Genomic DNA, 288,358 nt, shown 5'->3' with positions numbered 1-288,358 from the left:
AATGAAACGCATATCGTAATGTAAAGTTGGCGATTACAGTATAAAGGCCAATGGATGTGATAACATGGTATAGGAAATGTAAATGTATTTACGTGTTAAAATGTATTAGATTTAGAAGACCCGTATACATGATGGGCAAATATAGGAATGTGTAGAAGTGTTTACGAAATGTAGAACATGCACAGTAGAATTCATGTACATGTGTAACTTTAAATTGGAGAAGCGGCGAGAAAATAACGTGGAAAGACGTAAACGTGGAGAAACGTGGATAAATGTATAAGAGAACTCCTATAAAGATGTAACCAAGGAAAATGCATAAGTTATATTCTATACAGTCGTATTCTATGTATTACTTATATTTGATGTAGAATGTTTAAGTATAACTAAGGCTTTTGCTAAAATACGAATATATAAATGTATGCCAAAGGTTATGCTGAGTAGAGGGTTTCTGTAGAAATGCTGGAAGAGTTTAGGTCATTTGTGTTTGTAACCTGACTGGTCAAGAGTTCGAAGGAGCATAGTCACATGAATGTAATTTAGAGGGCTTGTGAAGGTCGTAAATAGCTTGATGTGGACGTGAGAGCCGGGAAGTCTAGCACTTGTTAGATTTAAGGTGACAATGCCGGACGGAGCTTATTGCTCGAACGTGAGGAGAGACACTTTGAATATAGACTATGTTTTGACAAGACCATTCACAGGACCTAGCAGGGTCAAGTTAAGAGACATAGAGTTAAGGCCTTGTCTAAATTCATATGTTACATGATCTGAAAGAATCAATAAAAGTCGACGATGAGATGATGGAGATGACATCTGAAGAAAAAGGTCAACTTAACGAACGACGCGAGGAGTGGACCAATGGAAGGAGCAGGAAGTTGACATCATCGGGGAAAGTCCGTGGTGGGCGTCAAGGGGCGTTCCACCCACACTGTGATTGTGTATTTTAGGGACAGCACCCCGGGGAGAAGGTAGCAATGAGCAGAGCAATTGGGAGATTAGGACAGCGAGACGAATTGCTCAGAGCAAGGGCGAAGGGTAGATGCCTTGAGCAGATGCGCTGAGACATCAGAAGCGCAAGGGAGCAGTAGGCCGAGGACCCTTAGAGAGCGGATGGGTAGGCAGATAGGGTACTGCTTCTGAACTTAAGATTTCCTTTAGAGGCTAAAGAGAGTTTGAACTTCTTTGGAAGTCAAACTGCTGACACCTTTTTAGGGAAGAAACTTGCGAAGTAGGGTTGTCACGTAGCATAGAGTAGGGACAGATTAACTTGATGATATTTTTATCTTACTGCAGATGACGCAGAAGGAACCACTTCACACCGAAGCTTAAGCGGCTGAAATAGAAATTGATTGTGTATTTTGTATACTTTGAGATTCTATCCTGAGTGGATTGTAACGCATTCAAAATAATCTTATATAAACTTTTAAAACGTTATCAGTTGTAAGTGGTTCTTCAGAGTGGCGTCAGTTAATGGGGTTTGTCTAACCAATGCGGGGGTGGTCCTTTCCTCAATGACAGATATTAGCGGTCCAAAACAGATGAATGGGATTCTTTATTAAATTTATCATAATCATAAATTGATATCAAAATCTCATTCCCCGCAGATGTTTTGAAGTTTAGAAGCCCGCGTGAGACCACAATGCATTGACTATGGATATATATCGAGGTATGAACGTGCAGATCCGCATTATAATAATAATAACTTTTTATATAATGCATTTGTGTTTTGTAAGCTTTATTTCTTTTATTACTCCTAGTGCTGTTGCATTGAAAACAAAATCTAGTGCTCTTGACAATATTGAAAATCCTCCAGAGAGGGATGTGTGGGTAAAAACGATGGGACTTTGTGATTATTTATGAAAGACATACCTAGGCTCTCATCTTTCTCATTATACATGTACTTCAAAATGATGGTTAAAACATATAAAATATTCCCAGTCAATCCTAGCACTGCTCTTATGCTGCTTAGTATTATATGTAGCACACAAGCAGTGCTTGGATTGGATGGGGAACTAGGGCTCATTTTTCCCCCAGCCAGGAGGAGACAGTAGTAGTGTCCTGAAGTGTGCAAGTCCATTTCGGGCCGAGACTGAGGCTTATCGGCGTCGCATTCCCAGTAACTACAGATGAAGGCTGTTTGTAAATTTAGGTCACTGGCAGGCACTGCCCAACACTTGCTTTTCGAATGGAGGACCCACGTACTGCATCTCACGCTCGCTCGGGGGGAGGTGAGTGTGCTGTCCATAGAAACGTATTCTTTCTGTGGACCACAGCCGAGGTACAGGAGAGAAAACGTCATTACTGTTTTTTGTAAACAAACATATAGGTCTCTTTCTTTAATCCGGCAAATGACCTCTCCACGCACCCGAAATTCCTTCAAAAATTAGTTGAGTAGGTGAACTGGATAATATGATTGTTTTAAACAATTGCATTATTGAAGCCAAAACCCACTTGTCCACGTTTTTAAAGTAGTTATACTTGTTAAAGTACTTTAGTGAGTGATGAATTGATTTTAAATTGTCCTCTGCATGCTGCTGTTAGTCTGGGATGTGCATGTTTTAAATAGACGCTTCAAGGGTCAGGTGGGGTTCTGCCCTGGAGTTTGATAGAATGTTTTTGTCTGTGACCTTAATGGGTCAGCTGTGCTCTTTCTTGGATTGAAGTGCACACCCCGACGTGTTCAACGCTGCTGGTGTTTGGTCACTGATGCTTTAACTCGATATGCAGCCATACCCAGTGTGCTTTATGCTGTATTCAGCGTGCACCCATCTCTGCGTTTAAAAGGCTAAGATCCCCCATTGGACCAGGTGACGCACAACCTTGCAGCAGGCGCACTAACTCACCATCTTATCAGTAGTGAAAATTCATCACTTATCGTCTCGAAAATCTAGATGTATAACCGTTAATACATTCAACAAGATACTCTTCTTCAATTCAGTTTAAGGCGATGAAAGTGCACCCTGACCTGCTGCAGACTCCTTTATCCCGAAGATATTTTTGTTCTTTGCGAATTGTCGCAGCCACAAGGGTGCTTTAACACCTTGGCTGCGGCTGGAGTTCTGCGCCGGTGCTGAACATTCCTATCGCGGGCGTGGTTATGACGGCTCCCAGCCGTCATCAGCACACGCCCACCGTGACTCATGACGGCTGGGAGTCGTCATGAGCACCGAAGGGGTTAACCCTTTCACTGCTAGGCTTCCCCCCCCCATACTAAGCCTTTTTTTGTCTATTTGGGGTAGTTCGTACTTAGGCCTCTGTAAGATTTTGACCACATAAGGTATCTATTCCAAATGTGCGTCCTTTTCTTCCAACATCACAGGGATTTTAAAGGTACCCATGGTTAGTAGAGTCCCCTGGAGGAGACCAAGAAATTAGCCAAAATACAGTTACAGTTTGTTTTCCCAGCTTTCAGGGACTGACAGACTTTTGTCAGAAAACCAAAATTATTTACACAGTTTTGGAATTTTACTGGGATATAGCCTATTTTTGGTATTTGTCGTGCTTTCAACCTCATTCTAGGAGGTAGAATAGGATATGAAAGCAATAATGGATAAGGGTAGCTATACATTTCAGAATTCATCAGGGGGCCATCATGGGCACATGCACACCATGACTCATGACGGCCGGGGCCCGTCATGAGCACTGAAGGAGTTAATTGCCTTGGAACACTGCACCTAAACGCCCTCTTGAAACATTAGAAGTAATTATATTGTTCCACACCAGAACCCTCACTTTCAATATTTTAAAAGTGGCCATAGCAGCAGTCATACTTCCCCATAGGCAGTTAGGGAGAGAACTTGAGAACTCAGTGCCCCAAAGAAAGTCATGGTATTGCATGTATTTCCTTAGTATTTTTGACAGACTATACAGAGAGTGTATGTGAATAAGCGAAAGTGAGTGTGAGGGAGTAAGTCAAGCATTATGAGTGTTTTAGAAGGATTGATTGATTAGAGGTTGTAGGAGAGAGTGGAGATGAGTCAGAAGTGAAGCTATCATGTGAGTGTGCATAAGTGTGTTAGTAAGCGAGAATGAGAACCAGGGAGTGTGTGTGTTTGTGTGTAACAGTGAGTCAGTGAGAGTATGAGTGAGAATGAGTAAGTGAGAATGTGAGATAGAGGAAGTTAGGGAAGAGAGTACATGTTTGGGGGTGTGAGTATGAGGGAGGCAAACTTTGGAGAAAAAGAATGTAGTGAACTCCTGGGTGGTTTACGCCTCAACACTTTCAAAGATCATCAACTGCCATGTGAGTGTGCGTAAATGTGTTAGTAAGTGAGAATGAAAACCAGGGAGTGTGTGTATGTTTGTGTAAAACAGTGAGTCAGTGAGAGTATAAGTGAGAATGAGTAAGTGAGAATCTGCGTTAGAGTAAGTGAGAGGGAGAGAGTAAATGTTAGAAGGAGTGAGTATGAGGGAGGTAAATTATGGAGGGAAAAATGGAGTGAACTACTGGCTGGTATTATGCAGCAACACTTTCAAAGATCACCAGCTGCCACTGTACAATAGATGTTGTAGCTATGCTTCTATTTTCATCAAATCATACATTATGGACAGAAACATATATTGTGTTCTCTCCAAATTAATTTAGTTTGTGAAGGACACTAAATATTTAGAGGCCTATTCTCAAAAGGTAAATTCAATTCTAAATGTAAGTTTTTGACTGAATTTACCTTACTTAATCCTGAAAGAAATTACAACTTGATACCTATCTGGTGTAGGCTCATTAATGTGTGTGGAGGTCTCCACCATCAATGTAAATTTCGGTGCACACATAGATTAAACACAAGAGGTGAGAAAGTCGGTGATCCAAGGCATATTTAGCCTTGGAAGTTGGTGAATGTTTGGAACATGCCTGTTTGTCAGCATTCACAAACACCTCACAATCTTCCTCCCACCCTGAACAGGGCTGGATTTAAACTCCAGCCACGGAGTAGCATAAATCATTTTACATGGTAGAAGGGGAATGGATCACCACCAGTCTTGGGAAGGATTATTGTCTTTTCAATATTTAATCTACCTATTAGGATAATGGCTATCCCCATCTAAGTTTTCAAGACAGCTTTCCCGTGGTCCGATTTTTTTTTTGATACATGTTTGGGCCCTTTTTCTAATTTCTAATCCATTATTCCATCTAAGTATCTGATCCTTTTTTAAACAAAGTGTTAAAATATGTTTTTCCAAACCACTGTCTCTAACATTTTTCTTAATTTTGTTATATGAAATATCAGATAAGTCCTCAATTACTTGTAGCTTCCATTGACTTCTTGCAACTCAAGCATATTAGATTCTCTGTTTGATATAAAAAGGGCTTCATTACCCACCGGTTGTGCATACCTTTTCTCTGAATGCTATTGTCTTAAAGGATGTATTTCTTGTCTTTTTTTTATCTTACATGATAGTTGTTTAGTTTATAAATGCAAAAGTAAGTGCCTTTTCTAGTCCCTCATTCTATATGGATATCTTTAGTTATCTCTTGGTTAACCTGAGCCCTATTATTGGTGTTTGAATGGGTGTGCCCTCCGAAAATCGAATCAACAATATAGATGGTAAGAGAATATCAAGGTCAGAATATCGAAAATAAAATTCATAGAGGTAAGTAATTCTAGATTTTCAATACCTAACTCAAAATATATGTACTTACAATGTACATATACATTCAATATATGCAGACGTGGAGTTAGGGGAATAGTAAATCTATACTTCCCTATATGCACTTACCTTTTAATATTTTGTCGTTAATATTCTATCCTCAATACTAGTATGCTGAGATATTGTTGTTATCGATATTCAATTGTACAGTCATTCATAAAACAGGGTTAAATCTCCCCTATGAAATTATTTCTGAATCATAGCCCAGCAGTATTATCTTAAGGTACAGCTAATTTACATGAAAAAAATCTCTGGCTCCATCAAGTATGTCTAAGCGTTAATTATTTTTAGAAGCCACAAGTATTTGAACCAGTTATATCATGGTTCAAAATATTCAAGTGTCTGTTCAAGGTAAAACCCTTATTTTTTACAGTATCAAAGTAAGAGTTATCTTCTGCAGTCTTTTGTATGGATACTATGGAAATAATATGGAATGGAATGGAAAGAATGGAAAGAGAATTTATATAGTGCAATGGCTACCCAGAGGCGTCCCAGCGCTGCAGAAGAAATAGGTTAAGCCGGATACGCTGGATTTAGTGGATCTGAGGGAAGATTTAGGTAGATGTTTTATTAAAAAGCCAAGTTTTAAGAAGCTTTCGGAAGGTGAGTAGATTGGATTCTGATGTGATTGAGAGGGGGAGAGAGTTCCAGATCTTGGCTAGATTGTAGGAGAGCGACCGGCCTCCACATCTGGCTCTTCTGATACGTGGCACTGAGGTGAGGTGAGAGGTCGCAGATCTGAGAGGGCGATTGGGAAGATAGGCTTTTACCAAGGGGCGGTTGATGGTAGGGCCTGTTCCCCAATAGGAGCGGTGAGCGATACACATGCTCTTGATTAACAAGGGAGATTGGTTGTCAATGAGCACAGCAGAGGAGTCTTTACTTGCTTTTTCTATCTGCAGCTGCTGAACATGAATGGATGAATGTTTCCTCCAAATGTCAAACAATAAGTGTGCAAGCAGGAGACCTCAACAGTCCTGCAACTTGTTATATACATATGTGGATGGTAGCCCATCTGTCCCGCATGCTTTACCATGTCTGTTATTATGGACAGACTACAGGTCCTTGTGGAACATTAAGGATCAGGTAACTGCTCTAGCACCCTCTCCAGAATTATGAATAAGGCAAAGGAGTGAGTTCCACAGAGGGAATTGGGAAATAAAGCACCAGATCCAATTGCATCTTTCCTGCTCTTTCTCTTTATTTCTAAGTCCCCTCTCTTTGGGCATGAGGAACACACATGATTCACTATTTATAAACAGTCAACATCATATCCCAATAGACCCGCCATCACTCATCGACTCAAAGAATAATCTATACTCATAGAGCCAACATTGTAGGCCAATACACCTACGATCATATTCCCATACAAACGATGACCCAATCATTATAAATCTTCAACCCTTACTATATGCCAACACATCAACTATCATACATCCACAGAATGATACTCAAACACCCACACAATTGGCATCAAATGCAACATAAAATTCAATCACTAAGCCACCCAGCATCAACACAAAAACATGTACACATTAACGACGTAACGACTTGACGGACTGGTCCCCATGGCCCGGAGGCCTACTTGGGCCTTTTATTAAACTTTTATTGTCATTGCAGCATGGAACCCACTTGGGGGATATGAGCGCCCATTATCATAACTACAAGCACCAGCATGCACAGCACTCTCTCCACCTGGATGCAATTATTTCAGCGCATACAAATAGGCGCTTGGAGCAGCATTTCCTGTGGTGCCGTGATTTTTCCTTTGAAGAAGGAGACGCCCTGTTTCTGGAACGCTACCGGAAGGATTTAATTAAACAACTCTGTACCAAGCAGACTGGTTCGAAATAATTTGTGCTGTTACAGCTACCCTGCTAGAGGCTTGTTCCCACATCAGGGCATTGTGTGGTAGACATATATATATATATACTATTAAATTTACTCCCCACCCACCACCCTCTCCATATCCCCCCTAAAAAACATTGGTTTTTTTTGCGAAAATCTTGATGCAAATTTTGCACATATCTTGCTTATTTACACAAATAATTAATTTATTTATTGTATAAATGTTATCAGAACATGATTTGTTTACAATTATTGTATGATAAAAAGTGTTGGTTTTATTGATATTTATTTATTTATTTGCGAGATTTGCACACTACAGGATAATTTGCACTGAAAATTGGAATGCTGTATGTTATAACCGCATTTTAATGTTAGGGTGTCAGAGGGTGAGAAAGAATGGAGATAATGTTGTACATTTGCATTATTTGAAAACTGTTTACATTATGTAAGAAAGCATCATGAAGCCGATGTGATACAGGATTAGGCTGAAGTCTGTTGTTTATCTCTACAGGCCCAGTGGTCAGATGACACCTGTATGCACGTTAAATACACAAGGATTGGCTGACCATGTCATGTGATCAAGGGCTTCAGGGCCCGAAACGCGTCATGGCGGACGAAGTGATGCACTTGACTGAATAAAGCAAGCAAATTTACCTAACTGGGTCCGGTTCGTTATTTTGCAGCAAGCTGTCCGAAAAAACGGAGTTCCTGTAATATATATATATTACACATATTTTTAATATACAATTTTTTACTATTGAAAGGCATATTTTTGCACATTTATTATTTGCACAGGTTTTCTTGCACTTTTGATTATGCATAGTTTTGCACATTACCATAGACCTCATATGTATTCTTTAATATTAAGGTTTTACAAATGCGCCATCTTCCATCGTGGTTTTAATTATAACAGTGCTGCTAGATAATCAAATGTTTTAGATGCGAATCAATGAAAAATTCTTTTTATTTGCCTTCTAAAAAAAATTTTTAATTGTATTTTACAATAATTTTTTTGTCATTTGAGAATTTATTAACCAAGTCGTGACATGCTATTTTAGCTGTATTGATTTTATGGTCTTAAATCACTGATCTTATGAATGATTTTATACATATTGTTTATAAATTGATTATCAAGTGTTTTTAGGTTATACAGTATTTTACTGAAAACTTTCTCTTATAACCTCGAACCAACACTGTTTTAACATAGTATTTCGTCTATGTTTATGATGACGCTGTCAATGGTAATAGGCACTTGCACTTTAAAGTTGTTTACAGCACACCGAAGCGCGTCATGTGATCAAGGGCCAGGGAGGCCTGAAACGCGTCATGGCTAGGTGCGGGGGGTTTGAGCACAAATAAACTAAAATGCACCTCAACTTTGGGTCCGCAGTCGTCTTTTGAATACGTTTGACAAGTTCGACTTTCTTTCCATATATATATATATATAATATATATATATATATATATATATATTATATATATATATATATATATTTTTTTAAATCTAGTCCCGAGGACTGAGGGACTTGGCGTTGGAAATATATATATATAGAGTGGGCTGTGGAAATAAATCCAGTTTAAAATACATTTGTGGCTTGGACGTCGTTCTTTGGAAGCGTGGACGAAAGGTTGGAATATATATATATATATATATATATATATATATATATATATATATATATATATATATATATATATATATATATATATTCACTGAAAAAACCATAGGTTATAGACCATATATAGTTAGGGATTAGCATTTACAAAACCTTGAAAATTCACTGAAAAAACCGTAGGTTATAGACCATATATAGTTAGGGATTAGCATTTACAAAACCTTATTTTACTCACACAAAACCATTGAAATTTGCATATATAGTTAGTTGCACTAACTATATATCGCGCACCCACAATCCACTGCTGATGATAAGGTTTTATAAATGCTAATCCCTAACTATATATGGTCTATAACCTATGGTTTTTTCAGTGAACTTTCAAGGTTTTGTAAATGCTAATCCCTAACTATATATGGTCTATAACCTATGGTTTTTTCAGTGAATTTCAATGTTTTTTAATAGCAAATATCAAAAGCTGTAAAATGTATTCTTCTTTTAAAGGAAAAATATATTTTATATGTTTTTAATATATTTTTTGTATGCATCTGCCAAACCCTGACCTCTTAATAGTGCACTCTGGTGGAAATTATTTTGGGACTATGACTGGGGTTGGTCTGGAAATGCTTTTAAAGGACACCTTTCATCAATTGATGACACTTTTTCCCCAAACTGCCTTGGTATATTCCAATATATGCCAAAGACAGAAATGGAACTGGTCCAACCAATTTTGTCCACAATTTGAGAAAGCACGGAAACATGTGAATAAATATGTTTCTGCTTACATGAGAGACTTTAGAATGGGTTCAATATACAAAAATAACTTGCGTTACAACATGCAAGACATCTACAGAGGAGATGGTGTGCACTTCTCAGATGAGGGGAATAGAATATTCCTCCTGAATTTAAAACTGTGCATTGGAACCTACTTGTAGGTACCTAATTCAGCCACAGAACCCAATAGCTCTTTTCAGAGCTACCCTACCTCTGATCATTCTAAACGTTTATCTTTTTCTAACTTTTTTCACTATTTTTCACCAAAGTACGCTCCCTGGTTCGCTTACCGGTGCGCGTACCGGGCGCTTCCCCGCGAAATTTTTCAATTTTTATTTTTTTATTTTTGCATATATCAGCGTCCTAGGCCCCCCTCAGAAAACCTAGAGGGTCACAAAGTGTCTACCGTGCCCCCTTCTACCCATTCCGAACATTGTTTCCCCTCCATCTTGTGTCTCAATTCTACCGATACACAAAATGGAGGACTCCCGTAATGCTGCCGGTACGCGTACCGGGGCGCGCACCGGTGAGCGCTCGCTAAAAAAAGGTGGGAAAGTAATCTACAGAAAAACCACTGGAGAAACTTTCATCAAATATAGAATAGGCCCTACTACATAGCAGTCCCTACCATTTACCCAAATTTGATGGAATTCCATTGAGAAAATTATGCTGTAGGACTGACTAAATATCCTGAGGTAAATTACATGACAGAAACACATATGAAGTGTTAGAATTGACAACCAGTTACTTTCATTTTCTACTATTATTTGAAGACATTTGATTGGTTATGTACCTGAATATATATAAAGAAAGAGAGAGAAACACAGCCATTTTGACTACTACTTCCTGAAGTACATTTCAAGAGCATTTCGACTGTCAACTTTAACTTCTTTTTCAAAGGTAAGATATAATTTTAAAAATTTGAAAGGAGAACTATGTTATGCACTTTAAATTAAATAAGGAAAACGTTTTCAGATAGTTACATACTGTCCCTCTATAAGAGTTAGTCATTGAGAAAGACTTCATTATTTAAATTATTGATTGAGTTAGGCTTCTGTGGTATAATTATGACTTAGGCTTCATCACAGGCACTTTTTAATAGTTTCACTTCCTGCCTGAAACCATGCACTGCCCAAAGATTACTTCACTGTTAAAAACTCACAAGCACCTGTCTGAACTTAAACCCAACAGTGCCCTATCTCCACTGATATATTTTTTTATGGAATTTACAGCAAGAAAATGGAAGCACAGCCAAAAGAAAATACAATTTCATTTGAAATTAAGATTGAAAGCAATCCAAACCAAGAAAAAGAAGAACTAGAGTTTATGGATGAATCAGTAGACCAAGAATTAATAAAATGTGCTGAAGAATGCGAATGTGATTCTTGGAATGAAAAGGAGGACATTCCTGATGATTTAATGTTAGAAATTCTCTTAGATTTTGAAAAATCAGAACAATAAATTTAAATTTTAAAAGTTAAAATTGTTTGAGACATTATTCTTTTTAATATGAAAATTATGAAATAGTACCCAAAAAGATAAAATATAAACTGAGACTTAAAATATACTGTGCAACTTTTTTTGTGTTACATAGTAAGTTTGCTCATAGTTACTTCCTTTCTCCCACTATATTATCTCCAATGTGTATTTAACATCTCTTTATCATCTCCTGCCTCCATGTTCTTTCTGCTTTCCTCACAGACTATGCTATGATTTCCATATACCACAATAACTTCTGAAACAACATGCAAGATATCTACAAAGAAAACGGTGTATATTTATTTTTAGACTCTGCATTGGTACCTACATGTTGGTACTTAAATAAAAAAAAATTACAACAAAAAGAACAATCAATAAACATACAATATTTGAACATTCTTTCATTCTTTTTTCCGTATATTACGCTCCCCGCACCGCTACCCGGTGCGCGTACCGGGCGCTCCCCCCGCAAGAAAAACGATAATAAAAAATCTTTTTTTTGCCCCGCGGGGCTCTTTTAAAGCCACCTCATCAAACCTAGGGGGTCAGGGAGGATGTACTCTGCCTCCTTATGCTCATTTCCCCCTTTGTTTTTGCCACCTCTTGTGTCATGATCCTACCGAGACACAAGATGGCGGCCGCTCTGGACTGTTTAGAATGTTCACAGTCACCGGGGAGCCAATCCGCTTCTCCTCGCGAAGTTCCATTATGCGTCAGGTACGCAAACCGGGGCGCTAACCGGGACGCTGTCACAGATATATTTGTTTTTTAAAATGTTATTTTCTCAAAATCCACTGGAGCACATATATTGAGACATAGCAAAGGCACGTCGGGCAAACCATATCTACAATTTTGCCAAGTTTCGTATAACTCCATTCAGCCGTTCGAGCTAAAAGTGATTCCAACCGCCCTATGGGAAAATGAATGGGAAAGATGTGTTTTGGGACCCCCCTTTTTTCTCGGCCCCCCCTTAACGAAGCCCCCCCAAATTTTCAGGGGCTGCTCAAAAACAAAATTTGCCATTTTCCTGAAAATTTCAGCCAATTCCGTCCACAAACGCCAAAGTTATTCGACATAGAATTTTCAGAAATCCCATAGGAAAAAAATCCTAACTATATATACCTACTGGCGACCGCCAGTAGGTAATATATATATTTATATATTACCTACTGGCGGTCGCCAGTAGGTATATATAGTTAGGATTTTTTCCCTATGGGATTTTTAAAAATTCTATGTCTAATAACTTTGGCGTTTGTGGATGGAATTGGCTGAAATTTTCAGGAAAATGGAACATTTTGTTTCTGAGCAGCCCCATAAAATGTGGGGGGGAGGTTCGTCAAGGGGGGGCCGAGAAAAGAGGGGGGTCCCAAAACGCGTTTTTCCAATGTTAATTTCCATAGGGCGGTTGGCCTCACTTTTAGCCCGAACGGCTGAATGGATTTGCACGAAACTTGGCAAAATTGTAGGGACTGTTAGCCCGATGTGACTTTGCTAGGTCTCAATATATGTGCTTCAGTGGATTTTGAGAAATTAACGTTCAAAAAAAGATATATATCTGTAACAGCGCTCCGGGTAGCGTTCCGGTTCGCGTAACGGAACTTTGCGATGCGAAGCTGATTGGCTCTCCGGTGTCTGTCAATATTCTAAACAGTCCGGAGCGGCCGCCATCTTGTCTCTCGGTAGGATCGAGAGACAAGAGGAGGCCAAAACAAAGGGGGAAATTACCATAAGGGGGCATAGTAGATCCTCGTTGACCCCTAGGTTTTATGTGGAGGTTTTAAAAGGGCCCAGCAGGACAAAAAAAAAATAATTTTTTTTTGCGTGGGGAGCGTCCAGTCCGCGAACCGGAAAGCGTTCTGGGCAGCGTACTATAAGGAAAAAAGAATGATAGACTTTTCCAATACTGTATGTTAATTGTTTGTTGTTTTTGTTGATTATTTTTTAATTTCTTTTTTTAAGCTTTTTTTTTATTGTGATTGTGTTTCATAATTTATTAAACTTTCTAACATTTCACTGTCAGAAATTTCATAATTCTCATTGAATATACTTTGTAGTCTCTGAGGGTGTAAAATGTCCTCATTTTTAAGGAGGTCATCTACTGCTTGCACACATTGCAGTAGTTCTTGGTCCCTAGATTCATCCATAAATTCATTTTCATTTTCATTTTCATAAATGTTTTCTTGGCTGCTCTCTTGCAGGACAATTTTAAATTCAACTTTCTGTTCGCCTTCCATTTTGCCTGAAATTTGGATAAATAAAATATATATTAGTAGAGATAGGGCACTGTTGGGATTAATTTTAGATAGGCAGTTTTTAACAATGAATTTATCTTTTGGCAGTGTATAGTATCAGAGTGGAAGTAGGAATATAAAAAAGTGTCTGTGATTTAACTAAGAGAAGCCTAACTCCATCCATAACTATAACAGAGAAGTCTATCTAAATCTATAACTACTACAGAGGGATAGTATATAACTATCTGAAAAAGTTTACCATATTAACTTATAGTGCACAATATACTTCAGTTTTAAAAATATCAACTTACCTTTACAAACAAGTTGAAGAGTTTAGTGATAATTCAATTGTAATGTACAACAAGAAGTAGCAGTCAAAATGGCTGTGTTTCCTTCTCTTCCTTTATATATATTCAGGTATATAACCAATCAAATGTCAGGTAATAAAAGTAGAAAATGAAAGTAACATTTTCATTGGTTGTCAATTCCAACACTTCAGATGTGTTTTGTGAAGTAATTTACCTCACGGTATTTAGAGAGGTCTACAGGCTTAATGGCTAAATGGAATTTCAATCAAATTTGTGAAAATGAAAGGGATTGTTATGTAGTATGAGCTAATGTATATTTGGTGAGAGTGTCTCCAGTCATTTTTTTGTGAATTACTTTCCCACCTTTTTTATTGGACCGCTTCCCGGTATGCGTCCCGGTCCGCGAACCAGCAGCGTTACGGGAGTCCACCATTTTGTGTCGAATCAAGATACAAGATGGAGGGCAAATAATGTTCAGAATGGGTAGAAGGGGGCACGGTTGATGTATCTTGACCCCCTAGGTTTTCTGAGGGTGGCTGAGGAGGACCATATGTGCGGGAAAAAAACATTTTTTTTTTTAATTTTGCGCGGTTAGCTTCCAGTTCGCGTACCGGGTAGCGCTCTGGGAGCGTAGTTTGTTGAAAATTAGAGAAAAAAGTTAGAGAAAAATAATACATGTGAGAGATCAGATGTAGGGTAGCTCTGAGAAGAGCTTTTAGGTTTATGGTACATTTAGGTACTTATAAGTAGGTACCAATTCACAGTCTTAAATTCAAAATGAAAATTCTGTTGCCCTCATCTGAGAAGTGAACTCCATCTCCTCTGTAGATATCTTGCATGTAGTAACGCAAGTTATTGTTGTACATGGAGCCCATTCCATGGTCTCTCATGTAAGCTGAAACAGATTTGTTTACATGCTTCCTCGACTTCTCAATTTGTGGACAAAATTGGTTGGACCACCTCCATTTCTGTCTTTGGCATATATTGGAATATACCAAGGCAGTTTGAGGAAAAAGTGCCATTAATTGCTCAAAGGTGTCCTTTAAAAGCATTTCCAGACCTACCCCAGTCAAAGTGCCCAAATCATTACCTCCACAGTGCACAATTAACAGGTCAGGTTTTGGCAAATGCATAAAGGTTTTCACCAATGGTATCAATTGGTGACATTTTAATCCTCTTTGGCCCAACCACTTAATTTCCACATCTTGTAAATTGAGGTTAGGTAAATTTCTGTTCTCAGCATACCTTTGAGCCCAGTAGATGTAACTATGTCCAACAATCAAGACATTAAACATGGTGAGAGAAGGTTGGGCTGCAGTCAGATGAAGTGTGGTAATGAAAGGGCAGTTGAAACAGTAGGAGTTTGTAAAGAAAAAAAACTGTGGATTTCCAGTGCTAATGATTCATTAGCAGTGATTGGTGCATTTCCATTTCTGAAAACAGAAAGTTAGGGTGCATGGATGTGTTCTTTGAAAGATGTAATTTGACTGGTCAAGGAAAAAACATTTAATGAAAGATTGCACTGGATACGCAGGTGCACTGAGAGTTCAGAGTTCAATTGAAACATTGTTGTGTGAACTTGCAAACATGAGAGGTCTTTCAGGAGGTGGTTGCTAAGCAAAAAAGGCAGAGAGGGCAGAGGGGGGAAGGGTTTTGATTTGAAAAAAGTGAGGGAAGAGTTATGATTGGCTAATATGAGAGATATGTGTAATGAATATCAGCATTTCTGGGCTTTCTATAGCTGCAGCCTCTGGAGTGCATCCTCTTCGTTCTGCTGAAGACAATTTGGTGTATTTCTGAGACTGTTTTGAAACTCAAAAAGTATTTGCTAAGGTGAGAAAAGATGTATTTAATTTAGATAGAGAATAGTATAATTTAAGGAGAAAATGATGAAGAAAGCTGTGTTTTTAAAATGTGGCTTTGTCTCAAGTGATATACAAATAGATTTTGTTTCTTTGAGAAATTGTAAATGCATATTCTGTGTAGAAATCTGGCATGCAGTAACGCAAATTATTGTTGTACATGGAGCCCATTCCATGGTCTCTCATGAAAGCTGAAACAGATATGTTGTGTTTAAAAACGATTTTTGAAAACAATTACATTTCTGGATATGTACTGCTAGAGCTTCATAGGTTGTTTGGGCCATATTTATAAGGCATTTGAGTGTCTATGATGTTATTTTTCCCTTTTTAAATGGAAAGCGTTCTTCATGGGGCAAGTTTCTTGTAAATACGCTCCCACCTGTGCTTGGTAAATTTAGATTTTGATTATGGGAGTTACATAGCCATGTTAAAAATGTCCCAAAAATGGTGCAAGGGCATTCAAAAAAACGCTTTCATGTGTCATAAGGACATTTTCAGTCATTTCCAACTGAATGTAGGTATACAATTGATTTATATGTTGTGTTTAAAAACGATTTTTTGAAATCAAATAAATTTCTGGATATGTTCTGCTAGAGCTTCATAGGTTGTTTGGGCCATATTTATAAGGCACTTGAGTGTCTATGATGTTATTTTTCCCTTTTTAAATGGAAAGCGTTCTTCATGGGGCAAGTTTCTTGTAAATACGCTCCCACCTGTGCTTGGCAAATTTAGATTTTGATTATGAGAGTTACATAGCCATGTTAAAAATGTCCCAGAAATGGTGCAAGGGCATTCAAAAAAACGCTTTCATGTGTCTTAAGGACATTTTCAGTCATTTCCAACTGAATGTAGGTATACAATTGATTTATATGTTGTGTTCAAAAACGTTTTTTGAAATCAATTTCATTTCTGGATATGTACTGCTAGAGCTTCATAGGTTGTTTGGAGCATATTTAAAAGGCATTTGAGTGTCTATGATGTTATTTTTCCAATTTTAATTGAAGAGCTTTCTCCATGGGGCAACTTTCTTGTAAATACGCTCCCACCTGTGCTTGGCAAATTTTGTTTTTGATTATGGGAGTTACATAGCTATGTTAAAAATGACCCAAAGATGGTGCAAGGGCAATAAAAAAACGCTTTTATGTGTCTTAAGGACATTTTCAGTCATTTCCTCTTGAATGTAGGTATACAATTGATTTATATGTTGTGTTCAAAAACGTTTTTTGAAATCAATTACATTTCTGGATATGTACTGCTAGAGCTTCATAGGTTGTTTGGGCCATATTTATAAGGCATTTGAGTGTCTATGATGTTATCTTTCCCATTTTAAATGAAGAGCTTTCTCCATGGGGCAACTTTCTTGTAAATACGCTCCCACCTGTGCTTGGCAAATTTTGATTTTGATTAGGGGAGTTACATAGCCATGTTAAAAATAACCCAAAGATGGTGCAAGGGCAATTCAAAAAAACGCTTTTATGTGTCTTAAGGACATTTTAAGTCAATGAGGAAACATATGTGATGTAATTCTGAAAAAAGGAAAAAACTCCACTTTTTTCAATTACATTAGTAGTGTTTCCTAAGTTTATGAATGACATTGTGCAGATGAAGTTTAGGTCTGACCACAGATTCAAAACAGGTGTGGCCTTTGTTCAAGAGTGAAGTGGACATGATTTACTTCATTGGTAGACCTTCACATGTATTATCTCCTTTGTATTGTTCAACAAGCAAAAAACTCTTCTGCAACCGTGAGTAGGCCTCACCTTAAACAAACCTCTGGAAAGGCCACACCTTATCGTCATCCTGAATCAATCATTTAAAATGTTACGGAGAGATTTATGATAGGTGTATGCCTGTTTTGTACCACTGTGCGTCACTTTTGTGATGCAGTGGTGGTGCAAAAGATTTGCTATGTTAAATAATAAGTAGGGTGTTAAGTTTTTGATGACTGTTATTCATTTACTGTTTGGTAATAGTGGTTAATAACATTTTTTATTATATTTTTCCACAGATTCAACTGCAGATCATTTCAAAATTTGAAAATGCCAAGTAAGAATCGAATTAGAAAGGCTAGAAAACATCAAAGACAGCAGGATCATCTATTATTGCAGCAGTCCTCTCCCAAAAAAACTTGTGAAATCACCAAGAAAGCTCCGGGTAAGACCACAAAATCATTCATAAGAAATATTTGTAGTAAAAAAAAGTATTTCTACAGGAAATGTTTCAGTCCAGAAAAAGAGAAGCAATTTAAATGGAAAGGAAAGACCAATCAAAAATGTTACTGCTAGAGCAAGAGATAACTCTGTGCATGATAGTAGAAGGAAACAACAGTTTAGGGACATTCGAAAACGAATGTTCCGCAACAGGATAATAGTTAATTTATTAAAAAATATTAAGAAAGGCCTACAGAAAGTGGCATTTTATAAGAAAAAGAAAAATGTAGAGAAAATTATTGATCATGCTTTCGAAATTAAGCGAAAGTTGTTTATTTTGGTAATCAATAGAATTAGGACACTAAACAAGGTAATTTCTGATTTCAAATCAAATAGTAGAAGGAAGAGAGTAGTTAATCGTAGTAACTTTTGTGAAGTTTTTTCCGGAGAATGGATGCATAGTTCAAGTTGTGAGGTATTTTTTAATGAGGAGAGTTATTTTCAGGATAATGATTTGGTGTTTGCAGTTGACACCGGTGGTCGAGCTTATGAAGTGAAGGATGGTTGTCCAGTTGAAAAAGAAAAACTTGTGACAACAGAGATAGAAGAGGTGTTAGGTAATGAGGTTTTAGAAAGACGTCCTAAAGGTCCTGTGTACATTTGGAAGTGTAGTTCTATTTGCAGTGTGCGACAGGATTCCATCAATTTGCTTTGTGATTTTGTACGGACATTTAATAAGAAAAGTTTGAAGCAGAAAATGAAGTTGTTGCAAGAATTAGATCCTTGCAGAGTGAGACAAATGAGAGGTTTGCGTGGTCATTTACTGGCTTGTCTTTCCAGGAGAGTATGCCAGAGTGTTTTTCATCATTTCAGGATGCTAGCAGTGCATCATAATAAAGTGAGGAAATTAGTGAGAATGTTGTATCATGCTAAGAGTCCAGCAATTATGCTTAAACAATTATGTGCTGCTCTTTTGCATGGTTCTGAAATAGATGTCAAGAATATTTGTGAAGAAATTGAGTTTTGTTACTTTGGAAGTAAAGGTGAGAATGTTCAAATTGACCCAGAAGTAGAGGGTAATGTTGAAGATAATGTACAGGTTTCCAGTACAGATAATTTTCAGAAGGAAATTGCCACGTTTCAGGTGAAATCAAGTGAGAGGCCTAATTTCACTTGTGTGTGTTGTCGACGCACTTATTACAAGAATCAGATTAAGTTAGTGGATTTATATGCAAAAAGTGAAAGGGAAAATAATAGTGAATGGAAGGATTTTGCCACATACTTGATGGTAGAAAATTGTTTTGATTTGGGATCGGATCAACGTGTGTGTACTTATTGTTGTAACAAATTAAACCAAAACCAGATGCCTGCTAGGGCGGTTCATAATAATCTGGAATTGGTTGAGATTCCTTCTGAATTGAAGGATTTAAATACTTATGAATCTATTTTGATTCAAAGTATCCATCCCTTTCAGGCTATTGTAAGAATGGAGCCAAAGACAGGGAAGTTGCCTCCATCAGATTTACAGAGAGGATTAAAGGGAAGAGTTGTTTATTTGCCTCTAGATTTTAACAAAAACATTAACACAATTGGAGTAGAAAAAGTGGAAGAGGAACCTCTGGTTATCTTAGTTAATGGGGTTCCGACAAAAAATAAGAAAATATGGCAAGATTTAGTGGATCTTAGGAAAGTCAAAAAGGCAACATTGTATTTGAAGAAAAAAATTAAGTACTATAAGAATGTATATGTTGCAGAAGAGGAAGTAAGTGATGAAGAGGATAGCGATTTGTGTGCTGGCCAAATTGAGAAAGTAGAGGCCTCTAAAAGTGAAGAAATATATGAACATTATAGTGTTCATCCTTTGCATTCCAAGGAAGTCATGGGGAATGCTATTGAGTTGTTTCAAATGAAACAAGCCAAAGGGAGTCCCATTAGTGTTTGGGAGGAAAGTTTGGAAGCTCGGTGTTTCCCACAGCTATTTCCAACAGGTCAAGGAGGAAGATATGATGAGCGACCTAATCAAATTCCTGCGTCTGAATACCGGACTTTACGATTGTATGCAGAAGATCCTAGGTTTCGTCAATGCATTCCCTATTTGTTTCATCTCCTGTTTGAAAGCGATCTGTCTGGACTGTCATATGCAGTGAACCACATCTTAAAAAGTGGTATACAGATGCGAAACATCTCGGCAAGTGACTTTATGCATAAAGTCAATGTCCAAGACAGTATTTTGGATTCTCACCTAATTAATCTCATGGCGTGTCAGCGTGGTACTAATGAATACTGGTACCATCGTCATGGTGATTTAAAATGTATGCTGAGGAATTTAGGAACTCCAACATGGTTCCTCACTCTGAGCTGTGCCGAGTATGGCTGGGAAGACTTACTTGAATTTCTACGAGAGGCAAATGGAAATATTGAAAACATTGAATTCAGACACCTGGAGAACTGTGTTCTTTGGATCCAGTGAATGTATGCAGGTACTTCAATCATAGATTTGAAGCTATGATGTCTTTCATCACAAATAAGAAGAATCCACCTCTTGGAGAGGTGTTGGATTTCTTCTGGAGAAAGGAGTACCAAGCAAGAGGTGCTCCTCATATACATATGTTGCTGTGGATCAAGGATGCACCTAAATTTGGAACAGATCCGGATGACTTAGTGATGAGTTTCATAGAACAGTATTCTACGTGTGCTGTTCCAACCGCAACGGAGAAGAAAAGCCTAAGAGAACAAGTTCTATGTTTCCAAAGCCATCGTTGTGGAAAGTATTGTCATCGTAAATTCAGAAACAAGGACAAGTTCTACACCAAATGTCGTTTCAACTTTCCACGACTGGTGATTTCTAAAGGAAGAGTGAACAGTTTGATGTCTTCTCTGCGACATAATGTGACGAGGAAATCACCCAAAAATACATACAATTTGAAAAGGAATGAAGAGTCCAAGTACATCAATGACTACAACCCAGTGATTTTGTCCATGTGGAATGCTAACATGGATATACAGTTCGTGGCTGACAACTGTATGGCTGTGGCTCGGTATGTGACATCTTACATCACCAAAAAAGAAAAGACAGAATTGAAGGATATGTGGGAGGACATTTCCCATGAAAAGAGCCTCAGTAAGAAGTTGTACAGTTTCAGTCTGAAGATGTTGTCGCATCGAGAAATTGGAGCTTACGAATGTTATGACCGGTTGTCTTCAGCAAGTCTTTATGCCAAATCCAGGAGTATCGTTTGGGCGAGTCTTGGTCTTGCTGCAAAGCGTAATCGAGTTCTGAAACCTGTGCGGGAAATTGAGTATTTGGCGGAAAAGGAGCCAAACAGTACCGACATTTTGAAGACCAACATGTTGGATACATATTATCCAAATCGAAGCAGTCACCTTGAGAATGTTTGTCTGTATGAGATTCTACAAAATTACATATTCAAGAGGAACATCAAAGAAGATATTGAGAAAGGAGTGTATTCTGTAATTGGAAATGAGGGATGTTTGGTCAAGCAAAGAAAATGCCAATTAGTAAACCATCGAAATTTGAGTGGCGAATCTCCAGAAAAAAAGGAGTTTTTCTATTTAGAACTTTTGCAACTTTTCAAGCCTTGGCGTGCAGAAGCGGAACTGCTTGGAGATTTCCTCTGTTACAAAGACTCTTTCACTGCCACCAAGGAGACCATAGAATGTCCTGCTTTTCCCAAATATCAAGAAATGTTGACTTTGGAAATTGAGCAGGAAGCAACGATTGCAGCCGAGATTGCCAGAGACAGTTCTCAGGACAGTCAGAGTTCTGTTTCATTGAGTCAGGATCCACTAGGAGGACCTATTATCGAAAATGAAGCTGCCACTGCTATGAATGAAGTGGAAAGAGCCATGGCACATGCTCAGGAGGATGCGGTTAACTTAGAAGACTTGGAAAAAAAACTCAACGTTGAGCAGAGGAAAATATATGACGAAGTTACCAAGCAAATTGATCATGGATTAAGTCATGAGAAGAAAGAGTGCTCATGTACGTCGTTGAAGCCTGTCCGACTGTACGTGAGTGGAGAAGCGGGAACTGGGAAAAGTTTCCTCATTAAAGCAATTTCTTGTTATTTGCAGGAAAGGACTGAGTCATCGCTGTCTTGTGTTGTTACCGCTCCTACTGGACTGGCAGCACATAACATTAAAGGTATTACTTTGCATCGTCTACTGATGCTGCCAGTGGAGCATGACAACAAATTACAATACCACAAGTTATCTGGGGATGCTTGTTGTGAAGTTGCAAGAGTCTTGAGGAAAATGAAACTTCTTATCATTGACGAAGTAAGCATGGTTTCCAATGTCATGCTTGCCTTTGTGCATTTGAGAATGCAAGAAGTTCTTAAAACTGAGTATGATGTGTTATTTGGTGGCAAACACATCATTGTTTTCGGAGATCTTCTACAACTGACACCAGTAAAAGGACAACCTGTGTTCAAAATACTCTCGCATGAAAATACCAGGAAGTGCCTAGGGAGCATTGGCAACGTCAATATATGGTTAAACTTCAATTATGCTGAACTGCATGAAAATATGCGTCAGGCAAAGGATGAAGATTACAAGAATATTCTACAAGATATTAGAATTGGAAAAGTGACCGAGCATGGAAAAAAAGCATTACATGCACGATTACTGTCAAATTTATATCCAGAACAAGACGTTGTGCCTGAGAATATTTTTCAGAAAATTACTGAGAAGAAATCCGGAATATGTTTGATGCCAACTCTTGCAGAATGTGCCATCTTCAACAACAAAATGTTGAATTTAGAAAAGCAAGAGATTGTGAAACTTGAAGCTATTGACAGAATAGAGCATATGGGATCAACAATTATTTTGTCTGAGAATTTGAAATCTAAATTGGATTCATTAGAGAAGACTATATCTAAAACAGCGGGTTTTGAAAAGACTTTGAATGTATGTTTAAATTGCCGAATCATTTTGAGAAGGAATTTACATGTTGAAAGAAGTCTGGTAAATGGATCAATGGGTAATGTTGTTGATTTTGAGAAATACAGAAGTAGAGATAGAATTGAATTTCTAAAAATTAAATTTGATGGCATTGAGGAAGTACAGCTAATTGGTCGTTGTTCTGCTAGGTTTTTGCTTGTTAAAGACTTATATGTTCGCCGTAAACAGTTTCCTGTTTGCTTGGCATATGCGGTGACAATCCATAAATCGCAAGGTTTAAGTGTAGACAGTGCATTGGTGAATATTGGCAGTTCTGTGTTCAAGGAGGGTATGGCATATGTGGCATTGTCATGAGTTAGAACTTTATCGGGATTGTACTTGATTGACTGTGATGTCACAAACATTTGTGCAGATCTAGATTGTATTAAGGAATACAATAGGTTAAGAAAGGAGTATGCGCCACATTTGCCTCAATATCCTTTGTTTGAGAAACGTGTGGTAGGCCGGAAACGAAGAAATATCAGTAATAGTAGGGAGGTTGTAGCAAAAAGCCCAAAAGTCGATGAATCGAAAATTGTAAGCAGAAAGAAAATGGATTCTGTTGAAGATGTTGTCTGTTTTCAATTTGAATACAGTTCTGGTGTCAACTGCTATGCTAATGTAGTTGTTAATGTTGTCTTTTCACTAGAGACTTTAAAGGAACAGATTGTGATCAATTCTGAACAAAGTTTATGCTGTTTGTTGAATTCTATGTTAGTGAAATATAGCACTGATAGAACAAAAGTAGAAAGTTTTTCTGAAGTTCGTTATCTATTAGACGAATGTTCAGGTCAAACAGACTTCTCAGAAAATATTCATCAGGATTGTCAGGAGTTTTTAATGTATATGCTTGATGTATTGCAAGATGAGGGTGTAGATGTAGATCACCTGTTTGGGCTTTCTTTTCAATGGCAGCATGACTGCGAGAACTGTACATTATCAAGTACTACTAGTGTAGACTCAGAAAGATTTATATATTTAACTTTGCCAGACAGTAAATCAGTCTCCTTTAATAAGCTAGTAAAAGCAGCTGATCACAACATGGAGTGTAGCCAATGTAAATCTGAAATGATGTCAACATTATTTATACGGAGATATGGCCAGTATGTCATTTTAATGATCCAACGATGTAGGCCTGATGGATCAAAATTGTCAACTCTAATAAAAAAATGTTGTTGCTTCGCATTTGTCAATATCAGGAAGGACTTTTGTAACTGCAGCAATTATCTATCACGATGGTCCTTCAACAACATCAGGACATTACACAGCTTATTTAAAGTCTAGAAACGGCTGGTCATTCTGCAACGATTCTGTTGTAACTTTAAAAAAAAAATTGCCGTATGACCTTAAAAATTCTTACCTGGTGTTTTTAAAACCAAAATTTTAAGGAAAGAATCTCGGGATTTGCTCTGAGGAATTGCAAAATGTTCATGAAGTAGAGGGAATGTAAGTCTGCAATGCTGTCTAGATTATTGGTCCAAAACATTTAATTATAATGTCATTTTAAAAATCCAACTATATAAACCTGATGCAAGTAAGTCTGCTTCATAGTAAGCAGTATCAGTGTCATAGGAAAAGTAGAACATGAGTGAGCAAGAAAGGTAAGATATTAGTAGTCCAAGATTGTGAAAGTAATCTTAAATGTTTTCTTTCTGAAAGTTGCGAAAATAGAAAATGACGGGATTTGATTACAAGAATTACAAGAGTTGTAAATCGCTCCAACATGATTTGGCCATGTGGAAACATGGGGTAGAATGTGAGAAGTCTTTTATTGTATGTAACATATTTTTCAAAACGATGGAGGTTTTCTTTCAGAAAGTGGCGGGCTGAAAATATTAATAGCACAACAGAGTGTACGCTGTTCATAGGACATCCTTTGACGTTATGGAAAGTAAGTTAATTTTAAGGAGTTTTGAATTCAGATTTCTTATGTTGTATGGGTTTTTTAAACACAATCATTTTGATTGTGTTTTTCCCCCGCTGTTACATGATGAATACCTTCAAGTCACTGATTTAAGTGAAATTTGATACATTCTGAGAACAGCAAAAATAAACCATTTAACATGTATAATTAATGTTCTACTTTTTGTACTTATGATATACATTTAGAAATGTGAGGTAGACATGGAGAAACTGAGGCTTCTGTAAATATCAAAGTTAATGCATACACTGCTGCACTTCTGGGTACTGTTTGTTTATGCTGGACTACATCTGCACTATGAGATACCTAAGCAAAGGCAACACAGGTGATGTGATTGTGAAATGAGCAAAAGAAACTCCACGTTTTTCAATTAATTACTTGTGTTTTCTAAGTTTACGAATGACATTGTGCAGATGAAGTTTAGGGCTGTCTATGGACACAGAAGAGGTCTGGCCGTTGTTTAAGAGTGAAGTGGACATGTTTTACTTCAATGGTAGGCCTTCACATGTATTATCTCCTCTGTATTCTTCAACAAGCATAAATTTGATATGCAACCCTGAGTAGGCCTCACCTTAAACAAACTTTTGGAGAGGCTTACCTTATCATCATCCTGAATCAATCATTTAATCTATCACATTTAACTTCTATTAGTTCTACTGCTTCATTTGTTTAATCCTTACTTTCCTGCGTTTGCTACTTCCCTCATTCCTTTCTCTATTACTTAATTATTCTACTCCTTCCACTATTTTTCTCAGTCCCTCTCTTCTCATACTTCTTCACTCTTGTTCACTCACTCTGTCTCTATTAATGTTACTGTTTCTGATTGATCACAAAAAATGTTTTAAAACAAGAACAGTAAGTATAAGGGAAGGAAACAGACAGTTATGTTACAAGAAAGACAGCTATAGGGAGTAAACAAAAGATACTGTTACTCGCAATCCACTGCTGATGATGTCATTGACCATGTCAGGAATGATGTAATATGTGACATGATCAGCAGTGGATTGCGGTTAACAGTATCTTTTGTTTACTCCCTATAGCTGTCTTTCTTTTAACATAACTGTCTGTTTCCTTCCCTTATACTTGCTGTTCTTTTTTTAAAAAAAAAATTTTGATTCGCTCCCGGTTCGCGTACCGGAGTGCGAACCGGGAAGCGAACTAAAAGAAATAGAGGTTGGCAGAGTTCCAAATATTCTACCAATTTTTTTATAATGGGGAGGTAGTTCTGAAAAGAACTTTTTTTTGTTTTTGTTGTTTTAAATTTGTTTTATTATTTTTCAGAACATTTTTTTTAATTTTTTTGTATTTTCTGAACATTTTGATATTTTTTTGATTTTTTTGGGGGAGGGGGAAACAAAAACGATTCATTGAAAAGGGCTCAACAGGAGCAACAAAAAAAAGAAGAATTTATTGTTTGGGGCGTTTCGGGCAAACATTATTATCAATAGCTTTGATAATTAGAGTAATGCTACTTTCTCTGCAGCAAATGAGTTGATTACAGCGCACGCACACTTGCTTCACTTCCCCAAACTTCATTTGTATGTTTGGGACCATCTCCCTCGCCTCTGGTCCCGTCACTTCTTGTACAACCGATCTTCTGGCCATCGCAGGGGGATTTTGTTGCTCATCACGTAGCTGGGCAGCACTATAGTTGTTAGGATGCCACCTACTCATATGCCGATGCATAGTGTAGTTGCCGTAACTGTATTTTTTATCAGTCCCCCTGGACAGTCTATCATTACATATACGGCAAAACACGTAGCGTGCATTTACTTTTTTTTGGCCCTCAGGAAATTTAAAAAATTGCCAAATGTAGTTCTCCTTCCGATTTTACCTCCTGGGCTCCTCTGGCAAAAACAGTGTCTCTTCCTGCTCTTCCTCCTCTTCCTGTTCTTCCTCTTCTTGTTGTATAATTACTTCAGCAGGTGGTCCTCTCTTCCTTGGATCTGGTGGAGGTGGTGGGTTAGAACCAGCTGAAGCTACTAATGAAGCCATATCTCAATGTTAATAAAGGGTCTTTCTCTCACCAAGATTAAAGTCAGAGTGAGGAAAGAAGGAGGGGTTTTCATCATTTGGGAAAAGCAAAAGTTCTAAACCAATGAAAAGTGTTAATTTTAGATCACATGACCTAGTATTACATCATTAGGAAACCAAAAGTGAAATGAACCAATGAAAAGTGTTATTACCGAGTCACATGACCTGCTGTGTTTACGTTTCGCGCTTTGCGCCGCTTTCCGGTCCGCTTCCGGGTCCGCTAACTTGGCGCGTCAAATGACGTATTACACGACAACGCAAAACGTCATGCCAACGTAACAGTTACGCAAACGGAACGTTTACCGGTTCGCGGACCGAGTCGCGGCTCTAAATTGAGCTAACGGGAAGCTAACCGGTTCGCGGACTGGGAGCGAAACAACATTTTTTTTTTAAATTGTATATAAAACATGTAAAATATATTTTAAGATTTAAAGAAGAATACATTTTACAGCTACAGATATTAGCTTTTAAAAAACCAATGAAATTCACTGAAAAAACCATAGGTTATAGACGATATATAGTTAGGAATTAGCATTTACAAAACCTTGAAAATTCAATGAAAAAACCATGGGTTATAGAACATATATAGTTAGGGATTAGCATTTACAAAACATTATTTTACTCACACAAAAGCATTGAAATTTCATATATAGTTAGTTGCACTAACTATATATCGCGCACCCGCAATCCACTGCTGATGATGTCACATATTACATCATTCATGACATGGTCAGTGACATCACTGATGACATCACTGATGGCATCTCAAATGACATCACTGATGACATCACTGATGACAACATCCAGTGACTGTATGTTTCTGTAAAGTTAAAATATGTCTTACATATTGAAGAATGAGTGGATGTATAAGTGTCTGGATGAAGGATTTAGTAGGTGCATGACTGACTGTATGAGTAGCGTGATTAAATGTGTCTCACTGAGTGCATGGGTTAGTGACTAAACTGTCTTAATTTATGCATCATTATGTCTGTTGTTCTGTAAACTGTTGCATGTGTTGATAAGTAGCTATATGAGTAACTATATGGGTTATTGATTGGTTGCCCAAGTATTTGTATGGGAGACTGAGTGTGTGTGTGGGTGGCTGGGAGGTGTATGACTCTGTGCATAGATGTGTGAGCAGTTGATTCACTAGATGTATGGTTTCAAAAGTGCATGTGGAAACAGCTGTATGGGCGGTTGACTGTGTGCATGAGTGTATTGGTGAGTGAATGGATATCTCAGTGCTACATGTCAAAGTAAGTACATATGTAACACACAGTACATGTGAGAGTTGACATATATAAATAACTGTGCATAAGAGCCAGTGAATGTGTGAGTGGCTGTATGGATCATTGTGAATTTGTATCAGGGATTGTATAAGAGAGTAAATATGTGTTAGTATATGTTTGAATAAGTAAGGTGTGTATAACTGTGTAGTTGAGGAAATGGAGGTGTGATTGATTCTTTGCATGACTGACTAGGTGTGTGAGTAACTCCATGGATGAGTGACAGTCTGTGAGTGTCTGTTTACACTGAGTGTATCTAAGGTTATATTAGAGTCTGAAGAGGTTCATTGTATTATCACATGAATGATATCATCAGTGATGTGATCAGTAATGTCAAATGAGATGTCATTAGTGATGTAATTTGAGATGTCATCAGTGATGTAATTTGAGATGTAATCAGTGATGTAATTTGAGATGTCATCAGTGATGTCATCAGTGATGTCACTGACCATGTCATGAATGATGTAATATGTGACATCATCAGCAGTGGATTGCGGGTGCACGATATATAGTTAGTGCAACTAACTATATATGAAATTTCAATGGTTTTGTGTGAGTAAAATAAGGTTTTGTAAATGCTAATCCCTAACTATATATGTTCTATAACCCATGGTTTTTTCATTGAATATATATATATATATATATATATATATATATATATATATATATATATATATATATATATATATATATATATATATATATATATATATATATATATATATCTCACCAGAAACCTCCCTCCAAAGAAGAGGCAGAAGCCAGAAGGGGAACAGTTCAGCGAGGCTTTAATCAATTGGTACAGCTCCTTTGGCGGCGAATGCATTTCGGCGTGTGCCTTCCTCAGCGCCCAACACTCGAATGGTATTCATGGTAAGTTGTTCCCTGCTGCCTGTAAAATATCTGGCGTTGGTCCGCTCCTCCCCCCTGCAGTCGTGCTCACCTGCTGCAGCTCGTTTAGATGCTCTGAACTGCAGCTCCCAGGATGCCTTATGTCGCTGCATCTCGAGTTGGCGAAAATGGGGGGGGGGAGAAAGTCATGATTTTGAAATTCCTTGCTCCTGGACCCAGGTGTGATGAAGCAGGAATACCAGCACCTGTGCCAACAATCCCAAAGTCTCTCCTCGTGTCCCCTTTGTACTTCCACAGCCCTTTGAAGTAGATAGTCTTGTGTGCAGGGGCTAAACGCAAATGCTGAAAGCCACAAAAAGAGGTACAATACCTCAACTGCTAGAGTCTTCCAATTCCAGGGGCGGGTCGGACATTTTCCATAACTGAAATGAAGGGGTATTGCCATTAGGCGTGCCAGAGAAAGTCCGGACCCAAAGCGTAGCAGGGACTTCTGTAATGCGCTACTGGCCAGCGCAGACAATATCACCAGAAACCTCCCTCCAAAGAAGAGGCAGAAGCCCGAAGGGGAACAGTTCAGTGAGGCTTTAATCAATTGGTACAGCTCCTTTGGCGGCGAATGCATTTCGGCGTGTGCCTTCCTCAGCGCCCAACACTCGAATGGTATTCATGGTAAGTTGTTCCCTGGTGCCTGTAAAATATCTGGCATTGGTCCGCTCTCCTACCCCCTGCAGTCGTGCTCACCTGCTGCAGCTCGTTCAGATGCTCTGAATTGCACCTCCCAGGATGCCTTATGTCGCTGCATCTCGAGTTGGCGAAAATGGGGGGGGGGAAAGTCATGATTTTGAAATTCCTTGCTCACGGACCCAGGTGTGATGAAGCAGGAATACCAGCGCCTGTGCCAACAATCCCAAAGTCTCTCCTCGTGTCCCCTTTGCACTGCCACAGCCCTTTGAAGTAGATAGTCTTGTGTGCAGGGGCTAAACGCAAATGCAGAAAGCCACGAAAAGAGGTACAATACCTCAACTGCTAGAGTCTTCCAATTCCAGGGGCGGGCCGGACATTTTCCATAACCGAAATGAAGGGGTATTGCAATGAGGCGCGCCAGAGAAAGTCCAGACCCAAAGCGTAGCAGGGACTTCTGTAATGCGCTACTGGCCAGTGCAGACAATATCACCAGAAACCTCCCTCCAAAGAAGAGGCAGAAGCCCGAAGGGGAACAGTTCAGCGAGGCTTTAATCAATTGGTACAACTCCAGTGGCGGCGAATGCATTTCGGCGTGTGCCTTCCTCAGCGCCCAACACTCGAATGGTATTCATGGTAAGTTGTTCCCTGCTGCCTGTAAAATATCTGGCGATGGTCCGCTCCACCCCCATGCAGTCTTGCGCGCCTGCTGCAGCTCGTTCAGATGCTCTGAACTGCAGCTCCCAGGATGCCTTATGTCGCTGCATCTCGAGTTGGCGAAAATGGGGGGAGAGAAAGTCATGATTTTGAAATTCCTTGCTCCTGGACCCAGGTGTGATGAAGCAGGAATACCAGCGCCTGTGCCAACAATCCCAAAGTCTCTCCTTGTGTCCCCTTTGTACTGCCACTGTCCTTTGAAGTAGATAGTCTTGTGTGCAGGGCCTAAACGCAAATGCAGAAAGCCACGAAAAGAGGTACAATACCACAACTGCTAGAGTCTTCCAATTCCAGGGGCGGGTCGGACATTTTCCATAACTGAAATGAAGGGGTATTGCCATGAGGCATGCCAGAGAAAGTCCGGCCCCAAAGCGTAGCAGGGACTTCTGTAATTCGCTACTGGCCAGCACAGACAATATCATCAGAAACCTCCCTCCAAAGAAGAGGCAGTAGCCCAAAGGGGAACAGTTCAGAGAGGCTTTAATCAATTGGTACAGCTCCAGTGGCGGCGAATGCATTTTGGCGTGTGCCTTCCTCAGCGCCCAACACTCGAATGGTATTCATGGTAAATTGTTCCCTGCTGCCTGTAAAATATCTCGCGTTGGTCCGCTCCACCCCCCTGCAGTCGTGCTCACCTGCTGCAGCTCGTTCAGATGCTCTGAACTGCAGCTCCCAGGATGCCTTATGTCGCTGCATCTCGAGTTGGCGAAAATGGGGAGAGAGAAAGTCATATATATATATTCACTGAAAAAAACATAGGTTTTAAAGGTGTTATAGTTAGTTGGACATTTCACTCGTACAAAACCATTGAAATTCCCCTGTTATAGTTAGTTGTACTAACTATAACTCGCGCACCCGCAATCCACTGCTCATTATGTCACGTATTACATCATTCATGACATGGTCAGTGACATCACTGATGACATCTCAAATGACATCACTGATGACATCACTGATGACATCATCCAGTGATTGTGGTGTGGTTCGATATTTAAATAAATATTATATGTATATATATATATATATATATATATATATATATATATATATATATATATATATATATATATATATATTCACTGAAAAAACCATAGGTTATAGACCATATATAGTTAGGAATTCACATTTACAAAACCTTATTTTACTCACACAAAACCATTGAAATTCCATATATAGTTAGTTGCACTAACTATATATCGCGCACCCGCAATCCACTGCTGATGATGTCACATATTACATCATTCATGACATGGTCAGTGACATCACTGATGACATCACTGATGACATCTCAAATGACATCACTGATGACATCTCAAATGACATCACTGATGACATCACTGATGACATCTCATTTGACATTACTGATCACATCACTGATGATATCATTCATGTGATAATACGATGAACCTCTTCAGACTCTAATATAACCTTAGATACAATCAGTGTAAACAGACACTCACAGACTGTCGCTCATCCATGGAGTTACTCACACACCTTGTCAGTCATGCAAAGAATCAATCACACCTCCATTTCCTCAACTATACAGTTATACAAACTTTACTTATTCAAACATATACTAACACATATTTACTCTCTTATACAATCCCTGATACAAGTTCACAATGATCCATACAGCCACTCACACATTCACTGGCTCTTATGCACAGTTATTTATATATGTCAACTCTCACATGTACTGTGTTTTACATATGTACTTACTTTGACATGTAGCACTGAGATATCCATTCAATCACCAATACACTCATGCACACAGTCAACCGCCCATACAGCTGTTTCCACATGCACTTTTGAAACCATACATCTAGTGAATCAACTGCTCACACATCTATGCACAGAGTCATACACCTCCCAGCCACCCACACACTCACTCAGTCTCCCATACAAATACTTGGGCAACCAATCAATAACCCATATAGTTACTCATATAGCTATTTATCAACACATGCAATAGTTTACAGAACAACAGACATAATGATGCACAAATTAAGACAGTTTAGTCACTAACCCATGCACTCAGTGAGACACATTTAATCACTCACTCATACAGTCAGTCATGCACCTACTAAATCCTTCATCCAGACACTTATACATCCTCTCATTCTTCAATATGTAAGACATATTTTAACTTTAAAGAAACATACAGTCACTGGATGTTGTCATCAGTGATGTCATCAGTGATGTCATTTGAGATGTCATCAGTGATGTCACTGACCATGTCATGAATGATGTAATATGTGACATCATCAGCAGTGGATTGCGGGTGCGCGATATATAGTTAGTGCAACTAACTATATATGGAATTTCAATGGTTTTGTGTGAGTAAAATAAGGTTTTGTAAATGTGAATTCCTAACTATATATGGTCTATAACCTATGGTTTTTTCAGTGAATTTTCAAGGTTTTGTAAATGCTAATTCCTAACTATATATGGTCTATAACCTATGTTTTTTTCAGTGAATTTTCAAGGTTTTGTAAATGCTAATTCCTAACTATATATGGTCTATAGCCTATGGTTTTTTCAGTGAATATATATATATATATACATACATATATAAACATATATCATCTGTATATCTATATAAATACAAACATAAATGCATGCATACATATATGCTTATATGCATACAGATGCATGTTATTTACATGAAAGTTGAAAAAACACTAATAAAAGCAAAGCTAAAAAGCCACCTCATTACAAACAGAATGGCTTTAACTTAAACGAGGGCGAGATCTATTGCATTTTCAATGCTTGTTTACTTTGGTTCCATCAAGAAGGCATTCAGATGTGTCACACATTTGCCATAAATTTGGAATGTTAGCACTCTAGTTGCACATTAGATCACTGTAGTAAAGCTACTGCTCACCAGGGACGTCTGCTGCTGGTATTCAAAGTGCATGTTTCAGTCTGCATGTCAGAATTTTTTTAATGAAATAGAAGAGGATTTGAGAAGTCACTCAAAATGATCCCTAATTTTTCTTTCTGAAGCACTAATCATACTTTCTATGGCAAAATTAACACCCTCATGTTGTTCCTTTTTAAAATGAGTGTTTTCAGACATACCACTTCATTCCAATCAAGATGGCTTCTGGTGTGCCATACTTTTGTCATAAGTAAGACTGTTAGCGCTCTAGTTGTTCTTTAGAACACTCTGGGACATTCTGTCATTGGGCTATACTTGGGGTACATCTGGGTGATATTTGGGCTACATTTAGGCTCTTTTGTCTCTGGTGGCCATCTTGGGAGACTGTATGTCAGAATTTTTTAATGAAATTGAAGAGGGTTTGAGAAGTCACTCAAAATGTGCCCTAATTTTTCTTTCTGCAGCACTAATCATAATTCATATGGCAAAATATACCCCCTCATTTTGTTCCTTTTTAAATTAAATGTTTTAAGAGTTACCACTTTATTCCAATCAAGATGGCTTCAGGTGTGCCATACCTTTGTAATAAGTAGGACTGTTAGCGCTCTAGTTGTTCTTTAGAACACTCTGGGACATTCTGTCATTGGGCTATACTTGGGCTACATCTGGGTGATATTTGGGCTACATTTGGGCTCTTTTGTCTCTGGTGGCCATTTTGGGAGACTGCATGTCAGAATTTTTTAATGAAATAGAAGAGGATTTGAAAAGTCACTCAAAATGTGCCCTAATTTTTCTTTCTGCAGCACTAATAATACCTTCTATTGCATAATATACCCCCTCATTTTGTTCCTTTTTAAATTAAATGTTTTAAGAGTTACCACTTTATTCCCATCACGATGGCTCCAGGTGTGCTATACCTTTGTAATAAGTAGGAGTGTTAGCGCTCTAGTTGTTCCTTAGAACACTCTGGGACATTCTGTCATTGGGCTATACTTGGGCTACATCTGGGTGATATTTGGGCTACATTTGGGCTCTTTTGTCTCTGGCGGCCATTTTGGGAGACTGCATGTCAGAATGTTTTAATGAAATAGAAAAGGATTTGAGAAGTCACTCAAAATGTGCCCTAATTTTTCATTCTGCAGCACTAATCATACTTTCTATGGCAAAATATACCCCCTCATGTTGTTTCTTTTTAAATTAAATGTTTTAAGAGTTACCACTTTATTCCAATCAAGATGGCTTCAGGTGTGCCATACCTTTGTAATAAGTAGGACTGTTAGCGCTCTAGTTGTTCTTTAGAACACTCTAGGAGGCTGCAGTAGAACACAAAGGAATCAACTGACAGTCTCTGTCCTTGTTGGATGTACATGTTTTACTGAGAATGTCAGACTTCATTTTCACATGACTGAGACAGATAATGTGAATTTACAGAAAATATGCTTTCAGTTTAGCTTATAGATCCCCTTCCAAACCACTGTGGGAAAATCATGAGATATTAGTTTTCTTTCAAACAATATTCATGATATCACAGCAGAAGGTTTTTTCACATGGTAAAATCACCTTAGAACCCACCACAATTCCTAAAACGAGTATGGTACCATCAACAAATGATTTATAATGTAACTAAAGTCCTAAAACCCTCTATTAACTACAATGCTTTTTAATGAGGTGCTATCATGTATATTGGTCCCAAGATGGCTGCCAACACTTCTTGGATGAAGTGCTGACAGCCAATCAGATCAGATGCATGGTTAGGCTCCGCCCAGATATATATCTTTTTTTGAACCTAAATTACTCAAAATCCACTGGAGCACATATATTGAGACCTAGCAAAGGCACATCGGGCTAACAGTCCCTACAATTTTGCCAAGTTTCGTGCAAATCCATTCAGCCGTTCGAGCTAAAAGTGAGGCCAACCGCCCTATGGAAATTAACATGGGAAAAATGCGTTTTGGGACCCCCCTTTTTTCTCGGCCCCCCCTTGATGAAACCCCCCCAAATTGTCAGGGGCTGCTCAGAAACAAAATGTTCCATTTTCCTGAAAATTTCAGCCAATTCCGTCCACAAACGCCAAAGTTATTAGACATAGAATTTTCAAAAATCCCATAGAGAAAAAATCCTAAGTATATATACCTACTGGCGACCGCCAGTAGGTAATATATATATATATATATATATATATATATATATATATATATATATATATATATATATCAATCTGCTTGAAGACTGATTGGATGTATAAGTGTCTGAATGGAGGATTTAGTACCAATGTGTTTGACTGTCTATGTGCCGAATTTAAGGTGTCTCACTAAATATATGGGATAGTGATTACACTGTGTTAATACCTGTATCACTTTATCTCTTGTTGTGTAAACTACTACATACGTTGGTTACTAGCTATGTGAAAGTCTATATTAGTTATTAATTAGTTAAGTGAGTATTTGTATGGGATAGTGAATGAATTTTATTTAATTTTATTTAATTTATTTAAAGAGTTTTATATAGCGCTGGCTAGACCCGAAGGTATCAGAGCACTTTACATGAGAATCAACAATGTAACAAAAAAAGATCAACAATTACACAATACATCAAAATATAGGCAATACATTGGGAGAGGAGAGAAAGGAGAGAGAAAAGTAGTGGAGGGGGCAGGGTAGATTTGAAAGGGAGGATAAGGGAAGAGACAACAAGGAGAGACAAAAGGAAGTCTGTCTAAAAACTGACTGGCTAGGTGACAACCAAGGAGGGAATCCAGAGCCCATCTCCCCTATAGCTAAACCAGGTAGCACCATCGGGCATCAGACAAAATAGTTCAGTCTCAGTACATTTAGAGAGAAGAGAAAGGAGAGGCATTAATAAAGGGAGGATGCGGGAAGAGATGACAGGAGAGATGAAAGGAAGTTTGTCTAAAGACCGACTGGGTAGGTGACGTCCAAGGAGGGAAATACCGGGCCTATCTCCCCTATAGCCAAACCTGGTTTCTCCATTGTGCATCGGACAAATTAGCTAGATCTCAATTGACTGGGAAAAATTCTCAGATAACCAGGGTGGGGACTAAGGGCCAGGACAGGAGAGGGCAAAGGTCGGTAGGAGGAAAGTGGAGAAGAGTAGAGCAGAGGGGGGTAGGGGGAGGAGAGAGATAGGTCAGTAGAGATGCAGGAGGGTTTGTTGTACCTTCATTTTAGACATTGACTTGCTTCATTAAGCGCTTCTAACTGCAATTGTTTCTGTAGAGTTCTTTGCGCAACATTCACAAGGGGCCCCGGTCCTCCACACAGCCAGGCAATGATATTCAGAGCTGCCGCGCAGCTATCCAGTTGTAAGTGCTTCACTGCTCGCTATTTAAATGTGAGAGCTAGTCATTAAGGGGCGACTCCCAGATATGCAATTTACTTTGCTGTGAAAGTGGGCATTAACTCTGCTAGTGCTGGTTTCAGTGAGACGTAGGCTGGTTGTGCACACCCTGATTCCGGCTAGTGCCTCATGTATGGTTATGTCCTTATGGCCCCCCATTCGTCATACCTGTGGGGTAGTACAACATGCTCCGAGGTCGTTTCACTGCCATGTACATTAACACATCCCCTTGTCGCTCTGTTAGGGGGCTGCTCAAGGGAGCCTGGTCTTAGAGCCTGCACTAAGAAGTTATCTTCATTTATAGAGACTCCGCTGATGCTTATCGATGCCTCAGGTAGATGGGGAGTCTGTGTCACAGGTAGATTCAGCAACCAGCTGCTGGCAATGTCACATGTTGGTGCTCCGCAGGTCCCTCAAAACTGTTCCAGCTCCGGATGCGCTAGCAGCGAAGGGGAGGCCTCTGGTCCTGCACGTGATCTTACCTTCTCGCAGGGCGGCCCACTGTGTTACGGTGATTCAGCAGAAAAGCCCTCCACAAGGGCGGGTCCTCAGAAGCTGGGTCATAGGATTGAGAAAACTTTCCAGACGCCGTGTAGGGTCGCTTCTGGTGGGCAATTAAGCTCGGCGGTGCAGCTCCTTCTACACCACTACCGGCTACAGGTTCATTGCGCTCTGGGCACCATCTTGGCATTCGGACGGCAGGGACTGCCACGGCTCATTTCTCGCCTCAGCTGCAGTTTTGAAAGGCGGTACTCCATTCTTTAGCTGCTCCAGGTATTCCGGTTGCAGGATCGCCGCATTTGGTGGGGAATCGTGCGCGGCTGGATGATGCTTCAGATCAATGTGTCCGGGACTTTCTCAGAGCTTCAGCTCCAAGGGGCCATTTCGGTGACCCAGCCACCTCTGATCACGGAGCGTGAGGACTCAAGTTAGTTTACTTGCTGATGAGGCATTCAATGTGGTCACCTCTTACGTTTTCTTGTTGCACTGGTTTTCCGATGATTAATTCTGTACGTTGGGCATATCAACAGATGCCTTCTGCGCTCATTTTTGCCGGATATTTATTTCGGCTAGCTGAACTGCACTATTGTGCGGCCACAGGAGAACAAATGAATGTGTGTGTGGTTGGGTGGGAGGTGTGTGACTGTTCAAAGATGTGTAAATAGTTGATTTAGTAGGTATATGAGGTTAAGACTGTATGTGGAAACAGTTATTTGGGTGAGTGAATTTCTTTATGGGTGGGGTGATGAGTAAATATGTTTCTCAATGATACATGTCCAACAAAAGAAATATAAAAGGCAGTATATGTGACAGTTGTTGTATATAAATAAGTATACATAAGACTTATTAGGGGGCTGCTCAAGGGAGCCTGGTCTTAGAGCCTGCACTAAGAAGTTATCTTCATTTATAGAGACTCCGCTGATGCTTATCGATGCCTCAGGTAGATGGGGAGTCTGTGTCACAGGTAGATTCAGCAACCAGCTGCTGGCAATGTCACATGTTGGTGCTCCGCAGGTCCCTCAAAACTGTTCCAGCTCCCGATGCGCTAGCAGCGAAGGGGAGGCCTCTGGTCCTGCACGTGATCTTACCTTCTCGCAGGGCGGCCCACTGTGTTACGGTGATTCAGCAGAAAAGCCCTCCACAAGGGCGGGTCCTCAGAAGCTGGGTCATAGGATTGAGAAAACTTTCCAGACGCCGTGTAGGGTCGCTTCTGGTGGGCAATTAAGCTCGGCGGTGCAGCTCCTTCTACACCACTACCGGCTACAGGTTCATTGCGCTCTGGGCACCATCTTGGCATTCGGACGGCAGGGACTGCCACGGCTCATTTCTCGCCTCAGCTGCAGTTTTGAAAGGCGGTACTCCATTCTTTAGCTGCTCCAGGTATTCCGGTTGCAGGATCGCCGCATTTGGTGGGGAATCGTGCGCGGCTGGATGATGCTTCAGATCAATGTGTCCGGGACTTTCTCAGAGCTTCAGCTCCAAGGGGCCATTTCGGTGACCCAGCCACCTCTGATCACGGAGCGTGAGGACTCAAGTTAGTTTACTTGCTGATGAGGCATTCAATGTGGTCACCTCTTACGTTTTCTTGTTGCACTGGTTTTCCGATGATTAATTCTGTACGTTGGGCATATCAACAGATGCCTTCTGCGCTCATTTTTGCCGGATATTTATTTCGGCTAGCTGAACTGCACTATTGTGCGGCCACAGGAGAACAAATGAATGTGTGTGTGGTTGGGTGGGAGGTGTGTGACTGTTCAAAGATGTGTAAATAGTTGATTTAGTAGGTATATGAGGTTAAGACTGTATGTGGAAACAGTTATTTGGGTGAGTGAATTTCTTTATGGGTGGGGTGATGAGTAAATATGTTTCTCAATGATACATGTCCAACAAAAGAAATATAAAAGGCAGTATATGTGACAGTTGTTGTATATAAATAAGTATACATAAGACTCAATGATTGTATAAGTGACATGGATAACTGTATACTTGTAATAGTGATTTTATAACACACTAAGTATGAGTTACTATCTATATGAATAAATAAAGTGGTGTTTGTGTAAGTGTGTAGCATAGTAAATATAAGTATTATCAATTGTTTGCATAAGTGAGTAGGATGACTGCATAATGTATAGGATGTGTGCTGGTGTGTAATGTTGATGTAGGTGTATAAGTAGATTTAATAGTGTTCTATTGATCTTTGTTAGCATGTATGAGTGAATCTATAGGTAAGTGTTTAGATTTATGTGTAGAGGAAGGAATCACTGAGAGGGTTTTTAGAAACTTGTATCGGTGTGTCAATGGTTTAAAATATGGTACTCCATATTTTATGAGTGTTGAAAGGTTTATACGAGTGTATGATAACATGTATCAGATTCTCAGGTGGATGATGTCATCAGTGATGTCATCAGTGAAGTCATTTGAGATGTCATCAGTGATGTCATCAATGATGTCACTGACCAAGTCATTAATGATGTAATATGTGACATCATATGCAGAGGATTGCGGGCGCGCGAGTTATAGTTAGTCCAAATAACTATAACAGGGGAATTTCAATAGTTTTGTACAAGTGAAATGTCCAACTAACTATAATACCCCGAAAACATATGGTTTTTTCAGTGAATTTCTAAGTTTTTTTTACATGCTAATTCCTAACTATAACATGTCTGAAACCTATGTTTTTTCAGTGAATTTCTAAGGTTTTTTAAATGCTAATTCCTAACTATAACATGTCTGAAACCTATGGTTTTTTAGTGAATTTCAAAGGTTTTTTAATTGCTAGTTCCTAACTGTAACATGTCAAAAACCTATGTTTTTTTCAGTGAATTTCAAAGGTTTTGTAAATGACAATTTTTAAATGTATTCATTCTTATATTTATTTGTTTGATACTGATTTACTAAGTTTATTTAATCTATTTATTTTTAGATATTTTATTTTTTAAATTACATTATAATGAAAAATTTCCTAGCTAACGTGCAGGAAAGTTTCAATTCTGTTAAGGAGGCGGGGGCGAGGATTAGGCTGTCACTTTCTCCTTTATTGCTCTCCAGCAGCCATTAAAAGGTATCAACAATCTCAACAAAACTACATTTCCCATGAGCATCAGGGAAAATGGAAACAGAAAATGTCTCTGCAACTGTCCAATCCCAGTCCAGGGCTTCCCAATGTCCTTCCCTGCTGGCACTCTATCCTCCTCTTTCTTCCTGCGACACTGCCACAGATTTTTCATCTGTTACTCCTGCTTGCCCGTGTCTGAACCTTTGGTACAAACAGAGTACGTAAGGCACCAAGAAATGAACGCCCAATCTCATCAGTCAGCAAGATAATCGACGTATGAGCATTACAACATCCTTGAACGAAACGGTGAAAAGAAGAACATCATAACCTGTGACATCACAATAGGAAACTGCATCATAAAGATTTTACTTACTGTCCCAACATAGTAATTCTGGGCGGGTTCGAATGAAGACAGGGTGGGCTAATCCTCGCCTCCGCCTCCTTAATAGAATTGAAACTTTCCTGTACAGTAGCTAGGACATTTTTCATTCTATGTCAGGAGCGGAGGCTTCTGATTAGGCTAGTTCAAAGCTTCTCCACCACCAGTGAAGCCAGAGACGCTACTGGCTTAAAGTAAAATCTCTTGAAGGTGGAGTCTGAAGACCAATCTGCAGCTTTCAGAATATCTTCCAGGCGAGCTCCCAGGAAATATGCCTTGGACGCCATTGTTCCCCTCACAGAATGGGCTCCAAACCGAGAAATATCTATGCCGGCTTCCTGCATAACCCATCGCACCCATCGGGCAATAGTTGGGGATGAAACCGCCCCGTGCGGCTTAGTAAGCGAAATAAATAGTTGTTTGACACCCTGTGGGCGTATATCAATCCTCGCCAATTCATAGGCCTTTAGCGCCCTGACCACACATAGTTTCGGGACATCCGGGAATGCAGGATACGAGATAGACCGGGAATCCTCCTTGGTACGCCTAGAGATATGGGAGGTAACCCCATACGGGGTCAAGATACGACCTGTAAGGTCCAAGGCTCTCACATCTGAGACTCTGCGACAGGAGATCAGACAAAGCAGCATTGCTAGCTTCGCTGAAATCTGCTTCCTCAACAAGTATTTATTGGATGGCCATTCTCGAAATAAGTTAAGGACCTTATTTACATCCCATAACACTGAATTTCGGGGTTCCGGGGGAACTGATAACCTAATCCCCCGCAGTAGTTTACAGACCAGAGGGTGTTCCCCTATCGGATGGTTCTCCAACGGGATATGCCCTGCCGATATGGCAGACCGAAAAGGATTGATAGATCTGTACGCTAAGCCATCCTTTGCTAGGGAGGCTAAGAAATTAAGGACGTGGACAATGTCTGCCCCCACTGGATCAATCTGCGATCGCATACACCAACTACTCCACCGAAACCATGCTGATTGGTACCTCTTGTTGGTACTGTCTGCCCAGGATTTGGCCAACAGCGTGGCAGCGTCCTCCGAAAGTCCCAGGACTTGCCAGCGTTGCCTGTAACCCGCCAGGCCATCAGACACAGGTTGCTTGTTGTCAGAAGGTGGTGAAGATCCCCTTGAGGATTCTTGAGTAGATCTGGAACGCGGGGTAGAGGGATTGGAAAATCCCAGGAAAGTTCCATCAGAACCGGAAACCAGGCTTGCGACCTCCAGATCGGGCTGATCACCACCAGATCTCCTTTGTGTCTCCGTATCTGGGTGGACACTCTCATGATCATCGCAAAGGGAGGGAACGTGTAGCCCCTCTCCATGCTCCAATCCTGCAGAAACGCATCTATCGCCGCTGCTTCCAGGTCTGGTCGCCAACTGAAATAACGCTCCAGCTGGGCTTCCAGACGGGAAGCAAAGAGGTCCACTGTGAACGGACCCCATTTGTCCTGAATCGCCTTGAACACATCCTGATGGAGTTGCCATAGACTGGCGTCCCTCCAATGTCGAGACCACCAGTACACCACCTGAATTGGCTGAGCCTGGAAGATGCTCCGCCGTCAGGGATATTTCGTTGGACAGGCAATGCTCCCAAAGAGTCCAAGAAAGATCGGATAAGGCCCTGGACCTGGTTCCTCCCAGGTGGTTGATGTAGCGCACCGCCGCCACGTTGTCCATCTTCAGAAGGACACAGCACTGAACTCTGTCTTTCGTCCAACACTTCACTGCAAACGACCCCACAATCAACTCCAGACAGTTGATGTGGAGATCTCGTTCTGTGGATGACCATACTCTGCCTGTGGAAACAGCGCCGCACCGCGCTTCCCAGCCTAGGCCGCTGGCGTCCGATTCTATCACCAAGGCTGGTTTGGAACCGAAGATCGCCCGACCGTTCCAGGCATCCATATGTTCGATCCACCATCGAAGCTCCATCCTGGCCTCTTCCGTAAGGGGAATGACCTGGGAGTAGGTGAGACCTTTGCGGAGATGAAGTGCTTTGAGGCGTTGAAGGGCCCGGTAATGATGGGGTCCCGGGAAGATCGCCTGAATGGATGACGATAAGAGACCCACGACCCTGGCTAGGTGTCGCAACAGGATCCTTGGGCGTGCCAGGGTGCGTCTCAACTCGTGCCTGATCCTGGAAAGTTTCCGAGAAGGCAGGAACAATGTGGCCTCCACTGAATCTATCAGAAAACCTAGGAACTGCATTCTCCTGGATGGGATTAGGTCCAACTTGGGTTCGTTGACTATGAACCCCAAAGATTCTAGGAGGTTGACCGTCCTCTGAAGGTGGGACAGCAAAGTCCGTGGGCATTGATGCAGGAGGAGCATGTCGTCCAGATAAATTATCAGACGGATGCCCTCTGTACGCAAGCGCTCCACCACTGGTTTCAGCACCTTGGTGAAACACCACGGCGCGGACGATAGTCCGAAAGGAAGGGAGACAAACTCGTAGGTCTGCTGACCTCACTGAAACTAAAGGAAACGTCTGTGGGGAGCGAAGATTTGAATCGTAAGGTAGGCATCCTTCAAGTCCAACCGGACCATCCAGTCCCCCTCCTGAAGCAGATACCGCAGGAGGAGAATGCCCTCCATCTTGAAATGGCGGTAAATGAGCCAGCCATTAAACTCTTTGAGGTTTATCATGGGGCGATAGCCCCAGGCCTGCTTCTCTACAATGGAAATATTGCTGAGGAAACCCCGCGGGTGCAGTCTCGTCTGCACAATGGCCCCTTTTCGCAGGAGATCCGCTACTTCCCTGTGTATCAGAGCGCTTTGGTCCTGCGTGAAGCTGATAGGTCTGGGACGAACGGGCTGCCTGGGGAGTCCCGAGTATTCTATTTGGAATCCACCGACGGTCTGTAAGACCCAAGCGTCGGAGGTGAGTGAAGACCATGCCTGAAGAATAAACTGTAGTCTGCCCCCCACTTTCAGGCCTGAAACATTCTGGAGTCTCACCTTTGTGATTATTGTAGCCGCCGTCTCCTCTGCCTCGTCCACCACGGCGGCGGGGATAGCCTCTGGTGTGGTAGAAATTCCCGAATTTGTCGGGGTCTTGGTATTGACCTCTGTGAGAGTCACCTTGTTTGTAGGAGCCTCTATTGTAGGGTCTGCCAGACGAGCGGCCCCTTCCACGACTGGCTGCACCAAAAACATGTGGCTTGACGATTCTTTTAACGGACGTCTGGGCCTCGTCCAAAGAGTTGAAGGTATTCACGAATTTGCCCAGCTCCTTTACGAACGGGTCTCCGAAGAGGTTGCCCTCCGCCATCGGGCCTGCCTCGGACGTGGCTTGCTCTCCCAACTTTGGGTTAATTTTGATTAAAATAGACCTTCGTCTCTCCGTTGAAATGGCCAAGTTTGTATTTCCTAGGAAGATTATCGCTCTCTGTGCCCAACCGGAAAGGATCTCCGGGGAGATCAAGGATCGCGAGCCCTTGGCGTCCTCGGCCATATCCAAAATCTTAGCCAACGGCCCGGCCGTGTCCAAAAGCTTGTCTTGATAGGCCCGCCAAGAACGGTCGATGCCCTTCTTGGGGTCCTTCACAAATTTAGTGAGGAAGGTAGACATTTTGGGATCTATGTCAGGGGTTACCGTTACCTTACCCCCAAAGGTAGGGCACTGGCACTCAGCCCGAAGGCAACTATGCACCTTCTGGTCCAGCGGTTTCCGAAGCCTAGCTGCCATATAGGCCGCCACCTTAGGAGCGGGAACCCAGTGCAACCAGCACGGATGAAGCAACTCGTCAGGATTAAGCATGTCATAACTGGGGTCAGAGCTGGACTCCTGAGTGGGCGGTACGGGGAGCCACAAATTATCTGGGTCCCCATCGCCATCCGAGTTTTGGGGTGACTCATCCGGGTCGACAGTCGCCGCGTTGTCCATGCCGTCCCCCAAAGCACCAGACGGTGCCTCCTTTGAGGTGGAAGGGATATCCGCTGTCTTTGCATCCAGAAAGGCTTTCTTTAGCCTCGAAAAGGCGTCAGAGTCGACCCCTGCGCCCGCCGGGCACTTCCTCTTGGGGTCCGTGGATTCCGCCAATGTTTGGCTCTGAGGCACAGGGTCCGCCTGCCCCGAAAGTTCAGTCCCTTGTCCGGGGTGCTGGCATTGTGCTTCCAGCTGGTCAATCTTTTTTTCTAGGGGTGCGACCACCCGCGTCACTGCTTTGAGGATGGAAGAGTCCATAACCTGACAGAAGTGGTCATCCACTGGTAGGTACATGACCTGCTGCTCCTCCTCCTCTTCATAGTATTCTTCATACTCCATTGCGCTCTTGCGGCACGCCAAGAAGCCAACGTAAACAGGGGTTAAAGGTAGGGCAGAACCCTAAAGCAGTCTTTATTTCTTCCCACCGAAGGGGGTAATGAGGTATAAGGTGGGACCAACAACCTCCGCTATGAGGCACCATGTATAGACCTGCCCAGGCCGGTCCCGAAGACTCAAGCAATATCCTACCCGCTTCGCGGGTGTTCAGGCTCCAGGCAGGGGCTCTGTTCAAGAAGCCTTAGCGCTGCTCAAATTCACACGATTTCAACCACACCAGTCTTCCCCCGCGGTGCACTAGTCCGTTGAGTCGCCACTCCCAACGCGAGTAGAAAGCGGAACTCGACGACTCGCACCCGACGGGGGGTAAGCACCTCAGAGCGGCAGCGAGGCAAGCGCGGTCCCCTAGCGGCGGGAGGCCGCCCGCGCATAGAGCCTGAGGAAAACAACACACCGCGAAAGGAGCAGAAAAACGCTCCTGCGGCTCCAGCACACCAGCGCGTCATCGACCTCTCCCCCGGGGAAGAAACCGCAGTGCGAGAACCGGTGCGATATTAGGCGCTGCAGCATATAAGTCACCAAACAGTAAACAGTAAGTCAGAAAAAGGAAAAACACTCATCTGTATGCTGCTGGAGCAGCAAAGAAAGAGGAGGATAGAGTGCCAGCAGGGAAGGATATTGGAAAGCCCTGGACTGGGATTGGACAGTTGCAGAGACATTTTCTGTTTCCATTTTTCCTGATGCTCATGGGAAATGTAGTTTTGTTGAGATTGTTGATACCTTTTAATGGCTGCTGGAGAGAAATAAAGGAGAAAGTGACAGCCTAATCAGAAGCCTCCGCTCCTGACATAGAATTACATTATACATTACATTACAAACTATACTTTCTCAGAATGAATTACTTTAGCTTAAGTACTTTGCAAATAGGCAATAGAGTTCTAAGTACAGTAGTTACAGTTGTTGCAATGGGCAACACAATTTCAAACACAATGCAACATTGAGCTAAATGGGAATTTCTAGTTAAATGCAATTAATTACTTTATGGACTACTTTTCTAACCACAGGACTGGATCCTAGATTCAGACTTGAGACATCTCCTGTAAACAGTTGAGTAAAAGCGTTTAGGTTACAGTAGTAATTTTTAAGGAATATTACCGTATTTTAAAAGTTGACACTTAGAAACGTTTTCATATAGAAACTCTTATCCTATGGGAGGAAATTCACTTACCAAGTCAGTAGTGTTATCGTTACTTTTACTCATTGGTGGAATCTGGATCCAGCACTGGTGCATCTCCTGTAAACAGTTGAAAGAATGCATCTAAGTCAATCAGGCGATTTTGTAAGTAATATTTGTAGTTTGTGAAAATAGACACTTAGAAACTTTTCTGGTAAAAACCAGACAATGGATTCCTATGAAAGGAAATACAAGTTACTTGTAAGTATGGTTACAATTACTTTTCAGGGTCCGTGCTGGGCTAAAAGATACAGCACTGAGTTCTCTCCTGATAACCGGTGAGTAAATCGGACTTTGTTGTTCGGATGATTTTAGGTGAATATTTAAAAGTTTCAAAACTCCACACTTAAAAGAATTTCCAAGTGAAAATCAGTCAATGTTAGCTTATGGAAGGAAATTCAAGTTACTGGTAAATATGGTTAGAATAACTTTTTCAGGATATGTACTGGGCTCAAAGATGCAGCACTGAGGTCTCTCCTGATAACAAGTGAGTAAATCGGAATTCGTTGTTCGGCTGATTTTAGGTGAATATTTTAAAGTTCCTAAGCTGCACACTTAGAAGAATTTCCAAGTGAAACCAGTCAATGTTACCCTATGGAAGGAAATTCACTTAGCAGGTAAGTAGTGTTATCGTTACTTTTTCTTACACAGCGGTGGATCCTGGATCCAGCACTTGTGCATCTCCTGTAAACATTTGAAAGAATGTGTTGAAGTCATGTAGGCGATTTTTGAGGAATATTTGTAGTTTGTGAAAATAGACACTTAGAAACTTTTCTGGTGAAACCAGTCAATGTTAGCCTATGGAAGGAAATTCAAGTTACTGGTAAATATGGTTAGAATTACTTTTAAGGATCAGTACTGGGCTCAAAGATGCTGCACGTAGGTCTCTCCTGATAACAGGTGAGTAAATCTGAATTCATAGTACATCCAGAAAGCACCACAGAGCTGCATAGCTGAAAGATGTAAAAAAGGGGCTCGGCCTCCTCCACCTCTCTCAAATGCAGCGCAGTGGCGCTTCCTGGATGCACCTGGTGGGTTACTTGGCCCCATGGTCCCTCAGATTTGAAGTGTAATTTTTTCCCCAAATTAATTCGCGCCACAGGGCGTGTTTGGAAAGGGGCGACCACTCGGTCCCCCCGAACGTATGGTGGAGTACCACGATCCCCCCGGGAAGCCATCTTGGGCGGGAGGCGAGTCTCGGCTGGTATGCCCGAAGCGGCGTAGCCGGGGCGCGCCTTTTCCCGCCCTGGAGTGGGTTGTCCTAGACACTGACGCGGCTGGCCACGCCCTCGGAGGCAGGCGGGGGCGGGTTTACGCCCGCCCGAAGACGGATAAAAGGAGCAACAAGCCAAGAAAGCATCCTCTTGTTCCTGTGCTCTGAAGCTGCACCTCCCCGCTGCACGTGAGCTCGAGACGGAACGAAGAGCCAATTTTGAGCTTTGTAATTTTGTTCTTGTTCTTTCAGATATCTTCGTTGGAGAATGCCGGGCAAGAAGGTCGGAAAGCGGGTCGGGACCGATCAGATGCTCCGCATGCTCATAAAGGAGGTAGCCGATCTGAAGAAGCAGATGGCGGTAAAGAACGGGGAGGGAGGACCGAAGCGAATCGTCGGACCAGCATTGCCGGGAGTAGTCCCTAGCGGGAGAGGCAAGAGGTCCAAGAGGGGGGCACCCGGGGGGGAGGCCCCGGTTCCCGATACACCGATAGAGGAGCCAACCCCGGTTCCGAAGGAGGTTTCCCCCGTGAATGGGGAAGATATGCCTCCCGAGTTGGCGGCACAACTGGCAGCGTGGTTGGGAAAAGAGAGTGAGGGCACCACGGCTGACGACGCCAGGGCAGTAATGAGACAACTGCGGGAATCTAGAGAGGCCGCGAAGGCACCATCTTCTGTTCCCCCACAGGTTCCGGTGGGTGAGACTGCAGCGGGCACGAGTTCGGCAACAATTACAGCACCGAGTTCAGGTAAGCGGCTACTGCCGATTGCGGGGGAGGGGTCTGTACCCTCACGAAGGGAGAAAGTGGCCCAGCATGTTCCACTTGAAATTAAGGAAAAGATTTGGGCCGATAAGTATGTGAATATATTTTCTTTGCTTACTGACCATTACGAGATGGAGCATGTGAAGGGCCAAAAAGAGCTTATGCATCCGAGTGTTTGGCGTGCAAAAATGGCCGCCTTTAAGGTTGACGAAAACATAGGTACTTGGGGCAGAGCGTGGGGCATTTTTACCTCCATCATGGGTGAGCGAAGGCCTGAGTTGTTGACGGAGTTGCCTATTTACCAGACACGTATCATGGAATATTCTCTAGCGTACGAGGGCAATCAGTGGTTTTGTTATGACAATATTTTTCGGAAGGCTAAGGAGCACGACCCAGCTCTAACATGGGATTGTTATGACTCCATTTCTTGGCAAAAAATGGAGAATTCAGGCATGTTAAAAGTACCATTGTCGGGGAGTAACGGGGGTGAGTCTTCCCGCCAATCCTCTGGGACGCCCTTTCGGACGGGGGCAGGTAACGGGCACCACTCGAAGTCGAGTGGCAACACAGGTAAAAGGGGGATTTGTTGGAATTTTAACAGAGGAAAATGTACGAGGCCCCAGGGGTCATGCAAGTTTAGACATGAATGTGGGGGGTGTGGACAGCCTTCCCATCCTGAGACCATGTGCAGAGCCAAAACGGGTGATAACGGTGGTGGGGGAAGCGCCAAACAGGTCTAAAATAGTCCGAGGGGCGCCTTTACCTACCCCGATTGATACCATGGCAATGATTCCTTGGCTCAACGAATACCCGGATCATGTCTCCGCTGGGGTGTTGCGAGACGGGTTTTCATATGGTTTCCGCATTCCAGTGGGGGACTTTCGGGGTGAAGCAAGTTGTAAGAACCAACTGTCGGTCCTGCAGCATACGACGGTGGTACAGGTAAAGATTGGGAAAGAGGTGACTCGAGGGCGTGTTGCCGGTCCATTCGATTTCCCACCAGTTGCTAACTTTGTTTGTTCCCCATTAGGGGTGGTCCCCAAGAAGGACCCGGGTGAGTTTAGGTTAATACATAACTTGTCAGCCCCGCGAGGTCTCTCCGTGAATGATGCGATAGACCCGGAGGTGTGTTCGGTGCGGTACGCATCTTTCGATGAGGCCGTCGCCATGTTGAATCGCCTGGGGCCCGGGGCGCTGATGGAAAAATCAGACATCGAGTCAGCGTTCCGGTTGCTCCCGGTACACCCAGACGATCAGCGTCTTCTTGGTTTCATGTTTCAGGGTCACTATTACATGGATAGGTGTATGCCAATGGGTTGCTCTATATCTTGTGCTTATTTTGAGAAGTTCAGCTGTTTTCTACAATGGGTATTCACGAGAAGGACGGGTTTTCACCATGTTATGCATTATCTCGATGACTTTCTGTTCCTGGGGGCAGCCGGAGATCCAGAATGTGGACAGGCTTTACAAGAATTTTGTGTTCTAATGAATCATTTTGGTGTGCCATTGGCACCAGGTAAGACTGTGGGTCCCTCGACTTCACTCGAGTTTCTGGGGATCGAGCTCGACTCGGTAGAAGGTTGTTTTCGGTTGCCCAAAGAAAAAGTGGTAAAATTCAGGGCATCACTTCAAACTTGTATTCGAGAGTCTAAGGTAAACCTCCATCACTTACAACAAACGGTGGGCCAGTTGAATTTTGCCCTCAGAGTAATACCAATTGCCCGCCCCTTTTCCCGCTCGATCGCACAAGCCATGGTCGGCCTTAAGGAGGGACATCACTGCACAAGGCTTTCGGCAGAGATTCGCCAGGACATGCGCATTTGGTTGGCATTCCTGGCGGATTTCAATTGTCGAATTGTCTGGAACAAACCGGCGGTGTCCTCCGAGGAGCTGGGGCTGTGGACAGATTCGGCGGGGAGTATAGGTTTTGGCGCCATATTCGGTACGCAATGGTCGGCTCAGAAATGGCCGTCATGGTGGCACGAGTGCGGGCTGACGAGTAACATTGCCTTCCTCGAGCTCTTCCCTATTTTGGTGGCCCTGAAAACATGGCCTGAGGGGTTCCGAGATCACTCTGTGGTATTCTGGTCCGATAACATGACCGTGGTTGAGTGTATCAATAGTCAGGCAGCACGTTGTAAATGGATTCTGAGATTGCTTAAAGAAATTGTATTGTTGTGTATGCAGTTGAATGTGCTCTTTCGGGCGCGACATGTCCCGGGGGTGCTGAACCAAGCGCCTGATGCGCTTTCTCGTTTCCGTATGCAGGCCTTCTGGGGTTTTCTGCCCACAGCGGACTCGGTGGCGGCACCCTTTCCCGAAGCTCTCTGGTCTCTCGGTGCCCCGAACTACAAAACCTCGTGGGAGAGAGTTTAGCTCCCAGGACAAGGAAGGCATATGAAGGGGCGTTTCGTTCCTATTGGTCCTTTTTGGGTTCAGCTAGATGGGAGCTTTGGGGCCAGGAGGAACTTGTCGTAAAATTTTTGCTGTCTTTACATCAGGCAGGCAAATCAGTAGCTACGGCCCAGAGGCATCGGGCCGCCATTTCCTTTATGGCAAGGGCTCATGGGATCCAGGACCCGACAGCGTCTTTCGTAGTACAGAAAGCGCTACGTGGGTGGCAACGCCTGGAGGGTCGCAGAGTAGATGTGAGACACCCGATAGGTCTGGATAGATTGGCCCTGTTATTTTCTGTACTCCCTGTGACATGTTCATCCCAGTATGAAACAGTGTTATTCCGAGCCGCTTTTGCGCTAGCATTCCATGGGGCTATGCGGGTAAGCGAACTGGTGGCGAAGAACAAACAGGATACGGTGGGGGGACTGTGCCGTGAGCACATCCAGGTTAAGGGGGAGACGATAACTGTCTCGTTTGTCAGATCCAAGACCGATCAGGGTGCGATTGGGGACTGCATAGTCATACATAGGATTCCCGGGTCTCCCATGGGCCCTGTTGTTTGCGTAGAGGAATATTTGGCGCAGAGGGTGGCATCATGGGGGGGGACCTTGTTGAGACACGCTGACGCCACCCCACTGACGAGGTTTCAGTTCCAGCGGGTACTTGCGATGTCAATTTCTGCCGCGGGCTTGAATCCCGGCGAGTTCGGGACCCATTCCTTTCGGATAGGGGCTGCTACTGAGGCTACAGCCAGGGGTCTGAGTGTGGAAAAAGTAAAACGTTTGGGGCGTTGGTCCTCGAATTGTTACAAAAGGTATGTGCGGTTGCACATGTTGTGAAGCTGTAATGATGTACTCACGCTTCTTGTTTTTGTTTGGTTTACAGTTTCGCAAGCTTACGAGGCGGGGCAAACTGTGCAGTCGACCCGACACCTGGGAACCAGCGGTCGGACATCACCGGCTGCGGAAAGAGAGGTGTGGGTCGTGGGCCACTCATACGTGAGGCGTGCCGCGGACGTATTCAAAGCAGGTGACATGATTCACATGGCTGGGGAATACGGGTACAGGGTGACCTTCTACGGAAGGGGCGGGCTCTGTATTGACCAGTTTCAATCCTTTTTCGAGGGTGTGTTAGGGCGGACAAGGTCACCGCCGTCTATAATCATAGTCCATCTTGGGGGCAACGATTTGGTGGCCACTGGTAGACGACTTCTTCTCGAGGCAATACTTTCCACAGTAAGTTGGTTGGCGAGAAGAGTTCCAGGGTGTACAATTGCATGGTCCCATATGATTCCACGAAAAGTGTGGCGGGGGGCGAATTCGGTTTCTGCTCTGAATCACTCAGTGAAGAAAGTAAATAAATTGGGTAGATTGTTTCGTTCAAGTACACTGCATTCTATTCCGCATGGTTGTATCAAGGGGGACAGTATGTACCTGGGAGATGGGGTCCACTTGTCCCGGGTGGGGAATGAGTTACTCATAGGAGACCTCATAGCTTGGCTAAAGAGTTTAATACATGACCTTTAGGCAGGAGTTGTGGGGGGTCCGGATAGCCGGTCAGCTATCCGGCCTGTGGCGGTAAGGTCATGATCGGTGAGCAGTAATTGGAAGATCCCTATGGGGGGGCGTCACCCATTACGGATGGGAGCGCTCGGGGGAGGTGGCCATTGGCCCCTCAACGGGGAGGCGGTCCCTTCTAAGGATAGGCCGCCGGAAGGAAAGGAAAGGTGGTCAAGGCCCCTTCCTGGATAGGAGGGGCTACGGGCCCTCCTGGGGAATTTCCCGGGGCCAGGACATCTGCGACGGCAGATGTGGTAAGTTGTGTGGGGTTCGGGAGGGGGTTTACGCTACCTTTTAGACACCTCACACGAGTCCTCGGACGACCGTTAAATGGCGTCGAGTTCATTGGGGCCCCCGTCAAGTACAAGGGAAATTGGTAGATGCACTTGAGGTACGCCTCTGTGCGGTTGCTCCCCTCACAAGTGAGGGGGGGTATTTCTGGTTTAGGGATCTGACACCGGTTACGACCTTGCCGTTGGCCCTTAACGTTAGGATGTACAATTTCAAGTCAAATGTTTTGTAGGATGTTAGTTCGGCTAGGAGAACCTTTGTATTAGAGATCTGTTAAGGTTAGCCAAACATCGTAATGTGGAAATGAATTGTACATAATATGAAACTGTTATTTTAATGTTTTGATTTTGTTTCATATTTTAATAAATACGGCCGGGAGGGTCACTCCCTCCCGCCTTCCAAAAGTTCAGAACCGTATCCGGTTTCCCATCCTTGGGGATTGTGTTGAGAGGGGGTGGCGGGTATCTCAGCCATATGGAAAGTGGCGACCACTTGGTCCCCCCGAACGTATGGTGGAGTACCACGATCCCCCCGGGAAGCCATCTTGGGCGGGAGGCGAGTCTCGGCTGGTATGCCCTAAGCGGCGTAGCCGGGGCGCGTCTTTTCCCGCCCTGGAGTGGGTTGTCCTAGACACTGACACGGCTGGCCACGCCCTCGGAGGCAGGCGGGGGCGGGTTTACGCCCGCCCGAAGACGGATAAAAGGAGCAACAAGCCAAGAAAGCATCCTCTTGTTCCTGTGCTCTGAAGCTGCACCTCCCCGCTGCACGTGAGCTCGAGACGGAACGAAGAGCCAATTTTGACCCACCCACCAGCCCCTGAAGACAGCAAGTTGTTTTGAGTAAAGTTTTGATGTGGTAACTCTAGTTCTTTCAGGTTGTGATTGTCGGGATATTTTGAGTATGCAATAAAGAATGATCATTTTCAGTATGTTTTTTGCAAATAAAGTAATTCGGCACTAAGTGTTGAGCAGTAATCATGCTTGTAATAGTTATGATTGTTTTGTAATTTAGTAATTTAGGTAAATTGTCGTATTTATTTTGGTCGGGCGGTAAGGTCATGATCGGTGAGCAGTAATTGGAAGATCCCTATGGGGGGGCGTCACCCATTACGGATGGGAGCGCTCGGGGGAGGTGGCCATTGGCCCCTCAACGGGGAGGCGGTCCCTTCTAAGGATAGGCCGCCGGAAGGAAAGGAAAGGTGGTCAAGGCCCCTTCCTGGATAGGAGGGGCTACGGGCCCTCCTGGGGAATTTCCCGGGGCCAGGACATCTGTGACGGCAGATGTGGTAAGTTGTGCGGGGTTCGGGAGGGGGTTTACGCTACCTTTTAGACACCTCACACGAGTCCTCGGACGACCGTTAAATGGCGTCGAGTTCATTGGGGCCCCCGTCAAGTACAAGGGAAATTGGTAGATGCACTTGAGGTACGCCTCTGTGCGGTTGCTCCCCTCACAAGTGAGGGGGGGTATTTCTGGTTTAGGGATCTGACACCGGTTACGACCTTGCCGTTGGCCCTTAACGTTAGGATGTACAATTTCAAGTCAAATGTTTTGTAGGATGTTAGTTCGGCTAGGAGAACCTTTGTATTAGAGATCTGTTAAGGTTAGCCAAACATCGTAATGTGGAAATGAATTGTACATAATATGAAACTGTTATTTTAATGTTTTGATTTTGTTTCATATTTTAATAAATACGGCCGGGAGGGTCACTCCCTCCCGCCTTCCAAAAGTTCAGAACCGTATCCGGTTTCCCATCCTTGGGGATTGTGTTGAGAGGGGGTGGCGGGTATCTCAGCCATATGCACACATCACGTCAGGACTCTCCCCTCCCCTCCTCACACCACAATGGTACCATATCCACAAAGAACCAAAATAATCTCACCTGATATCAGTAGTACAAATGAACCAGTTCTCCATTGCCGACTCTTCAGACCAAACGGTCAGATCCAGGGGGTTCCCCCTTCAGGATCCAGTCTAGATGACCACTGGGCGAGGCACTGTCCGGAAGAACAGAAGGGGCAGCTGCAAGCAAATAATACTCTTCATGCAGGGATCCCTGAGATGTCAGTCGACCCGACAATGTCCTGGGCCTCCCTCCGTTTGCAGAAAGTGTATGGATCAATCACCTGAATGAGTCCCTGTTCATGCACCAAATGAAGGAAGTGGGCCAATTAGGGTCACTAATGACCGCTTCTCAGCCGTCTGTACCAAATGAAGACTCAGTCAGACAGTAGGGAATACAAACCAATAACTGTTCATTAATATGCACTCAGAGTGGAGCAAAGTCGGCCCAGTCGCTAGGAGTGCTGCAGAGAGGACTGAAATCGACAAGCATGAGGATATATCATGCACATTTCATAACTGGGCTAGAGCACGCCCACAGTTGGCATTTTCCAGGCAGGTGCAGCTAAACAGTGAAATACAAAAAACTGCTTCAGTGTTTTTATCATTTACAAAGTAACTCATTTCCAAGGTCGTTCTATCTGGGCCCGCCTATTGACAAGTGGGAGAGGGCCTCTATCTAGTGATAAAGGTATGCGCTAATAGGAACAGTGTACTCATTATGGGAACAAGTCTAACACAGCAGAAACAAAACTTATAGTAGAGCATTTCTCGGAATTGAACTAGATCAGTTTCGAACATCGTAAGATGGCACCTGAAAAGAAACTGGTGCAGCGAATGCTAACTTACATAGAACAATACGTAAACATAAACATTTCTAATCTAACAAATATCCAGAGGAGAACCTGATTTGGCAGCTGCCATTGAGCAATGAATTTCCTCTAATGTAAAGGGTTCAAAAGGATCTAAGGTATAAGTCCTATTGGTTATCCAATCAGCTTCGGTACTGGTATACCCTTCTACGGGAGGGAGTGGAGTGTAACCTTTTGAATAGATATGGGAGATTTCCTCCAGGAAAAAAGTGGCCAGTGAGTCACAGCATTCTTGGGATCCTGTGGAAGGTTGGGCACATGCCCGTGGAGTATTGAAGTCTTGCACTATATTAAAAAGTACTTTAGGAGAATTGCCTGCCTGTTCAATTGGATTGATGATAGAATTTTGCCTTGAAATTTTGATATTATGGTGATATTGAGATAAAGCTAGTATGTAAATGATTATATATCATGAGACTTTTTTGTTCTGCGCCAACGTCTCTCTACGGTCTTACACACTGATTTTTCCAGTGTTAACTCAGTGGTAAACCAAGGGGCAGAGGGACATTTATTGATTGAGATATAGTTTTTTTGTCAGGGAATATTGAGTCCCAAGATTCTGTTAAAGCAGTGTTAAATGTATCCAGTATTTCAGTGACCTCATATTGCTTCCCAGCAAGCTAAAGTGAAATGGTTCACTAAAAGCTTCGGTAGTTAGTAGGTGCCAAGGCCTGCTAGAGTTTATTACTGCTCTACTATTTCCGTTCATGTCGAGTGGGTGGGGGCGTCTGAGTATAGAAGGAAATTAAAAAGTGATCAGAACATGTAAGGGAATGAATAGTAGGTCGAGCAAGTGACCCACTATATGAGTAGGGCCCCTGATAATTTGGGACAAACTGAGCATTTTCCAGGACTGGTAATAACTTTTCTACTACAGTGTTTGTATAATCTTCCCTATGGTAGTTAAAGTCACCCAGGAGGAGAAAAGATTTGGTGGCTAAAACATGGGTGGCTATTTCTTCCACCAGCCATTGGCTGAAGCTTGCCTTATTTCCAGGGGGACGGTATATCAAGGCTCCGTTCCAGCTGTCTGTGGTGGAGAGGTTTATTTTTAAAATACCTAATTCCCTTAACTCAGTATTAGTGGTTGTGATCCATGTCACACTGACAGTATATTTAAAGGCTATTGCATTGCCTTCTCCTGTTTCAAACCCCTGTGTAGCTTGATTTGCTTATATTTATCCAGAATGGGTAGTGTGAAGCCTGGAAGTTTGGAAGAATTTAGACATGTTTCGGTCAGAAAACAGATATTAGGTGAATGAGATCTGATAATTGGCGGCTCAAGGATGGTAGTGCTCGCATGCAGGGCTCTGCTTGCGCAGTCAAACGCCCATTTTTACAACTATTTAAAAAAAAAAAAGAAATGTTGTTCGTTTTTTACCTTTAGGTGTTTACTAGTGTTACCTCCCCTACTGTGTCACTCTGGCTGGGTCCGTCCGTGCGAGCGGACCTGCCATTTTGAGAGGGGTAGTTTGATCCTGTCTAGTGTTTTCTGACACCAGCTACTTCCTGGTTCTCCTGAGATCTCGGGGGCATAAATTCACCGATGGTGCGAGCGCGCTTCACTTAATTGGCGGCTCAAGGGTGGTAGTGTGCGCATGCAGGGCTCTGCTTGCGCAGTCACATGCAACTATTTAAAAAAAGTACATTTTAACCCTCGTTTTTATTAATCTTTAGGTGTTTAATAGTGTTACCTGCTACTGGGGAATCGTTGTGCTGACTCTCTCCCCTACTGTGTCACTAAGGCTGGGTCCGTCTGTGCGAGCGGACCCGCCATCTTGAGAGGGGTAGTTTGATCCGCTCTAGTGTTTTCCGACACCAGCTACTTCCTGGTTCTCCTGAGTTCCCGGGGGCATAAATTCACCGATGGTGCGAGCGCGCTTCACTTAATTGGCGGCTCAAGGGTGGTAGTGTGCGCATGGAGGGCTCTGATTGCGCAGTCACACGTCCGTTTTTACAACTATTTTAAAAAAAAGTTAATTTTAACTTCGTTTTTTATCTTTAGGTGTTTACTAGTGATACCAGCTACTGGGGAATCGTTGTGCTGACTCCCTCCCCGACTGTGTCACTCTGTCTGAGTCCCTCCGTGTGAACGGACCAGCCATCTGGAGAGGGGTAGTTTGATCCGCTCTAGTGTTTTCCTACACCAGCTACTTCCTGGTTCTCCTGAGTTCCCGGGGGCATAAATTCACCGATGGTGCGAGCGCGCTTCACTTAATTGGCGGCTCAAGGGTGGTAGTGTGCGCATGCAGGGCTCTGCTTGCGCAGTCACACGCCCGTTTTTACAACTATTTTAAAAAAAGTTAATTTTAACTTCGTTTTTTATCTTTAGGTGTTTACTAGTGTTACCTGCTACTCGGGAATCGTTGTGCTGACTCCCTCCCCTACTGTGTCACTCTGGCTGGGACCCTTCGTGCGAACGGACTAGCCATCTTGAGAGGGGTAGTTTGATCCGCTCTAGTGTTTTCCTACACCAGCTACTTATTGGTTCTCCTAAGTTCCCGGGGGCATAAATTCACGGATGGTGCGAGCGCGCTTCACTTAATTGGCAGCTCAAGGGTGGTAGTGTACGCATGCAGGGCTCTGCTTGCGCAGTCACATGCAACTATTTAAAAAAAGTTAATTTTAACCCTCGTTTTTATTAATCTGTAGGTGTTTAATAGTGTTACCTGCTATTGGGGAATCGTTGTGCTGACTCCCTCCCCTACTGTGCCACTCTGGCTGGGTCCGTCCGTGGGAGCGGACCCGCCATCTTGAGAGGGGTAGTTTGATCCGCTCTAGTGTTTTTCAACACCAGCTACTTCCTGGTTCTCCTTAGTTCCCGGGGGCATAAATTCACCGATGGTGCGAGCGCGCTTCACTTAATTGCCGGCTCAACGGTGGTAGTGTGCGCATTCAGGGCTCTGCTTGCACAGTCAAAAGCCCGTTTTTACAACTATTTTTAAAAAAGTTAATTTTAACTTCGTTTTTTATCTTTAGGTGTTTACTAGTGTTACCTGCTACTGGTGAATCGTTGTGCTGACTCCCTCCCCTAAAGTGTCACTCTGGCTGAGTTCCTCCGTGCGAACGGACTAGCCATCTTGAGAGGGCTAGTTTGATCCGCTCTAGTGTTTTCCTACACCAGCTACATCCTGGTTCTCCTGAGTTCCCGGGGGCATAAATTCACTGATGGTGCGAGCGCGCTTTACTTAATTGGCGGCTCAAGGGTGGTAGTGTGCGCATGCAGGGCTCTGCTTGCGCAGTCACACGCCCATCTTTACAACTATTTTAAATAAAGATAATTTTAACTTCGTTTTTTATCTTTAGGTGTTTACTAGTGTTACCTGCTACTGGGGAATCGTTGTGCTGACTCCCTCCCCTACTATGTCACTCTGGCTGGGTCCGTCCGTGCGAGCGGACTCTTGCCATCTTGAGAGGGGCAGTTTGATCCGCTCTAGTGTTTTCCGACACCAGCTACTTCCTGGTTCTCCTGAGTTCCCGGGGGCATAAATTCACCAATGGTGCGATCGCGGGCAGCGGGCGCGCCGGCGGCGCACCAAAGGCAAGCCCGTCGGCGCCTGTCAGCGCAAAGGAAGCGCTCAGCGCCAGCCACGCTGGTTGTTTAAATTCCAATGGAAGGCCTTCAGGGGGCATAGGCAGATTGTCAAGCCAGATGCTTCTTGATTTAGGTGAGTCTGCTACTAATAGAGGGGTCTTACACTTCTCCGATTCAGCATCACCCCTTGGGGACTTTCTTGCTAAAGGCCTCTTGATATATGGTTAGGTCTCTCTCTAAACATACAGTTGAGATTCAGCTTTTGCTGGAATCACATGAGCTCGATGTCCTATTTATGACTGAAACTTGAACGTGGACCAGGATATAAAATCCACCATCAACCTAGAGAAAAGGGGAAAGGCGGGGAGTTGGAATAATCTACAAAGATACGTGGGTGATTGGTACCATTGACATTGACAGGGTCAATGGCGTGGAACTGTGTGGCATCTCCTTGAAAAATGAGGCTGGTCTTATATGTACTGGGATCATTTGTTATAGGCCTCCGGGTGCGTTTTGTATTTCACAGCAGCAATCAGTATTGGACACCCTCTCTAATATTGCAGTACTCACCACAAACTTATAGTTCTGGGGGACTTCAACTTATGGTTGAATGGATCACTGGATTCAGGCCTTCATAATCTTACTCACTCTTGTGAAGGGCTCGGCCTTTTCGAGCATGTTTCCTCAGCCACGCACAAAGCCGGACATGTACTTGACCTAATTGTTTCGAGACCTCTCCTTCCACAGATTGGTAATATTCTTCCTATGGATTGGGTGGACCATTCTCTGGTTACATTTTTTGTGAGAATGCCTACCATCCGGAACCAGGCACCTCAATCCAAATTTGACTATGTTAGTAGGAATTGGAAGGCTCTTGCTCGTGCAAGAAGTCCTGGCTTGGTGTTCAAGGTGGGAGATTGTTTCTCTGTAAACAGACAAGTCGAGGATAACTATAACTCTATTTGCTCTGTAATTACCTCGACGTTGGATTCCCTGGCCCTACTAGAAAAACAACATAGTTGTAAAGGTAAGCCCTCTGCTCCTTGGTTTACGGATTTTTTAAAGAATCTGAAATTAGCAAGTAAACAGGCAGAGAGGAAATGGAGGTGAGGTTATAAGGTTATAAGGAGCCAGATACATTTTTGTGGAAACAAAAAATGGCTGAATATAAATCTTAGATCAGAAGTTCTAAGGCACAATACTTCTCTCAGTTAATTTGTAAAAGCGCCAACAGCACTAGAAGCATTTTTACCATTCTGAATACTATCACTAAACCGGAGTGTTCTAGGAAGGTGGTAACTCCCTCTTAAGACCTTTGTGAGAACCTGGCGGACTTCTTTCATGAGAAAATCCCGCGGATTATTGACGACCTTAAAGTCGGTCAAACTGAGGCTGGGAATTTCTCAATGGAGGATACCAGCATAGCTGGCTTGCCTGCTGAGTGAGGAAAAGACTAGTGGAAAGGGATCGTTGAATCAGGATGTGAACTGTTTTTCGCAGGTTCTGCCTTTATCTTCAGAGGAGTTTAGTAAATTGGCACAGGGTATCTCCTCTGGATCATTGTTAGATCCCCTCCCACATAGGATTTGGAAAGAATATGGGGAGGAATTGTTTCCCACTCTCCGCCTCATTTGCAATCAGTCTTTAACAACCGGTGTGGTTCCCACCAAATGGAAACAAGCCTTGGTGTCTCCTCTGTTAAAAAAAACATCTTTAGACCCGGAATGTGGAAAAAATTATAGGCCCATCTCGGTACTTCTTTTCCCTTCAAAAATTGTAGAACGCACGGTTAGTTCTGTTCTCTCTGCTTATTTCGAACAAGCCAATGTATTCGAGGAGGCACAATTTGGTTTTCGACCAGTGCACGGAACTGAGTCAGCACTGGTAACGGTCATGGACGAGATTCGGAGGCGGACAGACAGGGGTCAGGCAGTGGCATTGGTCCTGCTGGACCTGTCAGCCGCCTTTGATATGGTAGATCATAAGCTCCTGCTGGACTGACTGAGGGTTGGAGTGAGTGGCTGCGCTTGGCAGTGGTTCCGCTCCTTTCTGCACGACAGACTTGATGTTATTAAGGCACACAACATCAGTATGGTAAACTATGCTGAAGACACTCCGCTGATTTTATCTTTCGATGGCGAAAACGCGACCTCTGGGGAGGTATTTCATGAGTGTCTTCGGGATACAGCCTCCTGGCTACGAAAAACTCCTCACAATTCAATGCTGGGAAGACAGAGGTGATCTACTGTGCAGCATCGAAGGTTCCTCCCCCCTTTCCCAATAAATTCTGGCCTCCTGAAACGACAATGGCAATACAGCCAGTGCAAGCAGCTCGGAACCTGGGCTTTATATTTGACAATAGACTTTCGCTGGAAGCTCAGGTAACTAAAACAACGACTTCCTGTTTTGCAATTATCAGGTCTCTTCCAAAAAAAATTCCTTTACTCCCTCTTCATGCTCGGGCTCAAGTGGCACGTTGTACAATACTTAGCAGGCTCGATTACTGCAATGCCCTTTTGCTAAATTTCCCGGAATTTGTACTAGATAGACTACAGAGAATCCTAAACTATCACTTGGTCTTCCTAAAAGAGCCTCAGCATCTGCAGCCCTAGCTACACTTCATTGGCTTCCCTTGAGACAGAGAGTACAATTTAAGTCTCTATGCCTGGTATTTAAAGCTCTCCATGAGATCGGTCCCCTTTCCTTGCGTTTCTCTCTGGCAAGACTGGTGAGGATACCTAAATATAGAAGAGTCAGAATGGGAGGCAGACTGTTTGAAGTGGCTGCGGCCAAGCTTTGGAATAGTCTGCCCCACGAAATTAGACAAATTCAGGAACTATTCCCTTTTAGTAAAGTCAGTAAGACCTGGCTATTTCATCTATTTTAGTTGCCGCCACAGTGTACACACGCCTACTCCTGAGTTGTTTCAGCCCCAGGATGCCTGCCAGGCGATAGCGCGCTTTATAAGCTCTATAAATAAATAATAATAATGAGTGGTAATTAAATCCCATATTTCAGTTGCATGTTTGGCTAGCAATCTCAAATTACAAAGAAGGCTTTATATGTTTTTCTTAACAGGTTTGGGGCCAAAATCAGTCCCAGTAGAGCTCACTAATTCGAGGAAGTTTGGAAAATGGCATTTGTGACATGCCATCTGGTCCTCCAGGATACAAGGGATGCTGTTGTTCAGGGGCACTTAGCTTATCTGGCGTCTTCAGTTGGTGAAGAATAGCTGAAGAATAGAGATAAGGGGGTGTCTATGTCATTTTTCGCCAAGCAGGCCAGGGGTGCTGGCTCCAGGTGAGATCCAGGCACGGACGGGCACATCTGCTGCGCGTCTGGTCCGGCTTCGGCTAGTTATAGAAATGGATGAAAGGCTACTTCCACTACGTGGAGAATGATAAACAGACTTCTTCCCAGGTATAAAATCAAGGGCTATCTGTGTCAGACAGATATCCCATCTTTCTTTCTCACTCCTTACGTAAGTGAGTACTGACCCCATATACGTAAGGAGTGGGAAAACGAAGATGTACGAGTTGGTAATGTTTAACTTTAACTCGAAGCTATTTTCAAGCGCAGCATAGTCTTGATTAGATTTACTTCACTACAGTTGTTTGCTGGCGCCCCAGTGGTAAGACAGTATACGAGACAACATTTAGACTTATGTAACATATTACACACATACAGCTGTAAGAGATGAATTGTGTTATTATACCTGTTCTTCCTTATCGTAAAATCGTTCTTTAATGCTCTGTGTTATACTATTTGGAGCGAGGTTTCGTTGTATCTTTTGTATTTTTATTGCCCCCTTAAATTCTACTGATCGTGTAGGCTAGGCGTGTTTTTCTAGTTCAAACATATCATTGATTTTCTAGATTACATTTCACTGCAACTTTAATGTGTGATTCTGCAGTATTTAAGCCCAACTTTGAATGAAATGGTGTTTCTCAATAGTAATTCCGTTCTATTACATAGTATGTCTTACAAAAAAGAGAGGAATTTAAGAAAATCTATCGCATTTCTCACAGCGAGTAGTGGATTCTTTCATTCTCCTTTTCCAAGATTTGTCTGTGCTCTTAGTGGCATTCCAGCCTCAGAGTGCACTATGAATCCCGACAGAGATCTATACAAAACCTGAAGGCAAAGACTCGGTATCAAAAGGAGTCAAAACGATAACAGCTTCAGTAAAATATGAGTTAAAATCACAAGTGTAGGTGAACGTGAAGTATCTATCACTGGTACGTGGAATCCACCGAGTTGTGCTGTGAAATTGCTTTTTTGTATGAATGATGAGATTTTTCAAATGTGATGTCTGGCTGTAGATGAGAGGGCCTGCCTATATGATATAAACAATTGCGCCATGAGAAACTCCACCCCTTTATCAAAGTAATTCCAAATCCAGGGAAAAGCTTGGTTTTGCAAAAACGACAAGCCCATCAATTGATGCATTTCAATCGTGAATGTAATTAAAAATAAAAGTGTCTGACACCTGGTCCTTGCAGGGGATTTATCAACCTCTAGAAAAGAAAACACACATAGGTACTTGCCTACAAAGGTAGCAGATATAGAGTAGGCCGAGTAAAATTATAAATACTGCTGGCTGAATTTCAAGAATTTTTCGTTAAACTTGTTATGCAAAATGATATCACATAGCCTAATTACACCGCTGTATACAGAGGGAGCACAGGAACAGGGTGAACAATCAGAACACGAGAGTGGCTGTTGTTCATGGCTCTTGTGCGTTCGGTGCTTTTTATTAGTATAATTAGCATTATTTGTGTCAATAATTGATGTGAGAATGCACTTCACATTAAACTGTAGCTCTAAATGATGAATTAGCATTATGTATAATCCCAACAATTCACGTAATTATGTGAATTCTGCACACTCCTACTTTGGAGGTTTCAGAAAACTAGCTCCAGTCCTTAACTGATAAAACAAAACAATCAAATTGTTTCTGAGCAAATTTTACTGAAAATCATTCTTGATGCCAGTATAGCAATGTTGGTAGCAAACAGAGAAAAGAATTTCATTAAAATACAAAAGCTCAGAGGTCACCATAGACAGAGCAGTGGGAAAGGGAAGGGAAGGGTGTACATCTTATGGCTCCTCCTTTGTCCTGCCAAATGAAACAAAGCAATTGGTCATAAGTGAGGGACAGGCAAAGGCCCCTTTGTTTGATAACTACGTCATCCATGCAGGTCAGCTACTGCTGAGGTCCTTTGTAACTGAAATGGGTGTTCATGTTACAGTTTGCAAAGTAGAGTCTGAGGGGTTCATTATGACGGCGGAAGGAGCGCCACAGCTGGGCCGGCGGTGGGAGTCCTTCCGCCATCACTGAGCATTTTACCCAATGCCAAATTAGGATGGTGGTGGGTACCATGGCAGATGCAAAGCCTGTCCGCCGCTTCACCGCCAAAGGCAACCATCCCGATTGCCTGGCGGAGGGTGCAGTGCGCCTAAAATGGTGGGGATGCCTAGCAGGCACCATCCACTAAAATAGGATGTGGGTTTTGGAAGGCCTTTCTATGGCGGCGAGAGAATTTTCAAGATACTTGAACTTCAGTTTGTAATCATAACTCTGTTTAAAATTAGCTTTTTTAATATTGTCCATATTTCATAAGCATATGTTAATGTATTAGGAGTAGAAGAAATCATACCTGTCAATAAGTAGGGATCATTTTGGATTTTCTGGGAATTGTTATCCTTTGACCAGGCCTTGTGCCCAACCCTCACGCAGGCCTAATCCTTGCTGTGCATGGCATACACGCTTGTATCTTAGTTGTTGTCCTCAAGGCCTGACGTAAGGGCTGTATCATGTCCAGCATTCAACACGAAGCATGCCCAACCCCAACTGTGCACAGGGTTAGGCATATGCACTGCAGGTGCATCAATAATGTTTTATTTTCGTATGTAGTTGGGAGCTATCAGTTTTGCAGAATCTATACCCGATTCAAGGAATTATGGGGCCCTTATTTGGATTCTCAAGTCCATCACGGATCAAGAATCTGCAATATAAATGTTTTTATTTTTTCATTCTGTGGTCTCTGTGAGGCCTGCCCACTTGGGTCTAGGAATCAGACCTTTTGTCACCAGTCCCACTCATGCCATTTTTTTCCAGCTATACCACATTTTCTCTGTCACTACAAGCCAATTGGAGTACTTAGATTAACTGAGCCTGAATTAGACCCCAGAGTCAAAAATGGGTGACAGGAAAAAAGTTTGCTCATCCGATGGAATTTTTGGTATTTTTAATTTTTTTTAAATAGACTAGATAGAGCATCCTTAATAATTCCTTAAATCCTTACACTGTCCTTGAAGTAATGGTATAGATGCTTAACTATGAATTTATATTTATTGCTCAACCCATATTTGGATTCTTTGTATATATTGTCCTTTCTGTTCTGGTCCATAATTGTTGATTTTCAAAGACTTAACATACTCAAAGGAGTGATTCATCCTCACGCATCACTTATTTCCATTATTCACATAGACAATGTCAGATAGAGAGGCACCATTATACACAGACGAATACATAGCCAGAGTTCTTAGTGGACCCTCACTATTTTCCTCAAGCACTTGCACACCATTATCTAGCCCAAAGCTGGTAATTCTAGAGGAACTAGAACAATCCAAAAAGAAACATGTGGGAACTGAGGGCCCAATGTATGAAACCATTTTGCATTCACAAATGAAGCAAATCACGAAATTCGATCATTTGCAAATAGCCTCTTAAGGTGTATGAAAGGCTTCCTACTCTCAAATTTAGGTAATCTCAAAAAATTACAGTTACACAAATTTGTGACTCCAAACAGGGAATCATAATTTGCAGTTCCCTAAGCACATGTAAAGATAATTTCCTAAAGTCAAACTGGGCACTTAGGAAATGCTATTATCATCAACTCCAAGTTGATGGTAACCATGTGCATTTTTTATAAATTCATGTGCTCGGTTTTTTTTTTGGGGGGGGGCTTCAGGGGGGCTTTTGTTTGCATTACTTAATTAGCAATTACCAATTAGGCAATTTCAAATTAGGGAATGCAAAACCATTTGCACCTATGGAGTCGTACTACCTAATAGCCTTTACCTAATTGCGATTGCGAATCTTTAGGAATCGCAATTAGGACATCGCTATTTTCTAACCACCCTCAGGAAATGGAAAATAGGGATGGGCCTTTATATGGTGGCTGAAAGGATACCCCAAGAAGTTCCATAACGTATGGTGTCCCTGACTCAGGTATTAGGATATAAACACGGGGATCCTCAATGTAATATCACTGACTTAACACTGATACAGGAAGATGAGCCTCTGACCCAGACCTACTTAACAATGGAGGATATGCCATTTCTGTACTGCATGATTGTACTGCTATACAATTGTGAGTTGAATCCCATGAAGCATTGTTGATAAACATGATGTTTTGTATCAAGTGTTGTTCCAAGGAAAGATCCAATAAAAATATGTTTAAAAAAAAAGAATTGTACATACAATTTTTCATATTCCAGTCCAGTGGGATGGCTAGTGTGGCAATTGGATACTAATGGTTGTCATGCATGTTTTATGAGTAATCATGGAGGTTAGAATAAACAGACCTGGCTCGCATAACATGCAGACACAAACGTGTCTCTCCTTTCTGTTAACATGGATTTACAAGATTAGTTTTTAGGTCTTAGAAAGCCACGTCAAAATTATTTTTGCATGCAATATACAATGAATTCTGGGGAGTTTCACGTGAAATTGACAGAGAAAAGGCTCTATGAGTCGTTGGTAATGGTATGACCACATTATACACTAGAATGTATTCTCTGAGTAACACTGTGTCATCAGAAATTGACATAATACAGAGTGACATGTCCCTCTTACAACACAGACAGAGTCAGCTGAGATCCATCAGGCTATCAAAGGTTGACTTTACAGATTCTGGACAAGGCTCATGCACTGAAATGCAACAAACCTCTTCTCGCCGTATAATTTATCAAGAAAATAGAAAATTATGACAAGGAAGGACATGACATACCTTATATTAAATATAGAATATTAAGAGAAATTACCATTTACTGTGGCAGAGCGGAGTAGAGTAAAATTAAAAATGATATTTCTATAAGCACACACACACTATCTGTGTTGTAATGCTACCTATAAAGTAATACATATAATATTAAAATACAATTTTATTAAAAAAATCAATAACCTAGCCCTGGCACTTGGACTCCCAACTGGTCCAGCAGGCCTTGTTCCCGTTCAATGGTCTTGACCCATGTGTGCATTACTTGCTGCTTTGTGCTGGACAGCACAGTGTGGCATTGCATGTAGTGCCCAACACTCCCCAACTTCAGCCAGCACTATTCTAGGCTGTATCCTCTTCCTGGCTTACTACCAGCTTCCAGTATAAGGGGTTATTGGTTCAGCACATAAAAAACTAGCCTTGGTACCTCTGCCCCACAGAAAATATGTCAGTTTTACAACCTCATGCTGCCATTGAGTACACAGGGTGGGTTACTCAGCAGCACTGCCATAGCCAGACCAGCTCTGGGTGGGACAGGTACAAAACAACACGAAAACACATTAACCTGGTAGCAAAAATGGAAAATAAACACAAAGCTGTGTCAGAAACCAAGAAACACGTGAAATATACTTTAAAATGGTTGGCTAATGGAGCAGAATGGGGTGTATTGGGTTGGATGGGCCTAGGGGGCAGGAAATATGAGGGGATGGCTAGGCAGGAGAAGACTTAAGAAAACAAAATGTATGTCTGCTTATCCAGTGGTGCATGCTGTTTATGCTGTTATTTTGTTTTGTTTTTACAGTGAACAGCATCACTGGTGTCATTTTTCTGACGTGAAATGTCCAAGAAGCAATATCGCACAATTTCAAGGAAATCCCAGACAATCTGTGTAATTACAGTACTCTGAATTACACAAGTGATGCCTAGCCCGAGTTAGAGGTAGAGCAAGAGTTCTACAATTCCAGTGAGCTTTCTGAAGACCATTCTAAAAAATCTAAGCAGTAACCAACTGACTATCATCTAACTTGCACTGGCCTATTATTAGGGAAACTCATCTCAGGCATTGATCAACCTTCATCAAAGAAACACGTCCGTTGAGTAATCCAGAGCCTCTAGTTCTACTGTAAGGGCTGCAGACTGGGCATCTTCTGAACTTTTGCTAAACCTGTGCAGGACGCTGCAGCTAAGGGCGAGCTGCCGCTGCTGAGAGCCTGCTCGAGTCTGCACTGAGACCTTTTAAACTTTTACTGAACCTGTGCGGGCTGCTGCAGCTAAGAGAGGACTGCCACAGCTGAGCGCCTGTCTGAATCTGAACCTTTGAACCATTCTGTGCTAAACCTGTGTTGCCCGCTGCAGCTAAGACAAGAGCTGTGACCGCTGAGAGCCCGCCTAAATCTGTACCCTCCAACATTCCACAGGATCTGTGTGGGCCGCTGCAGCTGAGGGAGAGCTGCCACCGCTAAGAGCCGCCCAAACATGCACCATCATGATTTGCCCCATGGGCCATCACAGCCAAGAGAGAGCTGTAGCTCCTGAGTGCCCACCAACCTTGCCTACTGTGCATCACCGTGATTTGTCATGTGGGCCACCACAGCCAAGAGAGAGCTGTAGCCACTGAGTGCCTACACCCTTTGCTACTGTGCACCATCGTGATTTGTCCCATGGGCTGCCGCAGCCAAGAGAGAGCTGTAGCCACTGAGTGCCCACAACCCTTGCTACTCTGCACCATCTTGATTCGTCCCATGGGCCACCCCAGCAGAGAGAGTGCTGTAGCCACAGAGTGCCCACACCCGTTGCTACTGTGCACCATCGTGTTTGTCCCGTGGGTTGCCACAGCCAAGAGAGAGCGGTAGCAGCTAAGTACCCACACCGTTTGCTACTGTGCACCACTGTGATATGTCCTGTGGGCCGCCGCAGCCAAGAGAGAGTAGTAGCCGCTGAGTGCCGACACCCTTCGCTACTGTGCATCATCGGGATTTGTTGTGTGGTCTGCCGGAGCTAAGAGAGATCTGTAGCAGCTGAGTGCCCACACCCTTTGCTACTTTGCAGCATCATAGTTTGCCCCGTGGGCCGCCGCCGCTTCTAAGAGAGAGCTGTGGCCGCTGAGCGCCTACACCCTTGACAACTTTGCGTCCCTTTGGAATAGTCCTGTGGACTGCCTCAGCTAAGAGAGAGCTGCTGCCATTGTGAGCCCTTCTCGGAGCTGCACGACGAGAGTCCTCACCATCACCGCTGTACGCTGCTGCCACTGAGTGCCCGCCGGTCCCAGAGTGCCAGAATTACTGTGAGTGCACTCTGCGGACCTCCGCTTCCAAGATTTGGGGTCAGTGGGAGTCCACCAGCACACCATCTCTCCTTCTTTGAGAAGCTGCGTGCTGTCTCCCCTTTCAACAACAAGAATCTGGTGCATAACGGTGTCGCGTAGGCCTCAGCCCTGAACTCAGGCAGTGTTACACTTTGGTGAATATGATGTTATCTCTTTGAAACCCTACGGGTTGAGGTGAATTGTAGTTGTTGAAATGAGAGTTTTAAGTTAATCATTTAGATAAAGACATTATTTTTCTATATCTTCCTTAGTTGTGTCCTTTTGTTGTGTCATTACTGCCTTATTGTACGTGGTCATAAAAGTTTCACACACTGCTTCTGATAAAGGCCTAACTGCTCGCGCTTTGTTACCACAGGGTTCAGCAGGGGTTGTCAAAGGGGTTGACCCACTTGCCCTCACTTAGGCAGAAGGGTCCCTATTTGGACAGTGGTGCTAGCCAGTGCCAACTAGAAACCCCCATTTCTAAAATTATGTGACTTACCAATGCCCGTCCTTTCCATCGCATCTCTCCCTCCAACTGACACTCCTCCTGCAGTGGCAATGGAGCTAGCATTACTGGTAGTCTGTGTGGCTATAATAAGCATAATACATGTTTTAGATGCCAGATATGCCATCTGTTAATTTTTTTCAATCAAAAAATAGAACCGCAAAACATCAATACAGTTCAGTTAGCAGTATCATCTGAGCATTTGATTGGTTCAAAAATGTTATACAAATCAGGCATGAAATAATGGTCAATGAAAGAAATATTCTGTTTGTTGGCAAATGCAATGGGAATGGGTGACACAGCACACAATATTGACAGGGTCGATCCATGAAACCATGCCACTCTCTCATGAACTCAGCTGTTAGAGCATGAGCATGAAAAAGAAAGCCTTCTCACCAAACATACATGGTGAATATCATTTATAATGCAAGCTTACTTGGGCCTGCTATCTTCACGGTAGAACCAAGGCACAAGAAAAAAGAAAAACAAAGGTGAAAAAAAAAGAAAAGTGGGCAGGGTATAAACACCCTGATCCCCTAGGCCTACTCAGGAGGTCCCACAAGGACCAACAGGGCCCAAAAAATAATATATTTTTTCAAATTGTGGTGAAATTTGTGCAGGGGTCGCGAATCTTGCCGTCATTTTGTAATTATTTGATGCCCCCTGGGTGGGCCACGTCCTGGAGGCATTTGCAGCAAATATATGGGGAGGCCTGCAGGGCCCCCACACAGCCCCGGGGACCACCACCGCCATGGCTGTTATGAAATATTTGCAGGGGCACACGGTCCCTGCTGCCTCGGGAACCGCCACCACCGGAGCTTTTAATAAATAATAAAGAAACCTGTGTGGGGGGCTCGAGCTGCCCCACACGCCCCGGGGTCCCCAATGACCCTCAGGACTCAAGGGGAATTCATCTCCTAATTTACAACATGCCAGGGGGTGCGTTTGCACAGTGGTGCAGGGAGGGGGCAGGCCAGAAATATTAGGTATGCAAATGCACCCCCTGACACATTGTAAATTGGGGGATTAAGTCCCCTTCAACCCTGAGGGTCCCTTGGGGCTAACTAGCCCACCAGGTACCTCCAGTAAGCACCAAGAGCTATGTTGCAGAGAGGTGTAAAAAGGGGCATGGCCTCTGAACACCTCTCTGCAACACAGCTCACTGGTGCATACTGGAGATACATGGTGGTCTAGTTGGCCCCCAGGGACCCTCAGGATTCAAGGGAACTTAATCCTCTAACTTAAAATGTGCCACAGGGTGCATTTGAAAACTTGTCACATCAGGCCCCACCTCCTCCCTGCACCACTGTGCAAACACGCCCCGTAGCACATTTTAAATTAGGGGATCAATTCCCCTTCAATCCTGAGGGGCCAACCCGCACTCTTCACCACCGTGCAAACGGGCCCTCTGGCATGTTGTAAGTTGAGGGATTAAGTCCCCTTGAATCCTGAGGGCCCCTTGGGTCCAACTAGCCCACCAGGTACCTCCAGTATGCACCACAGAGCTGCGTTGCAGAGAGGTGTAAAAAGGGGCACATCCTTGGACCTCCTCGATGCAAAACAGCTCTATGGTTCTTACTGGAGGTACCTGGTGGGCTAGTTGGCCCCCAGGGACCCTCAGGATTCAAGGGGAACTAATCACCAACCTAAAACCTGCCAGGGGGAACATTTGTACAGTGGCCAAGGGAGAGGGCGGGACTAATGTGACATGTGTGTACTTATACAATCACACTGCCAAAACCCAAGCACTTATAAATTCAGCATGCACTCTCCTTGCAGTACTCAAATCATCCAGTCAATACCCATGCACCAATGCAATGACCCAGGCACTGACTCATGCACTGCTACAATACACTGAGCACTACTGTTCTGACCGGGTTTTTTTGTTCTATTTTTGAGTGATGGTGACTTTAGCCTACTATCATTCTAATGGAGGGATTAGAGCCTTAGATTGGGCCTATTTACAAGATGAATCCATTGATCTTGACATAATTCCCTATTCTTTTCTCTATTTTAGGGCCTATAAGCTTGTGTTAGGGGATAGATTCCTTAGTATTGGTATTATATCGTCCTTTTGGAGGGTTATTAGTATATTCTGATAGAGTTATTCATCTTTCTGGTTACTTCGGGCCTTGTAGGCCCCGAACGAGAGAGACTCCATCTTTCTTTCTGCCTCGTCTGCTTGAGATGCTTGTAGGTCAAATGTGATGTTTTAGTTATAAGGTGTTGTTTGCTTGGAGAGAACCGGCTCGAGCTGGCCCTTATCGAAAGACTGTATTTTTCTTCGTGTCGAAGACGCAACATCAGGCCGGCCGGCTGAGAACATGCCCTTGGCACGGGGTGGTAGAAGAATTTGGTGGGCGGCAGGTTACTGGCTGGAAATTTCCATGCATGAAGAGGGTTCTATATTAGCGAAAGTACAGAGAGGAGGATCAGTCATTCAGTCAGTTAGTAGACGGCAGCTAGTCGTTAGCATTTTTGCAGTTAATCAACTTGGAGCAGACAGTCGCCATTTTGAAGTCTGAAAAGACCGAAGACTGATGATCTCTCGGAAGGATTGAAGTTACTTTAATTGGAGCAGTTGGTGAGCTTTGATACTGAGATCAGAGGATGCAGAGTGAAGAAGTTAGTGGAGCGGACGAATACTAGAGCGGCAGAAACTGAAATATAAGATCGAAGTTGGAAGGTGAAGATAGTCCGTTACAGAGAGGAGAGAGGATTAGTGCAGAATGACGAGAGTGAAACAGACAAAACAGAGAACAAGAGAGAGGTTCCCGTGACTTGGAGGGAAGTTGAGGAGACAGAGCATAGCGGTGCAGACGTGTGTCCGTGATTGCAGGGGTGATCCTAAGATGAGCCAAGGCACAGACGAGAAGGGAACCCAGATGACAACTGAGTCCAGACTTCGTACTCATAAGGTGACGTCGACCCTTTCTTATTAGCGCGCACATACATATCTTAATTCTTTCCTTTGCTTTTCAGGCTATATGTTATATTGCAGTGTTATATCGTTATTATAATTTGCTATTGTGTAATAAAGGGACTTCAGTTCTTAGTGAACCACTGTGCAGGTGTTGATTTTCATGATAAGACTAACCTTTCTTCTAGACAGATGTTGTTATGTGGACGGATGTGTTTCCCATCCAGGTAAGTGGTAACTGATCAAGGGAGCAAGGAGCGCCTAAATCAAAGAATAACCTTTGCATGTTGTAATTTGCCCATTCTTGTGTGAGAGGATTGAACTGCCTATCTGCCACATAAAGGATAATATTGTGTATGAGACATCCCCAGTAGATATTAGATATATAGAGAAACTTCCCAACAGAGAGAGAGAAAGTTGAAGATATCAATAGGACAGTGATCACCGTTGTGTAGTGGCGTTAGTGAGAGCACCGGAAGGATACGGTATTTATCGTCACACGATTGTGGCAGCAGCGCGAGCACCGGGAGGATTTGGTGTTTAACGCCACCTGATTGTGGCAGTAGTGAGAGCATCGGGAGGAAATGATGTGTATTCCCGCAGGATTGCGGCTTGCATGAGCACTGATTGAGGTCGGTGTGTAATGGTAAGTGATCAGAACTGCCCCCTTCACTATGAGGAGGAAGGTAGCATAGTCTGGGCCTGAGTTGCCGCGAGACTATAAGGTATGAGTGTGGTGTAGAATTTGGAATTCCGTAGCCATTAGTGATTTTTTCTAGTAATCCCTATGGATTTAGGGGTGTTGTTAATAGTATAAGCCTATATATTGCTAATTCCCCATCCCCAGAGAAGGTATCTAGGTACCGAGGTAAGCAGGTCCTGAGGAGGGAGGTGGTTACGTTTCGGCCGGGTTAGTGATGTCTTGGTGAGCTGATCCTATCTGGTCCGAAAATCTGGTTGTTACAACTACCCATGCAGTCAGTACCCATGCACTCCTTCAATCACCCAGCCAGGACTATGTGCTTATCCAATCACTCCACCAAAACCCAAGTACTTATAAATTCACCATGCACTATCCTTGCAGTACTCTAATTATCAACTCAGTACCAATGTACTCATGGAATGGACCAGTCACTAACACATGTACTGCTGCAATCCATTGAGGACTACCTATGCAGTCCAGTAATCTCCCTGGTTCTACCTATGCAGTCCTCCAATCACCCAGCCAGCCCTATGTCCTTATCCAATAACTTCACCAAAACCCAAGTACTTATACAATCAACATGCACTCTCCTTGCAGAACTCTGATAATCCAGTCACCACCCATGTAGTAATGCATTGATCTAGACACTCACACCTGCACTGCTACAATCCCTCTGTACTAACCACCTACACACTTCTCATGCACTTACATTCCCCTGGTACTACCCATGCAGTCCAGCAATCAATCTGTCATTCCCTATGCAGTCCTCCAGCCACCCAGCCACTACCATGTACTAATCCAAACTCTCCGCCAATACCCAAGCACTTATGAATTCACTCAGGAACTCTCCTTGCAGTATTGTACCCATGCAATGATCCAGGCACTAACTGATTACTGTTACAATCCCATATGCCCTACCCATACAGTCCTGTACCTACTTACACACTTCTCATTTGCTCCTTCAATTCTCCAGGTAGTACCCATGCAGTCCCTAAATCACACTGTCACTCCCTGTGCAGTCCTCCAGTCACCCAGCCATTACCATGTACTAATCCAATCACTCCTCTAATACCCAAGCACTTATAAATTCACCACACACTCTCCTTGCAGTACTCTAATTATCCACTCAGTACCCATGTACTAATGCAATGCCCCAGTCACTAACAGATGCACTCCAGCAATACCTTGAGGACTATCTATGCAGTCCAGCAATCTCCCTGGTACTATCTATGTAGTCCTCCAATCACCCAGACAATCCTATCGGCTTATTCAATCACTGCACCAAAACCCAAGCACTTATACATTCAACATCACTCTCCTTGTAGCACTCTATTCATCCATTCACTTCTCATGTACTCATGCAATGACCCTGGCATTAAGTTATGGCACATACATAGGAGGCCATGCTAATCACAGGGGTACCCCAACGCATAGTCTTCCCTTGTGTACGTAGGTTTTTTCACTGTATTCTAAGTGTCTTTTACCACAGCACTGGCTCTAGGCCTGGTAAGTCACATTCAGTTACCGCAAGTACCCATCAGCAAAACGTTGGGGGCACAGGAGGACTTTCTGCTCCTCTGTTGGTTCTTTCTGCACATCTCTTCTTCTTCCTACACTTTTCTTTGTCTTTCTGGACTTCTGTTGCCTCTTTCTGCATTTCTCTTGTTTCTTTCTGCGCTTTTCTTCCTCTTTCTTCACGCCCTACCTTTGCATAGTTAGAAAGTAGAATTAAAAAAACCTTAAAAATTCACACAAAAAATAGATTTTGAGGAAGTTATAGTTAGAAATTAACATTTAAAAAAATGTTGACATTCACTGGAAAAAAAAATACGTTTCAGGGACATAATAGTTAGAAATTTTCATTTAAAAATCCTTTGGAATTCACTAAAAAAACCATAGGTTTCAGGCACGTTATATTTATTAATTAGCATTTAAAAAACCTTAGAAATTCACTAAAAAAACATACGTTTCAGGGGCGTTATAGTTAGCTAGACATTTCACTCATACAAAACCATAGTAATTGCCCCGTAATAGTTAGTTCAACTAACTATAACTTGCGTGTCCGCAATGCACTGCTGATGACGTCACATATTACATCACTCATGACATGATCACTCATGGCATCACTGATGACATCTCAAATGACATCACTGATGACATCATCCAGTGAATGTGTGTTTTTCTTAAAATTAAATATGTTTAATATATGTATGTATATCTCAAGGTGATGGAAGAATAAATGTGTATATAAGTATCTAAATGGATGATTTTTTTTTGTAAAATTGATTGTATACCTGACTGATTAAGTATATCTTAGTGAATACATGGGTTAGTAAGACATGTTTAAATATGTAAATATCCTTGGTTTTTTCAGTGAAAATATATAAATATATTGCTAAAGGCTTGCCTACCACTTTTATTTCACACGAAAAAAAGGCAAGAGTATACCAAATACTTCACAATGATGATGATTTAATCAGCAATCACCATGTCACCATGATGCATTATGACGGGTGAAAGCGGCCTTGATCACATGTCAGCGCCTAGGGTGGGATTCCTTCTTTTTAAAGTGCAAGTGCTGAGTGATAGTAGAAATAGACATAGTAAACTTACTACATTGGTAATTTGATTCAAAGCATAAATGCATAAATAATATACAGTATGTATGAAATTCTTCCAGAATACCAACAAATCACAGTAAAATACATTTAGCTAAAATCAATATTCATAAAATAAGGAATAAATGCTTGTATTAATACATAAAATGTCCCCATATATTAGCGAATATGCATGTCCTTGCTATAGATCTATTTCAATCTTGGTGCTATTTTGTGTTGAGAAAGTGACTAAGCGCATAATAGGAATCGCCCAACTACCCTAATATGCAAGTCACTTTTTAAGTTCCTTGTTTGTGCAAAATAGTTACTTAAATGTGCAAAAGTTGTAAATGTGCAAATAGCTACTAGTAGCCACAAAATAAAGGCTAATGCCATCTCTCTATGTATGGGCTGGATAATTTATTGCATATGGAGTACAGAGACGATATGCTAGCTAAACGTCATAGGAAAAAGAGTTAATAGGCAAATAGTTAGAAGGGCCATAAGGTTGATTCCCACAAATGAATTACATAATATAAATATTGTATAAAATAATTTCAACCTAAAACCCCAATAAATAAGCTCAAAACTCCTAATGCTGACAATTTTAAAATCTATATTTTACTCTATTCTGAAATGATCCCTATCAAAGGGTTAAAAGTACAAAGTATTCCTAATTCCTATTCAGTTGCATGAGTAATCAACATGCAAACTATTACTAGAGAAAAGTTACAGTTTCCTAGGGTCCCTATTACTAGATGAGTAGCTAACAGATGCGGAGGGGAACCTATACCAGCAAGTAATGAATCAGGAATAAATCTCATGATAAATGGATGACTGTTCAAAAGGGATTATCACAGGTATGTATACATGTCCTCACTGGTGTTCAAACACCCTGGCTGCTTGGTGTCTAGTTCTATGATATATCTGGTTTCCAGGCACCTGAGTTTGGCTTCCCTGTTTCCACCTCTTTTATCGGCAGGCAATGAGTCCAACACATAATACTGGAGGTATTTAAGGCTACTTTCATGGTTGTCCTGAAAGTGCCTCACCACAGGTTAGCTAGGGTCATTTTTATCGATGGCACGTGCATGTTGCAAAATTATTTTATGCACTTGCTGTTTGGTACTGCCTATATACAGTAAGTTACAACTGCATACTAATACATACACGGCGAATTTCATTTTACAGGACAGGTATTTTTTGATGGAATGGATTTAGTGGCTGAATGATGTTTGATACGTCTTGGTGTTTATGCCACATTTGCAAGCCTTGCAAATTTGGTCCTCCGTCCTAGGCGCAAGCCAAGTACTGGATTCAACGTTCTCTGGATTGTTTTTCACCAGAGCGTTGCCCATAGTTGCAGTTTTTCTAAAAGTGATTTCAGGTTTCTTCGGCATGAATCTACATATGATGGGATCCCCTAACACTATTGGCCAACTGTGATGTATATTAACCCTTATCTGTCCTTCCTGTCTGGAGTACCCTAGTGTAAGCCTAGTAGGTTCAATGGAGGTTATGCAAATTCCAACTTTAGGCTTAGGTTTGTATTGAAGTAAATCCTGCCTGGCCCTACACTTGAATTTGGATATTGCAGCTTCAATGGTATGGGCATTGTACCCCCTCTGGAGGAACTTGTTTTTGCCTTCACGTTGTTTTACATGAGTGTCTATGTCCTCACTACATATTCTCCTTGTTCTCAGCATCTCCGTAAAGGGGATCCTGTATAAGGTGGGGTGGATGGGCACTTGTTTTCTGTGAAGTGAGGTTGCCAAAGCAAAGTTCGAAATGTATATTTGTGTATCCAGAATGTGGTAGTTTCAAAACTGATGGTATATGTAAACTTAAGGTTTAAGTTGTTGGTATTGATATCTGCAATAAACTCTTGCGCACTTTGTACTGACCCGTTCCAGACAATAAAAAGGTCATCACTGAATCTTAATCAAACAATTATCTTGTCAGAGAAAATCCAGGCATAATATTTCTTGAGAACCAGCTCCTCCCACCATCCCATAAAGAGACAGGCATAACTTGGGTAGAAGTTGGCCCCCATTGCCACACTTGAATTTGTTGATACATTTGATTTTTGCACAGAAACAAGTTATTCCCTAAACAAAAAGTCAATAAATCTATTAACATTTGCTTATGTTTGGCGTATCTCATTGGCCTATTGGCCAGAAAATGGTCCACTGCATTGACTCCATCACAGTTTCTTATGCAGGTGTTTAATGATGCTACATCCAGAGCTATACGACAGTAGCCCTCCTGCAATTTGATTTTATCAATTGCCCAAATGAAGTCACTAGTATCTTGCACATATGACCCAAGAATCTTTACATGTTCGTGCAAAAAAGAATCAATGAAAATTGATATATTCTCTTGTGGTCCATCACAGGCTGAGATACTAGGTCTGCCTGGCGGTTTGTCAATGAATTTGTGAACCCTGGGGACAAAGTATAGAAGGGGATAGTTGGATTTTCTTTTTTGAGATATCTGTACTCCTGTAAATTCAAAAGGCCCGAACTTTTCCACGCCAATGACTTTGCGAAAAAGCTATCCTGAGCTTGTTAAAATTCTGCATTGAGCTTTTTTCGGTAGCAGTCCACGTCATTCTTTTGTTTCGCTCCTTCCTCGCGTAGTCTTTTAGGGGCCATAATACCACATTTCCCCCTTTGTCCGCATTTCTCACGACCACCTGCTTGTTGTTGTTAATTTTGTCCATCAGTTGTTGACATTTCCAATTCTGATTCTTGATTTTGCATTTAGTTTTATTGGTCTCCAAATGTAGCTGTTTGATTTCCGCCACCACATGTTCATTGAATAAATCTAGGGAGTCACTAGGCATGATGTGTATGAACTTGGATTTTTCCTTAAAGTTTGTTGTAGGTTTGTTGCATGTTTCATATTTTGGGGATAAAAGATCTTGTGTTCCCAACTCCGATCACTCGTTGTACCTTCATTACCCAAATTATACAAATCTTTTAACGCGCTAAGGTTTGAAACTGTTAGACTGCTTTCCTCAGTCTCGGTCATCGACTGGCTCTGCAAATATTTGCCTGTAATGAGCCCTGTGATCTTGTCTTCAACTTCTGGAACTTTTGAAGTTTTAAATTTCTGACAAATTTGTAGACGTCTGCACGAGTATTAGTATAGTCAAAACTTGTTTCGGGGCAATACGATAGACCTAATGTTCTGATACATCAAGATTGATATCCTTAGATTGACGAAAGTGATATTTGTATTGGCTGTTCTATTTGTTTCACTGGCAATGTGTGTAGCAGGGCATGGTTCTATTTCTTTCTCCAGTGCCCCCGTCCTCTCACTGGTTTTGGATTGCCACTGCTGCCACCTTTCTCTGGCTGCCCTCCTTTGTTGCCGCCTGATCTTTGTCCTTTGTTTTTTGCTAGTTTGGCAGCCCGTGGCCTGAGGGTTTCCCTGCAACTTCTTCTCAGATAATAAAGTTTTTCTCCCAGAGATGGTTTAACTGCTCCTAAAACTGGCCATCCCCTTGCATTTTCTGCCTCTATTTCGCTCTCGATGGCCAAGCTGAGGTCAGATGCTGAGGTAAAAGTTGCTCCGCCCTGCTCCTTATTACGCTCATGTGAAAATCTATTGCCCCTAGTTGGTTTATTCCTGAAAGCATCATATTTGCGTGCAAATGTAAATATTTGCCCTTTGGCGTAGACATCTTTGTCCCTTTGGAACTTGTACATTTTCCTTTGCTTTATCTTGTCTTCTTCCTTATTCAGCCTTAATAACATCTCCTCGTGGTATTTTCCCCTTTGTGGTGAATCCCCCTGTGTTTCTATTTCAGCTGTAAGCATCCCAATTTTGCTTTGGAACTATACACAATCCACTTCGGCATATTTCACAAGAAATTGAACTAATCTGCGGGAGGAGTCAAGGTTGCATTCAGCCCATTCTGCCATCATACATGGGTTGGGTGTGTCATAACTAGGGGCTAGCATAATTCGAAGCCCCCTCGGTATTCTGTCGGCATCCAAATATTTCTGGAGGGATTTAGCTTCCCACCATTGCTGTTGCATGACTTTTTCTAAAATGCGGTAATTCTTGTTTAGTCCCTTGACTTCTGCCATTGTTTACATTGTATATATATATATATATATTCACAGAAAAAGCCATAGGTTTCACACCAGTTATAGTTAGCTGCAAATTTTACTGACATAAGACCATTGAAATTCCACGTTATAGTTAGTTGGACTCACTATAACTTGCGCGTGTAATGCACTGCTGATGACGTCACTTATTACATCACTCATGACATGGTCAGTGACATCACTCATGACATCACATGACAGTAATTTTTTTCTTTTTTTGTTTTTTGCTCCAGTTGAGCCAGTTTCAATTCCCTTTTTTTTGTTTCTCCCCCTAAAAAAATACAAAAAAATATAAAACTGTTTTGAAAAGCCAAAAAAAGTACAAAATGTTCCAAAAACATTAGAAAATATATAAAACAACAAAAAGAAGAAAAAAAATAGTTCTTTTCAGATTTACCTCCAATTTATTAAAAAAATGCTTAATTTTTAAAAAACTCTGTCATTCTTTTTTCCTCATGGTACGCTCCCCGGTCCGCTCCCAGGTGCGGATACCGGGTGCTCCCCCCACGCAAAACGAAGAAAAAAACATTTTTTTTTCCTGCGGGGCCCTTTTATAGCCCCCACATCAAACCTAGAGGGTCAGGGGGGGGGTCTACCCTGCCCCCTTATGGTCATTTCCCCCTTTGTTTTGGCCACCTCTTGTGTCTCGATCCTACCGAGACACAAGATGGCGGCCGCTCCGGACTGTTTTGAATGTTTACAGACACCCGAAAGCCAATCAGCTTTCCGTGCCCAAGTCTAAATTACTCAAAATCCACTGGAGCACATATCTTGAGACATAGCAAAGGCACATCGGGTTACCAGTCCCTACAATTTTGCCAAGTTTGGTGCAAATCCATTCAGCCGTTCGGGCTAAAAGTGAGTTTGACCACCCTATTGAAATTAACCTGGGGAAAACACGTTTTGGAACCCCCCTTATATCTTGGTTCCCGCTTGACGAATCCCCCCGAAACTTTCAAGGAAGGACCGGAGCTCCGCGAGGCAAATTTGAGGACGTTTTCAGGCAAGACTACCCCTACTCATAAACTAACCTGCAAGGACTGGCGCAGCAGTTAAGGGGACCCGAGGCAGTCTTCACCCACCCAACTCACCTGGAAAACTTGCACCGACCCTATGGTATTCCTAAACTCCCCTATTCCACCAACTCGGCAACGACAACACAGTGCCTGCTGGGACATGTGGTTCGCAACATTCAACACAAACTTTTCATTGGTGAGCCAACAGCGCAAGGGGGAGGGGACCCAGGTGCATACGGGTATTTTACTCAGGAGGAGAACATTTGGGAGGAGTCCTGTATAGCGTTGGGCGCTGAGGAAGGCTAATCCAGCCGAAATACATCTGCAGCCGCTGAAATTTTTAATAAAGGAGAGTTCTGCTTCAGGTTCCCCTTGTGGCCTCCGATCTTTTCTTGCAAAGGATTTCAAAGCATATATATAAATAAATATATATATATATATATATATATATATATATATATATATATACATATATATATATATATATATATATATATTACCTACTGGCTATCGCCAGTAGGTATATATAGTTAGGATAAATTCCCTATGGGACTTTTGAAAATTCTATGTCTAATAACTTTGGCGTTTGTGGACGGAATCGGCTGAAATTTTCAGGAAAATGGCACATTTTGTTTCTGAGCAGCCCCTGAAAATTTGGTGGGGTTTCGTCAAGGGGGGGCTGAGAAAAAAGGGGGGTCCCAAAACGCGTTTTTCCCATTCATTTTTCCATAGGGCGGTTGGACTCACTTTTAGCTCGAACGGCTGAATGGATTTGCACGAAACTTGGCAAAATTGTAGGGACTGTTAGCCCGATGTGCCTTTGCTAGGTCTCAATATATGTGCTCCAGTAGTTTTTGAGAAATTAACGTTCAAACCAAGATATATATCTGTAACAGCGCTCTGGGCAGCGATCCGGTCCGCTTACTTTTCGCTTATCGGAACTTTGCGCGCAGAAAGCTGATTGGCTCTCCGGTGTCTGTCAACATTCTAAACAGTCCGGAGCGGACGCCATCTTGTCTCTCGGTAGGATCGAGAGAGAAGAAGAGGTGGAAAACGAAGGGGGAATTTAATGAAAGGGGGCAAGGTATCCCCCTCTTGACCCCCTAGGAATGTTGTTGGGGTTATTAAAGGGTCCCGTGGGGAAAATAAAAAAAAAATGATTTTTCACGGTAGAAGCGCGGCCGCGAACTGGTAGCGAAACGGGAATTCGCCATTTTGTGCTTCGTAAATTAAATTACTAGTTATAAGTGGGTGCGGGAGACGTATCCTAATCCCCTATGTTTCCTGAGGGTGGGTGAGGAGGCTGATATATGTTGATACATCTCTTCCAGCGGCTGTGCGTGAGCTTTTTTTTTTTGCTGCGTGACAGTCCGGAGCGGCCGCCATCTTGTCTCTCGGTAGGATCGAGAGAGAAGAAAAGGTGAAAAACTAAGGGGGAATTTAATGAAAGGGGGCAAGGTATCCCCCTCTTGACCCCCTAGGAATGTTGTTGGGGTTATTAAAGGGTCCCGTGGGGAAAATAAAAAAAAAATGATTTTTCACGGTAGAAGCGCTTCACGGGCCGCGAACTGGGCCGCAAACTGGTAGCGAAACGGGAATTCGCCATTTTGTGCTTCGTTAATTAAAGTACTAGGTATAAGGGGGTGCGGGAGACATATCCTAATCCCCTATGTTTCCTGAGGGTGGCTGAGGAGGCTGATATATGTTGATATATCTCTTCCAGCGGCTGCGCCATCTTGCCTTTTTTCGAATGCCACAATTTTGTCGTGCACGGCAGCCATTTTAGATGCCAGGCTGGTCCCAGGCTATCACCTACCCCTGCGGATGTAGTTTATGGCCCCAGCTGTAGAGAATTCAGACATGCCAATCCTCCTGATTCAGGCGTGTGAGTACTGATTTCAGTGCTAGTCTCCCGCCTCCCGATTTCTGCAAGCAAAAACCCGGGGGCATATTACGAACAACTAGCGATAATTTTTGTCTATAACTTGTTTAGAGACAAAAATTATCGCCGCACATCGGCGATTTTTATCGCAGATAAACCTTGCTATTATCGCAGAAAAGTCAGCGATATTCATGTATTATCGAGCAAATGCTCTTAGCCATGTTATCCACCTCCCATTGTATAACATGGCTAAGAACTGCTCAGGGCAGGTGTTAGATTTTGGAGATATTCGCGCTTAGCGCGAATATCTCCAAAAGTTGGTAATAGAAGGTAGCGATGTTAGGGACTGTTTCCAGTCGCTAACATCTTGGCACGCCACTTTGCATGTCATTAGTGATAAGTATCACTGACATGCAAAGCCGGGCCCAAGATGGTCGCTATCTCCTTTTAGGTGTCACTAACTGGTGTTAGCGACAGCTTGATAATAGGGAAATAATTTTATCTCCGCTTTCATGGTTTTTAAAGCCAAAAAAGCGGAGATAAACCCCCTTGATAATATGCCCCACGATTCCTTGGGGGTTTCAGCTGACAGGGCTTGGTATTGTGTTACATGGTAATTTTTCCATGAAACGTCAGAGGGTCGATGTAGGGGTTCTAGAAGAGGTGATAAACCATTTAAGCCTCATGAACAAGCGCATGGTCTTTTAAAGATTTGTGAAGTACTCGGGGCGGCGGTGTGTGTGTGCCCTCTTTCAGGAGCGGGCGGGGGGGCACTGCCAGCAACTTGCCAGGTCAGGTAGTGTTCAACACGTGCATCACCCTTTCTCTGCCTGCTATTGCGCTCCATGCTTCGGAAAGGTAAGAAAAAGAACGTGCATTTGAGTTTGAAATGTCCGATCCTGCAGCAGCACACTTCCAAAGCCCACACATGACAATAACCCGATTCAAGGCCCCATTCACCCGTTTTTCAAAAAATAGATAACACTCCAACAAATTAAGGTTATAAAACTTTATTAACTTTTAACGATAATGAACAGAACAAAAACTAAAAACATTTAAACATTTATTAACACAAAAAGCAACAATGGTTAGAAGCTGTCTTTTGTGCGAATAGTCCCAAGGCAGCACAACGTGCAGAGTTCTGGACGGCACCCAGGTGATGTCGCCTGGGTGCCGCACTGGTTTAGGGATCCTACAATGCTGCTCCGAAAATTGGCGTGGGGCGTCCCGGGTGGGGCGGGGGGAGGCCTCGTCAGTAGCGGTCTGCTGTGCGAATAGTCCCAAGGCAGCACAACGTGCAGAGTTCTGGACGGCACCCAGGTGATGTCGCCTGGGTGCCGCACTGGTTTAGGGATCCTACAATGCAGCACAGAAAAACAGCGTGGGGCGTCCCGGGTGGTGCGGGGGGAGGCCTCGTCAGTAGCGGTCTGTGTCCAGTGTCACATGGCTGACACAACATGTACGACAGGCACCCAGGTGATGTCCAGTAAACTGCCGCACTGGTTTTGGTATCCTACAATGCTGCTCCGAAAATTGGCGTGCGGCGGCCCGGGGGGGGGGGGGGGGGGGGGAGGCGGCGTGAACGGGTCTCCCCAGGTGGCGGCCATCTAGCTGAGTTGCGCTCGCTCTTGCGGCCACAGCGTCTCGCTCACCATGTTGTGGAGTTGCTCCCACTCTTGCAGTGCAGCGATAGGCGGCTGCCACATGGCTGTCAAAATGGCGGACGGCTCTTCGGTTTTGGGCCTGGTCCACTGAAATGGCCCTGGGACACCTTGGAAGTCGGACGCTTGCCTGCTAGGGCTTGGGCTCCATTCTCGAAAAGCGTCCCCTCAGCCGTGAAGATTGTATAAAAGTCTTGGGGGCCCCCGACTCCCGCCGGCTTCCGGTGGGGAGCGGCTGCCATGATTGCTCGCGGAATGACCACGACGGAGCCACGAGATGGTGGTGCTCTCATGCTGACGCCAGCTTCAGTCTGAATGATCCAGAAACAAGGTGGGGCTTTCATCGTTTGGGAAAAAAAAATGTTCTAAACCAATGAAAAGTGTTATTTTTAGGTCATATGACCAAGCCTTCCATCTTTAGGAAACCAAAAGTAAAATGAACCAATGAAAAGTTTTATAAACAAGTCACATGACCTGTTATGCGACATAGGGCTACAAAAAGCGTAGAAAATCCGTTGGCACGTGAGGCGGCGTCAGTAGCGGACCGATGTGCGAATAGGCCGAAGGCAGCACAACGCGCCGAGATCCGGATGGCACCGAGGTGGTGTCCAGCAAATTGCCGCACTGGTGTGGCCATCCTACAATGCTGCGCCGAAAGACGGCGTGTCCAGCTGAATTGCGGTCACTGTTGCGGTACAGTGACTCGAACGCGCCGAGATCCGGATGGCGCCGAGGTGGTGTCCAGCAAATTGCCGTACTGGTGTGGCCATCCTACAATGCTGCGCCGAAAGACGGCGTGTTCAGCTGAGTTCCGGTTACTCTTCCGGCACAGTGACTCGAACGCGCTGAGATCCGGATGGCACCGAGGTGGTGTCCAGCAAGTGGCTGCACTGGTGTGGCCGTCCTACAATGCTGCGCCGGAAGTCGGCGTGGGGTGCCCCGTTGGTTTATGAGGTGATGTCAGTAGCGGACCGATGTGTGAATAGGTCGGAACCAGCACAAGGCGCCCTGCACTGTTGAGCCTTTTTCAATGTCTGTTTTTTGTTCTTTCCCCTCCATCAAAAACAAAACAAAAATACAAGGCGCCAAGATCCGAATGGCAAGTCCTGGATGTTGAGTGCCTCAGTTGAAATTTCTGAGAAGTGCTTGTAGAACTGTCTGAAGCTTATTTGCACCTGCTGCAGCTTCACTAGGTCCGGCGGAACTTGTTGCCTTTTCCTTTGTGCTTCTTTTCCTACAATGCGTTTCTTCTGAAGACACGACCAGGTCCCTGAATGTGTGCAGGGGGACGCTATTGAATGAATGAACGCGCCGAGATCTGGATGGCACCGAGGTGGTGTCCAGCAAATTGCCGCACTGGTGTGGCCATCCTACAATGCTGCGCCGAAAGTCGGCGTGGGGTGCCCCGTTGGTTTATGAGGTGATGTCAGTAGCGGACCGATGTGTGAATAGGTCGGAACCAGCACAAGACGCCCTGCACTGTTGAGCCTTTTTCAATGTCTGTTTTTTGTTCTTTCCCCTCCATCAAAAACAAAACAAAAATACAAGGCGCCAAGATCCGAATGGCAAGTCCTGGATGTTGAGTGCCTCAGTTGAGAGTTCTGAGCAGTGCTTGTAAGACTGTCTGAAGCTTATTTGCACCTGCTGCAGCTTCACTAGGTCCGGCGGAACTTTTTTCCTTTTCCTTTCTGCTTCTTTTCCTACAATGCGTTTCATCTGAAGACACGACCAGGTCCCTGAATGTGTGCAGGGGGACGCTATTGATTGAATGAAAATGGCGGCTTGACACAAAGCTGACTCAAGCGTTACTGTTGGTGCTATACAGACAAAAATTGGTTTTCAGTTTGTACATTCTTCAGGTTTTTTTTTCCATCCAAGTCTGATTGAGAGTTTGTAGAAAAATGGCTTCAGATTTTCCACATACTACTCTTCAACATTCTTCCTAAATGTAACAATGTGAAACTCACTAGAAGAACGGCTGTTTCTGTTTCCTTTCAAAATGCTGCCACCAATATTTTCTGAATGGAAGACACCATCTTGTAACATAAAGGGCCGAAAGGGGTTCTGGTCTGGCCGATGGTTGGTGGAGACATTTTGACTATATCTTGGACCTGCCCGGCCTCGCCCAAAATGGCGCCGGTATAAATGGGACTCGTAACTCTTTGCCCGCAAATGTATATCTAGAAAATGTTATTGTAAGTGGCCCTGTCGTATTTTAATTACAAAATGTACGTCCACCGATTCCGCAACTGTTAGACACCTTTGTTCTTGTCACCTAATGGCCCGCTCGTTACGTTCTTCTACAGTGTAAATGTCTCCTCATCATATACGATTTGAGTTTGCTCCGTGGCCGGCCCACGTGGTTATAGGCCCGTATTTGTATACTGACATTTTCACAATAAAGGTTTTTAAAACAAAACACGGTAGTAGTATTTTCATTTGTAAAGTTTTTACTTTTAGTGACTGTTTTCGAATCAGTAAAAGGCAAGTGAAATAAAGCAGTCCAATTACATGACGGATAAAAGGTATAATATGTAGGAACGCAGTAAAGATAAATGGTCAAGGGCAGTTGTGTTTTTCATGTCTGCAACATAAAGTGATCGATAAGAATCTGATAATCAGGCGTATCGGCGACTAAGACAGCAGGCCGAATCTCTTTTACTCAACGGCTCCGTCATGGAAGGAAGAAACGCCCTTTTTCTCGAAAAAGGAATATATTTTACTTGCAAGACAGTTGTAAATTTTCCGGGAAAGTACATTAGCTTGGAATATTATAACATATGTTTGAAAAAAAAATATTGTTCGAAAATAATAAAAAGCGTAATTTTTAGGTCATATGACCAAGCTTTTCATCATTAAATTAACAAAAGTAAAATGAACCAATGAAAAGTTTTATTAACAAGTCACATGACCTGTTATGCTTACGTTACGCGCTGCGCGCCGCGCCTCGGATCACTTCCGGGTGCGCTAACGCGGCGTGTCATAAAACGCATTACGCGACAACGTAGGTCAAGAATATAGTCTAAATGTCTCCACCAACCAGCGTTCAGAACACAACCCCTTTCAGCAGTCCAAAAAGTTCTGTTAAATGACAACAGAGGGGACAGGCAACAAGAACCATCAGTCAAAGAGGGGAGGGCAAGTTCTTCTCTTCCGGGTCATGTTGGGGCGCTACCGGAACTGATGGAATTGGTAGTCTACAGTGTTTCTGGATGTTTCAGACTAAAGCTGGCGTCAGCATGAGACCACTACCATCTCGTAGCTCCGTCGTGGCCATTCCACGAGCAATCATGGCAGCCGCTCCCCACCAGAAGCCTGCGGGAGTCGGAGGCCCCCAAGACTTTTGTAGAATCTTCACGGCTGAGGGGACGCTTTTCGAGAATGGGACCCAAGCCCTAGCAGACAAGCGTCCGAGTTCCAAGGTGTCCCAGGGCCATTTTAGTGGACCAGGCCCAAAACCGAAGAGCCGGCCGCCATTTTGAGAGTCCTGTGGCAGCCGCCTATCGCTGCACCGCAAGAGCGGGCGCATCTCAACTACATGGTGAGCGAGACGCTGTAGTCGCAAGAGCGGGCGGAAAACAGCTGAATGGCGGAAGAGGCACAGTGTAGCAAAAGCGGGCGGAATGGCAACTAAAACGATAAAGGGGCGCCCCACTACAGCTTGTCTTCAGGTCAAACGGATTGTGGGACAAGGTCCAGAATTGAAGAGTCATCAAAAGGCAAAAAGTACCGCCGGACCCCGGGAGCCGGCCGCCTATGTCGGGAGCGATCTCAGGCTACACCAGTGCTATAAGACTTGGGGAGGGTGTCGGAGCCAAGCGTCTTCTCCGAGTCCATGGCCATCACAGCGCCCCTCAGGGGCCTCCGTCAAGCTGTTTAGGAAGGTAACATATCACATTGTTTTCTAATGCAGTCAGGTCCACAAACGACACTCACTTACTTTGAGAATAGTGAAGCTGCAGTAGGTGGAAATAAGCTTCAGACAGTGTTACAAGCGCTGCTCAGAACTCTTAACTATGGCACCCAACATCTAGAACTTATGCTATTTGAGAATGGTAGTGACATCGAAGCATCTCAGGGACCAAAACCATTAACGTACTTTCACGTATGAAAATCTTACTTGGGGAGGGGGCAGGAGCGAAGCGCCCCCTCCCAGTGAGCGCCACCACACCGTATGTTGAAAATCTGAAGCCATCGTTCTACAAAGTCAACCAAACTTGGATTGAAAAATCTAGAAAAATGTACAAACTGAAAACCAGTTTTGGTCTGCATAGCATCAGTAGCAACGCTTGAGTCAGCTTTGTGTCAAGCCGCCATTTTGATTCAACAAAGCACAGGCATTGAAAAAGGCTGAAATTCAGAACTCTAAACTATGGCACCCAACATCCAGGAGCTTGCTATCCGGATCTTGGAGCCTTGTGCTGTTTTCGATCTATTCACACATCGGTCCACTACTGACATCATCTTATAAACCAACGTTATGTAAATAGTTTTTTAATAAAATGTTTTACCCTGCAAAGAGAGAGTACTACTAAGGCAAAAGAGGGGAGGGGGGGGGCAGCGTTCAAAGCACATCAGCGTGCATAAATACGAAAATGTTTTTATCTATCACGTACTTGACATTTTAAAGCTTTTCATATTTGCTATTAAAAAACCAATGAAATTCACAGAAAAAACCATAGGTTATAGTGGATATATAGTTAGGAATTTGCATTTACAAAACCTTGAAAATTCAATGAAAAAACCATAGGTTATAGGCCATATATAGTTAGGAATTAGCATTTACAAAACCTTATTTTACTCGCATAAAACCATTGAAATTCCATATATAGTTAGCTAACTATAAGCGCTAACTATATATCGCGCACCCGCAATCCACTGCTGATGATGTCACATATTACATCATTCATGACATGGTCAGTGACATCACTGATGACATCACTGATGACATCTCAAATGACATCACTGATGACAACTCAAATGATATCAATGATGACATCTCAAATGACATCACTGATGACAACTCAAATGACATCACTGATGACATCTCATTTGTCATCACTGATCACATCACTCATGTGATAATACAATGAACCTCTTCAGACTCTAATATAACCTTACATACACTCAGTATAAACAGACACTCACAGACTGTCACTCATCCATGGAGTTACTCACACACCTAGTCAGTCATGCAAAGAATCAATCACACCTCCATTTCCTCAACTATACAGTTATACACATCTTACTTATTCAAACATATAATAACACATATTTACTCTCTTATATAATCCCTGATACAAGCTCACAGTGATCGATACAGCCACTCACACATTCACTGGCTCTTATGTTCAGTTATTTATATATCTCAACTCTCACATGTATTGTGTTTTACATACGTACTTACTTGCACATGTAGCAATGAGAAATCCATTCACTCACCAACACACCCATGCACAGTCAACCGCCCATATAGCTGTTTCCACATGCACTCTTGAACTCATACTCCTAGTGAATCAACTGCTTACACATCTATGCACAGAGTCACGCACCTCCCAGCCACCCACACACACACTCAGCCTCCCATTCAAATATTTGGGCAACCAATCAATAACCCATATGGCCACTCTTATAGCTACTGATCAACACATGCAGCAGCTTACACAACATCAAACATACTGATGCACGAATTAAGACAGTTTAGTCACTAACCCATGTACTCAGTGAGACACATTTAATCACTCACTCATACAGTCAGTCATGCACCTACTAAATTCTTCATCCAGACACTTATACATCCACTCATTCTTCAATATGTGAAACATATTTAAACTTTACAGACACATACAATCACTGGATGTTGTGATCAGTGATGTCATCAGTGATGTCATTTGAGATGTCATCAGTGATGTCATCAGTGATGTCACTGACCATGTCATGAATGATGTAATATGTGACATCATCAGCAGTGGATTGCGGGTGCGCGATATATAGTTAGCGCTTATAGTTAGCTAACTATATATGGAATTTCAATGGTTTTATGCGAGTAAAATAAGGTTTTGTAAATGCTAATTCCTAACTATATATGGCCTATAACCTATGGTTTTTTCATTGAATATACATATATGTGTAATTTTAATATAGTTCTAAATATAATGTAATTTTAAAGAAATAATGTTTCATTTTATTTAAAAAAATATATATGTGTATATATATATATATATTACCTACTGGCTATCGCCAGTAGGTATATATAGTTAGGATAAATTCCCTATGGGACTTTTGAAAATTCTATGTCTAATAACTTTGGCGTTTGTGGACGGAATCGGCTGAAATTTTCAGGAAAATGGCACATTTTGTTTCTGAGCAGCCCCTGAAAATTTGGTGGGGTTTCGTCAAGGGGGGGCTGAGAAAAAAGGGGGGTCCCAAAACGCGTTTTTCCCATTCATTTTTCCATAGGGCGGTTGGACTCACTTTTAGCTCGAACGGCTGAATGGATTTGCACGAAACTTGGCAAAATTGTAGGGACTGTTAGCCCGATGTGCCTTTGCTAGGTCTCAATATATGTGCTCCAGTAGTTTTTGAGAAATTAACGTTCAAACCAAGATATATATCTGTAACAGCGCTCTGGGCAGCGATCCGGTCCGCTTACTTTTCGCTTATCGGAACTTTGCGCGCAGAAAGCTGATTGGCTCTCCGGTGTCTGTCAACATTCTAAACAGTCCGGAGCGGACGCCATCTTGTCTCTCGGTAGGATCGAGAGAGAAGAAGAGGTGGAAAACGAAGGGGGAATTTAATGAAAGGGGGCAAGGTATCCCCCTCTTGACCCCCTAGGAATGTTGTTGGGGTTATTAAAGGGTCCCGTGGGGAAAATAAAAAAAAAATGATTTTTCACGGTAGAAGCGCGGCCGCGAACTGGTAGCGAAACGGGAATTCGCCATTTTGTGCTTCGTAAATTAAATTACTAGTTATAAGTGGGTGCGGGAGACGTATCCTAATCCCCTATGTTTCCTGAGGGTGGGTGAGGAGGCTGATATATGTTGATACATCTCTTCCAGCGGCTGTGCGTGAGCTTTTTTTTTTTTTTTTGCTGCGTGACAGTCCGGAGCGGCCGCCATCTTGTCTCTCGGTAGGATCGAGAGAGAAGAAAAGGTGAAAAACTAAGGGGGAATTTAATGAAAGGGGGCAAGGTATCCCCCTCTTGACCCCCTAGGAATGTTGTTGGGGTTATTAAAGGGTCCCGTGGGGAAAATAAAAAAAAAATGATTTTTCACGGTAGAAGCGCTTCACGGGCCGCGAACTGGGCCGCAAACTGGTAGCGAAACGGGAATTCGCCATTTTGTGCTTCGTTAATTAAAGTACTAGGTATAAGGGGGTGCGGGAGACATATCCTAATCCCCTATGTTTCCTGAGGGTGGCTGAGGAGGCTGATATATGTTGATATATCTCTTCCAGCGGCTGCGCCATCTTGCCTTTTTTCGAATGCCACAATTTTGTCGTGCACGGCAGCCATTTTAGATGCCAGGCTGGTCCCAGGCTATCACCTACCCCTGCGGATGTAGTTTATGGCCCCAGCTGTAGAGAATTCAGACATGCCAATCCTCCTGATTCAGGCGTGTGAGTACTGATTTCAGTGCTAGTCTCCCGCCTCCCGATTTCTGCAAGCAAAAACCCGGGGGCATATTACGAACAACTAGCGATAATTTTTGTCTATAACTTGTTTAGAGACAAAAATTATCGCCGCACATCGGCGATTTTTATCGCAGATAAACCTTGCTATTATCGCAGAAAAGTCAGCGATATTCATGTATTATCGAGCAAATGCTCTTAGCCATGTTATCCACCTCCCATTGGATAACATGGCTAAGAAATGCTCAGGGCAGGTGTTAGATTTTGGAGATATTCGCGCTTAGCGCGAATATCTCCAAAAGTTGGTAATAGAAGGTAGCGATGTTAGGGACTGTTTCCAGTCGCTAACATCTTGGCACGCCACTTTGCATGTCATTAGTGATAAGTATCACTGACATGCAAAGCCGGGCCCAAGATGGTCGCTATCTCCTTTTAGGTGTCACTAACTGGTGTTAGCGACAGCTTGATAATAGGGAAATAATTTTATCTCCGCTTTCATGGTTTTTAAAGCCAAAAAAGCGGAGATAAACCCCCTTGATAATATGCCCCACGATTCCTTGGGGGTTTCAGCTGACAGGGCTTGGTATTGTGTTACATGGTAATTTTTCCATGAAACGTCAGAGGGTCGATGTAGGGGTTCTAGAAGAGGTGATAAACCATTTAAGCCTCATGAACAAGCGCATGGTCTTTTAAAGATTTGTGAAGTACTCGGGGCGGCGGTGTGTGTGTGCCCTCTTTCAGGAGCGGGCGGGGGGGCACTGCCAGCAACTTGCCAGGTCAGGTAGTGTTCAACACGTGCATCACCCTTTCTCTGCCTGCTATTGCGCTCCATGCTTCGGAAAGGTAAGAAAAAGAACGTGCATTTGAGTTTGAAATGTCCGATCCTGCAGCAGCACACTTCCAAAGCCCACACATGACAATAACCCGATTCAAGGCCCCATTCACCCGTTTTTCAAAAAATAGATAACACTCCAACAAATTAAGGTTATAAAACTTTATTAACTTTTAACGATAATGAACAGAACAAAAACTAAAAACATTTAAACATTTATTAACACAAAAAGCAACAATGGTTAGAAGCTGTCTTTTGTGCGAATAGTCCCAAGGCAGCACAACGTGCAGAGTTCTGGACGGCACCCAGGTGATGTCGCCTGGGTGCCGCACTGGTTTAGGGATCCTACAATGCTGCTCCGAAAATTGGCGTGGGGCGTCCCGGGTGGGGCGGGGGGAGGCCTCGTCAGTAGCGGTCTGCTGTGCGAATAGTCCCAAGGCAGCACAACGTGCAGAGTTCTGGACGGCACCCAGGTGATGTCGCCTGGGTGCCGCACTGGTTTAGGGATCCTACAATGCAGCACAGAAAAACAGCGTGGGGCGTCCCGGGTGGTGCGGGGGGAGGCCTCGTCAGTAGCGGTCTGTGTCCAGTGTCACATGGCTGACACAACATGTACGACAGGCACCCAGGTGATGTCCAGTAAACTGCCGCACTGGTTTTGGCATCCTACAATGCTGCTCCGAAAATTGGCGTGCGGCGGCCCGGGGGGGGGGGGGGGGGGGGAGGCGGCGTGAACGGGTCTCCCCAGGTGGCGGCCATCTAGCTGAGTTGCGCTCGCTCTTGCGGCCACAGCGTCTCGCTCACCATGTTGTGGAGTTGCTCCCACTCTTGCAGTGCAGCGATAGGCGGCTGCCACATGGCTGTCAAAATGGCGGACGGCTCTTCGGTTTTGGGCCTGGTCCACTGAAATGACCCTGGGACACCTTGGAAGTCGGACGCTTGCCTGCTAGGGCTTGGGCTCCATTCTCGAAAAGCGTCCCCTCAGCCGTGAAGATTGTATAAAAGTCTTGGGGGCCCCCGACTCCCGCAGGCTTCCGGTGGGGAGCGGCTGCCATGATTGCTCGCGGAATGACCACGACGGAGCCACGAGATGGTGGTGCTCTCATGCTGACGCCAGCTTCAGTCTGAATGATCCAGAAACAAGGTGGGGCTTTCATCGTTTGGGAAAAAAAAATGTTCTAAACCAATGAAAAGTGTTATTTTTAGGTCATATGACCAAGCCTTCCATCTTTAGGAAACCAAAAGTAAAATGAACCAATGAAAAGTTTTATAAACAAGTCACATGACCTGTTATGCGACATAGGGCTACAAAAAGCGTAGAAAATCCGTTGGCACGTGAGGCGGCGTCAGTAGCGGACCGATGTGCGAATAGGCCGAAGGCAGCACAACGCGCCGAGATCCGGATGGCACCGAGGTGGTGTCCAGCAAATTGCCGCACTGGTGTGGCCATCCTACAATGCTGCGCCGAAAGACGGCGTGTCCAGCTGAATTGCGGTCACTGTTGCGGTACAGTGACTCGAACGCGCCGAGATCCGGATGGCGCCGAGGTGGTGTCCAGCAAATTGCCGTACTGGTGTGGCCATCCTACAATGCTGCGCCGAAAGACGGCGTGTTCAGCTGAGTTCCGGTTACTCTTCCGGCACAGTGACTCGAACGCGCTGAGATCCGGATGGCACCGAGGTGGTGTCCAGCAAGTGGCTGCACTGGTGTGGCCGTCCTACAATGCTGCGCCGGAAGTCGGCGTGGGGTGCCCCGTTGGTTTATGAGGTGATGTCAGTAGCGGACCGATGTGTGAATAGGTCGGAACCAGCACAAGGCGCCCTGCACTGTTGAGCCTTTTTCAATGTCTGTTTTTTGTTCTTTCCCCTCCATCAAAAACAAAACAAAAATACAAGGCGCCAAGATCCGAATGGCAAGTCCTGGATGTTGAGTGCCTCAGTTGAAATTTCTGAGAAGTGCTTGTAGAACTGTCTGAAGCTTATTTGCACCTGCTGCAGCTTCACTAGGTCCGGCGGAACTTGTTGCCTTTTCCTTTGTGCTTCTTTTCCTACAATGCGTTTCTTCTGAAGACACGACCAGGTCCCTGAATGTGTGCAGGGGGACGCTATTGAATGAATGAACGCGCCGAGATCTGGATGGCACCGAGGTGGTGTCCAGCAAATTGCCGCACTGGTGTGGCCATCCTACAATGCTGCGCCGAAAGTCGGCGTGGGGTGCCCCGTTGGTTTATGAGGTGATGTCAGTAGCGGACCGATGTGTGAATAGGTCGGAACCAGCACAAGACGCCCTGCACTGTTGAGCCTTTTTCAATGTCTGTTTTTTGTTCTTTCCCCTCCATCAAAAACAAAACAAAAATACAAGGCGCCAAGATCCGAATGGCAAGTCCTGGATGTTGAGTGCCTCAGTTGAGAGTTCTGAGCAGTGCTTGTAAGACTGTCTGAAGCTTATTTGCACCTGCTGCAGCTTCACTAGGTCCGGCGGAACTTTTTTCCTTTTCCTTTCTGCTTCTTTTCCTACAATGCGTTTCATCTGAAGACACGACCAGGTCCCTGAATGTGTGCAGGGGGACGCTATTGATTGAATGAAAATGGCGGCTTGACACAAAGCTGACTCAAGCGTTACTGTTGGTGCTATACAGACAAAAATTGGTTTTCAGTTTGTACATTCTTCAGGTTTTTTTTTCCATCCAAGTCTGATTGAGAGTTTGTAGAAAAATGGCTTCAGATTTTCCACATACTACTCTTCAACATTCTTCCTAAATGTAACAATGTGAAACTCACTAGAAGAACGGCTGTTTCTGTTTCCTTTCAAAATGCTGCCACCAATATTTTCTGAATGGAAGACACCATCTTGTAACATAAAGGGCCGAAAGGGGTTCTGGTCTGGCCGATGGTTGGTGGAGACATTTTGACTATATCTTGGACCTGCCCGGCCTCGCCCAAAATGGCGCCGGTATAAATGGGACTCGTAACTCTTTGCCCGCAAATGTATATCTAGAAAATGTTATTGTAAGTGGCCCTGTCGTATTTTAATTACAAAATGTACGTCCACCGATTCCGCAACTGTTAGACACCTTTGTTCTTGTCACCTAATGGCCCGCTCGTTACGTTCTTCTACAGTGTAAATGTCTCCTCATCATATACGATTTGAGTTTGCTCCGTGGCCGGCCCACGTGGTTATAGGCCCGTATTTGTATACTGACATTTTCACAATAAAGGTTTTTAAAACAAAACACGGTAGTAGTATTTTCATTTGTAAAGTTTTTACTTTTAGTGACTGTTTTCGAATCAGTAAAAGGCAAGTGAAATAAAGCAGTCCAATTACATGACGGATAAAAGGTATAATATGTAGGAACGCAGTAAAGATAAATGGTCAAGGGCAGTTGTGTTTTTCATGTCTGCAACATAAAGTGATCGATAAGAATCTGATAATCAGGCGTATCGGCGACTAAGACAGCAGGCCGAATCTCTTTTACTCAACGGCTCCGTCATGGAAGGAAGAAACGCCCTTTTTCTCGAAAAAGGAATATATTTTACTTGCAAGACAGTTGTAAATTTTCCGGGAAAGTACATTAGCTTGGAATATTATAACATATGTTTGAAAAAAAAATATTGTTCGAAAATAATAAAAAGCGTAATTTTTAGGTCATATGACCAAGCTTTTCATCATTAAATTAACAAAAGTAAAATGAACCAATGAAAAGTTTTATTAACAAGTCACATGACCTGTTATGCTTACGTTACGCGCTGCGCGCCGCGCCTCGGATCACTTCCGGGTGCGCTAACGCGGCGTGTCATAAAACGCATTACGCGACAACGTAGGTCAAGAATATAGTCTAAATGTCTCCACCAACCAGCGTTCAGAACACAACCCCTTTCAGCAGTCCAAAAAGTTCTGTTAAATGACAACAGAGGGGACAGGCAACAAGAACCATCAGTCAAAGAGGGGAGGGCAAGTTCTTCTCTTCCGGGTCATGTTGGGGCGCTACCGGAACTGATCGAATTGGTAGTCTACAGTGTTTCTGGATGTTTCAGACTAAAGCTGGCGTCAGCATGAGACCACTACCATCTCGTAGCTCCGTCGTGGCCATTCCACGAGCAATCATGGCAGCCGCTCCCCACCAGAAGCCTGCGGGAGTCGGAGGCCCCCAAGACTTTTGTAGAATCTTCACGGCTGAGGGGACGCTTTTCGAGAATGGGACCCAAGCCCTAGCAGACAAGCGTCCGAGTTCCAAGGTGTCCCAGGGCCATTTTAGTGGACCAGGCCCAAAACCGAAGAGCCGGCCGCCATTTTGAGAGTCCTGTGGCAGCCGCCTATCGCTGCACCGCAAGAGCGGGCGCATCTCAACTACATGGTGAGCGAGACGCTGTAGTCGCAAGAGCGGGCGGAAAACAGCTGAATGGCGGAAGAGGCACAGTGTAGCAAAAGCGGGCGGAATGGCAACTAAAACGATAAAGGGGCGCCCCACTACAGCTTGTCTTCAGGTCAAACGGATTGTGGGACAAGGTCCAGAATTGAAGAGTCATCAAAAGGCAAAAAGTACCGCCGGACCCCGGGAGCCGGCCGCCTATGTCGGGAGCGATCTCAGGCTACACCAGTGCTATAAGACTTGGGGAGGGTGTCGGAGCCAAGCGTCTTCTCCGAGTCCATGGCCATCACAGCGCCCCTCAGGGGCCTCCGTCAAGCTGTTTAGGAAGGTAACATATCACATTGTTTTCTAATGCAGTCAGGTCCACAAACGACACTCACTTACTTTGAGAATAGTGAAGCTGCAGTAGGTGGAAATAAGCTTCAGACAGTGTTACAAGCGCTGCTCAGAACTCTTAACTATGGCACCCAACATCTAGAACTTATGCTATTTGAGAATGGTAGTGACATCGAAGCATCTCAGGGACCAAAACCATTAACGTACTTTCACGTATGAAAATCTTACTTGGGGAGGGGGCAGGAGCGAAGCGCCCCCTCCCAGTGAGCGCCACCACACCGTATGTTGAAAATCTGAAGCCATCGTTCTACAAAGTCAACCAAACTTGGATTGAAAAATCTAGAAAAATGTACAAACTGAAAACCAGTTTTGGTCTGCATAGCATCAGTAGCAACGCTTGAGTCAGCTTTGTGTCAAGCCGCCATTTTGATTCAACAAAGCACAGGCATTGAAAAAGGCTGAAATTCAGAACTCTAAACTATGGCACCCAACATCCAGGAGCTTGCTATCCGGATCTTGGAGCCTTGTGCTGTTTTCGATCTATTCACACATCGGTCCACTACTGACATCATCTTATAAACCAACGTTATGTAAATAGTTTTTTAATAAAATGTTTTACCCTGTTTCTTTGCTGGTGTGTTGTCTATATTTTTAATATTTGCATAGGGTTTGTCATTATTTTGTGCGGGATGGGTGATGGAGCCGAGCTGTCTTGCAGCCCTCATGGTGTGGAGCTCAGTTCATCTCACTATTTTCGTATTTCTCAAGAAGGGTTGTTCCTAATATTTCTATTTTAGCGAGGTCAAAAAGAGATCCAATTAGTGGCCTACTGATTTTGCTCGATTACTTTTATTTTTTTACACGATTTTTCACTATCTGCAAAGACTAAACAGAGTATTGCGACTTTGTGCTTGTTTGTAAATAGAGAATGATCCAAAGAGAACCAATTCTAAAACAGTAAATGCTTGGACAACAATCAATCAAATGGAGAGACAAGGAGGTACGACGGATTACAACGGGGGTAAAGGCCTGCGTTAACTACCCTTCTGTATCTGCAAAGAGAGAGTACTACTAAGGCAAAAGAGGGGAGGGGGGGGGGCAGCGTTCAAAGCACATCAGCGTGCATAAATACGAAAATGTTTTTATCTATCACGTACTTGACATTTTAAAGCTTTTCATATTTGCTATTAAAAAACCAATGAAATTCACAGAAAAAACCATAGGTTATAGTGGATATATAGTTAGGAATTTGCATTTACAAAACCTTGAAAATTCAATGAAAAAACCATAGGTTATAGGCCATATATAGTTAGGAATTAGCATTTACAAAACCTTATTTTACTCGCATAAAACCATTGAAATTCCATATATAGTTAGCTAACTATAAGCGCTAACTATATATCGCGCACCCGCAATCCACTGCTGATGATGTCACATATTACATCATTCATGACATGGTCAGTGACATCACTGATGACATCACTGATGACATCTCAAATGACATCACTGATGACAACTCAAATGATATCAATGATGACATCTCAAATGACATCACTGATGACAACTCAAATGACATCACTGATGACATCTCATTTGTCATCACTGATCACATCACTCATGTGATAATACAATGAACCTCTTCAGACTCTAATATAACCTTACATACACTCAGTATAAACAGACACTCACAGACTGTCACTCATCCATGGAGTTACTCACACACCTAGTCAGTCATGCAAAGAATCAATCACACCTCCATTTCCTCAACTATACAGTTATACACATCTTACTTATTCAAACATATAATAACACATATTTACTCTCTTATATAATCCCTGTTACAAGCTCACAGTGATCGATACAGCCACTCACACATTCACTGGCTCTTATGTTCAGTTATTTATATATCTCAACTCTCACATGTATTGTGTTTTACATACGTACTTACTTGCACATGTAGCAATGAGAAATCCATTCACTCACCAACACACCCATGCACAGTCAACCGCCCATATAGCTGTTTCCACATGCACTCTTGAACTCATACTCCTAGTGAATCAACTGCTTACACATCTATGCACAGAGTCACGCACCTCCCAGCCACCCACACACACACTCAGCCTCCCATTCAAATATTTGGGCAACCAATCAATAACCCATATGGCCACTCTTATAGCTACTGATCAACACATGCAGCAGCTTACACAACATCAAACATACTGATGCACGAATTAAGACAGTTTAGTCACTAACCCATGTACTCAGTGAGACACATTTAATCACTCACTCATACAGTCAGTCATGCACCTACTAAATTCTTCATCCAGACACTTATACATCCACTCATTCTTCAATATGTGAAACATATTTAAACTTTACAGACACATACAATCACTGGATGTTGTGATCAGTGATGTCATCAGTGATGTCATTTGAGATGTCATCAGTGATGTCATCAGTGATGTCACTGACCATGTCATGAATGATGTAATATGTGACATCATCAGCAGTGGATTGCGGGTGCGCGATATATAGTTAGCGCTTATAGTTAGCTAACTATATATGGAATTTCAATGGTTTTATGCGAGTAAAATAAGGTTTTGTAAATGCTAATTCCTAACTATATATGGCCTATAACCTATGGTTTTTTCATTGAATATATATATATATATATATATATATATATATATATATATATATATATAAACAAACTCCTGGCAGTTCTAGAGCTAATAAATCAGCATGACACCAGAGCCGGGGCCCAAATGTTCGTTCAAAGTGCAAATATTTATTGGCACACGGAAAAACCCAACGCGTTTCGAAGCCTTCGCCTCTTGCTCACGGGTAAAGTGTTATGGTGGCCATTCATTATTTAAAGTGATACAAACATGATTAACCTGCACGTGATCAAGAGTAAACATGAAAAAGATACTTTGTTACCTTACTGATTTGATATATATATATATTTTAAAATATATGTATATATCAAATCAGTAAGGTAGCCCCAAAGGAAAAAGGCCTCCAGCAGTAAAATGTTCCGTTGTTTTATTAATGAAAGCACACACTCTGGCAGTAGCGTTAACTGAACATCCTCATATCGCATAGCCAGACGCGTTTCAGGAAGATGATTCCTTTCATCAGTGGCGTGCAAATGTTCTGTCACAGGCAGCGTGTTCCATGCGCTCTATATTCATCTCAAACCTGCCCCAGTGGGCATAGCCAATCTCTAAGCCTTATGGTTCTCGTAGTGCATGGTACGATGTATAACTCCAGTGAGTCTGTCTGTACAGGCATTGAATCAAAATGTACGTTTTACCCCAGTGGGTTGGTGCAGGTTAGCGCTCATATGCCTGGCTTGTTTTGTAGCTTTCATCCGGAAACTGCCGCCCATTGTGTGAAAACACCAACCTGATGTTTGCATGGGTCCGCTTCTCAGTGATGGGCCTCCTTCCACGGCTGGGCTCATCCGCTAACATCAAATCAGTAAGGTAGCCCCAAAGGAAAAAGGCCTCCAGCAGTAAAATGTTCCATTGTTTTATTAATGAAAGCACACACTCAGGCAGTAGCGTTAACTGAACATCCTTATATCGCATAGCCAGACGCGTTTCAGTAAGATGATTCCTTTCATCAGTGGCATGCAAATGTTCTGTCACAGGCATCGTGTTCCAAGCGCTCTATATTCATCTCGAACCTGCCCCAGTGGGCGTAGCCAATCTCTAAGCCTTATGGTTCTCGTAGTGCATGGTACGATGTATAACTCCAGTTAGTCTGTCTGTACAGCCATTGAATCAAAATGTACGTTTTACCCCAGTGGGTTGGTGCAGGTTAGCGCTCATATGCCTGGCACGTTTTGTAGCTTTCATCCGGAAACTGCCACCCGTTGTGTGAAAACACCAACCTGATGTTTGCATGGGTCCGCTTCTCAGTGATGGGCCTCCTTCCGCGGCTGGGCTCAGCCGCTAACATCAAATCAGTAAGGTAGCCCCAAAGGAAAAAGGCCTCCAGCAGTAAAATGTTCCGTTGTTTTATTAATGAAAGCACACACTCAGGCAGTAGCGTTAACTGAACATCCTTATATCGCCTAGCCAGACGCGTTTCAGGAAGATGATTCCTTTCATCAGTGGCGTGCAAATGTTCTGTCACAGGCAGCGTGTTCCATGCGCTCTATATTCATCTCGAACCTGCCCCAGTGGGCGTAGCTCATCTCTAAGCCTTATGGTTCTCGTAGTGCATGGTACGATGTATAACTCCAGTGAGTCTGTCTGTACAGGCATTGAATCAAAATGTACGTTTTACCCCAGTGGGTTGGTGCAGGTTAGCGCTCATATGCCTGGCACGTTTTGTAGCTTTCATCCGGAAACTGCCGCCCATTGTGTGAAAACACCAACCTGATGTTTGCACGGGTCCGCTTCTCAGTGATGGGCCTCCTTCCGCGGCTGGGCTTAGCCGCTAACATCAAATCAGTAAGGTAGCCCCAAAGGAAAAAGGCCTCCAGCAGTAAAATGTTCCATTGTTTTATTAATGAAAGCACACACTCAGGCAGTAGCGTTAACTGAACATCCTTATATCGCATAGCCAGACGCGTTTCAGGAAGATGATTCCTTTCATCAGTGGCGTGCAAATGCTCTGTCACAGGCAGCGTGTTCCATGCGCTCTATATTCATCCCTAACCTGCCCCAGTGGGCGTAGCCAATCTCTAAGCCTTATGGTTCTCGTAGTGCATGGTACGATGTATAACTCCAGTGAGTCTGTCTGTACAGGCATTGAATCAAAATGTACGTTTTACCCCAGTGGGTTGGTGCAGGTTAGCGCTCATATGCCTGGCACGTTTTGTAGCTTTCATCCGGAAACTGCCGCCCGTTGTGTGAAAACACCAACCTGATGTTTGCACAGGTCTGCTTCTCAGTGATGGGCCTCCTTCCGCGGCTGGGCTCAGCCGCTAACATCAAATCAGTAAGGTAGCCCCAAAGGAAAAAGGCCTCCAGCAGTAAAATGTTCCGTTGTTTTATTAATGAAAGCACACACTCAGGCAGTAGCGTTAACTGAACATCCTTATATCGCATAGCCAGACGCGTTTCAGGAAGATGATTCCTTTCATCAGTGGCGTGCAAATGTTCTGTCACAGGCAGCGTGTTCCATGCGCTCTAAATTCATCTCGAACCTGCCCCAGTGGGCGTAGCCAATCTCTAAGCCTTATGGTTCTCGTAGTGCATGGTACGATGTATAACTCCAGTGAGTCTGTCTGTACAGGCATTGAATCAAAATGTACGTTTTACCCCAGTGGGTTGGTGCAGGTTAGCGCTCATATGCCTGGCACGTTTTGTAGCTTTCATCCGGAAACTGTCGCCCGTTGTGTGAAAACACCAACCTGATGTTTGCACGGGTCCGCTTCTCAGTGATGGGCCTCCTTCCGCGGCTGGGCTCAGCCGCTAACATCAAATCAGTAAGGTAGCCCCAAAGGAAAAAGGCCTCCTGCAGTAAAATGTTCCGTTGTTTTATTAATGAAAGCACACACTCAGGCAGTAGCGTTAACTGAACATCCTTATATCACATAGCCAGACGCGTTTCAGGAAGATGATTCCTTTCATCAGTGGCGTGCAAATGTTCTGTCACAGGCAGCGTGTTCCATGCGCTCTATATTCATCTCGAACCTGCCCCAGTGGGCGTAGCCAATCTCTAAGCCTTATGGTTCTCGTAGTGCATGGTATGATTTATAACTCCAGTGAGTCTGTCTGTACAGGCATTGAATCAAAATGTACGTTTTACCCCAGTGGGTTGGTGCAGGTTAGCGCTCATATGCCTGGCACGTTTTGTAGCTTTCATCCGGAAACTGCCGCCCGTTGTGTGAAAACACCAACCTGATGTTTGCACGGGTCCGCTTCTCAGTGATGGGCCTCCTTCCGCGGCTGGGCTCAGCCGCTAACATCAAATCAGTAAGGTAGCCCCAAAACGAAAAGGCCTCCAGCAGTAAAATGTTCCGTTGTTTTATTAATGAAAGAACACACTCAGGCAGTAGCGTTAACTGAACATCCTTATATCGCATAGCCAGACGCGTTTCAGGAAGATGATTCCTTTCATCAGTGGCGTGCAAATGTTCTGTCACAGGCAGCGTGTTCCATGCGCTCTATATTCATCCCGAACCTGCCCCAGTGGGCGTAGCCAATCTCTAAGCCTTATGGTTCTCGTAGTGCATGGTACGATGTATAACTCCAGTGAGTCTGTCTGTACAGGCATTGAATCAAAATGTATGTTTTACCCCAGTGGGTTGGTGCAGTTTAGCGCTCATATGCCTGGCACGTTTTGGAGCTTTCATATGGAAACTGCCGCCCGTTGTGTGAAAACACTAACCTGATGTTTGCACGGGTCCGCTTCTCAGTGATGGGCCTCCTTCCGTGGCTGGGCTCAGCCGCTAACATCAAATCAGTAAGGTAGCCCCAAAGGAAAAAGGCCTCCTGCAGTAAAATGTTCCGTTGTTTTATTAATGAAAGCACACACTCAGGCAGTAGCGTTAACTGAACATCCTTATATCGCATAGCCAGACGCGTTTCAGGAAGATGATTCCTTTCATCAGTGGCGTGCAAATGTTCTGTCACAGGCAGCGTGTTCCATGCGCTCTATATTCATCTCGAACCTGTCCCAGTGGGCGTAGCCAATCTCTAAGGCTTATGGTTCTCGTAGTGCATGGTACGATGTATAACTCCAGTGAGTCTGTCTGTACAGGCATTGAATCAAAATGTACGTTTTACCCCAGTGGGTTGGTGCAGGTTAGCGCTCATATGCCTGGCACGTTTTGTAGCTTTCATCCGGAAACTGCCGCCCGTTGTGTGAAAACACCAACCTGATGTTTGCACGGGTCCGCTTCTCAGTGATGGGCCTCCTTCCGCGGCTGGGCTCAGCCGCTAACATCAAATCAGTAAGGTAGCCCCAAAGGAAAAAGGCCTCCAGCAGTAAAATGTTCCGTTGTTTTATTAATGAAAGCCCACACTCAGGCAGTAGCATGGAACACGCTGCCTGTGACAGAACATTTGCACGCCACTGATGAAAGGAATCATCTTCCTGAAACGCGTCTGGCTATGCGATATAAGGATGTTCAGTTAACGCTACTGCCTGAGTGTGTGCTTTCATTAATAAAACAACAGAACATTTTACTGCTGGAGGCCTTTTTCCTTTGGGGCTACCTTACTGATTTGATGTTAGCGGCTGAGCCCACAGAGGCTTTCCAGGGACCCCCCCATTGTTGTTATTATACTAGATTTATTGAGCCAATATTTTCGGACACCTTAGTTACGTGGTCTTCCGCTGTTACACCGACCCTTAATACCACTTCTGAAGGGGGCTTTCTTATCAATGCTAGATATCTAGTAAAGAACAACATCGCATTTAATGACTTTGTCATTGCCAGGAAGCCCACTTGGGTCTTCATTACAGAAACATGGGCCTCTGCCTCTTTGGGTCCCAAACTGGTTAACGCTATCCCAGAGGGCTATGCGCTGGCTAGAATGGATAGAGTTGGCCGCAGGGGAGGAGGATTGGGTATCCTCTACAAGATCTCTGCCACCTGCTGTATCAAAACCATTTCCTCCCCCTCAGATCCTTTTCAAGCTATTTTCTTTTCCCTAATCTCCCCCCCCCTTGGTTTCTTTTTCTGGTCTCCTGATTTATAGGCCTCCGGGCCGCAGATCGGGTTTTAGTCACAACCTACTCAATATCTTAGAGCCCTATTTTGGTAGGTCTAATTTGACGGTCATGGGTGATCTGAATTTCCATTTGGAGGATGCAGGCTCTAGTGACACCTGTTCCCTGGTGGACGCCCTAGCTGCAAATGGTCTCCTGCAACTGGTGGATAGCCCTACCCATCAAGCTGGCCACACACTGGATGTTTTTTTTTTCCTACGATCCCAGATTACCAACGGGCTCCCCCATTCCTCTAGTGTGGTCAGACCACCTGGCTCTCCGCTTGGAACTAAAATCCCCCCCTTCCTCAATGCAGCCAGGCTACCCTAGGAGAAGGGAACCTAAACGGAATTATAGGAGAATCTCCAATGATACCCTGGCCCCTCTTATGGCCAACATCAGGATTGCCCCTTTGGGGCAGGCCCATGATGCTGCGCTGGATCTCTCTAACACCATCGCAAGAGCGGTGGACCTTCTGGCCCCCGCTTCTTACAGCTACTCGGCCAGAAAGAGACCATCGGCCCCATGGTTCTTAGAGACACTCAGGCTTTTCAGACAGGATTGTAGAAAGCAGGCACGGCATTAACATAGAACGGATACAACGCTTGCAGACTGTTCAAAACGCGGCAGCTCGGTTCATCCTTGATGTCCCCAGCCGCTCGTCTGCCACTGTAGCCTGGAAGAGTCTGCACTAGCTCCCGATTCAGGCCAGGATCTCTTTTAAGATACTGTGCCTTGTCTACGGGGCACTATTTGGAGAAATCTCTGAAGGTATATGATCTCTGCTGGTTCCTTACACTCCCTGCAGAAACCTACGTTCCTCCAGTAAGAATCTCCTGACTGTTCCTCGGGTTCGTAAAGTTAGGTGGGGAGTAAGGGCCTTCTCTGTTCTGGCCCCTAAGTTGTGGAACACCCTCCCCCTGGAATTTAAAACACAACCCTCTATCAGACCTTTCAGGAAAGCATTAAAAACCTGGCTTTTTTCAGAGGCGTATCTGTAAGCTGGTTTCAGCTCACATATCATGTTTTCATTTTGGTTAGGCGCCTTGATGCACATGGGCTAAGTCTGCGCATTATAAGACTGCCTTATAAGACTGCCTTATATAGCAATAACTTTGTCGCCACATCCAGCATACAGGACAGACGATCCAATCATGTAATTTGCCAACATTTATAACATAAGTGTGCAGCGCACCGTCATGACGCATTTCGGGCCCAGAAAACCCTTGATCACATGACGCTAGTAAGAAAAGCCTATGAATTGAAGGTGCAACAGTGCATATCACGTGACTATTGGGCAAATAGACATAAAAAAACAATGTACCCTAGCAGCATAAAATACTACTAAAATCAGTTCCAAAATACAGTTCCAAGTTTGGTTAAGGCATTTAGAAACTGAGAGTTGCAGTTCAAAGGTACGCAATAGCGCAAAATACTCTACATGTGCAAAAGGCTACAAGAACTGTGCAAAATGCGATGTTTCCCATAGTTGGGCTTCGTGACATACATCATCGTTGTAAGCCATTGTCCATGTACAAACCATTTTAGGAACTGTAAAAAATGTTACATAGTGCACTGTGGTAAACATATGGCATGTATAGCATAGTCAAGTAAATGTGGTTATTTTCTATTCATCCAATGTGTGTGGCTAGCAGTTAAGAATACATGCTATATAGCTGATTAAACATACCCGCAAATATATATTGCTTCCCAGACACTAGAATGCTGAAAACGCCCTGTCAAGTGGTTCAGAGATCATGAGCCGGCATCACCATTGCTATCTCTATCAACAAAAAAGAACCCCACATATAGGCAGAACGATCAGCCACTCCAGGGAGAATGCTTCAGCCACTGTTTGTTTGGTCAGATAAGCAAATGGCGCATTTCGACCTCACATGGGTCTTGGTCACCTGACCTGTCATGGCATTCAATGCATTTATCTACGTCCTAACATTAATAAACATTGAAAATAGACTTCATCACAAATGCAATTTAATAGCATTTTATAAACAAGTGTTATTATTGTTATTCTGATTTTCGTCGTTTAAATAACTCTTACTCATTTTTTGCAGGCGCTGAGTAGCCAAATTATCCATTGGCATCAAGGTATTTGTGTATTGCAGGTTGTCTCTTCAACTCAAGTGGAGGAATCCACCCAATTGTATCAAAACAGTGTGTAACATCACCACAAGATTATGGCACCCGTTGTATTTACTCATGTCTGAGCATACCCTGCCACACTTATGGCGGCCAAAAGCGGTACAAAAGGGGGTGGTGATGGACGGAGCATCTGAATTTGTACCGCTTTGGCTGCCATAAGTGTGGCAGGGTATACTCAGACGTGAGTCCCTTGCTCACTTTGCCACTGGATTCAAGCAAGCCGGGCTGAAGACGGCTGGAATGCCATAAACCGGTCCTTGGAAGCTTGTTTCCGGTCCAGGGAAGGCATGGCTTGGCAGTTCGGGCTGGACTGTTCACATGAGGCACAGGGTCAGACTGATTTGCATATAGCCATGTCTGAACCGGGGTGGAAGAGTTGCCTAAAGAACTGTGTTGGATCAAACCCAGATCTTTTGACTGGGTGTGAGTGTTTGATTGGTTTAGATGCTCCGCCCATCACCACCCCCTTTTGTACCTTTACAAGCACTACAGTAACATCATGATTGTTCTTTGTCATGGTTCGGCGCTCAGACAGTGAGTGGGAGTGGGGCATGTTCTCCACCCAGGCTGTGCAACAGAACAGGTATAGATAATGCTAAGTGTGAATGATTCAACAACCACTCCTGCTCCCTCTGGTGAACAAAGGAGTCTGGCCCTGCCCTAACCTGGCAGCAAACTCACTACTGAAAATAAATCTATAATAAAATTATGTTATTATTATTTTATTTTCCCTTTATACTGCTCTTGGAATAGAGGGGCTACTGTCCTCCACCTTAGCGGAGGAACTGCTGCCGGTCGCAGAGCCCTCGATTTCAAATGTACAAATTTGAATTTTGGTTAATATCTTTAAAACTACATAATGGATTTACACCAAATCACAAAAAGGCACTTCCCTTGACCAACAGCGGTCCTTCCTGCCGAATTTTGTGTCATTCTGTTCAGCAGTTTAAGCTGTGGCCAAGTCTAAAAATCCTACAGGAAATAAAATGGTTAAAATATGTTTTGGGACAATCCCTTTTTCTCAGCCACCGCTTGTCCAGTCACCACAAAACTATCAAGGGAATACTCGCAGCTTATGAAGAGTTGGGATCACCTCCCTTTGTCAATTTTTGGGAGGGTGAATCTGTTTAAAATAATAATATTACCAAAGATTACCGTCCTTTTTAATACAATTCCTTAACATTTTGGCAAGCCCTCCATCGACAAACTTCATTGGGCTATAAACCCCTTCATTTGACCCGATAAAGGAACCAGGATTTCTTGGAAGAAACTGGATGCAGAAGGGAGAAGGGGGGATAATCCCTCCAGGATTTGCAGTATTATGCATGGGCCTTCCAACTTGTCAATTCTAGAACGTTGCTAAAATCTCCTGTCTTTTCTGGTGTGGGGTCCATGTTCTCAGCCATGTTGAAGGGAGCCAATGTAAGCAAGGATTTACTTCATGTTCAAGTTCGGAGACCCCAAAAACTCCAAGAAGATAGGGCTCAAGGTATACAGACTATGGCCAGAATATGGGCCAGCATCAGACGGCTGACAGGTCTAAGTTACTTCTCTAGTCTAGCCCCCCCAATGACTCTCCTGGAAATGGGACTGTCTAAAGGATAATTTAGCTCAATCAATAAGACAGCAGGGCTCAGCTTATGGGTTGACCTTGCCCAGGATGGCACAATACTACCTTGGTGAATTTAATGTAGCACTCTGGAGGGGGAAATCTCTCAATTTAAGTATATCCAAATGAGAAGTTGGTTTTTAAAATATGAAGTCTCCACTTGGCATGGGTAACCTTTTAAGAGAACACTTGGTAGCGAAACCCCCGGGGATTAAATTGGTATCTACCTGGTACTGGGAAATCCAAGAAGCCCGAGATGGGGAATTCAAACTTTCTGAAGACGTGTGGGGCGTCAGCCTGCCGGGAGTGCAGTGGGAAAACACACTAGATGATGGACGGAATGTTGCACATTGGCAAAACATTCACCCCCAGCCACAGATCTGGGTTTAATCCATCATTATTTTGTTCACCACGCCACCCCAGTTCAGACATGGCCATGTGCAAGTCAGTCTTGACCCAGTGCCTCATGGGAACAGTCCAGCCCGAACTGCCAAGCCATGTCTTCCCTGGATGGGAATCAAGCACCCTAGGAACAGTTTCTGGCTATCAGCCATCATCAGCCAGGATGGCTTGACTCCAGTGGCGTAGTGATCATGGTATCCACATCTGGGTATACCCTTCCCATATAGGGCAAACAGCAAAACACACAAGATGATGGACGGAATGTTGCACATTGGCAAAACATTCACCCCCTGTACCAGATATGGTTTTAATCCATCGTTATTTTGCTCACCGCGCCACCCCAGTTCAGACATGGCCATATGCAAATCAGTCTTGACCCTGTGCCTCTTGGGTACCGTCCAGCCCGAACTGCCAAGCCATGTCTTCCCTGGACTTGATATATATATATCTTCAAAGAATGCCCATGCATTAGGAGGCACACTTCTCCAGCCGGTGAGTATCAATACTTTATTTTCACAAAGCAGAATTCCAACTCTAGCCATTTGCATCCATCTACTTTACACGTTTCAGAGCAGACATGCTCTTTCATCAGAGGCAGTTTTTAAAGAGCACCGCAGTTCCTGGATTTCTCCACAGTTCCTTGCATCTCATAAATTTATAGGCTTCAGGTGTGCCTTTTACGGTTGATCCGGTAACTTCATTTGCATGTATGCTGGGACTCGTGGTTTTAATATCCTGCTCTTTACCTTCAGTGGTTGTGTGCGGTGCTCTTTAAAAACTGCCTCTGATGAAAGAGCATGTCTGCTCTGAAACGTATATATATATATATATATATATATATATATATATATATATATATATATATATATATATATATATATATATATCAACAAAGTTCCCAAAAGGAATTGGAACGCACACCACGGCAGCTTGTTGCAGTGAACTTTATTTAGGAGGATGCTCAGCTTGTAGGACACAGTCTTTATTACGCCGACCGGTTTCGGAGCCTCCTGCTCCTTCTTCACAGGCGTTTTACCTTGAAAGTCAGCAGCTGACAAACCACACCACTGCACGTATTCATCACCTTCCGATCATTCCGGCATTAATAGGTCATGTGTTCTCCCTTTGGTGGGTTGCATGCCGGTATTCGTAGTGTGTCTGTAATTAGAACCCTCCGGTAGGTGCTGCATTATTCCAATTAGTAAGGCAATTATTTCAATCCCTCTGGTGGGCTCCGTGCCCAGCGCGCTGAGCTAATTTTCATGGCTGTCTTGCTGCTGTCGGGTCGAAAGTTGCCGCCCACGCAGTCTCATCTCTGGTTTGATGGCGGTGCAGTTCCTCGCGGTTTTGGGGCCGCGAAAAATATCAACAAAATTCCCAAAAGGAATTGGAACGCACACCACGGCTGCTTGTTGCACTGAACTTTATTTAGGAGGATGCTCAGCTTGTTGGACACAGTCTTTATTGCGCTGACCGGTTTCGGAGCCTCCTGCTCCTTCTTCACGGGCGTTTTACCTTGAAAGTCAGCAGCTGACAAACGACACCACTGCACGTATTCATCACCTTCCGATCATTACGGCATTAACAGGTCATGTGTTCTCCCTTTGGTGGGTTGCATGCCGGTATTCGTAGTGTGTCTGTAATTAGAACCCTCCGGTGGGTGCTGCATTATTCCAATTAGTACGGCACATATTTCAATCCCTCAATTTGTGGACTATGTTGATTGGACCAATTCCATTTCTGTATTTGGCATATATTTGAATATACCAAGGCAGTTCGAGGAAAAAGTGTCATCAATTGCCGAAAGGTGTCTTTTAGAAGCATTTCCAGACCTACCCCAGTCAATGTGCCTAGATCGTTCCCACCACAGTACACAATTATAAGGTCAGGTTCTGGGAGATGCATAAAAGTTTTCACCAATGGTTTCAATTGGTGACATCTCAATCCTCTCTGGCCAATCCACGTTATCTGCACATTTGGTAAATCAAGGTTGGAAATTTGTCTGTTTGCTGCATATTTTCCACTCCAGTGAATATAGCTGTGTCCTAAAAGCCAAACCTTCATTTTCAAGGCAGATGCAGTAGTACTCCGATGGGTTCTGGAAGTGGAATGGCAGTTAGAAGCTGAAAGTCAGGATACAAAAATGGACGAAACTTGGTGTGGTTGAAAAACTAAAAATGATTGGTTGATTCTAATACCTCAAGATTGAAGACTACGTTGCATGTTAATGTTTATGTAAAATGAAAAGTACTATTGGGTGTCAAAAAATGACATGTAATAGAGCAGTGGATATGCAGGTGTTTTTGGAGGGAAATCAGCATTCTTGGTTTGATGTAGAATGTTGAGATATGAACTTTTGACCTGTGCCTTCAGCCAGGTGCAGAATGAGGTGTTACCATGGAAACAGCCAGAGAAGGCAGTGGGTGATGGGTGACTTTTATGTGACATTGAAAATATTGCAAGGGACAACCAACTGAAATGTTAATTTGATTTTAAAATTGTGCGGGAACAAATATGATTGGTTGAAGAGACATATATGTGTCTGTATTGACGGGATATCTGTGCCATTGAATTTTGGTTGCAGTGATAGAAGCATTATTGAGAGTTCCGTCAAACGAATATCTGTTTTGTGACTGTCACTGTTCTACATCGTACAAAGCATTGGTAAAGGTAAGTCTGTAACTGTTTGTTTTGTCACTATAATTGGTTAATTTGCCTCACAGTCTCTGAGTAACCTAATTTTTGACTGTGACAATGTCTTGTATTTTTAAAACAATTTTTCCATTTCGTTTTATCACTCTTGAACAACATTATTTGTTTGCAATTATTAGTTTAAAATTTTGAATAATACATTTCAATAAGCTAAATGGTATTCAGTTATGTTCTTATGTAATCTTTTACTGTTACTTTTTTTAATTCAGTGTCAGTCAGAAACTGGAACGAAATTTTGGGGGGGGGAAATTAAAAAAATGTGTTAGGCGTACATGAATGTTTAATTAGTAGGCAGAGTAAAGCTGCAGGGGCTTTTAGAAGGGGTAAAACAACTGCAAGTCCTAATTAACATTCAAATAGATGTTTACAGAGATGTGAAACGTTCAGGTGCGGCTCTGTGTGTATCTGGAATATATATGTTACCTTGGGCTGCCACACCAGACGGGAGGGGGGTGGGGGCCTGAAGTCCTGTGAATTTAATGCGGGTTGCGCGCCTTTTCTTCACATTCTTTCAAGTGTAAATTATAGTTTTGTATATCATTTTGGTGTACAGGAAAAAATGAAATATAAAATATGTTTAATATAGACAGTAATTATTTGTGTGATTTTGAAGCGTTTACATATAATCAGAGAAGTTGCTTTTGAGATGAAAAAATGGTATTCTCAGAGACACAGATAATGCAGATAGAGAGAGAAATGGTACATTACATGTGATACCGTCGTCAAAAAGTGCTAATGCTTAAGGTATTCATAAACTTTCTGTCAGACAACAAAATTACAGTGTGGTTTGTGGCCGCGGGCTGCACTGGTGGGGGTGGAGTGAGAGGGAGAGGTGGCCGAGTAAAATAAAAAAAGAAATTGTGATTATGAGGTTGTATACAGGTTTGTGCAGGACATGGCTTCATACATTGAGGTAGCAGACAGAGTATACAAATATCTCTCTCCCTCCTGCCGTTTGACACCATCTTTATCTCCCTCCTGTTTTCCGTCTCCGTTGCCCTGTGTTATCTTAGTGTGTGTGTGTCTGTCTGTGTCTGCCTTCAGTCCGGGATGAGGAAGTTTGTTCTGCAGGCACACACAGATAGTCGCATCAAAGTACTTGGTTGTTTTTCAAAAAACTATTTATATAACTTAGATGCTTTTTTGAAGCGCTAGTGAATGTCTACTTTCACAATTACCGCTCGGTTGGCTTCACAGAGCAGAGGGTATGTCGTATTTGACTTCTTAGTGCCTCTGCATCTGCACTCTGTTCTCTGGTGGCTGGCGGAGAAGTGTTTGTTATAGTGGAGATGAAAGGGTAATAAGGAGTGAAATACGACATAGCGTCTGGTCTGTAGAAGCGGGGGAGCAGTGATTAACACTGTGAGTGAAGCGGAACTGTGGCGGTGCTTGGTAACAGTAATAAATTATTTTCTTACCAGAGGTACGACTGTTTGCATGGTCCGCGGCCCGCTAAGAAAGGCTTGATGGACCGGCATAGGCCCGCGGGTTGCAGTATGAGTAACTCAGGTCGACAAAAGAAAACATGAACTTAGTACAGCTGAGGTTACGTGGAACACATGAATACTCTTTCAGTATACAATCATTTCAGTTGAGAATATGGATTAAAAGAGAGAACGTGTATATTAAAAATGTTTATTCAGTAATGCACTGATTTCAAGGCAAGTTTCTTATCTAATACGAGTACAGATATTGTAAGAAACAAAGTAATCGGCATAGGCACTAGTCCATAGAATACAAACGGTATAGTTGATGTAAAATGAATACGGTTTAGCAAAATTTATTCTACACCGTTCTGAGGAAGTACATTACATTTTATTAAATCTAAGAAGGTGTCTTACCTTTAAGTTTAGCAACGATACATGAAAATGCTAGTGGTTAGACATCAGCTCATTAACAATTTAAATAGAAAGAAAGAACACCCTGCCTCAGGATATAAAGGCCCCAGCTAGAGGGTCCAACAGATATATGTGAAGGGGTGATTAACCTAGGGGCTGACACTACACAAAACAATCAAATGGTCAAATCAAGTAGACTATACAGTTCATGTTAGAAATATATATATTTTTTATTTTTTTTAAAGATGGCAAGGATATAAATATTGAATATAATTTTTGTATCACAAGTACATTTAGATCATAAATAGGACAAACATAGATATGGGGGCAACAACAACAGGGAAGATAGTCCTACCCAGTACCGGCCACACTTCACACACACTGTCTCATTCACTTCAATCTCTTCCCACTCTTTCTCATTTTGTACCATTCACCATTCATTCTACCATTCAATCTTCTGATCCTGGCGAGTACAACACATAGGTGGTTAATGTGTTGTATGGATCGGAGTGTTGGTCCAGGTAGATGGTTTTAACTACGGGTCCTGATGTAGTAAGGACAATGACCGTATTCCTGGAGACACAAGCCACAAGCCTAAAACCAAGAGGAAAGAATTAGAAGAATTATTAAAACAACAAAGGACGGATAAAAAGAAGAGTGCTCCTGGTAAGAAAAGCAAAGATTTTTTAAAAAGATTATGTCAAAGGAAAAATGCAAAGGATAATCTTCAAAAGGAAAAACAGTTATAAGTATCTAGAAGGACAAATGCTACAAAAAACTAAATGTTTCTCAAATCAGCAGAGAGGAAAATATATACAGTAAAAGACGTACGAATCAGTTTACGGAAATCAGGAAGCGTATGTTTTATAACAGAGTAGTTTCGAATTTGTTAAAAAAGGAGAAAGTTTGTAAAAGAAGATCAACTTTTTATAAGAAGAAAAAACATATAGAGGATGTTGTTGAGCGTGCGTTTGAGACAAAAAGAAAATTATTTATTTTAGTAATTAATAGAATAAATACACTAAATAAGGCAATCAGAGTTTTTTAAAGCTAAGAGTAAGTGGAAAGAGACACATAAATAGAAGTAATTTTTGTAAAGTGTTTTCTGGGAAGTGGATGCATACTTCAACTTCTGAGCCATTTTTTAATGAAGAGAGTTACTTTCAAAGTGAAGATTTGTTGCATGCAGTTGACATCAGTGGTCGAGCATATGAGGTGAAGGATGGTTCTGCAATTGAGAAAGAGAAAATTGTGGTTAGAAATGCAGAAGAGGTGATAGCTGGAGAAGTTTTAGAGGGAAGTCCTAATGTTCCTGTTTACAGTTGGAATTGTAGTAGCATATGGCTGAGATACCCGCCACCCCCTCTCAACACAATCCCCAAATGAGGGAAACTGGAAACAGTTCTTGAAGTTTTTGGAAGTGGGAGGGAGTGACCCTCCCGGCCGTATTTATTAAAACAAAAAATTAAACATTTAAACATTAATGTACAATTTCATACCACACTGCGATGTTTGGCTAACCTTAACATATTCTCTAATACAGAGGTTCTCCTAGCCGATCTAACATCCTACAGAACATTTACTTGAAATATTGAAATTGTACATCCTAACGTTTAAGGGCCAACGGCAAGGTCGTAACCGGTGTCAAGATCCCTAACCAGACATACCCCCCCCACTTGGGAGGGGCGACAGCACTGAGGCGTACTCACGTGCAACTACTACAATTTCCCTTGTCTTGACGGGGGCACTTATCAACTCGACGCCAGTTAAAGGTCGTTCGAAGACTCGTGTGAGGTATCTAGAAGGTATCGTAGACCTCCCCCCAACCCCACACAACTTACCGCATCTGCCGTCGCAGATGTCACTGGCCCCGGGAAATTCCCCAGGAGGGGGCTGTAACCCCTCCTACACAGGAAGGGGCCTTGACCGCCTTTCCTCTTCTTCCGGCGACCCATCCTTAGAAGGGACCGCCTCCCCGTTGAGGGGCCAAAGGCCACCTCCCCCGAGCGCTCCCATCCGTGTTGGGTGACGCCCACTCATAGGGATCTTCCAATTAGTGCTCACCGATCATGACCTTACCGCCTACCGCCTGACCGAAATAAATACGACAAGTGCTACTAAACGAAACTACATTGGCCACTATGACCGAAAAACCTGTGTCTAAATGGACCTTAAATCCGACATTCTTTAATCATCAACTTATAACATTATACCAATCTTTATTACACATTAAATATCAACATAACACCAAAACAACCTGAAAACGAAATAGAATAACTGATCAACTTTATTAAAACAACTAGCTGTCCTCAGGGGCTGGTGGGTGGGTCAAAATTGGCTCTTCGTTCCGTCTCAAGCTCACGTGCAGCGGGGAGGTGCAGCTTCAGAGCACAGGAACAAGAGGATGTCTTCTGGTCTTGCGTCTCTTTTTATCCATCTTCAGGGCGGGCGTAAACCCGCCCCTGCCTGCCCCGAGGGCGTGGCCGGCGGCGTCCGTGTCTAGGCCAGCCCACTCAAGGGCGGGAAAAAGCGCGCCCCGGCTACGCCGCTTCGGGCATACCAGCCGAGACGCGCCTCCCGCCCAAAATGGCTTCCCGGGGGGATCGAGGCACTCTGCCATACGTTCGGGGGGACCGAGTGGTCACCCCTTTCCATATGGCTGAGATACCCGCCACCCCCTCTCAACACAATCCCCAAATGAGGGAAACTGGAAACAGTTCTTGAAGTTTTTGGAAGTGGGAGGGAGTGACCCTCCCGGCCGTATTTATTAAAACAAAAAATTAAACATTTAAACATTAATGTACAATTTCATACCACACTGCGATGTTTGGCTAACCTTAACATATTCTCTAATACAGAGGTTCTCCTAGCCGATCTAACATCCTACAGAACATTTACTTGAAATATTGAAATTGTACATCCTAACGTTTAAGGGCCAACGGCAAGGTCGTAACCGGTGTCAAGATCCCTAACCAGACATACCCCCCCCACTTGGGAGGGGCGACAGCACTGAGGCGTACTCACGTGCAACTACTACAATTTCCCTTGTCTTGACGGGGGCACTTATCAACTCGACGCCAGTTAAAGGTCGTTCGAAGACTCGTGTGAGGTATCTAGAAGGTATCGTAGACCTCCCCCCAACCCCACACAACTTACCGCATCTGCCGTCGCAGATGTCACTGGCCCCGGGAAATTCCCCAGGAGGGGGCTGTAACCCCTCCTACACAGGAAGGGGCCTTGACCGCCTTTCCTCTTCTTCCGGCGACCCATCCTTAGAAGGGACCGCCTCCCCGTTGAGGGGCCAAAGGCCACCTCCCCCGAGCGCTCCCATCCGTGTTGGGTGACGCCCACTCATAGGGATCTTCCAATTAGTGCTCACCGATCATGACCTTACCGCCACAGGCCGGATAGTTGACCGGCTATCCGGACCCCCCACAAAACTCCTACCTAAAGGTCATGCTTCAAAGATTTCAACCATGCTAAGAGGTCCCCTAAGAACAACTCATTCCCCACCCAAGACAAATGCACACCATCCCCCGAATACATCCTGTCATCATTAATACAGCTATAAGAAATAGAAAAGCAATGTCCTGGAACGGAACAACCTACTCACTTTATTGTTAAGCTTTCTAACAGAGTGATTCAAAGCAGGTATAGAGATAGCCCCCCGCCACACTTTTCGTGGAATCAAATGGGACCATGCAATCGTGCACCCCGGAACTCTCCTCGCCAACCAACTTACAGTGGAAAGCATTGCCTCCAGGAGTAGTCGTCTACCGATGGTGACCAAATCATTGCCCCCAACATGCACTATAACTATAGACGGCGGTGACCTTGTCCGCCCTAACAAACCCTCAAAAAAATGTTTGAAACTGGTCAATGCAGAGACCGCCCCTTCCGTAGAAGGACATCCTGTACCCGTATTCCCCAGCTACGTGAATCATGTCACCTGCTTTGAATACGTCTGCGGCACGCCTCACGTATGAGTGGCCCACGACCCACACCTCCTTTTTCACAGCCGGTGATGTCTGACCGCTGGCCCGGTGTAGGGTCGACTGCATAGTCCGCCCCGCCTCGTAGGCTTGCGTAACTGAAACCAAACAAAAACAAGAAGCGTGAGTACAAGTACATAATTACAGCTTCACAACATGTGCAACCGCACATATCTTTTATAACAATTGGAGGACCAACGCCCCATTCGTTTCACTTGCTCAACATTAAGACCCCTGGCTGTGGCTTCCGTAGCAGCCCCTATCCGAAAGGAATGGGTCCCAAATTCGCCCGGGTTCAAGCCCGCAGCGGCAACTGACATCGCAAGCACCCGCTGAAACTGAAATTTCGTCAGTGGGGTGGCGTCCGCGTGTCTTAACAAAGTCCCCCCCCATGATGCCACCCTTCGTGCTAGGTAATCCTCTAAACACTTTACCGGACATATGGAGGACCCAGGAATCCTGCGTACGACGACGCAGTCACCCATCCCATCTTGGTCAGTCTTAGACTTTACAAAGGAGACAGTCATTGTTTCTCCCCTGATCTGAACGTGTTCCCGGCACAAACCCCCCGCCACATCCAGTTTGTTCCTTGCAACTAGTTCGCTTACCCGCATTGCTCCGTGAAATGCTAGCGTAAACGCGGCTCGGAACAGCACTGCCTCAAACTGAGATGAACATGTGGCAGGAAGTGTAGCCAACAACTGGGACAATCTATCCAAACCTATCGGGCGCCTTTCATCTACTCTGCGACCCTCAAGGCGTTGCCACCCACGCAGCGCTTTCTGTACAACGAACGACGCTGTTGGGTCCTGGATAGCGTGTGCTCTGGCAACAAAGGAAATGGCAGCACGATGCCTCTGGGCCGTAGCCACCGTCTCGAGCTCACGTGCAGCGGGGAGGTGCAGCTTCAGAGCACAGGAACAAGAGGATGTCTTCTGGTCTTGCGTCTCTTTTTATCCATCTTCAGGGCGGGCGTAAACCCGCCCCTGCCTGCCCCGAGGGCGTGGCCGGCGGCGTCCGTGTCTAGGCCAGCCCACTCAAGGGCGGGAAAAAGCGCGCCCCGGCTACGCCGCTTCGGGCATACCAGCCGAGACGCGCCTCCCGCCCAAAATGGCTTCCCGGGGGGATCGAGGCACTCTGCCATACGTTCGGGGGGACCGAGTGGTCACCCCTTTCCATTTGCAGTGTTCGACAGGATTCAATTGATTTCTTTCGCAATTTCTTACATAAGTACACCAAGGAAAGTCTTAAAAAAAAATTGTAATTTTGCAAGAATTAGACTATTGCAGAGTGCGAGAAAAAATAGGTCTGCAAAGCCATTCTCTGGTTTGTCTTTCTAAAAAAATGTGCCAGAGTGTGTTTCATCACTTCAGGATGTTAGCAGTGCATCATACGAAAATGAGAAAATTAGTGAGAAAGTTGTATTAAGCAAAAAGTCCAGCACTTAAACTTAAACTGTTAAATAGTGCTCTTTTGCATGGATGTGAATTACATATTAAGAAGATTTGTGCAGAAATTGAGGAAAGTTATTTTGGTCCAGATGAAGACAATGCAGAAAGTGATATAGTTATAGAAGGAAATGTGTTAGAAAATTTTGGAAATTTTAATACTGAAAATTTTGAACAGGAAATAACAAAGTTTAAGGTCATTGCAGGTGAGAAACCAAATGTTCCTTGTGTGTGTCGACGCATTCATTACAAAAGTCAAACTAGGTTAGTTGATTTATGTTTAAAAAGTGAAGATGAAAATAATAGTCAATGAAAAGACTTTGCAACTTATTTGTTGGTAGAAAACTATTTTGATTTGGGTTTTGAGCAACGTATTTGTAAGTGTTGTTATAATAAATTAAATGAAAATAGAATGCCTGCTAGAGCTGTACATAATAATCTTGAGTTGAAAAATATTCCATCGGAACTGATGGATTTAAACACTTATGAGACTTTTCTGATTCAATTTGTACATCCTTTCCAGGCTATTGTTCGTATGGAGCCTAAGACTGGGAAATTAAATCCTTCAGATTTACAAAGAGGATTAAAGGGTAGAGTTGTATATTTTCCACTTGATTTAAAAAAAAACATATGGAAACAATTGGTGTTGAAAATGTAGAAGAGGAAGCTCTCGTTATTCTAGTTAATGGTGTACCTACAAAGAGTAAGAAAATGTAGCAAGATTTAGTTGATGTTTGAAAAGTCAAAAAGGCAATGTTGTATTTAGTCAAAAACAATAAATACTATAAAAATGTATACGTAGAAGAAGAAGAATTGAGTGAAGAAGAGGACAATGATTTGTCTATTGGACAAATTGAGAAAGTTGACTTATCCCGAAGTGAAGAAATTTATGAGCATTACAGTGTTCATCCACTGCATTCCAAAGAAGCAATAGGGAATGCTATTGAATTATTTCAGATGAAAAAAGCAAAAGGAAATCCTATTAGTGTATGGGAAGAAAGTTTGGAAGGTCGTTGTTTCCCACAGTTATTCCCTACAGGTGAAGGTACACGATATGATGATCGACCTATGCAGATTCCTGCATCTGAGTACCGGACAACAAGATTATATGCAGAAGATCCGAGGTTTCGCCAATGCATTCCATATTTGTTTCATCTTCTGTTTGAGAGTGACTTATCTGGTCTTTCTTATGCAGTAAACCATATCTTAAAAAGTGGAGTGCATCTGCAAAATGTTTCAGCAAAGGAAATTATGGATAAAGTGCAACAGAAAGATTGTGTTTTGAATTCACACCTAATTAATTTAATGGCTTGTCAGCTTGGTACTAATGAGTATTGGTACCGTCGTCATGGAGATTTGAAATGCATGCTTAGAAACTTAGGAGCACCTACATGGTTTTTAACTCAAAGCTGTGCAGAGTATGCTTGGGAAGATTTACTTGAATTTTTTCGGAAGGCGAATGCAAACATGGAAAATATAAACTACAAAACACCTGGAGAACTGTGTTCGTTGAATCTGGTTAATGTTTGCAGATATTTTAATCATAGATTTGAAGCTATGATGTCTTTCATTACAAACAAGAAAAGTCCACCTCTTGGTGAAGTACTGGATTTCTTTTGGAGAAAAGAATATCACGCAAGAGGTGCTCCTCATATTCATATGCTGTTATCGATCAAGGATGCTCCTAAATTTGGAACAGACTCGGATGAGACTGTACTGTCTTTTATTGAACAATATGCCACTTGTGAAATACCTAATAGTACAACTGATAAGGACTTAAGAGGAAAAGTGTTACGCTTTCAAAGTCATCGTTGTGGAAAATATTGTCAGCGAAAATTTATATCAAAGAGTAATTTCTACACCAAATGTTGTTTTGGATTTGCACGACCAGTACTTTCAAAAGGAAGAGTCAGCAATTTTATGTCATCTTTGCGACATAATATCACAAGAAGGTCACCTAAAAATTCGTACAATTTAAGAAGAGGTGAAGAGTCCAAATATATAAATGACTATAACCCAGTCATTTTGTCCATGTGGAATGCTAACATGGACATACAATATGTTGCAGACAACTCTATTGCTGTGGCTCGATATGTGACGTCTTACATCACGAAATCTGAAAAGACGGAACTGAAGGAGATGTGGGAAGACATTTCTCATGAAAAGAGCCTAAGCAAGAAATTGTATATGTACAGTTTGAAGATGTTGTCTCATCGTGAAATTGGAGCATATGAATGTTGTGATCGCTTATCATCAGCAAGTCTTTATGCAAAATCAAGAACTATCCTGTGGGTGAGTTTGGGTCTTGCAGAAACACGAAACCGTGTTCTGAAACCTGTGCAAGAAATTGAATATTTAGCACAGAAAGAACCAAACAGTACAGACATTCTGAAAACAAATATGTTGGATACATACTATCCAAATAGAAGTACTCTGTTTGAAAACATTTGTCTGTATGAAATACCTCAAAACTACAGTATTAAAAGGAATATTACAGAGAATATTGATAAAGGTGTACAAGCTGTAATTGGACATGAAGGATGTCTGGTGAAACAAAGAAAAGGACACTTGAATAATCACCGAAAACTGAGTTGCGAAACACCTGACAAAAGAGAATTTTACTATTTAGCTCTTTTGCAACTCTTTAAACCATGGCATATAGAAGAGGAACTACTTGGTGACTTTGATAGTTATGAAGATTCATTTAACGCATTTAAAAGTAGTATCGAATGTCCTGTTTTTAGTAATTATCTCCAAATGTTGAATGATGAAATAGAGCAAGAAGCAACAATTGCAGCGGAGATTGCTAGAGACAGTTCACAAGGTAGTCAAAGTTCGGCTTCATTAAGTCAAGATCCACTGGGACAACCAATTATCCAAAATGAAGCAGCCACTGCCATGGATGAGGTGGAAAGAGCAATGCAGCAAGGTCAAGAGGAAGTAATAAACTTAGAAGAATTGGAGAAGCAATTTAATCTTGAGCAAAGACAGATATATGATGAAGTGACAGACCACATTGAGCATGGCTTTCGTCATGAGAAAAAAGAATGCTCATGTATGTCATTTGAACCTATTCAACTATATGTAAGTGGAGAAGCTGGAACTGGTAAAAGTTTCCTAATTAAAGGAATTATTACATATCTACAGCAAAGAACTCAGTCAACACTGTCTTGTGTTGTTACTGCTCCAACTGGATTGGCAGCACATAATATTAAAGGTATTACTTTACATCGTTTACTGATGCTGCCAGTTGAACATGAAAATAAATTACAATATCACAAGCTACCTGGAGAAGCTTGTTTTGAAGTTTCTAGAGTCCTTAAAAAAATGAAACTTCTCATTATTGATGAGGTAAGCATGGTATCCAATTTAATGCTTGCTTTTGTGCATTTAAGAATGCAACAGATACTTTAGACAGAGTATGATGTGTTATTTGGAGGTAAACATGTCATAGTTTTTGGAGACCTACTGCAGCCACCTCCTGTGAAAGGACAACCTGTATTTGAAACTGTTACGCATGAAGAGACTAGAAAGTGCCTGGGCAGTATTGGAAATGCTAATATATGATCACATTTCAAATATACTGAATTGATTCTAAATATGCGACAGGCAAAGGATGCTAAATATGGAAATATTCTTCAAGATATAAGGATTGGAAAACTAACTGAAGATGCGAAAGAAACTCTACGAACACGATTACTTTCCGCACTGTTTCCTAATGAAGATAATGTACCTGAGAAAATATATATTATAGAGGTAGCAGATAAGTCAGTCATATGCCTGATGCCAACTTTCAAAGAATGTTCGGTTTTAAATGAAAAAATGTTGAAGTTAGAAAGTCAAGAAATTAAGAAACTGGAAGCTAAAGATAGAATAGAGCATGATGGTAGTACTATTGTTTTGTCTGAAAAGTTGAAGGTAAAATTGGATTCTCTTCAGAAATCTATATCTAAAACTGCTGGCTTAGAAACAAATCTGTATGTATGTTTAAATTATCGGATTATTTTACGGAGAAATTTACATGTAGTAAGAGGTTTGGTAAATGGAGCAATGGGTAATGTTGTTGGTTTTGTCGATTACTCAAATAGAGATGAGATTGAATTTTTAAGAATCAAATTTGATGGAATTGAGGAAGTTCAACAAATCAGTTGCTGTTCAACTCGTTTTTTGCTTGTGAAAGACTTATATGTCCGTCGGAAGCAATTTCCAATTTGTTTGGCATATGCAGTGACTTCACAAATCTCAAGGTTTAAGTGGAGATTGTGCTTTGGTAAATATTGGAAGCACTGTATTCAAAGAGGGTATGGCGTATGTTGCTTTATCTCGAGTTAGAACTTTATGTGGACTTTATCTAATTGATTTTGATGAGACAAAGATTAGTGCAGATTTAAATTGTGTGAAGGAGTATAATAGGTTAAGAAGAGAATATGCTCCAAGTTTACCTCAATATCCTTTAATTGAAAAGTGTATGGTTGGTCAGAAAAGGAGAAATGAGGAAAAATTTACCGAAGTAGTAGAGAAAAAGATGTAGCTGTCATTGGTAGTAGTAAGAATAAGGTTAGTATTGAACAGATTGTTGGATTTAAGTTTGAAAACAGGTCTGGTGTCAACTGCTATGCAAATGTAGTAGTTAATATTGTTTTTTTTCTAAAATATACATACAAATGTACAATATCGGGAGCAAACATTTTGTTGTTCATTAAATTCTGTATTTGAAAACTGTAGCAGTGGTAATAGTGAAGTAGGAAGTGTTTCAGAACTAAGGAATATTTTAGACATATGTGCAGGACTAAATCAATTTTCTCGGAATATTCAGCAAAATTGTCAGGAATTTATTATGTATATGCTTACAGTTTTGGAAGATGAAGGTGTAGATATTGATAGTCTTTTTGGCCTTTCTTATAAATGGCAACATAATTGTGATAATTGTTCATTTTCAAGTACTACTGATATACACACTGAAAGATTTATATATTTAAAATTACCAGACTGTAAAGAAGTGTCCTTTAATAAACTAGTTAAAGATGCGCATCAGAACATGGTCTGCTCTCAATGTAACTCTGAAATGTTATCAACATTATTTATCCACAGAAATGGACAATATGTAATTTTAATGTTTCAACGATGCAGAGATGATGGGGGTAAATTGTCAACTTTAATAAAAAAATTGTGGCTTCTCAAGTATCTATTTCTAGAAGAACATTTGTAACTGTAGCCATTATTTTTCATGAAGGGCCTTAAACATCATCAGGACATTACACAGCTTATTTGAAGTCTCCAACAGGCTGGACACTCTGCAATGATAGTCAATTGACTTTTAAGAAATGTTTGCCTTTTGACTTAACTAATTCTTATCTGCTACTTTTGCAACCCAAATTTCAGTAAAATTACTTGGTGTAGAAAGATTAATAATGTAAAGATATGAAACTCTGTTGTTTAGAAATATCATGTGACTGAGGGTGTGCAAATCTAGAAATGAAATTTATATTTGGCATAGTGATAGCATCAGGTACAAGTTTACTTAATGTTTGATGGTACAGAACACGTTAGAATTTTTATTTGAAAGGTTGAGAAAAAAATGGATAACACTAAGATTAAGTAATTTGAGAAAATAACTACTTAACTCATACTATTTGGCCACGCGGAAACATATGAGACAACAAAATGTGTACTTGAGATAAATGGTTTTAGAACATATTTGAACGGAAGTTTGTTGAGAGGTATTCAAAAAATAACGAGTTAACTTATACTATTTGGCCACGCGGGAAGGTATGAGAGAAGAAAATGTGTACTTAAGGTAAATGTTTTAAGAACATACTTGCACGGGGCTTTGTTGAGACGTATTTAAAAATAAGTGGTACGGTTTAATTAGTTTGTAACTGTGGAAGATGTACTGTGCTTACTCAAGAAATTGCGAATTAGAGAAAAACATTTAAGACATGTTTTTTTCAGGTATTTATATTATGTATAGAGATCTTGTACGGGTTTTTTAAACACAATCATTTTGATTGCGTTTTTTTTTCCCCGCTGTTACATGATGATTACTATTGAAATCACTGTTTATAGGGAAAAATCTATATATTCTGAGGACAGCAAAAATAAACCATGTAATATGTTGTTTAAGTTATTTTCTTACATTGGATTTAGAAATATGTATTATAACAGATTTTAGTTAGCTGAAGTAACTATAACGGGGGAATTTCATTGGTTTTATATGAGTGAAATGTCCAGCTAACTATAACATGTGTCAAAGCTATGGTTTTTTCAGTGAATTTCATAGGTTTTGTAAATGCTACTTCCTAACTATACCGTGTGTAAAACCTATGGTTTTTTCAGTGAATTTCATAGGTTTTTTAAATGCAACTTCCTAACTATAACGTGTTTAAAACCTATGGTTTTTTCAGTGAATATATATATATATATATATAAAAACACAGCAAGAGGGTTAATCTCTGGGATCCGGTTCCCGTAGTCAGGTGGCGTGTTCCCTCTGCAAACCCCGCCGCCGAGTATTTTCAATGATTCTCAAAGTTTTGCCGCAATAAGCATCACACGCACTCGGAAAAAGTGCAGCTAGTGAGCATTTATTTCGAAAGTAACGCTACGCGTTTCAGCACAAAAGTGCCTTGGTAACACGTTTAACCTGCATCTAGTGAGGAACGATCTTAAGTACAAGCTTACTGATTTCAAAGTTAAGTAAACATAGAAGAAGTACATTGTAAACAAAGAAACTGGTGCAGCCATTTGTAAAAAGTATGAGTCACATAGGTCCTCTATAGAAGCGTGGGCTCTCTAATGATTGTGTATTAAAAAATCATGTTATGCAGTTTAAGCAATTCATATGTATTGCTAACGATTCAAAAAGTTGAAAGAGGGTCTCTGGTTAGAGCTGTTTAGAGCTCGCTCAAACCTCAATGTGACATCAAATGAAATTAACCCGTATATCCGCCATTTTGGAACGGGTAATCGTCATTGAACAAACTATAACGAAAAAGCACAGTGAACTCAAACTATTTTTGAGTAATAGTTCAAGGGTACATCATTTGCATCAATTAATTATATTATTACATATTTTCCCATTTGCACTATGCGATACATAATTTCTGTATAATTCACTCGGTCTAGTGCCCGAAAAAAACATTCAAAAAACCAATTGTCACTCGAATTCAGAGTTTAAACAATTAGAAGAGTGAACCCCATGTATGACAAAAGTGAGTCAGTCTGTAAAAAGAAAACCAGTCCCTATAGTTGGTGATCGAATTAAGCTTGTCAATCAATGTCCCGTCAATCTAGATCAGAGTGCAATAAGATCCATGGGATCAAAAAAATCATTAAAAGTGAAGGTGAATATCTTAACTTAACGTAGTGAGGAGATAGTATTCAATTCTTGGAAGCCGTGTGGGGGTAAGTGCAGTGCTCAAAATTAATAAGAAGTAGTGTCCCATAATCATGCTCCTGGAAGACAAATTACAAACAATTAAAATTGGTTTAAAAACACAATAGTTATACTAATTTGTCAAATAATAATGCAGAAATGTTCAAATTACACACAATACATGTATGGACACTATTGTCCCAGGATGGACTAAACAGTTCAAATTTACAATTAAACACTGGCAAAGTTAATCCATATGGAGGTGGGTTGCAAGTTCCTCATCCAAATTGTGCCCCCCAGGGAATTTAGTTTCCAGTTCTAATATCTATTTGGATTCTTTTTTCCTCAGGGCAAGTTCACGATTTCCGCCCCGTTTGCCAATGTTAACCTGTTCAATTGCGTAATACCTTAGAAGTTCATTATTCAATAGGATACTTAGGGTCTTTGTTGGTAATTGCCTTTAGGTGTTCTTGAACACTTTTCTTTGCCATGCAGGAAGTACTGCCCACATATCTTCTCTGGCATGGACATTCCAAGATGTATATGACATAGGTGGAACTACAGGTTAGAAATTGCTTGATTTGTCGTCTGATTTGTGTCCCTGGTACTTCAAAATCCTTAACCATAATACTAGCTCGGCAGGCCCTGCAGTGTCCACAGGGATAAAATTTCCCTTAACCCTTGAATGTGTTGGCCCTTTTTGTCTGTTATGTCGCCTTCGACCAACATATCCCTAAAATTACGACCTCTCCTATATGTTATTAGTGGTCTCTTTGTGAGTTTGGGGCCTATGATAGTATCTGCTATCAGGATTTTCCAATTGTCAGCCATTATTTTTTGGACCTTGTTAGACTTCTGATTGGATGTTGTGATAATTCTAGGGGGTTCTGTTATTTCAGTTGGTTTAGGTTTAGGGGTCAGAGTATCAGATCTCAGAACTGTAGAGGCTTTTTCAACTGCCTTAGTAAGTACCCACTCTGGGTAACCCCTTTCTCTGAACCCTTTAAGTATGTTGTTGGTTTCTTGTATATAATCCTCCTCTCTGGTACAGTTTCTTTTAGCCCTTAAGAGTTCCCCATATGGAATACTCCATTTAAGTGGTCAGGATGGGCACTGAGGGCATGCAGTAAGCTATTGCCTGCAGTTTCCTTCCTATATAGCTTGGAAATCAGTTTGCCCTCTTGGACTTCAATACTGGTGTCCAAGAATTCAATCCGACTTCTATTGATGTTGTATGTTAATTGGATATTGTCGCTGTTCTGGTTTAACTTGGTAATGAAGTTTACTGCTTCTTTTTCTGTACCTTGCCAGATGACAAAAAGGCCATCTATGTATCTAATCCATGTGTGTACTTTCTTAAAGTCCTTACTCAATCCTTCATCTGTCATAATTTCTTCTTTCTACTTGCCCAAAAATAGATTAGCAAAGTTGGGAGAAAAGGCTGAGCCCATAGCCGCGCCACAAATTTGTTTGAATAATACACCATCAAACATAAATATATTATTCCGCAGGCACAGTTTCATCATCTCAATGAGCATTACAGTGTGATTCCTAAATCCTAGTTCTCTGTTTTTTAGAAAATGGTAACAAGCATCCATGCCTTGATGGTGTATAAGGCACTTACGTCCATGGTTATTAATATGGAGCCTTCTGTCCATACAATAGTGTCTATTTTAGTTATAAAATCAGTAGTGTCTTTTATGTAGGAAGGAAGTTTGGTAACGTATTCCTGAAGGAAGTGGTCAATGTACACAGAAAGGTTTTCATTGATACTTCCTACAGAGGATATGATAGGTCTACCTGGGGGTTCTGACAGATTTTTGGGGACCTTCTGGAGTAAGTAAAAGATGGGTAATTTAGGATAGTCCTGTTTAAGAAAACAAAATTCATGCCATGAGAGGAGCCCCCCTATTTGCCATTCATGTAATTTGATCCAAGTCTCCTCAATGCTGTTATTATACTCATTAAAGTTAGACCTAGTATAAAAGATATTGCCCTCTAGTTGTCTTAGAGCTTCCTTTATAAACAAATTCCTTCCCCATAGAACAATGTTACCTCCTTTATCTGAGGGTCTCAGCACAATAGAAGTATCATCAGCCAGAGAGAAAATTAAATCTTGTTCTTGTTTAGATAGATTCCTGTTCCATTGATCACTATTGCGCTGTTTGTGTTTCAATTTAACTAGTTCTTTACTGACCACTTCCTGGAAGGTGTCTATGGGGTCATGTGGCATGATGGGGTAAAAGACTGATTTAGGTTTGAAACTCGTACATGCTGCCCTATCCATGTTGGTTTCTCTCACCCCTACAATTTGGTCATCCTGTTGGCTATCGGATGTAGCTTCCCCCAGAGAATATACGTCCCGTAACAAGTCTTGATCATCTATAGTGAGTTCAGGTAAACCCATTTCCACAGCAGGCTCATCAATGCATTTTTTAGGTCGTAATAAGTGCCACCATTTTTGTAGTTTGAGTTTTCTTACAAACTTAAAACTGTCTATCCGAGTGTCAGAGTAGCTAAACAACTCACTAGGACAAAAAGTCAAACCTAAACAGAGGATACGTTTCTCTTTAAGAGTTAGCATTCTAGAAGACAAGTTAATTATGGTTTTATTTACCATTTCATCATCCATAGTTATCGTCTTCTTCTGTAGCCGCCCCTTTTGGATCCCACCGGCTTTGTATTCTTTCCGTCGTCTCTGCTGGAACTTGAATCGTCTCTTTTGTGATCGGCTCTACCTCTTGCTTGTCCTCTCGGTCTCCCAAGAGTTGGTGTTTTCTGGAATGACTGTTTCTGTTGTAATTCCGCCTCCTTAATCCGTCTTGTTCGGAGGACCCTTAACTCCTCTAAAAAAGTTGCCGGTTTCTTGATGATCTCTGTGTCTGAAGCTGTACTAGTAGATTGTCGTGACGCATCTGAGTCAGGTTCGCTTGCAATGATTGTAGGTGAGCTTTCTCCTCTAGTTTCCGGAGGTTCTGATGTCTCCGTCACTATGTTGGTTTGTTTGTATAGGTAGTCGTATTTAGGACTATAAGTTAATATTCGACCACTGTCATAGTCCCCACAGTCTCTCTGTAGCTTTCGTTGTTTGCGATATTTTATGTCTTCCTCGTTCTTCTAGAGGCGCCCTTTTAAATCATCCTTGAATTTGTTTATCATGTCTTGATTGGGGTGTTTGCTAAATTCTTCCTCAAGTTCTTTAAATTGTGTTAATATTAACTCACTCACTAATTTTTTTTACTGTGAATGATGATAAATTGAATAACGTGGTCTAGTAACATAATTTGTGAAAATTAGCATCATCAGAAGACTGCAAAATTAGTGAAATTGCCCTATATTGTGCAAGGATATTCGCACTCTCACAATGCCTAGAATGGGCAAAATTAAACTGAAGCAAGTCACGTTATGTTTTGTTATGTTATTTTATTTTATAAAGCGCTCTGTTACCCTGAGGTGTCCTGGCGCTGAGCACTACTAGACTGCAAGCCAAAGTGTCCAAAGCTGATCAGATCAGTGAGTGAGAGAATAACCAGGTATTCAATTCCTTCCTGAATGGAAGTAATTCCGAAAAAAATTCAGGTGGAATGGTAAGCCGTTCCAGGCCCTGGCAGCACACTAACTGAAACCTCTTCCACCCCATCCTACTCGGTTATAGCGAGGAACAGTGAGAAGTTTGGATTGGGCCGAGTGCAGTTGTCTGCTGGGAATGTACTGATTGATAAGGGATTTTTGGAATTCCGGGCCTGCACCTTTGAGGGCTTTAAACGCTGTACACATCGCCTTAAAGTGAATGCATTCCCTCACAGGGAGCCAGTGGAGAATCCTGAGATCTGATCGGGCTGAAACAAATCTGGGTGCAACCGTGATCAATCGAACTTCCGCATTTTGTACGGTCTGGAGTCTGCTCAACTGCCTCCTTTGAATATTTATGTAGAGGCAGTTGCAGTAGTCCAGCCGTGACAAAATAAGTACGGTGACTACAGTTTTCAGACAATCTTCAGGGAGGAAAAATTTAATTTTCCTTATGATTTTGAGCATGTGGAAGCAGGTGAAAACCACCCTGCTAACCTGGTCCTCATAAAGAAGTTTGGAATCTATGATCACTCCCAGGTTTTTCGCCTGAGCGACTGGAACTGGAAGAGATCCCATCGAATCTGGCCACCAGCTGGGTGTCCATAAGTTAGTCAGATTACCAAACACAATGACTTCCGTTTTTTTAGCATTGAGCTTTAAACAATTGGAATCCATCCATGCAGCTACTGCATGCAAGCAGTCCCTGCATCTGGTTCCGGTCTCAGTCTCAGCCCCCTTCTTAATTGACAACACTATTTGCGTGTCCTCTGCATACGACGTTAGTTTGAAGCAAAAGATCTAATAAGGCTGGCCAAAGGTGTAATGTAGACATTAAAGAGTGTGGGGCTGAGAGAGGAACCCTACAGGACACCACATGGAAGTGCAAATGATTTTATTTGGCACCACCCGCATCCACTGTTTGGGTTCTGTTGGACAGGAAAGATTCCAGCAGATCTTTACCCCTCCCCTGAACCTTCGCCGCCCCTAACCGGTCCACCAGAACTGCATGGTGGACCGCGTCAAAGGCGGCTGAGAGGGTTAAAAGAAACGCACTAAGCTGCTCATTCTTAGCTTTTTCAAGCATCTTACCGGTGAAAGGCAGGCGAACAATAGGCCTGTAGTTATCCAGTAAAAGAGGATCCAAAGTTGGCTTTTTTAATAGAGGTAGAATAGAAGCCTTTTTCCAACTCAAGGGATAGTGTCCTGATTTAAAAATGGCTGAAAAAAGTGGGGTAAGTACTGCTCCAATGGTATCTGGGACCATTTTCAATATATCTACTGGGCAGGTATCCAGTGGGGAACCTGACCGAACATTCTGTATAAGTTTTATGATACCCTGAGGGGAGGGGGGTTTGAAACTGTCGAAAAAGGGAGTCATGTATGTTATCTGTGGGCGTTGGAGTAACCGGCTCTGCTTCCTGAGGTCTGAAATAAAGGATGAAAAAAGATTTTTTAGCTTATTACGAAAGAAAGTAGCCAGAGTTTCACAGAACGCTGAACTGCCTTCTGATTTTGGGCTTGTCGATGTGGTCAGTTTGGTTATGATGTTGAACAGCACCTTTGGCGTTGAGCCAGTCTTCCTGATTTGTTCACAGTAGTAGATTTTTTTTGTCTCAGCAAGCGCTTTTTCGTAGCCAGAGAGACTTTTTATAGACCTCTTTATCTGATGGATTGTAACCATTCCTCCATAAGCGTTCCAACTTTTTACAGTCGCATTTGTATTTATTCAAAATTTTTGAATACCAGGGCTGAGACGGCATGCTCCTTTTAAAAATGTACTGTTTGTCTGGAGCTAATTTTTTACAGGCAGCCTCTATCCAATCTGTATAGTCTGCTGTAGCTGTTACAATGTTAGTAGATGGAATTGGTAAGGACATTTTTAATAGATTGTTCAATTCTTGAGCTTTAATGTCTTTCCAAACCCTTATTGAGGTGGACGCTTTGGAGAAAGTTTTCTTCTTGGGTCGATTAGTAAGTTCAAGATCAAACCGTATTGCAGCATGATCTGACCAAGTGAGAGGCAGTGTATTGATAAAATTCAAATGGGGATTGTTAGAAAATATACCGTCCAATGTGTGTCCTGCAGAATGAGTAGGGCCTTACACTATCTGTTGCAAGTTACCTCCTCTGAGAATTTGCACCAGTTTGAGTTGATCTAAATCATTGGGATTTTCAAGATGAAAATTGAAATCACCCATGATTTTAAAAGACTTATTAGACATTCTGGCCTCAACTAGTAGGCCAAGAGAGTCCAAAAAAGCCCCTTTAGGTCCTGGAGGACGATAAATAAGGATGGTGCTCATGATTAGAGAGCTGAATGTTGATGTCCAACGCCTCACAGACATTGTTGGATGCATTAGTAAAAGTGGGCTTTAGGGAGTCACAATATATGACTGCTAGGTGATTGGTAGTCCTATTTTGAGTGAAACAATGGTAACCCATGGGAGTAGCTTTAATCAAGTCTGGACTGGATGCTTCTGTAGTCCAGGATTCGGTAATAAGCGCTAGTTTCACCTTGTGCTCCTCCAACAGCAGGGCGCATTCTGTGCTATCCTTAGTTAGCGACCTGGTATTGAGGAGCAGACATTTCAGGGGTTCTTTAGTCAGCGACTTATCCTCTGGCCCGCTACCTGCATCATGCAAGTGTCCCCCAATGATGTTACCCTCATAATGAGGGAATACTAAATGACACCTATGACAACAGGCAGCCCATCTTAGCTGAAAAGCCTCTGGTTCTACCCTCACACAGCTAGAAGTTACCATTCACTGGGATAGATTAGCTCATTACATAGGGGTTCATTGACAATATTTTGCAGTAGGGCAGTGCCGCAAACCTTCCTGCTGTCCTGGTCTAAGGCAAAAGAAAAGGGCATGAATGTGCTGTATCTTTCATATTGTTAGAACCGGCTGTCTCTAGTTGGCAGAGGTATACACTTCTGACAAATAGGGACACTCCTTTTCTAGTCAGGGCAAGGGGATCACACCCTTCGATAACCCCTGCTCACCCCCTTGGTAGCTTGGCAGAGCAGAACAGGCTTATCTCAGAGGCTGTGTGTTAAGCAATTATGACCACATACAGTAATACCGTGAATACACTACAAATGGACACGACACCGTAGTATTATAAAAATAAGTATTTTTATATAAGGCTTAGCACAAGACCAAAATAACGGCAAAACTGTACACAATCGGAATAAATACGTTCGGGAAGGAAAAAGGACAGTTCAAAGGTAGTTTCTTCTTTAGCACAAGAGTCTTTTATATCAAGCAAATCTTCTTCTTGGAGACACAGTTCTTTAGCAACAGGGTAACTCACACGGGAGCTACACAACGCTGGGGCAAAGATAATCCACAGGTTCGGCGTCGACCGCGAGGAGCGCTGCGCCGGGCCTGGAGTCACACGGACCCCCAACAACACAGTACCTTAGGAAAATGAAGCACACGACGATCAGCGGCGTCGAGCAATCCGGCGTCGCGTCTTCGGTGTCGATCAGGCCACAGCAGGCGTTGTCGATGATGCAGTTGCACAGAGTGAGCAGCGCTCACGGCGTCGAAGGGCACACGGTTGATGCGATCAGCAGCGGGGCAGACACGAGGTCCTCTGGAGTTAGAGCCGTACTCCTACTCACTGGCGTTGCTGCTGGCGTCGGTTGGGCCCAGCGTCCGATCGTCGTGGTCGCTGGTTCTTTCAGAAGTGCTGGATTCACACTTCCAGCGGATAGCACTTTTTAGCAGGTGAAGTCCTTTAGCCCTGTGACTTCGGCAGGAGACTGGCACTCTTCCAGTCCTTGGAGATTTTCTTAGCAAGCGTGAGAGTACACACAAAGTTCCTCTCTCCTGGTTCCTTGGCAAAAATAAAGAAGCACTGCAGGATTCCCCCAACAACAGCACACTGGCAGAAGGGGTAGGCAGTCCTTTAGATCAGCAGGCTTCTTGTCCTTGGTTACAGGGTTCCTTGTCAGAAGTGATCTGATTTCCTAGTTCAGGGGTCCTCCTCTTATACCCCTTTTCATCTTTGATCCCTTTGTCTACGCCGGGGATTTCCCAACATCCTGGGTCTGTGGTGGGTGGAGCTAGGCAGTAGCACCTGGCCTATTCATTGAGCCGGGCCGGGTCCTCAGACGCCCCGCAGGAGGTGGAGCCAGCATTGACACTGGCAGGAGCAGAGCTATCGCCCTCCTGGCAGGAGGTGGGGCTAGGATCATCCATGGCAGGTACAGAGCCATCAGTCGCTCGGCAGGAGGTGGAGCCAGCATTGTATCAGGCAAGGCAGGCTATCAACAACTACTCTCCCCCTACTCTCAACGTAATGTCCCACTCATCCCACACTGACTCATCCAGACCTCTTGGAGCCACCCAGCTCCTGTCACACACACGCAAGACCAGCAGAGACCAGATATGGTTAGACAAGAAAATAGACACTTTCTAAAAGTGCTATTTTCGAACCCAGAGTCCAAAGACCATCCACACCAGCGGATGCGTAATTAAACCCCGAGTTCAGGGATACCAAACTCGACATTGCACCATGCTCCCCGAGCCAGCTAGGATTATAGCGTTAATAATCCCGGCAGGCCATTCTATCCAATGGAGAGCAGGCTACCTCGCAATAGTGAAGCCCTAAGATGGCGGTACTTCACTATCAGGACATGCCAACTTGGTCAGGCTTGTCCTACCTTACACTTACAATGCACCCTGCCCATGGGCCTACCATAGGGGTGACTAACATGAAGTTAAGGGAAGGTTGGAGGGGCTGGCAAGTAGGTATACCTGCGCAGCCGACGTGACAGTGCAGGACTGCACGTGGGTCTCGCAATGACCGACCCGTAGACATTCATTTACAAGGCCGCTCCTGTGGGTGGCACAACACGTGCTGCAAGCCCACGAGCGGCATTTGTATTTACAAGCCCTGGCACTCCTGGTGCACTAGACTAGGGACTGACAGTAAACCAAATAAGCCAAACATGGATACAATAGATACATCATTTTAACAGAGGGAGCACTTGCGCTATGGCACTGATCAGCAGTGACACGGCGCCCAAAGCATATACCAGCAAAACATCGTAAAACAGTAGAGGCAAACAGAAAAAATGGAGGAGAGACTCAAGCCAATGATGTCAGGTCTAACACGTGTCCCCTCCAGCTGAAATGTGGGGAGAACTACCCTTAACCTAGGGAGTCCTCATCACTAAGGCGGAAAAATCTGGACAGACCATCAGCATTGGCGTGATCTGTACCAGGGCGGTGTTCCACCGTAAAGTCCATCCCCTGTAGAGCAATGGACCACCTCAACAGTTTTGGATTCTCACCCCTCATTTGCATCAACCATCTGAGGGGCCTGTGGTCTGTCTGAACCCGGAAGTGAGTCCCAAACAGGTAGGGTCTTAGCTTCTTCAGCGCCCAGACCACAGCAAATGCTTCTCTCTCTATCGCACTCCACCTCGTTTCCCTGGGAAGTAACCTCCTACTGATGAAGGCTACAGGCAAGTCTCGGCCCTCTTCATTCACCTGAGCTAGAACAGCCCCCACGCCATGCTCTGAAGCGTCCGTCTGAACAATGAATTCTTTCGAAAAGTCGGGTGCTTGGAGTATAGGTGCTGTGCACATTGCAGTTTTCAGGGTGTCAAAGGCCGTTTGACAGGCATCAGTCCAGATCACGTTTCGTGGCTGCTTCCTGGAAGTCAGCGAAGTCAAGGGGTGCACAATGTTACCGTAATCCTTGACAAACCTCCTGTAATAACCCGTGAGTCCTAAGAAGGCTCTCACCTGTGTTTGGGTTTTGGGCGGTGCCCAAGCCAGGATGGTATCAATCTTGGGTTGCAGGGGGGCCACCTTACCGCTCCCTACTTGGTGCCCCAAGTACACCACAGAACCCTGCCCAATCTGGCACTTACTGGCCTTGATTGTGAGGCCTGCTCCGCGCAGGGCCAACAACACTTCCTGGAGGTGGCGCAAGTGTTCCTCCCAGCTGGCGCTGAACACTGCGATGTCGTCCAGGTAGGCGGCGCTGAATTCCTCCAGTCCAGCCAAGACCTGGTTGACCAACCTCTGGAAGGTGGCGGGGGCATTCTTCATCCCAAAGGGCATCACCCGGAACTGGTATAGCCCATTTGGTGTGGAGAATGCTGACCTCTCTTTTGCCCCCTCAGTCAAGGCGATCTGCCAGTACCCAGACGTTAACTCAAACGTACTAAGGTACCGGGCAGTCCCCAACCGATCGATGAGCTCATCAGCTCTGGGGATGGGGTGCGCGTCAGTCTTCGTGACCGAATTGAGTCCTCGGTAATCCACACAGAACCGGAGTTCTGGTGAAGCACCAGGCGCTGCAGCCTTCGGGACCAAGACCACTGGGCTGGCCCAAGGACTGCTAGAGGACTCAATCACCCCCAACGCGAACATTTTGGAGACCTCCTCCTTAATGTACGCTCGGACCTTGTCAGTCACCCTGTAAGCCTTGTGCTTCACAGGAGGGCTGTCTCCGGTGTCAACGTCATGGACACACCAATGCGTGACACCCGAAACCAAGGAAAACAGATCCGGGAATTGTCCCAACAGGTGGCGACAATCCTGTTTCTGCTCAAGGGTCAGTGTGTCAGAGAGGACCACACCATCCACTGACCCGTCTCGCTCCTTAGCATATAGGAGGTCGGGAAGAGGCTCACTTTCCTCCTCCGTTCCATCATCTGTAGCTAAGAGCATGCCCACTTCGGACCTTTCTAAGTGGGGCTTCAAACGGTTGACATGCAGGACCCGCAAGGGGTTCCTGGGAGATTTCAAGTCCACCAAGTAGGTGACATCGCTCTTCTTCTCCACAACCTTAAACGGTCCAGTCCACCTGTCCTTGAGCCCACAAGGTTCCACAGGGGACATGACCCACACTTCCTGACCAGGCTGAAGCTCTACCAGAGTGGCATTCCGGTCGTACCATCGCTTCATCTCCTCCTGGCTGGCCTCCAGATTTGCCTGAGCAAGTTCTCTGAAGCGCCGAGTCTGGTTCCGAAAGGCCAGCATGTAGCTGTATACATCCTGGGGAGGTTTCCTGGGAGATTGCTCCCAGCCTTCCTTGACCAGACTCAAAGGCCCTCTTACCGGGTGACCGTATAAGAGCTCAAAGGGGCTGAACCCTAGAGCCTTCTGCGGCACCTCACGGTAAGCAAACAACAGGCATGGCAAGAGGACGTCCCATTTCCGCCTCATTGGTTCTTCAAGACCCATAATCATGCCTTTCAGGGTCCGGTTGAATCTCTCAACCAGCCCGTTTCCTTGACGGTGGTAAGGAGTGGTGAACTTGTAGGTTACCCCACACTCCTTCCACAGAGACTTCATATAGTTCGAAATGAAGTTGGGATCTCGGTCGGACACCACCTCTCTGGGGAACCCCATCCGGGAGAAAACACCCATCAGTGCCCGTCCCACCACGGGGGCCGTCACTGTCCTGAGAGGGATGGCTTCCGGGTACCTTGTGGCATGGTCCACCAAGACCAGGATGAACCTGTTGCCCAGGGCTGTCTTGGGGTCCAGGGGCCCAACAATGTCAATACCCACCCGGTCAAAGGGGGTGCTGACCACCGGAAAAGGTTGGAGGGGAGCCTTCTGCTTCCTTCCGCTTTTCCCACTTGCCTGGCAAGTGTGACAAGTCTTGCAATGGATGTCTACATCCCTACGCATCTGAGGCCAATAAAAATGGGTGACAAGCCTGTCATAGGTCTTGTCCTGCCCCAGATGTCCAGCTAACGGTACGTCATGAGCCAAACCCAGTAGGAAGGCTCTGAAGCGCTGGGGTACCACCAGCACACGGGCTGACCCAGGTTCAGCAGCCTTAGGCTCGCTATACAGGAGGTCGTTCTCCCAGTACACAAAATGTGACCCTGACTGATCACCTGAGGATTGGGCTGAGGCCTGCTGCCTCATGCCCACAAGAGAAGGGCACTCTTTCTGTTCCGCACAGAATTCCTCCCTGGAGGGACCACCATCCTGCTGCCAGTGGGTCAGCTCGGGCAGATCTCCCAGTTCGGCAATTTGTTCCCCGGTGGGCTCCAGGGCATCCCCCTCAGGGTCTACCTCCTTCTGGGCCACGGGAACAACGGGGGACGGTTTCCCGCGCCTCCTGCCTCTTCTCTTCACAGCGGGGTCCTGGGCCGTACTTTCAGGCTCCGGGACCCCATCAACACCCTTACTCGCTGTCATGGATCGAGTGGTTGCACACACCCACTCTGGCACACCCAACATTTTCAAGTGCGCCGCTCTCTCCACCTTAGCCCAAGGGGAGTCTTCCAAATCATTGCCCAGTAGACAGTCGACAGGCATGGCGGGCCTCACAGCAACCTGAAGAGTACCTGAAACTCCCCCCCATTCAAAGGAAACCTGAGCCACCTCACACTCTTTCTGGGAGTTATCGGCAGCTATCACGGGGTAGAATGCGTGGGGAACCACCTGCTCTCTGGACACCAAGTGACACTTGACAGCTGTCACACTCGCTCCGGTGTCTCTGAGAGCTTCCACTCTATGGCCATTAATGGTCACCCACTGCCTATATTTACTAGTGTTACTAGGCAGAGGGGGTGGAGGGACCATTTGCATGTCTCCTAGCGAGACCAGGGACATTTCTGCGGGACCCCTCCCCCCATGGACAACCATCTCCTCCCCTCCCAAGGCTACACTTGCCAACTGACGAGGGGGTGCACGCGGCGGTGCATTCGAATCCTTCTTGGGACACTGGGGGTCATAAAACCGGTGTCCCACCTGCCCACAGCCGTAGCAGGTTAGGGGGCCCCTATGAACAGGTTTACCCGTCGGGGCCCCTGACTTCTTCTCAGGGGGAGGCTGGGAACCCTTCCCTTGGTTCCCTTGGGGATTACTTTGGGGCCCTTTCTGAGGTTCCTTCTGTTTACCCTTGTCCCCCCCACTCTTCTGCTGGGGACCCTGCCCACCTTTGGCTGAGTCTCCCACTGGACCCTTGTGGACCCTGGTACTGACCCAGCGGTCCGCCTCCTCAGCAAGTTTTCTAGGGTTAGATATCTTGCTATCAATCAGGTGCTGGCGCAGCTCTGGAAAACAGTTATTCAACAAGTGCTCCCACGCAAACAAATCATAGAGAGCTTCATAACTTTCCACTTTGCTGCCCTTTACCCAACCATCCATGGCTCTGCAAAAATAAGACACATATTCAACCCACGTCGTACCAGGCAACTTCTTACATTCTCTAAAAGCTTGTCTGTACTGCTCGGGGGTTAAACCATATCGCAACATTAAAGCATCTTTCATATGAGCATACGACATCCTATCCGCAACAGGCATGTCTAACAGGGTATCCCTTCCCTCATTCACAAAGCGACCCCACAACCCCGCTCCTCAATTCTTCTCAGGGACCTGGTGGGCCAACAATGCTAACTCATATGCTTTAAACCATTGACCAATATCTTCATTCTTATTGTAATCTTTGATCACATCTTTCGGGAAGTACAACTTACTTTCTGCAGGCTCGGATGGAATGCTGCCACCAGAGGGATTCAACTCTAACTTTTTAGCTTGGATATCCAGTTCCCTCAACCTGGCTTCACGCTCCAAAGCTAACTTCTCTCGTTCGAACTCCAACTTTTTGATCTCTAAATCAGCTTCCCTTCTACCTCTTGCATTTTCTAACTCCAACTGCCCATTTATCTTTAGCCTTGCCATCTCCATGTTGTAAGCTCGCTCTTTCGCCCTTTCTTCTCTTTCTTCAGGGGAAAGACCTTTGGAGGAAACACTGCTTCCGGGAGAGGGCATAGGTCCATTCACTGGCACCTCCTCATCCCCTTCCTCTGTGGGTACCACCACCACATCAGAGGGATTTCTGGACTCCCACCAGGCCTGCAATGCTTTATAAAAATCATCTTTTCTCGAGAGGCCGGTGGTAGGAACTTCAAACTGGTTGCAAAAGTGTTTCAGCTCATCTTTCTTGTATTTCTTTAGCTTACTCCTCTCGAACTCCTCCACAACAACGATAGCAGGGGCAGTGACTCCGTTGTCACTCATGGTTAAACTGGCAGTGTTCAGGAAATCAAGTTTCAGGAAAGCGGAGAACAAAAATAGGATCCTTCCGAATCAGATTGTGACTGCGTTATGGTCTGCTTTCACTACGTAGCGCGCACTAATCACTGTACATGGGTCATAAATGCAAGGTCCAAATCCTCACCGCTGCATCCAATGTTAGAACCGGCTGTCTCTAGTTGGCAGAGGTATACACTTCTGACAAATAGGGACACTCCTTTTCTAGTCAGGGCAAGGGGATCACACCCTTCGATAACCCCTGCTCACCCCCTTGGTAGCTTGGCAGAGCAGAACAGGCTTATCTCAGAGGCTGTGTGTTAAGCAATTATGACCACATACAGTAATACCGTGAATACACTACAAATGGGCACGACACCGTAGTATTATAAAAATAAGTATTTTTATATAAGGCTTAGCACAAGACCAAAATAACTGCAAAACTGTACACAATCGGAATAAATACGTTCGGGAAGGAAAAAGGACAGTTCAAAGGTAGTTTCTTCTTTAGCACAAGAGTCTTTTATATCAAGAAAATCTTCTTCTTGGAGACACAGTTCTTTAGCAACAGGGTAACTCACATGGGAGCTACACAATGCTGGGGCAAAGATAATCCACAGGTTCGGCGTCGACCGCGAGGAGCGCTGCGCCGGGCCTGGAGTCACACGGACCCCCAACAACACAGTACCTTAGGAAAATGAAGCACACGACGATCAGCAGCGTCGAGCAATCCGGCGTCGCGTCTTCGGTGTCGATCAGGCCACAGCAGGCGTTGTCGATGATGCAGTTGCACAGAGTGAGCAGCGCTCACGGCGTCGAAGGGCACACGGTTGATGCGATCAGCAGCGGGGCAGACACGAGGTCCTCTGGAGTTAGAGCCGTACTCCTACTCACTGGCGTTGCTGCTGGCGTCGGTTGGGCCCAGCGTCCGATCGTCGTGGTCGCTGGTTCTTTCAGAAGTGCTGGATTCACACTTCCAGCGGATAGCACTTTTTAGCAGGTGAAGTCCTTTAGCCCTGTGACTTCGGCAGGAGACTGGCACTCTTCCAGTCCTTGGAGATTTTCTTAGCAAGCGTGAGAGTACACACAAAGTTCCTCTCTCCTGGTTCCTTGGCAAAAATAAAGAAGCACTGCAGGATTCCCCCAACAACAGCACACTGGCAGAAGGGGTAGGCAGTCCTTTAGATCAGCAGGCTTCTTGTCCTTGGTTACAGGGTTCCTTGTCAGAAGTGATCTGATTTCCTAGTTCAGGGGTCCTCCTCTTATATCCCTTTTCGTCTTTGATCCCTTTGTCTACGCCGGGGATTTCCCAACATCCTGGGTCTGTGGTGGGTGGAGCTAGACAGTAGCACCTGGCCTATTCATTGAGCCGGGCCGGGTCCTCAGACGCCCCGCAGGAGGTGGAGCCAGCATTGACACTGGCAGGAGCAGAGCTATCGCCCTCCTGGCAGGAGGTGGGGCTAGGATCGTCCATGGCAGGTACAGAGCCATCAGTCGCTCGGCAGGAGGTGGAGCCAGCATTGTATCAGGCAAGGCAGGCTATCAACAACTACTCTCCCCCTACTCTCAACGTAATGTCCCACTCATCCCACACTGACTCATCCAGACCTCTTGGAGCCACCCAGCTCCTGTCACACACACGCAAGACCAGCAGAGACCAGATATGGTTAGACAAGAAAATAGACACTTTCTAAAAGTGCTATTTTCGAACCCAGAGTCCAAAGACCATCCACACCAGCGGATGCGTAATTAAACCCCGAGTTCAGGGATACCAAACTCGACATTGCACCATGCTCCCCGAGCCAGCTAGGATTATAGCGTTAATAATCCCGGCGGCCCATTCTATCCAACGGAGAGCAGGCTACCTCGCAATAGTGTAGCCCTAAGATGGCGGTACTTCACTATCAGGACATGCCAACTTGGTCAGGCTTGTCCTACCTTACACTTACAATGCACCCTGCCCATGGGCCTACCATAGGGGTGACTAACATGAAGTTAAGGGAAGGTTGGAGGGGCTGGCAAGTAGGTATACCTGCGCAGCCGACGTGACAGTGCAGGACTGCACGTGGGTCTCGCAATGACCGACCCGTAGACATTCGTTTACAAGGCCGCTCCTGTGGGTGGCACAACACGTGCTGCAAGCCCACGAGCGGCATTTGTATTTACAAGCCCTGGCACTCCTGGTGCACTAGACTAGGGACTGACAGTAAACCAAATAAGCCAAACATGGATACAATAGATACATCATTTTAACAGAGGGAGCACTTGCGCTATGGCACTGATCAGCAGTGACACGGCGCCCAAAGCATATACCAGCAAAACATCGTAAAACAGTAGAGGCAAACAGAAAAAATGGAGGAGAGACTCAAGCCAATGATGTCAGGTCTAACACATATACATCTCATTTGCGTCCTGTTTCCCTGTGCTGGTGCTCTATTAGCTGCCTTGCCAATTGAGGCACCCAGACACCTTCCCGCACAGAAACAATTAATGGAGGCGATTTCCTCATTCTATGTGTGCTGCTGAATGCAGCACACATAAAAAGAAGAAAAAACATGAAGAAATAACATTATTTCTCCTACTTGCCCCTCCCCTATTCCTCCCCCGGGGAGGCGAAGGCTTTTATCGCATTCCCAGGTTTACAGAACGTTGTACATCTGGTAATGAGTTAAATGCCATGGGTATGCATGGAAATACCCACCATAATGCTCTTGGCAAGTCTCCCCATCGCAGTGTGAGGCAATGCAGTAACTTGTGCTGCGTTCCCTCACACCATATCTACAAGTTCATGAAAAGCCATATGGTGGGGCTTTACATGCCCTTGTCGATATGGCACAGCAAGGTGCTCTGCTGGAGTGCTATTTTAAGAGAAATCCAGGCGCCTCAGGGGCCTTGTAAATGAGGCCCACAGTTCCTATACATTGGACGGACTGCACACAAGGGGACTTGAGCGTCAGTGGCGCCCAACATGGTTCACAGGTGGGGGGTCAGGCATGGGTGGTCTTGTGGGTGAAGTGCGGAATGTGGGGGTCATGATTGCAGGAAGGAGCTAAAAGAATTATACAAATAACGAACCTTTCTGCTGTGTCCCAGGTCCCCCGTCTCTAATCCTGCTCCTGACTTCGGGAAGAGGAAGGAAGCAGCCAGGCTCCTTCCCCTAAGTCAGTCACAAAGCTGCAATTCAGCATTGTGATTGGTCTGACCGCCGTGACACGGCGATCAGCCAGGGTCTGTAGGGGTGGACATGTTCTCAATGCAGACTGTAATGCAGCCTGCACAGAGAAGGGGAAAGTGTGCATGATGGTTTGGGTGGCCTGAGAGGGGCTACCAGTCATTGTGCACTTAGGAGTAGACAAACCACTCCTCCCCTGCCCTGCTCTGCCTACCCGCAAAGGAAACCTAAAATGATAATAACACAACTTTATTATTATTTTATATATCCTTTCCTAACCACTGCTTAAAAACAGTGGGTGACATTCCTCCGCCATAGTGGAGGAGCTGCCACTGTTGAGAATGTAGTTAAACATTTTCTTGCAGGAAATTAGATGGACATCTCATGTGCCATTCAGTTATAACAGTAGCACAGTACATTGTATCAATATTGGCTAACTCTTGTGTTATTTAGTGACCTCGAATGTGACAGATCATGCAACGAATTTGACATCGTTTCTATTTGAAATACAATGCAGTGATTCTCGATGAAACCTACTAGTAATATTCCATAATCTCTGCTATTGGGTCATATATGACACAAACACCATCTCCTGCCCAATTTGGAGTTCAGGACCATGTGGCTGTAATTTTAGATCATGCCATTTAAAGTATGCAGCGTTTTTGCAGCAATTTACAGCTATTTTTTTTGCAGTTTTTGTGGTTGCCTTTCCTGGCCAATAGCGCCTGTTGTGCCAAATCATCAATTTCTGCCAGTGCCAGAAAACACCTACTGTCGCAGTCGCTGTGGCCGCCGGGGGAAGGACGAGTGGTATGAGTGGTGGTGGAGCGGGGTGGTGACAAGAAAGTATATACCACCTTATATTGTGGTTTTAATATTGCAGCTTAGTTGGATATGATTATAAAAAAAATAGCAGATCTAGGCATTTTTGTGATGGATTTGTATTTCGTTTTCATTCTGTATGGTTGGGAAATTGTTATGGTTTTAAATAACTGAAAACAATAACATTATTTTTCGTCTTGTAATATTTCAAATGAATAAACGCGTCTACGTTTGCTTGTATACCGTTTACTATGGTTCATCAGGGAAACAAGGGGGCATATTACCAACAATTAGTGATAATTATCGCTAGGTTGGCTTAGCAGCAATAATTTTATCGCCGTGTTGCGACGATTTTTACCGCTTAGGAGCCTTGATATTATCAAGGTTTATCTCCTAAGCGGTAAAAATCGGCCGAAATGCATGAATATCGCTGAAAAGTCAGCGATATTCATGCGTTACCGAGCAAATGCTCTTAGCCATGTTATCCACCTCCCATTGAATAACATGGCTAAGAACTGCTCAGGGCAGGTGTTAGCTTTTGGAGATATTCGCGCTTAGCGCGAATATCTCCAAAAGTTGGTAATAGGAGATAGCGATGTTAGCGACTGTTTCCAGTCGCTAACATCTTGGCACGCCCACTTTGCATGTCATTAGTGATAAATATCACTGACATGCAAAGCGGGGCCCAAGATGGTCGCTATCTCCTACTAGCTGTCGCTAACTGGTGTTAACGACAGCTAGGTAATAGGGACATAATTTTATCTCCACTTTCTTGGCTATTAAAGCCAAAAAAGCGGAGATAAACCCCCTTGATAATATGCCCCAAGATTTGTTGTTTCAGTGCATAACTTCAAAAGAATTATACATTCTACTAAGTAAGTATTTTTTCCAGGAACAGGTGCATATTTAAACTTGCTATGTTATTCTGTGCTGATACACACTCCAAGAATTTTGTTGATTATGAATCTAGAGATATTTTTCAACAATAGTGCTACCCCGCCTCCTGGTTAGCTTAGCTTTTCTTAAGCACAGGAATCTGCACTGTTGTCTTCCAGAAACGTTTTTACTTCTAACAGAGTTGTCAAGGCAACCCGACAAATACATTCCTCGTTGTCTGGGCCGAAGTAATGAAATTCAAAGCTAAAGTATCTGCTCGGTGACCCCTGGTGACACCAGCATGTCTGCCATGTTGTTCAGCTGCACCAGCAGTCGAAGTTCAACTCTGCACAATCCCACCTTCCGAATGTAGTTTCTAACGAGAAGGACCGAGCAGTCTTTTAAGTACAGGAAGAGTAGCACTACTGCACTAAACAGCCAGACTAAAAGTAACAGATATTTATGGAAGAAGACTGTTACTTATTGCCACATACTTCATAAGGAGTTGGTTCAAAAGCACTTAAATATAACAAAAAAAGATTTAAAAAATCTGAACATGTTATAATATTTACAATGTTGCTATTACATGGATTTTAACAAGTCTCGATTTGTATAGAAAATTATTTATAAGAGAGATATATGTTATTCTTCATAGGAATTGATAACACAATGGCCTCACAGTAGAAGATGATTGGCATTTAAACATCTAAGTTCAAGACAAGGTCTCGCATTTACGCAGGGTTAAGCTATTAGTTTTGTAAATTACAATGCCTTTTATTCATGTTTTAAAAAACAAAATATAAATAAAAGGCATCGTCATTCACAAGGCCAATATCTCAAACTCGTGTAAATGCGAGAAACATTGCATTACAAATGCTTGTTTCGAGTTGTGTGAGCTGGCCGTCTCGTTGTACGCAAACGCCATTATTTACCATGTAAATAAAAAAAATATCAAAAATGAGTTGGATGATCCGCGCACATTCAGATGTGCGGCCTCCATTAATTAGTATGGCAATAAAAATAAATTTAAAAAACGAGTTGGGTGAGCCACGCACAACAAGCAGCGCACTGGCCATTAATTAACTAAGAAATAAAAACATTTTACAAAAAGATTTGGGTGAACTGCACACATTGAGATGCGCGGCCAACCTCATTTAGCATATAAGTTTAAAAAAACAAGCATTGGCATCGACAATAGGTAAGCACCACTGGTTACGGGAGGGAGGGCGCAGGTAAACTAGGCATCAAGGACAACAGAAGGGAGGACGGGGTAAATAAAACACCACAGACAGGTTGGTTTAAGAAGGCAAGAACAATGGAAGGGAGGGCACGTGGGTAAAGAAGGCATGGACAATTGGGTAAAGAAGGCACAGAAAACGGAAGGCAGGAGGGGGTTGCAAAGAAAGCACAAAGGACTGAATGTAAGCAAAGCATCTTGTGCCTGCAGGAGGAGAAACTCAATAAAGAAAATAGTGCTTATAGACTAAAAAACGGGTACAGTGTAAAATCAATGGGTACTGTGTCAAAATCAATGGGTTTTGTGTTGGAACACCAACCACCGCACCCATAGCCTGCCCCTTTCCCCCTAAATGTAGCGTAAAAGGGGTTCTTATTTACAAGGCAGCGATAAGCTACAATAATTGGCTTAACGCAGCCTTGTAAATAGGTGAAGTTTCTTTCTCCACCACAATGTCACTAAAAGTGATGGTGTGGGGGTGATAGGGGCATGTTAATATCCCCCCAGTTGTTTGTATTGTAAACTTCATGTGATTGATTTAAGATGAAAAGGAGTGAAGAAAGATGACAGATACATTTTTGAGATAACAGTCTGAGTTAAAGTTTCACAAAAGCTTACAGGCCTATTCTGTATATTTTAGAACTCCTGAAATAACTGCACCATAATTATGTGAAATGACAACACAATCACGCAAAATGACACATATATACACAAAATACATCTCACACTTACAAAATTATCTGAACGTTTCATTCAGCTAAGAATTTAAAACCAAAATGTTATTTCAAGTTGATTTCCAGCCTCTCATATTCAAAACACTTCCACTTACGTTCTGAATTGTAGTTTTGTGCTCAAAATTAACCAAACTGTCCACTCCGATACAAACCTAAAATCTACTTTATATATTTGTTGGCCACCCATGTTAACCATTTTGCTGCTAAGCCATTTCCCCAGTGCTAAGCCTTTTGTTTGGCTTTTTGAGATAGTTTCTGCTTAGGCTTGTGGTTCCGTGGTTCGAGGGTCTGTGATTCGTAGATTCTGAACCCGTTCAATAAAGGTCGTCGGATATAGACGATTTTGGTATCAGCGGACCACAAATCACGAGTGCGGTATGTACGAGTGTTTTTGCAATAATCGATCAATGAGAACACTACGTATTCAGGGATTTCGTTTGAACCCTCGGGTTCCATTTTGTGTGCGGCAGCCATTTTGTGGGGTTGCCCTCACATAGGCCGATGACTGCGGCCGAACGAGTTCTTGAGACACGTACACCTTAACTGACTTTTGTGTGACCTGGCCGAACTGACTCCCTAGCCTGAGGCTGACCTCGCTGAGCCAGTTCCTTGTTAAGCAGCTGGTCAGATAAAGATCAAAGAGCAGGACATTGCTGAGTTTATGGTACACTCACACACCCTTCTATCTTGCTTCTCATCTGTTTCTGTTCCTTCCTTTATGGCTTAATCACTGATTTGGGTTGAGGTCTTTATGATGGGTTTGTCCGGCCTGATCGAACAGGAATATTGGAATTTGCTTGGCCATTTCTGGCGGGCTGGACAACGGAAAGTGGGATTGTCGTCATGCTATATGTTTGAAATGTCACTGTTTCATTGGTCAGTTTGTATGTAATTGATACTAGCCAGGAATGTGATTTTTGGCATAAAAGACGATGCTCTGCTCCTTGAAATTGTGCAGTCTCTAGCGAACCACCCGTGTTGTGCTTCGTGAAATGGAATGAAAGAAAATTTGTAATGCGCAAACTAAGCCTAAAGGGCATCAAGGCGCCTAGCTCAAAATTGGTTACATGTCCCAGGAGCTGATTACTGGTAGGCTTTCTTAAAACATCATGTTATCAGGGCCTTTTTAAAGAGTAGACCTCTGTTCCTGGTTGCAGCCAATAATCTTGGGGGCAGATGTATCAAAAAACCATTTTGCGAGTCCGTAATAGCGATTCGTTGCGAATCGCAATTTCGGAATCTGAAAATGGTGTGTAACATGAAAATTGCGAGAAAATAGCGATTCCAAAAAAGTCGCAGAAAATAATGCGAGAAAATTGCGAATCGCATAATTGCGATTTTCGCATTTAAGGAAATCGCAAAAAACGGGAATCATGCAATGCTGGCACAGGTTGATGACATCACAAGCAGGAAGTACCAGTGATTGCTTGCACCTGCTACCCAGAGCCACACCCAGTGGCAGTTGGAAGAGTGTGCTGAGGCAGAGCAGACCTGTTTGTTTAGCTATGGAGGCACAGAAGGCACAGGAGGAGCAGCCAATTGAGAAGAAAAAAAGAAAGCAGAAGTTTTCAGAAAAGGAGCAAGAAGTGCTAATAGAAGAAATGGTGTGTAACCATGAGGACCTCTTTGGGAAAAAATCTTTAAAGGTACCTGACTCCAGGAAGAGAAAAATATGGCTGGAGATCCAGGAGAAAGTCAACTCAGTAGGAGTCACCACTCGCTCCATTGATGAAATCCAAAAAAGGTGGTATGACATGAGTCTGAGATCCAAGGAAAAACGTGCGGAGAGGCTCAAAGATAGCAACATGACAGGTGGTGGAAGTTCCATGGTGGACAAACCCACACCCCATGAGGAACTGATAGAATCCACACTGACAACTGAAAGTGTGAGTGGAGTGACCAACATAGACAGCTCAGAACCGACAGCAACAGCACAAGGTAAGAGGATATGAAAGTGCATCCATGTGTGTGTACAAAGAATGTGTGTCTGTGTGTGTGTGTGTGTGTGTGTGCACTGCATTTGAGATTACCATTAGTCCATGAACACTGTGAAACAAGACCACAGCAATGCGTTATGGGAGTTGTAGTCCCATTGCCATAGTAACACTCACAATCACAGTCACTTATATAACTTCTTAATGTGGGACTACGTAATGCTGAAACAGTGCAGTACAAGTAATACAGTTCCATGAGAATTTTTTATTTTGTAATGAACACAAATTCATATTTTGCACTCTACATTCACAGGACATACCAGTGAGGACAGGACTGACAATGATTTTGAATTGTCACCTCCCCATGTGATGTCAGATATAGACAATGAACTCAGTAATGCCCCTGTGACCATACAGAGGAAGCGCCGACAAGTTCTACTTCTACAACCAATGGAAGAGGATGAAATCTCAGATGTTGAAGCAGTGTCCAATGAGACAGTCACTGTGTCCAGCCAAGATGCACAACAGCCTTCACAAAGTCCACGGAGGGCACGTGCATTCCGTATTGAGCCATCTGTAAATAACACAGGACAGAGTGAAGTTGTGACAGTGTTTGCAGGCCTTGAGCAAAACATGCTTGAGGTACAACGCCTTCAACATAAGGCCCTCAGATCCATCAATAGGCAGCTAGTGAAATCCAACAAGAACCAGGAACGCATGGCTGATGCCATTGATAAACTTTGCCTGACACTTGTGAACACAGAGGAGGCACGGAACAGGGCTGCACAGGCTGCGCAGGACACAATGCACACCTACACCAAAGCCATCAACAGGCTATGTGCAGTCACCAGCAACTTCACACGTCGCAGTGTGAACATGCAGGGTGAATTGAGTGATTGCACACGTTCAGTTGGACAGAGTGTCAACAATATGACATTGGTACTGGAAAGTATGCAAACAAACCAATCAGGTGCAAGGGCCCTCCTGTGCTCGGGAGAAAGCGAGGACAACTCCAGTAGGAGTAGCAACAACCTCACACCAACAAACATCATGGTGCAACGCAGGAGTGGAAGGCGTTCCACTACTGGAGCAGAGCAAGAGGCCATGCCTCCACTTGAGCAACCTGCTGGCAGTCGCCAGCGTAAAAAATGACTTACCTTGTTCAAGTACCCATGAATGACCCATGCAGCAGTCATGCATAGATACTTTTTTATTTTTTTTAGTAGTATGGATATGTGAAATCAGAATGATTACATATAATTTAACATACATATAGCACTGTTTTCATGTTCTGAATTAAAGAACAATAGCAAAGTGAAAATGGTTTTCTGTATTTTTTTCTCACCTAAAAATAATTACGTGTAATCTCTGCCCTCCTTTGCCGACCAGCCATGGCTCCTACTCCTGCCACTGCCATTCTTGGGGGAGGGTTATCATCTTCATCATCAGATGTGTCTGAGTCACTCACTTCAATTTCTGTGCCTTTGCAGATTGCTATGTTATGCAGCATTGCACATGCGGTCACTATTTTGCAACATGTCTCTGGATTGTATTGCAATGCACCTCCACTTTTGTGTATGCGTCTGAAACGGCTTTTCAGAATTCCAAATGTACGTTCTATTACCCCACGTGTGGACCGGTGTGCCCTGTTGTAGCGTCTTTCACTTGCATTTGCAGGATTCAAGTATGGTGTGAGTATGAAATCACGCACTGCATAAGCACTATCACCTGCAAGTTAGAGAGGGAAAAGTGACTCAGAGTTCCATTACATTGGTTGGGTGGAAGGGAGGATGGATGAGTATTACTTACCTAGCAGGTATCCATCTCCAAACTGACCAGCACTGAGACGTCTATGTATTGCACTGTGTCTGAAGATGTAAGAGTCATGTGTACTCCCTGGAAACTTTGCCACAATGTCCTGTATTATGTATTTAGTGTTGCATATGACCTGGATGTTCAGTGAGTGGTAGTGTTTTCTGTTGCGGAAAACATATTCAATGGCTGCTGGTGGGGTGATGGCAATATGGGTTCCATCTATGCATCCAATCACATGTGGAAATCTTGCTATTTGATAGAAATCCAACTTGGCTTCCTGTATGGCTTGCTGTGTATTTGAAAAATATATATGATGTTGAAGCCTACTGATCATTGCATCCAAGAAGACATGGAAAAAATGCGATAGGGCACTCTGTGAGACTCCACCAACCTCTGCTATTACTGTTTGAAAGGAGCCAGAAGCCAAAAGGTGCAGTGAGCACAATACCTGCACATGTGTTGGAATGGATTGTGTTCTGGCAGTTGGGCGTGTCAAAAATGGTTTCAATTCAGTAATGAGGTCCAGAATGCTGTGAGGATGTAGCCTGTATTTTTCATATATCTCCTCCTGTGTCTGCTGGAACAGCGTAATGCGTATTCGGAATATCCTTTCCTGACGTTGTCTTCTCTGGCCAAGAGTTTGGATGCGCATCCTCCTGGCAATCAGGTACAGACCCGCCATTTTGGAAAAAGTGAAAATGCATTCTGGGTGTTCTTTTGTATATTTTTTTTTTTACCACCTGCTTGTACCTGGTGTTAATTGCGATTCCTTATAGTGCGAAAATGTAAAAATCGCAATTTGCGAATTTTTCTTACATATCCATGCGAATTTCGCAATTTTGCGCCAATGCAAAATCGCGATTTGCAAAATATTCTGCGATTTTTCATTTCTCGCACATTAGGAATTCGCTAACATGCGAATTCCTAATGTGCGATGCGATTTCTTTCATACATGCCATTTTCGTTTTTGCATGTCGCAAACGCTGTAAAATAGAGAATCGCAGCTTTTGCGACATGCAAAACACATGATACATCTGCCCCTTGGTCTTTGCCGTCATCAAGAAGTGTCCCGTGTCTCTGTTTGCCGAGGCAGGGGAATCGGAAGACATCGGGCGTTATCCCTGGCGCCGCTGGGTTCTAAAACCCGGTTCTTCAGGCTTTCATAACTTTTTTTCACATAGGGTATCCACGCCAAATTGGTGTCTTTTTTTCTCAACATCAAGGGGATTCTAAAAGCACTCATGGTTTGTGGAATTCCAAGAAATTAGCAAAAATATAGCTACATTTTGATTTCTTTGGTAAAAATGTGTTGCAAAAGAACATGTATATTTTTTATCCTGCAAATGGCATCAACAAAACTTGTGGTGTTAAAATCACAATCTTCCCAGTGTGAAGTACAGGCAGACTTGAATAAAAAACGATTATTTTACCCCAGGTTTGGTGTTTTACCAGGAGCTAGCCCACTTTTTTCATTTTCGTGCTTTCAACCTCCTTTCAGTTTGTGGTGGAAACAGGAGTGAAACCCATGGTATATCCCAGAAAGCCATACATTTCTGAACACTAGACAATACTCAAAACAAGATTTACCATATACTTAACTCGCACTGTGATCTACTGATAAACATTGAGGATGACCTCACGCATCCAAAATCTTTATTTGCTTTCAGCCACAGTACCAATTTGAGGGACAATTAGTGCACTTCAGATTTCCAACTATGCAGACACTGATATAGATCGCTATTGACGGAAGTAAACCAATAATTCATAACCATAGATTTGGGGTATGTCAAACGTTTGATGCAACCATTGTAACAGGCCATTTTGAGCACAAGAGATATCAGAACAAAATAAGAGAGATAATGGATTGCAGGTTCCGAGTTGTGTTTCATTATATGCCCATGTGGTTTGGGTTATGTGTCTGAGATGGATCGAGAAGTACAAACAAGATTTAGTGAAAACATCAACAATACAGATGAAGAAAATAAAGACATCTATCGTGGGACACTGCATTGAGCAAAAGCACTGTAAGAACAGCTTACTCTGTATTATCCTTAACCATGGAAGATTAGGGAATTAAATTGTATCTTCAGTCATCTGGTTTGCAGTAGAGGCTTGAATGAAAATATAGCATGGGAATCAGTAAATATGTGATTTCTTCCGAATTATGCAGCTGGCTAAGTGTCAATAAGTGTCAATAAGCGCAAGATGCTTTAGTTCACAAATGTAAAGGGATTGAAGGAACATAAGAGTTGCGGTAATTTTGGTTTTGCCTGGAGGAATCATCATACAGAAGGAACAGCAGATTAGATTAATCACTAGGGTGGTAATATTCGCTTGTGGCTTCAAGAACTGTTATAAACAGGAGATTCAGTGGGCTGATAGAACATTGTAAATTACCCTTCGGGTGGGTAAGTAAAAAGTAAAACCACTCAACTCTTGTGATATTCATCAATTGTCCTCACCTGTGAATCAAGAATTAGAAAGACCCGCATTCAAATAGCAGATCTGCACACATTGTGGTTTTATATTTCATGAAGAAGGTGCTTTGTGTTAACCAGTTGATGCATAAAGCAACACTAAGTACTGCAACATACAAACACAAATTGTACGTGTGTTGAAGTACTGTGCAAACAAAGGTAATTGAACGGCAGTGTATCTGGAGGATAGGACACCTAGTTGTTTGTATTGTAGACTTCACCTGATTGATTTAAGAGGACAAAAGGTGAAGAAAGGTGACAGATAGATTGCGATTACAGTCTGAGTTAAATTTTCGCAAAAGCATATAGGCATATTCTGTTAATATAAGAACTCTTGAAATTACTGCAGCATAATTATGTGAAATAACCACACAATTGCGCAAAATCATTCATATGTACACCAAATACATTTCACACTTAAAAACATAGAGTAACGTTTTATTCTGTTAAGAATATAAATCAAAAATATTATTTCAAGTTGATTTCCAGTCTCTCACATTCAAAACACTTCCACTTGCATTCTGAATCGTAGTTTTGTGCTCCAAATAACCCAAACTGTCCACTTGGATAAAACATCTAAAATCTACCTGATATATTTGTTGACCACCTATGTTAACCATTTTGCTGCTAGGCCTTTTCCACCTAATGCTAAGCTTTTTGGGCTTTTTGAGATAGTTTGTGCTTAGCCCTCCATACATTTTTTCCACATAGGCTATCTGTGCCAAATAGATCTTTTTTTCCCCAACATCCTAGGGATTCTAAAAGTACCCAAGGTTTTTGTATTTCCAAGAAATTAGCAAAACCAAAGGAGATGATGGATGGAGTGTTGAACATTGCAAGCACTCACCTCTAGTCAACTAATCTGAGTTTAATCTATCATCATTCTTTAGCTCACTCTGCCACCCCAGTTCAGACATGGCCGTATGCAAATCAGTCTGACCCTGTGCCTCATGGGAACAGTCCAGCCTGAACTGCCAAGCCATGTCTTCCCTTCACTGGAAACAAGCATCCGGGGTCAGGTTTCTGCATAATCAGCCGTCATCAGCCAGGCTAGCTTGAATCCAGTGGCAGAGTGAGCAAGGGACCCACGTCTGGGCATACCCTGCCAACCCAGCGCGAACAAAACAAAACCAAAGGAGATGATGGATGGGTATGCCCAGACGCATATATGCACATATTATCAATATTGTTGAAGCCCAAGGTGCACCTTATAGCCATGTGAAATTCCATGATTATGTTAGTGAGGGGGCTGACAAAGTTTTGTACTGCTTGCAGGTGCTGTGTGGGGTTAAAAACAGGACTTTTCTCATGTGTGCATGCTATCAAGATCTGCTCAACATGAATTGAGCCTAGTGCTGCTAGTAATATTGCCAAGTGTAATTTATGCCCAGAGCTCCATGAGTTTCATGTTGCATTGTTTAATGTGAGTGTTAAATATAAACAACATTTCTTAACATCAACTAAGAAGTCTGTCATTTGTGTCATAAACAATATTTATTGTGTTTGCATGTGTGTTCTTGCTTTACATATTGCTTCTGATGGATTCCTGAATGCTCAGTGCCAAGTTACCCAAGGATGAGCACCGGTTGTACAGTGTGTGTAATCGCCTGCCCTTGACGAGAGCCTGGTTGGGGCACCCCGTCAGCCAACCAGACAGCGCTGGTTCCAACAGGAAACCTACCAAACTAGGATATCACTGAAAACTAGATACCCAGTGGTGACCAGGGAAGTGTGGCTTGCATAGCTCTCTCAATGTTTTCTTACCCAGAATCCTCAAACCTCAAATTTAGCGAAAAGTCACATTTTCCACACATTTCTGTGTATGAAAGTTGTGAGATAACTGGGACAGCACAAATTTCCTACCACTCAGGATTACCCCAGGTCTCCCAATAAAAATGGTACCTCACTGAGATAAATGTATTTATTAAGTTAAATGCTTAACCATAAAAGATATAAAATAAAATAATTATACAAAAACGGTATATAAACTCATTGGGCCAGTTGTATGAAGCATTATACATGTTGCAATCGGCCCATCAGGACGTTTGGGACTGGTAAAATAACTTTTGGCACGTATGAAAGGCAAAATGTGACTCAGTAACTTGGTGCTGAATTGCATTTTGCTTTTTTGACTTGCTATTGGAAAGGGTTGTGTTAAGGATGTCCCTTCCTAATATCAAATAGCGCTTGTATGTAGGAATGAAAAAACATTCAGAGTTATCACTGACTTCATGTTGGTGATAACCCATTCGTAAATGGGAAGGGGTCACCAAGGGACCCCCTCCTCTTTGTGAATGTGGTCACCAACATTTTTTAATAGCAGGGAGGGATTCCACAGACTACTGCCTACTCTAAAAATATGGAAAGGAAACTTTTCATTTTTCTTTTTCAAATAAATCTATTTTTTTAAGGAAAATGGTCTGCATTAAAAAAAAGTGCTTTATGTGAAAAACAGTCACACACATAGTGGTCTGTGGGTGGCCAGCAGAACACCATTCCTGTGAGTGCTAGACTTTCCCAATGGGTCAGAAATGTAACCCTACCTCATGAATATTCATGAGGTAGGTCATTTGGGACCGACTGAGAATCGCATATAACGTTCAACACACTTTTGTACATGCCGTTTTGCGATCACAAAACTGTTTCTTAGTACATCTGATCCATACATACTTGATTCATTGTAGCAGTGACGTGAAAACAAACCATCCCGACATACCATTTTACAATAAATAATAGATCCAAAGTTTCATCCCTCTAACCACATAAAAACATAGGTGTGCTTTTTAGAGAAGCCTTCAATTCATGGCCAGCCCCTCGTATCTTCACTAACCAACTTAAAAAATGAAATATGCAAACACCTCACTCGTGTGGGTGGGCCAAATGCCCATGGCAGGGAATGACCCAAAACATGCTGTGGTTAAAGTGATGCCTGCAGTAGGTGTACTAATTAGTATTGTGTCGGCAACCATGTAGAGAAACCTAAAACACCCAGACATTACTGAATGGTATATTTCCAGGAGACTCCCTGGATATCCCATTGAAAAACCGGAAAATAACTCCTCAACCGCCACATTCAGTGAGTATTCCCCATCAATAACTGAAAAGGTAGCAACATTCATTGAAGCAATTACATTTGGGGGCCCCTCAAATCCGTGTCTACCCAAAATACTTCAGCTAGTATCTAAAACATTACCACGTATCTCACAATGCTTTGAAATAGCATGCTCAAATCAGGACACTTTCCTAAATTATGAAAAAGACTTCCATATTACCTCTATTAAAGAAACCCACGCTGAACCCGTTTGAGGTCAGCCATTACTGCCATATTTCTAGACAACTTTTCCCAGTCAAATTAGCAAAAAAAGGTACTAATAATATACCTTACCCTGGCCAATTCAGGGTTTGAGCTAATGGATTCTGCCTTGCTTGTTACCACACAAGGCAGCGCTTATCCCCTTAGATTTTTAGGTTTTGTTCGACACAGTATATCACATGATGGTAGTATCTTATCTGGAGAGCATAGGGATCTCTACCCTGTCTCTTTTCAACTCTTTTCTCACGATAGAGAACAGTCAGTTGTGCTTGGAGATCATACCTTCAAATCCTTTTCAATCCCTTTTGAAGTTCCCCAAGTTTCATCCTTCAGTCCTCTGTCGTAAATTAAGCAGCAATAGGGTTAGCATTCGCAGAAGCTACGAGTGTTTCAGTGTTATGTTGACCGGTTTACGGAGGCCATTTAGCATTCATGGCCTCCATTAAGAGTAACTGAACTACCTCCTGGTCACCATACTCTTCGTCCTACCTCTTTGCCAGTTGACCACATGGTCTGCCCAGCAACAGGCTATATTTAGCCTGCTGGTCAAGGTCCGTGATGCGCCATCAAACCACATCTGTTATTAATCGGTCACTATTGAAAGATGCTTTTCCAAACTGGTTAAGTTGTTAGGCTCCTCCCACACACTGGATGTGTCCAACAAATGTCCTTAAATGTACATAACACCGTCTTACATGTGTGACGGCCATTTGGCACATTAGTGGGTGTGTATAAAAGAACCAGGTGCCTTCTGTTCGGGTGATACTTCTTGCATTACCAAAGGGGGCTGTTCAAATGTACCACCACCCCATGGGGTCCTAATAAACACCTCTTTTGTATTCCAGTTTCCGTGCCAACTTCTGTTCCATGTCAAAGAGTTACTTGCGGCATATGCAGGCTCACTGAAATTTGATACAACAAACTGGTGCCCGAATAGGGAATCATCGGCGACTCGGATGCCCGAAGGACTGGCCGAGACGAAGGATTGGAAACTCGCCCGGACAAGATCGCTGCCAGAAGAGACCCGAATCTAGGCATCTGCGGCGTTTTCCCCTTCTTTCCGATCTGACCTTCCAGGCGGCGCCGGTCCTCGACTGAGATCTTGATCGTTGGGTTGCCGTGCAGTGACCTTTTTGTCAATTCAGGAACTTGGCAATTGGAATCTGGTCGGTTGAAAAGTTTAAATGATCGGTAAGCTTTTGATTGGTAAGGTAGTCTATTGACACTTACTGTGGCTTTTGAATTTGTATGCGTTAGCTAACATTTGGATCTATGTTTTGCATCATATGTGGAGTGGACCTCATATAGGCAGGTAATGTGGAGATATTTCTCTGATCTTTTGTTTATTTGAACGGCACAACGTATGTGAAATATTTTAAGTGCTACTTTGTATATTATTGCATATTTTGCAATATTTCTGACATGCCTGTCCTCAGCCCACTTCGAAAGATGTGTTGCGTTTGTAGTGGTACCAGTTTAAGATTAAATGAATCACAGCCGGCTTCCCCAGAGGGGACACCTAATAGGGAAATGTATGATACATTTGGGCTTCCTCCCATAATTTATAGTACATTATGGCATCGATATACTAAAAAGGATTCTGAGTTACGTTGGCCAATGCATGGGTCATTTGATTTACGATAGGTTCAGTACGTGGAGCAGTGTTAGTTTGGGCGTCGGTCTAGACAAGGTATGTTTGATTGTGTACGTATGTGGGAGAAAACGGTGCGTGAGCGAATGAAGGGTGAGCAGGTCTTAGCTGATAAAGAGCAATGGAAGGCTGCCCATGTCAAAGCTTTACAGCTACAGGAGAAAGAAACATGTGAGCAACAAGAGAGGGAGAATAGGAAGCATAATTTGCAGATTAATGGTCAATTCCCTGTTCGACGCCCTCTTTACCCTGTCCTTAATAATTTGCCCGATGATTTTTCATTATTAGATCGTTCTCCACCACCGTATGCGATGCCTTCGGCCCCAGACGTGGACGCTGGAGAATCCTCTGAAGATCGGGACAAGGCACGGGACACCTGTTCTAAGCTTTCTGCTTCCTGTGCTTCTGAGTTACGATCTATCCCTCATAAAATTAGCCTTAATACTGCTTCTGCCCCTGATGTTTTAGTGTGTATGAAAGGATGGTCAGAAAAAGAGCAGTTGTATTTTGTGGAACATTTGGCCGAAGAGGTTATTGAACGATTTAGGAAATATTCACCAGTGTTGGAACCTAAACATGTAGCAGATGATTATCAGAAATTGTGTAATGCTGTTTTTGTTCTCTCAGAGGCACCCGATTTTGTCCGTCGTCTGATTAAGGCACGGGACTCCGCAACGCAACTACGGGAGGAGAAGAAGGTGGCGGATCCATTTGCGCTTCAGTTGCCAACAGAAGACGTGGAAGCTTCTATCTTTGAATCAGATAAAAATCACGTAATACGCGTAAAACCAATGCGGGAAGCCGCACCTTTGTATGTTCCTCCTAAAGGCAATGGGACGGTTGATAATAAACTGTCTGCTGATGCAAAGGGTTATTTCATTTATAATTGGGTTTATACCCGATGGAACAGAGCAGATGTTATGGCCATTAAGAATGCTTTGCCCGATCCAGCAGCCTTTTATGAAGAAGTAGAGGGTGCTATTAATTCTTGTGTCATGACATTAACTAAGATCGATTTATTTTTTGGGCTAATATTCCACCCTGATATGTGGCGGACTATTCGTAAAATTGATGATCGAGTAAATTTGGGGGGAGATTGGAATGATCTGAAACAGGCGGATAGAGATAGGGAACCTGCATGTAAACCGTGTAAAGTAATTCTAGATCTTTCAGCAGCTATCTTGACTAAATTGAAATTACTCATCCCGCTAAAAAGATTGATTGGACTATGTTAGCTTTGTGTAAAGAGAAAATTGATGAATCAGTGTCGGATTTCTTTATGTTGGGATTCAGGGGGGCAGGTGCCTTCTGTCTAGTTTCCCGTCCTCCGCTTTCTTCCACGTACCAAGTGCATGCATGAATTTATGGACGCTTCCTTGGGCTCGCTTTAAATGGTCCTGCCTCCAGGAAACCGATGCTTGGTTTCTATGATGGTCCCTTGCCTTGGGATTCCCTGTGGTCTACGGCAGTTGGCCTCTGTTGGGCTGTTTGCTGACATTCCCTCCTTCCCTCCTTTAATCTTTATTCTCCTGGGCTTTTTTTTTGGATTTCGTGAACATTCAGTTGGAACTTTTTTTGATAACGGGTAACGCCAGGGGACACGCGGCTGCATGTTCCAGTCAAGAGCTTGGCGACTCGACTTCCCGGTCTTTTGCAGACCAACCGCCTTGTTGTGTACCTTTTGGGCAGTTTCACGAAGGGGCTGAATAACGGCCGTTTTTTGTGCTACCTTCATGTTTTTAGACTACAGGGTTTTTTTGGGTGTTTGCCTAAGTCTTGTGGACACCCTTTTTCCCCTCCCTTATCCTATTTTCTTTCTTTCTCCCGTTTACGCCACCCCCTTTGTTACTCTCGGTGTTTTCCAAGGGGGTGTGGTTGGCCTGGATTGCTAAGTGGATCTTCTATTGAAAAAACACAGATGCTTGTTCCCTGGTTTGTTCGAGCTATTCCAGAGCAGTGTCTGGGGTGAGCCGGGAAACTGGTGGGTTCTTGTGTGTACTTGGTACATATTGGGCGGGTCAGGTGTGTCTAATCTTGATCCCCTTTTGGTTTTCAAGGTCTCGGCTGGGGTCAAGTAGTCCATTACCAGCGGATCCGAAGAAACACGCTGCATTACCCAAGACCTTGTGTTTCCCTATTTTGTTTACCCACCCTCTCCCTGCGTCGTGGTTTCCATCACCTGGAGTAATACTTGTGGGTGTTGGGTAGCTACGTCGGGGGCAGGGGATTGGGACATTCTTCACTCCTGGGGTGTTCGGCTGGTTGGCAGGCGGAACACTTTACGCGCTTCGAGGAAGCTTTTCATGATTTTAGCGGACAGTCATTAATAGATGATACAGGTAGACATCTGTTCGTTGATAAATATGTAGCAAACCTTTTACTGGAAATTGCTAAGCGCTTGAAAACGATTGAAAGTTCGTGGACCACCGCGTCTCCCGCTTCCCCTTTAACTATGGCTCTATATTGTGAACGGCAGGAGCTAGAGACCAAAGAAAATGAAGATAAACAGACCAAGGATTTAAAGACAAAGGATATGATGGCTCAGGTTTATGCCCCACCTGCTAGAGGAAATGATAGGGGCAGACGTGGGTCTTATGCCCCGCCTTATTCTCGTTCTGGTTTATCTGCAGATTAATGTGCGTACTGCAAACAGTTTGGGCATTGGATCTCAGATTGTCCTGTGTTACGTGCCAAGCAAAACCAACGTGGCCAGCGCCAATCTAGAAACAGAACGGGATATTTAGGCCAGAGTGGAAGTACGAATGATCGTGCTTGGTTTGAATCCAGTGGGCGTAGGCAAGATGGGTACAATACCTTCGGTACGCGGAACCTGTATCAAATATCTGATTGTAAGCCTCCTGAATTTCAAGATGCTGCCTATGCATAGGATTGCCTAGGATGGGGTATGGAATCGGTTGAAGTTCCAGTAGATCAGAAAGGTCTATATATTACAGCGCATGTTTTGGGTTCTACTGATCTATTTCTGGATGATACAGGAGCTACTCGTAGCGCCTTGTCATATCAATTGGTTCCGAGGGCTCCCCTGTCTGGCACAACAATTATATCGATAGGGTTCGATGGAACACCTTCCCATAGCCCATTGTCATAACCACTTCCATTCTACATTGATACGTTTACAGCTCCTTGTCCGTTCTTGTTTTCTCCAAATACACCAGACACTATTGTGGGCCTTGATATGATAAAGCACTTTAGGGCTACAATACGCTGCTCTCCTGAAGGGGGGCGCATAATTTTGAATGAGAATCATCCTATGACTGAGAGATCGTGTATTGTTAAGGAAGATGCTGCTTGGGCTTCACTCCCAAGCGTTTTGTGGGCCACTTCTGATACTGATGTAGGGCAGATGGTTATTCCTCCGGTGCACATTAGTGTCAAGAAGGGCGCGTTGTTGCCCAGGGTGCCACAATATAAGATTCCACGAGAAGGAGAAGAAGCATTGACACACATTATTAAAGATTTGATTGAGGTTGGAATTGTGGAAGAAGTACCCTACATTGTCTGCAATAGCCCCATTCTTCCTATGTTAAAGAAAGACACTGATACTAGGACTTATCGTTTTATCATTGATTTAAGGGAGGTAAATAAAATTGTGGTGCCCCAATATCCTGTGGTTTCTGATATAACTACATTGCTTACTTTGGTTCCACCCACAGCAACTGCGTTTTTTGTTATAGACCTGAAGAACGATTTTTTTTTTATCCCTATTCATCCTGATAGCGGATATTTATTCGGTTTCACCTTGAATAATAGATCGTATAGATTTTGTAGGGTTCCTCAAGGTTATACAGAGAGTCCAAGTATTTATAGTCAGGCATTGAAAATGCAGCTGGATTCCTTTGAACTCACGACAGGAGTGGCTCTCATTCAATATGGTGATGACATATTGTTGGCAGCCGATACGCCTGAACAATGTGAGGAAAGTACCTTATCCTTGCTCTCCTTCCTTGCCACGCAACACCATAAAGTGTCACGGAAGTAATTGCAATATTGTAGACCGAAGGTGACCTACTTAGGTCATCTTCTGTCTAAGGAGGGGCGTGCACTGACATCAGACCATATTCAAGCAATATTAGAATCACCAGTGCCTTCCACTCAGAAAGATGTTCGTGCTTTTATTAGTCTGACTTCATTTTGTAGACAATGGATATTAGGATTTTCACATATTGTAAAACCTTTGTTAACACTTTTAACAAAAGACACCCCGATCCCCCTATCATGGACAGACAAATGTCAGAATTCTTTCTGTCAGTTAAGACAAGCCCTTTGTTCATCACCAGTGTTAGGCACACCAGCTTATACGAAGGTATTTACACTTTATGTACATGAGAAAGATGGGTGCGCATTGTCAGTTTTATTGCAGACACACGGTGATAAACAGCGTCCTTGCGCATACTTTTCAGCAGTACTCGATCCTGTTGCACGAGGGTTACCTGGGTGTTTTCGATCAGTTGCAGCAACAGCCGTATCTATACGACAGAGTGAAGGAATAGTTTTTTCCCACAAATTGTTTGTGCTAGTAACCCATGCGGTAGATGCTTTACTGAATCAAATGAAAACGCAGCATTTAACTAGTGCCCGTTTAACAGGATATGAGTTAACGTTGCTGGTGCCTCATATTACTTTGAAGAGGTGCGCAACTTTAAATCCAGCTACTTTGCTGCCATATCCGGCATCTGAATCTCAGTTGAAAGAATCAAATGATTGTATTTTTCTTACTGAGAAACAAACAAAAGGGTCGCATTGACTTGCAAGATACGCCCCTTCTTGATGTGGATGGGGAACTATGGGTTGATGGGTCATGTTTGAAGTTGCCAAATGGTACAACTGTTCAGCCTATGCAATCATGACACTTGAGACAGTGGTAGAAACAGCTCGCATACCACAGAGATCAGCTCAGGCAGCTGAGCCAATAGCACTGACAAGAGCATGCGAGCTTAGCGCTGGGTTGTGTGTAAATATTTATACAGACAGAGGGGATTTTTAGCATCACATGGGATACAAATAATGCACAGAGAATTGGTGCACAACCTTTTAACTGCATTAACGCATCCAAAGAAGATAGCAATTGTGAAATGCAGTACACATAAAAAGGTGACTGATAAAATAGGACAAGGTAATGCTCTTGCTGACCAACTTGCTCCTGAAACTGCGAGGCGACAAAATGTTACCTCCATGTACGTAGTAAAATCTCAAGCTGAGCGACGGCATGATGCTAGAGAAGAAGTGTTAGACATACAGAAATCTGCTTCTGAAGCAGAACTCGAGCAGTGGTCTAAAGAAGGGGTACTGGATGATGAAGGTTGTTGGCGCAGCAAAAATATGGAGAGATGGAAATTACCTGCGGCCTATTTACAACCGATGTTTCAAATGGCACATGGACTGGCACGTGTTGCAGCTCTCGCAATTACAAAATTGCTTGCATGAGTTTGGGAGCATCCTGAAATTGCCAGCACAGCTAAGAGAGTAGTACATTCCTGCTTGATATGCTTGCAGTATAATCCTGGAAAAGGGACACCCACCACTGCGGGAGGGTTCGCTCCACCTACCGCCCCATTTGAAGTACTACAAATGGATTACATTCAACTTGAGCCCTGTAACAATTTGAAGTATGTCTTAGTAGTGGTATGTGCTTTCAGTAAATGGATAGAAGCCAACCCTACAAAAGATAATTCAGCATTGACTACAGCCAAGGTGTTACTAAAGGAGTACTTCCCAAGGTTTGGTGTTTGTAAACTTTTGTGGATCGACAATGGACCTCATTTTGTGGGGAAAATTGTGGAGTATGTCCTGAAAGGATTAGGAATAAAACAAAAATGTCATGCTGTGTTTCACCCGCAGTCAGCAGGATTGGTGGAATGATACAATGCTACTCTGAAGCTTAAGCTAGCGAAAATTGTGGCCTCCACGTCCTCAAAATGGCCGGATGCACTGCCTATGGCGTTATTGTTTATCAGATCGATACCCTATTCGCGATCTGGTCTTACGCCCTATGAGGTGGTGTTCAGGAGGCCTATGAATATTTGGGGAGTCCCTAAGCCACGCTCCATACACAATGTACCTTGTATACTGATGAATGACTATCTGGCACGCTTAACAGATAATTTCCTTTGTATTCATCAGCAGGTTCGAGAAGCCCTTCCAGACAGATCCACGGGTGAGGCTCATAATCTGTGACCTGGCGACAACGTGATGATCAGGTCATTTGAAAGGTCGAGCAGTTTGGATCCGAGGTGGCGTGGACCGGAACAAGTCCTTCTGGCAACAAGAACAGCAGTGCGAGTGACCAACCGGAAAAGGTGGATACATACCACCCACTGCTGCCTTGTTCCCCCCGACTTGGTGAAACCTGCTACGTTGACCGACTACGGAGACATCTTGGACACGGAGAAGAGTCCAGCCTGAGGAATCTGAGTAAGTCTCCCGGACCACACTATTCCTGGAATATCGAGATACCATCTGAGACCAAGAAAAGAATCTACTGTGAAGAGGACTGGTTGAGCTACTGCCCGGGGTTAGTGAAAGAGAAAGCCGGAATGGCAAGGGGGGGATAAGCCTTGCCTAGTGTAGTAACACCCGTCTTGAACTTCAGTGAAGAAATCAATGGCTACCCTTTGGGCTCAGAGCTCATTTGCTAAGTTCTTGCTAGACAAACTTGTTCATGTTGCTATCAACATGAGGGACAAGAAGATAATTGTGTTTTGGGTTTTGCTGTTACCATGATGGTCCTAGCAACAACAGCTTGGTTTGCAGAAAGATGATGCATTACACGCACAATACTATGAACACTACAAACTGTTGGGTGTGCAGTATGTTACCAGGTCTTCAAAGGTATGAAGGAATGCCTCTTTTTCCTCTCCCCTTTTCCCATAATGGTTCCTGCTATGCTTGGTATGCACTTCTGTTCATCTTAAGATGGCCATCAAAGGGTGGGCTTCTTTTTCGCCTCAACCAAGTTTGTCGTCAAGATGAAAATGGATACCCACAAGCGGAGGTAACTAAATTGGAGTGGGAAGATTACCGACCGGACAATGCCTCTGGATTCAAGCAAGCCGGGCTGAAGACGGCTGGAATGCCAGAAACCGGTCCTTGGAAGCTTGTTTCTGGTCCAGGGAAGACATGGCTTGGCAGTTCGGGCTGGACTGTTCCCATGAGGCACAGGGTCAGACTGATTTGCATATAGCCATGGCATTTTTCCTTTTGCGGGCGCTGCTTTGAATAGTAGGAAAGTAAGACGACTAACACGTATCGTGGAAGCTGTTGCTAACCAAACTGCTATGGCATTAGGAAATATTACTGAGGAGCTTCAAATTACTAGGATTGTAGGGCTCCAGAACCGAATGGTTCTAGATGTCATATTGGCTGACCGAGGAGCTGCATGCCGCATTATCGGAAGTAGTTGTTGTGTGTTCCTACCTGACAATTCACCTTCAGTATATGGAGCAATTTCTAAATTGCATAAAATTGCTGCTGAAATTCATCCTGGGAATGGTACATGGACTTTTTCAAGTTGGATATGGACATTGCTCACCACTTAGGGTTGGAGATTATTAACGATTCTATGTGCAATAATTGCTATAATCTTTACCCTTTGCTTATGTTTGCAGCGCAGTCCCACACTATGTTCTGTTTGTATTACTGAATGCATCCCTTCCAAGAAAAAAAATAACTCAGATAAAAGCTCAGAAAATGATAAACCAAGAAATAGCCAAAATAATGCTTATTGACATCAATAATGTATACCAGGACTATTCAAGATATGGAGGTAGCTTCAGCTAAATGCTAAAAGGATCATCTGTCATAAATTAAGCAGCGATAGGGTTAGCATTCGCTGAAGCTACGAGTGTTTTGTATTCACGGCCTCCATTAATAGTAACTGAACTACCTTGTGGTCACCATGCTCTTTGTCCTACCTCTTCGCCGGTTGACCACATGGTCTGCCCAGCAGCAGGCTATATTTAGCCTGCTGGTCAATACCCGCGCATGCACCATCAAACCACATCTGTTATTAATCGATCACTATTGAAAGATGTTTTCCCAAACTGTTTAAGTTGTTAAACTCCTCCCACACCCTGGATGTGTCCAACAAATGTCCTTATATGTACATAAAACCGTCTTACATGTGTGACGCCCATTTGCCACATTAGTGGATTTGTATAAAAGAACCACGTGCCTTCTGTTCGGGGTGATACTTCTTGCATTACCGAAGGGTGCTGTTCGAATGTACCACTAACTCATGGGGTCCTAATAAACACCTCTTTTGTATTCCAGTTTCCGTGCCAACTTCTGTTCCATGTCAAAGAGTTACTCGCGGCATATGCAGGCACACTGAAATTTGATACAACACCTACACTTCTCAATAGCTACGCAATATCTCTGGCCAGATTATTTCCTTCCTTTGGGCTTTCCTTGGTATCATACGCAGATGCTGATATATATTTCAAGTGATTATTCAGAAGTGGCTAGTAGGTTTCCCAACTGCATATTGGAAGTAGGAAGCTGGATGAAAAAGAACTGCCTCAAATTGATTTCATGTAAAACTGAGTTTTGCTATTTCAAAATGATACATCAATTTGGTCCCCTAGTTGGTGGCCGTGTGATTCCAGAGCTCTTCCATCTCCCTCCAAAATGATAAAATATCTTGGATTCATTTTTGATGATAAGTTGACTACCTCAGACAAAACCTATTATGTCCCATCATCATTTTTTTCTCAGATTTTTGCATGTTTAGCCCCCCACTGACAGCTTCAAAAAGGTGGTCAGTTATTGCCATAGAGCAGACTAGCATTCCTGTTGTTGTTCAGGAAGCAAAAGGTGAGGGTCAGCGCCTTGGAGGACAGGCACAGTGCTTTCTCTCTACTTCTCTCCCGCATTCGAGCTGAGAGCCGAGGAGTTTAGAGACCTGGAAACCAGAAAGGAAGCCTTAAGATGAGGCCTGAAAAACACAAGTATAGGCACATGACCTGAGGTAGCCCTGGGGCACTCTTTGGGACAATAAGGCATGCTGGGAGGCTGTCAAGAGCAGGATTGTTATGAGGGGTGGGCTCCCACTCCTGTCCATACGTCTGCTTGCCTAGCACAGGCCTTGTCTGCTTTCCTCCTCCAGCTCCCTCATAAGCACTGATTGAGCCAGTCATCTATAAAATTATTAAAGTATCAAAGAATCGTGGTGGTTCCTGGACCCCCTGCACATTCTGGTGCCCAGTGAGTACAGCAGCTATAGTGAGCTCCTACGGAGCGTGAGCCCCCGGGCCTCGCAGAAGTGTCCCAGCTAAACTCATCCTCAGTTCTTGGTACTCTCACCTCAAGACTGCAAGCCTGCATACCAGTACACCTACACCTCTACTTCCACCAGGATTAACATCAGTAGCCCTCACAGTGTGGTGGGGGCAATTTACACAAAATAGGCCACCGGGACCCAACAAGCAGGGATCATAAGATCATCAGATCATGAGGAATATCCCTCCCCAAGGCTCTACACCACCTCACAACACATTTGGGGCTGCATTGTACGAAAAACATGGGCATGGGCATGAGCAAGCAACAAGACCTGCAGTGGCCCCAACCCGTAAGCAACCAGCCTAACCTCTCCTGAAGATATTACCAACCCTGCAACAAGCCCCGTTGAAGCTCATACAAGGGAGCTTGCTGACTTACCCTCATGGTGCCCTCTAATGAAACTGGTAGGGAAAAGCAAGCTTTAAAACATGGTCAAGATGTATTACCTATTATCCTAGTCTATATAAGTCTCTGCAACTGGTAACTGCAATTAGGACGTACTTAGTGAGGTGGGTGCTTTAAACTGGAAGCGTACTTTGTCAAGTTTGAATGCCTGACTGCTACCATGCCTAATGAAACTCGTAGTGAAAAGCAAGCCTTAAAGCATAAACTTAAACAAAAGTCAAACGCTGCACCAATTTCTACATTGGAACAATCAAAAAATATGATTCAATTCCAGAGATGCATTTTCAATTCTTCTTTTTTTCCAAACAAATTCCAATATAAAGTGGGTGTGCCGGGAAAAAAAGCCAACAAGTTTCATCCAATACATTGGAATTCTTCAGGGCTGCAAATTGACACATATATACAAGTATTAATACAGTTACATTGATATAAATACAAGACAACACTGACATAGGGAATCTGATGGGAAGTGCGGCGTGCATACTGTGCAACAGAGGTGCTGTTAGGGAAAGCAACAGCTTTGAGGGGAGGAGGGAGGTGGGGCTAAGGGGGGGTCCAGGGTGGGGGGTCGAGTTCCTTGTTTTCTGAATTGCTGCATAGATGTGGGCAAGGCTCGCATTAGTACGACTCAGCTTCTTGGGACCACGTTACGTGCAGGAAGGAATATGATCCTTACAGTTCGTGGGACTACTCTTCATGCAACAGAGGATAGGGCGGCCTAGACAAGCTAGCAGGTTGTGAGGCCTTGACATGTTGTGGTCACAAAATGTCCATTCAATTCTCCTGTTATATTGTAGTTTATGAGCAGGTATTTATAATGCGCTTGAGCGGATTCTAAAAACTCAATAAAGTTTGTTTAAAAAAAAGATATAAAACAAGACTTAAAACTTACCGTCATGTAACATAACCGCACATATATACAATATAAGGTCACAGACATTGTAAATGCAGTGCCCAGTTTGTTTCACTTTAAGCACAGATATACCAACAAGACAGAACCAGATACACAAATCGGTCTAAAACAAGCAATACATATAGGTACATATGTACATTTATGGATTTACAGACAGTGATACCACTAAACTATTGATACTGTTAAACACATGTATGTATTTAGCAAGTACAAACATCATTTTGAATACAATAACCAAAGAAAAAACTGTGAAATGAGTGCATACAAGAATAACCCGAAAGGTGCCAGATAATACTCTCATACTACTTAAGAAAAGGAAAAGCACCTGAAATAGGGTACCAAGGACATATCATATCAAAAGACCAGTTTCCAAAGCGATATGAAACAACCAAATGGACCACGATCAAAAAGACTCCAGTATCCAAAATTATAGCTAGGGTACTCTTGTTGGGCTCTCAGACTTGGGTCCCCTTTGAGCTACAAACAAGGGGCTCTACCTTATTTTAGCAGACTCCTTGAAAGTCCCTCCCTTTTTATCTAAATTGTTTTTTGTTTTGTTTTGTTTATTCAATGAAATAGCCTTAAGACCATTCCAGCATGGCGGCTGCCTGTGCACTACGCTGATTTATGCCGGGGATGTCTGTAAATTCAGGTTATATACATGGACAGTTTCTTATTATGTTCTTTTATCCTTAAGTTAATATATGGACATTTTCGTACTTTGTTCTCATAGTCCACGATTTTTAGTAAGATTACCAATAGATTGCGTCTTTCTATCTTAGTGGCGCTTTTGAGTGGGACACTTATAAATAGCATCTTCCCGTTTTTCAGCATTTTTACCATTAACGCTTATCATGCACCTCCTGGTACGCCCTGAGATAGGGGTATAAATTGTCTTGCATATGTGATCTTTTCAATATTCCGGTTATAACTGCTATTTGGTCCTCAGATTATGGACCTTTATTGGCCATAAGTTAAGGGTTCTACCTTATTCTGGCGGACTCCCTGTAATGTATGTTTGTTGCATTTCCTGATGACCTCATGTTTTTTAGTTATATGATTCTATTATTTTTTTGTTAGGTGCCGACTCAGGGGTTGATATGCCCTTGTTCAACTTAAATCATATAAATTACAAACTGACTTAACTAGAAGGTTATTTCAAGTACCTAACTTCTTTGAAATTGTCAATCTATATAGTAAGTATGAATCCGCTTTTACCCTTTGGGCATGCACATATCTTCAAATTATATGATAGAGATAATGGATTGTTTTTGCTATCATTACTCTGGTATTAGAACTGCAGTTATATACAAGCGGATTAATTACAAGCCACCCCTTCACTGATAAAAAACAAAGGTTACGGGAACGTTATATATAGGAAATAGAATTTTAAAAAAATACTTGGAAATTTAGTGAAAAAAACAAAGGTTACAGCGATGTTATAGTTAGGCTAACATTTTACTTATACAAAATCAGAGAAATTCAGCAGTTCTCTTTTTTCATGAGGTAACAGCTTACTTTGCAGTGCACCCATGTATGGATGTCCGAGTGTCTACATAGATTTCTGTATGTGTGTGTGTGTGTGCATGTGTGTGCGTGTGTGTGTGTGATAAATAACTGTTTATGTGCTATGGAAACCTCATATCCATGGACATGTTACCATTGCATGCATACCTGAAAACATGCCTATGGGTTCCCTGAGTGCCTTAGGTTGTCTCTCAGAGCTTGAGTGCAATTATAGGGTTGTAAGAGACTGATATGATATAAGAAGGTTGATGCAAGCTTCTGATGACATGTATTTAAAAGTACTGGTAAATAAGTGTATATTTCGGTGTTGGTACGGGTGCCTACAAATACATATCTGACAGTGAGAATAACTGAATTGTGGTGTGTATAGGTGTCTGGTGGTAGGTAAGCCTGGGCAGAGATCATGGAGTTCCTCTACATAGAACTCTGTGAAGCATCCAAAAACCTCTGATGTGCTTCGCAGAGTTCTGCAAGCGGCGGAGTGCGCTTGGTAATGACTGTTTGCATGGATTTTCGGCACCGGGTGTTTGTCCTGCACTGGAAAATCAATGCGAAGAGCATCATGCACAGCGCAAGACAGAGCTGCTTCTTTTCTGCCGCTTGAGTTGAGTTTCTACCCGAGCTGCAACTTTCTCAATGCAAGCGGTCGTGACAACCTGTGACTGCCCACATTGAGTATTACAACTGCCCACGTTGAGAAATCTCACCAGGAGGTGGATTTTTCTTGCTTGTGATTGCCAACATGGCGTTGGGGAGCACGAGTGAGCAGGAATCTTTCCAAGGGGTGAATTTCCATTGCTCGCCCTCACCAGGTTGAGGTTGGGAAGTGTGAGTGAGGAAGAAAAGCAGAACAGAGACTTTCAGAACTCTGTGTGCACCCCCAGGATTAGGTAGGTAGGTGTGGATGTCTGAAAAAGAGCTTGGATGCATGGGTATCATGTATGCATAATGTATTGTGAATTGAAGGTTTGACGGTGCCCCTGGATGGTCAGCGTGTGCTATGGCCTGTAAAGATTCAACTATGGATATCATATATCTGAGGGTTACATGGGTATGTATGGGCATTCAAAGCTGTTTTTTGGTGTCTGAAGACATGCCTTCATTTCCGATGTTATAAGAGATATGAGTTGCTGGAAAGGTTTATGAAGGTGTGAAGATGTTTTATAAAATTGTTACATTGTAGAAGATTATCCAATGGTATGTGTTTCTCTAATGTGCATGTTAGTTTGATGACCAACTTCATCACATTTTAGTCTGATGATCCAATTGTTGTCTGGTGTCATTTATGGGTTTCTTGAATGCATTTGTTCTGGTTAGTAAGTTGTTGTGTACAGTTGCATGCTTGGACTCCAGTACAGTATTTTGTTTCAAGCGTGACATGATTCTTGACAGTGCCTGATTGTGTTTCTTGTTTCAGATAGTAAGCATGGGAGATTTATGGTGAACAAGTATTCTAGATACTGTTGATGAGACCCCAGGATGGGACTAAGTGTAACCATTGGCTCAGAAGGAGTACTTACATATATTTTGAGTACTGCATGCATATTTTTGAAAGCTAGGGATTGTTGTTTTTATAATATTATTGTTCTTTGGGATATCTATATTGGATATCTCATGTATGTGCAAGTTCTAAGGATGTTTGGTTTATGGAGGCATTTGAAGGTGTCTGTTAGACGTGACATCCTTGGCGTGGATTCACCTTTACTTTTTGCCTTTAGACCTCCTGTTTCTTCTGACTTCGTTTTTGCTGGCCTTAGGATTCTGTGCATTTTACCACTGCTAACTAGTGCTAAAGCACATGTGCTCTCTTCATAATACATGGTTGAATCGGGGTATACTCCATTGATATATTTACTTGTAAATCCCTAATACAGTGCACTATATGTACCTAGGGCCAATAAAATAAAATGCTGCTAGTGCAGCACTGACTTTCACACCAACTTAAGTTGCCCTCCATAAATATCTCAGGACTGCCACTGTTGATTATGTGTGCAGTTTTAGTCTCCAATTTCTACCTGGCAAAACAAACCTTTTGCCAGCCCCCAACCCCCATTTTTAATACATGTAGGGTAGGCCCTGGGTAGCCCAGAGGGCAGCATGCAATGTATTTAAAACACTGGAAATGTACTTTTCAGTTTACCTGTCCTGGCAGTGTAAACCCCTTAAATGTGTTTTTCACTACAGAAAGGCATATCTTTCCTATAGAATAACATTTGAATTACCTTAGTAACATTGTTGAAGTATAAATATGAAATGGAAAGATATAACTGATTTAAGTTTGGTGTCTCTGGAATCCAAATCTGAAATCGTAACGTAACTTATGGTGTAGCTGTATTTTAAATTCCAATTCTGAAAATGTATGTTTAGAAAGTTAGATTTTACTTGCCATAACCATTTGGTGCTTGAATCCTGTCTCTGGTCACATGACTGGGTGTAGTTGACAGTTAGGCTTTGTATATTCCTCCTAGAGAGCGGCCATTGGATCAGGCAAGTTCCACACCTCACTGGGTAGGTGAATAACACCCTCTCAGAAGCTCTCTTTAACCAGGTATATTTTGGACAAGTGCAGTTTTGGGCATATCGTCCCAACCGGCGAGTTCAGGATATCCAGGCTATGATACCATTGATTCAGCCTCTATCCTGCATTTTAGTGAGACTAACTCTGGGGCTCTATAATTATCTGCAGTGGGATCTCAGCATTTATGAGTCGAAGCATTTGCCACCTCAACAACACATCCATATATAGTTGCATTTACACAGTCAACTGTAAATACAGTTGTAAGACCAAAAACCCCTTATTGACGTGAAGACAATGGTAACCCTTGACTTATAGCACACAATCATTGAATTATTTTGTTTTTACACATGATGGAAACTGTACTGTGATGATGATGGTTGTGCTGGAAGCATAGCAAAGAGGAACATGAACAAATATATTGCACTGCAGGCAAGTCTATTGCCTTTGACAAAGAGGTATCACTAAGATAAATCAGAGACTAGAAGTTAAACCAAATCTGCGAACCTACTGGAAAGCCCACAAAAAGCATCTTTGTTTATTTTCTGGGAATCCGAATCAATTCCCTATTCTTTCAACATGATAAGTATAGGATTAAGTTATAGGCATAACTTTTTTTCTAGGTGGAACAGTAACCTTGGTAACTTGGACACAAAATTAGCTTAGGGTCCGTTTAATAATTCATTCTTTGAAAGTTTCCTTCCTTCAATGTCCTCACTGAGGTGTTTTTGCTGGCAGGAGACCCACTGCAGCACTCTGTACAGTTGGTTCAAGGCAACCTTACTCTTGCTTTGTTTCTGCAGGCTGGTCCAAAAATGGTTAGTAGACAGATAGGTTATGGGCACACTTTCTCTCTTTATTCCTTTTTTAGTTGGAGCAGGAACTTCGGCTACTATCAACTACACATGTTTAATGTAGGGGCAGTGTGCAGATTGTGTGGTTTGCAACTTGCCTTGAGCTAATAAACTCACTGAGGTACTCATGCTGAACAAATTGGACCTCAGAAGTCCCAAAAACACTAATCTTTTTTTTCCATCTTTAATTTTTATTAGCCATCAGCATTATACAGAAAAACAAAGCAAAACATTGCAAAATAAAGTTGAATAAATAAATTAATGTCATCTTCAAAACACAAATGAAAGGTCCGGATACAGAATACAGTAACAGTATTCGGAAAAAACAAAACAAAAAAAACTTAAGTACAAAAGAAAATAGACACAGACTTTAATAGTATAAGCATTATCTTAACTAGTCCCAATGAAGACTTAACCTGATCTTTCAAATTTAATTCTGACCCTAGGACACCTGGCTTTAGCTAAGGCCAATTCTAATTCATAAATCCCCCTAAGTAGTGCCCAGAATACAGCGGGGTATTCCTGACACTTCGGCAAGCATGTCTTTGAAGAGACATTTGTCAGTGTCCACTTAGAGATAGCTTCTGGGGTATAGTTCAACATAAACATAATCCGATGTTGCTGTAGTTTCAAGTTAACTGAAGTAACAGCAGCATCAATTGTAGTCAGTGATTCATGTACATCGTCTTTAAAACTATTGCAAGTATTCAATTAAGTTCAGCTACTACCTGTAAACCATCTTCCTTAGCGGCCGATAAGAATCTCTGGTAAACTGGTACACCCCCTATCAGAGATCTGAAACATTGCATGTACTACTTCAGTTATACTAGGTAGGGCTGTTAGCCCTTCTCCTCAAATAAATGATCCCTAACTTGGAGATATTTTTAAAAAGTATGATTTGCTGCTCCAAACTCCTCTCTAAGTGATGCAAGTGATGTAAAACCTTGCTTATTGTATAGCTGCTCAAGACGAGTTAAGCTGTATCGTTGCCACCCTCTCCAGAAAATATGTCAGACAGTCTTGGGTTACCCCACAATATAGTAAGTTCATGCAAGTCGGGTATTGAGTATGCTTTAGAAATGTCTTGCCAGGCCTGCATTGTCATGGGGATGAGCTTTGCATTTATACTGTGTTAAGTTGGCATGAGCTTATTAGAAGTTTAAACGCCATTTTTCTTTTCTGCTGCCTTTGCACACAGCAACCATTATTATGAATGTTTAGAGTTAGCCGAGTGTTTTGCTTCACACGAGAAAAATATGTTTTTCTATATTAGCAGCCTTGCCTGGTAAGCTTTGCCTGAACAGTGAGGGCCGAGGCCTTCAAGGTTATTTCAACACAGTAGTTGTTGTTCGGACTGATCAGCGCACGTTCTAGACATAACATAGATGCAGCTGTGGCCACCTCTGATTTTGGCGCGTTTAATACTACACTGCGTAGGCATGATCACACAGACTTGGAGAACATTCGCATGCAGGAAGCTGGTGCAGAAACTGATGTGATCCATTTCTGCTAGGACCAGAGTTATGGAGCCACCCTTGTAATCCCATCAGACCTTCTGTAGATATAAAATAACCTACTAGCAAGGGAGGGTAAGATATTGGTGTGTTCTAACCTGTTTCCATTTAGCATTGTAACATGCTTTCTCCCTTTGTATTTTATTGAATAGTAACTATGCTGATAATCTTGTTGCTTATAATATGTATGCTTGTATTAGCTAAGATACTGCACATGAGAACACGGCATTCCATAGTCTTTTGTGGCTGTTTGGCGCAGGACTTGTCGCCACTTGCTGTTTATTACCCTTAACCCCCCTGGACCCAATACTGCTTGACAGACCCGCTTCGCGGGTCCCGCTTCGCAGTTCAAGGAGGGTGCTTACCGCAACTTGGAACTGCACGCAAGGGGCACAGTGCAAACAGCAGCAGGGCTGTGAAGAGAGCAGCAGGGACTCCGTTTCCCAGGACTCCCTGCCCCGACCATTCAACACACCTGGTCCGCTCTCCCTGCTGGCCACGCCCCCGCCCTTGCGAGGTGAAAATCAGCGATCTCCAGAGCCTTCGTGGGACTCCATAGTCTTTTGTGGCTGTTTGGCGCAGGACGTGTCGCCACTTGCTGTTTATTACCCTTAACCAACCTGGACCCAATACTGCTTGCCGGACCCATGTTCTGGGTTGTCTAATCATTGGGTTATGGAAGAACTAATGAGACACTGTTTGCTAGTCTGGTAGGGGATTTTGGCTACTAAGGTGAGTGCTGGCACACCCTAATTCACTGAGGTTCAAAGTCTCTTTGCACAGTCCTGTGTAGGAGCAGAATCCCTGCTACAGCATCATATGTCCACCTATCTTAAATCGGACCCTTTTATAATAGTTTGGATCCGCCATTTTATACAATACGAACAGCTGATACACGAATCACATCTATCCCACCTCAGACCCCTTAAGTAAGCTCTGAATCCGGTTAACAAAAGCCACCAAAAAATAGCCTTTAAAGTCTGGAAGTTTAAAACCACCCTGTTCGTAAGTTAACTTAATGTATCTAAGAGCTCTCCTAGCCCTCCCATAGCGCCAAATAAAGGTGCCTACCGCACTGTCTAGCCGCTTAAAGAATGACATGGCAACCCTTAATGGAATTGTGAAAATCAAATAAAGACATTTCAGTAAAATGTTTATTTTAATTGTATCATACCTCGAAAAGATAGTAAGAGGTAACTTATGCCACCTACGCATAACAGCAATAAGTGACCACCGGCTCTGTAGTGAATACAGAAATGTCGTCTGCAAATGCAGTAACTTTTAAAACCTTATCATTAAAAGACACTGGAGAAATAGAGGTATTTTGAAACAAATGCCTAATAAATGGCTCAACATGAAAAGCAAATAATAATGAAGAAAGCGGACATCCCTGCTGCCTGCCCCTTTGAACAGTAAAAAGAGTAGAAGATAGACCATTCAGCCTAATAGCAGCAGTTGTGTAATTATATAGTTTCTGCACTGCTAAGATAAACATCTGACCGAGACCTAGAGAAGACATCGTCAGCCATTAGGGACCCCAAGCAACTTGGTTGAAGGCCTTCTCAGCATCAAGCATCAGCATCCCAATCTGCTGGTTTAACTGGCCAGCTACATCAAATGCAGCAATAGCTGTATTAACGCCATTGCTGCGGGTCTTATTCGGCTCCTGTGCTGGGCCATAATAAAAATGGGTGTGGTCATGACGAGCTCAGCGCGTCATGAGCACAGGACCACTGTACTGCATGACGAGCTGAGCTCATCATGAGCACCAAAGGGGTTAAAATGTGCTGCTGCATCCCGCCCAGAATAAAACGGTGCTGTTGTTCAGATACTATTAAATGAATCATAGGGGCTAAGCAAGTTTCGAAAAAAAAAATTGCGGAAGCATTGATTAGAGATATTGGACAATATGAGCTCCTATCCTCCACAGGTTTCCCTTTTTTTGGAAAAACAATTATGTGAGTTTTATTCCAAGAGGCAGGCACATCCCCGCCCTACAGTATATCGTTGACCAACTCTAGGAGAACCGGTGCCAGTATGTCTTTGAAAATGTTATAAAACTCGAGAGGGATGGTACCTTCACCTACTGCTTTACCAAAGGGTAAAGCACTGATTGCTAAGTTAATTTCCTGATCGTCTGCACCTCTGTCCGATTGTCCAGACTGAACTAAATCCAATACCGGCATTGCGCTGTCTTGAATGTGCTCTGCAGCGGCATGTTTATTAAAGCTGTCCGTGTCACTGTAAAGATCTGCATAAAATAGCTTGAATTGCTCTAGTATGTCTTGAGATTTCGTATATACTAACCCATCAGCTCCTTTAATTTGTTTAATATATAACTTAGCCCGTTGGTCTGCTAACTGATAAGCCAACACTTGTCCAACTCGTTCGCTATACTGATGTAGCCTCAATTTGTGCTTATGAAAATGATTGAGCTTAGCTCTCACCTTAATAAGCTGACAATAAATCTGCGATTTGCCAGGGTCTTTTAAAGCAGTTGCTCTAGCATGTAGCTGCTCTAGCTCAGAGTACTGCCTACACTCCTCTTGTACCAGGACCATATTAGAGCGATTCTGCTTGATGATATATTGAAGATTGGCCCTCTAACGTAAGCCTTCAAACAATTCCAGACTATTGCCAATGTCGCTGAATATTGATTATTCTCAATGTATTCACTAAGCGTTCCTTGCATGAATGTTTTTTTTTTTTTTGTCCTCATCTTGCGATTACTGTATGATTGTGGAGTATCAGGTGTCTGCCTCTTTACTCTTTTCCGACACTGCCCCTTGTTCTCTCTTGATTGGGGAGTTTTGACCTCTTGTTGGTTTCGAGGAGTTTCCTTTACTCGTTACATATCAATGCATCTGGCTTGGATCGAGGGGAGCTAGACAGCTTGGCTACTCGGCAAGTACCATACTTGTCCACCAGAGGATAAATCGCTTTAATCATAGGACTTAAGTTTGTTTTTATTTAGGGTTTGAGAAGGATTCAAAATTATCCCAAAACTTAAATCTTTTGCTTACATTTCCTAGCTTATCGAGTTTGTTGATTCTTATTGCCGAGTTCAGCCATTCTGCGTGAGTTGGGCAAGAGGCTCCTATCCATTTAATACAAATTTCTCTCCTTGCGAGAGCTATTAATACAAAGAGGAGATTCTCCTGCTCTTTAGTAAGCCCCCCTTCATTACCTGAGTCCAAAATCCCAAAAAGAGTAAGAGTTGTACTTACAGTAAGTTGTTTGGACAGGATAGTGCTCAGGGTCTTACCGACTTGATCCCAAAATTCCTTCAATTGAGGGCAACTTTTAAACATATGGATGTCGTCTGACTTTTCTTCCCCACATTTAGGGCATTTCTTTATTCCAGCGTTTTTGAATTTGGAAAGTTTTTTTGGTGTCCAATACGCCCGATGGATTGTATACAGATGATTCCTCTTCAAAGCCGCGGATTTCAAGGTTGACCAGCATTTAGCTACAGATTTTTCCCATATTAAATCTAAATCCGTTATTACAATGTTTTCCCATATTTGGGTTTCCATGTTAACGTTGACGTCGTTGGCCGTTATCAGAGCCCAATACCACTTTGCTACTTCTTTTGGTAATCGCGTTGTTGTGATCATGTCATCTTCCAATTTTTCGTTACCATATATACTGGGTAAAGTTCTGGACCAACTTGACATTTGATAGTATTTAAATTTAGATAATGTATTGTTTGACAGTTCTTGAAGTTCTAACCATGTTTTTAAATTTGGACCATCTAGTATTTGTCCCCAGTATTTAATGTCGGCTCTTTTCAATGCAAGTGCGAGAGTGTCTTTTAAGCATTCTGGGGTTCCGGGGGATTCCCAGATAGGAGCCCACTTGCTATAATATGATATATGTAGAATGCCTCTAATTTGTGTCCACATCTTTGCTGCATCTCTTAATATCTTAAGCTTTATTTTTTTGAAGTATTTGGGGTGTCCATACTTAAACAGCGCATGATCCTCTGATTTTGTGATTACTTGTAAATAGGTTGGGTAGTGTTCATGGTTTTTCAGTAGTGTTTTGATATTCTTAAATTGAAAGGCTCTGCAATATTCCACCAGGTCTGGGCTGGCCAACTTGCCATCTTTCTTGCTCCTCCTGATCTTTTTCCATGCAATCCTCGTGCCTTTTGCTGCCCAAATGAAACTTGTTATATCTCTCTGTGCTCGAGCTAGTTCCGCTTTTCCGAACTCCATTGGTATTGTATTAAATAAGAAGGTAAACTTTGGCAAGATGGTCATCTTGAATATATTTGATCTCCCAATCAGGCTCAATGGTAGAGAGGTCCATGTCTCAAGTAGTTTTCTTACGTCCCCGGCAACTTTATTCAGGTTCCTGTTTGCAATCTTTTCTATATCATGATTTATTAAGATTCCTAAATATCTGATTTCATTTTTTATAAAATTGTTTTGAAAAGCCGTATTCCATGTCATGATCTCTGTCTTTGTTTGATTCACCAAATATCCTGAGATTTTCCCAAATGTAGTTAAAGTTTTCTCGATACTTGCTTTAGCTTTTAGATAATCATCAGTAAAAATCATTAAGTCGTCCGCATGGAGAGCGATTTTCTTCTCCCATATGCCATACTTGAAAGGTGTGATTTTGTTGTTGTTCCTTAGCTTATTTGCCAGCGGTTTAATATATAAATTGAAAAGTAAAGGGGAGAGTGGGCAACCCTGTCTCGTTCCTCTGGTTATTTTTATGTTTTCTGTTAAACAGCCATTAATTAGGACCTTTGATCTTGGATCTTTATAAATCTGGTTTACCATACAGGTAAAGTGAGGTCCGAAGTTGTTCTTGATCATAACTTTCTCAAGAAAGGTCCAATTGACCCTGTCGAAAGCCTTTGCGGCATCAACAGCAAGTATAGTAAGAGGAGTTTTCTCACTTATTGAGATGTCTATTGCAGTTAAAAGCTCTTGTGTTACTTCGTGTAAGTATCTTCCTTTAATGAAACCTTTTTGATCTTGATGCAGTAAATTTGATAGTACTTTCCCTAGTCGAGCTGCCATTATTTTTGTGAATATTTTCTAATCAGCGTTCAATAGTGATATTGGACGGTATGATTCGCATTTACCGGGTTTCAGAATGATTGAGATTATGGCATCATTCCATGAATCTGGTATAGTTTTCTGTTGTACTAAGATTAAATTGATTAGTTTTGTTATATGAGGAAGTATGGAGTCTTTCAGTTTTATATATAGTTCGTTTGGTAAGGCATCCGGCCCTGCTGATTTTCCCTTTTTCAAACTTTTAATGACATCTGCCACTTCTTCTTCGAGGACTTCTTTATCCAGAGCTTCTCTTTCGTTTTCTGTCAATTTTAGGAGCGCTGCATCTTCCAGGTAGGAGTTAATCATTTGATCTGAGGGATTTAAATCTTCCGTATACAGATCTTTAAAAAATTCCAGAATTCATGCTTAATAATGATTTCATCGGAGGTAGGATTAGTTTGATCATCCGGAATAATGCTTTCCACCTTATTTTTAGCTAGATCTGTTTTAAGCTTCCATGCCAGCCATTTTCCGCAGCCTTCACCAAACTCATGTTTCGCCAGTTTGCTGGAATCCCATTTCTTCTGTAACCTCTCTTCCAAGATTTGATTGATTTTATCTTTTTGCATCTGTTTTTATTGAGAAGATCTTGTTTCTTTACCTCCTCTTGTTCTGTGGATATAGCGATATCTAAGGCATTGATCTCTGTTTCCAAGTCTGAGATCTCTTGCTTTACTTGTTTGTTTTTATGAGCCCCTAAGCTCAAAAGTTTACCCCTTATGACAGCTTTAAAAGTGTCCCACGTTATTTGTTCTGTGGTACCTGATGCGTTTAACTCAAAGAAGATGTTTGTTTCAGTTTCCAGCTCCTTTATAATTTGTTCATCTTCCAGCAAAGCTCTTTCCACTGTGAATCTCCTTTCAGTTATATTTTCTGTAATTTGTAGTTCTAGTTGAACTGCTGAGTGATCTGACAGGTGAGCTGGTAGGTGAGATACTTTTTTTACTTTCCTTGATATTACGTTACTGATCATCAGAAAGAAGTCAATCCTGGATTTGTGACCCAGTTTTTTGTTATGCAAGGTGAATGGGTCTGATTTTTCTCCTTTATTTTTCCATATGTCCACCAGGTTAAGGTCCCTTTTATAGGACCCAATCCATTGTCTCATTTTTTTTAGGTTGGTATGTCTACCCGGTGGTGATCTGTCTAGTTTTAAATCCATTACTAGGTTAAAATCACCTCCCAATATTATGGGAGAAGTGGCTAGTAGTAGCTGCGAGTACAATTTTCGCAGCGGATCAGCATCATCTAAATTAGGACCGTAGTACCCTGCAATAGTAATGGGAGAATTTCCTATTCCAACGTTGGCTGTGGCCCATCTTCCTTTGCTATCCACTTCTGAACTGGTTATAGTTGCTTTTAAGGACTTTTTAAAGATTATCGCTATTCCCTTAATGTTGCATTGTTGTGTTGTGCAAATTAAAGTATCTACCCACCATAGGTTCTTAATTATTTGGTCCCATTCTTCTTTTAACAAGTGAGTTTCTTGTAATATTATTATCTCACTTTTCCCAGTTCTGATATATTCTAGGATTTTGTTCCTCCTGCTTTTTGTCCTTAACCCATTCACATTCCAGGATAGAATTTTAACACCTCTACTTTCACTCTCCATTTGTTTTGTTCAATTGTTGTGATTTTTTTTTACTATACTTCACTCCCAGTTGTTTTAATTTTCTGAATATTCGCAGATGAGGAATTTTTCGTTTTTTTTCCCTATTTTGCTCCCCACCCTTTCGTGTAGTTTCATACTTTCTAATTTGTGCTTTAAAGTTACCCTCCCCGGGGAAGCCTCCATCTTCTTCTCCTTCGGTTATCTTTGTAACCCTTTTGGCTTCCCGTCCCCATCCCCGTGATTCTTATCTATATATATTTAAAAGATGAAATAATTAGTTGGATTATAGCTCCTTCATATTATTATATACCTTATCCTTGAGTATGCATTGGGTTAGATTGTGTCTGTTTCTCCTTAAACTTTTATTATACATTTTTTTATGTGGACATTTAACTCAGAGGTTCTTCTGATCGTACTTGATCTCTGATTAGCTCTATCAAGTTTTTCACCTCTTCAGGCTCTCTTAGATTGCGCATTTTATTTCTCCACATAATGCGTAGTGAGGGTGGAAATTTCATCTGCACTGTGGCACCTAGTTGTTGCAGTTCCGACATCAAATTTCCCAGTTCCCATTGTCTGGTCTGAGAGGCTTTTGACATATCATATCTTATTTTAAAATTCCAACTATCTTTGTTATACGTTCCTTCTTTCAGTGCCTCTCCCAAGATCCTGTCCTTCAGCATATACGTTTTGAAGTTTACTAGGATCTTTCTAGGGGTTTTCCTTTCTTTGCTCTTTCCATAAGGGTCTCTGTGTACTCTCTGTATATCCTCGTTTAAAACCCCTTTGTCTGCCCATGGGAAATGTTCCATCAAAAGTGCCACTACAAATGCTTTTACATCTTTACCCTCTTGGTCCTCCGGCACATTTAGAATCCTTATGTTGTTTTTCCTAGCTTGATTTTCTAAGGATTCCAGTTTTTCATTTATGTTTTTATTCTCCAATCTTAAGGAATTTATTTCCTTTCTGTTTTTCTCCACCCTTTTGTCCAAGCCAGTAACTTCATTTTCAACTGCCGTAACTCTGTCTGCTAGAGCGTTTAGCTTGCTATCCAATTTCTCGCAGACCTCCTGTATTTTGTTTTGCTTCGATTCGGAGATGGAGAATTTCTCTTTCATTTCTACCCATATTTTTTCAAGAAGTTCGTCTGTATGAGTTTTTGCTGTGTTCTTGTTATATTCTACAGACCTTGGGTCATCATCTTCTTTATCTTCAACCTCTTCCGTTATATTTACAGTTTTATTTGCTGCTGCCGCAGCAGAGGGATCAGCGCCCCCCTCAGCCATATGAACTTCTGTTCCTTCTTCTGTACTGCTTCCTTTAATTTTCCAAAATTCTTCCAAACTCGTGTTTTCCACCAAGTTCTTTTTCTTGGTTCAAGGTCTTCTCCCTTTCTTCATCTTGCTTGGGCTCGGTTTTCCAGCTAGGAGAGGAATTGCTCGTTGCTTCTCTTGTTGCTTCTCTTTTCTTAAGGAATGAGCCTCTGTAGGTTTGGTTGTTTCTTCCTTCTCACTTCCCCAAGCTTCTGAGGATTTTTGTGGTTGTAAGGAACTAGAACTAGAAGGTTCCGGATTCAGCTCTTGTTGCTGAATTTTAAAGTAAGACCTAAGAGAGGGAGTAACTTTTATTTTTACTTTAGATCTCTGAGTAGACTCCAAATTGTTATCCTCCTTCTCTAAATTATTCTTTAGGTAGTCTCTGAGTGTGGTCTTTTGTTTTTTTCTGCTCACTCTCGGAGTGATACCTTTCGGAAACTGCTCCTGACTCAGAAACTTCCTGTTACGCAGACTGTAGAAGGATTTCACAGTGTTTGGCTGAATTTCTTGTTGCCGAGGCTCTGATTCTATTTCTGATTTGGGTTCAACTTGTTTTTTAGAAGGTTTTTTAAGTCTTGAGGCGTTTTCTCCTCCGATACCTCCTGTGTTAATTTGGTGACTTTACTCATGTGCTGATTGGTTGTGGAGGTTTTCTCTTCTGTATTTGTAATTTGGCAAGGTTGAAAATATTTGTATGTCTGACCAAGCAGTAAATATTGACAAAGTTGACAGAGTTGACTATTAGCACTGCTGAGGTTATAATCTGTTTTATTGTATATGTTTGTTTGTTGAGCTTTGTAAGGCTGTTTATCCAAAATCCAAACACTTTCCGCTCTAAAATCACTGTATTTGGAATTTATTTCCTTTAATTCGGCCTCTTTGCACTCTTTTGTTTGTTTTACTAAGCGTGTGTTCACAAAGACCCCCGTCGCGTTACCCGATGTTTTTCTTGGTCCGCCGGCTATTGAGTCAGATCTTTCCCTGCTGACCCCTACGAACAGCGGCTTCTGTTCTCTGGCTCTGTCGCTCGTGCCCCGGAACTGAAAGCTCAGTCTTCCGGAGGCACGGCGGCAGCGCGACTTCGCTCTCTTCACGGCGCTCCACTTGCCTGTGTCCGTTGCTGTGGAACGAGCTCCGGGACCCTTCTCTGCTTCATACGCTCCACAGCACCCGTATGCTCCGCCGACAGCCCTCGGAAAGTCCAGGACGGAAAGTGCGCTCTCTCCCTCCAAGGCGCCGCGTGTAGAATAACAAGCTTCACCCTTCTCTCCACAGCTGAACGAGAGAGAGGCGGCAAACACCATACCAGGTACAGTTGCAGTTAGGTAGAAAATGTCATCTTAAGCACTCGTTTGATTTTGAGTTAGACCTCCGCTATGACCTCCGCTATGCACCATTATTCACTCCATACACCACGCTTCTTGTTGCATGCTTGCTGGAGCTATTTTCCCCAACCTCCACTGCGGTGAATCACGGGTGAACTTGAGCTCTCCGACCGAGCTTCCTACTCGGCCGCCATCTTCCCCGTTCCTTGCATGAATGTTACATAATCTGGATTGCTAAGAAGATGCCTAGGGAAAGAAAACTCCCTTATTAACTCCTTCTCCTCCAACCGAAAGTGTACAGTGAGCATAATAGGATTGTGGTCCGACGTGACTTTCGCACAAATCACCATGTGTGAGTTTTCTAGCATATTTTGATTAGTAAAAATCATATCAATTCTGGAGTATTGTTTGTGTGTATGTGAAAAAAAAGTGTAACCTGGTGTTAAGGGAAAAAGATTTCTCCAGGCATCCTCTATTTGATGTATACGGAGTAAGTCAACTATAGCTACCCTTGTCTTTTCCATTCGGGCCCGCACTGCCGTATTAGTAGTGTCAATCTTTTTATACAAAATGCAGTTAAAAACTCCTATTACTATAAGGTCATCATCCCAATCCAATAGTTCAGTATTCAAGAAAGAGACATCAGGACAGTCAACATTAGGACGATATACCATACAAATCGTCAACTTCAAACCCGAAATAAAAATTTGGGCTATTGACCATCTCCCCTGACTATCAGCCAGAGTACGTAACAACGAAGTGGTGCAAAATTTGGGGCCATATTATCAAGAAAGGGTGATACATTATCGCCGCTTTTATCGGCAGGAAACTGCAGCTAAAGCAGTGATAATGGGCTTGATAATATGCCCTTGTGAATTCCCTTAGAAGCCCAGGTTAATACCAGAACCTGGGCTTCTATGGGAATTCACAAGGGCATATTATCAAGCTCATTATCCCCGCTTTAGCGTCAGTTTCCTGTCAATAAAAGCGGCGATAATGTATCGCCCTTTCTTGATAATAAGGCCCTTGGACTTTAAAAGGGCCACTCCTTGGATAGAAACTGTCTGTGAAGTGCACACAATTACATAATAGCTGAGTTGTTTAAGAAGAGCTTTGTCCTTAAAAGCCAAGTGCCTTTCAGCAAGCCCAACTATTTGAGGCTTGAAAACCATGAGTTCTTCCACTACTAGCCGTCTTTTATTGGGCTGATTAAGCCCAGCAACATTCCAGCACATACATTTAATGCACGGCATTGTGTAATATTTGAAGCTTCTGATAAATCTGTAACCCCAGAACTAAATTTTCCTTAATCATGTGCTCATTGTGTGCAATTATACTTATATTTTGTCTATTTAACCCCCTTCCTCCATGACAACCCCCCCAACTAGACCATAAACCACCCATAATAAACACACCCCCACCCCGTATCTAAGAAAAGGAATCACCGTCTTCCTTGCTGTCTTTGACTGACAGCATTTGGGGGACACCCCCCACCCCTCCCAACCCTCCCACCAGGAGCCCTCCGGAACCACCACACCCCAGCCCACACAGCCAATCACTGTCAGTGCCAAAAAAAGAGAATATGCAGGAGACGGAGAAAGAAAAAGAACCCCTTCGAAGAAAGACACATTTTTAACTGTGCCACAAGGTCAACATAAACATAAACAAATTAAAACGAGCATAATTCAAAACTGTTTGTCAATCCCCTTTCTTCCCCTCTTTCCTTATCCCTTTTTATTTTTTTCTCTCCCTTTTCCCCTTTTTTCCTTCCATATGTAAGCAACTTTGATTATAATCATAAAGTCAATCTTTGTGAGTAGGCTTCCACCTGAAGAGTGCCTTTTTAGCTTCCTTCTCATTAAAAAAAATAAGTACGACCATCCTTTATAATTTTTAATCAGGCTGATTCCTGGTTCACTGAACTCACTCCTGAGGCGAAAAGCCGGGAGCTAGCATCTAATTTTACTTGTGTATAATGTGATTTTAAAACTGCTAATTTAACCCAGGCCACTACCTCTTGATCGCGCAGACAGCCACGCAGCCGATTGAAGGCTGACGCGGTCGACTGTTGCCAGGGCAATGCCGCCTTTCTCCAGCTGCGGACACGCCCATCTACGCTGACCACGCCCCCTCTCCACACTATATGAACGCTCGCTGACCAAAAGCGAGGCGTTCACTGAACTCACTCCTGAGGCGAAAAGCCGGGAGCTAGCATCTAATTTTACTTGTGTATAACGTGATTTTAAAACTGCTAATTTAACCCAGGCCACTACCTCTTGATCGCACAGACAGCCGCCCAACCGATTGAAGGCTGACGCGGTCGACTGTTGCCAGGGCAACACTGCCTTTCTCCAGCTGCGGACACGCCCAGCTACGCTGACCACGCCCCCTTACCACGTCACCCTTGCTGGTGATAAAGCATGTACAGTAACCGGAAGAGCAGCGGGCGCGACGATTGCGCGCCGAAGGCGCGCATAAGGCAAGCTCGTCTGCGCTCGTCCATGCCGAGGACGGGCTAAGGGCTACCCCCCCTGCCGATCCTGTCCCACGACCAGTTCCTAATACGGTGAGACTTATTTACACCTCTGCCAAATTACTGAACCTCAGGCACGTAGCAGAATTACCTCATGCTCTACCACACTTCGGATATACCAATCCCATCCTAGGCACATACAAGTGTGCTACTTGCATAAAGGAAACTCCAAAACCCTCGAAGACTGTCCCACAACAAGTACTAGCAGCTCTAATAAACGCTAGATCACTGCCCAAACACAAGCTGGAAATTGCCGACTTGATCGATACGTATAAACTGGATCTTCTATTCATCACAGAGACATGGGGGGATGAATCCTCCGGCCCAGACTTTAGAGCTGCCACTCCAATCAACTATACTGTCTGCAGACTGGACAGACCTATAAAAAAGGGTGGAGGTATAGCAATAATCTATAAAGACCAGTTCAAACTTACAATGGCACAATCAAACTGCCCTGAGTATGAGGCTTTTCTCTTCACCTTAGGCCTCTCGGCCAAAACATCGTTTAAGGGTATGTTAATCTATCGTCCGCCTTGGTCAAGATCTAAGTTTTTAGCCAATATAGGCAACATGATTGAAGCAGCCGCAGGCTCCCCACACTTCACCATACTAGGTGACTTTAATTTTCACCTAGAAGCCCTCAACGACCCTGATACAACGCAGCTAACAACCGACTTAGCAGCTGCCGGCCTGCTGCAAATGATAAAAGCACCCACGCACCAAGCAGGCCACACTTTAGATGGTCTATTCACCAACAACCCTCATATAGCCAATACCCAAATAATCCCCCTGATCTGGACAGACCACGCAGCGATCTGCTTCTCTATCGAAATCAACCCCACCAAACCCCTTCCTACATCCTCCTCTCAAGTCTCCTTCAGAGACTGGAAACATATCAACATTGTTCATTTAACAGAGATGATGCAGGAAAGCCATATCCCCGACGAACAGGACCCCACGCTAGCATCCTCCAATTACTTGACGAATCTAAACATAGCTTGCAACAAACTAGCCCCGATTAAAACCTCCCACCGCAACAGGAAAATGCCATCAGCTCAGTGGTTCACTGAGCCCCTACGAACTCAGAGACAGTATTGCAGGAACCTTGAAAGGCAGTGGCACCGCCATTACAGCCCTGCGGACAAAATGACCTACAAAAACGCCCTTTCCAACTACAAAAGACTTATAATCTCAGAAAAGAGCCGCTATTATACTTCACAAATCAACCAGGCGAAAAACTCGGCAGGAGAACTATTTCAGGTGGTTACACATCTGTCCAATCCCCCCCGCCCCGCGACTAGAAGGCTCACAGTCGCTATTGGACGCTCTGGCCAGATTCTTTGAGGATAAGGTTAGCTCCATTTTTCTGACCTTCTCTCATTCCTCCTCTCCCCCAACCCCTCTGGCACCTCCCATCAGCAACCCTCCAATCTTTTCATCTTTCAACACGACCAACCAGGAACACATTCAACACCTGGTAGCCAGCACCAAATCTGGATCCCCCCTCGACCCATGTCCCCCAGCTATCTTGAATCTCATCCCAGAAGCTGTCTCTCCTGCATTATCCACTATCTGCAACTCTATGTTTTTAACAGGCATTTATCCATCGGTTTGGAAGAAGGCTATCATCAAGCCACTTCTAAAAAAGCCAACTTTGGACCCTCTTCTCCCCGCCAGCTATAGACCTATTGCCTGTCTCCCCTTCCCAGCCAAGATTTTCGAAAAAATAATGAACACCCAACTTTTGAAATTCATTAATGACAATGACATACTCGATGACACCCAGTTTGGCTTCAGACAGGGTCACGGAACGGAGACAGCACTACTTAAAGCAGCAGATGAAATTAGAGCAACGATGGACAAAGGAGGAGCGGCGGTCCTAATACTTCTGGACCTCTCCACTGCCTTTGACACGGTCGATCATGTCACTCTGATCGACCGTGTCTCGGCTTTAGGAATAAGAGGCAAGGCCAAAGATCCTATTGCTTCATTCTTGGCCAACCGCCCCCAGACAGTCAAGATGGGTAACTACACCTCACAGACCTTCTCCCTCCCCTGCGGAGTTCCACAGGGCTCCTCGCTAAGTCCGACGCTTTTTAATATCTATGTATCGGACTTAGCGAGGGTGATAACATCATACGGAATTGCCCTCACAACGTACGCTGATGACACCCAATTAGTGTTATCGGTGCACAATAATGGAACTTCAGTCGCAGCCAACTTCCAAGAGGGAATGAAGGCGATAAGTTCCTGGATGTCATCAAACTGTCTCAAACTAAACTCCGATAAAACGGAGGTGATGACATTCGGGAACTTGCAGCCTGCCTGGTCCCCACAGTGGTGGCCATCTCAGTTGGGTGCCCCCCACCAACCGGTAGTCAAGGTGCGCAATCTGGGAGTCACATTCAACAACAAGATGACTTTCCTCCATCACGCCAACGCTGTGGTATCTTCCTCTTTCTATATCCTAAAAAGGATAAAAAAACTGCTCCCCTACCTACCGCCGTCTGCAGGCAAAACCTTGATCAGCACCTTAGTGTTCTCAAGAACTGATTATTGCAACTCCCTCCTTCTGAATGCTCAGGAAAAGGTACTAAATAAACTCCAGACGGTGCAAAACGCCGCGGCCAGAATTCTAGTATCCATTCCCAAATTCACCTCGACCTCCCCCTACATTAGAGAGCTGCATTGGCTCCCTATCAGGAGTCGAATCAAATTCAAGGCTCTATGTATAGCCTACAAAGCTATCAACAATTCGGGCCCACAGTTCCTAAAAAAAGCCCTTTGTCCATTAGAACACCCTAGGACCTTACGATCGTCCTCAGCCCACCTGCTGAAAGTTCCACAGACAAGAAAGACCAACTGGGGAGACAGATGCTTTACCATCGCAACTGCTAAATTGTGGAACACACTACCACTCCACATCAAAACTGCCCCCACGCTATTAAAATTCAGAAAGAGCCTCAAAACATGGTTGTTTTCATCCTTATTCCCTTACATCGCAAGAAGTGAGTTCTGTAACTATAGCGCCGAGACACCCGTACGGGTATTTGCGCGCTCTAAAAATTGCATAAAATAAATAAATAAATAAAACGGTGTACACACTGCTTTAAAGGGGTCCATGAGTTGCCGAAGTTGCCATTGTTTGTCCATGGTGGATTTGCACAGATCTGAACGCACAAATATAGACACGGAATCAACTATAACAGGAGCTATAGGCCATGCCATTAGGAAAATTGCTTGATGCAACAAAAAATTACCAAGAAACACAAAAATGGGTTTAGAATAATTAGACTTGGCTTGACTACTTTGTGCAAGAAATATTGGCAGTCTGTGTGCACATTGGACCTGCATGTCTATGTCCCAGTCTGCAGGTCAGGAAAAGACTTTTGTAGCAAATTGACGGCAAAAGTACGTGGATCAGATCCTTCCCTGCCTTCTGGGATTCCAAAAATCCTTAGGTTCTGACGTTGCTGCTGGTTTTCAAGGTCTTCGATCTTACTGTCAATCGAGAGTCTTGAGATTTATCCAAGTTTACTGTCTGAGTGTTGACCTCCTCAAAGGCTGCCACCCATTGTTGGAGGTCAGAGACCTCAGACGTTAAATGTGAAACTTTACCAGTCACCTCTGACGAAGCCTGCTTTATCTCAATGTTATCAATTAAAGCCTGCTGGTAGTAGCTCTGTGCTTCCGCCCACTGAATTGCAAGTGTATGCATAATCCCAGAGAGTGAGGGTTCTCCGTCCTCATACTGGATGCAACTAACTTTACTCTCAATTCTTGTCTCTTTGAGAGGTGACAATAAGGGAGAAAATGACTAGGAGATAGTCGGAGTGATGACAGAATGCAATGCAGAAGGGACAGAGGTGGGAGCAATAGATTTAGATTACAGCATGTGCCCTACTGCTTGGACTGTCTCCCTTATTTCTGAGCCTTTTAATAGGCCTTGGTCCCGAATGTCAAGCTCAATCTGTGAACTGCTCACAGTGACAGGGGCTTCAGCTCCATCAGCAGCAGTAGTAGGGGTCCTAGTGGCAGCACCTGCCATAATGCTGGGATCTCCTGAAATGGATAATCTAGAGATAATAGATTTGACCTCGCCTTTTATTGCGACCCACTTATACAGTGGGCTCACACCAAGGCCTGCACCAGACTTTGTAGCCTTTGAAAAATACATGAGTCTTCCCAGCGCCTCTGTCACCTGTACCTTGGCCCCCTCACCCCCTACCACCTTTACCAGCCCGAGTTGGTTTTAGGGCTTTCCCTTTAGCTGCTGTTGTCTCCTCCGGTGTGCTAGGTTTAGGGCTGGCAAGGATCCCTGTAGCACAGTTAGGACTAAATTGAAGGTCATAAGCCCAAGGGTTAACACAACAGTGCTCCTACTGACACTTTGTGGTAGAATTCTCTATTACGTTTGACCAATCCCCCAATCACTTAACAACTGCTCCTAAACCCAGAATGACCCGCAATTGGAAGAAACTGGATTCCAATAAATTGAATTCTGTTTTGTCAGACTCTATGCCCCTTACTGAGGTCAGTAGCACTGATCAAGTGGACGTTATTCATCGCTGGCTTACATCTGCTACAGACATTTGTCTTCCGCTCCGGAAGCAGACATTTAATATACATCACCCCCTGCGCCATGGTTCAATGACCATCTAAAAAAAGAAAAAAACAGCTGTAAACATCTTGAGCGGAAATGGCGCTCTGAGTACGATCCACAAGCTAAACTTCAGTATAAAGCTGCTCTAACAAAAAAACATACCCTCTGCAAGACAGCCAGAACGGAATATGTCAATTCATCCATCTTAAATGCTCAAAATCGTCCCAAAGCCTTGTTTAAGGTAGTGCAGGAAGTTTCTGGTGCCACTAGTCAACCCAAGGCCCCATGCCTAGATAAAGCACAATGTGACTCCTTAGCAGATTTTTTTATTTCTAAACTCGAGACTATATATGCTGATTTTGGCCACTCTAACGCTCCCTTAGTCTCTGAACCTATTACATCTACTACCTCAGGTCTCCTTCAGTCGGCAGTAGCGGAGATTACTGCCTGGGACCCCTTGACCCCTTCCACATTACATGACATAGTGAAAAGTATCAAATCCGGTTCCCCTCTGGATCCCTTCCCTCCTCAAATTTTGCTCACCCTTGACCCTTTTTCTCTAAAGCTCATCATGGAATTACTGAATACATCTCTCAGGGAGGCCAAGGTCCCCAACTCATGGAAACATGCAATGGTCATACCGTTGCTGAAAAAGGCCAATGCTGATCCAAATAACCTCGCCAATTTCCGCCCAATTTCACTTCTTCCAGTCTATTCTAAGATTCTGGAAAAACATATAAATAAACAACTTACCAGCTATATTGAATCTCACAATATTTTACACCCTTCACAATCTGGTTTTCGCTCTGGCTTTTCTAAGGAATCCACTCTTCTGGGAGTCTCTGAAACCATTCGTCATCTGGTGGACAGAGGGGAGACCGTGACACTTATTCTATTAGATTTAAGTGCCGCATTTGATACGGTCTCCCACCCCATTCTGATTAACATTCTAAAGACGTCTGTCATTACTCATTCCGCCCTTGAATGGCTCATCAGCTTCCTGTCCGATCGGACGTTTTAAGTCTTTTCGGCTACCTCTGCGTCCAAAATTCATACATCTGCATATGGTGTTCCACAAGGTTCCATCTTGAGCCCCCTCCTTTTTAATTTATATGTCAGACCCTTGGCTGCTATTGCGGAGCAAGCAGGGCTCTCCATATTTTCATATGCAGATGACACACAGATCATCTTCTCTCTCTGCACCAGTCATCACTCCACTACATCCTCCCTCTATCATGGTCTCAACAATATTGCCTCCTGGATGCATGACAACAAGGTAAAACTGAACGGAGGGAAAACTGAACTTCTCCTATTTGGCAACAATCCTGCCTTATCGGGACCCTCTCACTGGCCTGTTCAAATGGGCACCCCTCCTAACCCTTCGAAAACAGCCCGTAACCTGGGAATAATATTTGATGACCAGCTGTCCATGAGACACCATGCCGTGAGAGTCTCTTCCATTTGTATAACCATCCTCAAAGGGTTGAGGAAAATCACCTGGATGCTTCCTTTGCACACCCAGAAAACCGTAGTCCAGGCTTTGATAACATCTCGCCTGGACTATGGTAATGTTCTCTTTCTGGGAGCGGGCAAAGAGGTAATCCGTAAATTACAAATGGTCCAGAACATGGCAGTCCGTCTATTGTGTAAATTACCTTACAAATCCTCCACATCCCTGTACCGTTGTAGCCTCCATTGGCTATGCATTGACAGTCGCTGTAAATTCAAGGCTCTCTGTCTTATACATAAAATTAACACTGGCAAGGCCCCTCGGTATTTGAGATCTCTAATTCACCCGTACCTTCCCTCCCCCACTCTTCGTTCATCCAGTCAACATAAACTTCAGATCCCTAGGACGAAGAGAGCCAGAATGGGTGGTCGATCCTTTGCTTTTCTGGCACCGTCCCTGTGGAACTCTCTCCCTCTGTCTATTCGGATTGAACCCAACTATCTAAAGTTCCGAAGAGATGTAAAAACTTGGCTTTTCGATCAATAATCTATGCGACTGTACACCTTCCTTGCTGGTTTAGCGCCGGGAAACCTCCGGGTAGCTGTGCGCTCTATAAAATTAAATATAAATAAAAAATAAATAAAAATTAAGAAATACAGACTGCTGAGGTTTGTTTTAACTACACGTAAAACAGTGATGGTATTTCCGTATAAAATGACATGGTAAATCGTGGGCAAATATTTTAACAATACCTTTGAATTCCCCTCATAACAGACCATATTACTATTACATTTCAAACAAGAATATCAGTGGGTCTGGCTACCCTTGAGAGATTATATACCTCAAATAAGGAATAACAGCATCATGTTTTAAGGAATTTATAACCGATATGCACTGACCATGAGACTAGTTCCCCACAGGTGTGAATCAAGTTGGGGATATAAGGTGAAGCTGTCCCACCATTCATCTTGATAATGATGACTAGGCACTCCATATAGCTCACTGCATACGGCAAGGTGACATTATGAACTGGCATAGCTAAAGCTTATCTGCTTGAGATTGATTACCAGGCACTTTAAATCCCCGTGAATCAAGATAATGTATTCCAATAGAAACCTCTTTCAGTGACGCTAAAATAATAACTTGTAAAAAGGGAATGTTTTTAACAAATTGCATTTTAACTTAGTTTTTAACAAAAGCTTTTACATTGTTTGTTTACATTGTTTCCAATTATTGAACTATTGTCCTGAAGAAGGTGATGAAACACCTGTACACCAAAATGCCACGTCAACAGTTTGTTCTTTTGCTTTGTCTTTTAAAGTGCTTTCTGAAATGCTTTTCAATATGTGTATGAATTTAAATAATGTTTTAATGATGTAAATTAGCTAAACATGTGAAATTCATGATTTTTTACATATGATATACTGTCTTCACATATATGAGTACAAAATAAGTTTTTCTTTATGCAACATTCCCTTTTAGAATTTGTTATTTAACGTTATTGATTTTCCTATTTTGAAAATACAAATATTTGTAATCTAGCGACCTGGAAATCCCTGGTTTTGTTTGATTTAGATCACAGAGTGAATTATCGTGTTTGTTAACCTCTCTGGGTCTCTGTTGGCTAAGAAATATATAATTAGAATAGAAGGGAAATGTTATGTTGTTTTGAACAAGAAAATAGCCACTTTCTAAAACTGGTATTTTCAAACGCACAGTTTAAAAACCATCTTTACTAAAAGATGTGTTATCAAATTCTGAGTTCAGTGGTACTAAACTCAAATTTTCTATCTTACCCCTATGGGAAGATATGTTTGAAAATGTTGCAAAGCATTCCCTATTCTGTCCTATGGGCAAGATAGCATTTCAATACTGAAAAACGAAATTGGTAGTATTCCACTATCAGGACACCTTGCACACACCAGTACATGTCCTATCTTTCACATACACTGCACGCTGCCCAGGGGGTTAACTTGGGCCTACCATAGGGGTGCCCTATGTGTAAGAAAAGGGAAGGGTAAGGCCTGACAAGTGGGCACACTTTCCAAGTCGATATGGCAGTTAACAAACTGATCAAAGGCACTGAAGTGGCAGGCCTGAGACCTCTTTTCAGTGCTACTCATGTGGGTGGCACAATCAGTGCTGCAAGCCCACTAGTAGCATTTGTTTTACCCACCCTGGCACACTTAGTTCACTTTATTAGGGTCCTACTGGTAAAACAAATATGCCAATCAGGGAAAAACAATCACAATATCAATTTACCCAAGGAGCACTTGTACTTTGACACTGATCAGCAGTGGCAAAGTGTCCAAAGCATCTAAGCCAGCAAAAACCAAATCGAGCACAGCATCAAAAACACAGGAGGAAAAGGCAAAAAGTCAGGGAAAACCATGCTAAGGATGCCAGGTCTAACAGGTATGAGAGGTTACAGCCTCCCTAGTTAGCAATGGTATGTCTACCCTGTGGGAAACCCACCTAGTGCCCAGGTCCCACCAAAGGAGGTCATAAAGGAAAGATATTGGGCAGTGGTGTTATATAATGCACTCAGGAATAGCGATACATCTACTCTAACGGGGGGGGGGGGTTCTTAGACACTAAACCCGGGCAAAGCTTGGAGCATTATTGGGACCTAATATATAAACTGCATGATAGGAAGTTGAACTTCCAATTCAGGGTGGGCTCTTTGCCAATAAGATCATGCACAGCAAAATGGGTCGCAGTAGGCAACAGTACGTGTCCATCTTGCCCGGCTCAGACAGAGTCGCTTGCCCACCTATTGTTTGTCTGACCATCATATGCTTACTCCCGTTGAGTGTGGCTGATGCCAATCTGCAGGTATTTGGGCACCAGAAGGAGAAGTGATGAATTAAGAATATTGCGTACAGATACATCACTCTGTATTGACTGTGCTGTTGCTAACTATTTGAGCTGAACTTGAGTTATCCGTTCATATTCACTCCCTACAAATTGAGGAGTTTTATAGTTTTAATTGTGCCTGTGTTAACGAACTGGAAAACAATGTCAGACATTTATTTAATATACATCAACAAACAGATTAATTTTGTAATTTGGTATACATAAAGCACCCGTAGGTAAATGTAGGTATTACTTTTTTATCGATCCATGAACTACTACTGTTCCTATTCATTTTTATCTGTTTTTAGCCTTTCTAATTATATTAACATTTCTTATCATTGACCATGATAGTTTTTATGAAACACTAAAATGCTCTTATGCTTCTTGTACTTACTTTGTTTTTATGTCTTGAAAACATTTTGTGTAAAGTGCTTTTATGATAAAAGTTGTTGAATAAAGCTATTTGCAATTAGATTTGGAAATACACTGGGGTCTCTAAATCTACATATTCTACCACATACTAGGGACTTACAGGTAGGTTGTCAGAACCTATTGTAATTACATCTAATTACCATATGTGTTATAACAGAGCAGTAGCCCTGGGCCTGATTAGCAGAACCAATGGCACATAATTTTGCTTAGGTAAACTGAGCAGTCTCAGAAGAATGTTGAAATTGACTTAATGAAAGGACAATCAACAAAAGTAGCTATCCCAGTGACCTGCAGAAGATAAGCATTGATCCAGAATGATCACCCAAACATTTATTTTACCTGTAAAGATTATCCCGGTCATCACATTAACCCCTTCCGTGCTCCCATCTGCCAACAGCCGTTTGGAGCACTCTGTCCCTGGTGCTGCAAACGGCCCACGGCCGATGAAGCCCCGCCCACCTTTTAGAACACCTGCAGCGGAATTCCTGACGCGGTTAAGTCGTTAATCATCATCATTTGGTATTTATTCGTGCAAGTTACCTGTTCCATGTGGAGTCCATTTACCTATGTGTCTCTCTTTCCCATTCAATTTAAACCCAATACAGCGCGTCTTTTGAATATTCACTGGTAGCCAAAAATGGTAATGAAGCAAAACACACAAGGGGATGGGCGGAATGTTGCACAATGGCTTGGTGAGCAAAATAACAATTGATTAAACACAGATCTTTGACTGGGGGTGAATGTTTTGCCATTGTGCAACATTCCGTCCATCATCTTGTGTGTTTTGCTGTTCACCCTATGTGGGAAGGGTATGCCCAGACATGGGTCCTGTGCTCAGTAGGCCACTAGAGTCAAGCTATCATGGCTGAAGACGGCTGATAGCCAGAAACCGGTCCTAGGATGCTTGATTCCGGTCAAGGGAAGACATGGCTTAGCAGTTCGGGCCGGACTGTTCCCAAGATGCACAGGGTCAAGACTGATTTGCATATGGCCATGTCTGAACTGGGGTGGCTTGGTGAGAAAAGTAACGATGAATTAAACCCAGATCTGTGACTGGGGGTGAATGTTTTGCCATTGTGCAACATTCCGTCCATCATCTTGTGTGTTATGAATGAAGCAAATGATACAGATGTGAGGCATCTCCTTGTTCTTTTTATGAAATGTGGGCTTCCACTGAAGACCGATGGCATTGCTCATTTCAAAGTCTATGAATGAACCAAAGGTTAAATCTCTTTCCTCCTCTCGCCACACTTATGATTTCTCACCAATTGCCATCATGTACGGTTGTGTCTTCAGGAGCATGCCATTTTGTTTGTTTGAAGTGTTTGTTTATTTCAGTCATTGGCAATCTCTGTATGGTTCAAGGAGAGAACCTCGTCCTTCTGACTTCGAAAACTGTATCAGCTGCATTGAACACATACTCCAAAAACACACTGGCTACCTGACATATTAGATACTTTATTGTCAGCCTCTTAAAGTCTGACCATTGTTCCTTCTTCCCATGCTAAAATGTCAATGGGTCTTGACGCACGTATACATTTATTTATTTATTTATTATTTATGGGCTTGTAACGCGCCGGCATCACACCCGAAGGTGTATCTCCGCGCGGTGCTGTGAAGAACAAGACGGACAGCGCTCCAACTAGAATAGAGTTGTCTTTAGGAGTTTCCTAAAAGCTAGATGGCTAGGGCACTCTCTAAGGGAAAGGGGGAGATTGTTCCATAGGCGCGGGCCCAAAATGGAAAGGGCACGACCTCCCTGTCTGGTCTTGTGATGTCTAGGAACCTGGAGTAATAGTTGGTTGCTGGACCTGAGATTGCGGCAGGGGCGGTGGTATACAAATTTCTCGGCCAAATAGTGTGGGCCGAGGTTGTAGAGACTCTTGTGTACCACACAGCAAATCTTGAATTCCACCCGTTTACGGATGGGAAGCCAGTGGAGGGCCTTGAGAAGGGGCAAAAATGGAGTTCTAGGGGGGGCATTGGTCACCAGGCGGGCCGCGGTTTTCTGAACCACCTGAAGTTTATTAAGCACTCCTTCCTTAGCTCCCAAGAGAAGGCCATTACAGTAGTCCAGGCGGCTCAGAACGAGGGCCTGGACCAAGGTCTTTCTTGTGTTGTCTGGTAGAAGGGGGAACACCTTCCGAAGGAGGCTTATAATGTGGAAGCAAGATCCCGCCGTGGTGCTGGCATGATGGGCAAGGGTGAGGTCGTGATCTAGACGAACCCCCAGGTTTTTCACCACCTGTTTAGGGGAAGGGGCCTGACCCAGACTGGAGGGCCACCAGTCAGGGGTCCACAGGATTTTTGCCTCTCCGAATAACATGACCTCAGACTTTCCCACATTGCACTGGAGAAAGTTCGTGGCCATCCAGCTGGCGGTCGCAGTCATGCCGTTGGAGAAGGATTGTCTTATCTCCGGGGTGAATTTTTTAAAAGTGAACAGCAGCTGCGTGTCGTCAGCGTAAGAGATGGGCATAAACCCGAAGGACCTCATAATATTAGCCAGAGGGGAGACATATACGTTAAACAACATAGGGCTAAGACAGGAGCCCTGCGGGACTCCTCTGGTGATGCTGGCCGAGGGGGAGCTGAAAGAGCCCATATTCACCTTCTGGGTACGCTCGGAGAGAAAGCTGGTAAACCACGCCAAGGCAGATCTATCAATACCAATCTCCTTTAATCTGGTAAGGAGGATGGCGTGGGATATGGTGTCCAATGCTGCGGACAAGTCCAACAGCACCAACACCACTGACATTCCTCTGTCCAGGGACAAGCGTATAGCATCTGTGACGGAAAGAAGAGCCGTTTCGGTGCTATACCTAGGCCTGAACCCTGACTGAGAGTGGTCCAGACTGCCGGTTTGCTCAATGAAGCTGGAAAGGTGGTGATTCACATGCTTCTCCATCAATTTGCTGATGAACGGCAAGAGGGAGATTGGCCTCAGATTTGTCATGTCTGACCAGGGGGTGGAGGTATTTTTCCTAATGGGCTTGACCATGGCCTCTTTCAACTCCTGGGGGACAGATAGTCTTGGACCATCTGTTCAACTGTCATTGTGCTGCCACTCGAGCCTCCATTACCTATGCCAATTACAGTTGTTCTTCTAGATCGCAAATTCCTGATGATCCAAGTCTTGTAAATTGAAACATTCACTTCTGGTAATACAACATCTTGGTGGGAGCATAGTCTTGATAATTGGTTCATTTTTAACAGTTTACTTAGTGCTTTGTAATACATCTAATAGTGATCTATGGGGAGAAGGTAGGCTGCTAAGGGACTGTGGAGAGACTGTATCCCTCTGTCCCTTGTTCCATTCTGAAGATACCACATGTGATGATTGCACATTAAGAGCAACAGTCATAAGGCTGCTTCATAAGATGTTGACACCCTCTTCTTCTTCCTCACCATCAACTCCTTCTATCCGTTGAACTTCTTCTCTCTCACCACAATTACATGTTGATTTTTCAGGTGGAACTGCAACAAATTATGGACGGAATGCTGAATGATCCAAAATGTTCCCCCAGTCAAGAGATCTGTGTTAAATCGATTGTTCTTTTCCCACTACGCCACCCCAGTTTGGACCCAGCCATATACAAATCAGTCTTGACCCTGTGCCTCATAGGAACAGTCCAGACCGAACTGCCAAGCCAGGTCCTCCCTGGACTGGAAACAAGCATCCTTGGACCGGTTTCAGGGTATGTCACCATTCATCAGCCAGGCTAGCTTGAATCCAGTAGCACAGTGAGCAAGGGACCCAGGTCTGGGCATACCCATCCCACTTACAGCGAAAAGTGTAACTGCAACAAATGACGGAAATAATGCTGAATGATTCAAACATTCTCCCCATTTGAGAGATCTGGGTTAAATCCATTGTTCTTGAGATCTGGGTTAAATCCATTGTTCTTTTGCCCACTAAGCTACCCCAGTTTGTACCCTGCCACATACAAATCAGTCTTGACCCTGTGCTTCATGGGAACAGTCCAGACCGAACGGCTAAGCCAGATCCTCCCTGGACTGGAAATAAGCATCTGGGGCCAGTTTCAGGGTATGTCACCATTCATCAGCTGGCTTGCTTGAATCTAGTGGCACAGTGAGCAAGGGACCCATGTCTGGGCATACCCATCCCACTTATGGTGAAAAGTGTAACAGCAACAAATGATGGACGGAATGCAGAATGAGTCAAACATTCTCCCCAAGTCAAGAGATCTGGGTTAAATCCATTGTTCTTTTGCCCACTAAGCCACCCCAGTTTGGACCCAGCCACATACAAATCAGTCTTGACCCTCTGCTTCATGGGAACAGTCCAGGACCAAACTGCTAAGCCATGTCCTCCCTGGACTGGAAAGAAGCATTCTGGGACTGGTTTTAGGGTATGTCACCCTTCATCAGCCAGGCTACCTTGAATCTAGTGGCACAGTGAGCAAGGGACCCACGTCTGGGCATTCCCATCCCACTTAGGTCAAAAAGTGTAACTGCAACAAATGATGGACGGAATGCAGAATGACTCAACATTCAGACTTTGCAGGTGGGTCATTTGGCCCCAGGTAATATTATGTTCCCCTGGCTTACCATGACAAATGTTTTGTGGCAAATGTGCATTCTACGATGTGTTCCTCGAACAGCCTGAGTGTAAAGAAGGCCCAAACCTGGCAAAGCTTGACCAACATGTTGAGGTACAGCTAAGCAGTTATGTAAGGCTTTCTCTATGGCGGGTTGTGATTGTGGAAGGAATGGTGGTGGTTGCTGCAAGTTTTTGGGGTCTTTTAAAAGAAATGGATTCAGAAGGTGTTGGCCTAACAACATATCTCACTGCAGACTAAATAGAGGTGAGCTGTATGTCCTCTGTGCCACTCTCCTCTCACTAGCTCATCAACGCATTCCTCACTTCTAAAGACTTTGGGAAACTTCTTTTTCCCTCCTCTCTTGTGGTGGGTCTCGGTTGGGTTCCAAACCATATCAATATCTTCAGAAGGGAGTCTTGAAGAAGATGAGGAAGTGCTATATTGTTTTCTTCCAGAGATTGTGATCTGATGAGTCCAATAGAAGATCAGCCTCAATCAAAATCTACTCTGCAGAAAACTCAACTTCTATCTCCACTTCTACTTCTAGAAGATCAGGTGGTAGTGGCTGTGGTTCCTGTTGTTGCTTTTCCTGGGAAGATTCAATTTGATTCTGAGGTAATTTGATTTCCGGCTCACTGCTCCCCATGACTGCAGACATTGCAGAGCTGGGAGTCCGGGCGTAGGTTTTGTTGGTGGTGCAGTTGATCTACTGATGATCTTCCTTCCAGACTCTACCTGCCAGAGGTGAGTGCGTGTTTCTATATACATGAGAAGAGCCTGATGTCAGTGTTGGCAATGGGAACACACTTCTACTCACTGGGCAGGAACTTCCTTCTCTGGGGTCATTTTATTTTTACTTTTCAAATAGGTTAAACACTTGGTACTAGCAGAGGACTATCAGCTAATTTACAGACTTCTCTCCATATCCGTATCATGCATGACATGACATCTTGAGCACTTGCAGGCAACAAAAATGAAGCAGCAAGCCAGTGAGACTTAGGCAATCTAGTTAATGTAACACAAGTCATCAGCATCACAAATGATTATTAATAGTGCATCAATGCATAAACTATTTCTACTAGAACTCAGCACACGAAAAGCTAGGTGACCCCTAAGTGAGAAATGGAGAAGAAAAAACTGAATGCATGAATGAGGTAATTGGTGGTTTCCATTCCGAGCCCATGTTGGAACCTATGGGAGAGGCAATGGCAGGCAGGCAAAAATAGAATATTAACTAAATAATTGTGGTGTCCCTCAAGGGTCTGTGGGGACCCTATAAGTGGCTGGGGCAGGTAAAAAGTAATACATTATTACATTATTGCTGGTGTTATGCTAGGACTCAGCTGACCCATGAAGAAGGAGGGAAGGGCAGGCAAAAATTAAAGAAATTAATTAAGTATTTGCTGGTGCCGCTCCAGTCCATGGCTCATATGGACCCTATAAGTACTTTTTATAGCAATCAGCCACAAGCACAAATAAATATATCAGGAAAAAAACGAAAAGATGACCAATTATTTAATTGACTTCTTCTATCAATGTTCCTAAAATGGCTTTTAAAAGTGAAAGAAAACAATTGAAACACACATTGGCTGCATGAAACAGTGGCAGCTAGGCCATCCACCACATTGCCAGCTAAAGAGCCATGGTAAACAAACAAAAAATGGAGCCACACACTCACTCACATGCTCCACAAAATGATGACTGCCACCTTGCCAGCAAAGAAGAGGGCATGGAGAAGAAGGAAAACTAGCAGCGTATGGCAAAATGTACACACTGGCTATACAAAATGCCCACTGCTGCAATGCAAACGACGTAAGAGGCATGGAGAACAAAAACATGGCTGCCATTTACTGCCCAGAGCCCTTTCTTCCCCAACCCAAAAGAAAATCTTGTAGGGATTGTGCACATATATAACTATCAACCATCTCACACATGCATAAACTCACAAACAAGGACATGTCGAAGCAGGTAGCTGAGAACAAAGACATTTTTCTGGCTTCTTGAGCCTGTACTCCAGGAGCCACTCTAGACACGAATAAGCACATTCAGTCAAACAATAACCTACATTTTGCAATTCATACAAAGCCATACAAAGTCCATAAAAGTATTTAAGAGCCTAAAGCACAGAGCATAGAGAGAATGTGAAAAATACAGTAATAAAAATACCCTAGGCTTACTGCAGGGTAGACTAGCCCACAAACACTAAAACGACAATTTATAGTAAAATTATTAACCCATTGGTAAATATACTCATAGAAAACACAAGAAAATGGAGAACATGTATATTATAACACCACCATACCACAAATGTGCAAATATTAAGGGGCCTATTACGTTCCGCCAGACACCGTCTTGGAAATGGGACCGACCAACCTCTGGTCGGCGGTCTTGACTGCCTCATTATGTTGCAGTAGCATTCTGCCATTTGCCTATGGGAGCATGTTTTATGGGATATAGGGAAAATAGAGGTGGTGTTAAACCCTGCAAACCGTAGCAGGCACCTCAAAGTGCCTGCCACAGGTGTGCAGGAATTCCTCAGCCACAAACCGGAGGCCACAAAGGAAAGAGGGTGCTGCTAGGGGCCCCGAAACACACTTCACATGTAGGAAAGGCTGGCATGGAAATCCTGCCAAAAACTGTGCATCTTAATCTGGACGAAGGAAACTGCTGGGAAGCCAGCCAAAATAATCGTCCGGTTTCAATTCTGACTGGCTGAATCAAAAAATCAGCCAGTTGGATTTGAAAACCCAACATTTTATTAAGCCCCTATATCTTTCATCCAACCTCCAGGCATTCAACAACTAATAAATAAAAAGAACAAAAAATGGTGTTGCCTCCCCTGAGCCAAACAGCAATCTTTATGCAAAGTACTGCATTAAAGCTTGTTTGATTTTGCACAAAAATTAAAGATTTCATGGATTTGTATAGAGCAGAGTTTGCATACAAAAAAAGAGTGACGTGCCCCTTCCAAAATCCAAAACCAAAATCACCAATGACTAAACAAAGCAGAGACAGGAGTTTTCAGTACGGGAAGAGAAAGTTGCTAATGTATGTATAGTAGCCTAACTGTCTTTATGGAATTTACTTCCTGTTATAAAAATGTGCTTCATGCTGACAAAGTTACCCGAACCTTCCCTTCAGATAAAAATTCAACTTGACATGTATTTCCGAGTTGATTTTCCGGTGGCTCACATTAAAAATTGTTACACGCTCAAAAAGCTGCCTGAACCAAGTCAACTTGAAATGTTTGTTGTCAGCGTTAAAGAACTGGCACACGCATTGGAAAGATGTAGCTCGCTTTGATCATCTATGCAGGAAATAGTAGATGTCAATTGGGCTACGTTAGTACATATTATACAGGATTCACTAGATAAATGGTCACAACTTAATCTCATGTTAATTGGCAGAAGCAATATATTTTTTTTTTTTAGGTCCACCACCTCCGTGTCATCTGAGCCCTCCTCGTCCTCCCTCTGTATGTATTCCTGCTAAAGGCCCCAAAATGTTTTGGCCTACTTCTAGGGGGGAGTAGCTCACTATAGAGTTCAGTCTGAGTGCAGCAGTGGAGGAGGTCACCCGCCCATCTTTTCTTGGTGGGGAGAGGCCCCCTCATCCAACACCGTGCAACCAATCTCCTAGCTAACAGCAGGGCCATATCGACTAGGCGGCGCTGGGAGGCAGGGAGCGGCTTAGAGTATCCCAATAGAGCCAGTTCTGGGCTGCGAGGTAGCTCCGAGCCCAGGATCCCACCAATCTCTGAGAAAACCTCCGCCCAAAATTTCTGAATGCCCGGGCAGTGCCATGCCATATGAATAAAGTCTGCTACCGGCGTGTAACAGCGTTCGCACTCCGCCGACTGCCGTAGGCCTTACCGGTGGAGTCTCTCCGGGGTGTAGTAAACCCGCTGGAGGAACTTAAAATGCACTAGCCTGTGCCTACCATTGAGGGAGATTCTACGCGTGCTGGAGCAGCAATATCTCCACATGTCGTCGTCAATAGGCGACTGCAGATCACCTTGCCGCGCCTCCCTGGCCTTGGAGTATTGAATCTGCTGATGTGCAGCACCCAGCTTGTTGGTGTTTGAGATTAGTTTACCAGGGGACTTGTTTTTAATGAAGGAAGTAAGCTCAGGGACCTCCATGGGTTCCTCCATTGGCGGGCCCAGTACTTCCTTGAACGCGGACCGGGGTCTGTGAAACTGGAAACCGCTGCAGTAGAGAAGGACCCGATGGGGCGGGTGGGAGCTGATCCCATGTCTTCAAAATACCCTCTGCAAACAGATCCTCCATCTTCACGAGCCCCAGGGAACGGAGTACCTCGGTCACACCCCTTTCCCCAAGGGGGTCCAGCCACAGCGCCCAGTCAATCTGCATTAGGGGGGAATACAAGATGGGACAGCCACGTGCACGGGTAAGCGCGTGCCATGCATGGTTAGTTGATTTAAGGGAGTCCAATTGACCGATGGAGCGATCCACCGGAAGGCAGACTGTGGCCGGGAGGGGGAGGGATTCCGCAAACAGGCGCTCTAGGGTCACATGTGATATGCGTGGGTCCCCATGGATCCACGAGTGTAAATGCGACGCCTGCGCTATGCGGTAGTATCTTTCCATGTAAAGGGCCCCCAGACCCCCCCATTTCACAAGGAAGTATCAACGTCGCCCATTGGTCTCTAGGTTGTTTGCCGCCCCACTCCAACCTGATGAGAACTTGTGTAAGTTGTTTGAAGAAGGCCCTTGACAGGACCACTGGGATATTTGTAAAAAGGAAAAGGAACCTCGGCAGGACAATCATTTTCATGATGGCTATTCTGCCCAGGAGAGATAGCGGGAGCTTACACCAAGCTTCGACGTCCTCAACGAGAATTGGCAGAAGCAATATTATTAAGAGAATGTATTAGCTAAGGTATTATATTTGTTTAGAGCGGTACCATTAGAATTCACCATACTGCAACTACAACATTGCAGTCTATCTGATCTAAATTTGTGTGGGCACCTGGCAAACCGAGAAGGGCTATGCAATTTATGACCCTACCAATTGAACGTGAGGGATTAGCAATTCCTGAGTTTGCTTTGTACTTTTACACATGTTTTTTGTTAAGAATGCGGATACTTTTGACTGGAGAAGATATAAGCAAGGAGGCGGAGGCCACTTCAATTTTCCAAATGTTGTTAGGACCAGAGGCACGACAATGTCTATTTAAAGAAATAGATGAAGCTACTTTAAACGGACAAAGTTTAAGGTGTTAATAGCGGCCTTCAATGTTTGGAAAAAAAATACGAAAGCTTTGTCAAATGGAGAAACTATCTTGGTATACCCCTACTAATGCTAAAGACTGTAACCTTCCATTTTTTGGGTTGGTGTTGTTGTTGGGTGGCGGGTCAAGGCATTTTTCAACTGGGAGACTTTGTAGGCACAGATGGCTCTTTAATATCTTTTGCAGATATGTCTCGATTGTATAACTTGTCTAAGTCACAATTCTTCAAATATTTGTAAATTTGTGATTTTATTTTACGGAAAAGGATTACATTATCTCCCAATCTAGTTGTAATGGCCACTCAACGACAAGCTAAAATTAGGGAGGTGTACCAGTTATTATTATCATATAGAAAAGATGACTTAGAGAAACATGCTTAATCTTTGTGGGTTGACAACTTATCCTTGAAAGATGCTATTTTAATGTCAAGGGACTCATTACTTTCTGCCAATTGTGTGCGCAATGTTACAAAACATTTTGTAATTTGTACTATACCCCTGCATGTATGTCTAAATGGAGAACAGGACAAGATGGAAAATGTTTTCGATTGGGGGGGATAACGCCGATATGTTACATATTTTTTGTAGTTGTGGCCAGTTGGCGAATTTCATTGTTAATATAAAACAGTTTTTAAGTAGAATTATTGGAACGCCGATTGTTATAACTTCTACAAATATGTTTCTGGGTTTGGAGCCGCAATTATGGAAGGGCGATTCCCTATTTTAACATCGATATCTGATTTTTTTAGCCATGACTGTAGCAAGGTTGTGCATTGCGGCAGATTGGCTTCAGTCTGAAGCTCCATCTTTTGAACGTTGGAGGACAAAGATGTATAATTTGTTTAATCTTGAGTTTAGCTTATATTCAGTTAAAGGGGTGAAGAAACGAAAAATTGGTATTGGAATATGGGGATTGTTTGCCGAACATATGCATGTTTTGAAGTGATATAAATGGATGTAAGAATTTTTTGTTGTTAATATACTGTGGAATAATAAAATAAATATTAAAAAAGGAAAGATGTAGCTTGCATTCATGCTATTTGCTCTGTTTCGAGTGTGGGGTGGCAAACATGGGTGTCAGTTGACATAAATATTATGAAATGCATGGATTTCTGATAATGTGTGTGGGAACCGGATTATGGGGCGATTAGGATGGCGGACGGACTTTGCCCGCCCGCCATCTCAGTGGAAAACGGGACCGTCTGCGACATGAGTGGCGGTCCCGCCATGCCAATTATGATGCGCCTGCCACTCTGGGGGGGCGCATCATGCATTTTTACCATGGCAGCGGGGGGTGCTGAAAACACCACCCGCCGTAATGTTAAAAATGCAGTCATGCATTTGCATACACAAAGCGCCAGGCACTGCGAGGTGCCTGCCGCTTTGTGTATGCAAATGCAGGGGTGTACCGCAGGTACCCCCATGTGCATCCCCCCTCTCGCCTTCACCATGGGGGCCCGCAGGGGGCCCCCAAAGTAAAGACCACCTGCCTCTCCCTGGCGGCACTGCCACCACTGTAAGGCATCTGAATGAGGCCATCCCAATATGGCTGGCGGTGTCTGGAAGACCCCACCAGCCATATGAACCCTCTTCCTCCCGGCCGCAAGGCGAGCGTGGCGGAAAAGTGGCGGGTGGTGTTTCCTTCCACCACGGTCCCCCCCGCCATTGTAATATGGCGTGGGGAAATAGGTGGTGGCCGGAGTTGGATGTCGGGCGGATCGTGTGTGTGAGCATGTGCAGTGGGATAACTGATGGTGCATGTGCGAGAGCCTCACCTTGTGCCTTAGTGCCTGACTGTGTGATGAGTTACCAAAGGTGATGTTGGCTAAAAGATTGCACTTCAGATAATATAAACACGTATCAGCAAATTCTGCAGCATTGTGTGAGGCACACAAGAACTGAAATATGAAACAGACACATTGCAAGTCTTAACAGCATCACAGAGGGGGATGCACAGCACCGAAATAACAATGTGAAGTATCCATCAGACCCAGCAGAATAAATTTGCAGCCTCAGAAAGTGCACATGTGAATTACCAGCTCCAAACAGAACAAAACAGTAAATAGCAGTGCGAGTATAGAGCTAGGAATGGGGCATCAACAGCTCGTTCATAGTCGCAAATCCCAATAAGTGGTTGCATCAGCTCGAAGACAATATAATCCACTGTTCATTAAGCCTTTTGAGCGTACATTAGAGTATCTACCTGCACCAATATCACACACTGGAATTACCATTAAACCTTTCTATGTGACTTCCATCTTTCAGTGTTATTTCTACAAAAAAATGAACTACTTCATCTGGCCCACACCACCGCATTTCCCCTAGCTTCCAAACACATTTAAGCAACGGCACTCTCGGATCCCTTTCAGGACACCAAACAGACCCCGTCCATTCAGTTATACACCCCTTGACCTTGAAAGATACATGCTTCGGGAGGGTGTCTATCATCACCACTGGCATCACCCACAGTCTAGTCTGGCTCAAGGCTCAGAATGACTAGCCCTGGCTGACCTTTCATCGCCAGTAATCCAGAGGATATTTTCTAGTTCTCTGTTGTAGCAACTAGTTTTTGAGCTATGGTTTACATGTCCTCTATGACATCCAAGCTCAGAAATGCAAGATGTGCATAGTGAGAGGACATCACCACATGCACACAGAACCATGCCATAATAGAAACACTACAGATTGTAGTTTTTGATTCAGTACTCAAATAGATGAGTCCTCTTACCTTAAAACATTACAAAGCATGTATATGTCCTTGGCAATAGTATAGATGCCTCTACAGAGAGCCACCACTTTGTACAGACTTATTAACACAAATCTGGGAAGCATGTTTGTTGTGTTTCTTATAAGATTCGAATGAACCAAATAGATCATTGTGGCAATGTTATATGTAAGTGGTGCACAGTCCTGGACACCTGTTTATGTTTATTTACTAATGTACAGTAAATATGTCATTCTATTTAAAGAACAGAAACAACACCACACTCCGAATATGTACACACACAGCATGCCTCTTGTGAAGAGTAAAGATGGCCGCCAAGTGTGAAGAGAGTGAACTGTTCCTTGAAGCTAGAGTGAGCATGAGGGAAGGGGACTGAGAGAGTGAGGGAACGGAGGGAGTGAGGCTAAGAGAGAGGGAGTGAGGGAAGGGGAGTGAGGATGTGAGAGGACAGAGGGAGTGAGAGAAGGAGTGAGTGAAGTGGAGTAAGGTGAGTGAGGGAAGGGGAATTAATGAGGGAGCAGGAAACAAGGGGAAAGGGAGTGAAGCAGAGGGACTGAGAGCTGGAAAGTGGTAGAGGGGAGAGAGAGGAAGGGGAGTGAAGGAATGGGGAATGAGGGGTAGCGAGGGAAGTGGAGTAAGGGAACGGGGTGAAGGAGGGAGAGAGAAGGTCAGTGAGGGTGAGTAAAGAGTGGTGATAGAGGGTAGAAAAAGGTGAGTGAGCGTGAGACAAGGGGAGTATAATGTATATAATAATATATATTTCACAATACAAAATACAAAATAACTTGTACTACATGTTATATGATTTATTTTTGCTGTTCTCAGAATATATTGAATTTCACTAAAAGCAGTGAGTTCAATACTACTCATCAAAAAGATTGTATGTAAAAAACCGATGCAACATTTCAATAAATAATGTAAAACTTAGAAAAAAACATATCTTAAAAGTTTTCTTCCAAACAACAATTTCTTACGTACAGATCAACAATCACAAATTAATAAAACATTAGTATGTCATTATTATACTCTCAAAGTAAAGTAATATAGAAACATAAATTAACAACATTTACCCAAAATACTCATTTTTGATTCACTTACTTTTGCACGAGGCCAAATAGTATATGAAAAGTCCTTTTTTTGGAAATTACTTAATAGTACTTTTAAACTTCCATTTACCCGACTTTCTGAATGAAAAGCTCCAACATCTATTCGATCATCTAAGAATAGTTATTTTTCCACCTCTGGCTCACTCATGATCAACATTGTCTATAATACTGATATCACTCACTATGTGATACTCTTACACTACCTCTATGAGAACTACAAGTTTTTTATTATCTTGATTACTCGCACTCAAAAAGCAATTTTGAACAGCAGACTAACTTTTATTAACTGCTCTAATGTTCCTAGGCCAATTACATTTCCTAAAATTTGGGTTGTAAGAACACTAGGTGAGAATTTTGTAAGTCAGAAGGCAAACGTTGTTTGAAAGTCAATTGAGTATCATTACAATAAGTCCAGCCTTTTTGATGTTTTAAATAAGCTGTGTAATGTCCTGATGTTGTAGAAGGACCATCATTGTAAATAATTGCTGCAGTTACAAAGGTTCTTCCTGAAATTGATAATTGAGAAGCCACAACATTTTTTATTAAAGTTGTCAATTTAGTTCCATCAGGTCTACATCGTTGGAACATTAGAATTATATACTGTCCATATCTTTGTATAAATAATGTTGATAGCATTGCAGAATTACATTGGGCACAGACCATGTTTTGATTTGCTTCTCTAACGAGATTATTAAAAGACACTGATTTGCAGTCTGGTAAATTCAAATATATAAATCTTGCTGAGTCTATTGTAGTACTACTTGAAAAGGAACAATTGTCGCAGTCATGCTGCCATTTAAAAGAAAGGCCAAAAAGATTTTCAACATCTACACCTTCATCTTGCAATACAACAAGCATATACATTAGAAATTCCTGACAATCTTGCTGAATATTCTGTGAAAATTGATTTAGACCACAACATATGTCTAAAACATTTCGAATATCAGAAACACTTTTTATTTTTGTTTTATCACTGCTACATTTCTCAAACACAGTATTCAACAAACAACAAAATCGTTGATCCCGATTTTCAGCAATCTGCTCTTGTAAATTTTTGAGAAAAAAACAACATTAACCACTACATTAGATTAGCAGTTGACACCAGAACTGTTTTCAAACTGAAATCCAACAACATCTTCAACAAAATTCTTTTCTTTTCTGCTTACAATTACTGATTCATCTAGTTTTTTTCTTTTTGCTCCAACCTCGCTACAATTTTTCTCATTTCTTCTTTTTCAGCCTACCTCAGGCTTTTCAAATAAAGGATATTGAGGTAAATTTGGAGCAAATTCTTTTCTTAACCTATTATACTCTTTCACACAATTTTGATCTGCATTAATCTTTGTCTCATCAAAATCAATCATGTATAATCCAGATAAAGTTCTGACTCGAGATAAAGCAACGGATCACTGACATAATATCTACGGACACTATATCAAGTTGCTAAAATATTGTTGATAAAATATCGACTACAATTATATCGAGTTCCTATATTTATTTAAAGAACTACAAAAATATTGAGGACAAAATATCCACTATTTAAAATATTGACTACACTAATATAGATAGCAAATATATAGAGTACAAAAATATCGTTTTAAGAAAAAATATATGTTACACTACAAAAATATCGACAGCATATATATAGATAGACAATATATCAAAAATAAATGATTATTGACCATAGAATTAATACATATATACCTAATTTTAGATTCAATCTTGCTTTTTTGTACTATATACACTCCATAATACATATAAATATAAATATAAACATTTTGAAATACACATACATTTTTTCTAGCTTTTTTACCACATATTATCTAAACATTGCAGCACAAACATTAATAAATACTAATTATTCAACATATAATATAACATTATAAATACATATTTTGAAATATAATAAAATAATAACGACCTTCAATGCAGATTTCGTATCAGTTTAGCTTTTTCACAACAAGAAGCCAAGCTATTAAATGTAAAAAAATTAAAACTAACCAATGAAATGCTCCCTTTCATTAAACATCCAATCAAATGAATTAACACATGTAATACACACTATAAAATGAGTAAATTTCTGCAGCCAATTCCTGCTACTAACTCTATAGAAAAAAGAAGGCTACACTTTGACAACGTTATTCCTGAGAATTCTACTGAAGGAAACAAGATTTCTACATAAATAATTCAAGTAAGTTATAGGTTATTTTTTCACTAAACAATTACTAAGCTTAAAATATAACTATATGTCTAATAGTTTAAATAACATTTTTTTCTACTTTACTATTCCTTCTACAGACATTTCTAAAATTCATCAAATAACCTATGACAAACTCTTAGCCACTACATACTCATTGTAAGTATATATAAATGTTTTGCAACACACAAAATACGTTTCTTTAGAAATCTTTCATAATAGCCTTTTCTTCTTTATTCTATTTTCTTTACAGGTATTCACAATACATCCTAACTCTACTTCACCAAAGAAAAATAGTACACTATTTAAAAATGTAGGTATATAGGTTGGCTTCCTAAAATGCAAGAAAATGCTAATTATTATCTCTAATTGATTTTTTTTCCTTCTCTATTCTACACAGATATTCTGAATAAGTCCTAATTGTACTCCACCTAAAGTAAAAACTACTATATTGTAAAATGTAAGTATATATGTTAGCTTCCTAAAAGGCACTAAAATGTTTAAGCCTTCTAGTAATAAATACTTTTCTATGATATCTTCTACACAGATATTCTAAATACATCCTAATTATACTCCACCTAAGTCAAAGACTACAGAATTATAACAAGTAAGTATAACTGTTAACTTCCTAAAAAGCCACATTTTTTTCAAGCCTTTCACTAATAAAGTATTTTTTTTTATTTTATCTTCATGACAGATATTCAGAATACAACCTATTACAACCCCACCTTAGGCAAAGACTACACAATTCTAACAAGTAAGTATATCTGTTAACTTCCTAAAAGGCCCTAAAAGTCTACCTACTAAACTGCTTTCCCCTAGAAAAAGCTACAATTGTTATAAAAGATTAATAAATAACATTCTTGCTCTTCCTACCAACAGAAACAAAAAAAGAACATACAACTTTTCTGCATTTCTCTACACAAGAAATATAACTGTAAGTATAAATTGTGATTTGTAATTTTCTAAAACACCTATAGAACTAAATTTGACATTAAAATATATTTCATACTATTTTTTCCTAGCGCAAGTAGTTGAAAAATGACTGAAGGTGCTGAATTTGTCATGTCACAAAAAAATAAACACTTGCTATGTTATATAGGCTATGTTTATAATCAGGAAAGACAAACAGGAACAAAAGTATTTTGGAAATGTACTAAATATTATTCGAATAAATGCTATGGTAGGGCTACTACTGAAGAAGCAAATTTATTATTTACTAGAGAACACAATCACCCCCCTAATGTCACATAAATAGAGATCAGGGATGCTTTGGAAAGTATAAAAGAAGCAAGTACAGGGACTGAAAAACCAACAACACAGATCCTAAAAGAGGAACTTTTGAAAGTTCCTAGCCATGCTTCAGGCCAACTGCCATCAATTGACTCCCTAAAATGGACAATTGCTAGCCAAAAAAGACTCACTACTACAACTGAACCTAACCCTACAACATTTGAGGAAATTGTAATATCCCCAGAAATGAGCATCACACATAATAAGGATAAATTCATACTATATGACAACGAAAGCCCTACAAACAGAATAATTATGTTTGCTACTGCAACGAATCTAAGGAAACTACAAAAATGTGAACACTGGATGATGGATGGTACTTTTAAACCATGTCCTAAACCATTCTACCAACTGTATAGCATACATGGATTGTACCATCATTACAATTTACCATTTATTTACTATTTGGTACCTAACAAACAACAAAACACATATACAGAAATACTAAATGTCATAAAAAATGAAATCAATAATTATTTTCCCCAGAAAATAATTATTGATTTCAAGCTAGCAATGATTAATAGCATTTTAAAAACATTTCCCCACACAGCAATGCAAGTTTGTTATTATCATTTTAACCAAAGCATATGGAGACATCTCCAGAAATCAACATTAAGGGGCACATTAGGATGGCGGGCGGAAAACGTCCACGACCGCCATGGTGGCGGAAATCTACCGCCCACCATGACCGCGGAAATACCGGCATGCGAATTAGTAACAACCGCCGAAAAAATCCGACCGCGGTGGTAGCTGCTGAAATGAAACCGCCCGACGCGTGCGGTGATGGCAAAACTCCGACCGCGGTGGCCGGAAATGCAGCGGATAATACAAAACCATCCACAGGTCCATCGGAGATACCGCACGAGCAATTAGGACAATGCCGAGGGTGTCGCGGTCGGGACCGCTGTTACCGACCGCCACGGACGCACCCAGGAGTGAATCGAAGAAATGGCGGCCAGGCAGCAGCGAAGCCACCGCACCGGACAAACATAATAAACGGACGATGTGAAAAGACCGCAGTGATGCCCAAAACTGCATAAACAAAGTAGCCCTGCACCCAAAACATAAAACATATACACAGAAACACAAAATAATATAATAATACACTGAACCACTCCCACAACACTAATGACCACCTAAATCCATTTGGACACACCCACACAGCAGAGTATAAAGCCACCCCCTGCACTGACCACAATCCATTGCTACACTCCAGAAGACAAGGCATACACCACATCTGACAGGAGAGGCAAAACAGCACAGCACACCCATCCATCCACCAACCACCACCACAACAACCACCATCACTAACAAACACCACCACACAACACCCCACACACATCATCACCACACCCCTGCACCCAGACACCACTGCACACAGACACACCTCAACCCCCCCACACCATGACTGCACAAAAAATGCCAAAATTCACTGAGAGTGAGTTGACAGTCATGGTCAATGAGATTGTAAGAGTAGAGCCGGAGCCGCAAATATTTGGTAGCCTGGTCCAACAGACACCATTAGCCACCAGGACACAAATGTGGCAAAGGATAGTCCAAAGGGTGAATGCGGTAGGGGCCACTCCAAGATCAAAGAAGGAGATCCAGAAGCGGTGGAATGATCTCAAGAGGGTGGTCAAGGAGAAGAGGAGCAAGAACTGGACGCTGGCAAACGTGACTGGCAGTGGCCCTCCCCTCCCACTAAAGACATTCACACCATGGGAGGAGAAGGTGCTTGCCATCCTGCTACCGGAGAGTTTCACAGGAGTAGCCGGGGGAGTGGAGGCTGGTAAGTACAGACAAATGTCCCACACCACAATGACAAGTACCTCCTTGCAATACCCAAACACCATTGTAATGTCCATCCCCACCCAACATGTAGCCAGCCACCCTGCATAGGAGGCCTACATGGCCGAGTGAGGTCTGTACAACAACTCACACCATACCCCCTGTATGAAAGCTGAGCATCATGGAGGACTCCCCCACCCAAGCAGAATGTTTCAGCCATTGCACTGTTTGACAAACAGACTTACAGGTTGGTAGCCATCTTCACTCAAAGGGTGTTGGAGGGAGGGAGGCCTGCACTACAACTCCCACCATTCCCCCTGGCCCACACCCCAGCATCATGGAGGAATCCCCCACCCAGCAGCATGTGTCAGCCATTGCACTGTTTAACAAACAGACTTACAGGTTGCCAGCCATCTTCACTCAAAGGGTGTTGGAGGGAGGGAGGCCTGCACTACTACTCCCACCATTCCCCCTGGCCCACACCCCAGCATCATGGAGGACTCCCCCACCCAGCAGCATGTGTCAGCCATTGCACTGTTTAACAAACAGACTTACAGGTTGCCAGCCATCTTCACTCAAAGGGTGTTGGAGGGAGGGAGTGAGGCCTGCACTACTACTCCCACCATTCCCCCTGACCCACACCCCAGCATCATGGACTCCCCCACCCAAGCAGCATGTGTCAGCCATTGCACTGTTTAACAAACAGACTTACAGGTTGCCAGCCATCTTCACTCAAAGGGTGTTGGAGGGAGGGAGGGAGGGAGACCTGCACTACTACTCCCACCATTCCCCCTGGCCCACACCCCAGCATCATGGAGGACTTCCCCACCCAAGCAGCATGTGTCAGCCATTGCACTGTTTGATAAACAGACTTACAGGTTGGTAGCCATCTTCACTCAAAGGGTGTTGGAGGGAGGGAGGCCTGCACTACTACTCCCACCATTCTCCCTGGCCCACACCCCAGCATCATGGAGGACTCCCCCACCCAGCAGCATGTGTCAGCCATTACACTGTTTGACAAACAGACTTACAGGTTGGTAGCCATCTTCACTCAAAGGGTGTTGGAGGGAGGGAGGCCTGCACTACTACTCCCACCATTCCCCCTGGCCCACACCCCAGCATCATGGAGGACTCCCCCACCCAGCAGCATGTGTCAGCCATTACACTGTTTGACAAACAGACTTACAGGTTGGTAGCCATCTTCACTCAAAGGGTGTTGGAGGGAGGGAGGCCTGCACTACAACTCCCACCATTCCCCCTGGCCCACACCCCAGCATCATGGAGGACTCCCCCACCCAAGCAGCATGTGTCAGCCATTGCACTGTTTAACAAACAGACTTACAGGTTTCCAGCCATCTTCACTCAAAGGGTGTTGGAGGGAGGGAGGGAGGGAGGGAGGCCTGCACTACTACTCCCACCATTCCCCCTGGCCCACACCCCAGCATCATGGAGGGCTCCCCCACCCAAGCAGCATGTGTCAGCCATTGCACTGTTTAACAAACAGACTTACAAGTTGCCAGCCATCTTCACTCAAAGGGTGTTGGAGGGAGGGAGGGAGGCCTGCACTACTACTCCCACCATTCCCCCTGGCCCACACCCCAGTATCATGGAGGACTCCCCCACCCAAGCAGCATGTGTCAGCCATTGCACTGTTTGACAAACAGACTTACAGGTTGGTAGCTATCTTCACTCAAAGGGTGTTGGAGGGAGGGAGGCCTGCACTACTACTCCCACCATTCCCCCTGGCCCACACCCCAGCATCATGGAGGACTCCCCCACCCAAGCAGCACTTGTCAGCCATTGCACTGTTTAACAAACAGACTTACAGGTTGCCAGCCATCTTCACTCAAAGGGTGTTGGAGGGAGGGAGGGAGGGAGGGAGGCCTGCACTACTACTCCCACCATTCCCCCTGGCCCACACCCCAGCATCATGGAGGACTCCCCCACCCAAGCAGCATGTGTCAGCCATTGCACTGTTTGACAAACAGACTTACAGGTTGGTAGCCATCTTCACTCAAAGGGTGTTGGAGCGAGGGAGGCCTGCACTACTACTCCCACCATTCCCCCTGCCCCACACCCCAGCATCATGGAGGACTCTCCCACCCAGCAGCATGTGTCAGCCATTACACTGTTTGACAAACAGACTTACAGGTTGGTAGCCATCTTCACTCAAAGGGTGTTGGAGGGAGGGGGGCCTGCACTACTACTCCCACCATTCTCCCTGGCCCACACCCCAGCATCATGGAGGAATCCCCCACCCAGCAGCATGTGTCAGCCATTGCACTGTTTAACAAACAGACTTACAGGTTGCCTGACATCTTCACTCAAATGGTGTTGGAGGGAGGGAGGCCTGCACTACTACTCCCACCATTCCCCCTGGCCCACACCCCAGCATCATGGAGGACTTCCCCACCCAAGCAGCATGTGTCAGCCATTGCACTGTTTAACAAACAGACTTACAGGTTGCCAGCCATCTTCACTCAAAGGGTGTTGGAGGGAGTGAGGGAGGCCTGCACTACTACTCCCACCATTCCCCCTGGCCCACACCCCAGCATCATGGACTCCCCCACCCAAGCAGCATGTGTCAGCCTTTGCACTGTTTAACAAACAGACTTACAGGTTGCCAGCCATCTTCACTCAAAGGGTGTTGGAAGGAGGGAGGGAGGGAGGCCTGCACTACTACTCCCACCATTCCCGCTGGCCCACACCCCAGCATCATGGAGGACTCCCCCACCCAAGCAGCATTTTTCAGCCATTGCACTGTTTGACAAACAGACTTACAGGTTGGTAGCCATCTTCACTCAAAGGGTGTTGGAGGGAGGGAGGCCTGCACTACTACTCCCACTATTCCCCCTGGCCCACACCCCAGCATCATGGAGGACTCCCCCACCCAAGCAGCATGTGTCAGCCATTGCACTGTTTAACAAACAGACTTACAGGTTGCCAGTCATCTTCACTCAAAGGGTGATGGAGGGAGGGAGGGAGGGAGGCCTGCACTACTACTCCCACCATTCCCCCTGGCCCACACCCCAGCACCATGGACTCCCCCACCCAAGAAGCATGTGTCAGCCATTGCACTGTTTAACAAACAGACTTACAGGTTGCCAGCCATCTTCACTCAAAGGGTGTTGGAGGGAGGGAGGGAGGGAGGGAGACCTGCACTACTATTCCCACCATTCCCCCTGGCCCACACCCCAGCATCATGGAGGACTCCCCCACCCAAGCAGCATGTGTCAGCCATTGCACTGTTTGACAAACAGACTTACAGGTTGGTAGCCATCTTCACTCGAAGGGTGTTGGAGGGAGGGAGGCCTGCACTACTACTCCCACCATTCCCCCTGGCCCACACCCCAGCATCATGGAGGACTCCCCCACCCAGCAGCATGTGTCAGCCATTACACTGTTTGACAAACAGACTTACAGGTTGGTAGCCATCTTCACTCAAAGGGTGTTGGAGGGAGGGAGGCCTGCACTACTACTCCCACCATTCCCCCTGGCCCACACCCCAGCATCATGGAGGACTCCCCAACCCAGCAGCATGTGTCAGCCATTACACTGTTTGACAAACAGACTTACAGGTTGGTAGCCATCTTCACTCAAAGGGTGTTGGAGGGAGGGAGGCCTGCACTACAACTCCCACCATTCCCCCTGGCCCATAACCCAGCATCATGGAGGACTCCCCCACCCAAGCAGCATGTGTCAGCCATTGCACTGTTTAACAAACAGACTTACAGGTTGCCAGCCATCTTCACTCAAAGGGTGTTGGAGGGAGGGAGGGAGGGAGGCCTGCACTACTACTACCACCATTCCCCCTGGCCCACACCCCAGCATCATGGACTCCCCCACCCAAGCAGCATGTGTAAGCCATTGCACTGTTTAACAAACAGACTTACAGGTTGCCAGCCATCTTCACTCTGCAATTTTTTTTGTATTGGGATTGTCGACGGCTTCCAGGTGAAGATTAAAATCACCTAGGATTGTAAAATCGGAGTATCGTTCGACAAGGGAGCTTAGACTTTCTCCCAGGGTATGTAAAAATGTCCCCACTAATTCTGGGGGCCTGTATACAAGAGCTCCTGCGAACGTGGTGCAGTTGTCTATTTTAGGATTGAAACAGAGACTTTCTGCATCCTTAAATTCGATGATATTGGTGACAGTGCATTTCAGATGGTCTTTATAGATTAAAGCTATTCCACCTCCCTTTTTCCAGTTTCTATCCTCTCTGGATATGGTATACCCCTGGGGAAGGGTTTGAACCACGTCTGGGTTGGAGCATTCTCTTGTTTCTGTGACAAAGAGGCAGTCATATTTATGGTCTGTCAGCAAGTCCTGGATGTATAGGAAATTTTTTGCTAGGGATCTTGCATTAATCAGACAACAGTGAACCTGTTTCAGGCGGGTCTTGTCTTTGGGAGGGGTGGCATGTTTAGCTTTAGTATCACTCTTTTGGTTAATAGTGCGTTTGCAGGTGAAGCAGGTGAGGGGGCCTTTGATGGTTTCCATAAGTGGTGGGGTTTTACAGTTTCTGGCCTGTATGTTTAATGCGAGCAGTTCTTCCCTGGTATACTGGGGATTTGGTTTGATGCTGGCAGCAATTCTGGCCTGGCCGCGTTCTGGACGGACGGATGCAGACGGGTTTGCCTTAGGCGCCTTAATCCCCCTTTGAGGTTTCCGTCACTGGGCTGGCGAGCTGCTGGGGGGAAGTGGCCTCTGAGGGCGGAGCTGCGTTTCTCTGCTCAATCGGCACTGACAAGCTGTGGCAGAACGGAAACGCAGCCCTAGCTACTGGCTATTCTGTGCACTAACGCTGTACAAGGTGAGCGTTTCTCCACGATAAGTACTCGAAGGAGTGGTCATTACCTTGAGTCTGATGCTGGCAGTTGGAAGCGCAAGATGACTTTAAAAATGATGGCAGTGCATGCAGAGTATGATTAAAAGCCAGTTAACAAGAAACAAATTACAGTATTTAAAAACGAATCTCTCAATAACAAAAAACAAGTCTTTCGATTCCTTTCGCACCTAAAGCTGAGTCCGCTGTGCATCCGGTGCAGCATGCACTTTAAATCCCCTTTGAGGTTCCCGCCACTGGGACACAAGCACACACGGATACATACAGGGCACTCTCACAATCAGTCACTCTCACATCTAGGCATTTATACAGTCCAACACTCACAAATACTGCCTTTCACATATGCAGTTACTAACACATGTACCACTGAGGTATCCATTTAATCACCAACACACCTATACACACAATCTCCCAGCCATACGGCTCTTCACAGATACAGACTTGAACACATATACCCAGTGAATTATCCACTTACACATCAATGCACAAGTCACAACCCCACCCTCTCAGATACTCAAAAACCCATACAGATACTCAGACAACCAATCAATAGCCCATATAGATCTTCATTTAGTTGCTAACCAACCTATGCAATTGCTTACACACCAACTGACAACCTAAACTGTGTGAATGTCTTCAGCAATCGTTAACACATGCATTAAAAGAGACATAATTAATGACTCAGTTATACAGTCAGTCACACACCTACTTAATCATCCATCCTGACCCTTATACACCCATCATTCATTCTTCAATACACTTCGGCATATATATTTAAAGCATATTTAGATTTTATAGAAACACACATTCACTGTATGATGTCATCAATGATGTCATCAGTGATGTAATTTGAGATGTCATCATTGATGTAATCAGTGATGTCACTGATTATGTCATGAATGATGTAATAAGTGACGTCATCAGCAGTGCATTGCGGGGGCACAAGTTATAGTTAGCTTGATCGCCAGTAGCTAGTTATAGTTCGAACACAGTTTCCATAGGAAAAGCGTTTTTGATTTGCTAATAACTTTGGCATTGTTTGACGAATCTTTACGATATTCTCCCAAAAAAAGGTCTATCCTTGTTAGCTCCTATCCTGCAAGTTTGAGGGTTTTTCAAAAAGTGTTTTCTCCATGTTAATTGTCCATAGGAAATTTTATTACAGGCTACAGCCCAAACTGTTGAACGGAATTACACCAAATTTGGGGAAAAGGTAGTGCTTGATTCAGAAAGCAACTTTTATTTTTAATGGTGTAAATCTGTTCAGTAGTTCTTGAATTTCAAAAAATAAAAGTTTCGATATGTGGGGCAGATGTGGATTCGCACACCCTCCCGACCACGAGCTTCCCTGTGATTGACTACCACGAGCTTCACTGTGATTGGCTGCCAACACTCTAAACCAGTGTTGGCAGCAATCTTGTGACTCTTACGAACTGAGTCAGAAGAAAACAGTCGAAAAAAGATTAAAAAGAAGAAAAGGGGGCAGGGTAAAAACACACTGACCCCTGAGGTTCTGTAAATTACGAACTCGTTTGTGCTCAGCCTCCATTTTGTGATCACCGCCATTTTATGTTGCCCTCACTCAGGCAGCTCGGCGAACGCAATGTTTTTGTCTTTTCTGCCTTTGCGTGTCAGGTGGCTTCTTTGCCTATGTTTACTAACAAGTGTCAGGGTCTGGCCGAGTACACTAATTCCTGTCTGAGCTGATTAATCCCCTTACATGTTGGTTCACACCATTGTTTCCTTTAAGTTATCTTATCTGCTGACCTTCGCTACATGTATCATGCATTCTCCTGTTTCATGACTGTCCTTCTACAACACGCAGCTGTGTTTTCTTTACTTGTAAATCGAATTGTGTGGATTCATTTGTAATTTACTTAAGGGGTCGAGTGACAAACAGAACCGGGAACTTGAGTTGCTTTGCTCTTAAAACATTGTCTATAACGTTTGCCTATAGCTCATGCTCTTGTGTGATTGCATTTTGCATTGTATTGTATTGTATATAAACCTGTGCGCCACGGAGTTAAATGTCAGTCTCTTTTGAACCTCGTTATACTGACCACTGTACTAGCTGCAGCTAATAAATACCATCTTCTATGCCAGACGAAGAGTCTGTGTCTCTGTTTCTGACAAGGCAGGTGAATCCTGGGGATTTCAGGCGTACCCTGCGCCGTCGGGCCTTAAGGCTGTGGTTCTCCACCCCCTAGTCCTGCTCAGGGAGTCTCACAAGAACCCCGAGGCCCAAAATTATTATTATTTTTTTCAAATGTCTGAGTGTGTGCTAGGTGCTCCCCCACTTCATTTAAATGAGCCAAAGGGTTGGCCAGGTCCTGTGGGCAATCCTGTAATTATATTATGGGGCCTGCAGGGCCCCGCAGCCCAGGGGACCGCCACTTCCCTGGGGCTATGTAAATTAGGTGCGGGAGGGCGCATGGCCTTTCTGCAGGAATGTGGACCAGCACCTCCTTGGGGCTTGTTTTGTAATTAGTGGGGGCCTCATTTTCTTCTCCATTCCACCACCTCTAAGGCTTTAATTAAGTATACAGGGGCCCTCAAGGACCCCTGTAGACTCGGGACCACCACCTACCCCTGGGCTTTGAAAATAGAGGGAGGGGGCGTGCGGCCCCCCTCTTGGAGCCTTTGAAGGTCCTAGGGACCACTACCATCCAAGGCCAGCTCATGCAATTTCTCGGGGTACACACCCCTGGGACATTGCTGTTTGCTATCGCAGGGCAGGAGCATGACTCCTGCCCTGTCATAGCAAACCCTGCTTTGCTTCATTGTATCAAGAGAAGTAACACCTGCTTTTAGTTCAATAAAGGAAAGCAGGATTACTTTTGGACAAGGAGAGCTGCATGTTAGCAACACCTTTTGTCCAAAAACAATGCTGGTACCTGCAGGATGCGGGGATCCGGTGGGACCGTGGGGGTATTGGGGCTCCCCCTACAGTCCCCAACGAAGAGGCCAGGCCCCGGGGGATGGGGTCACGGGTCCAGAAGTGGACAAGAGAAGGGGGTCCACTCAGTCCCCCTTTCTAATGATTAATAAAAACATTCAAGAATTGGGTATGTCCCTGGGGATGGGTTTCTCGGGGTGAATTAAAATGAATGGAAGTGGACTGTTTTTTTTAGAAAAATGTGAAGTGACTATCCTAATGTGGTGCACACCAAGGCCTCATAGTGAGAACCCGCTGGGAGCGTGGCTCTCAGTGCAACCCCCTAGTGTGAACTCAATGGGTGCACGCCTCTCAGCGTGACCCCCTAGTGTGAACACACTGGGTGCACGCCTCTTAGCGCCACACCTCAACTACAGAAGGTCATCAACATCTCCTTCAAAACAGCGACATTCTCCGAAAGCTGGAAGCACGCCGAAATCAACCCCCTCCTCAAGAAGCCCAAAGCGGACCCCAAGGACCTCAAGAACTTCTGGACCATCTCCCTGTTCCCGTTCCCGGAAAAGGTCATCGAGAAAATTGTCAACATGCAACTGGCCCGCCACCTGGGAGACAACATCTTGGACCCGTCCCAGTCCAGATTCAGACAAAACCACAGCACAGAGACAGCCCTCATCGCCTCCACGGACGATATCAGGCGCCAACTAGACAACAGTGAATCATCAGCCCTCATCCTCCTGGACCTGTCAGCCGCCTTCGACACGGTCTGCCATTGCACTCTGAAGACACGCCTCCTAGAATCTGGAATCCAAGAGAAGGCTCTTGACTGGACCACTTCCTTCCTCTCCGCCAGAGTGTCCGCCTCCCACCCTTCCGATCCAAAGCCACCGACATCATCTGCGGCGTCCCCCAGGGCTCATCCCTCAGCCCAAATCTGTTCAATGTCTACATGGCCCCCCTCGCACAAGTGGCCCGCCATCACGACCTCAACATCATCTCCTACGCTGATGACACCAAGCTCATCCTCTCCCTCACCAAGGAGCCACACACCGCCAAAACCAACCTCCACGAGGGAATGAAGGCCGTCGCCGACTGGATAATGAACAGCCGTCTGAAGCTGAACTCGGACAAGATGGAGGTCCTCATCCTCGGACCCACCCCCTCAGCCTGGGATGACTCCTGGTGTCAGACCACACTAGGAACAGCATCAATACCCACCGACCATGCACGCAATCTAGGACTCATCCTCTACTCCTCTCTCTCCATGTCTAAGCAGGTCAACGCCGTCTCCTCCTCCTGCTACAACACCCTCTGCATGCTCTGCAGGATCTACAAGTGGATCCCGACCAAAACAAGAAGAACGGTGACACAGGCCCTTGTCAGCAGCAGACTGGACTACGGAAATGCACTCTACGCAGGAATCCCAGCCGAACACCTACGACGACTACAATGCATCCAAAACGCCTTCGTCCGACTGATTGTCAACGTCCCCCACCACAGTCACATCACCCCCCACCTGAGAGACCGACACTGGCTCCCTGTCGACAAGAGGATCACCTTCAAGCTCCTCACCCACGCTCACAAAGCACTCCACAACGCCAGACCATCCTACCTGAACAGCAGACTCAGCTTCCACACCCCCACCCGCCAGACCCCTCCACCAGCCTCACCCTTGCCGCTGTCCCCCGCATCCAACGAATGACCTCCGGTGGCAGATCCTTCTCCTACCTCGCCACAAAGACCTGGAACACCCTCTCTACCCACATACGGCAGACTTAAATACCTACTCACCTTCAGAAGACTCCTCAAGACCTGGCTCTTTGAGCAGTAACAGCACCCCCCTCTCCCCTCAGTGCCGTGGGACCCTCACAGTAAAGTAGTGCGCTTTACAAGTACTCTGATTGATTGATTGATTGATCCAGTTGTGGGGCTGGGAATATTTTGCAAACAGGATTCTGGGCCTTTTATTACCGGTGCTCCACGGACCAAGCAGCTTGCTTTAGGGGATCCCTGCGCACCAAGTGCCTCAGGAACTGATGCAGTGCCTACTCACGCTCCATGCATAGCGTTGGTTCTCCCGAGGCTTAGTTTGCAATCCTGATGCTCCGCCCGGGTTGCCACTGTTTGACAGCCAATTAGAGCCAAGCTCATGCTCGGGGGTTAGGCTCCACCAACATTTGTACTTATCCAATCACTCAACAAATCTCTAAGCACCATACATTCTCCCTGCAGTACTCTAATCATCCAGTCTCTACCCATGTACTCATAGAATGACCCAGACAAAGTTACATAACTGAGATACTCCCCGCTGCCAGAGGTAACATGGTTGCATGCACAATGTAATGTGGTAGGGCCCAAGGCCATCATGCTTAAATAATGAACATGTGCACACAGTTAGATAGATAGTGAAACTGTCTACGGGCACGTACACCTGGCCCCTTTTTATTACCAGGGTCACATGTCCATTGACCCATGTGCTGGATGGATGTGCAGTGAGTGTAAGCCAGCCCTCAGGGAGTGGTTGGTGCTGGCAACAACTACAACAGTGATCATCGGATTACACACAGAGATTTAATCATGAAGGGTCAATGACTTGTGGTGCACTAAGGTAGGGGCACCAGATCTTAAATCACACACAAAAGAATGTTTCGTAAAGGGTCTAAGACTTGTGGTGAACTGAGGTAGGGGCACCAGAGATGAGCGTGCTCATGGTAAGAAATTGTTAATATCCCTTCGGGCTATTCCTGCTGCCTGATGTGACATTGTTGCGTCCAGTGTCTACAGCACAAAAGTCAATCATAAGTGGTCCATGAGTTGTGATAAACAGAGTTAGTGGCACCTGAAGAGCTTAGCGTGTGCACAGCCAGCGATGATGGTGTGTCCTTGCATGTCAGGATTGGATTGAATATGTGTGAGACCTGCTGACCGCAGGGTAGGCTGGAGGCTGCGGTCAGCAAGGGCCCATGACCACGTGGCGTTGACTTAAGCTGCACATTGTTTTTTTTGTAAATTCATCCGGATTGGTGCAACCAGCCGCTTTAAAAAAAATAGTAATCATTTTTTGGCCCTGGTGGTTTTTGTAGGATCCCCTGAGAAGGCATAGGGTGTCAGGGTGTTTGTACCCTGCCCACTTTTCTTGTTTTTTCATCTTTTTTCTTGTGATTAGCATGTAGCTACAACCAAGACCTAATAAACACAAGGGCTTGTTTTAGAATCACCCTATATCCCAACAGTGGGGACTTATCACCGAGTTATTGGCACTTTAGCAGAGCAAAAGTGACAAAAGAATTATCGCCCAATTCTCAAGTTAGTGCACACTGCCACATTGCCCACAGTCTGACGGTACCAACACAGCAGACAATAAACATCCTTCCGTAGACAGAGCTGCTGGCTGTGCTGCAACTGTTGGCCTCTGGTACCTTCCAACTAACAACTGCAAGAGTCAGAGGAGCCTCACTTACAGTTTGGATGCATGTCCACAAAAGCAACTTAGGACCCCTGTAGCCGCACCACCCCCGTCCCCGTTCTTAGTATTCCTGCACAAACAACCCCAACCCCAGCCATTGCTTGACACCTCTGAGCTCCAGATCTAAGATTGTAGTCACTGAAATGGGGGTGCACCAGGCCATGAAGATTACGAGTCAACAGTAGTGGAAAAACAGTACTTTATTTAAAAAACATAAATTAACAACACAAAAACAATGAGTGACATTCCCAATGGGAAACATCTACTTGTGGATCGAAATAACTATAGATAGTCCTGGAAATCCCAAAACACCGTATTCAGAAACTCTACCCAACTTAAGGAGATACTATTGGTCATGTGTATTACTATACAGCAAGGAACTACTGCAAGGAGGGGAAAATGCTGAGGAACAGACCGTTTCAATCTTTCAGCTATTGGTGGGGAACTCTAGCCATGGCTATTTTTGGAGGCATACATACGATAGCTACCACAAAAAGGTCAAATTTAAGACTCTATATAGTTGTTTTAAGGTATGGAAGGCTGTCAAGAAAACATTAGGTATAGGACCAATGTCATTCTATACTCCGGTATTGAATAACCCAAATCTCCCTCAAATATTATTTAAAGATAACTGCGTAAATAAATGGTATAATTTAGGAATAACACAATTAGGGGATTTTTATACCACGCAGGGGATTAAATCTTTTAACGCTCTGAAAGAAGAATTTGACTTAGATTGGCGGGACTTCTTTAAGTACCTCCAAATAAGGGACTTCTTAACACATAAATTTGGGGCAACAATACTTGGGGAAGAACGCACAATAGTAGAGACAATAATACACTCTAAGAAAAATTCAATAGATGGAGTTTATGGCTCATTGTTGGACTTATTTCCGGACGATTTAGATAAAACATCAAAAAAGTGGCAAAGTAAACTCGAAATCTCAAAGGAAGGTTTTCTATATTCCTATCAGTTAGCTCAAACAATACTCATCTCCACCAAATTACAGACACAATTTTACAAAAACTGCTTTTTTCTCTATTATACACCTGATAGGATTGCAAAATGGGGAACCGGCAAGGGGACTTGCTGCCCGAGATGTAATCTATCTAAAGCAGATTCCGTTCATATCTTTGCTCTTGCCCAGCGCTAATACCTTTGACACTAGATATAGAGAGGTTTTTAACCTCAGTTCTTCGAAGAAATTTCACTTTGTCACACAAAGCAATGGTACTTGGGGTGGAAGACCCAGACAACCTCGAGAGCGACCATGATCTCATATTTGTAGCTATTGCAGTTTTGCGGCTATGCCTAGCCTCGGCTTGGCTTGACCCGCTACCACCCTCCTTTCAACAGTGGCTATCTAGACTTCTAGCTGTACAAAACATCGAGATAGCTATATATAAGCGGAAAGGAAGAGTGCAACGTATAAGGGGTAAGCAAATCTGGAGCCCTCTTACGCAATGGCGAGATGTACAAAATTAACCATTAGTATTATTTTAAATGCTGTTACGTATAATACCAAAATAGATACACATAAGTTGCAAGACAGTTCGGGATGCAATAGGGTATGAATAACCTGGATTCCTCCCCCACAGTCACGAGACGAGACGTACAAAACAAAACTAATCATCATTAATTGTTATAACTTTGTTGTTTTCCGTGATACTGAGAATATTTTTTGAAAATTGTTTACGATGGCTATGTATGTATGATATGAATAATGTAAAGCACATGATGTTAATGTGTAGAATGTTTTCCTGTCCGGGGAGGGAGGGTGGGGAAGGAGGGGGGGGGAATATATATATGTTTAAAAAAATAATAAAAACATTAAAAAAATAAAATACATAAATTAACAACACAAAAACAATGAGTGACATTCCCAATGGGAAACATCTACTTGTGGATCGAAATAACTATAGATCGTCCTGGAAATCCCAAAACACAGTATTCAGAAACCTGTTGCATAAATGAACGGTCAAGCGTTAGTTTGGTCACAAACGTAATATGGTACATTATTTTGCACTTGGACAAACTGGAATGCTTACAGGTATGATCAATCCTGCACAAAATGACCCTAACAGAAGTTTGTGTGGTCGGAACCTTCGTAGAAAAGAAAAGGAACATTACAACCACGCAAACTTCTGCTGCGCTCTCATTGTGCAGAATTTATCATACTTGTAAGTATCAGGGTTCATTTCAGCTTGATACAGATGCATGTTCACTTTACCCTCACAGCGCAGGAACAGCTGGAGACCAAGCAAGAGAACCACGCTATAACAGGCTTCCTGCACATGTTGGGGGCAATTGACTGCACTCTGGTACTACTTGTGCCCCCTGCCGACACTGCACACAGTCACTGCAACAGAATCCACACGCATTCCAATAATGTGTAGGCAAAACTGGACCACCAGGTCTGTACACTGATGTCGTCGCAAACTTCTCAGGCAGTGTGCATGATTCCTACATATTTCAAAAGCATCCCAGCCCTGGTACCCAGACCAGCCAGCTGACCAGTGATGACTGCCCAACCCTGCACACCCAGACCTCAATGCTCACCTGCTGCCACCGGCATGTCTCCAAGAGGGCCCACCACGTGCCGGACCAACCTCTTCAGCTGTTGCTGGATTCCGCGGCACAAGGCCCCCAGCCCATCCTGCTGCACTGCGCCGAGGAGTCAAATCTGTAAGCCAGCCGCCTTTGGCGTACACGCGGTCCAGCCAAGCTCACCACTCTAATTGCATCTTGATTAGATGGTGTATCGAGACCTACGCATCATTGCAGGCTGCGCACCTGCTCAGCTCTGGTGGCACAAACTCAGTGCAGCTCAACTCATCGTCTCAGTGGTGGGAGGCCCTTGTTGGCCAAAATGCCTCAGCTGCCACCAACTCTGTGCACCTCAAGTCATTGCTACGTGGCAGGATGTCAGTGTCTGGCAAGGTGCTTCGGCTGCCACCAACTCTGTGCACCTCAAGTCATCGCAACATTGTGGGAAGCCAGTATTGCCCAAATTGCCTCAGCTGCAACCAACATAATAAGCACACGGCTACACCCAGATAGAGAGTGGAAATGGCATGCAGCCCATGCGCCGGGCCCTTTTTATTGGAAAGGTCACATCTCCTGTGATGCCTGTACTGCATGGGTGTGGTGTGGGGTAGCTATAAGGGAGTGGCTGTGGCAGGCTGCTAACTAGACCTGTGATCAGCAGATCACTACAGGAAAGACCTGGGACATACAGCGTTGTAGTTCCCTCCCTGCAAGCGTAAGAGGAGTGGGCTGGCTGAAACACGCATCCTTCACGACTTTACCAATATGTTGGTTTGAGTTCCTCATACCCACCGAGATAGGTACACGATGGATGCTCGACCTCAATTTTTTCAACAACAATAAAATATATATATATTAATATCTAAGAAAACAGAAGACATTATATTATTGTAATACCAAACAAAAAAATTAGAAAAACAATTTTTAGGATATTAAAGGTACTAAATATCGCAATTCTTTTTTTTTAATTACTGGAAAAACCATAGGTTTAATGAACATTATAATTCAAAATTAGCATTTAAATAACCTTTGAAATTCACTGAAAAAATCATAGATTTCAGGCACGTTATAGTTAGAAATTAGCATTGAAAAAAACTTTAGAAATTCACGGAAAAAACATACGTTTCAGGGACGTTATAGTTAGTTGGGCATTTCTCTCATACAAAACAATAGAAATTCCCCTGTTATAGTTAGTTCAGCTAATTATAACTCACACCCTCGCAATGCACTGCTGATGCCATCACATATTACATCATTCATGACATGGTCAGTGACATCACTGATGACATCAATGATGACATCTCAAATGTCATCACCAATGACATTATCTATGTGAAAATCTGATCCACATGCTCACATTCTAATATAACCTCTGATACACCCACTATAAAATACAGACTACCATTTTCGAAACCGTCTACACACCAATACCAGTTACTACAAAGGCACTCACTGATTCCTAGGTCTACACACACATTCACTCATTCACCCATAAAATCACTCATACATGTAGTTACTCATCAATACAGCACTAACATAAACACTCATACACCTATACAGACACTCCCACACCACCTCTCATCCAGAGTTACTCACACACCTAGTCAGTCATGCAAAGAATCGATCACACTTCTATTTACTTACCTATACAGTTATACATACAACACATCACTTATTTAAACAGAAACAAATGCATACTTAAATTCTTATACTATCACTGATATAAGTACACACTCATGCATACAGCCAATCTCACAATAACTGCCTCTCTCATATAGTCATTTATATACTTCAACTTTCACATACACTGCCTTTTACATATTTAGTTACTTTGACATATACCATTGAGACATTATTTCACTCACCAACACACCAATACACACACTCACCCACCCATATAGCTGTTTCCACATGCACACTTGAACCCATATACACAGTGAATCAATCACTCAAACATCTATGCACAAACTCCCACTTACCCACACACACCCAGGCACCCATTCAAGTTCTCAGGCAACCAATTTATAACCCATATAGACACTCATGTAGCTACTGACCAACCCATGCATCTGCTTATACAACAACAGACAGACTGATACAGACATTCACATAGTTTACTCACTAACCCATGCATTCAGTAGGACACATGTAATCACTCACGCAACTTCTAAATCCTTCACCCAGACACTTATACACCCACTCATTCTTCAATACATATTGGCATATATATAATACATATTTAAGCACACAGTCACTGGATGATGTCATCAGTGATGTCATTTGAGATGTCATCAGTGATGTCACTGACAAGCCATGAATGTTGTTATGTTATATTACGATCTTTTGTATTGCGCACAGCTGCCCCAGCTAAGGGGCGTCCTGGCGCATGGCAAGAAATAAGCAACACTTACAGGGAACATAACAAAAGGAGAAAACAGAGCAAGCTATTCAAACAGAAAGGTCTTTAAAGCTTTACAGAAAACTAAGAGGTCGGTGAGCAGCCGCATCTCAACCGGAAGAGAGTTCCAGAGCTCGGCCGCTCTGACCCAGAAGGAGCGGCCACGGCCAGCAACCCGACACAGCCTGTATCGGGGGGTCACCGTAAGAGCCTGGCCCAACGATCTTAGGGACCGGGTAGGGACATACCAGGACAGAAGGTCTGCAAGAATCTGAGGGCTCCCACCCCTCAAAATCTTGAAAGCCAGACACAGCACTTTAAACTGTATTCTTGCCCTGATAGGTAACCAGTGCAGCGATCTCAAAGTGCCGGGGAAGGCGGAACATGTTCGGGGTAAGCCAACAATGGCTTTCGCCGTGGAATTCTAAACGCGTTGGAGGCGAGTAACCTCCGCCACGTTGACCCCTGCCAGGAGCGAGCTGGCATAGTCCAGGCGAGATAGCACTGTGGCCTGGACTATCAGCTGCCTGGTGCGATGGTCAAAGAACTTCAAGACGGGACGCAGCGACCGTAAAATACCGAAGCAGCAGGCCGCGGTTCTCTTCGTGTGGCCCACAAAGCTGAGGGAGGGGTCCAACCATACTCCTAAGTTCTTTAGTTCCGTAACCGGAGTGGGGGCCGGCCCCAGCTCCGTAGGCCACCACCTGTCCCCCCATAGCTCCGACTTCCTACCGACGATCATGATCTCCGTTTTCTTTGCGTTGAGCTGGAGACAGTTGTTCTTCATCCAGCTCGCCACCGCCCTAAGTCCACTCTGAAATCTGGGGGCATCCCGATCCGCATCCCCGCTGATCGTAACCGCTAGCTGGGTATCGTCGGCATATAAGACCATAGTCATGCCCCATTGCCTGACGACCTCAGACAGCGGTCTCACGTAAAGATTAAACAACGTGGGGCTCAGCGAGGAGCCTTGCGGCACCCCCTGTTTCAGAGGATGGAATTGGGACTGGAACGATGGGATGGCAACACTAAAGAAACGATCGGCTAGGAAAGACCAGAACCACTGGAGGGCCAAGCCCCTCAGCCCAATCTCCTCCAGGCGATGCAGTAGGATGGGATGCGAGACAGTATCGACCGCGGCGCTCAGATCTAATAGTACGAGCGCCGCTGTCTGCCCCGCATCCATCACCATGCGAAGATGTTCAGCCATGGAGAGAAGGGCGGTCTCCGTGCTTTGCCCAGCACGGAACCCGTTCTGAGTGGGATTCAAGATGTTAGCATGGATAAGGTGGGCCGAGAGAACCTTGTTGACATGGGCCTCCAACACTTTGGTCGGCCACGGAAGCAAGGAGATAGGCCGATAATTTTCAGGTTTCTCTGGGTCCAAGGAGGGTTTCTTTAAAATAGGAGAAACCACCGCCCGCTTCCAGCTAGCGGGTACAGTGCCTGACTCCAGCGAGATGTTGATCAAGGAGTGTACCACGGCCCGGCCCACAAACGACTGGTCTCTAAAGAGAGTCGGTTTGAGCGGATCAGCGGGGGACCCTGATTTAACCTGCTGGGCCAGGTGATCAAACCCCTCGGATGTCAATGGGGGCAACACGTGCAAAGAGGTGGCTCCATAGATGTTAATAGGAGACTCAGCTGGAGGCCCTGTGTAAGGGAACGTCTTGTAGATGTTTTGGACTTTTTCCAAAAAGAACCGAGCAAGGGCCTCACAGTGAGCGGTGGAACCAGTCGTCGGGCACAAGCTCGCTTTGCTAAGAGATCCTTCATCACTTTAAAAATGGTTTTGGAGGGGTTAGAGCTGTTGCCGAATTTAGCTACATAATATGCTGCCCTTGGTCGGCACACAGCCCGATGGTAAGTTTTGACGGAGGCGAGATAAAAAGCTTTTTTTCCGTTATCATACGCCTTCCGCCAAGCCCTCTCCGCTCGCCTGCAACTCCCCTTGAGTGTGCGTAAGGCACCATCGTACCACGGACTTGATTCCCTGGAACTGATCTTACGGGCGGTAATAGGTATGAGGGCGTCAAGCGCCTTGGAGATCCAAGAGCAGAACCTATCGTAGTCAGTATCAACAGCTACCAAAGGTTCTAAAGGCTCTGCAGCGAGGACACGATGTAAGTCCTCCAGCCGTAATTTACTCCAATGCCGCCTCACGACCAACTTCGCAGGGGGAGTAGTAATAATCGCAAGAGGGCACAGATGGCGACCAGAGTAGTAATCGCAAGGGGGCACAGATGGCGACCAAAGAATGGTCCGTCCAGCCAAGGGGTGTAACGGCGGTGACAGAAGCATCTGCCAGGCTAGTAAAAAACGGATCTAAAGTATGGCCACCAGTATGGGTAGGCTGCTGAACCAATTGCACCAGCTGAAGGGCCTCCAAGTCAGCAAGAAGGCCACTGACCGTAGAGGTATTAATACTATCAAAATGTAAGTTGAGGTCCCCCAAGATGGAAAAATTGGGACAACCAGCCGCCAAAGAACAAACCTCGTCAGGGAAGGCAGCTCTAAACACCACATCGCTACCACGTGGGCGATAGACCACCATCCCAGAGAGAGAGAAATGTGGGGTGACCAGAATCTTAAACACCGCACTTTCACACCCCGCAATGGTCAATCCGGACCAACTACAAGTGAAGTTGGAACGCATGGCAAGAGCAATGCCCCCTCCCCTAGTAGAATGATTAAGGGTGAAAACAGAGAAATCGGAGGAGAATGCCAGATTGATAATGGCCGCATCATCATCCTTCAACCATGTCTCTGTAATGGCCACGATGTCAGGGGCCTCCTCCTGTATCAGGTCGTACACGGCCTGATAGTGCTGCACCAGGGATCTGGCATTAAGACTGAAGATGCGAAGGGCATGCTCAGGGTGATTACTGCCAGAAGCGACCGTTGGTTTTTCCTGAACGATCGAAATAGGAGGGTCCAAGGTCCACCTGCCGCAAGCGCAATGGTAGGGGCCGGCCAACGGATGAATGGGAGGAAGACTGCAACTTACCATCGAGCGTCCTATGCCTAGCAGCGTTTCGCTAGAGTACACAATCATGACAGGGCGTGCCTCAGCCACCACTCAGCAACACCGGATGGCCACTGGGCCCTGCGCGCCCTGCACGTCCTCAGCGCGGACGGGCGCAGACGGGCGCAGACGGGCAGGACTCAGGCATGACTCCGGCTAAGCGACGGCGTCCCACTGCGCGTTCCCGCTGCGCGGGAAAGGACGACTTTAAATAGGTGAGTCGAATGTCCCCCCGAGCGAAGAGATGCTCCAAGATGGCGCCCGTTAAACAAACTACCCAGCCCAAGGCAAGATGGCGCTCACCGATCCACCCCCGGGACCCGGACCCGCCAAACGGCAGTGCTTTAACACATTTATATGCAGGTAAGAGGGCGAGGCGTGATTCCCAGAGACTAGCACCTAAAAACAAGGGATAATGAAAAGAAAGCAACCAAAATAGTAAACAGGAAAATTAAAAGCAGCGTGTCTGCAACGCGACCTGCACGAAGCCTATGTAATATGAATTATGTAATATGTGATATCATCAGCATTGCATTACGGGGGTGCGAGTTATAGTTAGCTGAACTAACTACAGAGGGGGAATTTCTATGTTTTTTTGGGCAAAATCTAGATTTTTGTTTTAGGCCGCCTCCCACTCTTTGGTCAGTTCTGGCGCCTAAGTGTTCTATTACTTGAGTTTCTGTGATGTCTTCTGTGTTTGAGTCATACGGCAATCCAAAGATATTTTGAAGGTCTGGCATAGTGACTTATTTGAGTCTCGCTCATAGTTTCTGTCTTTGTTGTTGCTTGGCGAGCATGGATATTTGCTAGTTTTAATTTGCGTACATATTTGTACAGATCAATCCTGACTTGTGTTCCATCAAAGTGTTTTTCTGGGCAAAATGAGAGGCCTTTATTTAGGAGAGTTGTTTCTTCCTTTGTTAGCACATGCCCTGATAGATTTATAATTAGATTCTCTATTTGCGATTTCTTAAAGGGTAATACCTTTTGTCTTTTTGCTCTTCGTGTTTTTCTGGTTTTTGCACCTGTTAGACCTGTCAGCCCTAGGGTGGTCTTGCCCTATTTTTTTCGCCTTTGCCTCATTTTTCCCACCTTCTTTTTGTTGGCCTTAGGTCTCTGGGCACCTTCCCATTGCTAATCAATGTTAAGGTGCAGGTGCTCTCTTCCCCCAACATGGCTGCCACTGACCCCTGCTTCCGCAGCGATGTCTTGTTAGACACACTCTAGTAGCCAGGAGCTGGCAGGATCCCCTAAACATTGTAGCAATGCCAGCCTGCCTGCCTGCCCATAGCTAGAGTGAGGGAGCTCCTGGAACCTTCCAGAATAGGAGAGCGGTCACCAACTGCCAACTGCCACTATAAAAGAAAAGGGAGGGTAACTTTCTAGTCAGTTGGGGCATCACTGACCTGGGGGACCCTACGCAGGAGACTTAGGTGATAGGGCCTAGTCAGGAACCTATACCACTGGGGGTGACAGGGTTTAGGCACTGCCCACCAAGCTGAGTAAGGAACACTGGACTAGCCCACTGATCTGGCCCGGCGGGAGGGGAACCCAGGGACCACCTGAAATGACCTGCTGAGGAACGCCTTCAACTCACAACCCCCCCTCCTCCTCAAGAAACCTAGAACCTACTTCACAAGGGCGAAGGAACCAACAAGCGCCGAGAAGACCCCCTTTTCTGTGCCCCCAAGGACTACTGAGGATCAACCAGGTACTGAGCTGTGCCACTCTGTGTTCACCTGGGTCCCTGCGCTGTCCTGCCTGATCCCCTTGGCGGCTCTGTCTGACCCAAACTGCTAGCTTAGCACTATCATTGCCCCAGCGCTAGCCTCTCAGCTGTCACCTGCCTGCCAAGTGCTCTCATCTACTAGCGCTATCCCCAGAATTGCCTGTCTGCCTCAACTGCCTCACCGAGCTGTGTTGCTGCGTCAACGCTCCTTTCTGGGCCCCTGGGGAAGCGCCACTGCCTCTTGAGCGCTGTGTCTCCTGAGGTGCTTCAAACGCTGACTGGCCTGAAGCGCACTGTGCCTGAAGCCCCGACGTCCCTGCTGAGGCGCTTGCGAAAAGTCACCACCCCATCCCGGAGCTGCTCGCAACCACCTGAGGCGCCTGAGGGAGCTGAACCCTGTGACAGCTGCGCCAGCACCAATGATTGTGCCCCCACGGCGGCCCTCTGTAACAGGAGAGGGCCGCCAGAATCCCTGATAGGCTGTACTAGGCCCGACTAGGCCTGGAAGCCGTGATCATCATCACATGACAGGGGCCGACAGCCGCATCCCGGGCCATGCCCCTGCCGCACACTGATTGGGCAAGCCCCCAACAAGCGAGCCTTGGATTGGCTCGGGGGCTCAGTGTCCGCCAGTTCTACCTGCCAATGGCCAGGAAATCACGCCTCTAGCCGGCCGCACTGTCATTGGCGGCCGGCTCCATACCCCCACAGGGCTGCGACCTGATTGGCCCAGGGCCCGCGAGGTGCACTGAGGAAGCCCAAAACCACGTCGGGGCTTGGGGGAAGTTCCGGAAGAGCGCTGGAGCTGCGCGGGCCTCCTCAGATCATCCTGATCCCTGGTGAGGTCGATAATACCCATGAGCGGGGCTCTGGAGTCAGAGCGAGCCACTCCCCCTCTGCCAGCCCCGCCTGACACCAACGCAAAAGCTCCTGTGGGAGCCGAAGAAAACAGGTAAAACCCCTCTGGGGAGGAGGGCGGTATGCCCGGAGGAGGCCCTGAGTTCGCCCCTCCCCTGGGGATGACTGTCTTGGGCCCCGTTGGCCCCCCGTGAAGCCCACTGAGTACCTGGACTGGGCACGAGGCTTGTAACGACTGGAGAGCCCCCAGGGAGGCTCTAGTGACTACCCCACCAGAAGAGGTAACCCCCTATTGGGGAGTAGTGATTGCTACTGTGGCCTGGTTAAGTGAAATGTTCTATAAGGCTGAGCCCAGCTTCTATGTTTAATGAAATGCACATGTTTGTACCTGATGCTGGGTTCCCTTTGCCTACTGGAAGGTTTTTCCCTCTGCTAATTAACTGTTCTAAACTTAAAGAAAGGTTTTTCCTTCCTAAGTAGAAACTGCCTGGCCTGTGATGAGAGGTTTACCCTTGAAAAAGGTGGTGCTCAGTTTTATGCAAAGTAGCTGCTGCAAGGGTTAACCCCGATTAATGAAATGTTTTTCTCTCATGTAATGTCCTGCTGATTCCTGCAGCCAGGAAATGTTCATTGCTAAGTGAAGCCATGCCTACAGTTATTTACTATTTAATATTTGTGTATTTATGTATTTATAGCAGAGCAATGAAGAATATGCGCTCTTAAGGAAAGGTAATGTGTTACTACTACTGTGATGCTTGATTGCTCTGATCTTGATCTTAGATAAAACTTATTTATTTAAATCAAACATACTGGTGCGTGCACTTATTGTCTCAGTGGATGTGTGTGCTGTGTAGTCGCTTAACACCTAAGCTTCGGGTGCCTACTTGCTCGGTCCAAGCTACCCCCCCGGGACCTGGTGAACCCAGTTCCTACAGTACCAGTGTTTGTTTTCCTCTTCCTTGGTTTTGATTTGTGCGACCCCTTCCTCAGCACATTGTCTTGTCCAGATTCATGAGCTGCACTTCCTCTAAAAAATTCACATGGTGCATTTCCTATGATTTTGTCAGTTACTTCACTGTCGCTCACCTCCGATTCACTTGTACTAACTGGTGTACCTGTTGGTTGTTGATAGGGAAAGTTCTTTCAAAAATTTTCAAAGCATTTAGCCAGTATGTAGTTATAGTTAGGACCTATTTTCCATAGGAAATCTGCAACATTTTATTCCCAATAACTTTGGCGCCGATTGACAAATCTTCGCGAAATTTTTAAAACATATGGCCCGCTCCGGTCTGCTCCTATACTAAAAGTTTCACGGTGATCCATCCATCAAGCGAGGGCCAGAAAAAAGGGGGGTCCCAAAACATCTTTTCCCCATGCAATTTCTCATAGGAAACTTTAGCCGCAGCTGCAGCCGGACCTGCTGAATGGAATTACACCAAATTTGGCAAAGAGGTAGCCTTGGTTCAGAAAGGTACCTTTTTGTTAAATGGTGTAAATCCGTTCAGTAGTTGCTGAGAAATTCAAAAGTAAAAACACATATATATCTAGGGCCGCGGATACTCCCGAGCACGAGCTTTATGCTCATTGGCTGTCAACACTTCAAACCAGGAAGTGTTGGCAGCCATCTTGTGCCTCTGTAGAACCGAGGCATAGGAAAGCAGAGAAAAAAGTGCAGGGTAGAAACACCCTGACCCCCGAGGGCTGCTTAGGGGGTCCCACAAGGACCCCCAGGACCAAATAAAATAGTTTTTTTGTTAAAAATCATGGGATTCGCATAGGATCCGAGCATCCCGCTGTGAAAAAAAAGAATCAAGCGCAGGCTACCATGTTTCGTTCCTAATTAGCCCCTGGGGGCCAAGTCCTGGGGGCAATGAGTACATTGTAAAGGGAGCCCAGAGGGTCCCCCTGCCCTGGAGACCGCCACCTCCTGGGGCTTTATAAAATGATGTGTGGGGGCTCTCAGCTCCCTCAGGCCCTGGGACCGCCACCCCCGGGGCTACAAAATGAAATGGGTTGGGAGCTCAAAGGCCCCCCCAAGCCCTTAATTTTAAAATTGAGAATCCTGTGCAGGGGCTTGAGCCCCCCCACACACCCCGGGGACCGCCACATCCCCAGGGCACTAAGTATTATAATAAAGGGGTCCGTGATGGACCCCCAAGCCCCGGGAGCCAACACCCCGTGGCTTTGTAAGTCTTGGGAGGGTGGCCCCCCTCCTGGAGCCTGTCATGGCCCTGGGAACTGCCACCCCCCATGGCTGGCTCCTGCAGTGTCCCGGGGAGCCCACTCCCCGGACACTGTAGTTTGCAATGACAGGGCAGGAGCCTCACGGCTCCTACCCTGTCATTGCAACTGCTTTACTTCATTGAAGTAGTATGAAAGAACTGCTTTGCCAAAGTGAGAGAGCCTGGCAGAAAGCCTACGACCCCAAAATTTGCAGCGTACAAAAAAGAAATTCTAACATGAAAATCAGAATTCTATGAAGTCAAGATCGCGTATGCTAACAATACACAGAAAGAGACTTTCAAAATGTTGAGCCGTTCTTCAGTAGGGAGGATAGCAACAAATGTCAAGGGCTCTTCACCTCAAAGTGGAGGATCTCCTGACTGTAATTCAGCACACCCCCAAGTTCCCATGCCTTCGAGAACCGACACCCCAGATCCCCCTTTGTGACACACCCCTCAACTCCTTCCCTACGCTCACGCCTGAAGCTTTGGCTCCACTAATAGGGTGTGTGAAATTAGGCTCGCCTGCGGACCCTTGCCTCCCATGGATTTTCAAGATGGTTTTCTCGGGGATAGAAGCCCAGATCGCGTCGCGCCTTAATTCTTCCCTAGAAACAGGACTAGTCCCTAGGGACTTCTAGGAGGCACGTGTCATTCCACTCCAGAAAAAATCTGGGGCTGACACTAAAAACCTGAAGAATTTCCGGCCAATCTCCCAACTCCCATTCCTTTCGAAAATTCTGGAACAGCAGGTGCTACTCTCACTCTCACATTATCTCTTACTGCCTAACTAGGCAGGATTTCAGGCCCACCACAGCACAGAACTGGTTATGCTATCAGTACTAGATGGATTAAGACTGAGGGTAAACACAAAGAAACCATGCGCCCTCATCTTGCTAGATATATCTGCTGTATTTGACATGGTCAATCATGACCTACTCCTGTCATGGATTTCTGATCCAGGAATCCAGGGCAAGGCACTAGCATGGCCCACGTCCTTTTTGGATGGCGCTCACAGAGAGTATAGCCGACCTGTGCTGTGTACCGGCCAGATACACTTCCCTGCGGGGTCCCTCAGGGGTTGGCACTGTCACCCCTCCTGTACAATGCCTATCTCCGACCGTTGATAGCCGCATTGAATCAGATGGAGTGCCCGATCTATAACAAATCCAACGACACCTAAATTATCATTCACATTGATAATTCTACAACTGCCCATGCTAGAGTTCAGAACATCCTTACATTTGCAGTCAACTGGATGATGGCCAACTCCCTCAAAATCAACCCAGATAAGACAGAGGTATCGGCCGTCACCATGGATGCCAACACATGGAGCAATCTCTTTTGGCCACAAGAGCTAGGCAATACCCAGAGCTAGCCTTGTGAGGTTCTTCGATTTCGGATTTCGTCCTGTATTTAGCTGCCATTTTGTGTCCTGTCACCATTTTGTGTTGCCCTCACTCAGGCAGCACGGCTAACAATGTGTTTTTGCTTTTCCAGCTGCTACGTGTCCTTTCAGTTAAAAAGGTAACTTCAATGCCCTTTTTCATGAAACCCGATGTCAGGGTCTGGCTGAGTTCTTTAATCCATGTCTGGCTCAAGATTTATCCCTGTCTCGGCCGACTATTTGCCCTCTCCTATTCTTTCCTTATACTATCTTATCCGACTGGCCTTCACTATTCTCTCCTTGTATGCTCCTATTACACAACCATCCTTTGAGGCACACAAATACGTCCTGCCACCTGCAAGAGGGGATTGTCGATGCCATCACTGATTAATTTGTCGGGAGGGGTAGCACACTGGATCTGAGAGAGGGGCGTATTTGAGACCCCTGATAGCTTGTTTTGCAACTTTTCTCATTTGTTCGTTTTGTATGTGTAGAGAGTGAGATACTGTAAATGTGTTTCCTATAAAAGACTGTGCGTCACGGATTGAAGTGGCAGTCTCCTTAGAATCCACCTTGAGTATAACTTCTGGGACAACGGTGCTTAGCTGCAGCTAATAAACCTGGCTTCCACGCTCAACGGAGTGTCTCTGTTTTTTACAAGGCAGGTGAACTCGGGGATTAAGGCATGCCCTGCGCCGCCCAGCCCATAAGGCCCGGTTCTCCAACTGGCGCCCAATGTGGGGTGGTTTCAATGGTACCGGTTCAGCCCGAGGGTCGTGAGAAGCCCCGCAAGAAAATTCCGGAGGATTCACGAGCCACGTCAAGCGACCCCTATATGTTGAAGTGGACCGAAGGTCTTCTGCAGCGCGGCTACTCCGTTCAGACAGCTGCTGATGACTGCTACCCTGACTACCGCCCTGCCTTGGACCCTATGGTGATGATTGGTATCGCGAGACGTTAGACGGACCTCCGTTGGCATGAGAAGACCATTTAGTTGAGTATTCGTGGGTAGCGCCCACTTCTTTGTTTTGTTTTTGATTTTTGTTATTCATCTGTTGCAATAGTCGAAGCCGAGGGGTGAGTACTTTTGTACTGTATTCTTTGCTTTCACTCCTTGAAGTTAGTAAACGGATCAGTGTGCTTAAGATGCCTGGTCTGAGCGGATTTAGGAAATGTTGTTGTTTTTGCTGTACTAGGAATTTCCCGGCACGAGGATTCATGTCCGATTCCTCCGGTTGGAACTCCCACTTATGAGCTTTATTCCAAGCATGGTCCATTGCCTTTAATGAGGCATGGATCCGATACACAAAGAAAGATGGTGTTTTACGGTGGCCACAAAATGGTAGCTTTGAGCCTGACATACTAGATAATTTACAAGCAATTCTGTTCAAAAGAAAAGCCCGGCCGGCAATGTTTGACTCTTTCCGCCTTTAGCGTAAGGAAGCCAAACAGAGAGAAATTAAAAAAGCAAAACGAGAAAGGAAAATGAAAGATATGACGGTTATACAGGCTGCCCAGCAATTTAAAGACAATGTGACTGATCATGCGATTGAGGTCTCAGATAGACAGCATCGGATGGCAATTGATAGGTGCTATCCCTCGTTACCTCCTCAGTGTAAAGATCTTGATGAAGATCCCTTAATGTCTCATTTGTTGAAATTTCCTCCGCCTTATGCGCCAGGTGCTAATGCACCTGTATTATTGCCACCTGTGCAGCAACATGTTGTTCAGCCAGGAGCTCCTGCTCCCACACAATTGCCTCTTCCCGTATAACAGCCTATACCTCCTTTGTCACAAACTTCTGTACCTCAGTCTCCTTCGCCTTCTGTTTCTCTTGTAACGCCTAGTCCTTCTCTTCCTTTGCCTAATACAGAGTCTCCAGTTTTACTCCCTACTTCTTTTCCGATTCGTAATCGTTTAGTTGATACTGTCTCTGGTCTTTTCTCCCCCCTCTTAGGGCCATTTAATAGGACTCCTGCTTTTTCTCGAAGGCAATCCCGTAGCCAAATTCCAGATTCTGAGGAACGAGTTCCATTTGACTCTCTCGCTCATAAATGGATGGTGAATGGTCCACTGTATAGTGTACCCTATATATTGAGTACCTTTCTCCAGTGGAATGCGCCTACGCAGAGATACATTTTTAATGTTATGTGTGACACACTTATGAAAGGATGGGAGGATATGAAGTTGGATTTAACTCCTCAGGGTCTATTGGATATACAGGACAGGTTTGATAAAGGACTTATTGTGGGTCCTGACGTTGAGGGTGCTATAAAGACACTTGATACTTTTAGGTCTTTATATTCTTCCCAGACTATTCTTGAACCTGATCCTGCAGTTAGCCAGAGGACGAAGAATTATCCTATGAGAGAAATTCCTCCAGTATGGAGGGAAGCAGTCCTGCAAGCGGGCAATGTTGCAGGTGTCCCTGCTCATTTTCAGCGTATATGGGTACATATCCCTTGGAAAAGAGCTGAAGTTTTAGCACTTAAGCAGTCTTTGCCCGACCCTCGTAAAAATCCTGCTGGATACTATAAAGAGCTGTCCCTGACCGTTGATGCATGTATTATGAATTTGGCTGATATTGATATGCTGATAGGGAATGTAGTTCCACAAGCATTGTGGGCTCGGATTCATAGAGAGGACCACGATCAAGCTTTAGGAGGTAATTGGGCCGATATATCTGCCACAGATGCACGACAAGTGGGTGGTGCTAAGCCAGATGATTTGATTACACAGTTGCTTGGTAGAATCATCACTTTAATGAAGACGATGATGCCTGCCTTACTCGTTAACTGGGATAAGTTAGCTGTGTGTAAGCAGAAGAAAGGTGAAAGTGTCTCTGATTTCTTTACTCGGTTTGAGGAGACATTTATTGATCATAGTGGTCAGGATTTGAGTACTGAAGGTGGACAGCGATTATTTTTGGATACATTTGTCTTTAATCTGCTTCCTGTATTGTCCCATAAGTTGAAAGATTCGGAAAGCTCTTGGGCTGTTTCTTCGTCTGCCCAAATATTAGCCACTGCTCAGTATTATGAGAATAGGGACAAAGAAGAAAAATATAAGGCTGAGAAGAAGTCTAAGGAATTAAAAAACAAAGTTCTTCTTCAGCAGGCTTATCCCCCTCGTTCTGGTCAGCGTCAGTTTCAGCAACCTATTCAGCCTCAGAGGTTGCTACAGAAACCTGAGCCTTTTGTTCCGAGACCTTTGCTTGGTCCTAATCAGTGTGCCTATTGTAAAGAGGAAGGCCATTTTAAGAATAGTTGGCCGGTTTTATTGCAGCGTAATGGTGGATTTCAAAGGCCGCGAGGCCGTGGTGATTTTTAATCAGCACCTAGGGGTAGAGGGCGAGGTGCGTTGCCTCAAGGACAGCGTCCCTTTCCCCCTCAGAATTCTTCAATATATTTTGAGCAACAGAATACACAGTCTGAACAATATTACAATGATAATTATTGTGTTGAAGGTGAGGTTCAGGATTTTCATTCTAGTTAGGACAGCCATGGACAAAGTAAGGGAGTCGTATCAGTTCCAGTGGATCAGAATGGGCCTTATGTTACGATAGTTGCTTTGGGTGTTGCAGAGCCATTTCTTTTGGATACTGGTGCAATGAGAAGTTCTATTATTCATTCCAAGCTCCCTGGGGCACCTTTGTCTAGCTTAACGAATGTTTCTGTAAGATTTTCTGGCGCCCCAGTTGCTAACCCAGTTTCTTGTCCTTTGCCTCTCTCGATTCATCCTTACGATTTGGAAGCTCCACTGATTTTAATGACTGGTTGCGGAGAAAACTTGTTGGGTTTGGATCTGTTGAAACGTCTTCATGCAACATTGTATTGTTCTCCCTCTGGTGTGCGTCTTACTTTGGGTGAGAAATTGGTTTCTCCTATATATCTATTGAAAGATAGTTTTCCGCCTAAGTTGCAATCTCTTCCTGCTACACTTTGGGCTACAGGTCCGAATGATGTTGGTTTGTTGCAGATTCCTCCTTATGTGGTTACTATTAAGCCTGGTGTTAAGTTGCCCCGTATTCCACAATACAAGATTTCTAATGATGGTGAACGTGCTTTGATAGCTATTATCTATGATCTGGTGCAGAAGGGTGTGGTTGAAGAAACAAGAGGTAATGTTTGTAACAGTCCTGTTCTCCCCGTTCTTAAATGCAGCGATCCTTCTCAGCCTCCTGTGTATCGCTTTGTGATTGATCTTCGGGAGGTCAACAAGATTGTTGTCCCCCAGTTTCCTGTTGTCCCAGATATTACTGCTTTACTTACTATGATACCCGCTTCAGCGGCATGGTTTACTGTTATCGATCTAAAGAATGCTTTCTATTGCTGAGGACAGTAGAGATATTTTTGGCTTCTCTCTCGGAGGCCGGAGTGTGGTCCTCAAGGTTATTGTGAGAGTCCTTCCATTTACAGTCAGGCTTTGAAATCTCAGCTTGCAGCTTTCATTCTACCTTCAGGTGCCACTTTGATTCAATACGTTGATGATTTGCTGATTGCTGCTGATTCAGAGGATGTTTGTAAGGGTGTGACGGTGTCTGTGTTGCGTCATTTGTCTGACTTGCATCATAAAGTGTCCCCTTCTAAGTTGCAATATTGCCGCCAAGAGGTTACCTACTTAGGTCATCTCTTGTCAAAGGAGGGAAGACGATTGACCCCAGAACAAATTCAAGCAATCGCACAAATGTCTGAGCCAACCACACAAAGAGAGGTACGTGCCTTTTTGGGCTTTACCTCTTATTGTGGACAATGGATTTCGAATTTTTCTTTGTTAGCCAAACCTTTGTTGGCACTTACATTGAGAGATACGCCACATACTCTCCCTTGGACTGATGAATGCCAAAAGAGTTTTTCTGATTTACGTACTGCTTTGTGTTCTGCACCTGTGTTCGGTACTCTGGATTACAGTAAGCCTTTTACACTCTACGTGCATGAAAGAGAAGGTTGCGCGCTGTCAGTTTTAACGCAACAATTTGGAGACAAACAACGGCCATGTGCCTATTTTTCGGCTACATTGAATCCAGTAGCCAAGGCATTGCCTAGTTGTCTCAGAGCTACAGCAGCGGCAGCAATTTCTATTCGTCAATCTGCTGGACTGGTATTGGACAACACTCTTGTTGTTATGGTACCACATACAGCAGATAATCTTTTGAATAGGACAAAAACATAACACCTCACGAGTGCTCGCTTGTCTGGATATGAGCTGATGCTTTTTGCGAGCCATATACATATCAAGCGGTGTAATACTTTGAACCAAGCAACATTGTTGCCCATTCCAGATGAGAAAGGCATTCATGAACAGCATGATTGTTTTCTCCGAACAGAGGAGGAAACAAAAGGCAGAATAGATCTAAAAGATACACCACTTGTGGATCCGGACGGGATCCTATGGGTAGATGGATCTTGCTTCAAGCTTCTAAATGGCGAGACAACTGCAGCTTATGCTGTTACTACTTTGCATACGGTAGTAGAGACAGCATGTATTGCACAGAATTCAGCCCAAGCAGCTGAATTAATTTCCCTAACGAGAGCATGTGTCTTGGCAAAAGGAAAGAGAGTGAACGTCTTCACTGATAGCCCATATGCGTTCGGTGTGGCTCATAGTTTTGGCCGCTTGTGGAAGGAAAGAGGATTCTTTACTTCCCATGGGACTAAAATACAGCATGGCCAGTTGGTGACTGACCTTCTCGAATCACTTGCTTTGCCTACACAAATAGCAATATTCAAGTGTAGTGCTCACAAAAAGATTACTGATGATGTGGGTCGTGGGAATGCGTTTGTGATGAAGTAGCAAAGGAGACAGCGAGAGATGTTACAAGTCGTATGTATGTTGCGGGCCCTGCAAGATGGGTCAGAGAAGGAGGAATGTGCGAGGACACAATAGAAAGTGTGAGAATGATTCAAGAAGAGGCTACTGACAAAGAACTGAGCAAGTGGAGAGAGAGTACAGGAATGTTGGACATGACTGGGTGTTGGACGGAATTGTCAGAACATCAACGATGGCTGTTACCAGACGCCTATGTACTACCTGTAGTTACTATGGCGCATGGTCCAGCCCATATTAGTGCAAAGGGCATATGCAAGATCTTGGCTCCAGTATGGCAGAATGAAGGAATTCCGAAATGTGCAGAAAACGTGGTGAAGCATTGCATTGTTTGTTTAATGCATAATCCAGGAAAAGGAACCCCAACTCCAGCAGGTCATTTTGCTCCCCCTACCTATCCTTTCGAGGTATTGCAAATCGATTATATTCACAGGGATCGTTGTAATAACCTCAAGTATGTTCTGGTGGTGGTTTGTGCCTTTTCCAGATGGATAGAGGCCTACCCCCTAAAGGACAATACTGCTTTGTCTACTGCCAAAGTCCTGTTGAAGGAGTTTTTCCCGAGGTTTGGTTTGCCGCGCATTGTCTGATCTGACAATGGGAGTAAATTTATAGGCCAAATTATGCAGAAAGTGTGTACAGGCCTCGGTATTAAACAGAAATTCCATGTGGCAAACCACCCTCAGTCAGCAGGATTGGTAGAGTGCTATAATGGTACTCTCAAGCTCAAATTGGCAAAGATTCAGGCGAGCACAGGTCTCGCCTGGCCTGATGCCCTACCATTAGCACTTCTGTCTACGAGAACTACTGTGTCATTTTTGGGTGCCCAGCAAATGACTGGGGAGTCCCTCGACCTAAAAAGTATTCTGATATTCCATACCAAATGCCTCGTTGGGGCCCCCCGCGTCAAGTGCTGTTGGCGACACGTACGGCAGTGAAGGGCGCTGGAAAAAAGAACTGGATCCATGGCGTGCACTGTAAGAGGGTACCTTTGCATTTACCATTTGACCTATGGGTTCGTAAGGGCATAGGTGATCACGAAAGTGAAAGAGTACCTAGATTTGTACCGTTTAGTAGTGCACGCCTGGAGAAAGAAGACAACAACATGTTACAGGAGGCCGTCCCAACACATCTGCATTTGAACACGGCGAATCTAGAAGCCTTGTTTAAGGACCAGACGATCCCTAATAAGACTCGATATAATTTACAACCAAGAATGATTAAAGACAATTAAACTTTTCCTTTTTCTGATTTTTCTGATTATACTTTTCTTTGAAAGACATTAATGTGTTTTCTTCCACTATCCATCAAGTTGCAGGGTCACGGTAGGAGTCTTAAGCTGTGACCTGAGTAGTGACAAAGGTCTGCAGGACTTGCAGTGTCATAGGAAGGCTAACAACCACAGCTAAGTGATCTAGGAAGAGTATCGTGAGCAACGCTTTAGAGTAATGGATATTAAAGTGGAAATTAATGATCAGACTGTAAACATGAAAATTAGATTTAAGAAACTAATGTTTAGTCCATTTGGAATAACCTTATGTATTCTGATATGTTTATGTACATTATTAGCGTGTGGAAGTTGGGTTGTTTATGTTATACAGCCATCACCTGTCCCTACATCTGACTCTTTATCTTTTCTTACTACAGCCTCCCCACATCGGTTTTATACACTTTCAGAACATTAACAGATTAGGAGAACCGAATATTTCAACAATTCGTTTATACCGTTATTACATCAACATCAACTGGTGATGAATACCACTGGTTGTTGGGTTTGTGGGCTCATGCCTCATAATACAGAGAGAGGTATGCCGTATTTAGTTTTTCCATTCTCCTATGAAGGTTCTGCCTGGGCTTATTTGGCTATGTTCTCTAACATTTATCAGAGTCAGCTACGGTATCCTCCTGGTAGTCCATATGGTGGTAGAATAGACTTCAGTCACAGTTCCTTGATTAAGGGAATAGTGACTATGGCTAAAAATTCTCAAATCAGTAAGATTCTTATAGATGAGAAAAGAGCCTATGATGGATGGAATATAACACGGTATATTACTAGCCTCACAGAGAAGGCTAAACGAAGGAGCTCTCCGCCAATTTGGACTGTACCTCATCGAGGTAATTTCTGTTTACAAATTAATGGCCAGAATGTCAAAAATCAGCAGGAGAAAAGTGTCTGTTCTCATACTTATGTTTATACACCTCAGATTCCCTCACTGCTAGTGCCATCACAAGGCACATATTTTATCTGTCACGATAGAGCTTATACATGGCTTCCTACTTATTTCTCAGGAACCTGCTATGTGGCTTTTCTTCCTCCTCCAATGTATACTGCTCCTTCAGGTCATTTCAGGAGAAGGCATGGCAGGGGAGTTATTGATCAGAAAGATTCAGCAGGACAGGAGGGAGGTGACTTTATTAAAGGGTTGCTTCCTTTCTGGGGTCCAATGGCCAATAGCAGAGACATCAGACAATTAGTTTGTGTTGTTGAGGCTACCATAAATGAAACTTCTGGAACCTTGAGTAATCTGACAGCCGAACTTCAGGAGGATCGTCTTATGACGTTGCAAAATAGAATAGTTTTAGACATTATCCTTGCAGATCGTCTGTAAATTGATCGGGTCTACTTGCTGTGTTTACATTCCTGATAATGCCCCTACAGTATACCAAGCTATCTCCAAGTTACATATCATCTCCGAGTCTATACATCAGGACACAGGAGATTGGTCTGTGATGGGGTGGTTTTGGGGACTACTGTCCACATGGGGATGGAAGATACTAACTTTCCTTGGAATGATCTTGGCTATCATCTACTTTTGTTGTCTTTGTGTGCAGTGTGGACCTGCAATATGTGGTCTTCGTGCCACTATGCTTGTCCCAAAGCCTGTTTCACGGAAAACAGAGAATATTAGAATGATGGTACAGCAGCAGCTCGATGACCTCATGGCCATTGATGTTGACTCAGATTAACTTGAGTATTTGGTGTTTTGCCTGAGTAATGGCAAAAGGAGGGTCTGAGGTTCTTCGATTTCGGATTTTGTCCTGTATCTAGACGCCATTTTGTGTCCTGTCACCATTTTGTGTTGCCCTCACTCAGTGTTTTTGCTTTTCCAGCTGCTACGTGTCCTTTCAGTTAAAAAGGTAACTTCATTGCCCTTGTTCACATAACCCGATGTCAGGGTCTGGCTAAGTTCATTAATCCATGTGTCCCATTATCTTAGCACCAATGGTCAACCTAATAAACGCTTCCATTGAAAATGGAACGGTTCCCACAAGCTGGAAGAAGGCTGTGGTGAAAGCCATTATCAAAAAACCCAACCTTGATCCGGGCAACCTAGCTAACTTTAGGCCGATCTCCCTCCTCCCTGGCATTAGCAAGATGGCTGAAAAATACATCAACTCCCAGCAATCTAATTATTTGGAGTCCAACGACCTGCTCAAAACATCACAGACCGGTTTCGGACCGGGCCAGGGTACAGAAACAGCGATGATGGCGGTTCTCGAAGAAGCTAGGAAGATCATTGATGCAGGAGGATCAGTGGCAGTGATCCTCCTGGATCTCAGCCCAGCATTCGACACCGTCAACCATAGCATCCTGGCTCAGCGACTGGAAAACCTTGGCATTTCTGGGTCTGCCCTTTCCTGGCTCAAATCTTATCTCCACAACCGTTCCTTCCAGGTGGCGGAGGGTGACTTCCTCTCCAGGGAAACTCCCATACGTTGCGGAGTGCCTCAGGGCTCTTCATTGAGCCCAACGCTCTTCAACGTGTATATGTCACCACTGGAAAAAATTGTCGTCCCGTATGGTATGAAACTTCTGACCTACGCGGACGACACTCCGCTGGTTGTCTCCCTCAGCCAGTCAGACAACCCCACCATTGATCTGTATTCCTGCCTGGGAGATATAGTCAGTTGGATGAGAGCCTCCCATTTAAAGCTCAATGGGGACAAAACTGAGCTAATGGTATTGGGTAATCAGTCTCATTTTCGTCCGGAGTCTCTATGGCCCCCAAGCATGGCCCCCCCCCAATCGCCAAAACTGCAATCAAAAGTTTGGGGATCTGGCTGGATCATAACTTAACCCTCAACACCCAGGCCAGGAAAACAACGGGAACATGCTTTGGTCTATTACGCTCCACCCCTTGCTTCCTTTCCAGTAAAAAAAACTACTTATACAGGGTCTGATATTGTCGAGACTTGATTACGGCAATGCCTTATACCTCAGTTCACCAAAAAAAGTCACTGCCAGGTTACAGGTGGTGCAAAACGCGGCCGCCCGGATTCTCACGGGCACAAAAAATCGTTGCTCTGCCAAACCAGCGATCAAAGCACTCCATTGGCTTCCATTGGAGCAAAGGGTGCAGTTTAAGGCCATGTGCTTCACTCACAGAATCCTCCATGGAAACGCCCCTCCCGTCCTTAAAGATCTCGTGATGCCTTATATCACAAACAGAACCCTCCGATCCTCTAATTTCCACCTCACTCAAATACCTAGGATTAAGAAAACACGCTCCAGTGGCCGGCGGTTCTCTTATCAGGCGTCCAAGATGTAGAATGCTCTCCCACTGGACCTTCGTGCCCAACCTAACCTTCTGTCCTTTCACAAATCCTTGAAGACGTGGCTGTTCCCTTGACTTTCTCCTTGCTTCCGCCTGACCTGACTATATGGATTTTCAGTCAGCGCTGGGACGCTCTTGGGCAGCCATGCGCTTTAAAAATCTCATTCCATTCCATGTCTGGCTCAATTGATCCCTGTCTCTGCCGACAATTTCCCCTCTCCTATTCTTTCCTTATACTATCTTTTCCGACTGACCTTCACTATTCTCTCCTTGTATGCTCCTATTACACAACCATCCTTTGAGGCACACAAATACGTCCTGCCACCTGCAAGAGGGGATTGTCGATGCCATCACTGATTCATTTTTCGGGAGGGGTAGCACACTGGGTCTGAGAGAGGGGCATACTTGAGACACATGATAGCTTGTTTTCCAACTTTTCTCATTGGTTCGTTTTGTATGTGTAAAGAGTGAGATACTGTAAATGTGTTTCCTACAAAAGACTGTGCGCCACAGATTGTAATGGCAGTCTCCTTAGAATCCCCCTTGAGTGTAACTTCTGGGACAACTGGGCTTAGCTGCAGCTAATAAACCTGGCTTCCACGCTCAACAAAGTGTCTTGTGTCTCTGTTTTTTACAAGGCAGGTGAACTCGGGGATTAAGGCGTGCCCTGCGCCGCCCGGCCCATAAGGCCCGGTTCTCTACTTGGCGGTAAAAAGCCTGGGTATTAAAATCGATGCCAAGCTGTCCATGACTCAACAGGTGTCAGCAATAGTCGACACATGTACAGGCTTGCTGATACAGTTGAGAAAACTGGCCCCCCTTCTCACTTTCAACACCCTTAGACTAGTGGAATCAGCACTAATTATATGAAGATTAGATTATGGCAACTCCCTCTACCTGGGCCTCCCAGGAAAGCTACTGGCAAGACTACAGATAGTAATGAACAATGCTGCCACACTGATCTTCAGAATGCACAGACAAACGCATGCCACGCCTCTCCTATGCCAGTTACATTGACTCCCAATCAGACAGAGGACGAAGTTCAAAAGCCTTTGCATTGCACACAAAGTCATCTATGGTCAAGCCCCAAGATATATTAAGAACCGCCTAGCCAATTACAACCCAAGCAGAAGGCTACGGACATCGGAGGCCAGTCTGCTGGTCTGCCCTTGCTCTAGTATGTCCTCCATGGGAGGAAGAGCATTTCCCACCTGTATCCCTCAAATCTGGAACAAGCTGCCTGAGAATGTACGAAAGGAACACTCTTTGCTTCCGTTCAGGAAAAAGCTCAAGACTATACTCTTTGAGGAGGCATGGGGCACATAGTAATTTACTCTACTCCCACCAGGGCTAAAGCAGTACCCTCTCACAGCGCTTAGAGACAATATGGTGAAAACACGCTCTAATAGCAATTACAATTACAAAACAATTGAAGCGAGAGCAGGGAAACCTGCTCTCGCTTCAATGAAGCAAAGCAGATTGCTTTTCCACAAGGGGAGATGCATGTTAGCACCTCCCTATGTGGAAAAGCAATTCCGGCTCCCGCATGAGGCGGGGAGCCAGATGGGACCATGGGGGGATTGGGGACCCCCCCTATGTTCCCCAACGAGAGGCCAGGCCTCAGGGCATGGGGTCCCGAGGACCATAAGAAGCCTCAGGAGGGGGGCCACATAGCCCCCCTTCTTGGTAAAAATATAAAAATTAAGTGGCCATGCCCCAGGGGACGGGGTCCCCGGGGCCGAAAATGGCCTCGAGAGGGGGGTCCACGAGGCCCCCATCCCGAATTAAAATTAAAAAACAATAATAATTAGTAGTCAGGCTCTAAGGGATGGGAACCCCAGGGCCCCAAAAAACAGTAAAAGAAGGGGGGCCACTAAGCCCCCCTTCTAAAAAATTAAAATAATAAAAAAGTCGCAACAAGCTGGAGGCCCCGCCTCTCCCACCAACACTATGCAAACGCACCCTGTGGCACGTTTTAAGATGAGGAATTTTTTCCCCAACTATCCTAAGGGCCCCTGGGGGCGAACTAGCCCACTAGGTGCTTCCAGTAAGTGGCACTGCGCTGCGTTGAAGAGAGGTGGTGCAGGCCTTGCCCCTTTTTATACCTCTCTGCAACAGCGCTTACTGGAGGTACCTAGTGGGTTAGTTTGACCCTAGGGACCCTCAGGTTTCAATGGGACTTAATCTCCAAACTTAAAACAGCCACAGGGCGCATTTACACAGTGGTGAAGGGAGGGGATGGGGCCTGAGGTGACGTGTGAAAACACGCCCTGTGGCGCGTTTTAAATTGGGGATATCATTCCCCTCGATCCTGAGAGACCAGGGGGACAACTTGCCCACCAGGTGCTTCCAGTAAGAGCCACTGCGCTGTGTTTCAGAGAGGTGGTCCAGGCCGTGCCCTTTTTTACACTTCTCTGCAATGCATCTCTGTTGCACTTACTGGAGGTACCTAGTGGGCTAGTTTGCAAGTTGGACCCGAGCTACACTCAGGATTCAAGGGGACTTAATCTCCCAACTTAAAACGGACACACAGGGCACGTTTACACAGTGGTGAAGGGAGGGGATGCGGCCTGAGGTGACATGTGAAAATATGCCATGTGGCACATTTTAAGTTGGGGAAATAATTCCCCTTCAATCCTGAGAGACCCAAGGGGCCAACTAGCCCACCAGGTGCTTACAGTAAGCGCCACTGCGCTGTGTTTCAGAGAGGTGGTCCAGGCCGTGCCCCGTTTTACACCTCTCTGCAGCGCAGCTCCTTGGCTCTTACTGAAGGTACCTAGTGGGCTACTTTGACCCTAGGGACACTCAGGATTCAAGGGGACTTAATCTCCCAAAGTAAAATGGGCACAGGGTAAGTTTACACAGTGGTGAAGGGAGGGGATGGGGCCTAAGGTGACGTGTGCAAACACACCCTGTGGCAGGTTTTAAGATGGGTAAATAATTCCCCTTCAATCCTTAGGGACCCTGGTGGCCAACTAGTCTATCAGGTGCTTCCAGTAAGCACCACGACGCTGCTTTGCACAGAGGTGGTGTAGGCCATGCCCTTTTATACACCTCTCTGCAATGCAGCTCTGTGGAGCTTACTAGAGGTACCTAGTGGGCTACCTGGACCCTAGGGACCCTCAGAATTCAAGGGGACTTAATCTCCCAGATTAAAATGGTCACAGGGCGCGTTTACACAGTGATGAAGGGAGGTAATGGGGCCTGAGGTGACGTGTGCAAACATGCCCTGTGGTGCATTTTAAGGTGGGGAAATAATTTGCCTTCAATCCTGAGGGCTCCTGAGGGCCAACTAGTCCACCAGGTGATTCCAGTAAGCGCCACTGCGCTGCTATGCAGAGAGGTGGTCCAGGCCTTGGCACTTTTTACACCTCTCTGCAACGCAGATCTGTGGCGCTAACTAGAGATACCTGGTGGGCTACTTGGGCCCAAGGGACACTGAGGATTCAAGGGGACTTTACCTCCTAAATTAAAATGCCCACCGGGCGTGATTGCACACTTCAGCTTAGCTCCCCCCCTCTGTTCACCAGTGTGCAAACTTGTAAGAGGTAGTTTTAATCCCCCTGTCCTATTATGTACTAGGGGCTTACAGAGGAGGTCATTCTAATCACAGGGGTACCCCAACACATAATGTTCCCTATTGAAACTAGGGCGTCCACCGGTCCTGAATGACTGTCCGCTGGAGAAGGTAGCAGAGTTTGATTACCTGGGAATCCGGGTTAGTGACTCCATGAGTTGGAAAAGGGTGGGCGGTGCGTTACTCAGCGAAACACTGTTCTTCCCCCAAACATTGCATGGCCCCTGTTATTGAAATCTATAAAGCTAGAGGGATCTCTGCTGCACTATATGGGGCAGAGCTGTGGGGCACTTGTAATTTGGAGGTATTAGCCAAAGTGGAGAGCAAATTTTTTAAAGATCTGATGGCTCTCCCCTTGAGCACACTCTCAGTTCCCGTACTACTGGACCTGGGATGTAGATCGATTGTGGATCAGGCACGACTACGGCCCCTTTTGTTGTGGGCTAGTTTGTGGAGGGTCCCCGAACTTGCCTCATACGCTGAGGGCCTGTCCGAGGTGATGGCCATGGGGGGTTGGCACAGGGTAAAGTGGTTGAGGGATGTCAAAAGCCTCTTGGGGGAGCTGGGATTGGGCGAAGCATGGGTTACTCGATCTGCCCCACCCAAAGCCACCCTGAAGAAACTGTCCTGGGACTTGGTCTCTTTCAAACTCATTAGCAACCCACGTCATTGCAATTCCACCTCAGATTTTCTACGAATCAAAGACGTGGTGGCCTACGAACCCTATCTTGATCTGGTTTCCATCGCATTTGATAGGGCATTGTACTTTAGGTTTAGGGTGGGCACCCTACCAGTAGGCAATTTGCTTTCGAGATGGAAATCGACCTCCCAGCATTCCCCCCATTGTGCCCTATGTTCCACGCGGGTGGAGACGGTTGCTCACATCCTTTTTGAATGTCCGGACTATTGTAACCCAAGGAAGCGTTGGCTCAAACCAGTGTGCAGATCATTTGGCACCCGCCAATATTCAGTGGCCCTACGGATTCTATTAACAGACACTTCTGCCCTTGTAGTTTGTGGCATCTCAAACTTGTTAAAATGGTCTTGGTTGATCCGTTCAAATAGGCTTTCTGTATCAATTTAATTCTTTTTTAATTGTATTTATCCCAATGTTTTTATCGTCTTTTTTATCCCTTTGGATGTTTTGTTATGTACAGTTGGTGAATGCCTTTTTAAAATATTTGTTATACGTACTGCTTTTAAGATATTTTTATGTATCGAAATAAAGCATATCAACCAACCAACCCTATTGTATGAAGGTGTTTAACTGTATTCTAAGTCTTTTTTAGCATAGCACTGGCTCTAGGACTGGTTAGTCAGAGTCAGTTACCACCAGTACCCTTCTGAAAAAATTGTAAAAACTGCACCATAACTCAACCACTTATAAATTCACCCAGGTACTCTCCTTGCAGTACTCTAATCAGTCAGTCAGTACCCAAGTACTCATGCACTGAGCCAGGTTTTAGCACATAGACTGCTTCAAACGCCTATCCACTATGCATGTAGTCCTCTAACCACCTACACACTTGTCTTTCACACCTTCAATTCCCCGATCAGTATCCATACACTTTAGAAAACACCCTGTCACTGCCCTTGAACTCCTTCAGTGACCCATTCAGCACCATGTACAAATCCATTCACTGCGCCAAAACCGAACCACTTATAAATTTCCCCAGGCACTATCCTTGCAGTGGTCTAATAATTCAGTCAGTACCCAAGTACTTATGCAGTGAGCCAGGCCTTGGCTCATGGACAGCTTCAAACGCCTATCCACTAAGCATGCAGTCCTCTAACCACTTACATACTTGTCATTCACACCTTCAATTCCCCAGTCAGCATCCATACACTTCGAACAAACACCCTGTCACTCCTCTTGCACTCCTCTAGTAAACCATTCAGCACCATGTACTAATCCATTCGCTGCGCCAAAACCCAAACACTTAAAATTCACCAAGGGACTCTCCTTCCAGTTCTCTAATCATTCAGTCAGTATCCAAGTACTCATGTAGCGAGCCAGGCCTTAGAACATGGACTGCTTCAAACCACTATCTACTATGCGTGCAGGGCTCACCACCTACTCACTTGTCTTTCACACCTTCAGTTCACTAGTCAGTATTCATACACACCAGAAAACACCCTGTCACTCCCCTTGCACTCCTCTAGTAACTAATTCAGTACCATGTACTAATCCATTCACTGCGTCAAACCCCAAACACATCGAAATTCACCCGGGCACTATTCTTGCAGTGCTCTAATAATTCAGTCAGTACCCAAGTACTCATGCGCTGAACCAGGCCTTAGCACATGGACGGCTTCAAACGCCTATCCACTATCCATGTAGTCCTCTAACCACCTACACACGTCTTTCACACCTTAAATCCCCCAGTTAGTATCCATACTCTTCCAGCAAACACCCTGTCACTCCCCTAGCATTCCTCTGGTGACCCATTCAGCACCATGTACTAATCCATTCACTGTGCCAAAACCCAAACAATTATACATTCACCCAGGTACTCTCCTTGCAGTACTCTAAAAATTAAGTCAGTACCCAAGTATTCATGCAGTGAGCCAGGACTTAGCACACGGACTGCTTCAAACCCCTATCCAGTATGCATGCAGTCCTCTAACCACCTACACAGTTGTCTTTCACACCTTTAATTCCCTTGTCTGTATCCATACACTCCCAGCAAACACCCTGCCACTCCTTATGCACTCCTCTAGTCATTCAGCCATTCAGCACCATGTACTAATCCATTTACTGCGCCAAAACCCAACCACCTATATATTCACCCATGCACTCTCCTTGCAGTACTTTAATCATTCAGTCAGTAGCCAAGTACTCATCCAGTGTCCCAGGCTGTAGCACATGGACTGCTTCAAACCCCTATCCACTATGTATGCAGTCCTCTAACCACCTACACACTTTTCTTTCACACCCTCAATTGTACAGTCAGTATCCATACACTCCAGCAAACACCCTGTCACTCCTGTTGCACTCCTCTAGTGACCCATTCAGCACCATGTACTAATCCAATCACTGTGCCAAAATCCAACCACTTATAAATTCACCCAGGCACTCTCTCTGCAGTACCCTCATCATTCAGTCAGTACCCAAGTACCTATGCAGTGAGCCAGGCCTTAGCACATGGGCTGCTTCAAACGCCTATCCATTATGCATGCAGTCCTCTAACCACCTACACACTTGTCAATTCCCCAGTCTGCATCCATACAATTCCAACAAACACCTTGTCACTCCTCTTGCACTCCTCTAGTGACCCATTCAGTACCATGTAGTAATCCATTCACAGCTCCAAAACCCAAAGATTTAGACATTTTACCCAGGCACTCGCCTTACAGTACTCTAACCATTCAGTCAGTATCCAAGTACTCATTCAGTGGGCCAGGCCTTAGCACATGGACTGCTTCAAACCCCTATCCACTATGCCTGCAGTCCTCTAACCACCTACACACTTGTTTTTCACACCTTCAATTCCCTAGTCAGTATCCATACACTCCAGCAAACACCCTGTCACTCCCCTTGCACTCCTCTAGTGACCCATTCAGTACCATGTAGTAATCCATTCACTGCGCCAAAGCCCAACCACTTATAAATTCACCTAGGCACTCACATTGTAGTACTCTAATAATTTAGTCAGTACCCAAGTACTCATGCAGTGAGCCCGGCTTTAGCAAATAGACTGCTTCGGATGTATGTCATTACAACACGGACTTTAACACTGTGCTACCATTACGACGCAGCCATCACAACGCAAGTCGTTGTAACGACTTTTCTTTGCTGGAGGCGCTGAATTTAGGAATAGTATAATTTACTATTCCAACTCCAGCCCACGTAACAGTAGGGAAGGTGTTGGAATAGTAAATCATGCTATTCCTTAGTATATAGCACCATCCAGCGCAAGTCGTTGTAACGACTTGCGTTGTGATTACTGCTTGTAATGGTAGCGTGGTATAAAGCCTGCGTTGTAATGGCTGTTTCTCCCCTACTTCATACCCCTATCCACTATGCATGCATTCTCCTTACCATCTACATACTTGTCTTTCACACCTTCAATTCCCCACTCAGTATCAATACATTTCCAGCAAACATCCTGTCACTCCCCTTGCACTCATCTAGTGACCCATTCAGCACCATGTACTAATCCATTTACTGCGCCAAAACCCAAACACTTATAAATTCACCCTGGCACTCTCCTTGCAGTTCTCTAATCATTCAGTCAGTACCCAAATAATCATGCACTGAGCCAGGCCTTAGCACATGGACTGCTTCAAACATCTATCCACTATTCATGCAGTCCTGTAACCACCTACACACTTGTCTTTCACACCTTCAATTCTCCAGTCAGTAGCCATACACTTCGAGCAAACACTGTGTCACTCTCCTTGCACTCCTCTAGTGACCCATGCAGCACCATGAACTAATCCATTCACTGCGATGAAAATTCACCCAGGCACTCTCCTTGCAGTATTCTAATCATTCAGTCAGTACCCAAGTACTCATCCAGTGACCCTGACAAAATCAAAATTTCAGTTTCAATATTTTGAAAAACATTTTTATTTCCATTTATATTAAAAATATATAATGTAATAAAATATGTAAAAATAAAGTAAAAAAAACTAGAAAATCAATATCAGTAAAATACATATAACATATTACATTTAAAAATGATCATTTAAAAAACCTTTGAAATTTACTGAAAAAACCATAGGTTTCAAACATGTCGTAATTATGATTTAGCATTTAAAAAACCTTAGAAATTCACTGAAAAAAAACCATAGGTTTCAGGGCTGTTATAGTAAGCTGGACATTTCACTTGTACAAAACCATTGAAATTCCTCCGTTATAGCTAGTTCTGCTAATTATAACTTGCGCCCCCGCAATCTACTGCTGATGATGTCACATATTACATCATTCATGAGATGGTCAGTGACATCACAGATGACATCACTGATGACATCTCAAATGACATTACTGATGACATCATCCACATGACAATCAGATACACCTATCATACACTAGTATAACCTTTCATCACTCATTGAAAAATACAGAGTACCGTATTTTAATCCTTTGACACATCAACACAAGATTCTAAACACCCACTCAGTGATTCCTACATCTACACACACATCTAATCACTTACCTATAGATTCACTCACTTCACTGCTGTCAATGATCGATAGAACACTATCAAATATACTTATCCACCTATATCGACAATACACACCAGCACACATCCTATTCACTTATGCAGTCATCCTACTCACTTATGCAAACAATGGATCATACTTACATTTAGTCAGCTACATATTTATACAAACACCACTTCATTTATTCATATAGATAGTAACTCATTCTTAGTGTGTTATAAAATCACTTTTACAAGTATGCAGTTATCCATACAGTCTCTCATACAATCACTAAGTCTTATGTATACTTATTTATATACAACAACTGTCACATACACTGCTTTTTATTTTTGTAGTGTGTTGGACATGTACCATTGAGAGATATATTTGCTCATCACCACACCTATAAAGATATTCACTCACCCAAACAACTGTTATAACATGCAATCTTAACCTCATATACCTACTGAATCAACTATTCACACATCTTTAGGCAGCCACACACCCTTCACCGAAACACACACAAACATTCACTCTCCCATATAAATACTCAGTTAACTAATGACAACTAATATAGACTTTCATGTAGCTAGTAACTAGGCCTGGGCAAAGCACTACGCTACGCTTGCGTAGTTTGCGTAGTTTGCACAACTTCGCACTACACGAACTGCACGTAGCACTGTGGGAACACGCGTAGCATAGTGCATAGGTCATTTTTTACTTGCTCGCGGTCCTCAACATCAAGTTGGGGACCACGAGCAAGCAAAATGACATCCTGGCGAGACTTTTTCCTCGTTCGCGTTCAGCAACATCAAATTGCGGATCTCGAGCGTGGAAAATAAACCTCCCAGCGAGATTCTCAATGCGGAGAGGTCTGGTTTCTCGAGTGGTGTGGCTCACTGGTTAGAGGTGGCAGACCCGAAAGCAGAGGACGGCCCGGGACCAGGGTTCAATTCCCAACGCGGCAGGGTCGTGACCCAGGGTCAGCGGAATTGATAATTCTCGCATCGGTGCCTACTCCAACCAGGGATCACACTCGGCAACTCTGAGCATTAGCTTGCCTCATCTCCATAGCGGCCTCCCCACAAACGCCGGGGATGCCTGGTTTCACCATGGAGGTACCCAGGAGGGAACATCTCAGAGGGAAAGTCAGGACGGGTTCCCCAGCGGTCTATAGCGCCAGGACGCCTCCGGGTAGCAGTGCACTTTACAAAACACACACATTTACATTGCGAGTGGCCGCGTTTGCTCACGACCGCTCGAGATGAGAAACTACCAGTCTGCGTTGAGAAAGCTGCCACTCAAGTAAACATCTCCTCGAGCGGCAGAAAACCACAGCTCGCACTGTGCAAGATGCCGTTTTCAATGATTGCACAGTACCAGATGCTTGTCCACACTGTGCAATCATTGAAAATGGCTTCTAGCACAGTGTGAACAGGCTACTATGCAGTTTGCGTAGTGCTATGCGTAGTTCGTGTAGTGTGAAGTGCACTTTGCGTAGCTATGCGTAGCGCTACTTTACGAACGACACCCAGCCCTACTAGTAACCAACTGGTGCAGCAGTTTACACAACAACTGACAAAGTGGTACAGATATTCACACAGTTTAGTCACTATCCAATATATTTAGTGAGACACTATATATTAGTCAAGTAAACAGTCAATCACACTGGTAATAAATACTCCATCCAGATATTTATATTTATATATCCACTCATTCTTCAATGCATATTGCTATATATAATACATATTTAAATAACGAACCAAACCACATTCACTGGATAATGTCTTCAGTGATTTCATCAGTGATGTCATTTGAGAAGTCATCAGTCTCATCTTTGAACCCTCGAACCCTAAGCTTCTGAAGCAGCACCTCCTCTGGAGAATAGTCAGATATGCCTCCTGCTCTGTGTCGCGCCTCGCTGAACTGCCCCGTGTGTGTGCATTGCATGAAAATGTAGTCCAAGCGTGATTCACTACCATGTGCTGCTGAAAGTTTTGTGTACTGCCTAGAGGTAGGATTGTGTGCGCCCACACAGGTCAATCAGCCCCATCATGTCCACAAACACCTGCAATGGCTCTGGGAAGGCACCCCAAAGTGAGTATTCACAAAACGTATTAAGACATCCAGGGGCATGGCAAGTAATAAATTGCTAAGCTCTGGAAGAGTATAGTCATTTAACCCTGGTGGTACATACCTGAAGATTAAGATCACAACCTTTCCAGCACCATATATATACACTGGGGTTTTTTAGCAAGGAGTGCCGCGTCTCTTGAGCCTGATATAAACCCAGCATGGGCCAGGTTGATGTATTAAAACCTATTTAGTGCCAGATAATAATTGCCCGGCAGATGGTTCTCCTGCAAAAGGGCTAGCGCTGGGGACTGCCCGCACAGGTGCTTCAAGACCATGGTGCACTTGACTTTGCCACCTAGATCATTGACATTCCACGTCAGGACCTTGAGAACGTTTGTAGACTGTAATACCATGTCTCAACTGAAGTAATGGGCGACCCTCCCTCCCACCCAGTTGCACTGTCCACTGTGTCTGAGTGTCGTGTACCTCATAATCAGCTATCACTGAAGATGGATCAATAAACACATACATCATGCATGAAATAAAACTGTGAAAACATTTCCCCACTCAAAATGCCCCCACCTTGCTATCCTGCACCATAGGTTTACAACAAACCCACATCCCCAATTTGCAGAGCACCCATCGCCAAACTGTTACCATCAAAAAGAATTTTGGGTTGGCTAGCACCGCCAGATAACAGCCCCTCACCCACCTTTGTGTCTAATGTACAATATGTGCCCATTTATATTTAATAGGAAAATGTCCCCTCACTTACATTAACCTTCAAATGGAGAGTAGTCTGATTTTCGTTCACTAGTCCTGGGCTCCCAAAGAGCACCTGGGATGTCTCTCCCTGGTTTGATCTTTTTCAGCACAGTATCATCTCCAAGTGCAGCTCAAAGTCCATTCCCCTTCATGTCTACTTGGGCGGGCTCGGAGTACAATCCTTCAGGGAGGTGCCTTCACCTGAAGCTTCTTCATGGAGATCCCTCTTGTTGGTGGGATCTCAGGTGCAAAGGTTTTCCTAGGTATCTTCACCAGGTTTTTGTTTTCTATTGAGTAGTATCAGGCAGAAGTACAAACTTTATGTCTGCAACTTACAACACATTTGGGCTGAGCATGGAGTGACCTTTAGTTTCCCACCCCAAATCATCCCCAGACAAATGGGCTAGTTGAAAGGTTTAACAAGACCCTAAAATATATAATTGATGGATTCCTTGAAATAATCAGAAGAACATGGGATGTTTTACTTCTATGTCTGCTTTTTGCTTACAGAGAGGCACAACAGAAGGGAGTAGGGTCTTACCTCTTTGAGCTACTGTTTAGACACCCTGCAAGGGTAGGATGGGAGAGATCCCTCAAATATCCTAAACAGGATATTGTAGATTATGTATTTGCCCTTCATTCCAAGATGGCTGAGTACATAAAACATATTTGAGGCCATCCAAGAGCTCCAGAAGCTTTGGTATTACTAAAAGTCTGGCATGGTGGAGTTCCAAACAGGGCAGAAGGTGTGAGTTTTGGAGCCTGTGGCTCCTAGGGCCCTCTAGGAAAAATGGACAGGTCCTTACCCTATCCTTGACAAAAAAGGGGAGGCTACCTATTTGGTTGTCCTTGGCACATGTGGGAAGCCCAAGTGGGTCATACAAATAAACTGCATGAAACACTATCATGGCAGCACTGACATGACTATGCTCATGTTCACTGATGAGAATCAGCAAGCAGAGAGTGAACCTCTCCCTGACCTCCTCTCCCACAACCTTAAAGATGGACCAGTTGAATGAGTAGCCTTTTCAGACACCCTCAATGACCAATAGCAGACTGATTGCAGGCAAGTCTTAAATAATTTTGCTGAACCCTTCTACCTGACCCTCGTCTGAATAACTGGTGTACACATAATGGCAGTCTGACCATGCAAAGGACAGCATAAAGGCTTAAGTAAGCAAGATTCCAAAATTGGGTGTTATTGAATTCTCATAGAGCCCATGGGCCAGCCAAATTGTTTTAGTCTGAAAGCCTCATTACCAGGTTGGAAATAAAGAAATTAGGTTTTCTGTGGTCCACAGGGGCCTCAATGCAGTCACACAAAAATGATGCACATCCAATTCCTAGGGCTTATGATTTAATTGACTGGTTAGAGGAAGCCAAATATCTGAGTACTTTTGATCTCACATCAGTGTACTGGCAGATAGGACTGACCTCTGGAGCAAAAGAGAAGCGAGTATTCTCAACCCCAAATGGGCACTTCCAGTTTACTCTGATGCCCCTTGGATTGCAAAATGGCCCTGCCACCTTATACAGGTTGGAGAATAAAGTCCTGATGGATGGGAACCCTTACATGCAGCATATCTAGATGATATTGCTGTCTTTAGAGCCACCTGGCAGGCTCACCTGATACACCTTGGGAAGGTCCTGAAGGCTTTGCACAGTGCAGGTCTCGCTATCAAGGAAAGCAAGTGCTAGATAGGGCAGGGAAAGGTTATATACTTTGGCCACCTTGTAGGTGGAGGCCAGGTTTGGCCTCTAGAGCCCAAAATGCAGATACTTTGGAATGTGGTGCTCCAACCACCCAGGCTCAAGTCAGGCCACTCCTTGGCTAGACGGGGTACTACAGGAAGTTTGCACAGGGATGTGGGTCTATTGTAACTGAAAATGACCAAAAAGGTTAAATGGACAGTGAGCTGACAAAAGGCTTTTGACACCCTGAAGGAAAAAATGTGTTCAGCACCCATTCTAAAAGCTCCAGATAATACAAAGCAATTCATAGTGCATACAGATGCCTCTAAAAATGGGATAAGAGGGGTCCTATCGCAGACCAATTATGATGTTCATGATCAACCTGTTGCTTTCATAAGCAGGATGATTCTCCACAGAGAGCAGCATTGGAGTGCCATTGAGAAGGGCGCCTTTGATGCGTTATTGTCCCTGAATAAGCTGAGACCATACCTGTTTGGTTCTCAAGTCCTTGCCCAAACTGACCCCAGACCTCACAGATGGCTCATGGAGACAAAAGGAGAAAAAAATCAAATTGCTAAGGTGGTCCCTCCCTATCCCTGCAGGGAATGGACTTTACTGTAGAACACAGACCTGGGACTGACCAGTTCATTGCAGTTGACACTTCAATATATGAGCCTTTCTTGGATATTGTAAGTGCAAGGGGAAGCAATAAAGACTTCATGGGTTGTCCTTGCAGGTGTCATAGCTCTGTGATGACTTCACTGTACCTTAAGATGTTTTGTGCCAAATATCTTGGACTAATAAATCCTCACTGATGCCAGTGTTTGATTTATTAATAAATGCACACAGGAGACCAGTTAGAGGGTCCTCAGAAAACCTATCAAGAATTGGTGCAGCCTCTGACTAGTCTTAGCCAGCCTGCCACCACTAGACATGTTTCTGACCTCATGGGGTGAGAGCCTGCACTCTGAGAAGCCTAAAATAAAGCCTGCTGCTCTGTGCAGAGGTGCTTTACACCTCCTCCAGACCGTTTGATGGGAGAACAGGCGGAAAAATGTGTTAGATGAGGAGGAGTGTCCACGTTCAGCCAGCACCAGCCCTAAGGTATGGCAGGTGAAGTTGACCCCACTTTTGAAAATACACCATGTTGAGTGGGTGGGAAAACAATATATCAAGGCTAGGGTAGTGTCCCTTCCGCACAGGAAGTGGTCACTTTGAGGATGTAAACACCCTAAAGGTAGGTAACCCATTGGCTCGTACTAGTCTCCCCATTTAATACCCCTAGATTTAGTCTTTAACCCTTTCGATGCTGATGACGAGCTGGGCTCGTCATGGTGCACAGTGGTCGTGTGCTGATGACGAGCCCAGCTCGTCATAAAACAATGAAAAATAGCAATTTCCAGCACAGGAGGGGAATTGCCTTAGCAGCGAAGGTGTTAAGTGGAATGCCTTGACCTTGAATCCGAGATTTGATGGACAAGAAAATGATACAGATAAAGAAATGCTGCTGCCCGAGTATTGATGCAATGATGCAAACAATTGCCTCCAAATCCTGCCTGCTTCCTTAAGGCCTTGACAATTATGGTTGTTGTAGGAAGGTGGATATCTGACTATGGTTACCCCCAAACTTTTTGCCTGGTGTTTAGCTGGTTTTTGACTTAGTTGGCCTGGGATCCTGCTATTCAGGGCCCCAGGCTGATTGCTCTCTCCTTAAAATGGACTCCATGTACCTTAGGTGCATAACACAATTGGAATTGGTTCACCTTATAGGCCCCTGTAACAGTGTACCATAGGTACCCAGGGCATAGGTGTAGCCAAGGCCTACCAGGGGATGCAGCATGTATTGTGCCACCCCTGGCCTGGCCTCCATATTTGACACAACTGGCTGATCACTCAGCTGGGGTAAGTTGGTGTAATCACCTCTTGCTTAGATATAGTATCCCTATATCTAACCCTAAACTGGACACATATGTTCCTATCAGTCACTCCTATGGAAGGCCTCATCAATCCTGGAGGCAGAGTGCTTGGAAATATGTGAGATGGTGCTCTAGCATGAGCTGAGCCTGTCTACAGCTGTCGGGAACCACTCCCTAAGCTGTTCCGGGATATTGCCATACCATATACTCTTAAGAGCATTATAATCCTCGCGGTTAAATGCTATCTTTGGTTTGGCTTTATCAAAACATGTCGAGTAAGGTGTCATACGAATTGGAATACTATCCCCTCGCCAGTTCTGGCGACGGGGATAGCATTACACCCTTCTAGAGGGACACGACATGTGTGTAGCCTTAACCCCGGTTAAAGTTAAACAGAGCCTCAGCATCACAAAATGGATGCTGCCACCACAGACACGAGTCTGGCCTCCTGCTGCTGACCGAAACTCGGCAGATGGTGGCCTGGACAAAGGGTTTCCTGCCTTGGGAGGTGCGAGCACCACCCCAGACAGGGTTTTGTGTATTGGGTAGGACAGGGCTGAATAGAATCAGACATGCCCGGGGCACACAAGGTGTCCCCGTGCATAGGCCAGTCCAAACCGGTCCTGGGACTTTCCAGACCCAGGCTTGGCGCGGAACTGGACAAAGGAAAGGGGGTGTAACCGCCCCCTTCCTGGTTCCTCCCAGAGGAGGGACCTAGTAGGTGATCCACCCCTCAGATTGGGAATAAGAGTGGGAGCAATGCCATTGCACAGCAGATCATCCTGAATCAACTTTACACGAAGAAGAAGACTGGACTTCGACATTCTGCTGCACAGAAGACTGAAGAGAATCTCCCTTGTGGCCTAGGAGTGGCCACCCTGTGAACACAGGTACCAACCAGCAACTCGACGTCTGCTTTGCCACCGCCTCACGCCGGAGCCCGAGCCCAGAGCCCAACAAGAACCAGACTCCCAGACCTCTCAGAGCCCGATCCACAGTTCCTGCAAAGAAGGGACCCGTGGAGGCACCGAGTGACGTGGGACCGGACCTCTTGGAAGACACTCGAAAAGCTGACTGCGCAGCTTCTGAGGCATCCTCGACGTTATGCTTTGGGGACAGAGAACCCTTACCACCGAGCAGCCCTTGCACCGAAGATCAGCCCTTCAGCATCTCCACGATCTGCATGGGGCCCTTTTGCATTGTGCCACTCGACGCACCATCCCGGCCACTAGCCACGTGGTCAGCGGCCATCTTGGCGACGAAACCGACGATTTACACAGCAGGTCTGGTTGCTCCAGACCTAACCAAGCTCCTGTAAAAAGGAGGACCCGCTCTGACCTTGCTGGTCCAAGTGATAAGCATCTTTCAACTTCTGCATGGCTTGCATTTGCCAAGGCCTGTTTGCTCCGATCAGGTCGCCGACACCGCCAACAGCGAGAAGCCTACGTGAGACAGCTCGTGACCGACTCCTGGACGTCCTCAACCCCGGGTATCCACGTGGCTGCAGAAAGAAGCTACCCAACAATGCCTGTTTGCACCCAACATCGCCTGGTTCCAATCTGGTTCCACGGTAGTCACTGGCTAGTGACTTTGAACACTGTCCCCTCTGCTTTCAGGTCTTCACATCTTCAGATCCACCCTTGGATCCACCGGAACTCTTCACATCGAGCCGCCTGCAGCATCTTCAGCTCCAAGCACCATCGACCAGCGTGACGAAACCCGACACTACTTCGACCCTGTGCACCCGCTTCCTGTGGGTGAGGTAACTAAGCTCCGCCGGTGCTCCTGCACTGGTACACATCTCAAGAGCCTGTGTCTTAAGTTTCAGCTCCGTAGGTCACTCGGAAGGTTCCTAACTTTCTAACTTTGTAGTTTTTACGCACCATAGACTTTGCATTGGAAAGTGCGTGCACTTTGAACACTGCACCCGAGTCCCGTGGGCCTTTCCCGACTTAATCATTGCTAGTCTCGAATAGCTCCAGCGATTCCCAAGGCCCTAGGCCTGTTCCCTTTCCTATTGGTATCTCTTATACCACTTTCTTAGTATATGGTTTAGGTGGCCCCTAGGGCTCATCCATATTGTGCAACTTTTGTGTATTTTAAACTGTCTTGTGATTTAACGCTTGTGCTTCTGTGCTCATAAAGAGTCCAGGGGATTTTATAGTCAATAAATCAATATATATTTTCAATATATATCTGTGTGGTGTCCCTTTCATTTGGTATTCAAGGGGGTTGTGTATGGTATAACAGCTGGCTTCACATGCCTTTCAGAGTTTAGCCTAAGACTGCTTTGTCCACGTTACCACTAGGATAACTGGTCTACAAGGTTGAATTACAACCATCATCATAAGGGTTGCTTGGCATGGTACAAAGTGATCACTAAGAATTAGTGAGCATTATATACCAGGCCAACTTCTCACATTGGTGAGCAGCGGATTGGGATCTGAGCTTGCTGTTGTTTTACCATTACAATCTTTGAGATTATCGTTTGAAATATCATACAGGTACCTGCTAGGTACATATAAAACAAGACTAGTATACTTAAGTTCTACTGAACTTAGTTGTTGTAGAGCGAAGGGAGTAGCACACCCTAGATACAACTACTAGATAGGTTTAGTAGGTAAACACCAGTGTAGGTAGATTGCAACACATCCACCCACACTAGAGCAATGTCTGGAGCAGAGGGTTCCACTGGGAACATCCCTGTTGAGAGTGACCCTCCAAGGGCACCATCCAAATTTGCTATTTTTTCCTTTAAGGAATTAAGACAGCTTTGTGTCTTAAGGGGTCTGAGGACAGGGCCTTCCCCTACCACAGACCACCTTAGAGAGATCTTTGATCAGTCTGAGACTCTAAAGACCTCTAAAGCAGACCCCACAGGGAATGCTGAAGGAGGCCATCCTTCAGAGGATGACACTGTAGACACCCCTGGTCCTATCATCCTAGTAGATGAGGAAGCCTCCACCACTGGAGCTCCTCAAGTAGATGAGGAGGAAGAGGAAGAGGAAGAAGAGGAAGAGGTGGAAAGCAGTGAGTCAGATGATGACAGAAATAGTCAGGTGCTGGTCAGTAGACTGAACCAGGCTAACTTAAGCCTACTTGGGAATGAATCTGGTAACAACCCATTCAGACCCCCAGGTGGACTTAACCAGAAGCCTAGGAGGAGAAGGACTCACTCAGGTGACTCTGACAACTCCCATGCTTCTAGAGGTTCTCATGGTCACTCCAGAAAGGAGATGACTAGCCCTCAGAGAAGGGAACATGAGGCCAAGATGAGAGAGGCTGAGCTTAGTATCCAGAGGCAAGAGTTAGAGGTTGCCCTGGCCAAGGAGAAACTTGCTAGAGCAAGACAGCCTAGAGAGAGTGGATTAGGATCCACTGGTGGCAGCAATATCCACAAGGATAAAGACAGGTCTTTTGATGCAAGAAACCTGAGTAAGATTGTGCCCCCCTACAAAGCTGGGGATGATATCCATAAATGGATGACTGCACTTGAGAGAGCCTGCATGGTACAGCAGATCCCTCAGGAGCAGTGGGCAGCAATCGTGTGGCTCTCCTTTGAAGGTAGAGGCAGAGACAGACTCCTCACAGTTAGTGATGGGGATTCTAGAAACTACATGGTCCTGAAGAGTGCTCTGATTGATGGGTTAGGCTTAACCACTGAACAGTACAGGTTAATGTTCAGAGATACTCAGAAGACACAGACTCAGGACTGGTCTGAATTTGTTGAATGTGCCACTAAGGCTCTGGAGGGCTGGTTGCTGGGAAGTAAGGTTACTGACTATACAGGATTGTATAATTTAATTATGAGAGAGCAAATCTTAAGTAATTGTCAAAATCAGCTTCTACATCAGCACCTGGTTGACTCTGATCTGACCTCCCCACAAGAATTGGGTAGGAGGGCAGACAAATGGGTCAGAACCAGGATCAGGCCTAAGAACCAGGGTGGTGACCAAAAGAAAGAGACTACCAAGTCTCAAGAGAAGGGTGGGGATAAAAGTAAGGAAAAGACTTCCCCAGGGCCCCAAAACTCCAAGAATGGGGGTGGGTCCCAAGACACTTCTACAACCCAGAAAAAGCCTTATTGTCATACCTGTAAACAGGTGGGGCATTACAAAACAGATAGATGTTGTCCCAAGAATGGCAATAAAGAGAATATACCTCCAGGTAAGGCTCCAACACCTCCTGTCACTGTTAGCAGTGGTCCCCCAGGTGGTGGGAGCACCCCCAAGAATTTGGGTGGGTTTACTTTTGGAGGACAGGTGGACTCTGGCCTATCCAGGTCCCCTAACTCAGATACTCTTGTCTATGAGACTGGCATGGGGTTTGCCAATGTCACTGCTTGCCCAAACACTTTGAGCAAGTATAGACAGGAGCCCCTCATCAATGGCTTGAAAGTTGAGGCCTTCAGAGACACAGGGGCTAGCATCACCATGGTGGCTGAATGTCTAGTCCCCTCAAGGCAACTTTTACCTGATGCCAGATATCAGGTGACCAACATTGATGGCATAGAAACCAATCATCCCATGGCAGTAGTCAATCTTAGCTGGGGAGGTGTCACTGGCCCAAAGAGAGTGGCAGTGTCAGCAAACATGCCTGCAGATTGCCTACTGGGTAATGATTTGGAAATCTCAGCCTGGGCTGAGGTGGAACAGCAAACCCATTCTAGAATGGTCAATGTCCATGGAAAGGTTAGTGGGGCTGTGATGGCTACAGCCCCAATCCAAGATGTCCTTCCTGAAAAGGTTGGGAGGGCTGAGCAAACCTCAGCCCCATCTTTAACTAACTTCCCTCCTGAAAAGAGTAGCAGGGCTGTACTAGTAACAGCCCATACCCAAACTGAGTCTCCTCCTGAAAAGGTTGGTGTGGCTGTGATGGCCACAGCCCAAACTCAAACTGATACCTGGGTAGTGAAGCCTGAAATGATGGATCTGTCCACTCAAACTGAGAGCATTGAGGAGGTAGAGAAATCTCCCTCCCACCAGACTTTAGGAAAGGATCAGCCTCCTCAGGGAACTGATCTCACCCCTGATGAAGGAACTGTCCCAGAGGTTGTTAGGCCTGGCCTGACAGAGCCTCTGATGGCAGTGGACCCTTCTCAGGTGGGACCCAGTCTGGAGCAGGTAACCTGCCCCTCTCTACCTTGCCTTACTCAGCCCAGGGCTGCAGAGGACAAGAAGGACAGTGAGACCCAAAGGGCCCCCTGTCAAATAAAGCACCCCCATCAACAGATTAGGGGCACCGAAACTAGTAGCCCTAGTGAGGTGCAAACTTTAAAAACTCCTGAGGGATCCCCCTTAAAAGTAGTTACGGACCTCCCCCAGATGGATATTGTTGGGCACAGCCAAACCTGGGACCCTAAGTGCCCAAACCTGAACTGTCCCTCCAGTAAGCCAAACAGAGGGACCCAGCCTCCAGCTTTAGGTAGCCAGAGGTTGACCCTGAGAGCACAGTGCAACTCAGTCAAAGAAAGAAAGGCACACATGGTGGAGAGCGATTGAAGGAAGCTGAGTCCTACAGAGGAATCTCACTTCAGTACTCCATCTCAACACCAGCCTTTGCCTTTGCAAAGACACACCGCAGGTAGAGATTCCCTATGGTGGAGACCCTCAGATACCCTTAGGGTAAGGGATTGCTTAGTGGACCATGAAACAGGGGGTTACCAAGCCAGAGCTGGTACTTCCTTATATGGCCACTTAGGCAATATAGGCTTACCTGGTCAAGGATAGCCTTATCTCCTTTCGTTTTGGGGGGGGGGGTTATGTAGGAAGGTGGATATCTGACTATGGTTACCCCCAAACTTTTTGCCTGGTGTTTAGCTGGTTTTTGACTTAGTTGGCCTGGGATCCTGCTATTCAGGGCCCCAGGCTGATTGCTCTCTCCTTAAAATGGACTCCATGTACCTTAGGTGCATAACACAATTGGAATTGGTTCACCTTATAGGCCCCTGTAACAGTGTACCATAGGTACCCAGGGCATAGGTGTAGCCAAGGCCTACCAGGGGCTGCAGCATGTATTGTGCCACCCCTGGCCTGGCCTCCATATTTGACACAACTGGCTGATCACTCAGCTGGGGTAAGTTGGTGTAATCACCTCTTGCTTAGATATAGTATCCCTATATCTAACCCTAAACTGGACACATATGTTCCTATCAGCCACTCCTATGGAAGGCCTCATCAATCCTGGAGGCAGAGTGCTTGGAAATATGTGAGATCGTGCTCTAGCATGAGCTGAGCCTGTCTGCAGCTGTCGGGAACCACTCCCTAAGCTGTTCCGGGATATTGCCATACCATATACTCTTAAGTGCATTATAATCCTCGCGGTTAAATGCTATCTTTGGTTTGGCTTTATCAAAACATGTCGAGTAAGGTGTCATACGAATTGGAATACTATCCCCTCGCCAGTTCTGGCGACGTGGATAGCATTCCACCCTTCTAGAGGGACACGACATGTGTGTAGCCTTAACCCCGGTTAAAGTTAAACAGAGCCTCAGCATCACAAAATGGATGCTGCCACCACAGACACGAGTCTGGCCTCCTGCTGCTGACCGAAACTCGGCAGATGGTGGCCTGGACAAAGGGTTTCCTGCCTTGGGAGGTGCGAGCACCACCCCAGACAGGGTTTTGTGTATTGGGTAGGACAGGGCTGAATAGAATCAGACATGCACGGGCCACACAAGGTGTCCCCGTGCATAGGCCAGTCCAAACCGGTCCTGGGACTTTCCAGACCCAGGCTTGGCGCGGAACTGGACAAAGGAAAGGGGGTGTAACCGCCCCCTTCCTGGTTCCTCCCAGAGGAGGGACCTAGTAGGTGATCCACCCCTCAGATTGGGAATAAGAGTGGGAGCAGTGCCATTGCACAGCAGATCATCCTGAATCAACTTTACACGAAGAAGAAGACTGGACATCGACATTCTGCTGCACAGAAGACTGAAGAGAATCTCCCTTGTGGCCTAGGAGTGGCCACCCTGTGAACACAGGTACCAACCAGCAACTCGACGTCTGCTTTGCCGCCGCCTCCTGCCGGAGCCCGAGCCCAGAGCCCGACAAGAACCAGACTCCAAGACCTCTCAGAGCCCGATCCACAGTCCCTGCAAAGAAGGGACCCATGGAGGCACCGAGTGACGTGGGACCGGACCTCTTGGAAGACACTCGAAAAGCTGACTGCGCAGCTTCTGAGGCATCCTCGACGTTGTGCTTTGGGGACTGAGAACCCCCATCACCGAGCAGCCCTTGCACTGAAGATCAGCCCTCCAGCATCTCCACGATCTGCGTGGGGCCCTTTTGCATTGTGCCACTTGACGCGCCATCCCGGCCACTAGCCACGTGGTCAGCGGCCATCTTGGCGATGAAACCGACGATTTACACAGCAGGTCCGGTTGTTCCAGACATAACCAAGCTCCTGTAAAAAGGAGCACCCGCTCTGACCTTGCTGGTCCAAGTGATAAGCATCTTTCAACTTCTGCGTGGCTTGCATTTGCCAAGGCCTGTTTGCTCCGATCAGGTCGCCGACACCGCCAACAGCGAGAAGCCTACGTGAGACAGCTCGTGACCGACTCCTGAATGTCCTCGACCCCGGGTATCCACGTGGCTGCAGAAAGAAGCTACCCAACAATGCCTGTTTGCACCCGACATCGCCTGGTTCCAATCTGGTTCCACGGTAGTCACTGGCTAGTGACTTTGAACACTGTCCCCTCTGCTTTCAGGTCATCACATCTTCAGATCCACCCTTGGATCCACCGGAACTCTTCACATCGAGCCGCCTGCAGCATCTTCAGCTCCAAGCACCATCGACCAGCGTGACGAAACCCGACACTACTTCGACCCTGTGCACCCGCTTCCTGTGGGTGAGGTAACTCAGCTCCGCCGGTGCTCCTGCACTGGTACACATCTCAAGAGCCTGTGTCTTAAGTTTCAGCTCCGTAGGTCACTCGGAAGGTTCCTAACTTTCTAACTTTGTACTTTTTACGCACCATAGACTTTGCATTGGAAAGTGCGTGCACTTTGAACACTGCACCCGAGTCCCGTGTGAAGTAATTCGGGGTTCCCAAGGCCTACACGCTCCGGAGATAACCCACTTACACTCAAGAACGGTTGGCACAGAAACTGTAAAAGGCAAAGAACAAGTTTATTAAGACCCCATGGGGTGGTGGTACACTCAAACAGCACCCTTCGGTAATGCAAGAGGTAGCACACCGAACACCGGTGTGACCCCGTTTATATACAGTTTGGGGCAATAAAAGATAGGCGGCACAAGTTAAGACACATTTTAAGGACATATATGGTCATGTTTTGGAATACTGCCAGCTCATTGGAGGGGGCACAACTCCGCTGGTCATTTTGGTGCACATTCCTGAAGGTTTACGGGTCAGTGGGAACTGCGCATGCGAGGCTTGACCAGTACTAAAAATAGCCTGTTGCTGGGCAGATAGAAGTGGTCAGCGGAACGGACAATGGACTAAAGGGCACGCCGGCCACGAGGCCGCTCATGATCTAAGATGGCCGCCGCAACATTCAAAATGGCGTTTTCGTATATAGCCAAGTTAAGGAGGACAACGTGTAGGTTCAGCTAATCGCTAATGCGGCCGGGCCAATTACGACAGACGACCCTTTTAGCGTTTAGCTGAATCTACCTCATAGTGAACATAATCAGGATGTTCGTCCTCGATGTCTATTAACATAATTTGGGTTACCTCTTTGTGAAGCATCATTTTGTCATGGGCAAGAGTTCGTCTTGATGGTATGCAAGCTGATAAACACATTGAGCATAAAGCTGGGCCACACTGAATACATAAGCATACGAAGAACAGGGCCCCCACAAGTATACAGAGAATCGTCAACAATTTCCAGCCCCAAGTCGCAAGCATGGACCAGAACCATCCCGAAAGTGTCCAAGTTCCATTGTCCGGGTGTAGTTCAGCTGCTATTTTATGAAGCTTGGAGATAGCATCGTACACAGATGGAGAATTGTCCGGAATATACACGCAACAGCTGCTTCCGATAATTCTACATGCCCCCCCACGATCAGCTAAAACAACGTCCAATACCATTCGATTTTGGAGGGTGACAATCCTGGAAATCTGTAGTTCCTCAGTAATATTCCCCAGAGCAATGGCAGTGTCATTCGCAACAGCCTCGACAACACGCGTCAGTCGTCTGATTTTCCGGCTGTTCAGTGCAGCCCCCACAAAGGAGAATAGTCCCAGATTAAAGTCCACATACTGTTGCAATGCAGTGTCTGTTTGGTCAATGTCTTCCAGGGCAACAGTTCGTTTAACCCTATTCAAAACTAAGTCATGGTACAAAGTATAATCATTGTGAGACATCGGAGGGGCAATGAATACAGGAGGTAACACAAACGATACGTAGCACGTGCCCAACCACCCCAATGGAAGCTGATGGTAGCCCTTCGTTCCACAGATAAAGTATGTATTTCGTGATGCAACAAATGAAATGCCATTCGGGCTATCAAACGTGAGAGTAGTATTACATTCGCTTTTTCCCACTGCAATCGAGCCCTTATTCCTGATACATAAATCGGCTTTTGTAGCAATAACATTTATAACATGGGCACTAGATACATTAATGTTCCGCTGATTGCTATATACTCGTGGGGCAGACACATTATCAGGCCTATACTCTTCCCATTCGAAACGAGTGCCCTCAGCCCGGGGAAACCCATCTTTGTCATGGGAACATACTTTATTCAAGCGGAAAAGCACCCCTCCTTTAGTTGGCCATCTCAGAGTAAAAAGGAGGGTGTACCAAGCGTTGCATGACCCATTATGTGAAAACGGGAGTGGAATAAGTGGGGTGCCCCCTCTCTTCTGGTGCCCAGGCAACATCCCACACACCCAGCAATTTGAGGTATTGGTCATGTTATGTGTGTGGTGAAGAATCTGAATGAAGCTGTTATTTAAGTACGTTTGGCGGTGGCGCTCTTCATGGAAGGGCAGTGTAAAATGAAAATGTTCAGACGGTGCCGGGGTAGTCGGCAGCAAATGTTCACGTACAGGCACCACAAGTTCGACTACCCAGGCTATAACAGCTATCACCACAATAGTCAAAACAAAGAGAAAGGCACCCAATATTTTCTTATCACGTGATGCCGTTGATGCCATAGTTCAAGAATGTTCGTGCAAAGTCTCAAATAGCACAAATTGTTCACAAAGTCTCAGATACACGTGTGTGTATACCTAAAAAAAAGAAAAATGCGGTGCTGAACTCCGAGGTAGCCGTTGTTTTCTTCTCCGGGCCAAGACAGGTCTCGCTACTCTGGCAGAACTGATCCCCCCCCCTTGGAATTCCCGGTTTCCGTTTCACAAACCTGGAGCAGTAACCAACCAGTCATTAAAAAGGCAAAAAAAAATCTTCTTATCGTGGACGCAAGTTGTAGCGCTCTCTTCCGGCAGCAGATTGGTCCGGGAAGGCTCCCTCAACTTCGGCCGACGTCACAGCTGGGCTCTTTTCTTTCTCCAAGATCTCTTTATAATCAGTCAACACAGCAGGAGTCACCAGATCCGGAGAGACACGGCGACAATGTGTCGAATGCACCCATCGCTTCCTGTTTGTCACTCGTACTGCGGTGCGGGTCGCAAGGAGGACCTGTTCGGGGCCCCTCCACCTGGGCTCCAGACTGCTTGCTCTCTCAAACGAGCGTATCAGGACATGGTCCCCAGGACGAAGATCATGGCCCTCTCCAGTAGAGTTGTCAGGGAGCGCTTCTCGAACCTGTTGATGAATAGAGAGCAAATCATTTGTTAATCGTGCCAAATAATCATTCATCATAACACAAGGCACATCATGTATTAATCGCGGCTTGGGCACCCCCCAGATATTCATAGGGCGGCCAAACACCACCTCATAAGGCATAAGGCCGGTTCGTGAGTGGGGTACTGATCTAAGAGAGAGCAGCGCTAGCGGCAAAGCGTCTGGCCACTTCAACGATGTAGACACCACAATTTTGGCCAGCTTAAGCTTCAACGTAGCATTGTACCGCTCGACCAAACCTGCTGACTGAGGGTGGAATACAGCGTGGAACTTCTGCTGAATCCCTAACCCCTTCAGTACATATTCCACAATCTTTCCAACAAAATGGGGCCCATTATCGCTCCACAAAAATTTGCAAACTCCAAAGCGAGGAAAGAATTCCTTAAGCAACACCTTAGCTGTTGTCAAAGAAGTATTGTCTTTCATGGGGTAGGCCTCAACCCATTTGCTAAAAGCGCACACCACCACTAGGACGTACTTCAGGTTATTGCAGCGCTCGAGTTGGATGTAATCCATTTGAAGCACCTCAAATGGTGCAGAAGGTGGAACGAACCCTCCTTTCGGAGTATGGATCCCCTTTCCAGGATTGTGTTGCAAGCATACCAGGCAGGTCTGCACTACTCTCTTTGCAGTATTGGCAATCTCGGGGTGTTCCCAAACTCGTGTTAAAAGCCGAGTGATTGCAAGAGCTCCGACATGAGCCAGTCCATGTGTCATCTGGACCATCGCCTGTAAGCAAGCCGCAGGCAATTTCCACTTCTCCATGTCTTTGCTTCTCCAACAACCCTCGTCATCTAGTACCCCATCTGCTGCCCAAGCCGCGAGCTCAGATTCAGTGGCTGATTTTTGAATATCCCGTATTTCTGCTCTAGCATCACTCCATCACTCAGCCTGTGATTGTACCACGTACATGGGGGAGCTAGTTCGGGACATAGCCGTTTGTCTTGCTATGCTGTCTGCAAAGGCATTTCCTTGGCCCACTTTGTCCGTGATCTTTTTATGGGCACTGCACTTCACTATCGCTACTTTCTTAGGGCCAAGCAACGCATTTAGGAGATCACGCACTAGCTCTCCGTGCATAATGTGCTCTCCGTGTGATGTCAGAAACCCACGTTCCCTCCAAAGTAGCCCGAAGTCATGGGCCACTCCAAAGGCATACCGGCTGTCCGTGTATATGTTCACACATAATCCGGCACTTAATTCGCAGGCTCTTGTTAAAGCTATCAGCTCTGCTGCCTGAGCCGACTTTTGTGGTATCCTAGCTGTTTCTACCACTGTTTTAAGCGTCGTGATCGCATATGCTGCGGAAGTCGTACCATCTGGCAGCCTTAGACACGATCCATCAACCCACAGTTCCCCATCCACATCTGGAAGTGGCACATCCTGTAAGTCGACACGACCCTTTGTCTGTTCCTCGGTCAGGAAAACACAGTTGTGATGTTTTTCTTCCTGACCCTCCTCGGCCGGATAGGGCAATAAAGTGGCAGGGTTCAAAGTAGCGCATCTTTTCAATGTAATATGTGGCGCCAAGAGTGTCAGCTCGTATCCTGTTAGCCGTGCACTCGTGAGATATTGGGTCTTTGTTTGGTTTAACAGGGCATCTACTGCGTGAGGAACTAACACCAACAATTTGTGTGATAACACTATTCCCTCACTCTGTCGTATGGCTACTGCTGTTGCTGCTACCGCTCGAAAACACCCGGGCAACCCTCTTGCTACAGGATCCAAAATGGCAGAGAAGTATGCACATGGTCTCTGCTTATCCCCGTGCAATTGCACTAACACTGACAACGCACACCCATCATTCTCGTGCACGTACAATGTGAAAAGTTTTGTGTAGTCTGGTGTACCTAACACGGGTGCGGAACAAAGGGCCTGCCTCAACTGCTCAAAAGCTTTCTGACATTCATCTGTCCACTCAAGAGGCATTGGTGTAGCTTTGGACAGTAATGCTAGCAAAGGTTTTATGATATGCGAAAACCCCATGATCCATTGCCTACAAAAGGACGTCAACCCTATGAAGGCACGTACATCTCTCTGCGTGCGGGGGACTGGTGTGTCTAAAATTGCTTGAATTCGATCAGATGTTAATGCACGCCCCTCCTTAGACAACAGATGACCGAGGTAGGTCACCTGGGGTCTACAGTATTGAAGCTTTTTCTTGGAAACCTTGTGATTGTGTTGTGCCAAAAAGGAAAGCAACGCAAGTGTACTCTGTTCACATTGTGCATAGGAGTCAGCGGCAAGCAGAAGGTCATCCACGTACTGGATGAGCGCAACGCCAGACTGCAATTTAAAAGAATCTAGCTGCCTTTTCAAAGCCTGGCTGTAGATGCTAGGGCTTTCAGTATATCCTTGGGGAACACGACAAAATCTATACGATTTATTATTGAGTGTAAAGCCGAACAGATATCTGCTATCAGGATGAACAGGGATGGAAAAGAACGCATTCTTTAAGTCAATAACGCTAAAGGTGGTGGCTGTCGGTGGAACCAAAGTAAGCAAAGTCGTAATATCAGACACCACCGGGTATTGGGGGATGACAATTTTGTTGATCTCACGCAAATCAATAATAAATCGATAGATCTTGCCATCTGTGTCTCTCTTAAGAATCGGTAGAATAGGGCTGTTACAAACATTATAAGGGACCTCCTCCACAACCCCTGCAGAAATCAAATCCTGAACAATATGTGTCAATGCAATTTCACCTTCTCTCGAGATCTTATACTGTGGCACTCGTGGTAAAGGGGCCCCCTCCTTAACAGTAATGTGTATTGGTGGAATACGCATCTCTCCCACATCCGTATCTGAGGTCGCCCACAACGTGTGCAGCAGAGAGGCCAAAGCAGGGATGTCTAAAATAGCATAAAATCTGTCAGGGTCAGGGTAATTATCGTTCAGAATAACCCGCACTCCCTCTGGAGCGCAACGTATTGTCGCTCGAAAATATTTAAGCAAATCAATGCCCAGGATATTGTCTGGGGTATGGGGTGATAACAAAAATTGGCCAAAACTAAAGTATTTGTCTATGCATAGTGCAAGGGGCTTGGACAATGGGCTGGGGGAGGGTGTGCCATCAAACCCTACACACGTAATCATTTCGCCAGACAGGGGAGCCCTCGGAACCAAGTTTTTCGACAAAGCGCTACGAGTAGCTCCTGTGTCGACTAGAAATTGATCAGTAGAACCCAAAATGCCCGCTGTTACATATGGACCTTGCTGATCTACCGGCACTTCAACTGATTCCTTACCCCATCCTACGCAATCCTATGCATGCACATAATCCTGGTGTTCCACATTCTCTCCCTCCGAAATCTGATATTGATTCCGTCTATCAAACGCATTTCGTTCGTCCTGGCCACGGCCCCTCTCCTCAACCTGTCTACGATCACCTCCGCCACCTCTCGTTCCAGTATAACCTCCCCTTGACCTTCCACTTCCTCGACCACGCTGACTACGCTGTTCACGAAGTACCGGACAATCTTCGGCCCAATGCCCAAACTCCTTACAATAAGCACACTGATCCTCCGCAATGTCCGTACGACCATACGATGCGTTTCCTCCACCTCGTCTACTTCTCTCATCCCCTCTACCCCGTGTTCCCCGAACCTGCGCCAACATCACCTTCGTTTTCAATTCCTTTGCCTTTTTCTCTACACTTTCTTTAGCCTCCACTTCCTGCCGCTCATAATACTGAGCCATAGTTAACAAGGACGCAGGGGTCGCCGTGGCCCAGGAACTTTCACTCGACTTCAATCGCTTTGCAATCTCTGGTAGGAGATTAGCCACATACTTATCTACAAACAAATGCCGACCCGTATCGTCAGTTAAAGATTGACCACTGTAATCATGAAACGCCTCCTCGAAGCGTGTAAAGAAATCTGAGACCGTTTCATCGGGTTTCTGCTTGCACGACGTTAACATGGTCCAATCAATCTTTTTGGAGGGAACAAGCGTTTTTAATTTATTCAAGATAGCTGCCAGAAGGTCTAGAATTAGCTGACAAGGCTTACATGCTGGTTCTCTATCCAGATCTGCAGCATTTATTTCTTTCCATGTCCCCCCCAATATCGTTTCATCATTATTTTTACGAATTTGCCTCCACATATCAGGTGGTAAAATTAGCCCAAAAAACTAATCTATATCCACAAGAGTCATCACACAAGACGATATAGCCCCCTCCACCCCCTCATAAAATGCCGCCGGATTCTTCCGAAGATCAGGTAAAGAATTTTTCAATGCCATGACGTCTGCTCTATTCCATGGCGTGTAGACCCAATTATACACTAAATACCCTTTCGCATCCTTCGACAATTTATCATCATCCGTACCTTCCCCTTTTGGTGGAACATACAAAGGCGCGGCTTCACGCATAGGCATAACATGCAACGCAGAACTCTTATCTGAACCACGGAGAGAACACTCTTTGGCCTGCCCGTTATTCTCCAATTCGGACTCCTTTTGCTTCCTTTTCCGTTCCTCCCTCAAACGGGTTGTCTCATCCCGCAGCTTGATCAATTGCGCAAACAGGTCATCAACATCTGAAAGATCAAAATCACCTTTAGTCAAATTTTCACGATACACTGACAACGCTTTTGGTTCAAACATACCAGAAAGGTCGCGATATGCGCCTACAACTTCATCCGCCAGACTAGACAAAAAATACATCAATTCAAGATCCGACCACCCTTTCTTTTCTGTTAACAATTGCTCCTGAGTAACACTACGCTTATTCACTTTACGAGCCCAACTGCGTAAATGAGCCGACCTCTCCGTAGTGAACCTGAGAGCAGATATACCCTTCTTGTCCGACTTATCCCATCCGTCGTCCTCTGAATCCGCAGCCGGAGCCGTCGGTGAAACATACGGAGGCGGCGACCGTTCTAACAAAGAAAAATCATCGATTTCATTATTAAGGACAGGATAAAGTGGTCGGTGAATAGGAAATTGACCAGTCGTTTGCAATTTACGTTCCCGTTCCTCCCTTTCTTTCTTCTCGTGAGCCTCCTTTTCCTCAAGCTATAAAGCCTTATCCCGAGCAGCCTTGCGCTGCTCTTTGTCCGCCAAGGCAACCTCACGCTTCATTCGCTCACGCGCCGCTTTCTCCCACATTCGCACGCAATCAAACATATTTTGTCTAGACCTGCGTTGAAACAAACATTGCTCTACAAATTGTATTTTACTTAAATCAAACGACCCATGTAGAGGCCATTGCAATTCAGGATCGGCCTTGGTATACTTATGCCATAATTTACTGTACATAATAGGGGGAAGGCCAAATTTTATGTACATTTCCCTATTTGGTGTTCCCTCTGGGGGAGCCGGCTGTGCTTCTGCTAACCTAATTGAGGTACCTTCTCCAAGACAACACATTCCTCGGAGTGTGCTGAAAACAGGCATGTTCGAAAAGTATCACGAAAGCGTGACACCGGACAAAATGGCACTTACAGTTCTTCACACGGTTGTGCCGCTCAGAGGAAAAAACAAAGTTAGAGAAACATCTCTACATGCCTGCCTATGTGAAGTGCACTACACATATAAGTTCAAAGATCACAAATTCACAATGTTAGCTAACTCAAATCAAAAGACGTAGATCGTAGGACTTCGGCAAGCGTCCGAGGACTACCTTACCGATCACAAAGCACAGAATTTCAGTAAGCGTCCGAAGACTACCTTACCGAACACAAATCATAGGACCTCAGTAAGCGTCCGAAGACTACCTTACCGATCACAAAGCTTACCCAAATTCCCAAATGTCCAGATTCCAACTGCCAAGGTCTTGTAAGCCAAATCAGCCAAACGGCACTTTCTCAGCGATGCAGACACTTCGAAAACTCAGTCGGAGACCGGCGCCACCTGGAAGGTCAGATCGGAAGGGAAGGAAAAGACACCGTGGCAGCCAAGACTCGGGTCACTCGTGGCAGCGCGCGCCCATGGCGGGTTTCCAAGCCTTCGTCACGACCTCTCCTTCGGGCATCCGAGTCGCCGATGAGTCCCTTCGTGGTCGCCAATTGAAGTAATTCGGGGTTCCCAAGGCCTACACGCTCCGGAGATAACCCACTTACACTCAAGAACGTTTGGCACGGAAACTGTAAAAGGCAAAGAACAAGTTTATTAAGACCCCATGGGGTGGTGGTACACTCACACAGCACCCTTCGGTAATGCAAGAGGTATCACACCGAACACCGGTGTGACCCCGTTTATATACAGTTTGGGGCAATAAAAGATAGGCGGCACAAGTTAAGACACATTTTAAGGACATATATGGTCATGTTTTGGAATACTGCCAGCTCATTGGAGGGGGCACAACTCCGCTGGTCATTTTGGTGCACATTCCTGAAGGTTTACGGGTCAGTGGGAACTGCGCATGCGAGGCTTGACCAGTACTAAAAATAGCCTGTTGCTGGGCAGATAGAAGTGGTCAGCGGAACGGACAACGGACTAAAGGGCACGCCGGCCACGAGGCCGCTCATGATCTAAGATGGCCGCCGCAACATTCAAAATGGCGTTTTCGTATATAGCCAAGTTAAGGAGGACAACGTGTAGGTTCAGCTAATCGCTAATGCGGCCGGGCCAAATACGACACGTGGGCCTTTCCCGACTTAAACATTGCTAGTCTCGAATAGCTCCAGCGATTCCCAAGGCCCTAGGCCTGTTCCCTTTCCTATTGGTATCTCTTAAACCACTTTCTTAGTATATGGTTTAGGTGGCCCCTAGGGCTCATCCATATTGTGCTACTTTTGTGTATTTTAAACTGTCTTGTGATTTAACGCTTGTGCTTCTGTGCTCATAAAGAGTCCAGGGGATTTTATAGTCAATAAATCAATATATATTTTCAATATATATCTGTGTGGTGTCCCTTTCATTTGGTATTCAAGGGGGTTGTATATGGTATAACAGCTGGCTTCACATGCCTTTCAGAGTTTAGCCTAAGACTGCTTTGTCCACGTTACCACTAGGATAACTGGTCTACAAGGTTGAATTACAACCATCATCATAAGGGTTGCTTGGCATGGTACAAAGTGATCACTAAGAATTAGTGAGCATTATATACCAGGCCAACTTCTCACAGTTGTGTTGTCTCCTGATGATACTGTGAAGACTCCAAGAACCTCAGATCCTCTCCCACCTTCACCAGAAAACCTCCCTTGTAGTAGAGGCTCTAATCCCCTGCATCTGTTGGCACCATACTGGGGTGAATGTATGACATTGTTCTGCATTCTGTCCATCAATTGTGGTTTTTACATTTGTCACCCCGAGTGGGATGGGTATGCTCAGACGTGAGTCCCATGTACTCCACACCACTGGATTCAAGAAGCTGGCTGAAGACGGCTGGAATGCCAGAAACCGGTCCTCGGAAGCTTATTTCCGGTCCAGGGAAGGCATGGCTATGCAGTTCGGGCTGGACTGTTCCCATGAGGCACAGGGTTAGACTGATTTGCATATGGCCATGTCTGAACTGGGGTGGTGTGGAGTGCAAAAAAACGATGGATTTAGGCCCAGATCTCTGTACTGGGGTGAATGTATGACATTGTTCTGCATTCTGTCCATCAATTGTGTTTTTTGCATTTGTCACCCCGAGTGGGGTGGGTATACTCAGACGTGAGTCCCATGCACTCCACACCACTGGATTCAAGCAAGCCGGGCTGAAGACGGCTGGAATGCCAGAAACCGGTCCTCGGAAGCTTGTTTTGGGTCCAGGGAAGGCATGGCTTGGCAGTTCGGGCTGGACTGTTCCCATGAGGCACAGGGTCAGACTGATTTGCATATGGCCATGTCTGAACTGGGCTGGTGTGGAGTGCAAAGAAACAATGGTTTTAGGCCCGGATCTCTGTACTGGGGTGAATGTATGACATTGTTCTGCATTCTGTCCCTCAATTGTGGTTTTTGCATTTGTCACCCCGAGTGGGATGGGTATGCTCAGACGTGAGTCCCATGCACTCGACACCACTGGATTCAAGCAAGCCGGGCTGAAGTGTCTGGAATGCCAGAAACCGGTCGTCGGAAGCCTGTTTCCGGTCCAGGGAAGGCATGGCTTGGCAGGTCGGGCTGGACTGTTCCCATGAGGCACAGGGTCAGACTGATTTTCATATGGCCATTTCTGAACTGGGGTGGTGTGGAGTGCAAATAAACGATGGATTTAGGCCCAGATAACTGTACTGGGGTGAATGTATGACATTGTTCTGCATTATGTCCATCAATTGTGGTTTCTGCATTTGTCACCCCGAGTGGGATGGGTATGCTCAGACGTGAGTCCCATGCACTCCACACCACTGGATTCAAGCACGCCGGGCTGAAGACGGCTGGAATTCCAGAAACCGGTCCTCGGAAGCTTGTTTCCGGTCCAGGGAAGGCATGTCTTGGCATTTAGGGCTGGACTGTTCCCATGAGGCACAGGGTCAGACTGATTTGCATATGACCATGTCCGAACTGGGGTGGTGTGGAGTGCAAAAAAACAATGGATTGAGGCCCAGTTCTCCGTACTGGGGTGAATGTATGACATTGTTCTGCATTCTGTCCATCACTTGTGGTTTTTGCACCAAACTGCAGAGTCCAGACTTCTCGATTCGCTGCTCCCCAGCAACTTTGTCACAGCACTCAGACCAAAATTGGTGCACCAGCTCTGAAGGGTCAGATATGTCCTTCCACCAGGTTTGCGGACACCAGGACCTACTAGAGCTGAGCCGCAACTGTTCCAGGGAAACAGGACCTCTTGCAACCAGAACAAGAAGAAGAGACCCCTCCAGACCCCAACTGCACAGGATTCAAGCACCCATCATGGGACGTCAAGACCCCTGAAACCACATTGTGAGTGGCGTAGTTGTCCTGAAATTGCCTCTCCATGTTGCCTGCTCCTGATTACAAAGACATCTTGATGCATGCTGCCCGGCTGACCTATCTGCTCTGCACCCAGCCCAAGCAGCCCCAGGAATAATGATCCAGCTGTGCTCCCATGGTCCTGATGGCCTTGTGACCTTCGCCCTTGATTGTGCCCCTCCAGACTTACCAATAAGTCTCCTTGTGTAGTGTGTTTTCAAGAGGCCCCCACTCCTGCAGATCACCAGCTACCAACAACTTCAGCATCCTACTTCTGGGAATCTGTTACTGAAACATTGTACCTGGCCATGCTAACTACCAAAATCCAAGTGCTGAACCTTGAAAGTTGACTGTACACATTTATATGCACTTTTGTCTATTCCCTATTGACTTCAATGGTGTTAAGTTGTTCACAAATGTGATTGATTTTGCAAACACGAAAAGTTCATAACTACTTACTGTAGAATTAAGCTCTTGGTCTAAGGAATTAAATAAAAAACATTATTTTTTGCATATTGGATTTTGAGTGTTTGTCTCATTTATTGCCTCTGTGAGTACAACAAATACTTAGCACTACTCTCTGATAAAACTAACTGTTGCTCACACTACCACAAATAGAGCATTAGTATTATCTTTTTTTGCCTCTGTGACCTAATAAGGGATCCACTGGAGTTTCTGCACAGTCTACTGCATTTTAGAACACTATGGGGCCGATTCCGATCTGGGTCGAAAGGTCACCGAACGCGATCTGGCCGGAAAAAGTATGAACTGTACGCATGTTTTCTGCCCGACTCGTACAGCTGTACGAGCGAGCAAGTACGATGCGAGCAATGTGAAATTCACCAACCAAGTCGTTTCCGGGTCCGACCTGCTCCGTACGTCTCATCCGTAAGTAAACCGTGGTGTGCAATGGATGCAATTTATGACGAGCAAGTACGATGCACGTGTCGGACAACCGGTGCCAGCCGAAGTGTACGGCTCGCAAAACGTCCGGGACATTGCATTTTGGGGTCCGCGTCAGACCCCCTGTCACCCGCCGCCTTACGACTCAGACACAGGGGGAAACAGGCATGTACGGTGCGGATGACACCGACGCGTACCCACTGTAGGGGGCACCCTTGTGCGAGACGTACATAAATATTCAATGGGAGCCCATGCACGCATCATACGACCAATTCCCATTGACTTCTATGGGAGTCTAACCAAACCAAGTCTGGCAACATGCGGCCACATCGTACTCGCTCGGTCGGACTGCAGGACTCCGGCTCGGTCGGAAAAAACTCCGGATCCGGCTCGGTGGAAGAGCTTTCCGACCCAGATCAGAATGAGCCCCTAAATAGAGAATTAGATTACAACACCTGCTTTTATTTTGTATTCCACAGAGCATGCAAAGAAAACTAGGTAGATTAAGATGTTGTGTGTTTGCTATACTTTTTTATAGGTGTCCATTAGCGTTTGACTACAAATGTGCTTTTCAGTTGTTCAAGTAAATCTGAAACTTCACGTATGTATTCTAGTTTATTTTTGGGGATTCCTTGCTACATTTAGTAGTATTGTGCTACATTGAAAAAGGTTATATCTTTAAAAATACTTACTCTACTTATCTGCAGTACCCCAGAGTATCATCTACACCAGTGTTTCCCAAACTGTGGTCCGCGGACCCCCAGGGGTCCGTGACACATTCCCAGGGGGTCCGCAGGATGCAGTTTTTAAAGCATTTGAAAGTATCTTGTATAATTAGCAGTTTTCAAACAACAATAAAAGTGTAAAGATAACACCAGTGATTAATGTACCTGCTGGAGAGAGATGAGAGTTTTGTCCATTGGCAGCTTTGAATTATCTAATGTAGCACAGAGGGTTAGTATACCTACTGCAAAGAACATGTATAATGCATTTTAAAAAACAGATATTATTTTGGTACTGTGCAGTTCATAAGTGACAATCGTAATCTAGCACAGTGGCCTATAAAGTGTCATCAAAGAGCTGCTTGCAAACTGCAAGGAACAAGTTAGTGACATTTTTTTCCCAGTCTTTCATTATCCTGATACTGCTAAAAAGGTTTATTTGGGTGGAAATGAATTTTACTTGTTAAAGTCAGTGCTAACCACTGTGTTATGTTCTGAATCCTGGGTCTGTGTTTTTCCAGACCAAGCACTATTTAAAAATGCCTACCAGTAAGAATGACGTGAATTCTACACCTTGTCCCCTCTGCGGTATGTGACATTTTCTATACACTGATTTACATGTATGATTCCCTGTCTCTATGTGTGAGTGATGTAAAGTGCTCTCTCTCATGCAGTGGTGTGAGAGATGCTACAAAAACATTAATAGATGTGACAGAGGGGCTATGGTGAGATGAGAGGTACTGTTGGAAGGTGATAGTGGGAGAATCATTGAAGAACCCCCAAAAAGATTGTTTATTCTGGTGCATAGTAAGGACTTC

Source organism: Lissotriton vulgaris, chromosome 11, assembly GCF_964263255.1.
Source record: "Lissotriton vulgaris chromosome 11, aLisVul1.2, whole genome shotgun sequence".
NCBI lineage: Eukaryota > Metazoa > Chordata > Amphibia > Caudata > Salamandridae > Lissotriton > Lissotriton vulgaris.
The sequence above is the reverse complement of the archived record's forward strand: the minus strand, read 5'-3'. Positions refer to the sequence as shown.